This window comes from Brassica rapa, chromosome A09, assembly GCF_000309985.2.
Source record: "Brassica rapa cultivar Chiifu-401-42 chromosome A09, CAAS_Brap_v3.01, whole genome shotgun sequence".
Taxonomy (NCBI): domain Eukaryota; kingdom Viridiplantae; phylum Streptophyta; class Magnoliopsida; order Brassicales; family Brassicaceae; genus Brassica; species Brassica rapa.
This window is the reverse complement of record NC_024803.2, coordinates 33963374-34208577: the sequence shown is the minus strand read 5'-3', so window position 1 is coordinate 34208577 and position 245204 is coordinate 33963374. Positions and strand designations below refer to the sequence as shown.

Here is a 245204-nt window from a genome sequence, read left to right as displayed (position 1 = left end):
TTAGTGAGTAATCACCTTTTGAATTCATGGGTTAGGGAGATTAAGGGTGATTAGGTTAGAGCTAGGATGTTTTAGTGTAGATCATTCATATTTCCTTGCTAGTAGAGTAATCATAATGCATCTTCTGAGTTGGCCACTCAGTTGTTGATCTTTAGGCATTTCTCACCCGAAAGGTGTTCGATGAAATGCCCGAGACAACTCTCCTAGGCTTTTAGTATACTTTGCCAAAGACATTTGTTGTTAAAGATGCTAAGATAGCTAATAGACTTGTTAGTAATGATTGCTTTCATATTATTCAACCAAAGACATTTGATGTTTGAGATATGTTAGCAAATGAGCATTCATCTAGACATAGAGCTTGCTTAGAATTGTGTCTAGGCTTAAGGTTGATAGTTTGATTGATCATTTGCCATCCTTAGTTCGATACTTGATCACCCAAGGTCTAATCCCTATACCCATGAGTTCTCTTTTCCTTTAGTCAAGAAAGTATCATTCTGTTATTGCTTTCTAGTTTTAGTCATAGTTTAAAACCCTTCTAAATCATTGGTTGCACTTAGATTAAGTGAGTACTTGCATTCTCAGTGCTTTGATATCCCTCAGAACTGGTTCGACAATCATCTATACTACAACATTTGTCTTAGGAGCCTTGAAAACTCCTAACATCAAATTGGCGCCGTTGCCAAATTCTGAGTAGATTTGAACATTGAGATTTAGTCACTTGCTTGAGACTAAGTCATTTTTATTTTCTTTTGTTACTGATTCTCTTTCTTCACCTCCCTTTAATCTACAGGTGTATGAACTTGAGGAGCAGGGGTCCATCAAACCTAGTTCCAATAGCTGCAGACATCAGAGCTTTAGAGAGAGAGTGTGCTAGAAATAGAAGAGAAGAAGAGCAACAGGCTCACTTGCAGAGATTGAGTACTGATATGGGAGACATACCTCAAAACCAACAGCGAGCAGCTCGACCCATTGGCACTTACGACCGCCCCAACATTCATGGTCATAGATTGGGAATCCGAGCACCCGCTGTGGCAGCCAACAACTTCGAGATCAAGTCAGGACTCCTCAACGTGATTGAGAACAACAAGTATCATGGCTTGGCTCTAGAGGATCCATTTGATCACTTGGACAGGTTCGACAGCTACTGTGGGTTGTCAAAAACCAATGGTGTGTCCGAAGATGCCTTAAAGCTCAAGCTATTCCCTTTCTCTTTGGGGGATAAGGCACGTCAGTGGGAGAAGTCTCTACCCAGTGACTCCATCACTACTTGGGATGACTGCAAGAAAGCATTCTTGGAGAAGTTCTTCTCTACTTCAAGAACTGCTAAGCTGAGAAACGAGATTTCCAGCTTTCAACAGAAGAACTTGGAAGGCTTCAGTGAAGCCTGGGAGAGATTCAAGGGCTACCAAGCTCAATGCCCACACCATGGCTTTTCTAAGGAGAGCTTGCTGAGCACATTCTACCGTGGTGCTCTTCCTAAGTACAGAGCCAGACTGGATACAGCTAGCAATGAGTTCTTCTTGGGGAGAACTGAGGAGGATGCAGAAGAACTGGTTGACAACATGGTAAAGAGTGATGCAGTCTACAGTGGAGACCACGACAGAGGCAGTAGAACAGATGATAAGCAGACGAGGAAAGAGATCAAAGCTTTGGAAGACAAGATCGACCTACTCATTGCTGAAAAAGCAACCCAAGAGCAGCTGAAGTTTGTTGGTAACTCCAAGCAGGAAGATCCACTTGCTGTCAATGAGGTTGAGGGTTTGGAAGGTCAAGAGGAGTTGTGTTTCATCAACAACAATGGTAGCTGGTACAAAAAGGAGCCCAACTTTCAGTACAACAACTACCAACAGAAATCCTATCCAAACAACCAACAGAGTGGCTATCCGCCAAGAAACAACCAGCAAGGCAGCTATCAGCCTCAGCAAAACCCCTCGTCTGGTTCCTCTGCTCCTCAAGAGAGCAGCACTGATACCTTACTGAAGCAAATCTTGGAGTCTCAGACTAGAAGTGAGAAGCATATTGGTTATGAGTTGAAGAACCTTCATACCAAGATTGATGGGAGCTACAATGAGCTCAACAACAAATTCTCACACCTTGCTTCTACAGTCAGGAATTTAGAGAATCAATTTGCTTCCATGAACACTCACCAGAATCGCCAGCAAGGATCTCTACCTGGAAAGTCTGACCAAAATCCCAAGGAGGCCAAAGCTATCACCCTTAGGAGTGGTAAGCAGTTACCTCCTAGAACCCTCACCAAGGATGCTGAGAAACTAGGTGAGGGGGTTGCCATCAACATAGATGATGAAGTGGTGATTGTTGATGAGAAGATCAATGACGAGATCTTGGAGAAGATAGTGGAAGCCAAAGGTAAAGGAAAGGTTGGGGAAGAGAAGAAGACAGTAAAGGATGGTGAAGTTGTTACTCCAGCAAGTGAAAGTTCTTTTGTTCCTCCTCCATATGAACCCAAACTTCCATTCCCTGGTAGATTCAAGAAGCAGCTGCTAGAGAAATATAAAGCTCTGTTTGAGAAGCAAATGAGTGAAGCTCAGGTTGCAATGCCCATCATCGATGCTTTCATGTTGACTCCTCAATACAGCAAGTTCTTGAAAGATGCTGTAGCTGCAAAGAAGAAGGAGATGGAAGGCATGATGATTCTTACCCATGAGTGCAGTGCCATCATCCGGAGGCTGGATGTTCCCGAGAAGTTAGAGGATCCAGGAAGCTTCACACTACCTTGTGCTCTTGGACCTATGGTATTTGAGAAATGTCTCTGCGATTTGGGAGCTAGTGTCAGCTTGATGCCTTTGTCTGTTGCAAAGAAGCTTGGATTCACTCAGTACAAGAAATGTAGACTCTCTCTGGTGTTAGCTGATCGTTCAGTGAAGTACCCTGTGGGCATCTTAGAGGACCTCCCTGTGAAGATTGGAAGGTATGAGATACCTACAGATTTTGTGGTGCTTGAGATGGGTGAGGAGGCTCAAGATCCATTGATTCTAGGAAGGCCATTCTTAGCTACAGCAGGAGCTATTGTTAATGTGAAGGAGGGCACGATTGATCTCCATTTGGGTAAAGAGAACATCCTCCATTTTGACATCAAGAGGAAAATGAGGAAACCAACTGTGTTCGGGCAAGCCTTCTACATTGAAGAGATGGGCACTCCTGCTGATGAGCACCTTGAAGAGTTACCACCTGAGGACGACGAGGAGGGAGCATCTCCCTCTACTCATTTCCCATAGAAGGTAACCCACCACACTCCCTTGTATATACCATTTTATTTTTGCATATTAGTCTTCTTTTCGGTATCTCTCTCTCTACTTGACAACACAGAGACTGTGTAACTCAAGTTTGGGGGAGGTACCAAGTATTTGATCATGTTTGCTTTGATGTGTTTCATTGAGTCATGCATTGCATACCTATTTGCATAAAAAAAAAAAAAAACCAATCATTTAGTTTGCATCATTTGCATTTTTTAGGAGAGTCTAGAGCATATAGGTTGCATTCACTTGCATTGGGAGCAATGATTTTAAATGCCTTGTAAAGAACACTACGTTTCACCTGAGTAGTTTTTGCACCTCTCAAAAAGACTTGTATGTTTCGAGCCTTGAAAACTTTTCCTGAAACTTGTTGATTGCTGAAACTCAGTCTTTGAAGCCAACTACGACCTTATTTGAACTGAACGAACTTAATGCTTCTTGCTCATGGTCCCTTGTGTACTGAGTCATGGCTATACACACTTGAGTTGTCACATCTTTTATACCAATCTTTTTTTTTGACAAACTCTAGTGGTAGACCACTCCCAAAACCTTTTCCTCCTTTTAAGCTTTCATTGTTTGATGAGTGAGGCCTTTTTCGGAAAGTCTTACATGTGCATAATGTTGAGAGTATCGGGAACGACAATGCTTGATTTTCATTCTTGCTAGATTGGACACTCTATTGTCTAGCTATAGGTGGGGGTGAGTGTTGTGATTATGATTTGGGAGAAATGAAAAAAGGAAAAGAATATACTCTTTGTGCTTAAGTGAATTGTTTTCTTGGGACCAGTATAGAAGCCTCTAGCTCAAGTTTTGAAAAGTCTTGGCCCCCAGCCTAAAAAAAAAAAAAAAAAAAAAAAAAAAAAAAAAAAACGAAAAAAAAAAGAGAAAAGAAAAAAAAAAAAAGATGAAAAGAAAGAAAAGGGGGCTAGCAAAGTTGTTAGGAGCTAAGAAATGTTTTGAGGTTGTAGAAAAATCCCTTGTAGATTTCAAAAAGAAAGAGTTAAAGTTCTTAAGATCTTTTGGTGAGAGATGTGAGTTGGGTTTGACATTTGGGAATGATTGTGTAATGATATGTTTGGGAAAAGGGTAGAACAATGGAGATTGAGCATTGTATGCATGAGTTGGTCCCTTTCTTAGATATATTATGTGCAATGTCAAGGCTACTTGTTTTGAGAGTAAACCACCTTAAAGATCATATGTTTTGAACCTCTTGAATCACTTGAATAAAAGCCTTCCCTTACCCAACCAAATGACTTGGACCAACTGACCATTTGCAAGAATTCACCTGATGTTTTGTGCTTAATGAATGTGAGAGTTGGTTGATTTGAATGTGTGGATGCTTGATGATGAGTGTAAGAACAAAAAGAGTTAAGATAGGCCTAGAGAAGCTAGAGTGTAATAAGAGAGTGTGCTAGTTGTGTTTCTTTTGGCTATGTGCTCCCTCCTTCAACCTCTCTCCCTATGAGTTCTAGAAAGTTCACTTGTGGACAAGTAAAAGAACAAGTTTGGGGGAGTTGATATCTTGCATATTTACATTGTTTTATCCATTCATTCATAAACATTTTCATCATATAGATTAGGATTTAGACATGTTTAGGTTGCATTTTGCATACATATGTCTCTATCAGGTATTTGAGTACCACATGGAGTTTCTGGAGACATTTGGATGCATTTGGAGCTTAAAGGACGTGAAACAGGTGATCATTGGACGAGCAGAGCATGGGAGCGAGGTTCCGCAGCGACGTCATGAGGTCGCTCCAAAGCACCTCTCAGAGCGACCTAGCTAGAGCGACCCCGTGCAGTCGCTCGCATCTCACACCCCTCTCGGAGCGACCTCCCAAAGCGACACCCCGAGGTCGCTCGCGTCTCTATGGCAAGACGACAAGAAGCGAAGCCCGGAGCGACCTCTCAGAGCGACCTACCAAGGTCGCTCCCGATCCAGAGCGACCCGTTGGAGCGACACACCAAAGTCGCTCGCGACCTCTCGCCTGGAGACACCAAAAATTGGCCCTGGAGCGACTTCCCGGAGCGACACCTGCAAGTCGCTCCGCGTTATTTTGCTGCCGAAAATCATGATTTCTTAAGGACCTTTTTGCAATTTTTTTTGGACGTTTTGCACTTGGAAAAACCTATGTTTTAAACATCTTTTGTAGCCACCAGAGGCAGATTATCTTTTATCTTTGATCTATTGAGAAAGACACAAGAACTCTCTTGAGAAGTTCATCTCTTGGGTTTTGATTTGTTATGTTCTTGTGTTCTTGTTGATTTCTTATCTATTTCTCTACATGGTTAATCTGAAATCCAATATGGGTTTAAGAGGAATCATGGAGATTAATGAGTAATCACCTTTTGAATTCATGGGTTAGGGAGATTAAGGGTGATTAGGTTAGAGCTAGGATGTTTTAGTGTAGATCATTCATATTTCCTTGCTAGTAGAGTAATCATAATGCATCTTCTGAGTTGGCCACTCAGTTGTTGATCTTAGGCATTTCTCACCCGAAAGGTGTTCGATGAAATGCCCGAGACAACTCTCCTAGGCTTTTAGTATACTTTGCCAAAGACATTTGTTGTTAAAGATGCTAAGATAGCTAATAGACTTGTTAGTAATGATTGCTTTCATATTATTCAACCAAAGACATTTGATGTTTGAGATATGTTAGCAAATGAGCATTCATCTAGACATAGAGCTTGCTTAGAATTGTGTCTAGGCTTAAGGTTGATAGTTTGATTGATCATTTGCCATCCTTAGTTCGATACTTGATCACCCAAGGTCTAATCCCTATACCCATGAGTTCTCTTTTCCTTTAGTCAAGAAAGTATCATTCTGTTATTGCTTTCTAGTTTTAGTCATAGTTTAAAACCCTTCTAAATCATTGGTTGCACTTAGATTAAGTGAGTACTTGCATTCTCAGTGCTTTGATATCCCTCAGAACTGGTTCGACAATCATCTATACTACAACATTTGTCTTATGAGCCTTGAAAACTCCTAACATCAATATAAAATAAAAATTTTCATTTATTGAAAGACTAAATATAAAGATACAATAATTAAACATCTTCATCATTACCAAACTTGTTCCAAATATTTTGAATCAAATCATATTTCAATTGTGCATGTATGTGCGGGTCACGAACACGTCGCCGTATGTCAAGCATAGTACGGAGATTTGAAGCCGCGGGAGAAAATGACATATCCACCTGTGAACTTCTACTCGAGGCTCCTTCTTCAAACTCTGATTTATCATACTGAGTATATCCATTGCGTTCATTTTCTACTATCATATTGTGTAATATGATACATGTTCGCATTACCATCCCTATTTGTGTCTTATCCCACAAAATAGCCGGGTTTTTCACTATTGCAAATCGAGCTTGCAATACTCCGAAGGCACGCTCCACATCTTTTCTGGTTGATTCCTGAACTTTTGCAAATAACTCGGCTTCAGGCCCTTGAGGGTTTGATATAGATTGGATAAATGTTGCCCATTTTGGATATATGCCATCTGTGAGGTAGTATGCCAAATCGTACTGGTGTCCGTTGACCTCATATTGTACCCTTGGAGCTCAACCTTGTAAAATATCATCAAAAACAGGAGACCGATCGAGAACGTTAATATCGTTTAATGTACCTGGAGGACCAAAAAAAGCATGCCATATCCAAAGATCTTGTGAAGCTACGGCCTCCAAGACAATTGTTGGCTTTCCTGATCCACGTGTGTATTGTCCTTTCCAGGCAGTTGGGCAATTTTTCCACTCCCAATGCATGCAGTCGATGCTTCCTACCATTCCCGGAAAGCCACGAATCTCTCCAATATCGAGTAGTCGTTGGAGATCCTCTGGAGTGGGCCTCCGTAGATACTCATCTCCAAATAAAGATATTACGCCTTCTGTGAAATTGCTTAAACATGAAAGTGCTGTGCTTTCTCCAAGTCGGAGATATTCGTCAACGGCGTCAGCAGCACAGCCATAAGCAAGCATGCGAATTGACGCCGTACACTTTTGTAGTGGAGATAGACCTAACCTCCCTGTAGCATCTCTTCGTAACTAGAAAAAAACATATAAATAATATTGGTGAAGTAAAATGGAAAAACTGACACAAACTAGAAAAAAAAATAATTAAATTCCTTTTTTTGTATATGCCTTATTAAATGGAAAAACCGACCAAGTGATTATCTAGTTCTTAGATGAACATAAATTGGAGCTTAGATAAATTGGAGCTTAGATGAACGTGATGATTAAATGGAGTTAGAATATAAATTGGAGTTAGAATATAAATTGGAGTTCTTTAACGTGATGATCAAGTTCATTAACGTGATGATCAAGTTCATTAAAGTGATGATCAAGTTCATTAACGTGATGCTATAAGAAAACGACCAAGTGATGCTATAAAAAAACAAGTGATGCGATAAAAAACACGATAGAGAAGAAGAGCAGAGAGCTATGATTTTATACGGAAAACAACATCTACTTCAAGAAACAGAGAGCTTACAAAAGTAGATGATCAAGTGCAAAGACAACAAACTGAAAGCAGAGAGATACAAGTTTTTTGAGAAGAAGAGTAGTAGAGTTATTACAAAGCCGAGATAACAGAGTTATAAAGCCAAGGGTTACAAACAACCCGTGACTTGGTTCACATGAAAAGAGTCGCAGAAACAAACAAAACACACAGCAGCTTTCCAGACAACCCGTGACTTCGCTCACATGGGCTTGTTCTTCACCTGAAACACGTAAAATGAGATTCGTAAGCATGAGTAAAAAGACAAGTAAACAACAGTAAGTAATCGTTAACAAACCATCACAACATCTGAGACATTAATTTCATTTTCAAAGCTATTTCCATCTCAGTCAGTGGGTCGGTTTTAGCAAACAAGCTTGCAAGCAAACTCTGATCTGAGATTTGTTTTTTGGTCTCCATCAAATCTTTAAGTTGTCCTAATTCTTCTTCTTTTCCTAATTTTTTCCTCTTACCAGCAGCCTTAGCTGCCTTCACTCCTATGGGTCTCTCTTGTGGCTCTATCACTGACCCTCCCGCATCTGAAGCACCTGTTTTGCGCTTGTCTTTCCCATTGTCCTTCCCGAGAGAGGTGGAGCACCATTTGACATCATGCCTAAGCTCTCTCTAGGCATGTTCCAAGTTGAACTTAAAGCCCTTGTCATTGAAGAAGATCTCCAATGCAGCCTTCATCACATCGTTGTCATTTTGCCCGCTTCTCTGCTCCCTCTGTGCCATCTCGTAGCTACCACAAAACTTACACACCACATCGTTGATCCTGGCCCATCGTTGCTTCACTTGCCCAAGTTCGCGGGGGATTGTACCAACCAGTAAAGGGCTGGAGTTGTAGTTGTCTAGTATCGTCTTCCAGAACGCAAGGCCTTTCTGTTCGTTACTAACTATTGGGTCTTTGCTCGTGTTGAGCCAAGCACCAATGAGGATTATATCCTCCTTTGGTGTCCATTTTCTCCTCTCTTTGACCGTAGCCTCATCGGAACATTGGCTGGCTACCCCTTCGCTGCTAACGAACGGAGGTTCCGATGAGTCAAGGTCAATAACCCCTTGGCTCGCTAAAAGGTTAATAAAACTTGTGGAGGAGTTTGCCATTTAGGAAGAAGACTATGTTTTACTGGACTCTAAACAAAGGGGGTGGCTCTAAATAAGTAGTTAGCAAAGACTATGTTCTACATAAATGAATTTACTTCTAGTAGGAAAGTGTCTTCTCATTACAGGTAAAGACGCCTAAATGCAGTTAGGCACAATTAAAGACGGGTTTACTTTTCATTTATAACATATCAAATCACTTTCGAAATCACAAGAACAAGTTATACTAGTTTGAACTCTAAAGTTGAACTATAAAGTTTCAACTATAAAGTTCAACAATAAAGTTTGAAAAACTATCTACCTAGAGTTTTAAAAACTATCTAGCTAAACTATCTAGCTAAAGTTACGCAAATACGTTTACAGACTAACCTTCGAATGGCTGCTCTCAAGTTCATTCAGACGCAAATGCATCATCTTCACCTGCTCCTGGACATATATCAGACAAACCAATCTTTTTGTTACACAGGTTGCGTTACAAACAGGCACAAACATGTTACAATTTATATTTCCACTCACCTTAAGCGCCTCGCATTCTCTCTTCAACTTTTCCTGCTCGTTGAATATTTTTTTGAACCTCTCAACCTCTTGTTGCATACCCGTAACCCATGGTTGCCTGAAATGCATCCCGTCATTCTGCCAAAACATAATTACCATTATCAAACTGCACATTCATTTCAAAGAAGAAGCGATTTAGTAAGAGAGAAAACTTAATACCTCGAACTCACAGCAGATGAAGTATCTCTTCCCAGGGAGGTAGTCATGTGTGTCGTCTTCATCAACGACTTCCTTCGTCAGTGATCCACAGGGGCAGAATTGAGGAATACCTTGTTGCGCATCTGAAACGGCATGAAGCATGTTGTAGTTATCTTTGCGGGCTTTCATATCTCTTAATTCTTCCTCCATTTCAACACCTGCAACAACAAAAACTAATCGATTTAGAAACTAAACCCAAGACTTAAATCGATAAAGAACTCAATCCACTCCTTAATAACTCAATCCCGACCCTTAATAACGACGAAAACAACAACTAACCAACGCGCGGTGAACAAATCTTGAAGAAAACCCTAATTCGAAAAATCCCCAACTCGATTTGAGAACCGAAATCAATTAAAACCCCTCGATAGAACCCTAATACCAGATGAATCAACATGCAACAACTCCAAATGCCAAAAAAAACCGTGAAACCTCCGATTTACCTTCACCCTTCTCTAGTCGCCGAATCGCCTTTGATATCGCGAGAGCGCTTTTTTTTCGTGATCGAGAAAGCAAATGATTCTTTTTTCCCCCACGCGAAACACACCCCTTCCGCTAGCCTATCACGTGATGCCACGCACTTAAGGATTAATCCTTAAACCTCCTTCCCTAAGGACTCTTTCTTACCTAAAGTTAAAATATAACGATTATTATATTAGATTTTGCCTAAGAATTCGCGCTAAGATAACCCCATTTCGACCGTTGCGGATGGTCTAATAAAGTGACAACTGCCAAAGTAACGCCGGCATGCCACGTGGTTAGCTGTGAGTGAAGCCTTTCATGTGTGATAAACCAGTTTGATCCGGGTCGATCAAATTAAAGACCCGTCCCTTCCTTGAAGCTGCTAAAGCACATGTCTAATATGTGTTTTGATCAAAGTGGCTTGATTGTACTCTGTTTTGATTTACTATTTTTTTGTTTATATTATTTTCTGTTCACCTTAAATCATGTAACCAGCTAGTTTTTACTTTTCATTCTCTTTTTTTTTTACTCTATTTTCTATTTGATTTTAGTTTGATAATGATTTTTCAACCTATGTGATTTTAATTATTAGATTATAAAAATAAACTTAAAATAAGTTAAGTCAACATTTCTTTAAAATTTAGAAACCAAATATATTTACATATAATAAATTTACAAATATTAGGTAAATCAAATTTTTAGTAATGATTCATATATTTATTTATGGGCAGTTGTCAAAATTAGCATTTTTTGAAGTTTATGTCTCAAAAAGGGTACTAGAAGGAGAAAGTCACAAAAATGATATTTATTAAAGGGTAAAATATCTCTAATATCCTTGGTTTAAAATTAAATAAACAAACAAAAAAAAATAAAAAAAAAATAAAATAAAAATAAATAAAATGAAAAAAAGAAATTTTTTTTTTATAGTTTCAGATTATATGTTTTCAAATTCGAAATTTTTATAATTTTTTTTTGAAACTTTTTTTTATTTTTTTTTCAAATTTTCTTTTTATAATTTAAAAATATTTTTTGAAACTGTTTTTTTAATTTTAATTTTTTATTTTAGTATTTATTTTTATAAAATTTTAAACCCTAATTCCAAAACCCCACCCCTTAACTCTAAACCCTAAGGTTTGGATTAAATAACTCAAGGGGTATAAGTGTATATTTACCTCTTTAATGAAACCTATTTTTGTGACTTTGAGCCTTGAGTGCTACTTTTGGAACAAAAACTTGGTTTGATGCTATTCTAGTCTTTTTCTCTTTATTTATTTTCAAAATTTCAACTATTAATAAAAAATTATAATATATATACCATTTAAATTTTGAATATAGTACCATATTTTTAAAAATATTCTATAAGCCACTAATATTAGAGATGACACATGATCAAACCAATCTATACAGTTTCACATATAATAATTAGAGCTTGACCTACACGTCCGTGTGGATTTGGTTTTTACCTTTTTATAGTTTTTAGTGACATTTTTAAATATATAGGTTATTTATATATTTTTAGGTTTCTACAAACTAATCCGGTTCCGGAAGAATCAACTTAAACTTTATCCGAAAATTTATTATACCCAAACATAGTTTAATTTTAAATCCAAAAATCTGATATCCATAAAAACTGATATGTATGTGAATGTATATTTGAATGCCCATGTCTAGCTGATTATGTAAGCAAATAAAAATAATTTTTAACCGATTTGAATTCTTGTCACTAATAGAGTAATTTTATTTAAACACGTGAAATTAGTATGGTTAATACGTAAAATAAATGACATTAAATTATTATGGTAAATACAATCAATGAAATAATTCAGAAAAATAAAAAATGAATGTGAAAAGTATAATAAAATACTTAAATGAAAATAATAAATGAAATGGTTAGATTATTAAAAAATGAAAATCTGTAGAAATCCACTCAGGTAAATATTATTTTTACTTCATTTTCATTTCAATAGAATAGATATAATGCAATTTATCCCTAGAAAGTACTCATTAAAGAAGTATGGCTTATGATTTGGCGAGTGAATCCGATCCACGGACGCTTGACAATATCACGATTCCAATTTTCTATCAGTTGGAGTATTCATTATAATTTATACTTTAATAACATTTATTGTTGCTTGCAATAGTTGTTTTTGTTCCAGCTGTGTTGAATCTTGACTTCTTGATTGGTACCTAGACATCAAAAGCTTAGACTAAAATTAGAGAGATAACAAGAAAAAGTCAAAACCATAAAGGTGTATTAATAAATTAATTCTCGAGTGTGTCCTTTCAGGATTCTTCTGCTTTTACGGGCTTATACAAGGAAGACCCATTTTAGCCACACATGTGAAGAGAATAAGATTATCAAACACCTTACACATCTTCAAGTATACGTAGCTACTGACACTTGGAGAGTTGAGACTGAGATCCAACAAAATATTAGATGATGATGTCTTATGATAATTATCAAATAAATACTATGATCATTTGTTGTCACGTCGTATGAAAAAGTATGGTCAAGATAGGAGTGTGATAAGGGGAAAAGACAAAGAAATGAATGTTCCAAAATCGGTAGGTGAGTGACTGACCCTTCCCTCGGTTTATCTCTTGTCGGTCGTGTCGCGGATCTCTTTTTTCTTTCCCACCAGTACCGTTTACTCGGACCGTGACACAATCTCGTGTTTAAGCTATGAGATGTTTAAATTAAACATATACACAAAAATAATAGAAACAACAAAAGGCCAAGTGACTTTTGGGATATTCACTCATAAAACAAAAATGCAGGTTATGACATTATTTCAGAGAAACCAAATAATTAAAATAGATAAAGAAGGCATCGATCCTTTAGTAGTGTCTGCAGAGACTGAATGAAAATAAAAGAGTGACATTCTTCAGGAGTACCAAGGTTCCCATTATTGGCTGATGAAGAAAGTCTTCCGGACATAAAACCCTGAAAACCAAAAACACCTTTTCTTCTTCTTCTTCTTATAATTACATCAGAAAAATTAAAACATCTCTTTCGTCTCATATCTTCTTTTCTATGCCCACAACTTTGTCAGCCTCCAATATACAGTCAGATTTTGATCTTCTTATAAATTTAAAAAAAAAAACCCAGCAGAAACTTTTATTCACAGGGCTTTTCCTTTCCCACTTTAGATGGAGAAAACATGACTAAACAATGGCACCTGATTGATCAGACAGCATGATCTCTAATCACTGCTTCAAACTAGAACCGCCGATCTTGCTGCTCAGTGATCCTTTGTTGTCCTTGGGGAAGCTTGAGCTCAAGAGTGCAATCGCAGGATTTGCTTCTGAGCTGTTGGATTGGGATTCTGAGGCACTGGGCCTTGTCCAGATCTTTATATGGCCTTCTCGACAAGCTGTTACCACTGATTCTTGTGTGAACATCAGACCCGAGAGTGGCTCAGTGTGAACACGGTGAGCTATGACCGGCGAGAGCTTTGGAACGTCACGCTTGCAAGGAGCGGGTTGAAGAGTTCCCATTGGTATGGCGTTGTCCCAGTGAGCAGATTGGCTTCCCGTGCTGTAAGTGGGAGATCCTCCTGGTGGTCGCCTGAGTGGAACCACGATCTCGTCCATTTCAAGGTCCCAGAGAAGTAGCTGTGTGTCCTGGGGATCCAGAAAAGTGTGTGAGAGGCGAAAAGACTTGGAGACGAAGTCACTAAAGGAGCATGAAGCAACAATACCTGACCAACTGATCCAAACCGGTACATGACATGCTCTCCTGAACCATCCGTATTTGGTGAAGACCAATAGGAATCAAACGCTACTCCACTTACCTGAGAGCAAGCATTTCAACACGAATCAACTGAAGAGAGTCTGAACTTAACAAAAAAAATAAAATAAAAATCAAAAACCTTACCCACGAGTTATGACCCTCACCCCACGCCACGACCTTACGATCTTCCATACTCCACACTTGAACCAAGTCATCTTCACCTCCTGTCAATATGTACTTCCCATCCATACTGTCAATATCATCACGTTTTGTCAATGTTACAGTTTCATTCTGAGCAAAATGATGAAAATTTTCTTAAGGAATTGTTTCAAGTCACCTCCAAGAACAGCAGAGCAGAGCACCATAGTAACTTTTTCCACCGCATACTAGCTTCTGGGTTGAGAAGTCAAAAACGCGAAGATAACCTGTAAAATGGTAAGAAAGCTTAAATGATTTAGTTAAGAAACACTTCTTTATCAAGTGTCTTACCATCTCTTCCAACAGTGGCCAAGTGTGACCCATCGTTTGAGAATGCAATGCTGTTGATTGAACCTTGACAGATATGCCATCTCGCAACAGGGTTACTCTGCATCAATTACTCACGGAAATCAACAATATTACATCCATACGCTTCTAGCATCTATATAAGGATCTAAGGAGATGGTTGCTAATCAAGTACCTTGCTATATTTTGCCTTGTCAACCGTAAATTGTGTAGGATCTCTTATAGCAGGAAATGTTGAATCAGTGGCACCATCTTTGTTCTATAAGTTAAATTAATCAGGATCAATTATTAGACAAGATCAGGCAAACTAAAGTAACACATCAAAAACAGTATTCTGGAATCTGAGCTTGCCTTCTCATACACGTACAAATTGCCATCGGCATGAGCAACGACAAATGCTCCATCACCTCCAGGCACCCAAGCAATACTTGTACAACGGCTGTGACAAAGCAACAAAGTTTATTTTAATCCTAGAGAGGAAATTACTCCAAATTAAAATTAAGTTTCAGAGGTCAAAGGACTTTTGGCCACATTCATGTTTCAACTCAACCAACCAAAACTGTTATCCTCAGAGACTACATCATGTTCTGTAGTAAATTGAGTAATCTACTGTCAAAAGATTCCTTGAGCATACACATTCATAACAAAGTCAACGACAAAAAAAAATGAACTATCTAAACTTGTTTCATTGTCGTTTTATGTTCCATCTTAACCAACTAAAATCGTTCTCCTTTGAGACTACATCCTGTCTGTAATAATCTGACTAATCTACTGTCGCTGAGAATTGCCTAGAGCACAAATCCAGTAGATAAACTGCCCAAGCTTGCCTCATTGACAAAACACTAGCAGAAGTACAAACAAAAACACGCAAACAGACCCTTACAAAAAACAAACATGAACCAGATGAATAATGACACAATAAAGAGGTGACGACAGGTAAAGACTCTTGCCTGTTATTCACGGAGCCGTCCTTATTATAGTGCAGTGCTCCAACTAGCTTCTTAGAGACGTCCTGTAGTTGTTGTCTCAGCGATACAGTGTACACTGCAATAACACACACAGACAGTAACTATCAATCCACGGTACAACGCATCTAGATGAGAGGTTAAAAAGAACGAGCTCAAAATCCTTCTCACCATCGCCAGAGTTCAGCCCAATAAGTAAGTCATGCCCATCCTTAGCATCAGGATCAAAAGCATGGCACATAGGGTTCGAATTACTGAAATGGATAGACTTTACTGGATCCTACATCAAAAAAAAGAAGAAAAATTCTCAATACCAGAACACTACAGCCAAGTCTTGAAAAGAAACAGAACAACCAGCAGTAATTAATTACCTTTTCCTGTGAGTTCAAGTCACAAATAAAAACAGCATCACCCACATTGAATACCAAGTAAGTTCCTTTCCCATCAAAGTTCGTATTCGTCATCATCGAAGTGCTGGAGTTAGAAGCAGCAGCGAAGGAGCCACTAATCCTCGAACTAGCACTCACGTTTTTGCCCCCTCCATTACCTCCAACAAAGCTAAGCGCGCGGTTCCCATTCCCGGTTAGCAACCTCGCTGTCGCTGAACGGAATCCGCTACTCGCACTGTAACCCGAAGAAGTACCAGTTGGAGTCGAAGGAGCAGCTCTTTCCTTAAGCTGAGCTAGAGTTACCTAACAACGCAAAAAGTAAACTCTCCATTAGCTATATAATTCTAAAGGAAAGCAAAGCTAATGAAAACCCATTGACCAAAGCTAATCAACCTTTAAGCAAAGCTAATGAAACCCATTGATCAAAGTTACAACCTTTAAGCAAAGCTAATGAAACCCATTGATCAAAGTTACAACCTTTAGGCATTGCTAATCAAACCCATTGATCAAAGTTACAACCTTTAGGCATTGCTAATCAAACCCATTGATAAAGTTACAACCTTTAAGCATTGCAATTCAAAATTTCACTAAATCTCTAAAAAAAATTCCGATTGAACGAATCAGAAATCAAAAACCCAAAATCAGATTCGATCGAAGCAATCCGTAAACGAATAGACTAACCTGAGTAACGGTTTTGCCATGAGCGTAGTGAAGGAGACCAGAAGAATGAGTCTTCTCGTAGTGGAGCTTGTACTTGCCTTCGGGGGTCTTGAAATAAGTCTTAATCCCAGGTGCCTGAGGGTTCGCAGCCGGTGAAGACGATGAAGATGGCCCCGATATCGTTCCGTTAGAAGTGTTCATCATCTTTGCTTTTCCTTCTTCTCTTCTCTGATCAGAAAAAAGGTTCGACGACCCGATCCTCCTCTTCTTAGGGTTTCGTTTCTCTCTTTCCTTTTATCTCCAGGGACGTGTGCTACTTCTCACAAAACAGAATTTTATTATGACCACCAACTTTAATTTTTTTACTTTTATTCAGCTTGCCTTGTTTTTTTTCCAACCATTTGGATCAATCCACCAAACAACTAGTATAAATAATTTTTTTATATATTTATTTGGGCTAATCAATTTTACATCTTATTTGACTTGTGATATCTAATCTTTTTTTTTTTTTTTTGTCATCAGCATTACAGCATCATGTTGACTTTGTGAACCAAACCGGGTGAGCTAAAACCATGTGAACGACAAAAGACGATTGCTTCCTAGCACTGCGTGCCAGACTATCCGCCTTTGAATTTTGCGTCCGTGGTACATAGATAATGTATGCTCTTATGAAGCTCTCCTTCAGGATCGTGATGTCTTCTAAATAATTTGCAAAAGCTGGCCATTCTTCTGGTTCCGAAACCATCTTCACCAATTGAGAACAATCCGTTGCAAACGTAACCTGAAATTGACGTAAATTCCTCATGCATTCCATTGCCCAGAGTAACGCTTCTATTTCCGCATGAAGAGGCGAAAGACTAGCCCTGACATTTCTCGCCCCCAACAAACCATCAAAACCTTCCAAAGTACTAAGCCAACCTTGTCCTGAGAAACTAACACCCTCTTTCCATGAGCCATCTGTAAAACACCATCTACCTGGTATCGACGGTAATATCGGATCTATTATTGATGTTATCATCCTCTGATCGATTGCTATTTGTGCTTCCGCCTACAATATCGATTCTGTTTCAGCCAGTTTAAGCGTATCCATAGGGTCCATATCCAAATTACTAAAAACTTTATTATTCCTAGCTTTCCAAATGTACCAAAGTATCCATGCAAACTGATGATCTTCCATCGACGGGGGAATTCTCCAGAATAGATGATCCATGTTTGTAAAGAGGGAATTTGTTGGAAAAATAGTTGGATTTGATGGTATCTTCGAAAGAGCCCAAACCTGAAGAGCTGGAGGACATTAAAAAAAAACATGATTTATCGATTCCTCCAGAGCTCCACATCTTACACAACATATATCCCCTTTAATCCCTCTTGCATGTAAATTCTTCCGCACTGCGATGCATCCTGTCATTAATTGCCATAGAAAATGTTTTAATTTCGGTGGGCACCGTATTTTCCAGCAGTGAGCCTTTAAAACATCCACTGTAGGACCAATCAGTAACGGTGGTCTATCTCTATCTGGATAGATACGTTCTACCTGATATCCTGATTTAACCGAAAATTTTCCATTTTTTGTAAAGTGCCATCCATCTCTATCTACCCGTTGAGTCCTGTCCAGTGGTATACTTTCTATAAGTTTTGCATCCTGAGGATCCACCAACGCACGAATTACCTCTAAATTCCAAGTACGCGATGTAGAATCAATGAGGGATTCTACTGTAAGGTCCGGATATAAATTGTGTTGATTTTTATTAGCTGGTCTCGGGCGAGTGGTTGGGAGCCAAGGATCATTCTATACAGATATAGAAGACCCTGATCCCACCCTTTTGATTAGTCATTTGCTAACCAGAGATCTAGCAGAAACAATACTCCGCCAGCCATATGACGGAGAATATGAACGAATCGGTTCCAAAGGCGAAGCATTCCTATAATACCGACCTTTGAAAACTCGAGAGAATAAAGTATTTGGCTTTTCTATCAGGCGCCATAACTGTTTACCAAGCATTGCCGTATTAAAATCTGTGATGTCTTTAAACCCCAAACCTCCTTCTTCTTTGTCTGCACACACCTTATCCCATGATTTCCAATGCATGCCTCTTGTGCTTCCCCCTGGACTCCACCAGAATTGTGAGACCGCACTCGTCAGTTTCTTTACAGTTGCTTTCGGCAAACGATAGCAGGACATCGTATGATTTGGTAATGCAGTGATCACTGATTTAATTATCACTTCTTTTCCTCCTTTTGTGAAGAACCTAAAAGTCCACCCATTGACTCTATTATTTAAACGATCTTGGACGAAACTAAAAACTTGAATCTTTGAGCCCCCCATATTTTCCGGTAAACCCAAGTATGATCCCATGCCTCCAAGGTTCTGGATGCCCAAAATATCCCTTAAATCTTGTTTGACAGAATCTTCAATCCTATGTCCAAATTGAATTGAAGACTTCTCAAAATTTATTAATTGTCCTGAAACTGTCTCATATTCCTTCAAAATCCTAAGGATAGTTTGATACTCATCCCTTTGAGCTTTACAAAAGAATAGACTATCATCCGCAAATAGCAAATGTGATATCGACGGGCAAGCTCTCGCTACCTTCATCCCCGTTAATTAATGCCCTCTCTCTGCCTTTTTTATATTTGCAATTAAGGCCTCTGTGCATAGAATAAATAAATAAGGCGATAAAGGATCTCCTTGACGTAAGCCTCTATGGGAAACAATAAGACCACGTGTTTGACCATTTATGAGAACCCGATATTGAACCGATGATATACATTCCATCATTAATTTAATACTTGTGATATCTAATCTACTAAATTAGAATCATACCTTTATCTAATAATACAAAGTTATTAATTTATATTTAAAATGGACTTATAAAATTGACATGTATCATATATCCTAACAATAATAATAATAACAATTTAATTACTCTAACCAATCAAACATCACAATAGAAACAAATCTGAAACATGATGAGACATTGTTTAATGGTTGCGCTTCGAGCTAATTTGAAACATGATGGATGATACATTGTTCTATGCCTATATCTAGCTTGTAAGATACAAAAAGATTAATGTCTTTGACAACATTTTGACATGTTGTGTTTAGTTGTGACTCGTGTAAGTTATCTACACAAATAAAGTCAGAACGTCTTTTTCTCCATTCTATAGAAATGAGAAATTCAGTATTATCAGTTTTGTCCCTTACTTACTTTGTTGACAATCTTACTTAAAAAGAACCAAAAAGAAAAAAAAAAGAATCTAGAGTTCAATCTTTAAACTCAATAATCTTTGAAGAAGATACTCTCACTTGGCAGCAACACAGCATTACCTCTGACGGTTTTCTCCGTGGAAGTTCTGGTAATTGGCGAATTATGAAGATGTGAAGCCTTAGATGCGAGTAGAGAACCTTCTTAGATGTGATTTCGGGTTGACCCGTTACTAGATTTTTCGGAAGGTGAATATCTTTATTTTTTACCAACATGATTAATGGATCACAAAGTTTCAATATATATTAATGTGATCTATACAGATAGTGGACGCTGCGGTGTGTAGCTCTGGAACTTCCGGAGGGAAACAAAAGAGCAGCTCTTCTCGAGAAGAAGGGAAGAGGGGAATAGAGTGACTAACCTTGAATCAATATCGATATTTTTCTAATGGTTACTCAAGTTATTTTAATTGCAATTTGCGATTGTGAAACATAGTTATATATACATGTATTATTGCATACAGTTTATTGGTTTTGGATTTAGATATGAGATATCTAACTGATGAGTGATGATGGTTCGATAAATGTTTTGAGTTAAACCGGTTAAAACCGATCTTTGATTTGATTTGATATCAAATTTTTAATAAATAAAAGTGAAAAGAGTGTTAAACCGGTTTGCTAGTGACAATAAACATGTAGGAACCAAGTAACATAAAAATTCATTCGTCTCTCTCGTCTACTTCCTTTCTTTCGTTGCTAACTTGCTTTCTTTTCAAACTGAGATTCTAGTAGACCCTACAAACAGAATCTAACAATAAGTTTTCGCTCAAACAACATATCTTCATCTTCTTGGAGGTGATATCTTAAATTTTCTCGATCTTCTCTGAGATTTTTCAGAAGCTTTCGCGTAGAGGGAGGTGACTTAGAGCAATGGCGTTCTCGAGTATCCTCCAGAAGAAGATAATTTTTCGTGGTGCGAGCTGCTTCCTCTCATATCAAAATCTAGGTACGAAATGGTGTGAAAAAACAGATTGATTCTCATGTTCGTTCGTTTAGGGAGTAGTTTGAAGCGAAATGTACTCTATCGTAGTAGTATTTTCTCGTCTGGTTTCGCTGGTAGTTTCTATGGAAATCCACTTCCAAGATCGTTGGGATATAGGTTAAATCGTAGAGCAAGATCGCTGGTGTTTTTTTGGGAGATAACAATGGATATGACCGAAACGAAGATAATGATGATAAAGAACGGAAAGCTCGTAGATGTAGAGATTCAATGATTAAAGAGGTCTTTGATCGCTCAGTGTTGTTTGGTGTTGAAGCGGCACATGCTAAATTGTATCACATATGCTAAATTGGTCCAAACAACTTGCAGAATCTCTTTCTGGTAGCAACACCCAGGGAAGAAAGGTCTTGGTTGATAAAACACCTGAACAGTCTGAACTTGATGTGGCCTACATGGAAGCTCTGGTAACTGGTGAATTATGAAGATGTGAAGCCTTACGTCCAACACGTCGGCGAGTGGAGAAGATGTGATTTTGGGTGGACACTTTATTAGATTCTTTGGAAGGTGAATATATATTAGTGTGATATGTAAATATTGTGGATTTTGTGGTGTGTAGCTCTGAATCTTCCGGAGGGAAACAAAAGAGCAACTCTTATCGAGAAGGAGAAAAAAGGGAGAGTAGAGAGTAATCTTGAATCGATATCCATATTTTTCTAATTGTTACTCAAGTTATTTAATTGCGATTATGAAATATAATGTCTTGTAATAAACTTACAACACCATCTTAACTAAATACACTAACACTCATACACACAATCTCCATAACACAAGTTAGCAACTTTGAAAACACGCCAATTGCAACATAATCATGCAGAAAATAATTCACAAACAAACATAAACACAACCCACTAAACTTACAAACAAGTTTTTAAAATGGTAACAACATTTATTTCAATCCCAAAATAGCCGAACGAACATAAGATGCTCTCGAGACACATTATTTTGGTCAAAATGTTTCCATTCTCAGATACAAGAAGTTGTACTCAGTTTGTGCATTTAAAATAATACATTTGTGGCTTTTTTACCGCCTATTTATTTCATATTTTTGCCATTTTTCTTTATTAATAAACTCATTAGTATGATTAAATCCCCTAGACTATATTTGCGAAGTGATTTTGCCATATGTCCTCTCTACAATTATTTTTACAGAAAAAATAATGACATGGCTAACAAGATTGATGACATGGCTTATAGTTAATATGACATGGACAATCACATTTATTACTGACATATAGTTTTGGTAAACTTTATAAAATATGGCAATAACTAATACATTACATTTAATGTTAATTTATATTTTTGGTAAACTTCTTAAAATATGGTAATAATTCATAAATCATCACTAAAATAAATATATTGAAATATGCATTAGAAATTTCGAAATAAATTATTTAATTGTATTTTTATAATTATACAATTTTTATTACTAATACTTTCAAAAATTTCTACATCTTTTTTAAAAAATTAATAAATTGTTGATCGTAATTTCATTAGTTTCTTTTAGATATCCACAAATTTTATAAATATTGTTTAGTTATAATTTTTAATCTCATATACTATATTTGCGAAGTAATTTTGCCACATGTCCTCTGTATAATCATTTTTACAAAAAAAATGATGACATGACTAACAAGACTGATGACATGGTTTATAATTAATATGACATAGACAATCACATTTATTACTGACATATATTTTTGGTAAACGTTATAAAATATGACAATAATTAATACATTACATTTAATGTTGATTTATATTTTTGGTAAACTTTTTAAAATATGGTAATAATTCATAAATAATCCCTAAAATAAATATATTGAAATATGCATTATAAATTTCGAAATACATTATTTAATTGTATTTTTATAATTATAAAATTTTTATTACTAATATTTTCAAAATTTTCTACATCTTTTTTAAAGAATTAATAAATTGTTAATCATAATTTCATTAGTTTTTCTTAGATATCTACAAATTTTATTAATATTGTTTAGTTATAATTTTTAATAACTATACAATTTTTATATGATTTTTAGTAATTTTATACAAGTTGATTTAATACATTTAACCAAAATAAATAGATAAAAATTTATCTAAGATTAGAATTTTAAATATATTACATATATATTATTAAATGTAATTTAAAATAAATAAAATTATTATTTTTCTTAATTTTGTGCTTAAAATCAACTTTATATTAAACATTAGTCAAAAATAATAAAATATATTATATTAATAAATTTCATTTTAAATATAATTTAACTTTTAAAAAATTTATTACTGCACATGGTGCAGGAAAACACCTAGTACATGATATATAAGAAAACATTACCATAAAATATCACAAAGAAGAAACAAAGAAAGGCGAAAAAACAATAATAATTGATAATAATACTAATTACTAATATTCTCCAAAAAAAACTATAATAACTTTGACAAGAGTTCCTCTAAATAAATACTTCATTCTCCATTATTTTATAAACCCTCACAAAAGATACAATGGTATTAGAAAACTCGATCACATTTTCTTTTGATTGAATTTGATTGATTATGTATTTTATAGTGTTATAAAACTTAAAACAATATAAAATCTTACACATCAAACATCCTACCAAATTTCGGTGAAATTTTTATGCACTTTGTAAACTAGACAATTCAAACATAAGTTTTATTCTGAGTTCTATTATTGGTAAAGCGAAACCGAATTAAAACCAGATTAAACAATTATAGTTTACTTAGGGGTCTAACTTTGCATTACAAAAGTTACGGTTTGAAACGGAAAATTCATGAAATGCAAGGGGTCCAACCGTCCAAGTAATAGTTTTCCAATGACAGGAAGTGGCTACGTAGTGGTGGACAAAACACGTGTAGTAACATATCTGCGTGTGTTTGTGTCTTAATAATCTCTTCCCTTAATTGTTTGAAAACAGATCTCCGTTTCTTAAAAAATCATTCTCCTTCTCATCATACCATTCTTACGTTGCTGGTGCTGATCTTAACAGATCTCGGATCGCAATCATGGACGGCGAAGATTTTGCCAGAAAGGTATCGTCCATCGTCCATCGTCCCTATACTTGCTGCTTCTGTATGATTCAACGGTTATTTTTCTGTGATGCCGTCAATTATATTTCTTAGGGATGTTTGGGAACCTATACTATTTTGTTAATGATCTAAGAAACCAATGTGATATGCATAATTTAATTTTAGGAAAAAAAGAAATTGCGATCTCATTCAGGTGTGAGGTTGCATGCATGCGTATCAATTTTCAAGTCTAGCTTCCCCTGAACTATGCAAAAAGATGAATCTATCTTAGGTCTTGTATGCACTGTTATGTCGTCTTCTCATTTTGAAACATTATGTCACTATTGATAGTGTGATGGTTTACAAACGATCGCATTTCCTGTTGCATGCACGTTTTGCTTGGTATATTCGAGGCCCTGGTGTGTTTTGTTCAATTTCTTGTGAACAGCACTTGATTTCCTCTGTCCTAGATCTTTGTTTCTATGCTTGATATGATATGCACTCGTTTGGTTTGGCAATTCGTAGGCGGCTGCTGAAGCCAAAGGAATGAATCCGGGACTAATCGTGCTGCTTGTTATCGGAGTTCCACTTGTTGGGCTCCTTGTCGCCAACTACGTGATGTACGTGTATGCTCAGAAGAACCTACCTCCAAGGAAGAAGAAGCCCGTTTCTAAGAAGAAGCTCAAGCGGGAGAAGCTGAAGCAAGGAGTCTCCGTGCCTGGAGAATAAAAACCTACCTTAGCTTCATCACTCTTTGTGTCTTGTCCAGAACTGGATAAAGTCTTTTTTTTTGTTTGCTTTAATAACATTTTTCTTCCTTTAATTGTGTCATGAGATATGTATGATGGAGACACATAAGAAGTTGTCTTCTCCTAAGTTTTGAATATGGTTACAAAGAGAGTTGTTCTGGGAAGCTTAAAGGGACATGCATCGAGCTTCAGCTTCAGCTAAGATACATAATAATCACATGTAACTCCACATTTCTTCATATTGTTACATATGACTCCACAAAGCGCCTCTAATGTTACAAGAATTAAAGAAAGTTTTGTGTATCCACTCTAATGTATAAACTGGAGACTTCTTTTGTGTTGCGGCCTACTCTCATTAACCATCTCCAACCAGACGTTATGCAAGACTGTATATATATCATCCCTCTCTGGATGAAGAACGTCCTCAGCAAAGAATACATGCCTTTCATCCTTAACTTCAATCCAGCTCTGTCCGGGAACCTTTTTAACATCATGCTTTCTCATCGAGCTCCTCATCAACGCAGCGTCTTCCCAGTTTCCAGAAGAAGCGTGTATCCCACAGAGCAATACATGAGCTGTAGAGTTGCAAGGATCGATCTTCAGAATGTTTTCAGCAGCTTTTCGTGCGAGATCAACGTTTCCTTGGGTTTTACAAGCAGAGAGGAGAGTCTTCCACACGACTACATCAGGCTCCAACTCCATTTTGTCGATGAATTTTTCTGCTTCATCTAAATGCCCAGCACGTGCTAGCAAGTCGACTACGCAAGAGCAATGCTCTTTCGTCGGTGTTATCTCGTGTTCACTTTGCATGATTGAATATAGCTTCAAGCCTTCTTCCACTAACCCAACATGACTACAAGCAGTAAGAACACCGACGAACGTTACATGGTTTGGCTTTGTTCCTGAACTTTTCATTTCCTTGAACAATGTGAGAGCTTCTTCTCCAAATCCAGATTGTGCATATCCAACTATCAAACTGCTCCACGAGACTACATCTTTGTTATCCATCGAATCAAATATACTCCTCGCTTGCTCCAACGACCCACACTTGGCGTACATATCAATGAGTCCGTTCGTTATAAACTGTTCAAGAACCAATCCAGTTTTTAGATTATAGCAATGGACTTGACTTCCTAGTTTTAGAGATGAAATCTCCACACAAGCACGCAACAGATTACCCATGGTTATGTGATCTGTCTCACATTGAGAGAAGAACATCATCTTAAACAATCTCAACACCTCTGCTGGCTGTTCATGCCGCAAACACGCCGTCAGAATAGCGTTCCAAGAAACGGAATCTGCTTTTTTTCTAAACTCTTCAAACATCCTAAAACAAAGATTCAAGTCCGAGCAGCAGCCGTACATGGTAAGCAGGGAGTTGCAAACCGAAAGATCTGTAACCAAGCCGTACTTAACGACGAAAGAGTGAATCTGCACGCCTCGACGCAGTCCCATTTCGTTCGTCTGACCACAGAGCAAAGAGCGCAAGGAGGTAGCGTCAGGAGCAAAACCAGAGCTCCTCATCCGAGAGAAGAACATTACAGCCTCATCAGCGTAACCGTTATTCGCTAGTCCAGCTATGATCACGTTCCACGACGCTGTGTCGGGCCTTTCTATCTGATTAAAAACTCCCCTAGCGGAGCGAAGAAAGCCGCATCTAGCGTACATGTCGCAGAGAGAGCAGCCTGCAAACGCGTCTTCGGAGAAGCCAGACTTGATGCACAAGCCATGTATTTGGCTTCCGTAATCTGCTCGAAGGAGACTGCTGCAAGCTTTCAAAGAGCTACCAAATATATATTCATTTGGCTGGCAAACACCATAAGACAACATATCTTTTAAGTGCCCCAGTGCCTCAAACTCATACCCAAGTTGCGAGAACCCTGCGATGATTGAGCCCCAGGAGATTACATCCTTCACTGGGACACCACAGAACACTCTCCTTGCATCTGAGATTTTACCAAAGCTAACATACATAGCAATCAGAGCATTTTGAGCGAAAAGACTAGAACTAGGTTCCACCTTGATGACTTGACCATGCAGTTGCTTCCCTAACGCAGCATCACCAGCACTGGCGCAGGCTTTGATGATGCTTCCAAATGAGAACTGGTCAGGAACCAAACCTGCCTGAAGCATTTCCATGTATAATTTGATTGCTTCCCCTTCCTGACCGTTCTGAGAGTAGCCAGTGATCACAGACGTGTAAGATACCAAGTTCCTCTGAGGCATGAAATCAAAAACTTCTCTAGCTTCCCTCAGCGAGCCGCATTTACCATACATGCTGAGAATGTGATTGTTGAGAACGGTATCGTGCTTGCAGTAGGATTTCGAAATTTGATCGTGTATCTTTCTGCCTTGTGCTAGAGACCTCGAAGAAGAGCAAGCGCAAATTAGAGAAGTATAGGTTTGTAACCTTATCTTGAAGGTTGAGTTCTTTTGCGCAGAGTCGAACGCTTCCATTGCTTCCTTGTAAAACTTTTGTTTACAGAGGGAGTTGATGTGATCATTCATCGACTCTTCGGTCTTGATGGTTGATACAACACTTGATGTTGACGGTATCTGATTGTTTCTGAAGGCGGCTCTAGCTCCTGATCTTAACATTTTTTCCATTTCGATCAAGCTCTTTTGATCCTAGCAAACACCTCTTTGCGGATGGTTCAGCTTGAAAGGGATGTCGTTCAGAGAAGCATCCAACAAACTAAGCAAAGGATTCACTATCTTAGCAAATGCACAAGAAGCCATTTGCGAACTCTTGTGTAGCCGAACAAGAAGTTTTACTGGTGGCATTAGAAGAGGTACCTATGCCGACGAGTAAATATTGCAGGCATTTTATCGAGCAGGTGGTGTGCAATGTCAAAAACACGAAAGAGACGGTAGTAAAGCTTTGATCTTTCAATTAACATGAGCAAAGCGTTACCAATTTGCAGTAGAAACTAGAGAAACACAGATGCTAAAACCATGTAATCTTCCCCCAAGTTCGAAACACAAAGACAAAGCACATAATCTACGAAGATGTTAGATTATGTTTCTTTTCAACCGTAATGATAGTGGTTCAAATTCTGGTGACGGTTTAATCTTTGGTTCAATTAGTTAAACCAGTGGTGAAACATGAAAGAGAGAAGGGGTGGGCCTTAAGTTTACTTTCTGGCCCATCAAAGAAGATGGCGTAACCCGTGATTTATCCAAGTAACATTTGATCACGTGTTCCGATCGATGGATAATTGGATATGATCAAAACTGTAACATGTGACTAAACTAAAGAAACAATAATTCGGATGTAAGATAATTCATACGGCAAAATCTGGACCACCTGGGCCATATAATGATAACATGATCAAAAAGGCTGTTAAAAATTAAATTTATTGAAATGTAGATTTTATAATACACAAAAAAAAAATGCTAGGATTGTCTTTGTTTTGTGACTTGTGTTGCGTGACCGTTCGTTCGTTTGTTCTGAAGTGAGCAATATGAGGCCGAACAATGGCACGTGACTCGGGCCCGTCAACAAGCGCGTAGCTAAAAAAACGCCTCTTCCACGTTCTTTTACTTTTCGTTTCATTCTCTCAATTATTTCCAAAATAACCCCCTAATATTTAGTGATGGCATTATCATTCCCCCCATGAGAATTTAATCATTCCAAAAAACAAATCGAGTTTTCAGTAGAACCACAACGAATCCAAGGTCAAATGTATGCCACTAATGTGAAAAGGTTTACAGAAATAAATATTTCAAAGTATTGAAAATGAAGGAAGAGATGTGGAAACAACACAATCATTACTTTAGGCGTTATTTTTGATAATACTTTATTTTTTCAACAAAGTTGAAAACAAATTTTGCACACTGAGAAAAAAAGAGAGGCTTCGTGAGTCAGTGAGAAAAAAAAGCAAATCCGACGAGTCTAAAGATCAGTTCTAAACTTCATTCTGCAATTCTTCAGTTTCGTTTGTCTTTTCTTTTTTCTTTATTAATTCGATTTATTCAACTTTTTTTTTTGAACACCAATTCGATTTATTCAACTAAAGGAAGCTAAATCGACGGACAGGTAAAAAGAATATTTCTTCACGACTCTGTCAAAAGAATATTTCTCTTCTTTATTTTTTTTTCATTCACCTGGTTTGTTACCAATTCTAAACTGATATTTTCCTTGATTTGTGAAAAAAACTTATCATTCTTGAGGTTTTGGATGTGATCACAGTTAGAACGCAACATTCATTTTGCGTTTCTAGGTAACTTTACATGTTTGTTTTGCTCATTTGCTGTAGAATTGTATGAGTTTAAGGTTTATATATGCTTATCTCTACTCCAATTCAGTCGTAATGATAATTATTTTCCTGCAAAAAAGTAAAAGTGTTTTTGTTGTGTGTTTTATTCTTCTTTTTGCAGAATATGTTACAAGATTCTAGTTTTAGGAAATATGTAAATGATTAATTTTCTGGGTATTGTTACTTGTGGATCTGTGTTTCTTTTTTGGGAAGATCCACCTAATAAAACAAAATCTCACATTGACTAAATGCCAAGATATTGTCTCTTCTCCCACATAATTCCATTTTTCCTTTTGAAAGTAAAAACAAAAAAAACCAGAAAAATTGGTGACTTGACAACCAAAAAAGATTATGGGTAAGATATGGAGCTTTCTTTGCTTGTAATAGGGTTTATCTTTGTGCTTTGATACATCACATTGACGGCTACATCTCTTCTAAATAGACTTCAGAATGTTTATCTTTCTGTCTCTTCACCTTTCGTTTGGTGGCAATAGTAGTCTCTTTGAAGCTAACTAATAATGTATATTCAAACTCTTTTTATTTGTTTTTGTACACTTGCTTAAGCTTTCTATTTCCTTTGAGTCTGATGTATAAATCCTTATGATAATCTTTTCTACTTCCAGTTTCCTCTTTTGCTTCTTTTTCACACATTCACTTTGTCTTCATGTAGTTTTGTCAGATTAGAAGCAATCATTACACAGTTGATTACACACAGCACAAAGAGGGTTTTAAACTCTTGATACCAAAAATGCAAACTCCAAAATTAAGGTAATGATCCCATCTTGTTCTTGAAATTCTTTTTTTTTTTTTAATTATTTTCAGTGTTCTTGATGTGCTTGTGATTGTGTGATAGGCCTGGTTCTTTGGAGCTGCCACATAAGAAATCCTCTTTACCAGCTCCCAAACTTGCTAGGAGAGTTAAGCCAAGCGGGTTAGAATCTGATCCAAAAACCAAGACATCACCAAAAACTCAAACCCCCAAAGTAGCTACTGCTGATCGCCGCTCTCCAAGAATCCCTCTTAATGAGGTACTCTTGACGTTACATTGATATTAAAGATTCTTGACTTGGTCTAAGCAATTTACTTTGGATTCTTGATTTGTATTTGTATATTTCAAGATTCAGAAGAAGAGGACAGGGAGGGTACCAGAGCTTGAATCACAGGTATCTCAGCTTCAAGAAGAGCTCAAGAAGGCAAAGGAAGAGCTAAACAGATCAGAAGCATTAAGGAGAGAAGCTAAACAAGAAGCTGAAGAAGCCAAGCAGCAGCTAAGGGAGATCAACACCTCAGAAGATTCAAGAATCGAGGAGCTGCGTAAACTCTCACAGGAGCGAGACAAGACATGGCAATCTGAGGTTGATGCTATGAAGAGACAACACGGATTGGACTCAGCTGCTCTGTCTTCCGCCATCACCGAGGTTCAGAAGCTGAAGTCCAAGCTCTTTGAGACTGAGTCCGAGCTAGAGAACTCTAGGTTTGAGGTAAGGTCTTTAGAGAAACTTGTTAGAGACTCATCATCATCATCAGGTGAAGTGGAAACTCTGAAAGAAGGAATGGAACTTGCGAGGCAAGAGATAAGCCAGTTGAAATCTGCCGTTGAAGTAGCGGAGAGGAGGTACCAAGATGAGTATATACAGAGCACGCTGCAGATAAGAAGCGCTTACGAGCAAGCAGAGGCGGTTAAGACAAAGTATTCACAGAGAGAGGCAGAGTTAGCTGAGGAGCTGAAGAGAACTAAAGCTGAAGTTGAGGTTTTGCGCAAAGGATATGAAGCTGCTGAAGATTTCAAGAAGCTTGAGTCAGATTTAGTGGAAGTGAGAGGGGGTTTGATGGATAAGGAGATGGAGTTGCAGAGGCTGAGAAGTGAAATGGAGAAGAGAGTTGAGAGCGCAAACACTGAAGCCATGGAAGCTGAGCTAAGGAGAGTGAAGGTTCAGTGTGAGCAGTGGAGGAAAGCGGCTGAGACGGCAGCTTCTATACTGAACAATGAAGAAGAGAGGATTGATTCTACTGAGAATGGTAAAATGTTGAAGAAGTTTGGTGTGTTACTCAAGAAAAACCACAAGTAATAATTTGATTCTTTTTGGATTCTATTTTAAGATATTGAAAAATTGGCATTGCTGTTGCCTGTAAATTTGTAAAATTCGATTTGATTTCTATAAGTTTATTTTCTCTTCTTCTTGTAAGTGTTGCCACATTTGGTGTTGAAAACTGTATTTGTTAAGTGATATTTTGCATTCAAGAATCAAGAACTCAGATTATTTTTGGCTGAAGTTTACTCACTAAATAAACTACATTTCTTTCTGTGGACCTAACAGAATTACATTGTCTATTTTATTGGCAGTTTTTGAGCTCTAGATATTAGTATCCAAGTAAATAAAATAATATATTTGAACTTTACTGTAAAATAATAAAACTAAGCAAAGTATTACTTAAATAGTTCTAAACATTATGCTTGTAGACCTAGCTAATAACTTCCCAAATTTCTAGTACGAATATTTAAAAATTGTTGAGTACTGTTTTAGCCTTTTAGGTATGCGGCGAACCAAAAATTTTGGTCTTCAGATTATGTTCGGGCACATTTATAAACCAAATCAATTTATACCAATATTTTGAACCGTAAATAATCAAATTATTCGAATTTGACTGAATTTAATCGAAATTAAAGAAGATCAAAATTATTGAACTAACCGACCCGACTAAACCGAACTAACCAACCCGCATGCTTATTATTTTTGATATACATATTTTTCCTTTATTTTAAAAGAACCTAAAAAGAGTATATACTACTGTCTCTATTATATTTATATAATAATAATAATAAATGGACGGTGATAAAAAAGTCTAAATCCCTAATCTCGCAATCGCAGAGCTTCTCGCCTCTCGTCTTCTCCAGCGTCCGATCAATCTTCTCTTTCTCCTCCGATCATCCCCTCACTCTCTCCCGCCTTTTTCAAATCATCATCTCTTTCTCGCGCTCGCTCTCAGGTTCGTTCTTCGATTCTCTCTCAATCAATTCCCGAATGAATGTCGTTTTAACGCTCTTCTGTTGTTAGATGGCGGACTCGCAGGCTAAGTCGTCGGGGATGAGTCCCGGAGTAGGAGGCGGTGGAAGCCACGAGAGCGGCGGAGATCAGAGCCCGAGGTCGATGAATGTTCGTGAGCAGGATAGGTTTCTCCCGATCGCTAACATAAGCCGAATCATGAAGAGGGGTTTGCCTGCTAACGGCAAGATTGCTAAAGACGCTAAAGAGACTATGCAGGAGTGCGTCTCTGAGTTCATCAGCTTCGTCACCAGCGAGTAATCTCTTTGAATTGGGATTTAGGGTTTTGAGTCAATATCTGAATTTGTTGGAATATTCTGTTTTATATTCCTTAAAGTGGGTTCCTTTCATTGTGCAGAGCGAGTGATAAGTGCCAGAGAGAGAAGAGGAAGACTATTAATGGAGATGATTTGCTTTGGGCTATGACCACTTTAGGATTTGAAGAGTACGTTGAGCCTCTCAAGTTTTACCTGACGAGATACAGAGAGGTATGTTCCACTTCAGCTTATTCAGTTTGTTGAACCAAAGATATAACTCACTAACTCTCTGTTTTTCTTCTCTTTCTATGCTATATGGATTGGAATCTTGCAGATGGAGGTCAGTGGTTCTCATTTTTCACTTACCGCTCTTCTTTTATGTTGTATGATTGTGTCTCATTAGGATTGTTTCTGCCATTTTGATAGGGTGACAACAAGGGATCAGGAAAAGGCGGGGAATCAAGTGCTAAGAGAGATGGTCAACCAGGCCAAGTAATCTCTCCAATTGACATTGTTTTTTCTTTCTTCTTTCTTTTGCATTGTGCTTATGTTTCGCGTGGGCTAATTTAAAATTTTCCCCATATTTACCTTTCTGAACAGTTTCTGCAGCAGGGCCAGCAAGGCTCTTTCTCACAAGGTCCTTATGGAAACGCTCAAGTAAGTGCTTTCTCTTAGCAAAGGTTAATTTTTACTTCTATGTAGTTCTCGCATAGAGGAGAAATAAGAGTACACACAAGAATTATAACAGTTCAATGGTATAAAATTTGTTCGGACTTTTAGTATCCAGAGCTTAAACGACCGTAAATATTATGAAATAACCAAAAGAAAAACTGATTAAACTGTTTTTTTTTGGGTGACTGTAGGGTTCGCATATGATGGTTCAGATGCCGAACGCAGAGTAGTAGTAGAACGATATTCATCACAATCTCCGGAGATTCATCTATCTATTCATGTTCTTGTTTCTGAGAATCTGAGCGATCCACTGTTCATATATTTGAACTGTGGTATCTCTTGTATATGAGAATTGTGTTTTAGTTTGAGAAGAGATTGTGGTTTGCTCAAAATATGAGAATTGAGAAGCAACTTTTGTTTCAACATTTGATTGTTTTAGTTTCTTAACTTTAACTTTTGGTCTTAAGAAGAAAAGCCTATTGATTCATCCGCAATTGCGTGACTTTGTTTCATAAAAACGATTAGTTTTATTTGTTCTACACTTGCTTGACTTCAGTAATGAAGGATAGTACTGATACGGTTTAGCTGGAATTGGTTGAGGTTTATAAATCTGGTTCAAGAATTAGAGCGAACCGAGAAGTCGTATTGATTAAAGTACCTAAACCGGATCAAACCGAACCAAATAGAATTCTAAACCATAAGGATTAGGGAACCAACCAAGTACCAACCGCGCTCACTAACTCAAAAACCCTCGATCTCTGGATAGGTGGGAAGAAAAGGAATCTAACATTCATTCAAATCTCTTCTTCTTCCTCTTCTCTCTCAAATCACTGGGGATCTGGTGCATTTCGATTTGTCTTCTTTAACTCTCTCTCTGCTCATGGAAGACAACGAGAACAAGAAAAGCGAGGGGGAGGTCGAGGGCCTTGGTCTGATTGATGTCGCTGCTGAGGACGATAGCCTCCTCTTCTCCTCCTTTCCCAACCCCACCAGCTACGAGTTTTCCGGTAAATTAGCGATTGATTTTGGGTTTTAGATGGGTTCTGGGTTTAGTTAATCTTTTCGCTTGATTGTGGTTTGGTAAAGTTTTAGTCTTTTGCTTACAGTGTGGTTAACCCTCTTATTTAATGCTAACATTCAGAGGCAGATGAGGATGAAAAGTGTTTGAACAATGAAAAGGATCAAACTTTCTTGAGGGAGACAGATCATTGTAATGAAGAGATACTGGTATCTTCAGTAGAAGAGAAGGAAGACGTGCTTCAACCTCGTGAGTCGCCTGAGCCTCAGAAGGTCACCAAGAGTGGGAAGTATAACTTGCGCAAAAGTCTTGCCTGGGACAATGCCTTCTTCACTAGCGAAGGTTTATTGAGTTTCGAAGCAGCTACCTTTTTTGTTTACACTTTTAAGTGAAATTTGCTAATTGGTGTATTGTCGAAATCAGGTGTTTTGGAACCTGAAGAAATATCCAGTATGATGGAAAGCAATCATAAGAGTGAGAGGAAGGGTTTGCCGACTATTCAGGAGGATGTTAACAGATCTACGGAATCCATTTCTACTTTTCAAAGCGACTGCACTGTGGAAAACAGTCAGGAGTTTGTTTTGTTTGAAGATGTCAGAGCGTCTATTCAAAGGTCTGCTAAAGCTTCTGATGCTCCTACACCTGGAATAGATAATGAACTGGTAGCAATAGAAGTAGCAACCAGCCCAAGTAAGTCTTTTTTTAGTGTTAAAGGAACTAGCATTGCCTGTTTAAGGGGATATACGCCTTTACCAAACATTAGCTTGCATCTTTGAGTATAATCAGTTTCTATGGTTTAGCTCGAGCTTTATTTTTTTTTAGTGGCTTTCTACATAGCACTAGGTCTACCTTTTAGTTTGTGGTTCTCCACCATTAGAGCCTTTACAACTATGAAACAGTTCTCTACGTCTTTCTCTTTATGGCTTCTTGGAGAGCTACGTTTCCTATCTACTTTGTGAAGAGTTTATAGATACTGTGTTCTAGTTTGTGTCATTGGAAGTTACTGTTTCAAGGTGTATACATTTATGTTAAGTTTTGTGTCCAAGTTAACCATCTTTTGCATACCATGTTTGAAATTCCAGCTTCAAGTACAGTGGAGGTCCTTGCCTCTCAGGAGAAGGTAAATCTGCTAACAACTGCGCCTACTAACTTTTCTTGACCTTCCTCCTCTCCTAAGCCTTTCTTTGATTTATTTACTTCTTAGATGAAACCAAAAGCCAGTCCTAAAAAGCTGAGTATTAGAGCAAACGGATCAGGGAAGGCAACAAAACAGGTATATCATCTTCATTCACTTCCTCAGTTGCATATTAACTACAGTCTACAGGATTTATAATAATGGTTCCTTCTGTTGGTTAATGAACTCGAACTGTGACAACTGTCTCTGTTAGATTTATCAGTTAGGAGCTTGTCCATAACTTGTCCTGTTGTACAATTATACAGCCTGTTTCTGCGACAAGAGGTCTCAGTACATCCGTTGCCAAGCCTACACCTAACAGACTCGGCAAAGCCAGGCTCTTGTCAACTACATCAACGAGCAGGGCATCCCTAGATGTTAACAAAACTAAACTCGAAAAAGATTCCAAATTACCTGCGGGTTAGTCTCAGAACTCTTGTTATCTTAAATGTTGTATTACTTGTGTCTGTTTCGACCATATTTGATGACTTTGAAGTATATGCAGGTAAAGAGCCTTCGGTTCCTAGAATACCCATTTCACGAAGACCCACATTCCCAAAACCTGCTGTGGTTAAGTCAACTTTGCGTGCTTCAGCTGCCTCAAAGAATGAACTGACATCTTCCTGCTCTTCGCTAGAGAGCTGTGCCAGTGCTGCTTCATCCAGCACTTCTCACAAATCTGCTCTAAATCCGATAAAGAAGAAGAATGATTCAAGTTCCAGAATAGCAAATAGATCTACATCTAGAGGTATTATGGGCCAGCCAAGAATCCCACCGCAGCCAACCAAGAAGACGACCAAGTCCAACCTTTCGTCTGCTGGTTCTATCAGTGACTGTTCATCAGAGTCATCACGAGCTTCTGCAACTAGCCAAACGGCTAAAAATATCCAGAAAACTGTCTCTGGTGCAAATGATACTGTGAGGTCTCTCAAGAACTCTAAGGATGCATCTGTTGTTCAAGCTGGTGCTAAGGAAGGCACGAAACGAGTTTCAGCTATCAATGGTGGTTTGGTCCCTCCAGGTTCCATGAAACAGTCAGGTCTCCGTGTGCCAACACCAAAAATCGGTTTCTTTGATGGAGTAAGTTCCCAAAACCAAATTTGCAACTTTTGTTGCTCCTAGTGATTGGTACCAGCTCTTTAAGTATTGTCTGATCTATTTCTATCTGGAATCTGAGTATGTAGTTGATGTCTCTCTCTATCTCTCCTTGGTAAACAGGGAAGACAGGGATCATCTTCATCTGCTGGTAAGAAGGTTGGAAAGTCACCGGTACAAGAGTCTTCAAATTCAAAAACTAAGGCAGCAGGTTCAAGGCATGTTGTCTCTGCCTCGTCTCCAAAACTGCAGAACAAATTGTATTCCAAAATCAATGCAGAGGATCAGCTTGAGGGGTGATGGAATCAAGATGATGATGCCTTAATCAATAGTTCTTTTATATAATGGAGTTGTGTTCTCTTCTTTTCTTTTAATAGAACTTACCCCCCTGAATGTTAGATTCTTATGTAATGTAACCCATCCCTTAAGTAAAAGAAAACAGTAATGTTATCAATTGTGCGCAAGAGAAACTTAAATCAAACTAGTTTATAAGATATTGTTAGTTGTTACTACAATATTACACAGTACCTGGTCTTAACTCAGTATCTCATATTTAATCAAGAAGAGAAAATCAGAAAATCTTGGTTTCTTTTTGCTAAAGGACAGATGAATTAAAAGTTGAACTCTCCGAATAAACTCATCCTCAGGCATATAGATGTCCGTGTCAATGTGATAACGTGTATTGGTGCACAGAGTTATCAGACGAGACTTGATAATATTCATCATGTATTAGTACAGTTCAAAAGGAAAGTAGCATTGCACCAGTCTCAAAATAGATTACTTACAGTATGTTCTTACACAGAAGCAAAAGTAAATTAATGAACTTACAGTATGTTCTTACACAGAAGCATATACAACTCTGTTTTTTGTTTTCAAAGCTTTTGACTCATTTGGTTTATAATAAGTTCTCTCCTTCATAGTCTCTCACATCTCTCTCTCTCTCTCCAAGTACTACACTCACCTTCCATACTCTAGCTCTCTCTCTCTCTCTCTCTCTCTCTTCCAACGTCCTCCATGGCTGAAAATGAAGATGATGTTGTCCTTCCTCGTTTCTTCAAGGTTTTCCTCTCAGAAACAGCCTCTGAATCAATGGTACACATCTTCTTCTAGTATTAACTAGATAGTTATGGCTTAAGGGAAAGACTCTTTAGTGGGTTTTGTCTTCATCATGTTTCTTGCATCAAGCAGTAAGATAAGGAACAAGTGAAAGTGATAGAAAGATTCTTGATTTGTTCCTTTGTTCAAATCTTGATTTTTAGTTACCAAACAAGTTTCTGATGTTCATACTTTGATTTATCAGGCCATCCCAATGTCCTTTAATGAGCATCTTGAAGATCCACTTCCACAGAAAGCTAAGCTCCAAGGCACTGGAGGTGGAGTTTGGACTGTGACCTTCACCACAATACGTGACTGTGCTTATTTCACATCTGGATGGTCCAAATTTGCAGAGGACCATGAACTCAAGGACGGTGAGTTCTTGACCTTTGTCTATGACGGTCACCACACCTTTGAAGTGAGTGTCTTCGGTCATGGTCGTTGTAAAGAGACAAGAGCTGTGGTGGAGACAGTGGACCTTTCTGATTCTGGTGAAGAAGAAGAAGAAGAAGATTCTTCAGTGGAAGATGATGGTGAAGTTGAAAAAGTGAGCCAGAGTATCTATCCTGTTGACAGCAACCAGACAGTATCAGATGATGCAGGTGAGAATGTTAATTCTTAATAATTACTAATCAACACACAAACCAATGCTAAAGCACGTCTTTGACTCAGTTGTTGCATGGCTTTCGAGTATGGAGGTCACTGGAAATCCATGCTTTACCACCAACCTCAAGCAGAGGACATATGAGCTGGTAGAGAAATGAGTTTATATTCGGTTACTGTCTTAACTTTATGGCTTACTCATGTTCTGTTGGTCTTGTTCTGTGCAGTTGATTCCGGCAAATGTGGTTAGAGAACATGCGCTTACGTTTGGAGACAACATCAAGTACATTGATGCAGAAGGGGTCATGAAAGGGGTAAGAGGGAAGTGGGCTGAGGATAGGGTTTGCTTCAAAGGATGGGACAGTATCTGTAGGAGGAACAGGCTTAAAGAGCGAGATACAGTCAACTGCGAGATGCTTCATATCAGGAAGAAAGTTCACTCAGTCAAAATCACAGTCACATGTGGTTGAGTCTCTTATCATCAGCTCATCACCATCATTATCAAGATACAACGGGAGACATGCTTAAAAAAAAAGCCACAGAGGCATTCCATAGTAAGCATTCAAAATACAACAAAAACATCAATAAGTTCATAACAGTCCTGAAACAAACAAACATGACTGTTATGAACTTATTGATGTTTCTGTTGTATTTTGAATGCTTATTATGTAGTGCCTCTGTGGCTTTCTTTTAACTATGTTTCCTGTTGTATCTTGCATGCTTATTATGTAATGCATCTGTGAATTTTTAAGTATGTTTTTTATAGTATTTTGAATGCTTATTATGTAATGCATCTGTGGATTTTAAAGTATGTTCCATATAGTATTTTGAATGCTTAGTATGTAATGCATTTATGGATTTTTAGATATTTTTCCGGAGGTGAAAAAACCCAACAAAGCTTGATATAACACTGAGACAGTGAAGCAAAAAATGTAGTTTACATCTCTGACACACTAAACATGTAACTCACTTCCTGTGTGTAGTTAATTATGTTCATTGGAGACTTAAAAACATCATTAGTTACGCTAGAACATTCCAATGTTGGATGCAATACAATATCACTACATAATTTCTACAACATTCCGATGTCGCAAGCTGAGGAGTACTTGATTAACATAAGACTGACTGAAGATACAAACATTATAAGCATAAATATATATATTTTGATTCACAATTCAAACCAGCCAGTAAAACTAAAGACAGATGAAAAACTGAATACTAAAAACCTTTATTATATATAAAACATTCAAACACAAATATTGATCTTATATTGTATATAGTAGCATTGCATTTGTTCACCAGTGATGAAGAGTTGGTACGAGCTCAAGAGGGACTTTCTTGGCGATGTTTAAATCTCCAGCTTCGTCCATGTCAATGTCTTCAATAGCCATCCCATTGGGCAAACTCCAATCAAAGAAGTAAAGAAGGTTAAGAAGGCCAAGCTCAAGATTAGCCATTCCCAAGGCCATACCAGGACAGCTCCTACGTCCAGCTCCAAACGGCAAGAGCTCGAAATGCTGACCTTTGAAGTTGATACTTGTATCTGAAAACCTCTCAGGAATAAATTCTTCAGCTTTAGTCCAGCATTTTGGATCACGTCCTATGGCGTAAGTGTTGATCTTGATCATGCTGTTCTTGGGAATGGTGTAGCCATGAACCTCTATCTCGGACATTGTTTGTCTTGGGAGCAAGAGAGGAGCAGGTGGGTGTAATCTGAATGATTCTTTGATCACTAGCTTCATGTACTCAACTTTCTCTAGGTCTTCTTCTGTGATTCTCTCTTTGTTGGATCCGAGTGTTGTTCTAATCTCTTCTTGGAGTTTGTTCATTATTCTTGGATGTCTGGTTAGCTCTGTCATGGTCCATATCATTGTTGTTACTCCTGCGTTTATCCCAGCCAAAACCACATCCTGATAACATGACATACGTATAACTTAAGACGAAGCAACAAAATGAACTAGATGTATAAATGGGTCATATTAAGTGTTGTTGTATAGTACAACTTTTGTTACAAAATAATTGTTGTTCTATGATTTTAATATAGTTTTTTCACTAATTTAATATCTTTTATCCCAAATTAAATTAAAAAAAAAATAATGTTATATAATTTTAATAGTCAAATAAGGGGGAAACCGAATACTTAATCGTTTTCTTAATTTATGTGAAGATACTTTAAACAAAATCTATTTTGCAAAGGAGAAAGTATAATTAAGAGAAACTCACTGTCATCATTGCTTTGAGATGATGAGAGGTGACCTTGAAAGAACCTGATTTAGTGGGTCTATTGATCATATCCAACATAGCACTAACTAAGTCTGAACGATCTTGGGTTTGTCCAGCTTTCTTATGCTCATCTATCACATGTTGAAAGAAACTGGTGAGCCTGGAAAAGGCTTTGTTCATCCTTGAATGCTGACCCGAGATACGGTCAACAAGCCAGCCGAGACCCGTGGGGAAGAAGTCAGTGAATGCCAATGCGCATACACTGGTTTCTGCCTCTTGCACCAGCACTTCAACTCTGTCCATATCGATGAAATCACACTCATGGAAGTTCTGTCCGAAGGCGAGTCTAAGTATGACACCGGCGGCGAAAGAGTACAAGGCTTTTCTCAAATCCACTAGGGTTTGTGTTTGGGCAGATTTTGATATTTCCTTGACTAGCAAGTCACCTTCTTCCTCTCTGATATACCTGAAAGACTTTTGCTTTTGCGGACTAAAGAGCTCGAGTCCCACGAGTTTTTTCATCTCTCTCCATTCCTCACCATACTGAGTGAACCCAATGTCTTTGAAGTTGTGAGTAAACAATCCGTTGCCCACCAACTTAGGTCGGTTGCATGTCTCTAGGTCATGAGTCTTGAGAGCTTCTTTAGCTGCTTCCTTTGAAGAGAACACGACCATAGGGACGACCCCAAAGCGAAGAAGCATCACTGGTCCATGTTCTAAAGATAGCTTGTGAAGAGTGCTGTGAAGCAGTCCTCCAAGCTGGTGCAAGTTTCCAATGATGGGAAGACCTGTAGGTCCTGGGGGAAGCTTCCTTTTCGAGGGTAAAAGCTTTTTAAAAATGATCAGAACGAGAAGGGAGATGAAGAGGAAATAAAGGTAGATAGACATTATTATTCTTACTAGTACTAATTATGTGGGATTGAGCATTTTGTTATCAGAGAGGATCCATATAGGCGATGCATGCATGTGGTTAGGCTTTTGTACTTAAATGAATGTTTTATTTATTATACCAGATGAACTGAATCAATTAAGGCAACCGTCCCGAGACATATCATGTTCTTGGGTATGTGGCTGGAGAAAGTGCTATCTCAAAAACACAGGTTAGATATAGAGCTCTCTCTCTAACCAAACCGACAACATACAATACGTGACAATAAACAAATCTATCATTTTCTTATGGATCTGATTCTTGTAAGTTTGTAACCAGAAAGTAATTAGGTTTGATAATTATATAAAAATGAAATATTCCATGGGAAATATGAACTATTCCAAAAAAATTTAACCTCAAACCAGGCTTGGTTTTTTTAATATAATATATAAATATGATTTTCCCATGGACTGCTGTTGATATTTAGCTAAGAATCAAGCTGAATAGCTCTTATGGTAAGTATCTAGTGTGGGGGCTTATAAATGAATAATCACATATATATATGTGATTCAAAACTCTGACTACATAGAGTTTGGATCACATTATGATCTTCCATTTATAAGAAACATATAATATAACATTCAAGTTATGTCTTTAAACAAAACCATGTTTCATGTTGACATATCAGAAGTAAAAGTTGTTAACATACGATCACTTTATTACGACCCATCACTTTATTACGACCCATACTTCTAATGACGTAGAATAATTTTAAATTATTTCAAGAGCTTTTTGAGGAAATCAGTGTCTCGTAATAAATTGATCGTATGTTACTTAACCATTTACTTCTGATATTATGGCAACATGAAATTTAAAGACCACTTCAATCATTCAATGTGGGAGGGGGAAGGGGAGAAATTTTCAAATTTAGAATAGTACAAGTTTCAGTGAAGATATAAGCATTATGAACATGAATATATACTTTCTTTAAATACAAGCCATCTAGAATAAACGTAGAACAAAAACGAAATAAAATATAAAATATACAAATCAGGTCTTGTATATATATTATTGTTTAGAAACGATAAAGAGTTGGTACGAGCTCAAGAGGCACTTTCTTGGCGATGTTTAAAGATCCGACTTCGTCCATGTCAATGTCTACAATTTTCATTCCATCGGGCAAACTCCAATCAAAGAAGTAAAGAAGGTTAAGAAGGCCAAGCTCGACAATGGTGGTTCCCAAGGCCATCCCGGGACAGCTCCTACGACCAGCTCCAAAGGGCAAGAACTCAAAATGCTGACCTTTGTAGTTGATAGATGTATTTAAAAACCTCTCGGGAATGAACTCTTCAGGGCTCTTCCAACATTGTGGATCACGTCCTATCGCGTAAGTGCTGACTTGGATCATGGTGTTCTTAGGAATGTTGTAGCCTTGGATTTTGATGTCCGACATTGTTTGTCTTGGGAGCAAGAGAGGAGCAGGTGGATGTAATCTGAATGATTCTTTGATCACTAGCTTCATGTACTCAACTTTCTCTAGGTCTTCTTCTGTGATTCTCTCTTTGTTGGATCCGAGTGTTGTTCGTATCTCTTCTTGGAGTTTCTTCATAACTCTCGGATGTCTGATTAGCTCTGTCATTGTCCATATCATAGTGATTACTCCCGCGTTCACTCCCGCCAAAAATACATCCTGAATAAATTACAAACCTAATAATTTACATTTCTATTTTATTAAAATAAAATATTGTTTGAAACTAACTTTCAGTTATGTTATTTATGATTTTTTCTATTGAAATTCTTAGATTTTTTATATATATTAACTGTAACAAAATTTTATAATTACTTTTATTTATGTATTTAATAATAATTAAATAAATTTGTAAACAATGTCAGAATATAATTATAACTTAATTAGATTTTATATCTTAATTAAAAATGAAATTAATCTAGTAAGAAATTTAAAATTAAAAAATATAATAAATATATATAATTATATATAATCAAAATAATTATGCGAATTTAAAACGGAGACAGAAATCTAGATTATTAAAAAATAAAATTAAATTGAAAATAAGATGTGTATCTTGCGATTCAAGTTATTATATCGTTCTTTAGGTTATCTTCTTAATTAGAACAATAAAGTTTGGTAGTAAGAAGTTTGTGCACACTCACTGACATGACTCCTCTGAGATGATCGATAGTGATCTTCAAAGAACCAGTTTTGGTGGGTTTATTAACCATATTCAACATGGCACTGACGAGGTCTGAGTCTTCCTCAGGTTGTGAAACCTTTAAATGATCATCGATCACATGTTGGAAGAGACTTGTAAGTTTGGAAAAGCCTTTGTTCATCCTTGAATGCTGACCGGAAAGCTGGTCTATAAGCCATCCAAGACCCGTGGGTAAGAAGTCAGTGAATACCAAAGCGCCTGCGTTGGTCTCTAGTTCTGTCACCATCTCTTCTACTTCCTCCATATCTATGAACTCGCACTCATGGAAGTTATGTCCAAAGGCGAGTCTAAATATGATCCCGGCGGTGAAGGAGAATAGGGCTTTCTTCAAATCAACTAGGGTTTCTGTTTGAGCAGAGTTTGATAATTTCTTGACCAGCAAGTCACTCTCTTCCACTTTGAGATACTTCAAAACCTTTTGACTTTTGGGACTAAATAGCTCGAGTCCAACAAGCTTTTTAATCTCTCGCCATTCCTCACCATACTGAGTGAACCCAATGTCTTTGAAGTTGTAACTAAACAACTTCAAACCGGCCAACTTAGGTCGGGTACAAGTCTCTAGATCATGCGTCTTGAGGACTTCTTTAGCTGCTTCCTTGGAGGATAACACGACCACAGGGACGACACCGAAACGGAGAAGCATCACGGGTCCATGTTTTAAGGAGAGATTGTGAAGAGATTTATAAAGCAATTTTCCAAGCTGGTGCAAGTTTCCTACGATGGGAAGACCTATAGGTCCCGGAGGAAGATTCCTTTTTGAAGGTGAAAACTTTTGAAAGAAGAATAAAGAGAGAAGGAAGAGGAAACTTAGTAATAAGAAACTCATTTTCTTGTTTGTGTTTTTATCTCTCTTGTTCTCTGTTTTTGGAGTGAAGAGCAACTTGTTCTCAAATAGGCAACTAATTAAACCAATACATGTGGTTAGGTTTTTCCACAAAACCAAAGTTTTTTTCAATTATGTTAGAAACTTTTGATTTAAACAACTCTCTGGAGGCTTATCTTGTTGATGTATGGATGGAGAAGTATAAGTCCATAAACACAATTTAGTTATAAAGACCTCTCTATGACCAAACAAACAACATAACGTTGCGATAGAAAAAGAAAACATTATTGCGGATCAAGTCGGAACTGATCGATATGTGTAGCCACCAAAAGACATGTTGTGGATCATCAAATTTCTAATTTTTTTTTTGGTGCAACTAAAGTTTCTAAAGTATAATTGAAACCACTAGAAAACCCTTTCAAACTTATTAGCTTTATCCATATTCTTACTAGTTTTATTTTGTTCTTCTACCAAATCACGTAAAGCCTTTTAAAATATTATTAACGAAATTTCAGTTTAAGAAAAAAAAAGTATATCTCCAAGTTCTTAAAATAGCAGAATATAAATAACTATTTCCCATTTTAATGATTTAATTGTGTGTAAAACAGTATTCTTTAAATTCTTCTGTCTTCTGTAAATTAACAAAAACAGATATAATTTTAAAAAATTATTCCCTCCATTTTAAATTAGGTATTATTGTAAAATAATTTTTTTGTTACAAAATAAGTATTGTTTTATGATTTTAATGCAGTTTTGTATTTAATTTATTTTTTATCTATGATTAAATTTTATAAAATAATAAATAATATAGAATTAAATAAGAAATAATTGAATATTTTATTATTTTAATTTGTGTGGAAAAACTCAAACTATATCTGATTGAAATGGAGTGAGTATATATGTATTAAAAAAACATTTTGGGTCCAAGTACTAGGACTGGGCAAAAAATCTGAACCCGAAGAACCGAAGCGGATCCAAAAAGTAGTAGTGAATCCGAACCGAAATAAATTAAACATTTGAATGGGTTCGAAATTTTGGTATTTAAAGAACCGAAACCAAATCCTCCCGAACTGAAGTATTTCAAGTATTCGAATATATCCGAAATAGAATTATATACCTAAATATATTAATTATTTTTAGATCTAATGTATATTGAAAACATCCAAAATATATAATATATATCTAAGTTGTCCAAAATATTTAAAAATATATATATAAATAGTGAAATTAAATGTCTAAAACAGAAAATATACTCAAAAGACCAAAAATACTTGAAATATCTATTGATTCTCTATCCAAGTATTCAAACCAAACCAATTTAGTTACATATGTTATTCAAATTTATATATAATATATTATTTTGTTTGTAGATTTTGAGAAATTTAAAGCATAAAACAAATTTTAACGTTTTAAAAATAATTTAAATGGTTTATACGAACTCGAATCGAACCCCGAAATTTAAAAATATCCGAATGGGGCTAAAATCTTTGACCCGAAAATCCAAATTCGAATAGATCTGAACCGAATCCGAATGGGTGTCCGAACACCCACCCCTACCAAGTACTATAATTAATACTTCGGTTCAATAAGAACATTATAGAAGTTTTGACTCCACAATTTTGGTATTTGGTAGTGTATCTTACAAGTAACTAAAAGAAGACTTCATACTTTTGAAAACCATTTTTTATAAACTCTGAGTTGTGAGTTGTGTGACTAAGTTATACTTTAGTAAGCCTTTTTCTTCTTAAATCTTGCAGAAGCAATTACTTTAATGTCGTGTCAACTTCTTTTTTGTTTGTCAACGATGCGTATGTCAGAATAACACATTCAAAGGACCATCTCAATAACAGAAAATGAAGGATAAAACTTTAGATTAACATAGGTATTAATTGTAGACATTATTAAAACATTATTGGTAAAGTACCGATCACAAGACATGATAAGCTTAAAACAATTTTAGATAAAACAAAGCCACACCAATAGTATTTAGACAAATATGTAAAAATATGGATCTTATTAAAATGATAACGTTCTCTTCACCAGCGATGACGAGTTGGAACGAGCTCTAAAGGAACTTTCTTGGCGATGACGAAAGCTCCATCTTCTTCCATATCAATATCTTTAATGGTCATTCCCTCGGGCAAACTCCAGTCAAAGAAGTAAAGAAGGTTAAGAAGGCCAAGCTCAACGATGGTGGTCCCTGTGCCCATCCCAGGGCATATCCTACGACCGGCTCCAAACGGCAATAACTCAAAGTGCTTACCTTTATATTCGATAGGGTTATCAACAAACCTCTCGGGGATGAACTCGTCGGGTTTGGTCCAGTATTTGGGATCACGTCCTATCGCGTAAGTGTTGATTTGGATCATAGTGTTCTTTGGGATGTTGTAGCCTTGAATCTTGACGTCGGATATCGTTAGTCTTGGCAGCAAGAGAGGAGCAGGTGGGTGTAATCTGAATGTTTCCTCGATCACTAGCTTCAGGTACTCAACTTTTTCTAGGTCTTCTTCTGTGATTTTCTCTTTGTTGGGTCCGAGTGTTGTTCTAATGTCTTCTTGTAGTTTCTTCATCACTCTCGGATGTCTGCTTAGTTCTGTCATCGCCCATATCATCGTGATGGCCCCAGCGTTCACTCCAGCCAAAAACACATCCTAATCCAATGATATAAAAATCATTTCATGGTTTTGTATTTCTAAGAGGATATCAAAATTTAATTAAGAAGCATAATTTTTGAACCAAGTCAGAATTAAAAAAACTACTTATGCAGAACCGAATCTAAAATTTGAGACGATAAACATTTACTAAAAGTTTTAGTTAAAATCCATAATTTAGGAGTCTATTTATACAATTTTCAAAAAAAAAAAGAGATAGAGATTAATATTTCAATAGATTGTGTCCAGATCCGTCCATTGACATATTGTGAAAACGAGGTAATTGTCCATACATTAAGTTACTTGCCTCCCAAGCTATAAAATATTTTTAAATATAGAATTTTAAAGATTTTTCTAAGTAGCTGTTCATATATATGTGTGTCCGAATGGTCAACCATCGAAACTGAAGTATGAGAACTCTAACCTCAAAATAAAACTTTCATGCTTAAAAATTATTAGTACTCACCGACATGACTCCTTTGAGATGGTCATCAGTGACTTTGAAAGAATCGCCTTTACTGGGTTTACTGATCATATCCAACATGACACTGATGATGTCCGAGTGATCTTGGGGCTGCCCATTCTTCAAGTGATCATCGATCACATACTGAAAGAAGTTGGTGAGTTTTGCAAAGGCTTTCTTCACCTTCGAATGCTGGCCAGAGATCCGGTCTATGACCCATCCCGCAGGGAAGAAGTCCGCGAAAGCCAAGGATCCGAGGCTAGTCTCTGACTCAAGCACCAGCTCTTCCACTCTCTCCATATCCACGAACTCACACTCGTGGAAATTCTGACCAAAAGCGAGTCTACAAATGATGCTGGCCGTGAAGGAGAATATTACTTTCCTCAAGTTAACCGATGATGAGTTTTGTGTCTCATCAACAGCTTTTGATACTTTCTTGACCAACACTTCACTCTCTTCCTCTCTAATATATCTGAATGACTTGAGTTTCTTCTGGCTAAAAAGCTCTAGCACCGCGATTTTCCTCATCTCTCTCCATGTCTCACCAAAAGGAGCGAAACCAATGTCTTTAAAGTTGTAAGTAAACAACCCGGTGCCTACTGTTTTAGGTCGGCTACAAGTCTCGAGATCATGAGTCTTGAGCACTTCCTCAGCTCCTTCTTTGGAGGAAACAACGACCACAGGGACTACCCCAAACCGGAGAGACATAACTGGTCCATATTCATGGGAGATTTTGTGAAGAGATTTGTGAAAAAATCTTCCAAGTTGGTGCAAGTTTCCGATGATTGGAAGACCCATAGGTCCTGGAGGCCGCTTCCCTTTGGACGATGAAAGCTTTTTTATAAAAATTAAAGAGAGAGGGAAGAGTAAGAGGAAGCAAAGAAAGATAGACATTTTTGGTGGACAAATTTCTTCTGCTATATGTTTGAAGTGATGAGTAACTAATGTGTTCTCAAAGGCAATATATAGAGCCACAGAGGCAATGCATGTGATTGGATTTTTGACTAATTCAAAGTTTCTAAGTAAATTTATTTTCCTCTTTATATATCAATAAGAAACTGTTTATTTTAAGTGTATCCTATCTTATAATAGGTATATTTCATGTTCTCAATGCTGATTTAAATGTATTAAAAATTGTGTTAGTCCAATGTTGTATATGTCAATTTTTATTGAAATGTTACTTTAGTAAAAATCCACTTAAAATGACATAAAGTTGTTAACAAGAAGGTTTCACTCTGTTATACTTTTGAGTGAAACGGTGTTTTGAATCTAGTAACCTCTCTTGCAACACATATGTTTGGTTAAGGCTGGGACTTCGGGTATTCAGGTTGGTTCCAGATAGGACTTCAGGTATTCATCCTATTAAAAATCATGAAATGATTTGTATATCACTATTGGAGTAGGATATGTGTTCTTAGCTGGAGTAAACACGGGAGCTAACACGAATTCCCGATCGGTTTCAAGTAAAAACATAAACTAAACCGATATTCGTGGACAATCAACATTAATACCAATCAGATAAATAGTCAATGACCGAAACCGAACTGGTCCACTTTGGATCAGGTTCGCATTTTCGGTTCCGATTATGTGTCGCAGACCTATGTTTGGTAAACACAAAGTAGTTCTATGTATTTTTGTAGAGAATTCTTGCAAGTAAATCTTCAAAACCTCCTCGACCAAAAAGTGCATCGTCAATTGTTGTGGCTGACTGGCCAAAATCGGAATATGCTACGAATCCAAAACTAAATATTAAAACATAACTAGAATTTGGTCCGCACAAATATTAGTTATTTTATTTTTATAAATTAATATTTATTTTTTATGATTATTATTATTATTATATATTTAGATATGTTGCCATATAATTAACTGTATTCAAAAGATTCAGATTGAATCGTGTAATATAATTATTTTGGGTACAAAATATTTCGAACTCGTTTCAGATACATGGTTATTTTGATATTTTTAAGTTCATATACATTATTAGAACATAACCATCTAAACCTGAGAGTACCCGACTCGAAACTCACACATAAATTTATAATATTCAAGTGGGACATAATATCAAATTCAAAAACAACTTATACCAAAAGAAAAACAAATCATACCTGAATGGGTATCCGAGTGTCCATGTCTAACTGATTCTATAAACAAATTAAAAATACTATTTTTATGTGTTTGGCTAAATTAAGTGAAATAAAAAATGTTTCTTTATTTTGTAAAATATTTATATCGTCTGAAAAATTAAGTGACAATATATGTAATACATTTTTATTATTTTGATTTAAGTTATTATTTTTCACATAAACTACGTCTATGAATTATGTGTTTGACTACATAAATTTTTACCGATTTAAATTAAGATAAAAAATAGTAAAATAGACTAAACTGAATTTTTAACCATATGCAAAACACGATTATTTTACATTTTGATTTTGTAATTGGTACAAAGTTAATGTTGATTAACTAATAAATAAAAATCTGCAATATTGTTATTATGTTAATATAATTAATGATGTGATGTATTGTTGAAGTAATATAATTAATAAAGTAGTTAAGATGAATGAAAATAAGAAAATAAAAAATCGATATAATAAGTCTGTTGAAAATAAGATTAGTTTTATAAGTGAAATTATTAAAAAGACATTATATTTCTTTTTTTTACTGATATCCATATTTTCAAACAGTATTATACTCGTTAATACTACTATTATCTATGTTTCTAAACATTTCAAATATACTTTAGTTTTAATAATATAGATAAATTATGAAAAATATGTATAATAAAGATTCTGTGTTAGTGTTTTATGGCTGTATATATTACTATTTCGACAGAATGCATATTACAGAGAAGAGAAAATACACAAATATCTGCCATTTACAAATCTTTTTCTAATAATTTATCCCTTATTGTTACGTTATTTGTTTTCTACTTCGAGCATCTGCTCTATTAAATAGAGTTTTTTTTTCTATCTACTCCTTTCTAGACTATAAAAAGGATTATAACGATCCAACTAAATAAATATTCCTTTTAATCATTATCATACAAATCTAACCAATATCAATATACTTTTAATAAACATAATTCTATTCTTTTAAAATATAATTTTTTTATCGACTCCTTTTTAAACTATAACAAGGTTATAACGATACAACTAAATAAATTTCACTGATCACTATCATAGAAATCTAACCAATATCAATATACTCTTAATAAACATACTCTAATTAAACCAAATATACTTTTGAAATCTACTCTATCAAACCAAATTATACTCTCTTTTTTTACTTTTATTAAATACTTTTTTAATTGGTGATTATGATATGAGCATCTTAACAATCATATCATTTTATATCGATTTTTTTATTTTAATTGGTGATTATGATATGAGCATCTTAACAATCATATCTTTTTATATCTATTTTTTTGAAAAATTAAATACATGCACAGAATAATTAGAGTATGTTATTATAGAATAGATAATGGTATCCTAAATCGTATAATGGTATCCTAAATCCTATAATCGTATAATCGTATAAACACTATATATAATAACATAGTCCCGCTCAAACCAAATACCACAATTTTTTTTAATTTTTTTTATTAATAACTAAATCTAAAAATTAAATATCAAATATATAAAACAAAATTTGTTCTTAATAATATAGTATTAAATGATATAATTTGAAAACATATAAATATTTCACAGATAATAAAATTAAATTTTGAATATTTAATAATTTGTAGTAATACATATTAAATAGTACTAAGTTACATTTAAAAATTAAATAAAAACACAAAACGTTATTTCAACATGAGGATTGTATTAAATGATCTAATTTCCTACCATATCCATATAATCATGAAACAAAATCACATATACAAAAATCTACAAGATAATATAAAAGATAATCTGTTTATAAATACATTTTAATTGTTTAGTTATTAAAAATAAAATTTCTTGCGCCAGAGCAAATTAAACTAGTAACTTAAATACATCATTTACAAAAATCCATAGACGTTCGTAAACAAACAACCAAGCCATATTGTAGATAGTTTTAAGCAAATCCAATTCATCGAACTATACCAGACTCAATATTTACTTTGGCAATCCTAAATCGTAAATTAAAAACTTTCTTTAATAAGAAAAACCTCTAAAGGCCTCCGTAAAGTATGATCTTCTTTTAGTTATTACAATAAATCTTTAAACACAACAATAAAAACTATATATAAAAAAGACCTTATTGATGTCAAAAAGAAAAAAAAGACCTTATTATATTCTATTTTTGTCATCATTTTCTTGTGCTATCTACGGAATTTGTCTTTTTTTTTCTGATTCGGTTACAAATATGCTCCCTTATCTTTTACCAATTCTTTTGTACCAAATCTTTTTTATTACAATAAACCTCTAAACACAACAAAAAGAAGAAGGTGAAAGCGTGTGTGTGTGTGTATGCGTTCGTACGGTTAAACCGCGTGTACGAGTCTTTGTCAAAGAACTTCAAAATATTTTATGTGACAAGAGACTGTGGTTATAAAATATACTAGTTAAATTATATCTTACGAATATTATTATTTTAAATCAACAATTCTATGTTGACTATAAATTAATATCTTATTTCTTTTTATTAGAAAGTCATAACGTATAGCTGTGTCAAATGTTTACTTCTTCTTTCTTTCTTTTTCAGCATGTTTACTTCTTCATATTTGAATCTTTGGGATGAAAAATGATAAGATATTGGACAAGCATTTGACCTGCTTTAGTTTATACATATTTTTCTCCATACCAAGATTTTGAACGTATTCCGGAGAACATATAGAGAGATAGGTTAAGGTTGACAGAAATATGAATAAAAACTGAAAATTCAAATCTAACTCTCAGATAATATGTTTATGCATGTACTTTTGGTATATCTAACCAAATCTATAATTAAGAATACATATTAGCTGAAACCTCCTTTCGGTGATGGTCATTAGGCATTGATATATCTTTATGGGCTAAATAGGTGAGTAACCAAAATGAAAAGTGTAGTGAAGGAACCTAGGGGGTTGCTCCGAGAAATCAATATAGCCATGTTATTCTGTTATTTAATCCACTAACTATATGATTTTCTGTTGATGAAATTGACCTCATGAAAAAAAGATTAAACAGACAGAACAGAAAAAGTTTTTTTACCAAAAAAAAAAAGTAAGAAAAATCGACAGCATGGTCTACATATTTTATTATTATTTGTTGTTCAATATAAAAATAAATAGTGTGATCCATTTAATTTGGTTATAGTTTAATCAAGAAACTAATTTTATTCAAAATAAAAATTTAATATATGGCGTCAAAAAGTGAATAATTATTTTCCTAAAATAATTGACTGGTTTATGCTGTCAAAAAAATGACTGGTTTATGCTGTCATAATAATTGTATTTTAACTTGATGATTATGATTATAAAGTAACTAAATTAGGATAGAATTTTAATTTTTCATTTTATAAACGAAAACTTAGTATATATTAGTGCATAATAATAGTTCATTGCTAATTACAAAATTAGTGAGAATATTTACATAAACATTTTGAAAATTAGGATATTGTTAAAATATTTTTAAACATATTAATTAGAATTTTAAATATAATATATATAAATATAGATTTATATTTAAAATGAAAAAATATCATGATTAAAGTAGATACAATGTTTTTATATTATTAGCTTTAATGAAATACATTTTAATTTTTATACATCTATTATATAGTTAGCTAATGTTAACCCGTCTTACCAACGTAATATATTTTTATTTTTGAACATAAATATTTATGCTTATGAAAGTAAAATATATAAATTTAATACACTTTTATTATATTTATCTCAATATAATAATTGTCTTTTAATATGATTGATTATGATTATGCAACATATAAAAATAAGATATGATTTTTTTATTTTAAAAATGATAACTGAATATATTAATGTACAATAATATTTCAAAACTAATTTATAATAATATTTCAAACCTAATTTCGAAATTAGTGAAAATATGTAAATATTTTTTTTTGAAAAAGAAGATCTTGTAAAAATCTTATAAAATAGATTTATTAGAATTTTATAATAAATATATTTATATTTAATATGAAATGATATCAAAAGATATTATGATTGAAGTAGTTCAAAGATTCTATATATTATTAGGCTTAATAAATTACTAGATTCTGACCCGCCCTAAAGGGCGGAGATTGATTTGTCAAATTTTAATTTTAATATATGTTATATATAATATGTGCATATAATATTATATATTTTTGTGTACTATATATATATATATATTTGTTTGAGTTTTTTGATAAATTTTGTATTCAAGATAGTTATAGTAGATTTGATCAAATCTAATATTATTATGAATTAAATAATGATATGATGATCCACGTTCTTATAGTAGATTTGATCAAAGTTAATTTAAAAATATAAATATGGGTTCATATAAATTATGATTTGATCAAATCAAATATATCTTCGTATCTAGATGATAATCCACATTTATATATCACCTTTACATACTGTGATATGATGCAGGTGAAAAGTAAATATATGAAGGTAAAGTTATATGAACATAAGCATACACGGTCTTTGTATTGAAGAGACATTATAAATGAGTCGAACATTTTTTCTCTTATGTTTGGAATGATTTGGAACTCGTTGATTTAAGAGTGGTTCAGTTTTTTATGATCTAATTATATTAAGAGATAACCAAAAATATTTTAATTATGTTATTGGTTAAGTTCAATCTTTCTAGGTTGGTAAAGATTTGGTTTAATTTAAGTTGATAGGTTGCATTTTATAGGAGAAGTGATATATTCTAGTAACAATTATGAAAGAGCCCAAAATCTAAATGACAATTTCAAGTAGTAGATAAAAACCAATCCCTAAATTAATAGATTAGATTCTAATCTTTGAACTACTTCAATCATAATATCTTTTGATATTTTTTCGTTTTAAATATAAATATATTTATTAAAAAAATTCTAATAAATCTGTTTTATAAGATTTTCACAAGATCTTCATTTTCAAAAAAAAATATTTAAATATTTTCACTAATTTCGAAATTAATTTTGAAATATTATTATAAATTAGTTTTAAAATATTATTGTACATTAATATATTCAGTTATCATTTTAAAAATGAAAAATAAAAATCATATCTTATTTTTAATCTTATCTATTATACATGTCTTCTATTTTAATAGATAAGATGGTTTGAAAAATAAGATTAGAGTAGAACAACCAAAGAAAAACATATCTTTATGAAATGTTTTTTCTGTTTTATCTAATGAATTTGTTATTTTATTTTCTGAACAAAGATGGCAATCGACAAAAAGATTACAAATATGCTCTTCAGATTAGATAGTTTTTCTAAACCAACTATAAAGAAATATAAAACTAAATACATACCAACACTTTGAACATAAAATTAAGAAACACCCAATCACTGCTTAAAACTAGACGAACGCAACAAAAACCAAACTTCGATGCTAATTAATACAACAACTTAACCAGTTATTTCCAACCAAAATAGAGAAAAAAATTGAAGCTCCAGCCAAGCTCAACTCTTTCAAAGTGTTTATAGCACATTACATACCACAAGAAAGAAAGAAAGTTGAATAATGTTTATGATTAAAAGGCTTCGTTCTACATATAAATATCAGAAGCTCGTAATGTTCGCTCTATTTAATTTAAGTTCTCCAATTTTATCTTATTGTCAAAATAAATATATATAAAACAAAACAAAATATGGGCCTTATATATTGTGCTGGGCCCAAGTAAATGTTTAAATATATTTGTTAATAATATGTTTCAATTTTTTGAACGTAAAACCCTAATTTCTTGTTGAAACAATGGCGACGATCTCTGATCTTTCGTGTCATCTGGTAGAAGAAATACTCCGAAGGGTTCCGATAACTTGTCTAGGAGCAGTGAGATCAACTTGCAAAGATGGAACATTTTATCTCAGATTTTATGTAAAGCAGAACTGCAGAAGCAAAAGAGCAGTTTTTAGGGTTCATGATAAAATATTTTAAGATGTGTTCATTGAGATTCGATGTGCATGAAGAATTCACAGTAAAGGAGATGCTTGATTTAATCAAGTCTAGATATCCGAAGTTTTTGTCTGCGACGGCTTGTCGTTATGCGTCACTGTCACAAGAGACGAGTACAGTCAACGACTCATGCTCTGGAACCCGTACTTGGGACAAACAAGGTAGATCCAACCAATAAGAAGAGCTTACGATAGATCAGACGTATATGCTCTTGGATACGACAAGAGCACCAACCGTAATCACGTAACCACCAAATCTTGAGGTATTGTTATGGTTCCAAGGAAGATGAATTTGAAATCTACGATGTTAAGTCCGATTCATGGAGGACTCTTGATGTCAAGCTACACTGGGGCTGGGGCGAAGAGTACTTCCATGTCAGCACATCGCTGAAAGGAAACACTTAATTACTTTTTGGACCGCGATGGACATGATGAGATGTTCACTGGTTTCCTTGTCTGTTATGATTTTACAATGGAGAGATTTGGAGAGCTGCTTCCTCTGCCTTGATCTAGTTATAATTCTAGGGTTACTCCTATCTCTTGTTTTCAAGAAGAGAAACTCGCGGCTGCCCAGTCCTATATCTGGGATGGGAATTTGGGTTACAACTAAGGCTGAGCCCAATGAGCTGTTATGGAGCACTTCTTTAAAATTAATTTGGAAGCTATTCCCCGTACTCATCGTTTTCAAGCTCGCAGTTTCTTCATTGATGAAGAGAAGAAACGGGTTGTTTTTTTTTCTAATGGCAGTGTTACCAATACCAAGTCCGAGAGGAATATTACAACGCAGCTTACATCATTGGAGAGAATGGCTTCTTTAAAACAGTGGATCTTGGAAGAACTGACACTCCCCATTATTTTTTTGGTCCATTTGTGTGCTCCAACTCTTATGTTCCAAGTTTAGTGCAAATCAAACAAAAGGAGAGAGAAGAAGAATAGGAAGCAGCTCTAGTCATCCCTACCTATGCAAAAGAAGAACAATAAATTTAATTTAGCTTGCCCTTTTTACAATAGTATGTTATTTGTGTCTTGCATCACCTCCTTTTTTTCTTGTTTTAGTTGCTGCAATGTACTACTTCTAAACAAGGCTAATCATTCTGAAACTTGACCGAATATGGCGTTATATATTGTTGTAAGGGTGCTCGACGGCTTTTTTTTAAAAAAATTATAGACGATTCTACCGCCAATAATTTTACCCGCCTTCTGGAATTCACGCTTGACTGCATCACCTGAGCTGTCCTATCAGATCCACGCGTACTCTTTGCGCCTCGCCTCCTCTTCTTTCAGTCGAGTTACTTCGTACCTCTTCTTTTAGATTCCTAAAAGGCTCTGTGAACTGTAATTGTGAAAAGGTTGGAAGATCTGGCCAAAGAAGGTGATATCCCTGTAGATTAGCTATTCTTTAGTAAAAATGAGCTAAAAATATGCTACACATCTTTTGTAAGCCTTTTTCTTTTAAATTCGCATAATTTCGTATGATCTGGTGTTCAGGTTTCTGTATTTATAAAAGGATAAAGTTTGAAACTCTTTACATTGTTTTTAACTAGTTTTCTATTTGTAAGTGTTGTCCTTCGCGATTGAATTGGTGGGACATAATCTCTGATAACAAGTTTGTCCAAGGAGATAAGATGTCTCTATACGTTATGGTATTTCTCTACAACACTACAGTATCTCTTATGTCATGTTGAATTTCTGTGTTAAACTATTTTCTTTTTGTGAATAGCTTACTTGCTCTGTTTTGTATCAAAGGGATGTGACAAATTAGTATAAAAAAGTTGCAGAGGATTTACTATATTAGAGACAATACTTAGTGAATTTATTCTGCTATCTTATTTTCTTATGAATTAATTGAATTAAACTGTTTTGGATAGGTTTTACACTACAAGAAAACGTATCTTTACCGAGGAAGTTTAACGAGGAAAAATAATCCTCGTAAAAAAACGTTGATTTTGCGAGGAAAGTACGTTGAGAAAGAAAAGCATCGTTATTTCGTCGTAAGTTAACGACAAAAAATATTCGTCGTAAAGACGATGTAAATTGACGTGGCTTTTACGAGGAAATAGTTTTTCCTCGTAAAATCCACGTAAATTTCGCGAGTGCTTTACGACGAAATATTTTACGTGTACTTAACGAGGAAATTTTGAATCCACCAACTTGGTAGGTGGCTCACGTTTTTTTTTTGGCCATACAATTAATTTTCGTCGTAATTTCATAGTAAAATTACAACTACCAGATTCGAAATTTTCTATAAATATGGATGTTGGAACATCATTTTAAACACACCAACAACAAAAAACGTGAAAGAAAAAAAAATGGCTGGCTCTGGGACTATTTACGAGTTGCGGAATTGGATGTATATGCATAGAGATGCTAACGGGAGAGTGACGAAAGAATACCTTGCGGGGCTGGAGACATTTATGCACCAAGCAGATTCAACACCGCTCGCCCAAGAAAGTGGTAAGATGTTCTGTCCTTGTCGGAAATGCAACAATTCGAAATTGGCAAACCGTGAAAATGTTTGGAAGCATTTAATAAATAGAGGTTTCACGCCAAATTACTATATCTGGTTTCAACATGGGGAAGGTTATAATTATGATCAGAATGAAGCTAGTAGTAGTAATAGCAATTTTCAGGAAGAACCGGTTAATCATCATTTGCATAATGAACATAGTTACCATCAGGAGGAGATGGTAGATTATGATAGGGTTCATGATATGGTAGCTGATGCATTCGTAGCTCATGATGAAGATGAAGAACCTAATATAGATGCAAAAAAGTTTTACGGAATGTTAAACGCGGCGAATCAACCACTTTACAGTGGTTGTAGAGAAGGTCTCTCTAAATTGTCGTTGGCTGCTAGAATGATGAATATTAAAACTGATCACAATCTACCTGAAAGTTGCATGAACGAATGGGCGGACTTGTTTAAAGAGTATTTGCCGGAAGACAATGTGTCTGCTGATTCTTATTATGAGATTCAGAAATTAGTTTATAGTCTTGGGTTGCCTTCGGAGATGATAGATGTCTGCATCGACAACTGCATGATCTATTGGGGAGATGATGAGAAGCTAGAAGTATGTCGATTCTGCAAGAAGCCACGATTCAAGCCGCAAGGACGGGGACGTAATAGGGTACCGTACCAAAGGATGTGGTACCTACCAATTACAGACAGATTGAAAAGATTGTATCAATCAGAGCAGACTGCTGCAAAGATGAGATGGCATGCCGAGCATACTCAGACGGATGGTGAGATGACTCATCCATCAGATGCAAGAGCCTGGAAACATTTCAACAAAGTACATCCGGATTTTGCTAGCAATAGCCGGAATGTGTATCTCGGATTATGCACAGATGGATTTAGTCCGTTCGGAATGTCAGGGAGACAATATTCATTGTGGCCAGTCTTTCTTACGCCATACAACCTGCCACCGGAGATGTGCATGCAACGGGAGTTGCTATTCTTGACGATATTGATACCTGGTCCGAACCATCCAAAAAGGTCCCTGGATGTTTTCCTACAACCACTGATAAAAGAGTTGAAGGATTTGTGGTCAACAGGGGTGAGGACGTATGACTGTTCAACGAAGACGAATTTTACGATGCGAGCTATGCTTTTGTGGACCATAAGTGACTTTCCTGCATATGGGATGTTGTCTGGATGGACTACACATGGGAGATTAGCTTGTCCATATTGTAATGGAACGACAGATGCGTTTCAACTGAAGAATGGTAGGAAGACAAGTTGGTTTGATTGTCATCGTCGATTTCTTCCCATTGGCCATCCTTACCGAAGAAACAAGAATTTGTTTAGGCACAAAAGGGTTGTGAGAGACACTTCTCCACCATATCTAACTGGAGAACAAATTGAAGCACAAATCGACTACTACGGAGCTAACGAAACAGTTCGTTGGGGTGGTAATTGGCATGTCCCTCGTAATATGCCTGATTCTTACGGTGTTCATCACAACTGGCACAAGAAGAGTATATTTTGGGAGTTGCCATATTGGAAGGATCTTCTTCTGCGCCACAACCTCGATGTGATGCATATAGAGAAGAATTTCTTTGAGAACATCATGAATACAATATTGAATGTCCCAGGGAAGACAAAAGACAACATAAAATCGAGGTTGGACTTGCCGGATATTTGCTCAAGAAGCGAGTTACATATTAAAAGCAATGGACAAGTTCCTGTTCCGATATTCAGACTGTCTTCAGAAAAAAAGTCGGTGTTGTTCAACTGGGTGGCATCAGAAGTGAAGTTCCCCGATGGGTATGTTTCAAATCTCTCTAGATGTGTTGAAAAGGGTCAAAAGTTCTCTGGGATGAAGAGTCATGATTGTCATGTCTTTATGCAACGACTACTGCCCTTTGCATTTGCGGAGCTACTTCCAACAAACGTACATGAAGCACTTGCAGGTTCGTAGTGTTTTATATCACAATAATTTTATAACGGTCTAGTTTGCAAAATAATATACGACTAACAATGTGTTTAATTGTTTTTGGAATATAAAAGGCATTGGAGCATTTTTCAGGGATCTGAGCACACGCACTCTTAAAGAAGAAGTTGTAGAACAGCTTCAGGAGAACATTCCCATCTTATTGTGCAACTTGGAGAAGATATTTCCTCCTGGATTTTTTGACGTCATGGAGCATCTAGCTGTCCACCTCCCATATGAAGCATTGCTTCGTGGACCTGTACATTACGGATGGATGTATCAGTATGAGCGAGCCATGAAATATTTGAAGGGAAAAGCAAAGAACCTCGCCAAAGTTGAAGGTTCTATAATTGCTGGAAGTTTGACGGAAGAAGTTTCTCACTTCACATCGTACTACTTTGCGTCAAAAGTACGTACCCGTAGAAGAGCTCCAAGAAGATATGATGATGGTGGAGTTGCGCCAACATATGCAGTTGCTGGTGTTCCAGACATCTTTAGCCAGATTGGACGACTCGGTGGGAAGTCTAAAGAGGTTTGGTGGTCGAGTGAACAAGACGCTCATAGTGCACACACCTATATTCTACTCAATTGCGAGGATCCATTGATGCGTTATTTTGAAAGGTAACATATATGGACACTTCAAAACACATATAATTAATTATATAATTGCAAGAGATTCATTCCTATGAAATGTGATTAATTTTACAGCCTATTTGTTTCTCAAGTCGAAGAAACATTTCCTGGTATATCCACAAGTGACGTAGACAAAAGGAAAGATCAGCACTTCATTAAGTGGTTGCGGAATCAGGTATTATAACTCAAACTATTTTTTCATACATGATTTGTATTTTAATGTTCTCTTTATTTTTGCAGGTTGATTATGACGACGATGCAGATTATCCTAAGTGGTTACACGAAGTAATTCAATCTCCACTTGTAAAGGTCACCACATCACAGATGTATTTCACACGAGGCTACACTTTTCACACATATGAGTATGGTAGACAGCGGGCGACCAGTAACTATGGAATATGTGTGAAAGGGGAAACAGATTTCTACGGGATCTTGACGGAGATTATTGAAGTCGAATTTCCAGGGATACTGAAGCTGAAATGCGTCATCTTCAAATGTGAATGGTTCGACCCCGTCGTCAACAGAGGTGTTCGGTCTAACAAATTTGGTGTAGTTGATGTCAACGGTGGACGTCGGTACAACAAATTCGAGCCTTTCATCTTAGCTTCACAAGCAGACCAAGTTAGCTTCCTTCCATACCCTCGGATGAGAGATTCGGGTATAAATTGGTTAGCAGTGATCAAAGTTACACCTCGAGGACGAATCATCAGTGGAGAAGAACCACCATTGCAAGAAGAACAGATAAATGAAGTCGAGGAACCTGAACAAGAAGTTGATGACATCCTTCTCATTGATCCGCATAATCACGAATACGAAGATCTTACCGATGATGCCACAGACGAAGCTGTAGAAGACGAGTTTAATGAAAATGATGATATTTCTAGTGATGACGAGAATGTCGATGTATCCGATTGATGTATTTGATTTTGTGTAGTTTGTTTTATGAATAAGGTAATGTGAGAGTTTGTTTTATGAATAAGGTAATGTGGGAGTTTGTTTTATGAATAAGAAATTGTGGGAGTTTGTTTTATAAATAAGTAAATGTGGGAATTGTGGTTTGGAATGAAAATAAAGATGGGGTTTGGAATATATGAAGTAGAAGATAAGGAATATGGGTTTTGGGGTTTGGGGTTTCGGATTTTAGGGAATTAAAGGTACTGCTCGTTAATTCCTCGTAACCTGACGTCGAATGTACGACGTAATCCTCGTTTATTCCACGTAGGACAGAATCGTCGTAAAGACCTCGTAATGTAAATTGACGTAAATGCCACGTAAAGTAAATGACGAAGGAGGAACTCGTTTATTCCACGTAGGAAAGAATCGTCGTAAACACCTCGTAAGGTAAATTGACGTAAATACCACGTAAAGTAAATGACGAAGAAGGCACTCTTTAATTCCACGTAGGATGATTTCGTCGTAAACACCTCGTAAGGCCACGAGGACTTTACGACGAAATTAAAAAAGCGGGGCACGCTAATTCCACGTAAGCCAAAATCGTCGTAAAAGAGTCGTAAACTAACGACGATATTACGACGAAAATATTAAAAATACTAAAAAAAAGAAGAGAAGAAAGATGCTTGAATCACATTTGGCGAGACTTACGTAAGTCTCGACCACATGAGTTCCAAATATCTTCTTCTCTTCTTTTTTTTTCCAAATTTTCTAAATTGGTGAAAAGCGGGACTTGCTACTTCCTCATAGTATAAAAACTAGAAAAAAAGAAAAAAAGAAAGATACTGGAATTATATGTGGCGAGACTTAAGTCTCACCCACATAAATTCTAATATCTTCTTTTCTTCTTTTTTTTTTCAAATATTTCTAATTTGAAAAGTATTTTGGTGAGGAGTGTGATTTGAGATAGGGTGTGTTTTGTGAGTTTGTGTGTGTGGTTTGAGAAGGAAAGTTGTGGGTATTTATAGAAAATAAAGGCTCGCTAATTCCTCGTAACTGGTTAACTCGTTAATTCCACGTAACCCTTTTCGTCGTAAAAACGTCGTTAACGAAAACGCGGGCCTTTGTATTTCGTCGCTATTTCGTCGTAACTGAAAACGCGGGCCTCTGTAATTCCTCGTAAGTTTACGAGGAATTTACGAGGACAAGTAATCTTATATATATCCCGAGCGAGCTCGCTCCGTCTTTCCTCTCTACTTCCTCTCCACTTCCTCCCTAATTCGTAGCAATGGTAAGTCTCTCTAATTCCTCTCTAGTTTGATTAGTTTAGGATAGATTAGGTGGTTAGTATAGGGAATTTAGATAGGTTTACGGATCTTATGTTATTTAGTGTTGATTAGGTGGATAATGTTGGGAAGTATATGTTCACGAAAATTTAAAAATTAAATTTTTTTCTCAGGTTCGAAAAGGTAGACTTACTGCCCATTACAGAGAGATGTTCGGTGAGCCGGGTAGTCGTTTAGACCCGTCGTCTTCTTCAGCTCCCGGTTCTTCGGGTCAGGAGACTGTCCCCGAGACTCAGTACACTCAGAGAGTCATTGGATCTCCTTCTTCTAGTGCACCATCGGTTCTTCACGTGCCTCCCCAGATGCCTCCTCCTCCTCCTGTGCCTCCTACGATGCCGGCACCTCCGATGCCCGCGGGCGAGATTCATCCCGATTTGATGGTGCCTCCGAGTGCTCCTTACTCGCAGTACACCGTAGAGGACATTCTCCGTCTGCCAGGCAGAGAAGGTTTACCAGTCATCGACCCCGACCGACCGGACGGAACTTTATGGTATGTTTCATTATTTTTTTATTCTTTTTAAATTCTTTTATAACTTTAAAAAATAATTTATATTTTAAATTTGTATTTTTCAGGTGGGGGATTGACGGATGTCTTGCATCGGACGTAACCGATACGATAAAAGGTTACTTCTCCATGGCACATCCGAACTGGAAAATGACGCCCCACTACGTCAGAAAGACGTGGTTCAAAATTTACGCTGTAAGTTCTATTAATTAAATATATATCTTTAAATTTTTTTATTATTTATATATATATTTTTTTCTGAAAAACTAATTATAAATTATTTTTTCCAACAGCAAAAATATAATTGGGCCTTGGGGATCACTGAGAGGGTGAGAAAGAAGTTTGAAGCGAAGGCGAAAGTTCGCTTGTTGGACACGGTCTCCAACTGGAAGGGTGACTGGATCGTGAAGGGGTATGAGCGTGGCAAACCCGCTGAGCTCACCACGGATGTCTGGGATGGCCTCATCCGATATTGGCGTCTTCCTGATTCCATTAGAATCGCCCAGTCTTGCTCTAACTCCCGTAACACAGTCGATGAGCACGGGAACGGGCCGATGCTTCACACTACGGGCCAAAAACCCCACGCCGGTGTCCGTTTGGAAATGGTAATTAAAAATTTAATTATATTAAATTTTTAGTATATTTTTATATATATTCTAATTAACAACTTTCTTAAATGTTTTTTTAGGCCAAAGAGACGGGAGAATTCCCGTCTCTTATGCAACTTTACGAGAGGACCCACAAGAACAAGGCGGGCCGATTTATAGATGGCAAGTCCGAGCAAATCTACAACGATTTGGCTGCTCGGGTTGAAGAACGCCAGACCCAGCTGACCCAACAGTCCACCGATGGATTACCCGTCACCTTATCCACACCTGAAGTGGATAAGCTTTACGAGGAGGTAAATTTTCTAAAATTTTAATTTTTTTAAATATTCATTTAATTTAACTTTAAATTTTTACTAACAAAATTTATTTTTTGTTTTTAAGGTTGTCCCTAAAAAAAAGGGACGGACGTTGGGGATTGGTTCCGTCAACGATGTTCCGAGAGCGACATCGTCTTATGTTCAGCGACGGGATGAGGAAGTCTCTCAGCTGCGTAGGGAGTCCGAAGAGCTGCGTAGAGAGTCTACTCAGCTGCGTATAGAGTCTACTCAGCTCCGATCTCGTATGGGTGGACTCGAGGGCTTCTTGGACGTTGTAGCGGCCACAAATCCGGAATGGGCGACTTTGTTGAGGACCATGCGACAACAAAATCCTATCCCAGGCCAGTCACCGACCGACGACTCACATGCCGAGGCGGATGTTCAGGCGAGGAGTGATGAATTCTACGAGGCGATTAATTAACGACCACCCTTAGTTCTTTTTAATTTCGGTTATTGTATTATGAATTCAAAACTTATTTATATATAAAATATTTTGGTTTTGATTTTTTTAGAATTTTAATTTTATTAATAATTTAAATATATTTATAATTATATTTATAATTATAATTTTTTATATTTCTATAAAATAATGAAACGAAGTAAATTCGTAGCTAATTTTGCGGCTTCTTTACGTGGAAGCTTAACGTGGTTTTTACGAGGAAACATTTACATGGAAATAACGTGGAAATCTATCAAGGTTTTTACGTTTTCTTTACGTGGAAAGCTCTCAAGGTATTTACGTTAATTTTACGAGTATTTATTTACGTGGGTTTTACGAGGAAAGCTTTTCGTGGTATTTACGAGGAAACTTAGCGACGTCCTTACGTGGAATCTTTACGTGGTCTTTACGACGAAATATCCTCCTTCGCTTTTACGACGAAATTATTTCCTCGCTAACTTACGACGAATTAGCGAGGATATATGCGTTACGACAAACGTATAACGACGAAACGCGTTTCCTCGCTAATTCGTCGTAACACTGCTTTTACGACGAAGTAACGAGGAAAACTGCCCTCGTAAAACTTGTGTTTTCTTGTAGTGTTAGCAAAAAGGAAAGCGAAACCGTAATGAACCGGAGAAGAAACTGAAAGTTTGTTTCCTTTTAACTTAAATCAATTTTTGTTTCTTCAGTGCTCATGTTTATGTGCATGTCAGGGACGAAACTTTCTGTGTTCAAGACGAGTTTGTGGAGGTACTTTAGTTTTTTTTTTCCTCCATTTTTGTCACTTTAAATTTCGTTCAAATGTTTTCAGGCTTTGAACTTGTTGAGTCTTTGGTTTTTTACTTTCAGGGTGATTTGACTTCCTTTGCTGATATGAAAAGGGTGTGGCTATCCAGAAAGTTTTCTTATGTTTATGAAGCACTTCCTAGCTCCAACTTAGTGTTTTTTCATTCAGTCATTACTTTCCCATGCCATTGGTAAGTTTAGGTCTAACACAGAGATTTTTGGAACCCTTATAACTAGTTACCCTTTGCCGTTTGTATTCACATGGTGCTTGTTATTTAGCTAAGCCTTATGTCTACAGGCACATGGTTTGTGTTGATGGAGACTTGCCTTCATGAGATCCAACCTTTCAAACCCAAGTTCTGGATTTGTAACTCAATTCGTAAAGTGTTTACAATCTGGTGATTGCTTACATGACAAGGTCGATCCTTTTTAACTAGTTTTCTTTCTTCAAGCCTAGAAAGTGAAAGCTTCTGTGATGTGATTCATTGAGGGATCTTATAGTTGATGCAAACGACAAAGGTGTGGAGATAGCTACTGCTGGTGGTGAAACTAATGCTTGACAGAAAGGTGTTTATATTTGGAGCTGTGGATTTTGATGAAGCGTGTACAACCAAGAAAATTCATCTATCGATAGAGCTACGGAACGCACTTGTGCGGTGTACCTATACAAAGTATGTCATTTTGTCCCTTAAGTTACAAATCGTGATTTAATATAACCTTGTAAGTGATATGATTCTCATCTTGATTTGGACATATTAACCTCTGACACCAAGATTGAGCTGACTTAGCCAATGCAATCACCGGTCAAATGTTTTTTATGTATGCCCGCTAATGAAATAGATATGGCAATTACATTTAGGTTTTGAGTCGATTTTTCATCCTTTTCTAGTAATACTGGAAGTCAGGTTGTGTTTAACAACTACACACATCTCAAAAAAAATCAAAGAGAGCAAGATGTTGATGAGGAGAATATCCATCAAACGATAAAGGCATTCATTATAAAAAAAAAAGTTTTTTTCGGATGAATAAATTTAATATTCATTCAAAAAGTTGATTTGGAGAATATGATAGTTTTTTGTGAAATTTAGTATCTAACAATGGGGAATTAAGGATGTAAATTAGGGATGAGGTTTTTTTTACTATTTGGACATATATTATGTCATATATTCTCTTGAGTATTTGTTATATTTGCTGTATTTTCTAAGAGCTGAGTAACAGAATATAGCCATTGTCTTGTTGGAAGCTAAAACCAAAGAACTAACCATGGATTATAGATGTTGCTGACACAAAATAATTAGATTAGCAATTGATGTTGTACTTTAAGATAAAGGATATACAATAGCATTGTTCTTTTCTAGTAGATTAGATGCACCAGAATTGCTGATATTTTTAAAGTAATAGTTTTTGTTATATTTAGTTGAACACGTCATACGTATGTATGTGGTGTGTATTTTGTCAATATTATAAAAACAATTAAACTAAAAGAGGAGTTTATGTGGCTGATTTGGACAAAAGTGACTATGATGATTGTATATCTTCAGATAATATGGGACCCGGTTAAGGGGGTTGGTGAGATGAGTGGTGTTTGCTGGATCTTTGCCACTGTGGTTGTTGCCTTGGTGGTCCTTTTACCGAGGGCCCACACATTGAATCCCCAATATTTATTTTATTTCTTGTTGTTTTTATTTAATTTAATCCTAATAGTAAAAAAATTAGAACTTTAAATAAAATTAAATATAAAATACGAGAAGTAATATATTAGGATTAAAAATATTTTAGCAATAGTTGACAAAAAAAAATATTTTAGCAATAAAAATATAAAATATGAAAATGATATTCATGAATAATCATATAAATAATTATATTTTAACTGGTTCAAATTTGATATTAAATTTAGTTTATATATCTAAGTTATATTAAATCATATCATATCATTTAGAACTCTATATTAATGATTTGTCGAAAAAAAAAATATTAACGAAGATGTTCGATGGTGATCTTGTTTTTTTGCTTAGTCAAATATGGCGAGCCTAAGAGCATGAACATCCCAAGTTTTTTAGAGAGGTTTTTGATAAAATACGGGTCTCACTGATGTGTGGGTCTCACAAAAATTTTAAAAACTAATTCCCAAAATCACCAAATAAGGATCGGTAATTGGAGAGTTTTTGCACTGTTTGCGAATCCTACCGACATGTGGCAACCTGCGATTAGTTTTTTTTTTTTTTTTAGAAAACAAAAAAAAAATTCTTAAGGACCCTTTGCCGATAATCTTGGTCTAATAGATTTCACTCGTGGTGCAGAGTGAAGAAAATAATAGGGTTGAAGAGTAATTATATACTCCTAGTAAATAATCTTTTACGCAGCCTTTCACTATTTTAATGATGCTACAGGTATAGAGTTTGATTTGTCAACTTTGACTCCCATTTCGCAACAAGAAACCGCGTTTTCGTTAAGAGTCCTGTTTTATGAAGAGTCAATACATAATTTTAAATGTGGAAACTGATGGTTGATAATATATAACGTAATGAAGTTTGTTGTTGAGTAACTCGTCTTTGCGAGCCCATCTCTTTGTAAGCCTATCATCATGTTAAGTATTTGTTAAGCTCAAGAAAATCCAGATGCTTAATGTCTGAAATTAAGATTAAGAGACGACTTAGATACTAAAGACGCTACAGAAGAGAAAGATGTCACCGTGAAGGGGCTAGTCTCACTAATTTTGTTGGAAGAAACAATGATGCTCGTATCTTTTTTATTTTATACTCCCTCTGTTCTTTAAATATATATTTTTTAAAAACAAAATTTGTTTTAAAAAGATATATTTTTTATATTTTTAATAAATTAATTAATAAAAAATTATATTTTTACAATTGTGTTAAATAAAATCTCATTGGTTAAAATTTATTGAGAATAGTTAATTAAGAAAAATAATATATTGGAAACTACAATTTTAAATTATTTCTTAATAAATGTGAAAAAACTGGATTTTTTACGAACGGAGAGAGTATTAATCAGAATCTCCCTTTTCAGTTCTGTTTAATGCATTCTGTTCATTTCTTGCTATTCTTATCAAAAAAGTTAAATCGAAAGAAAATGTGTTCCTCGAATAGAATACTACACCAGATCATGCGTCCACATTCCTGTTGAGAGGAATTTAAAACGTTAGATGGTATATTCAACTTACATGGTGATGTTGTAAAAATGATGTGTTGATTGTTCTAAAAATTTAGCTCAATGCATGGTGTTTTCCAGTTTATTTTCTTTTTCCTTAACTATTTTCTTATTAGTTACATGTTCAGTGAAATATCTCGGGAAAAATATATGTAAATAAGTGCCAAAGTTATGATTGTAGTTTCCTATTGGAGTCATCGCCTACTACAATAATGAGAAAGAGCATGTACACATGCAACTGTGCAAGCGTTTGAATGAACCCATCTTACGAACCCATTACTTCTTTGAACCACATTACATAGCTTAGTATAAAGATCCTTTAAATTTCCGTGTTCAGTTGACTTGCATTAGCTATATTTATGTATTTAAAAAAAAATATTTATGTTTATATCTCTATAAAATGTTAGTTATTTGTTTATCGGCTACATGTTAGCAGCAATTAAACTTTTGTTGGTCATTTATTTAGGTGGAACTAATTTTGCCATCTATATCACTAAACTAGCTCAGAAAAAAGTTTCAAGAAAAAAAAAACTAGCTTAGAAAAGCACTTGTCTTTTTTACTCATAGCACTTCACAAATAATCGTAGCGGATATTATTTTTCAATGAAATCGACGTTCCTGTATAAATCTAGTGATATCATTAACTTAGCCCAAGCTTCTTAAATATTTTGTTTGAGCTCAAATGTTCGGTCTTGTTATACATTGTAACTGAAATATATTACTGGCTAGTAAGGTTTCTTATGCCAAAACAAATTCCAAGTAGAAGATATCGTAGTATCTAATTCTAATCTAACCCAGACATAAAAATATAATAATAGTATTAAAAATATATGAATAAAATAATTCATGCTGGTTTGGTTTCGAATTCGACGATTAAGTGGGTATAAGAATATTTTTTAATCTCAGAAATATTGCAACTCATGTTGATTTTGATTTAGCTTTTTTTTTTTGCTAAATGATTTTGATTTAGTTCGATTAGGTTTTCGATTAACACCCCTGAGCTCGTTGGTCATCTAGCAATATAATAAAGCAGCACCATATAAAAATAACTGCAAGATGTATTTAACTTTTAGATGATATTTATAAAATGAAAGAGTATTGATATAGGATTATGACTCGTGGACGACATATCTATACTATTAAAGCAGGATTATATTGTCATAATTACCTTAGTCTGTTCTTTCCTTTACTAACATTGCATGTTTCATTAAGGACAATCAAGTAATATTAATAACACATCTATATTGGATTATTATTTTCGGATCCAGCCCACATCAAATCTCTCTTGGGCCATTTGGGCCTATTAAAAAATCGGATTCAATTCTCACTTTTTTTTTTCTTTTGGGCCATTGAGTCCAAGTTCAAATAATTTGTTCTCAACTATTCTTAATTATTTTTTTTCTTTTCTTAATATAATTTAAGCATTCATAAAAATAATTGAATTTTTTTATTAAAAAGTATATTTTTTTATTAAAAGTATATAATTTTTTTAATTAAAATATTAACCACATAATAAAATTAATTTATCAGAGTTATACCAACTTAATTCATTAAAAAAATAAAGTTTAATTTTTTAAACATAAATACTCATTTAAAATGAAATACGATAAATAAAGATAAAAATTTTAAATCTTTTATAAAATAAAGCACAAATATACAAAAATTAACCCGTGCTTTGAAAGCGCGGGTCAAAATCTAGTACATATTTTAAATTGAACTCCTATTTTAATATATATACAAATATAACATAATATTACATATTTATTCTCTTGATTATATATTAAAATTGATATTGAAATGCTGTGTTATATAACTTACATTTGGTGGGCACTTGGAAAATGTCTACTACGTTGTTACACATTTTTTTGGTAAAAAGTTAAATACGTTCTTACACATATTTTTGATAAAAAGTTAAATACGTTCTTACACATTATACCTACTCCCATATTCATTCCCAAACCATAATCACTCGTAAAGTCTCACCAACCGCAAAACGCTATTTCCCCTTCAGCCACCAGCCACGACTACCTTTTTCCAAAAGAGATCCATTTGCGGCTTAGACCAATCTCACGTTTTACATTCTCAACCGTTGGATCCTTACAAGTCATCCAACGATCATCATATCGTTAAACTCTCACCCACCCCTCATTGACAAAACTCGTTCACTTCTCTTTGTTGTGCTTACCTAACATTAAACACTACTTCATTGTCTCCTTATTTAAACCAATCTTCTCCCTTCTCTTCTTCCTCAGGAACTCAACAAACTCCAAAGCATTTCACCTACAATTCAAGAAGCTCTCTCTCTATCTCGCTTCCTTCACCTATAATTCAAAAGATCTGATCCCTATATATTAAACAGAAAGGTCAAATACCTATGGATCAGATTAACAGTTCAGTTCACCAGAACGGCAAGATCGAAGCCATGTTGTGCGGCGGAGTAGAGAAGACGAAGGTGGCTGTGGCGGCGGATCCGTTGAACTGGGGTGCAGCAGCGGAGCAGATGAAAGGGAGTCACTTGGATGAGGTGAAGAGGATGGTTGAGGAGTATCGTAGACCGGTGGTGAATCTCGGAGGAGAGACGCTAACAATCGGACAAGTCGCGGCGATCTCCACCGTAGGCGGAGGTGTTAAGGTTGAGCTAGCGGAGGCTTCGAGAGCCGGCGTGAAAGCTAGCAGTGATTGGGTTATGGAGAGTATGGGCAAAGGTACTGACAGTTACGGTGTCACCACCGGGTTTGGGGCGACCTCTCACCGGAGAACCAAAAACGGCACCGCATTGCAAACCGAACTCATCAGGTAATTAATCAAAATATTGTTAAATCATGCATATTAATTACTAATTAATTAGAACACGCATGCAAGGAATGTGATCAAACACTAATTAATTTTCTCTTTTTCGTTTTATAAAATTGGTGTTGGAATCAGAAAATTAATAATTTAGTGGATTCAGTGGATAAATGGCAGAGATTATTTGGTTCGGTATAATTGTCACTGAATATAGTCACGAGGAATAGGTTTCTCTTTGCATGGCAAACACGTTGCTCGGTTAATCGAATCGGGTCGGGTCGGGTCGGGTTTAGGTCTAACTATAGTTTATTTTATTAATTTTTAATAAAATGTTATTTGTTTGCTACGTTTCAGATTTTTGAACGCCGGAATATTCGGTAACACGAAGGAGACATGCCACACGCTACCGGAATCCGCCACGAGAGCCGCCATGCTCGTCCGAGTCAACACTCTTCTCCAAGGATACTCCGGGATCCGATTCGAAATCCTCGAAGCGATCACCAGCTTCCTCAACCACAACATCTCTCCGTCTCTCCCCCTCCGTGGAACCATAACCGCCTCCGGCGATCTCGTCCCCCTCTCCTACATCGCCGGCCTCCTCACCGGCCGTCCGAACTCCAAAGCCACAGGTCCCAACGGCGAATCCCTAACCGCCGAAGAGGCCTTCAAACAAGCCGGAATCGCTTCCGGATTCTTCGATCTACAGCCTAAAGAAGGCTTAGCGCTCGTTAACGGCACGGCGGTTGGATCCGGCATGGCGTCGATGGTTCTATTCGAAGCGAACGTTCAATCGGTGTTAGCGGAGGTCTTATCAGCGATCTTCGCGGAGGTTATGAGCGGGAAGCCTGAGTTCACCGATCATCTGACTCACAGGCTGAAACACCACCCCGGACAAATCGAAGCGGCGGCGATCATGGAGCACATCCTCGACGGAAGCTCGTACATGAAGCTAGCGCAAAAGCTTCACGAGATGGATCCGTTACAAAAACCGAAGCAAGACCGTTACGCTCTCCGTACCTCTCCTCAGTGGCTCGGCCCTCAGATCGAAGTGATCCGTCACGCCACGAAGTCGATCGAGCGTGAGATCAACTCCGTTAACGATAATCCGTTGATCGATGTTTCTAGAAACAAAGCGATTCACGGTGGTAACTTCCAGGGGACTCCGATCGGAGTCTCCATGGATAACACGCGTTTAGCGATCGCTTCGATAGGGAAGCTCATGTTCGCTCAATTCTCGGAGCTTGTTAACGATTTCTATAACAATGGCCTTCCTTCGAATCTAACGGCTTCGAACAATCCAAGCTTGGATTACGGATTCAAAGGAGCGGAGATCGCTATGGCTTCGTATTGCTCTGAGCTTCAGTACTTGGCGAATCCAGTTACAAGCCATGTTCAATCAGCTGAGCAACATAACCAAGATGTTAACTCTTTGGGACTCATCTCGTCTCGCAAAACGTCAGAAGCTGTTGACATTCTCAAGCTGATGTCGACGACGTTCCTTGTGGCTATATGCCAAGCTGTTGATTTGAGACATCTTGAGGAGAATCTGAGACAGACGGTGAAGAACACAGTTTCTCAAGTGGCGAAGAAAGTGTTAACCACTGGAGTCAACGGTGAGCTGCATCCGTCGCGGTTCTGCGAGAAGGACTTGCTTAAGGTTGTTGATCGCGAGCAAGTGTTCACGTACGTGGATGATCCTTGTCTCGCCACGTACCCGTTGATGCAGAAACTGAGACAAGTTATTGTTGATCACGCTTTGTCTAACGGTGAGACTGAGAAGAACGCAGTGACTTCGATCTTTCAAAAGATCGGAGCTTTCGAGGAAGAGCTCAAGATGGTGCTTCCTAAAGAAGTGGATGCGGCTAGAGAGGCTTACGGTAACGGAACGGCGGCGATTCCGAACAGGATTAAGGAATGTCGGTCTTATCCGTTGTATAAGTTCGTGAGGGAAGAGCTTGGAACGAAGTTGTTGACCGGAGAAAAGGTTGTGTCTCCGGGAGAGGAGTTTGATAAGGTGTTCACTGCAATGTGTGAAGGTAAGATCATTGATCCATTGATGGAGTGCCTCAAGGAATGGAACGGAGCTCCGATTCCTATATGCTAAGACAGCATTCCTCTGTTTTGCTCTGTTTTTGTTTTGTTGCTTTTACTTTTTTATTATGTTTGAATTGAGTGTTTTATCAGTGAGTAATTGTAATGTGAATGGTGTCACTTTGTATGATATATATGAAAATCACGTGTAACTATTTGTGGATTCGACAGAGTTGACAAAAGAGTTTGATCAGTACTTCTTATTTGTTGTCTAGCTTCAAAATGTACTTGGTCCTGGTCGTTTATATGATACAGAACAGAGGCAACCATGTCTGAAACGTTTTGCTTTATGTCTCGTCTTGAAATGGTGCGAGAGAAAAAAAAAACAATCTTTGTCAAAATTTAAATGTTGCAACATTTGTAGATGTTTTCTTTTTCAGTGACTCTTGCTTATGCTTAACAATATTATTAATCATACTTAGTGAGGAAGTGTACACCATTATCTAAATCAACATTAGTTCTCTCTGGAAACATAGATCCACAGATGAAAAACCAAAAACCAAATGAAAATATCTTCACTCTTACATGTACATGCCAATGCATTTCCGTTGATGCTGAGGAGCGCCACTGCAACGGACGACATCGAGGAAAGTGTTTTCATCGCATGGAATCCATAATCTTGATGAGTCAGAACTGAAATCATAAGCATCTTGAGCTTGATCAAGCAATGCCTTGAAGATTGGATGTTTAAGCAAACTCATCTTTATCACAAACCTCTTGTGATCATCACCCACATACACTACCAAATGTCCTCTTGGAACATCTTTAGGTATAGCTTCATTTTCCTTCTTGAACCCCCAAGCAACCTTCTCGCAACAACTCTCACAGAAAGATGAAGTACAAGGTATGACTATGGATTTGCTCTTCATGGTTTTCAGTTTGTTTTCACATGCTTTTATGAACTTGTTCTTCATTTTTTTTTAAGAATATAGAAGGAGATAGATCAAATGAGAAGGATGAGTAGGGAAAGAGATTGTGAGGTGATGAGAAGTACAATGCTGAAGAACATGTGTATATATAGATGATCGATTGTAGAGCTTAGATAGTAAAGAATCCATGGTCCATAGAGATATTAAATGTGATGTTTTTGTTATGAGATGGGCAAGTTTTTTATTTGATAAAATACATCACGAGGGGTTTAGATTATGATAATAGTTTGCCATTTTGTTTTCACTCGTGCGGTTCCGTTATATTTGCTCATCAAACTGAAAAATCGTTCAAACGTGCACTGCATTATTACAGTTGCGATTATGATATGTTATTTTTTCACATTGGGATCAGAGTTGTAACTGATTTCATGCATGGAGGCTTAGACCCCACAAAAGGAAGAATAGTGTGAAGATAAGAGGTATGAAGAAGAGGGATGGGTTTAAAATTTTCTTGGACGAAGTGTGATCCTAAATTTATGATTCAAGGATTGTCTTCATTAGAAAGATAGTATACAAGATCTGATCTACGCTCTAGTTTAAGTGACTTTGTTACAATACAATATATTTATATATGTTACTATGTTAGTATGAAAATTGTGTAGTTTGGGTTAAGTCATTTGTACAAATGCAATATCTAATTCATATTTGAATATAACCTCAAAGGGTGATGAGCATCTGAAAATTGATTATGATCAACATTGTTGAATTGTACTTATGATAATATTAATAAGCTATCTGTGTATGTATGTCTGGTCTTTAATATCTAGGGATTCGGGTGAAACGGTTATTTTGAGTGGAGTGCAAGTGTACATTCATAAAGAAGTGTCAATATTTGCAGGGTCCAATATGATTGGGACACAGAACAGAGCCAGAACAGAGTACTTATTCATTATGATTCAGATTCATCCCCCCGAAAATAGCTGAGTAAGAGAAGAACAATCATTCCTTCTTACACATAACTTTTGCAGATGCGCTTATGGTATGTTATTTTTAGGTGTACAAGTACATAATCTGAAGTTAAACTCGTTTGACGTTGGAATAAAAGTTAGTTTTACTTTCAGACTTATCCTCTCAAGTCTATTTACGAAACTATATATTGTTTGTTTATACTTCAGTTTTCAATGTTTTATTATTGATTCTAATTTCAAAACAGTTTGGATCGTTAGTCTTTTTTTTTTTTTTTGTAACTGAGAATCGTTAGTCTTTGAGCCGTAAAACTAAACATATCACCACCATGCTCCTTAGAACAGAGTAACATCTTTTGTATATTAACTCCTCTGCGTGTTTTCTCATGCATTTTAAGTTTCAGTCATGAAAAAGATAAAAAAAAAGAGAGTATTTGGATCAGACCGAAGTGATATATCACTAGACCCGGGACGGGCTAAGCTGGTTTGAGATAAGAATGAGGGCCATTCTAAACTATAGCCTGGCTTCTTCTGCATGAAATTTATTGTGGGAACGTGAGGTTTTTCTGATATTATATGTCATGTCTTTTGAGGTTCATACTTCTCACAAACAACTCATTTGATGACCTCCACATTTAATTTAATGCACCAAATTCTAGCAAAAAAAAGAACTCATTTGATGACCAAGAATGATTTACCAGGGTTCAAGAATTAGGTTTTCTTTGATATAACGTCAAACATAACAAAGACACTTTATTATCAAGTTACATAGAGATGACTCTTTTTCTTCTTGTATTTGAAAAAAATCATAGTGCTGATAATAACTATATGAATAGTTGTTTTGTTATCATTATGTTGAATATGATTCTATTATACATGGTAAGAACACAACTGCGTGTGTATCTAACTACTAAGGCAGATAGTACTTATGGCATACTCTATTGCTCATTCAATATCCTTCGATTGACTAGCCACACTTTGCAACTGAATATAAGAGAAACTCTTAAGAGCATGATTATTGCAAGGACCAATTTCAAAGTCCTTACAATAAATAAATGTTATTTTGTGGTTAAGGACAATAGTTAAGGACAATTGTCAATAATTAGATTATTGGTAGGACTTTCTAAAGTTTCTTAGCTAAATAATTATTTATTTAAGTAAGTAATGACATATAAAAGGAAAATTTAAAATAAAACATATAAAACATTATTAAAACTGAAAATATGAGAAAATTACAAAGTTGGAAAAAAAAATACAAACATGGAAAAAAACAGGAACATACATTTTATTTAATAATTTTTCCGTCCAAATTTTTCTAAACATTGTAGTTATTCGGGAGATTTCCAAATTTATCCCATATATTTTCAATCAAATCTTTTTTTAATTGTTGATGGCTTTGTTTATCCCGAACTTCTGCTCGACGACCCAATATAGTACCGAGATTTGTACTCCTCCTGACTACAAATGTAGGATCCACATCTTCTCCTTGTTGAAATTCTGAAGCGTGCTGAGTGTATGAACCTCGTTCATTTTCGACAATCATATTATGAAGTATTATACATGCTTTCATAATATTTCCTATTTTATATTTATCCCATAAATTAGATGGATTTCTAACAACTGCGAATCTTGCTTGCAGAACTCCGAAGGCGCGCTCAACATCTTTTCGCACGGCTTCTTGTTTTTGAGCAAATAAGCTATTTTTTGGACCTTGCGGGAGTCGGATAGATTGAATAAAAGTAGCCCATTTGGGATAAATACCATCCGCCAGATAGTAACCCAAATGGTACTCAGTTCCGTTGACATTGAAATTGACTTCCGGAGCGTTTCCGTTTATAATTTCATCAAAAACATGTGAACGGTCAAGAATATTAAGATCGTTCATAGTACCTGGAGCTCCAAAAAACGCGTGCCATATCCAGAGGTCCTGTGAAGCTACCGCCTCCAACACAATTGTTGGTTTTCCGGTTCCTCGTGAATACATACCTTTCCAAGCGGTGGGGCAATTCTTCCACTGCCAATGCATGCAATCGATACTTCCAACCATCCCTGGAAATCCACGTTCTTCTCCAATATGGAGTAGTCTTTCCAGATCCTCCGGGGTGGGACGTCTAAGATATTCATCGCCAAACAACTGGACAATTCCGGCGGTAAATTGATACAAACATTTCCGAGCTGTAGTTTCACCAATTCGTACATACTCGTCAACTGTATCAGACCCACCACCATACGCCAATTGACGAATTGCAGCGGTACATTTTTGGAGCGGAGATAGACTAGCCCGTCCGACAGCATCTTCGCATTGTTGAAAATACTCTACTTCTGTTGCAAGACGATGCACAATACGCAAGAACAATGGTTTGGTCATTCGAAATCGCCGACGGAAAATATTAGGAGGATATGTTGGAGTTTCAGAAAAGTAATCATTCCAAAGCTGAATGTGACCTTTTTCCCGGTTTCTCTCGATATAAATGCGTTTTTTTCTCTCTTTTGGTTCGGGAATATTATCAGGGATTTGAAAGCATTCTTCAACTAGAGTTTCAAATTCATTATCATCATCATCATCATTATGATAATGATAATGGGAAGAAGATGCCATGAGCAATTTTTAAAAGAGAGAAATTGTTTTGAGAATAGATTGAGAAGTGGTGATTTTCAAATAAATAAACGCACACTTCTACTTATAGGATTTTTTGAAGTGGTGCATTTTTGTATTTACTGACTGCTGTAAACTCACGGGATAGCAAAGAGGGGATGGTGGATGTCAGTACAAATTCACGGGATCATATTGAGAGGAAGGAGATGTCGGTAGTATAGGTAAGTCACGGGATCAAACCAAAAGCCACATGCATTACACATAAATAATTCAAAGTTGATACATTACACATAACGCATAATCCATAATTCAAAGTTGATACATTAAGTCATTACATAAGGTTACAAATTCAGTACAAAGTCATTACACATTACACATAATCCATAATTCAACCTAGATCATGTAAAATAGACGAGACCATGACTAACGAACCATTAAGCAGCCTATTATGACTACCACAATCACGAGTAGACCTACAACGTATTGAAAGCCAAAGCCAAAGGAAGAGGTTGATTTCTTATTACCTATGTCGGACACGAGTGATTGTAGCCTCACCAGTTTTTGCTGAGTCTCGTATTGGTGATCCTTAAGAAGGTTAAGCTCTGTCCCGTAGTCACTCATACCGGCAAGATAATCAACCTTCTCAGCCAACTGAAGTGTGTGAGAATCCCGGGCTCTCATCTCCTCCATTACAGCTTGGTCCCACCATTTCCATATATGGCAATCACCATCATCTACATTCGCACACGTATAGTATAATCTCCCTTGATTGTTTCTACTCAGAGATGTTGCAAGAAGTGGACGCGCACCGCAGTAACATGTTTGAGGGAATCCGAACTCTACCTCGGGTTGAGGAGGGAACTGAACCGTCGTTCGCTGTGTGTCAAGCTCAGCTTGGTCCTGACGAATAAGCTCTTCTGTTTCGCTGAACCCACTGTCAGCTGCATTGTCACCGTACGCCTCAGATGAGGAAGGCTGAGAGTAGCTGTAATCAAGTCCCATGTTAACCTGCAAAAAAAAATTGATAAGGTTAATACATATACAAGCTTAACATAACCACAAGTATACAAGACATAGGCAGGATTAACATAACTGATTCATTAATAACGATAGTAAAATGCCATAAACAGGGAGTACATTCATCAAGTTGAATACATAGAACGGAATTTAAAGATAAAACAAATAACTTAGGACAGAATTTCTAAATTTAAAACATAGCTAGGGACTAGTTCTCGGAAATAAGCGGCTAGAACTTATGCTTGACCACTTCTTCAGCCTCACTAGGGAATAGTTCTCAGAAATAAGCGGCTAGAAGCTTATTCTTGACCACTTCTTCAGCCTCACTAAGGGGTCCATTTCTGGCGAGCAGTGTGTCTAGAATGGCCAGCTTTGAAAGTTTCTCCTTCATCGCCAAATCTTCCTTCCTCCTTTCCAAAATGGTGGTAACCTCAGCCATAGACCTCCCGTGACCATTAGTCTTTTTAGCTTTAGCAGCCTTGATACCTTCAGGTCGAGTCTCAGTATCAACAACATTCGCTTGGGAACTTTCCGCAGCAGATTTTCTCTTTGAACTTCCCGTGGGTTTACAAGTGTTAAGGCTAATCCACTTCTGTTCATGCCTTAACACACACCAGGCATGCTCAAGATTGAATTTCATGTTGTGATCAGCATAGAAAATTTGATGAGCACACTTGAGAAGATCAGTGTCGTTCTGTCCAGAAGTCATTTGTCTCTCTGCTGCTGCGAATGCACCGCAGAACTTGTTCGTCAAGTCGTTGATCTTATGCCACCTCTGCTTACAATGGAGAGGCTCTGACATCACACCACCCGGTAGACTAGCTTTGTAATACGCCTCAACACGTAACCAGAAAGTCCGTGCATTTTGATCGTTCCCAACAACCACATCCTTAGATGTGTTCAGCCAGCCACTTATCAGAACCTCGTCCATAGCAGGCGTCCATTTCTTTCTCTCCCTTCGCTCCAATGGTGTGACTCCTGGTTGAGATGGCACCTCAGGTTGTTGGGAACTGAATGGGGGGATTTCTGATGCTCCTAGGTTGACACTAGAATGAAAACTTCCATAAGGGTAGTTTTCATGGTTAGGAGGTTGGTTTTGGCTGTTTAGAAGTCCTATATAACTAGAAGACTGTGAATATGGATAGTTCGAAGCCATACCAATAACGAAAGAGAAGAGGTTTTGTACTGGAGAACGGGGATAATATTATAGCTTCAGTAGATTGTGTCGATTAGAGAAGTATGGTTGGGGTTTAATAGACAAAATTTAAAGTGTGGTAAGTAAGCCACATTATGACTAACCATAAACCTCCAAGGTCTTATCAAAAGTTATTACAGAAACAACTACACTAAACCTATCAACTGTACTTTTTACTACCTCATTAAATTGAAAGTTTATTTGGTTTCAATCGAACTAAGTCTAACCTTAACTCTAAATAACCAGACTCAATAGAAACGAGAGTCTCTAAATAATCGGTTGCAATATATAGATGAAACTCTATTTGTAATGTAGAAACGAAAATTTTCAAATAATCATATGCAATTCTTGATACAAGAATCACAGAAAACAAAACACCAATTTTTTTTCCAGAAATGGAGAATCAATATATAAGGAAGGAAGACGTTTTCAAAACACAATAAATAAAAGGAATTCGAATGATCCTCAATGAAATATATCATGAAAGCCATCTAATTTTCTTACTAAAATCAACCATCAACCATCAAGCATCAAGGCGTTTGTACAAGTAAATTGCTATTCAAAATAAACAAAACCGTTACTCTATCTCATTTACAATCACACAACGACAGTCCCATGAAGGAGGAGAAACACATACCTCGATTAGGTTTGAATCGGTGGAGAAGAGTCGATGAGGCAGCAGATCAATTGGGGATGTCGATTCGTCCTTCAAATCTCCGGCGGAGCTATCGCCATGACGGATCCCAGAAACAGAGGATACAAATCGTCAACCACAACAAAATCATCTAAATCCGATGAAGAAGGAGGAACACATACCTCGTTTGGGTTTGAATCGGCGAAGCAGCGAAGCAGCGTCGATGAGGCAGCAGATCGATTGGGGATGTTGATTCGTCGTTGAAATCTCCGGAGAAGAGAGAGAGATGAGAGAATCGGGAGAAGGGTGAAAAAAAAATAACGCCCTGCGATTTTTCCCAACCCTATTTCAACTCCCAATTGAATGCTGCCACGTCTCTCGTAAGGACGAAGCCGAACGTCCTAAATTAAGGTCCGTTCTCAATGTTATTTGGCCTTTTTGATTTATTTATCGACCCAATATTAATAAGGACGGGCTTTGGGACCAGCGATAATCGTGCTCTAACCCTATTGTTCATTTTGTTTGAAGAGCATACATATTTTGACTTTTATTATTTTGGGGGAAATATAGAAAAGAAACGGCCACGGATGAGCTAGGGAGCCATACCTTGTTACACCCACAATTATTTGATTTGACTTTCCCATGTGAGTTTAGACAGTTACTAGCTGTCATTCTTTTACCCCCTGCCCCTCTATGATTACATTAATATTGAGCACACAATTTTTTTTTTGGTAATCTTGAGTGCACAATATATTTTTTGGTAATCTTGAGAAATAAAAAAGTACACAAATTTGAGTACACAAATGTTCAAGCTCATTTCTGTATTGATCGTTTTTTAAAAAACTTTCTGTATAGATCGTGAAACATTTAGATTTGAATATTATAAGGATAACCCGACACTTGGTCGTAGATAACAATGGAACTAAGAAGGGAGTAAGGGATTCGCTGATAACTGGCTTATTTGCATTGTCTTGATCCTTTATTCTTGCACATTTTCATTATTTAGGATAGCATTTAAGCATGTTTATGTTGCATTCCATTACATATGTCCATATCAGTTGATGAAAATGTTAAATGGTGACTTTGGAGCATTTGGAGATGGTTTGAAAGCAAGATTGGTGATTTTCGAGATTGATACGAGATGACCAAGTGACCCAGCGGCCTAATGACTTCACCGCGACCTAGTGACCTCATCGATAAGCTGCTGGAAGCATGCAGCAGTCAAGTTACACGCTGTGATATTCAGATGACAAAATCTAAGTGTGGGAGCGGCCTTGTGCATCGGTGTCATGACACCGCTGAAAAAGCACATGCCCCTATCCAATATCGGGATGCTGCAGCAGCCAGATGATGATGCCATGAAACCGCTGTGAGCGTCCCAGCGGCTTAGTGGAGCGGTTTCAACATGCCACTGCGAGTCCAAAATGTCAACAATTCGGGATTTGACCAGATGTTTACCCATTTGTGTTTATACATTTGTGTTTATCCATTTGTATTTGGGTAAACTCAGATTTGTTGGGTTGACCGGTTTGATTTTAGATTGCTATAAATACTTTTTATACCTACTAGGGTATTTTCCGGGCTGCGCCCGGGTTAATTTTCTATAACATTTTTATAATACTCAGATCTCATGAATCGAAAGACAATTATATGTCTATCAAATACAAAACTTGTTTAATGGTAACTTGGAAACAATTTAGTTTACGCCTTTGTATTTATTTGTCATCTAAAACATAGAGTGGTGAAAGATCTAACTAACTTCATAGCCAAAAATGAGTTTAAGATTTAGATACATGAACCTTTCACTAATTATCTACACATAATTTTCTTGGCATCACTTGTGAAGAAATAAATTGTAAAAAAAAAATATAAGAAAATATGTCTACGATAATTCTCAAATTCTATATACCTTTTGAATTTCAAACATAAGTTATATCATGTGCTCCTCCTTCAAACAGCAAACACCACCGGGTTAAAACAAAGCCCTAAACATCTTCTTTTTAGATTTATTTACGTGAAGCAGTGTTACAATTATATTTTTTGGTAACACCAAAGTATTGTCAAGTATATATGTATGAATACAGCTTCAATAAGTTAAATCAGGTCATATCTCATATTTCCTGTATATTTTTAAAAATTATTATTTTTGTATATATATTTTACGATAGAGATTGCAATAATATGATTAGGATACATGTTAAAAGGTTAAAGTTATCCCTATATGTTACTAAACATAGAAATATAGACATGTTATATTAAATTTTTAAAATTGTCAAAAGTTTTGATATGATAAGCAAAAATTAAGTTGAATATAATATATCAAATAGAGTAGTTTGTTTCTTAATCCATCTTGAGACATTTTCTGCCGTCTTAAAAAATATTGTTTTGTATTTCTGTGGACCTTTCTTTTAAAAAAAATGTTTAAATCTTTTTGTTTTAAAGTTTTTGAATAATATTTAACCAATGCAATTTTTGTTTTGATTTGGAAGATACATACACTGATATAGTTTGGTAAATTTACTATATTTTTTGGAAGTATTGCAGATACAAAGGTCACCAAAAACTTATCGCTAATCTTAATTGTTATGGAAATTAGTGTGCGACAATATAAACATAACCCAACCCTTTCGATCATCTGATCTTCTTACGGTAGTTTAAAAAAACAATTGGGAATTGATTGAAAAACATAGATACTATACAAAGTGGAGTCAGAGTGAAGCGACACCAAGATCAGCGATAGCGAGGAGATCTTTTTCCTCCGTTCAGATCTTTTGAAGACAACTTCCAAACTTGTCATTGAAGGATCTCCAAAACAATGATGTCTTCTACTTTATCTTCTTTCTTTCTTTCTCTCGTCGCCAACCTTATTCTCCTTTTTCTCTAGGACTATATGTTTCTTTGTCTCTTATTCGTTCTTTATCTCATATTTCTTCATCATTGTTTTCTGATAAAGGGTTATGAACAGAGAAGACACGAAAAGGTTTACCTCTCGTCTCCTTTAGCATCTCTTGAGAAGGGACTCTTAAAGATATTGGAAATTTTGTCATTTTGAGATGCTTAAGCTATGATTTCCTTGGTTTTATTCTTTAGCCTTGTCGTTTGATTTTTATGAGAAAGAAGCAGAGTTATAGAGAAACTGAATAAATCAAGCATCTTTCTTGTGGAAATAAAACTTTGAGTTTTCCTTGTTTCTTCTTGCTTTCCTCCATCGCTCCAACCGATAGCAAAGTCTTTCATAACTCCCTCGATGTGGTTTCTATTACCGCTAGAGACACCCATCAAAAACAGAGCTGAACGATGTTCCGCCCCTAACATATGACACTCCCAGACGGAATATCACGTAGAAAACATACATTTTCATTACTAACTCAACAATTAGGTGCTTTCTCCTTAATAAGAGAAGACTGCTTGTTTTTACCAAAAAAAGAAGAAGAGAAGGCTGCTTGTAGTGTTCATAACCAATATTACTTATTAAGACGTCAGAGAAGTGTACAATTTTAAGGGGAAAATATTATAATCATCAAGTGTACACTTTTACAACGATGACGAAGTGTTTGTATTTATTGCTATAAATCCGAAGGTTCACAAAAACCTAAAATACTAACACTTCTTTATAACGTGTGGGCTTACTTCAAAATTTCAAAAATTCACCGGTCCATTCTAGTCTCGTCTTTGTTCCCATCTTAATCCTTGTCTCATCTCACTGTCAATTTTTCCCAAAATCTGATCTCCTTCTCAGGTCCCTGTGTATCATCAAAAAAAGATGACAAACCAAAATCAGATTGTCTTCTCAAGTCTCTGTGTATCATCAAAGAAAGATTAAGACGAACCTATTCATCCGAGGTCACGTTTCAGAAAGTAACTCAAAGGCGAAAATTCTAATCAATGAAGTTTACAGAAAACAAAGCAAGATTAAGAAAGTAAACAATTTACACATTTACAGAACAGAGTTAGGAAAAATCAAATGGATTTTCGTCTCCATTATGGCAGATGCAAATAATTTGCTTGTTTTGAGCTATGAACAGATGCCTCTGCATCATCGTTTTCCACAGACAGGTAAAAAGACAGCAAAAAATCTTTGAAAACTTACTTCAGTCAGTGCCGGTCCTGAGATATTCATGGTCCAATACGAAATACAAAACTGAAGCCCCTAGATAATATATAAACATATGTCGATAAAAAACTCAAGTTTATAATAAGAAAATTACAATATCCTCAAAACTAAAAAAACTTATCAGATCTTAAATATAGATCTTCTTGCATTTTTTTCTGCAAAATCATCCATCAAACTTTCGTAATCAAGGTTCTTGATCATATCTTTTTCAATCGACAACATAGCCAAACCATTTAATCTTTCTTGTGAGATAACAAATTGTCAAATTGATATATTTATAAGTAATAACATTGAAAAAATAGACCCTAAAATTTTGACAAAAATAGTAGGCCCCATAAGTTTGTATCGAATGTTTTGGTTCAAGCGCGGACCTGACTTTAGTAGATGCAGCCCATCGGTTTCCTGAGCTGAAGTAATGGATTTATCTGTTACTGAATATACCTACCTTGACCAAAATAGTAATCGAAATAAGAGATTTCTTAAATGTTTGCGAATACACGTTTCAAGAGTATTTTGCTTGGATCAAAATTTTGATATTCAATGATTTATATAGGAGGATAAACAAAGGGAGTTGAAACGAAAGCATGAAAAGAGTAGTAAAGAACCTGATTGATTGATGGAGAGTGGGTTGTGCTAACAGGAAATTGTTGTGATCCCAAGCGATGATGATGATGATGATGATGATGATGATGATGATGATGATGATGATGATGAAAAAGAAGAGTCGCCACGATAATGGCTTTCATTGGAGATTTGATATTAATGAGATGGGTTTCGTATTGGCCACTGGATATTACTAATGGCCCAGACGCCTTGCCCGGTTTTTGTATTGGTCGACTTAAAATTGTTATGACATGGCAAAATAGCTAGTAATCTCTGATTAGCTGAATATATTAACTTACGTGGACACGCTTAGAGGGCTTACTATCATGCTTTTAGTATTGTTAGATTCTTAGGATCTATCTTGTTTTCTCTAGACACGAACATATTTTGGTGAAAGATTCAATCTTTAGCCTCTTTTCATCTTTGTCTTGTGTTTATTGGATTATCTTGATCACTAATCATGATTAACCTTCAATCACTATTGGTTTTGGGTTTATCATGTCTATTAGCGAGTAGTTAGTTACCTTTTGAATCCATGGGTTAGGTAGATTTAGGATGATTAGTGAAGAGTTAAGGTGATTAATGGTTAGATCTTTGTTTCTATGCAAGTGTTTTTAATTTTTGATTTGACTTGATCACTTTTATCTTGATAATAAACTATTTTATACCCATAACGTGTATGTTAAAATCTTTGACTGAACTTGATATTGCTCTAGCCTAAATAACTAAAGGGATTTGATGTTAGAACTGCTAAATGGTTAGTAGACTTAAATATAATGCATGTCTGAATGATTTGAACCAATGAAAATTGATGTTTGACTCATGATTGCATAGAATCTTTACTTTGGGAAAGGATTGATTTTTATTTGTGTTTTAGGCCTATAGAAACTTGTGATTGCTTAAAGTTAACACATTGACTTGAAAACTAATTGCCTTGAATCAATTGCCTTAAGCCCACAAGTTTTACCTAATCATTTGATTGAAAGTTTTAGATATTGCTCTTGTTTATTTGGTTCTTGAATTGATAACTACTTAGATTGAGCATTTACTTGCATTATCTTTGCTTCGCTATCTTTTAGGATTAGATTGACACTTTTATACTACTTTCACATAGGATTAGCAATAGTCCTTATCACTCGCGAATAGTCCTTATCACTCGCGAACGAACAAAGAACTCCGGTGGCTTCCATATTTCTATGATAAAAGATTACTAAACGAGCATGGTTTAGATTTTATTTTATTTTTGATTGACATTTATCTGAACCATAGTCCAACTAATCTTTTAAGAGAGAGTATAGACGAGTAATCTGTCTTCGGGTTTTAAATGAAGTCTAAAGTATGATTACATGTCGTCTGATCCAAGCAAATGACAATTTAGATTTTAACATGATTTAGACCGACGGATTAAAGTCTTGTTCCAAATTCGTTTCTTACTATTAGTCTATTAGACTACAACCGCATGGTTTAGATTTCATTTGGGAAAGTGAATTTATTGAGGTAATGATGAATTCCAAAACCTTTTTTGTTTACTGAAAAAATAGAATTCCAAAAGGACCAAAACCTTTGAAGAAATGAAATGGTATTCCAGACGCTTACCTTGCACGACTCCGCCCTTGAGCCTTAGGAGATACAGTCTTCGCAAGTTCTGTATCCGAGAACGCGAGCAAAACACGAATTTGTATATATTTATCTACTAGTCCAAAATATATGAAAACTCACATTTTCATCGTTGATAACTTGATATTAGAATTCGATCCGGAACAAACTTCCCTGCATTCAAACAGAAAGTCTATCGTGCTTATTATGAGCTTCATACAGGCCCAATAAGACCCAGTTATGATGGTTGCTTTGTTTGATTGATTTAGCTCTACCACCAGAACCGCCTGACCCACCGGACCCTCCACCAGAGCCACTGGATGTTCCCCTCTTGAAGACTACGGCCTCTTTACAGGACATGACTTATCCTCCCTCGCCGCCAATCTCTATAGATCTGTGCGGTGCTTTCCCGAGCAGATCTCGAACGCCGCTTCTCCACCTGCCAACGACCTCTATCGCAGCTAAGTGCCTCTTCCCTGAAAGTGGAGGCCAAATGAAATGCAGGCAAGACTCCACCGGTGAAGAATCGGCCGAGCAACACCGATCCACCGACGTTCCACTCTCCAATCTTCACGGTGGTAAATATATGGGCTTTATTAAATTGTGTTCGGTACTGGACGTTGGCTCCTTTTCAAACCCATCAATTTTCATAAGTATGTTTATCTGTGATAATCAAACCACTAAGGGTATTCACTCGATGTTATATCGAGAGGCTTCATCAACTTCCTCCTCAGCCTGGGAGAGATCACTTTCATCCTCCTTCCCATTAGAGGAGAGATCACTTATGTCTTTCTTCCTTCTCAGGAAAAGACAATTTTCACATTCCTCATGTCAAAGGGAGAGATCTGTTTCATCTCATTCCTTTTCTTGGAGAGGAGTTCTCTCAGAATTATTTCTGATGAAAAATTCCAACTTCCTCACCAGTTTGTTCTCTTGCGTAGAGGTTTGTACGGGACCAGAAGAGACAATCGAATTCGCTTTGTCGTATTTCGTAGGTGGGGGTTGGTGTCTAACGTCACATTTCAAAGTGACTAAGTTTCAACCATCCGGCTATGCTGTGAACCTTCAATCGATGGAGTCGAGACTCGTCTCAGATTTACAGGCATTTGAAGATCTATCTAGTTTAATTTCTGTTGCTTTTATGTTTTATTGTAATGATCAAAGAGGATGGCTAATTTCCTCTTGTAACCCAGAAATTTAGTTAATGAAGTTTAATGTTTGACAAAAAAAAAAAGCTCTACCAAATCATTGTTGTGAGGAAATTAATTGCGATTGATCATTTAGCCATTAGCACGATGGGACTGCGATGCTAATTGCTATGTAGTGGGTCTAGATAATTCCGAAGAAGAGACAGTTGTCTCAAATTTATTGCATGCTCTTGGGAGAAAAAAAGTACAATTATTGAATGAATATCATCTTTAATTATTTGGATTTTTTTTTTTTCACTTTCGATAAGTTGTTACCATCCCATTAACTTTGAATTTACAGAAACAAAATATTAATTTAAAATATCAGGCGACTGTAAATGGTGGAAGTTTCCTATTTGGGCAACTAACCAATTCTTCTTGTTGATTCTTATGCCTTCTCCACCACTTTAACGGTGGAACTTTCCTATTTGGACTAGTGGTGATTATTATTATATCATCGTCACAAGCCACAACAATAACAAACAATCACATCACTTAAAGGCTCATCAAATCAATATTTTGTTTTGTCTTTTCCTAGTGGAACACACAGAAAACACTTGTAAGAAATTCCCATACTCCTAAACTTTACTTCTAATTTCTATAAAAGGACGTACGACATATTGCAAGAAACAAAACAAAAACAAAAAGAAATGAAAATTCAGACAAGGCCTGTCCTGGTGGTGGTGGTGGTGGTAATAATGGTGTTTATGAGCTCTTTTAATGTTGAGGGAGGCGGGAGAGGGATACACAGCCAAAATCAGAGACTTCAACATGTTCAAAAGGGTACAACCGTCATTCCATCAGCAAGAGGAGTAGACAACCATCATAACATTCCAAGACAAAACTATGATAACTGGGGTGGCAAAGGAGGAGACGGTGGTGGCGACGATGGAACCGGTTAGAAACACACAAGACAAGACATGACTGAGACAAGGAAGCGCCTAAGATATGTATGTCAGTATGTTTGTATATGTAAAGAGTCTGGTGTAGTTTCTGGCAATTATTGTGTGCTTTATGTGATGTCTCCTAAGTATATATGTGTTACTTTATAAGAGTGTTTATATATGTTATATGATGTATGAATGGCATTAAAACTCACATGAAATGAAACTATAAACAGGTTGTAGAAAAATCATGAACAACAGTACCATGACTTAGTGACCCAACGATGTGCTTCTAGATCAACTGATTCGGATTCTGACCGATATATATATATATATATAGTAACAAGATTCATTCAGTAACTTTCTTCACGGACCAAAATTAATTAAACCGAACACTCACCCTTTCGACTGATACAATATGCTCAACATAACAGCTGAGTAACTTTTCAAGACACGTCCTTCAAACATGATAAACTTTCTCACAATATTCAAATGATATTTTACAATTCGACACACTATCGAATATCATAACTTTAAATGTGTGTTTTTGTAAGAAAAACTAAACATTCCCTTTTCAGCCAATAATGGTAACCGGTTAATGACTTGGGCATCGTTTATACTTTATAGTATGCGGCCTAGACTGTTTGTTATTTTCCCTCTAGTCCATTGTTCACAACTCATGGGCCACAAAGAGAAGAAGTTTTCAGGAGAAACTCAACAGCCCCAAAGAACATTTGCAATATTAACTTCGAGCCTACGACACAGTTTGGTAAAGTCTTGAAGCCTATTTATGGGGAATAGACATAAAACTGCTAATTATTTGTAACCATGGAAGTAGTTAGTAGTAGGAAGTTTGGAAGTAGAGAGTTTGTAGGATCCAGTAGGCATGCACTTATGGGAGCATTCATTCATCATAAAACTGGTTAGTTGAGTCAGGCGGAAAAAGAAGATACAGAACTTTTGTAAGAATAGAACCCTCACAACAACACTTCTTTGGAAATTCAGCTAAACAGTCCAATTATAAGGCAGCTGACCAAGCGGTTTCATACCATTCTTATCTAAATGGTGGTAGATATATTCCATTTGATCCTTCTTTGACTATTGATGGTCCTGTCAAGTAATCTATTTGGACTTTCAAACTAGGAGCATATGTTTCAGCGTTTCAGCCATGACAAGTTTTCTAGAGGGTATTAAAGCATACACAAAAGCCTAATATTATGACTCATGACAAATCCAAAAGTCCATGTAATTAAGTTCTTATGAAGATATATTCATGTATCAATGTGTGTGAAGAGATGAAGAGAACTAACCTTGAGAGTTGCATCTCTTTCATCCTATTTGTATTCTTAATCAAAGCATTGCTAAAAATGGTGCATCTTCAATTTTTTTTTCCTTTTCTTCTATTTTCCTGCACTTAATGAAACTCAATGAGCTACATCATTTTCTATTTAAATAAGTTCTTTTGAGCATGAATTCTAAATGGGCTATCTTAATACTGCCTTTGACTGCTTACAATGACAACACAAAGAAAAGGTGAAACAAGAATTCTAAGTGTTGTTACTTCAATAGGGTCATGTGCGAAGGAAGAGTACAATCAATTTTGATACGTAAACTTCAAAGGAAAAGTGTGGTTTATGTCGTACGAGCCTATTGAGTATTGAGCTGCCGCGCTGACCGGAATTACCTATGTGGGGACCGGTCTACGCAGACCGACCATTCACATTTCAGATGTTCACCAAAGCTCTACCAATAAGTATGCACATTTAAATCAAATGTTTGACTAAGACTAAAGAAAATATTTAATAGAGAACATCGGGTCCTAGTCCACTCTGGATGTGGTTATATGATTACATCTCTTCAAATTGCACACATGCAAGTTCGTCCTATGAGGCGAATTGAATATGCTATCTTTCCAGCTCAAATGTTTAAATAGTTCCCTCTCTAAAGATATATAGTCATAAATGTTACCGTTCAGTTCACATTCATTATATAGATACTCAAAAATAATACTTTTAGTAATTGTGAATTTCATACGATGTTTTTAGTCGAAAACAGTTTTTGATAGGTAAAAATCGAAATTGTAAAATCATTCTTCTTCGTAAAATTAAAAGTGAAATTATGGTAACATTTCGTCAGCCAATATCTACCAACATTTGTTCGCTATTTCTTGAAATTTACTGGTCAATTCTCCATGTGTATACTCTTGATTAAACTTAATAACAAACTTTGCTGAGATACGTAAACCCTTAAACGTATTCTCAGTAATCTATTATCTTTTAGGATTCATAGTATGATATAATATATCAGTAATTACACATACTCCGGATAAAAGTAAAAACACTATTGTTTTTTTCTACCTCTTCACTCAATCTAGGGATTCCTTTTTAATACCTAAAACACTCACCGGTAGAGCCCAAACAACAGAACACGTACGACATTATTACTATTTTCTAAAATGCATAACATCACATATTAATGCTACGTATTTCTAGAAAACAAAACATGTTACTATCCATCATTTATCGTACCAAAGCCAATGACCCCTCGCTCTTATTCATTGGCTTCGTTCCCTCCATATATTGACTTACCGCTCCCTCTCTCTCCCTCACTTCACATCTCTACTACAAATTTTCAGAAGCAGAAACCCCAAAAAAAAACTCCATTTTTCGATAAAGGATACAACATCGCTTCCTAGCTAGTATAGTGTTGGCCAAGTGAAAAAAAAAAGCAATGAAAGAAGAAAACTGCACGAGCAGAGCATGCGAGCGGTGCAAGACGTTTGGAGAGAAGTGTAGCCACAAAGTGAAGAAACAGAGAGGCAAGTTTTACATCCTTGCCCGTTGTATCGCCATGCTAGTCTGCGGGCGTGAGCGTGACCACGACCGAGACCGTGTTTCGAATTAGACTTTTACCTTATGCTCTTTTTCTCTTATTGTCTTTCTTTAACTTTCTCTTCTTTTGGGGATTGCCCTTTTCACTTCTCCCTCTAGTATCAAACATTTGGACTAGGGTTGCTATTTAAGTTATATATACACATGAATATATGAAATTGATGTAATGCATTCGTAGAAATGCTTTATTGATTTGTAATTTATGTATTTCGTTTGGATTTTTGAATGGTAACTTCTAAATAAGTTTGTAGTTGTTCAAATAATTAATTATTTACTCTCTCTTGTTTTTTCCTAACGCTTTGGACCTGAAAGATCTTCACTTTACTTGGAATTGTGTATGCGAAACTTTAATTATACTCAGACCATGCGTTGAGCCTCCGAATTAATGCTCATTGTCATGATCATAAATTATATCTTATGAGATAATAGAAGAGCCAAATGCATGTGTTTTTAGCATAATTACAAACTTTATAAAAATACACTTATTTGTGCTAGTTGTATTTCTGAATAGGTCATTATAATACATATCTTCCGCACTGAATTTTATTTTGAAAACATCATAGATATTGAGGTCATAGATCAAATCTCATCCACTATGCTTTTATATAACATCTAATAATACCCAACAAAAAAACACAACGTAACTGTCTATCAACATTAGTGTTCACCTATATTTCAGATTATCAATGCACAATAGAATCGTATTCTGAGTGAAGTTCAGTGACGTTGAATATGCAATGGGAAATTATATAACACAATGTAATAATGCCAGAAAGATAAAATGGGTGAATTATGATAAAGTCTACAGCCTTAGAGTCCATGTGACTCGAGTCAAATTCACACAAATAATACAAATGAAAACTATGCTCCATTTTCTTTTCTATTTTGTCGGTTTGGGGAAGCTGAGATGTTTTAACATGCAGTACCTAGGTTAATCATCAAAGCTAATAGATTAAAAGTATGATTGTGAAAAGGATAACAGTAACATTTAGACACTCTGACTTTAGTGTTTTTCATCCGTTCATAAATTTATTAATGCTTATAGTAAAGGAAAAGCGAAGGAATATATAAGATACGAACCATCTAGGAATCAAGTGAAAGTAATAATATGAAATAAGTTGTGTCAAGTCCTTTGATGAATGGTTCATCGTAAAAACATATCTTATAATAGATGTAAAGGTGTAAAGCGAAAGATATCAGTATTTTCACTCCCAAGTCCCCAAAAAATATATCGTACTGCAGATAAAATACGTATGAATTTTTCCAAAGTACAATCACAAATTTTGACCAATGTACTGTTATACTGTTTCTTTTTGCTAAAAACAATATAGTCATTGTGACCACCACTTAAAAAGAAAATACGACCCAATAGTAGTAAACAATAGTAACAGTGGTTATTATATAAGATGTGAAAAGAATCCGAAGCCAAAAAAGCAAATAATTTAAAACGAATCCAACATCACGTGCATGCTTTTGCTCCAAGTCTTGAACATCTCCGACACGCCGCAAGGCGCAAGCGATGATAAAATACATTAATTCTTTCGCAACGTTTTGAATTATTGGTGTATCTAGTGATGAAAACTCATCTGATATACTCTAGAAAATTAACAAAAGATATGATTGTTCGCTTTTTCGCGTTATACATACTGAATCTTAATATCCATGTCCGGCTTGAATATTTGCATCGTGAGTATATGTAGTACATATGTTAAAAACCAAATGTAGGTGGAAATTTGTGAGCCGACAATGGGAATCCTTGATTGAAAGGTGTGCATATACACTCGTGCGGTCCCTCCTTGTTACTATTTTTCATAGTTTTTCCACTGTTGTATTTATATCTACAGAATCAGAACATTGTTTTATCAAGCTGTTTTCTAAGTGAAATTTTCAGTTTTCCCCAATTATTTATGATATTTGCGATAATTGAGAGCGACTTTGCTACTCTTTTCTTTTGTTACTTTTTATGATGGAAACTTGATTTGTACAAAGTCAGCATCATTGACGAAAGAGATGGGAAAACATAACGTTAGTCTCATGATTATTGCCCCGATAATACATTAGGATGTTTTCTATAACTCTGCTATTTAAAATTATATTTCTATTTATTGTCTTCCACTAACTTTGAATCAGTATCCGGTTGAGAGTTTTGTTGTTTTGCTACTTTTTATGTTTAACGTTGCTACAAAATTAGGAAGAAATTGTAAAGATACATACGTTAGAGTTTTGAGTTTTGCAATATATATCACATTACTACAAGTTAGCGAGAAAGGGAAAGATATCTACCGTTAAAGTGCATATTCAAAGTACTTTTAAAGAACCCCTAGTTACATTTCCTCACCCTCACCACACTGTATATCATCTCAGAACACACAAATTATATTATATTTTAAGTACGTATATAATACGAAGAACAGAACGACAGTATCATCTTTGAAATTATAAGTTGGAGATATGAAATGGGTTAAAAGAATTTGTTTTAATTTCGAGGCAGGAAATGCGTCGTGAAAAGAGAAAAACATGTCAAACACAACAAATATTTATAAAAACTATCAACATATAAAAGTACATAAATAGATTTAGTTCCCTCATCTATATGTCATATGTGGCATATGCAATATCTTGGATTTATGTGTCTTTGCTCTTTAGTTAGAGCATCCACAACGGAGTCTCTTGCTAATTTTTTTAGCTCCAAAACTTAGGTAAAAAATAATAAACAATTCGATGGGTCCCGCAATATATTAAAGATTGACCTCTTCAAATCCTTTTCTAAAGATCAATTATCTTGAAGTATTGTAATTGTTCACGAGCTCCGCTGTTAGGTGACGGTTTACCATTGGTCATCTTTTTTTTTCCAGATAAAAAAAAATAATAATAAAAAAATAAAAATAAAAAGTTCTAAGGATTTTTTACCTAGCATCACAGTTGAGAATGGTCTTAGTCTTTCTATATACTCTACAATAAAAGTAAAGATACAAAGTTATTTAAATTTTAAATTCTTATTTACATTTACACCAAAAAAGAAAACTTAAATCCAAGATTATTACGGATTTAAAAAGGCGATTGGACATAATAGAAAAGATGAGAAAAAGGATGAGAATTGATAAGTTTTGGGACCCGTTAGGGTTGGAAAAGAAGAGGAAACACGTGCATTTCTCTGACACACGTTGAAACCCAAACACTTTCCTCCGTTCCTCTTTCCAGTATTTATCTTATACGACCTTTTTTCCATAACCTCAATATATTATAATATCTTCACCACTTATAAATTAAATAACAATAACCTCAATATATAATTTTTAGTGTAATGAATATATATATCGTATTTGAAATGTTTTAGGTCTATCAGTTTTGTTATGTAAGAAATTAAAAGATTATAGTATCTGTTATTCATCACATCAAGATTAATTAAGGTTTCAAACTTTTTTGTTTCCAAGACGAATGAATCAGTACCATACACAATAGAAAAGAAAAATAAAAATAAAAGGTTGATGCTCTCGAGTAGTCGTGTGAGTTTCTAAACTAGACCCCCACGTGGCGGTGTCTCTTTGTAGCAGTCTTTATAGACTTCTAACGTGCGTGTGTAGATTCTCCAAGAAGGCGGGCCAACCCCATGACCGCCCTCTTTCGTCTTTACACCATTATCTAGCTATAAATTCTATGAATGAGCACAACAAATAAAGGTTTTGATTTCTTTTGTTGGTTAATCTTCTATACCAACCTAATATACTTGCTGCCATGTTTCCAAATCAAAACTGATAATACTAATGTGTAACACCAATCTTCGATAACACTCCATTTTTTCTTTTATAATTTACACTAAAATAAAATAATTCTATTATAATATACTTTGTTCTTTTATATTTTATTCTATAATAAAGTAACACTATTATAGAATAATACCATTAGAGCAAAAGTTATACTATAATAACGTTATTCTATTTTAATGTAAATTATAGAGGAAAAAATAGAATGTCATTGGAAATGCTCTAATACTAGCTAACTTGATTCGTACGAGTGTACCGCTACTTAAGAGATATACGAATTAGGATGTGGGACTACTATACGTTCATTATCGGCAACATAATTTAAATTTTATTACAGACCCAAGCTCGATTCTAATGTTGATAAATCTTTACTATACATTCATTATCGGCAACAACATTAACATCTACAATGATGTAGTCTCAATGAATATTTCAGAAAAATAGAAAATGTTAATATCTAATTACATAATTATTACAATTGTTATTATTATTAATAATTATAATTTCATTAATATCAACCATAAAAAGAGATCTGAATAGTACAAGAAATCCGATTCAACGGCGAAACAATGAAAAAACACGAAAACAAAGAGATTGTGACAAAACATGTGAAACAAATCTAAGAAGGAAATAGAGTCACATGGAGAAGTTCCACGATCTCAAAACGCAGGTTCCAAAGTTAGACCGACTCTCAAACTTTAATTCTTCAGAACACAACCATCTCGTCGTATCTCAGGTCATGGAGTCATGCACATCTCCATATTAACTCTGAATCGAAGAGGAAGAACAAAATCGGGGAATCGTCATCCTCAAGAGAGATCTCTCATCATGGAAACATCCATAACTGTCGGTACGAGCCCTTAATTCAGCCCCTAATTCTGATGACTGACTTGCAGAGTCTTCGGAAGCCTCACCACATTCCTCGAGCATCAAGCGCTATCTGTCAACTCCAATGAGACACCAGATTATGGAACCTTTCTATAGGTCCACTGTACCAGATACTTAAACGGACGATGGAGAATAGAGAGACACACTACCGTAAAACCACACGAACTTCGACGAATCCGTCATATATGCACAAAAATCAATGAAGCAAGAGACAAGGAAAACCTCGTCACGTCCGACAAGACATCAGTCCTCACAGATCAAGACTCGTTAAAGAAGAATCGAGATAAAAAAATCGTTATACGTAGTTAGCTTCTCAAAAGCTTATTTTAAAAGAAAAATTGGTATTCTGTATGATTTTTTTTAAAATCATTGTAGATTTCATCAAAAAGGAACTATTGATGATGAATAATTGTTTTTAAAGTGTATACTAACAAACTTTTAAAAAGATATTAACTAGAGCCTCATTATAAACCATTTTGAAAAGAGTAATTCTTGGGTTCACCCCCTAAGGTGAACCTCTAGGTTCACCAACCAATAGGATTTCATTATTTCAAATTTGATATCTTCTAAAAAAGGAAACAAAATATTGTCAAGTTATATTATGTTTTTAAAGTAAAAAGGTAAAAAAAATAATAGTTACAAAAAAAAAGTTTTTTTTTTAAAATATTGTTAACGTCGTCAGCAAAATACTAAACCCTAAATCCTAATCCCTAAACCCTAAATCCGAAACCCTAAATCCTAATCCCTAAACGCTAAAACATTCAAGGGTTTATGATTTTTGTGTTCAATGTTTTTGATTTAGAGTTTATGATTTATCCAAGGGTTTAGGATTTACCCAAGGGTTTAGGATTTATCCAAGGGTTTAGAGTTTCGGATTTAGGGTTTAGGGATTAGAATTTATAGTTTAGAGATTAGGATTTAGGGTTTAGTATTTTGCTGACGACGTTAACAATATTTTTTAAAAAAAAACTTTTTTTTGTAACTATTATTTTTTTTACCTTTTTATTTTAAAAACATAATATAACTTGACAATATTTTGTTTCCTTTTTTAGAAGATATCAAATTTGAAATAAAGAAAATTCTATTGGTTGGTGAACCTCTCCTTAGGGAGTGAACCCAAGAATTACTCTTTTGAAAAAATTCGCCAAAAAAATATCTAGTTGCAAACTTCTAGTTCCACAACTAACTGAAGTTCAACATCTGTTCTATATAATACAAAATTCAAAAGATTCATCATGAACACTTTAAATTCATAATTGAAATAATGAAAAGATTCCAAGACTCGTTCAATCATGGGAAGATTTGAGATGGGTTTGAGAGATGAGCGCAAATTTGTGTTATGTCGTTTGGTAAATGGACCAGGCTATGAGCCTAGAGATGACAACAAATTATCGTTGTCTGCCAAAAGGACCAGGCAGGTCCAATTATTTTTTTTCCGGTTGACAAAAGAAAGATGGACCAGCCTGACAGAGCCAGGGGAGATGGTAAAAGCCTGCTCGTTTTTCACATATTAAATTTACCCACCACAAAACAAAAGAACAAAACATTTTACTTCTACTCACTTTTCATCATGTACATAACCGATACAGGCCTCAAAATCAGTCTATAAAGACCCAACTAAAATTTACAATGTTGATTCATTATCGATACAGAATCGAAATCAAGTCCACAAAGGCCCAACTTGTTATGAGCGTGAAGTTAGAAATTACATGGTCAACCAATGGAACTATGATTTTAGAAGGCTATTAGGTTACTACCAAGGTCTCTTTCAAACTTTAGAATCCCATTTATCTGTAATTTATTTCATCATAAATCCATATGATATAATAGATTCGCACTAATTATTACTAGGGGCGGTGCCCCGCGTTAGAAATATTTGAGTTATTATAATTGAAAATGTTGATGGAGGTGGAATGGAGAAAAAGAAGAGCGAAGAAGACGTATAAGAAGAAGAAGACTGAAGAGAATTTTAAATTCTTATTAATGCGCATGTGTAATCTGAAATTCTTTTAACTGGAATGGAATTGAAGAATGCGAAAACCAAGTAGACATATATCTAAATACTGCATGTTTAGTTGTGCTATTGTGTATCATGTAAATAACATGCTTTCCATTTTGAACGACAATTGTAAATATTACGTCAACCCTTTTTAAACTATTAAAATTTAGAAATTGTTATCCTCCGATGATGTACATTGCAGAAATGGTTTTCAAAAGAAAAACTGGAAAAAATAGAAAATATGGTAAAGTCTGAAATAGAAAATGCATAGTAATATAAAAATTGTTAAAGAGACGGAGCAGGGCTGGGTTGACGGTTTGGTTGCTTTCAAACTCTCACAGATATTTCTGCAGACAGAATGGCACCGGAAAGGTGGCTTTGTCGGAATCAGGAGACAACGAAATCAACTGAGAAATAGTTATAGCTGCCATGGTGAAGACAAAGAAAACCTGTTTCGAAACAAAACATATTATATTTTTTTTAGAAGGAGTTAAGACATGAAGCGTTATAATTTGCTGAATTTATTTTTGGTGTGTTACCCAGAAAGCGTTGCTTTACCGTTAATGTTGAACCAGCGCAGAAACTATTGGTGTATGAAGCAAAGAGGATGGAACGAGTGTTTAACAGTGATCCATGGAAGCAGATCTTCTGATGGTTTTCAAGGATCCACCAAGTTCCATGGGAACCAATGGTATAAGAGAATGCAAGAGTCTGTAATCAACGGTCTATAACTCAGTTCTGGCTGCACGCACAAAACCACCACTGCTGCTGCCTACACACATATATGTATTTGCATCACAACTCGTTAGTCTAAATCTCAAAACCAACAAACTCTCTAGGATTTGTTTCAAACAAACCTGGTAAAGATGTTTCAAGACCATCGTGTCTTAATAGCGGATCTATGACGTTTGTTAACTTGGTTCTATCAGTGAGATAAAGCATTGCCTGACAAGAATAAAACAAAAAAAAACACAAATTCAAGATTCCAAGACTTAAGAGAGTTCAAAGGAAAGAACAGTATGAGTTTGTTTTATATATAAGTACCCAAGTGATGATGGTTTCACATTCACCAGGACCTAGCTTCTCAACAGTTTTTTTCCCAAAAGCAAACACTTCGCTCTTTTCTGTCAATTGGCCTATATTCATTTATATAAAACATAAACATAAAGTTATGGTAATGAGGAAGATATGCATATGCATTATCATAAGAACATCATAAAGTTAATATTTTACCGTCGAGAAGATATTGGTGCAACGTAACCAACTTTTCCAGAGAGTTTAAGGTTCTTCTTCTTTGGTCCATTCACAACAGCAAGACCAAAGTCTGAAATCCACATTTTTCATAAAGATGCAGAGCTTTAAGATCAATAACAAAAGGAAAATGATACTCTAAAAAGAAGGATTTGTTTACCTTAGCGTTGAAATTACAATCCAATAATATGTTGGAAGATTTCAAGTCTCTGTGAATGATCTGGATGACAACCTTCATGTAAATATTCTAGTCCCCTAGTTGGAAATACACACACACAATAGTTGTTTAGTAATCAAGAACTGTTGTGTAAACACACAAGAAAGCATAGCCTAGCCTGCTCTCACCTCGCTATATCAAGAGCAATCTTCATACTCATAGGCCATGTGATTGTGGTCGCTGAACCCCGAGAAGATCCTGAGCCTATGAGTACATATGAACATAAAGTCTAAACTCTTTAGCTACTGAGAATATGTTAATATGTTTTTCCTACCGTGCAAGTAAGATTTCAGAGAGACATTTGGCATCAGCTCATAGACGATGAACCTTGTGGTTGGTATCATTCGTGCTATAATAAGGAGATTATATTTGGGTGCTGAATCTTGCTCAATATCTCAACCTCACACTGCAATTTCTCCAAGCGTTAAAAACAAACTTTAAGCATAGCAAAATTAACTACTACTACGGCAAAGTTTTCAAGAAAAGAAAGATTGTAGTATTGCACCTTAAACTCTTTTGCTGCTTCATCATTGCCACAGTCTAGCTTCTTAACGGCAGCTTGAACGTTCTTCTCTAGATCTCACATGAAGGTTCATCCAACTCTCAGTCATCTCCTATTTATAGATCTCACGCGAAGGAAACGGAGAGGGCGAAAGCTTTACTGAGTTAAATGTGAATAACAATTATTGCTTGAACAACAGGGAGGCGAAGAGATGAGAGGAGAAACATTAGATTTGCAGATTAAGAAAAAACGGTGACGGCAAGTTTGATCGAAGGATAACAATGAAGGTCTAATTGAATACGCAGAGTTTCACTTCTATTTGAAAACCAAGAGTTTCATTTCTTTACTGATCTATCGAACCAGAGAATCAGACTAAACTCCGATTCATTAGACCAAACGAAAACCGAACGTAATGCGGGACCCACAGACTTTAAAATATGCATACGTGGACACTCTCAAAAGAGAGGAAAGTGTCTTATTATATATAAGACTAGATCTTTTATCCGCGCCCTGCGCGGATTGTTTGTTATAATCAAACTTATATTTAATCATTTATTTATGTTTATTTTAAATAATTTATAGAGAAAAAGACCAAAATAGCACTAAATCAAGTTTTTGTTCCCAAACTAACACTCAAGGCCAAAAGTCACAAAAATAGCATTCAAGAGGTGGGATTTAGGGTTTAGAATTTAAGGTTTAGGGTTTAGAGTTTAGGTTTTAGGGTTTAGAGTTAAAAAGTGAGGTTTTGGTGATAAGATTTCAAATTTTGAAAAATAAAAAAAATTTAAATTTTTCAAAAGATAAAATGCTATTTTGGTCATTTTAGTTTTTGAGTGCTATTTTTGTGATATAAACTTAGAAATGTGCTATTTTGGAGATTTACCCTAATTTATAATATTATTTATGGAGTGAGTTTTTTCATCTTCTAAACTTTCACTTTAAAATGTAGAGCGGCTAAAATATTTATTATTCTTAATGAATAATTAGATTTGTTAATATATAAGTAACCATAAAATTTTTAAAATATTAATTTGATAATTATCATTGTCCAAAACTAAATTATACTGTGTTACAAAGTCTTTATTAACTTTAATAAATAATTAAATTTGTTAATATATACTTAACCATAAATTAGAAATGAATTTTATTGATTTGATAATTATCATTATATATAGTTTGTATTGTGTTATCATTAAAATATATTTTACATCATATAATTTTTAATATTTTTTCAAAAGAGATAAATCTCTATACAGATTGTATATAATTTTATACATGGATGTTTTCAAGTTTTTACGTGATAAAAGATATTTTTTTGTGATATTAAAAAACTGGATATTTAATTCTTACTAAATATTTCAAATGCATTTCAATTTATTTTACGTGATAAAAATACTTATGTTATGATGAAAATTTTGTAGATATAAAAAATTTGTTGTTTAATTTATTATTAAATATTTAGAACGTATGAACAATAACTTATTCTAATGGGATTTGAATTGATAATGTATTTGTTTCTAAGACTTTGGGAACGTGTTTAATGAATAGACGTGTTCAATTTCAAAACGTGAATAAATGTATCAATCCGAGAAGTGTACAAACTTAATTCAAACGTCCACTATATCCACTATTTAATACAACTTCTATTACCTTCTCTCAAACTTCTAAAAATTACCAAACGCTTTCCAAATCCGACTTCATCTTCTTTTATAGAATGATGATTCGTAGTGATAAGATTGATCCTGAGAAGCTGAGTTTTACAAAGATATAAAAATACAACTGGTTCTAATCGTTTTGCTTCGTTCTATTAAAATTTGACTGAATTGGTTTAGTAATGTTTTAAACACTCCACTATGTAACAATAACAAAGAAGCATTTGGCAGGAAAATAGATTTCTGGTTTCAAAATCAAAGAATCATCAAGCCATCTGACACTACAATATGCTTATAGTCTTTTGAGAGAAAGGATTCCATTTCTTAAAACCAATCAACCGGAAAAACAAAGAAGAAACAAAACTCTAAGCTTATATTGTATGAATCTACCAATTGATGTCTCTAAACTCTAACTCATTGGTCTCCAATATTTCAAGCAGAAGAGGCGACCCATGCTGAGCAGTCCCTTGATTTTCCCAAGAGTGATTATGTCTATCGACATCTCAACCACCGCAAAGAAAAGTGTAGCCATGTGCATCGAGGAAGTGAAAGAGAGTCACAATCACACCTAATCAAGGTCAAAACGCAGCTGTATTTTGGTATTGACAATGAGCCTAGAGGTAAAAGAAAAGGTTTATAGCAGAAGATGTAATAATGTGGATGAGTCTTTGTTGTGGAAGACCAATACTTGTGTGAATCGAACATAAGAAAGCCAAAGAGAGCACTGAAGAGACTCGCACACAAGCCTTTGACGCGAAGGAACTTTGTTTCTTGATTCTAAACACAGGAGCCGGATTCATATGTGTACCTGCTTGATTTGGAATGGACAGAAGCCTTTGTCACTGAACAGAACAACTCAAACGTTAATTCAAGACTTAGACCACGTGACCCTCTCAGCTGTATGCGCGATTGTCTTTTGTATCAGCTAATTAACACCAGACTCTGTTTGTTAATCAAATGACAGTTATGACTAAACCGGTGTAGGGAGATGGCTACAGAGTTCGGTTTTGACATGCACAGGTAAAATTGTACCTTCACTGCCTTGATGTTCCGCAGTTATTGTACCTCTGATGAGATCATCATCTTCAAGCTGTTTCTTCAGATTTTCAAGGTCGTGGTCCTCCGCCCCTCCAAATCCTATACATATTGGCTTCACATACTTGTTGGTAACTGGAAGCTTCCGAGTAAGCCCTTCAGGAAATGTATCGATACACCACAAAATCGAATTAGAGTATTGTTGGAAGAAGACTTAAAACTTCGATACATTATCACATATTAAAGGTCCAGAGAGTCCCATATCTAAAATACCTGAACTTGAGGTATCTTTTGTGATAGCCTTGTCATTTTTATCGTCAACCACACTTATAAAATGTCATAAAATACACAACTAATTATAAATCATGTAATATTACTTGATGAAAATTCGATAAGTAAGGTTGTATTGTGATAACTGCTTCCCATAACGAACATGAGTTCTTATCTTCTGTACAAAACACAAAGTCATTCACCAAAACTTAATCTGGAATTTTACCAAACTATGACATTAGTCTGGCATCCACTTGCAAGAGATAGAGAGTTGTTTCAGGTTACCTTCATGAATTCTCCATGGAGATCCGTAAGAAGCTTTTGTATCTATCTACATCACAAGATTATAGATTAATCCAAAGACACAGAGAATATTTGCAAAGTGTATTCCTGTTTCCTTTTATATACTACGTTCTGTGCTTCATGAAATAGAAAGCCAAGTAACAACCTGAAAAAGAAGACATATGCAAGCGAGTTATTTTTGATCACAGTAATGAACATTAGGCAAAGATTAAAAAAGTAAAAGAAATTGACTGGAGGCTGAACAGAGGACGAATTTGGAATCTTACTTTAGTTGCTGTTGAATCTCCGGGGCTGAAACTCTAATGCTGAGCTTCGTGTTTGTGTTTGTATCGTAATCTGTGTGTATTGGCCCATAATTATGTATACTAAGAGCGTACGATTTCAAAGTCAATCCCTCCGGTTTGAACTCGAAACAAAATCTCCCAGAGTCGATCTCATCCTCCCAGCCAAGTAAATCAAAAACATCACTGCGAAACAAAAGTCCCATGTTGTATCTTGTCGCCCTTCAAGCCGGGGTTGAAGAACTCCGGCACCGGACGATACAGCCTCAACGCAGCCGATAAAGCCTCTTTAAGAAGACGAAGCGAGCCCAAAGAAGTGAGAGCTTACGATTGTGAAATCCATTTTCGGGTTTCAATTCCGAACAATAACCTCCTCTCCCCAAGTCGATCTCATCCTCTCCGCATATTAAATTGAAAACATCACCAACAGGCAACAGCATGGTTGAAGAAAACATTGAAGGCTTTATGAGAGCACATTGAAGTACCAGCACTCTCATCGGGGACGTTATGCGGGATGAGTTGGGGAGAGAAAGAGAATCGACAAAGAGATCGGGATGAGTTTGGGGGAGGAAGAGAATCGACAAAGAGATCGAGAACGGTGATTAGGGTTAGTGATTTTGATATTTCAGAGAGGACAGCGATATAACCCGAACCGTATCAAGAGATGGGTAATGGGCTGCGACCAATATGGTATGAAGAGAGGCTCGGGAGAGATGGGTCATACGGGCCACGTAGGTGACAAATTTTTTTAAAATTGCAAGCCCACAAAGATGACATGGCACTTTGGTTGGTCCTGAATATTTGTGCACATGTGGATAGCCTTATGAAGCTCAAATTTAGCTTCTTTTATATAGTGGGATTCATTAGACCAAACGAAAACCGAACGTAATGCGGGACCCACAGACTTTAAAATATGCATACGTGGACACTCTCAAAAGAGAGGAAAGTGTCTCATTATATGTAAGATTTATATAAAGAAACACTAAATAAAAACCCAACAAAAACCAGTGAAAGGTTTATCAAGAGAACAATGTACAGACACAAGAGACGGTCTGTGATCATATATATTTAACTATAGAGATCATCGTCCTCGGCTGCTGCTCCTCCCGTAGTAGCAAACGGGTCAGCTCCACCAGCCGTGGTGGCAGCGGCTCCTGCCCCTGTCACTTGAGGAAACCTGAACTCACTTCCAAACCCACGAGACTGTTGGAGAGTCTGAGCAAATGCCTGATACTTGCGAATGTCTGCATCACTCACTGATCTCCTCGCGTACTTCATTGATTCCTCAAAATGACCAGCTTTAATATCTGCAATCTCCTCCTCATCCTCTTCCATTGCTTCTGGTGCCTCTGCTCTCTTCCTCTCCTTCTCAATATCCTAAAAAGGAAACAAACACAAAAACAAAAATCATAAGTGCCGTGCAAGAAAAGAAAACTAAAAGAGTAAATGTCATTACCAGAACTACATACCTTCTCGATGTTCTCTCTGATCGCGTACTTGCAAGAACGCTGACAAATCTCTGTGATGTCCGCGCCACTAAACCCTTGAGTGTATTTAGCAAGAGCCCTCAAGTCAACATCTTTAGCCACCGGAGATTTCCTCAAGCAAGACTTAAAGATCTGGTAACGAGACTCCTCATCAGGGAGAGGAATGTAGATGAGCTGGTCGAGACGACCAGGTCGAAGAAGCGCAGGGTCGATGATATCTGGTCTGTTCGTTGCTCCGATGATAAAGACAGTCTTCTTGGCAGACATACCATCCATCTCCGTAAGAAGCTGGTTCAACACTCTGTCTGCTGCACCACCAGCGTCTCCAACGCTGCTACCTCTCTGAGTGGCGATGGAGTCGAGCTCATCAAAGAACAGGACACAAGGAGCGGACTGGCGTGCTTTGTCGAATATCTCTCTGACGTTGGCTTCACTCTCTCCAAACCACATTGTGAGAAGCTCTGGACCTTTGATGCTGATGAAGTTGGCTTGGCACTCGTTGGCGATAGCCTTGGCCAAAAGGGTCTTCCCACAACCGGGAGGACCGTAGAATAGGACTCCTTTAGATGGTGACATACCAAACTTCTCGAACTTCTCAGGATGCTCCACTGGATATTGAACAGTCTAAAAACATAACAAAGATATGAACAGATAAGTCTATACTCAAGTGAAAAACTGAATAAGGATACTGAATTGTTGAAAGTAAGCATGGACACATTTATCCAAACCAAACCGTACCGAGAAATTTGGAACCAAACCAAATTTCTTAAATATCAGAACGGATCCTAGGATACCCGAATTTTAAAACTACAGTTTATATAACCGAGATATATAAATTCTGTTTAGTTTTAAAATAACCAAATATACTATATATAAACCGTATTACCAATAAACTGAATTATCCTAATATTTGTATCCTAACCGAACCGAAATCGAACCAAATTTGCATAAGTAACCAAACGAATCATATTTTGTCCAAGGCTAGTCGAAGCTGTAAGTTTTACCTCTTGTAGTTCCCTCTTGACATTCTCAAGACCACCAATGTCCTCCCAAGAAACATTAGGCACCTCGACGACCTAGAAGAAGGAGAAAATAACAGTTTAATAAAAACGATAAATACCAAAATAGATTGAGAAATCGTGTAAGATTGAAACATAGAACTCACCGTCTCACGTAGAGCAGAAGGATTGCTGTTACCAAGGGCTGTCAGGTAATGCTCATTAGTCACAGCCATAGAATTGAGAATTTCAGCATCTATCTCTTCGTCTTCTATGTCAATCACATCCATCTTCTCTCTGATGCACTGGAGAGCAGCTTCAGTGCATAACGCTGCAAGATCCGCACCAACGTACCCGTGTGTGTCTTTGGATGCTCTTTCCAAATCAACCTGAGTAAGAGCAAATCATGTCAGTTATTACAAACAGACTAGGTAAACAAAAGTGTGTGTAGAACTGAACATTACGTCTTCAGCAAGCTTCATGTTCTTGGTATGAATCCTGAGAACCTCAAGACGACCAATCTCATCAGGAACACCAATATCAATCTCCCTGTCAAAACGTCCAAACCTTCTCAAAGCCGAGTCAATGCTGTTAGGCCTGTTGGTCGCTCCCATAACAATGACATGAGCTCTAGCTTTAAGACCATCCATAAGCGTCAAGAGCTGAGAAACAATCCGTCTCTCAACCTCTCCGTTTGTCTTGTCTCTCTTCGGAGCAATGGAATCAATCTCATCAATGAATATAATCGAAGGCGCATTCTTCTCAGCTTCCTTAAACGCTTTCCTAAGGTTGCTCTCACTCTCACCGGCCATCTTGGACATGATCTCAGGACCATTGATACACAAGAAAAACGCACCGGTCTCGTTAGCAACAGCACGAGCAAGTAGTGTCTTCCCAGTGCCAGGAGGGCCATAGAGCAAGATTCCTTTAGGAGGCTTAACACCAATGGATTTAAAGAGCTGTGGATGCCTCAAAGGAAGCTCAACAAGCTCTCTAATCTGAGCCATTTGTTTCCTGACACCACCAACATCATCGTAACCAACTTCATCCAACCTCTCCTCATCCTCTCTCTTTATCGGTTCACCTTCACAGAATATCTCTGTATTCGGAGCCACAACACAGTACTCAGCAGGATCGGTCTCAATAACCTTGAACTCAATGCTTCTCATCCCTCCTCTAACCAAGAAAAGATCACCCTTCTTCACCGGACGGTATGCCTCCAAGAAATAAGCTGGCAAGATGCAAAAACCAATATGTTAACATATAACCAGTGATCTAAAGATCGTTTCGGACCTAAACAAAACGATTTAAAAAAAAAAAACTTTCTAAGCATTCAAAAAATCGGTCTAGTCGCCCGCCTAATCAATAATTCTCTATAAAGAGAATAATTACAGCCTATCGATTTCTTGAACATTGCATAGAATACTAAGGAACATATAAGCAGAGACAACATAGATTGACATCACAGGACGAGGAAACACTCACGTTTAAGGTATGCATCAAATATATTGCCAGTAACTCCTTCAATAGTATCATCAATGGGCAAAACGTGAACACGATTCCCATACTTGACATCAGGGAACTGGTGAAGAGATATAACATCTCCAAGCCTAACCCTAAGGTTAGACCTGACAACTTTGTTCATCCTAATCTTTGGCTCCTCACATGTATCATCAGGTAGGGCAATACACACAGTATCCTTCCTCTTCTTTCCCTGCATAAAGACGTTGTCCAAAAAGGAGAGGAAACCAAGATTTCAACACATACAACTAAATAATCATTCATGAGAGACCCTACAATGATCACCATTCTAGAAACTTAACACGGATCAAAAGGACGGTTTTTGATAAACCCTAAAAATAAAAATCATACCTTGATTAACACGGTATCTCCACGGAAGAGCTGTAGCTTCTCCATGGTCTCAGGGTGTAGATACACGATGGAGTTGTCATCGTTGATGGCCTCATCCACCACCAAACGATTTGCCGCCTTCTTCCGCTCCAGAATCGCGGTGCTAAAATCTTTCTTCGTCCCCTTCCTGAAAGATTCAAAAAAGGAAAAAAGACATAAGACATCGAAACTAGATCAAACTAAAAAAAGCTGAACCATTCACGAAACGAAATATAGAGGTCTAGCTACATTGAAATCGTCGAGTACTTACGAATCAGATGAACCAGCTTGATTCCTCATGGTTAGTTTGTGAGTAGAAACAGAGTTGCGCAAAGAGAGAAGAAAATATCTTTGAAAGAGAAGTTTGTTTTTGAGAATATGGACAGACACGTGTGTGTTTATATAGATGAAGATAAATATGTTCCTTGTAAGCAAAGTTATTTATTTTAAAGATTTCCTTTTCTTTTCTTTCTTTGGTATTTTTTTACCTTTTTTATAGCAATCACATTGGCAAATTTCTCAAAAGAAATTCTAGACAACTTGATATTGTTGGATAATTTCAAGACTTGTGTAACGTTAATATATTAATAAATGTTTAATTTGTTATGAGATAAACACACAAAAAAAAATAGATATATGGCAGAAAAAAAAAAAATTTCTATTTAGATTAGATTTGTGTTTTCATATCTTAATTTTCAAAATATAAGTATTACAGAGAGTTGTTCCATAAAATTTAAGATAAACATTAAGAATTTTGCTTTTGAGAAGTTTCTAAAACAATAAAAAGAAAATTGTTTTCATAAACCAGAAAAATATGGACCGTTAGATCTTCAACGTGGCCACCAAATATTGAAAAGTCAAAATACTCAAAACCCATGTTCTTCTCTCTCTCTTCTTTTATTCCACATCTTCCTCTAGTTTAAATAGGGAGAATGTGTAGAATATACCCAATTAAGATCCAAATTAGCTGAATGCACATAATTATGGATAACAAAAAAAATAACTTTTTGATACTGTGCAGACGAAAATACCTCATGCTTTATCGAAAACAAATAACTCTAGATTTATCAGCTAAATATTTACATAGCAGGTAACAATCTACACACCAACTAACATATTAGTTAATAATTTTAGTATCATCTAACAATCTATGTATCAAACAAATGTATCAACTAACAAATCATATATCAGTTAATGAAACTATTAACAATTAATTAGTTATTTATCAAATAGCCACAAATCTATTTGTAACAGCTAACACTTCATGTAGGGCTGGGCAAATAAACCGAACCCGGAAATCCGAACCGAATCCGATCCGATAAAAATGAATCCGAACCGATCCGAACCCGACATAAATACCGAATGGATCCTGTTTTTTGGTATTTTGGGTTATGAGTATTATCCGAACCGAATCCGGACCTAAATGGATATCCGATAGAACCCGAAACATTTAAAATCACAAAAAAAACTTCTACCAAATATGATCTTAATTCTTAATATGTATCCAAATAACTTTAAGATATTATTGAATTTCTAAAATAATTATCTGTTACATGAAGGTTGATGCTGGAATGTGGCGGTTGATGCATGAAGTTTTTAGATTTTGGTTTTGTTTTTATTGAATAATGTTTCTCATTTCATGAGAACTTATTTTTGTTTTATGATTTCATTTATCTGTTTTTTTTTCTATCACTAACTATGTTTATCTTTCGCTTGATTTTGAATGATCACCGTTTGATGTTTTTTCTTATTTTTGAATCGATTTTACTTATGTTTTGGCTATTAAAATATGTACAAATCATGTATTTTAAATCCGAAGAACCGATTTCATTTATGTTTTAGTTACAAAATAGGTACAAATCAAGTATTTTTAAACCGAAGAACCGATTGGGACCCGAACCCGAAAGTACAATGGGTTATACCGGTTTTTTGAAGATTTACTAACCCCGACCCGAACCCGATAGAACCCGAACCGGTCCCGAACCGAACTTTTATATAACCCGAATGGGGTTGATTTTGATAAACCCGAAAAACCGAAACCCGAATGGATAAAACCGAAACCCGATTGGGACCCCGAATGCCCATGCCTAACTTCATGTATCGATTAAGAATCCATTAAAATCTAAATAATAGCATGTAAGTAATAAAATACCTACGAACATATATATTATCTAAAAGTTGATTGTGAATCGAAATTGAAAACATTGGAATTGGGGTGAGATAATAAGATTAGTATTATGGATGTCAAAAGAAAGAATAAAAAAAAATAAAGATTTGTATTGAATTAGAAAATGATTTGAAGAATCTATACGAGAGATAAAGAGATTATAACACATAAAAAAGAAAAGGGAAAGAGATAGAGATAAGAGTATTATAGTCATAAAAAATATTAAAAAAGAAACAAGGGTATATGGCAAATTATTTGGGCTTTTGGGTGCATTCTTACCAATTTCTCGTTTAAATATCTATCGAAAACTCACTACGAAAAACTCGTTAGGCGTTCTTTATAATTGGAAGCTAGGGTATGTCTAATGCCAATTGAAAAAATTAGGGATTATACAGAAACTAATAAAATAAAGCATTTATATTTTGTGGTTTTATATAATACATTTCTAATGAAATAAAATAAATATGACTTGGTTCTGTGATTCACACTTCTTTCAAATGCTTTACAACTGTTTACCAAAAAAAAATGCTTTACAACTTGAGTTTGAGGAGAAAAGAAGGCGTTTTCTGCCTGTTTTTAAACTAGGGTCCGAATGGTAACCGCGGAATTAGTAAAATAAGCGGTGTGGAATTAAAGTGCGGGACGGTTCAACTGCGGTTCGTGTGTTTTGCGGAATAAGTGCGGTTTTGATAAAACTAATGGTGCGGAATTGTGTTTGATTGGTGAAAACATGATTTACGGAATTGAACAATTAAATAAATTTAAATAATATTAAATATATCCATCAATAAATCAATACAATTTTAAAGTTAAAACTTTCTATTTAGTATTATTGGTGTAATTTTTTTTATTATTTTAATTTTTTAAATACAATAAAATCATATGAATTACAAATTTAAAATTATATGAATAATATAAAAATTAAGTAAAATACAATAAAAGCATTATCATTATTTATGCAATTTTAAATCACCAACCATATGTGTTTGTCATAAATATAGTAATATTATAAATGTGAATAATGTTTTTGGTTTCATCTCAAGTGCGTGTATACTTTTGTTTAGAATAATTAACTAACATACATCGTTACTAACCAATTTTACTAATCATGCTAGGTTACTACAATAATTTAAAAATGATATAAACTGCAATTCATACCTGTAAAAATGTGTACGTTCCTTTCTGATGAGTAAAAAAAATAGAAAGTTTTTCTTAGAAAAAGTTTAGCGATAAAGACAAAGAAAAAAGAAAAATAGTGGTATGGGCTGAGTTAATTCACGTAGTTCTAGCAATATACTGGTAAAATATATTAATTAAAATAAAAAGGTAGTTATTATGCACTGTGTGAAAGCGTTTTTCAACGGACCGCATGTTTTTACCCGAAAGGCGGAATTGAAGTGCAGTTCTCTATTTCATGTGTATTTTGGTTGTCTCGAATTACGTGTGCGGATTTCACTTTTTTTGAAAAATAGAAAAACGCCTCTCTGTCAAAAAACGCGAATGGTGAATGCAAAATAGTTTTTATAAAAACGCACTGAAATCCGCAAATTGAATGTCACCGATCACTACCTAAGTTTAATGTAAAGCATTTATGTCATTAACCAATCATCTTCTTCGTTCTTTATATTTTTTAGGTTTCCCGCGATTTTGACTCTGACAGCTTTTTATTTTTACCAAATTATACAATTTTTCTTCTTTTTTGTTATTTTCATAAAAACTTTATGAATTACATTATTCGGTTTTAGGATGAAACAAGTAAGATTTTTTTAGGAATCCCAATTCGTCACGTTTAGTACCCTAACATTTTTGGTGGCCATCCGGCCCTCGCTGCGTTTTAGAACGTATCTCTAAGACCATATTCAACAAGACAGCAAAATACCAAATTTAGTGTAATTACATTTCTAACAAGATATTAAAATTGACACTATTTTACCAAATTTGGTGTAATGTGAATAGTGTTACAATAAATTTGGTGTAACACTATTCATCACACCAAATCTATAAAATACATATTTTATTATGTTTCATTTAATTATATAGTTTATTTACTATCAAATTTGTAATTAAACGTAAGTATATTGTATTATTTGTATTTTAAATTTATTTTCACACAATTTAAAAATTAAATTTTTTTTTCAAAATAAATTATTAAATGAATATTATCACTTATCACTTACAAATAATAAAAATATAAATAATAATCTAAATGTGATAAAATAATTATTTCTCAATTATAAATAATAAAAATATAAAAAAAATTGAAAATGAAAGCATCAAATATATAATATTACTTTGGTGTAAAGTTTGGTGTCATTGTTGGAAATGATAAAATTATTTTGACACCAAAACACTAAATTTGGTGTAATTTCAACACCAAATTTGATGTCATTATTGAAGATGCTCTAAACTTTAAACGTATGACAATATTTTTTTTACTAAATGTTATTAGATTTTGGTTTGTATTAGACATGATTTATTTTTTTTACTTCATATATTCGAAAGGACAATCTATTGTTACAACATCATCCAAACCAATTCAAGAAAGAAAAGGCGTAGACAAATAACACATGGTAAATCGAATTTACCAGTGAATAAAACAAAAGGGTGATCTGCAGCTAGTCATCCGGTTTGGTGGTAATATGATTCATAGGTCATTGAACGGCCACCACCGTTCGAATTGCATGCATGAAAAAAAAAACAAAAGGGTGATCAAAAGTAAACATTCGATCATTGGACGTCTCCCACGTCAAGAAAGATACTTGGGCCGGTCTAGAATAGACCATAAGATAGCCCTGGAAAAATTAAGCTCATAAGACAGCCCAGAGCAAAATATTCAAGCTACAGTATTCAAAAAGATGCATTTGTTTCTGCTTTTACTTGCCCTTTAAGGCATTTGACCAATGCTAATTACTGGAATTTTCATATTCTAAGTTTCCTAACACATATGTTACAGTTACACTTGTGCTTTCTTTTTACTGCTTTCTGAGTACTTAAAAGTTTTTGATCTTCCAGAGAAGAAAGTTTTGATTCAACGGAGTTTTCTTTCATGACAAGGCTTCATATCTTATCTTATGGCTCTGTTTCTTCCTCAGAATGATTTTCTTAAACGGGGAAGAATCATTATTTTTGGCCTGCAGTTCACAGCTTTTCACTGCTCTTTAAATTTTCTTCAGATAGTTAGATGCCTTAAGTTTAAACCCTCTCTCTCTCTCTCTCTCTGACAACAAAATGAGTTACGGATTTAGTTAATCAAACATTCAAACTTAAGAATGCTTTGTTGGCTTACACTTTCGACATTGGTGGAGAGAAGATACAGAAAGATCTTGTTTTATCTTTTTATCTCAACCACAATTAAATACTTCATCTTCTTTTCAAAAACCCTTAAGAAATTGAATTTCAAATTGGATACTTGAATAAATAATTGAATTTCTAAGATGATGTAAGCCATAACCCCTGAAAAGAAAAGATAAATATAATTAATAACTTGGTGACTATATAAAAAAATAAGAGATACTTGGAACCTACTCCAAAACTATAATCTATATGACTTGATAAAGATGACCAAGAATGAAAGACAAGACCTAACTGATGCATGATGTTATTATCCACTAATTTATTTGTGTTCGTCATCTTTGTGAACATTTCCCAAATTGGGTAAACTCATGACTTTACTATTTAAGCAAAGACAAAAGCTCTCAAACTAAAAGCACAAATTTAGAAATAATTTAGTTAACTAACACAAAAACAAAAATGGATTACAAGAAGGAAGAAAATCTCCGTAGAGGTCCATGGCTCGAAGAAGAAGATGAACGGCTAGTGAAGTTCGTTACCCTTTTGGGAGAACGTCGTTGGGATTCTTTAGCGAGAGTTTCCGGTACACTTCTTGTGACACTTCCCAAAAATAGAAAGTTGCCATATATCTAAGCATATGTTTATTTGTTTCTTTTGTTCATACTTAGGTTTGAAGAGGAGTGGTAAGAGTTGCAGGCTAAGGTGGATGAACTATCTGAATCCGAGTCTGAAGCGTGGACCGATGAGCCTAGAAGAAGAAACTATCATCTTTCAGCTCCATGCTTTCTGGGGTAACAAGTAAGAGACAAAAAGCTTGAATCTCTTACTTCAATGATTGTACTTTCAGTTTGAACTTAACATGTATATCGATAGGTGGTCAAAGATTGCAAGGAGATTACCCGGTAGGACTGATAACGAGGTTAAGAACTATTACAGAACTCATTTTAGAAAGAAATTGGAAGGTCAAAACTATGGTAGGTATCTCTTTCGTAGTTGTGATATGTTAATTTCAGGTCATCGTTAAATTAAAAGATGATGTATTTTGCTGCAGATAAGATCATTGACTGGAGCAGAAATACAGGAGAAGACTTGTTGCGCAAGTATAAGGAAACTGAGATCACGTGGACAAGGACAACGACTCAAGAACATGGATTTGATAAAACTGTGAAGGAGTCTAAGCAGATGAACATGGAGAGTGATAAAGAAACTTGTGGTGGTATTTTCGAAAGAGAGAGCTTTGGTGTTATGAAATCACCATACGAAAACCGGATATCGGATTGGATATCAGAAATTTCTACAGACCAAAGTGACGCAAATGTTCTAGAAGAACGTACCAGCAGTAGCAGTGAAAACAATATTAATATCAACGTTGGTTCTTGGTGGTTTCAAGAGACTAGGGACATTGAAGAGTTTTCATGCTCTCTATGGTCATAGTTAATATTACAGCTTGTTTCTTGATCATATGATGAAAACGTCTTCTAAAAGTTGATGTTGATAAATAAAATCTCTTTCTTGACTTATCATATGATCGAGTTTTTTTGTTTCTCTTGCTGTTTTCGCAAAATAACAAACTTATAAAGGTTAATGCATACCCATAATAACAAAATAAATAAATGTTGCACAGTTGTGTATGTCAGGTCTTGTCATGTTATATGCAACAGCAAACACACGAGTTCATGCTACGAATAAAACACTATTTAGTTTTTTCCATCAACATAATTGGTTGATGGGCTATATCTTTAATATGAATTAAATTTGTTGTTTGGTGTACTTTTGAGCCAAATGATTTGTCAAAATGTTGATATTTAATTTATATAGGGAAAGTATGTAATCTCTAATATAGAAAATTAAAATATCCTAAAGTAATATACTTTTTTTGGTAGCCCTGAAGTAATATACTTATACAGTATGAAGAGTAGATGCATGTATGGAATGCCCTCTTGTATAAAATTATGAAAATACAAAAAGGAAGAAGATAATATATAATCTATGTTAGTTATTTAATTAAAGAGGATAGGAATACCAGAGCATCATGGTTACATATCTACACAATATGACATACACAGGCACGTGGTGTTTATGGAAAATTATAAAATTATTTATACTTTTGATTATTTTAGACAACATTCGTTGAAATAAAATTAATACTACATAATATTGTAGTATTAGGTATGGAAGGATTTGGTTCAAAACCTCTTTATATTTCAAAAATAATAATTTATCTCGCTTGGTCATATTTACGTTAGAAAATGTAAAATATTTCCCTTTGCTAAAATGATAAACTGAATTCACCATAGTTTTTCGTTTTCAAGAAAAGACATAGGCCATTGAAGAAACTACACAAAAGTGAGTTTGGAAACATTCTTTTTCTTGTTCCTTGATTAAATTGGTAATTCATGTTACAACAACATGAACGAATATGATATCAAATTGAACATGAAAGCTATAACAATAATCGAGAAAGATAACCGGTTGGTTGAACCGGTGCCAGACATTTCATCGGTGTAGTCATTATAAGAATCTAGACCGCCACTACCTTCGGATCCAGTAGTAGTCCACATCCCCAAATTGTTATTCCTGTTACAAATCAAAACCTCCTCAATCAGCTCCATTTGACTTTTTAAGGCTAATAAGCGATGATTATGAAATAGTGGGGGAAAAGAAATTAGACAAAAGAAACAAAGAAGAAGATAAAGTTAAAGGCAAAAGTAGTAGAAAACAAAATAATTCAAAAAGAGTACATAGACATAAATATAAGAAGATTCAAATAATAATATCTTTGTCTAAAAGAAAGGCTAAGAGTGACTGAATAGTATGAGTCGTAACGTAAGAATCCAAACCTGCCACCAACGCCGAGAACGCCGCAATGAAATGTGATTTGGTCGATGAACGAGGCAGATTTAGGGTCCACGCTATACGCCTTCTCGTACCTCATCTCAGCACCTTCTCCAGATGCCACGAAGAACGCTCCATTAACCAAGATGTCTCCCTCCGATCTCCAGTTCCACCCTTTCCAATCGCCATCAGGCGTTTCTACTCTTTTAGTCACCTACACAATACATAATATGCATTAACGTATAACAATATTATATTATACATTAAAGTATAAAAATCTTTTGACGTAATGGTATACTCTTATCAAATGACCTAAAATGGACTAACCAGCATTGATGAATCACGTGTTTTTTGTTACCTCTTTGGCAAAGGGGTTGGTTGGGGCGGTATAACGGTTACCCTGACTATTAATGGTCGGGTTACCGCTACCGCCAATCGCATACATTTCCCATTGAGTAAAATCGTTGTTAACCACATGGATATAACCACGTCGACATCGTGGCATCCTTTGTACCAATTTCTCTCCAAAGTGATTAAACGCAATGGTTACCTGAAAAATCACACAAACGTTCCAAAATGTTATAATAAAGTAAATTAATTAGTCACTGGAAACGGAATTTCGGACTAGTTCGTTAGTTTGTGTGTGTGTGTCACCTGCATGCCACTGTCTGGCTCGTAGTGATCGCTGTGACCAAGAAGCATGACTTCATTGTGGTGTGAGAAGAAGTTGTTCGATATTGTAATCCCTGTGGATCCCATCACAGCATCTATCAACCCATCTTTACATCTCGATAGAGAACAATGGTCAATCCATATGTCCTTTGATCCGAAGATGGAGATACCATCACCGTCCGATTCCGTTCTTAATCCGTAGTGCGTTGGACTTGACCGTATGTTAGTATTCCCTAGCAAAAGCGTAGGCAGAATGCTTTTATGAATCAACCAATGAATGCTAATACATTTCATTTCAATGGGGACGAATTTAATGTTTACTATTTATAACAATGCCTTTATCAATAATCAGTATATGAATAGTTTCTTTGTTTGCGTGTGAAAACACCAATGAATGAGAAGGAAAACATGTACACCAAAAGGGACCTACTAAAAATATTCTGGTCAGGGCAATAATTATCTTTGGGAAGAAAGGTTAAAAGGTTAAAATAACAATTATTGGCCGTAAAAAAAGAGTATAAATTACCGGATGGGTGACAATGGTGGATATGAATGTTGTGAATGATGATATTGGAGACATATTGAAGGGTGATGCAACCACCACCAACAATATGAACATTAGCTCCTCTTCCATCAAGAGTCTTGTAACTGTTGAATATTAGCTCATGCTTTAATTTTATCATCATGTTGCTTGGGAACACTATCCACAGTGGCTCTACTTGTATCACTCCATATCTGCCACCAAAAAGGAAAAGGTTTTAATTACAAATGCTTTAAAAGTAGAGACCAATAGATACGTATTTTCACATTGTAAACCCGATTCCTTTGACATTTGGTAAAGATTCCCCAAATAATTCAAAAACTTTGGAGGTCCCAATACATTTGTTTTATTGTGGTTGTTTATTGTCTAGATTTATCATATTATTATTATCTTGGTTGAAGTGTTAGACCAGATTGATTAGTAGCTTAAGTAGTACTAGTATTTTAGCACTGTTCTTGCATGCGAGGCTCCACCTACTTTGGCTATCTAACATGTGAACCGGGTGGGACATTCAAAGAACAACGCTAAAACTGTAATGTATGTAGTAATGCTAATTTATAAACATCGTCAACATTGCATTTCTATCTTTCAAAACAAATAATCAATTGGTTTAGCCAAAAAAAAAATAATAATAAAGAGACAATTAATCAAACGTTTTAGGAGTTTTACCACAAAATGGAGGGCTTATTTGTAAATTTTCTTGTCTAGAAATGTACACAAGTGGTGTTGAAAAAGTCATGTACGTGATAGATTGGTGTGGGGGCATGTGAATAAGAGATGACAAAAGAGAGAGAGAGTAAGAAAAGTTATTGCGAGTAGCTAAATAAATGGAGCTTAGCCAGAATCTTATTTCACATTGGATTTTAAAAGTGTATATGTAGGGTTTAGACACTAATGACATGTTTATCAAGTAAAGTATATAGTGTTGTTAAGAGTATTAAAGATGATATCTTTGTCTTGAACCACTAAAAAACAACACATTGTTTGTCTGATTATACAAGACTTTCTTAAATGAAATCCGGTTTAGTTGGTTAACAAAAAGTACCTGAGAGTGCCCGGTTTAGGGTCGACGACATCATCGTCGGAGGAATCAGTGACGAAGTAAAACCGGCCGCCTTTGCCTCCCAAGGCATACTGTCCGAAACCGATTCCACAATCGGCTAGCCTTTGTCGGTTATTAGGCCAGTTTGTGTCACATTTCCAACAGTCATCGATTGGGTTACCCGTGAAGCACTGATTTGAACCGGCCTGGTCCGTCGTATCCATAGCTTGACGTCTCCATATAGAGGCATTAACCCTCCTGTGAAATTATTAAACCGGATAATTACAGTCGGTACGGCAGAAAGGAGATTAAGAAGAAAAAACCAGAGACTGAGCAACCCAAGATTCAGAAGAATACACTAGAATAGCTTGTCAAGTTACATTAAAGAAACTAAAAATCTCTGACAAAATGTAGATCCAGAAGAGGAAATGTAATATGCGTACCAATGAACATCATGAGCGACTAGCTCTGGGTCGGGATGTGGTATGAGAAGGAGAGTTTTGTTGAGCATGGCGAAACCCATGTGTGGAACAAACAGAGAAAGTGAGAAAAGTACAATGCAGCTTCTTTGAAGCATCATTGTAAGAACAGATAGTATGGATTTGGAGATTTAAGGTTTTTTTTTGCTTGTTTAAAGGTCAGAGAAGAAGATAGATGAGTGAGACGACATAGCTTGTTCTTCTTCTCTGTTTACTGACCAGTGTTTTTAGTGAGTGGCTTTTTAGAGTGTGGTTTTGCTTTTGTAATAATGGCTTTCTTGGCTTTTGTATTTTTATTTTTTTTTCTTGGTTCTTTTGGAAGAGGAGAGAGAGTGTATGTTGTTTTCCACTGACTGTCTCGAGGACTGAGAATCCGCTTGTCTCGAGGAAACGGTCTTTTAAAATTTTCTTGAAAAGCTATTTTGTTTTCATAAAATGTAAATCTAGTTTATCTAAATTGAAACACGATATGAGTAATATCCATAAGGTTCAGCAGATTTAACAAACAGTAGGCAGGCTTTAATATTTGAGTCTCTTTATCAGGTTTTCACCTTTTATTATAAAAAATGATGTGACATAACGATAATATTTTCTCACGAGCTATATAAAATGAATGCTAGTTTTAAGGAAGAAGAAGTCTTGGTTGTTGTCTTGTTGACCAGAAAAATATGTTCTCCGTTTAACTGGTGTCATCACATCAAGCTTGCTAGAGATATATTACTCGTTGCATGAGATTAAAACAAACACACATATAAGTGTAGATTTGATTCGGTTAAATAAACTTTACATATCTTATAGTTAGAAATTTCACTACAAGAAAACAGGTCGTTTCCGACTACGGTATTAGTCGGTATTCAGTCGGTAAATGGTCATTTCCGACTGATTGACGACTGATAAGAGTCGTCGTAATATACCTCATCGCTAAATATTTTAGTCGTAAAACAGTCGGTATTTAGCGACTGTTTGACGACTATTATGATCAGTCGTAACTTCAGTCGGTAATTAGTAGGGCATTTGGCGACTGATTTACGACTTATTTAGTGACTATTCTACGACGGCTTAGTGACTGAATTTAACGACTGCGTTTAGCGACTGAATTTAACGACTGAGTTTAACGACTGCATTTAGCGACTGATTACACGACTGACTTAGTGACTAACTATCTCTGTAGGAAAACAGTCGGTATATTACTGCTACCGAATCACGACTGATTAGCGACTGAAATGCTTAAAATTTACGACTGATTTCGCGACTGATATGCGACTAATTACCATATTTTTTTGGCTGTTATATATATGATTTTGGTGTATTGTTTTTCTTGTCCATGATTTGTTATTTAAATCTGCTATTAGTACTACTAAAAACGATTTTGAAATCATAAAAGTTTTAAATACATGTACCATACACAAACAAAAGAACTCCATAACTTAGGAGTATTCAAGTTTCAAACAGAAAGAACTCCAAAGAGTTTACAAGTTTCACACATCCAAAAGGTAGTTTTTCACATAGGAGAAGGGAAAGACCTAAACATGATGGGGATCAGATGAAGCTGTTTCTTTGGAGATGAAGTCCAAGAATCTCTGGTCTGTGGTGGCGATGTACTTCCGAACCATTAACAACTCATCGATCGTAGCTTGCTGAGTAGCTATAACTCTGGAACGCTCTTCCTCAACCATTGCCGCAGCAGCAGCAGCTTGGGCACGATCTTCCTCAGCCTTTGCAAGAAGAGCAGCTTGTTCTTTGATTTGGCGTTGAGCTTCTTCAAGTTGCTGTTGCATTTGGATGAAAGAGGACAAGCTTCTTGGGTCATATGCCACTTCATTAAGTTGGTTCTTCAAGCTTCCAAGGCCATAAATTTGTTCCCTGTCATTGGTGAAAGTGGCCTATAACAAGCAATAACAAGCAAGACTATATCAATAACAAGTGAGAGACTATTATGAAAGCAAAAAAGAAAATGTTGAGTAAGAAACCCAACCTGAATAAACAGCTCATTCTCCTCTTCTATTGATAGTGGTGGATGCTGCCCAGTCTCAGTGTGATCATCAGTCTCAAGGGTGGCCAACTTAGCTTCTTTTTGCTTCTTGAAAGCCTCAATATTACATTTAGATCTTATTTGCATTCAACATTCCATGCTAATACGAAGTCACGATTTATATTGCTCGTTAGTCGTTACTGAAAACATATTTTCAATGCTTTCGACGTGTTTACCTCAATCTCTACATGTTATAAGTGCATATTTTACTTGATTTTTAATGATCAACAGGCGATCAAAAGGTAGACAACCCATAAAATACTTTTAGAATATGTATTTTGACGTGAAGATTTATAGAATTCAATATCTTTTTCTGTTGGCTATTCATCTACACTAAATCCAAGTGCGTCACATATGTATTACAATTCACGCTCTATAACTTCAAATACGAAGTTTTTTTTCTCCTAAAATGAATTTCAAAATTTCAAATTTGAAATTTTGAGTAGTGAAACTCTATATTTGAAGTTTCACTATTCAAAACTTCAAATTTGAAGTTTCATATTTTTGTTTGCATTTTGATCTCTACGATTACACATCACATTTATAATTCTTAAATATTTTCTTATTTATCGTATTAATGCTTAAAAAATTTATATCTCCTAAAAATTTCATTTTTAAATAAATTTAAGTTTTACACAAAAAAATTAAATAAAATTTTAAAGTAAGATTTAAAATATTTTAAAACTAGATTTAGACAACAACAATACAAAAGAAACCTAACAACAAAAAACTTTTTTAAAAGTTACATGAAGACATAACTATTACAAAAAATTAAATATTACAGCAACACTAATAGTCAGATAAAATTGATCTTGAATCTCCAAAATCTCTAAAATATTGTCCAAACAAATTTTGTGTAACCGAAGATAGTTGTTGTTGTTGTTGTTGTTGTTGTTGTTGTTGTTGTTGTTTTGATGTCTTTTTCGTACAATTCTTTCTTATTAAGATCGAATGTATTCACTGAGTATTAATATCATCTTTAGAAGTTAAATAATTTAGCAATATTTATTTCTCTTTTTTACTTTTTTTTGTTTAGATCTAATGTATTTACAAGTTTAAGATCACCTAATTTTAACAATTTTTACTTTGTAATTTACAAATTAAAAATAAAGAGATTCATTTTTAACTTCGAAATGTACTAGTTGATCATATATGCGTTACGGAAATAACGTTATGGAATAATACGATATTTTGTTTGGAGTTTAATATTAATTATGTTATTTGATTTAAAATTTATATTTTAATATAAAATTTTATTAATTAATAATGTTGTAATATTTTTATGTATGTGCTTAGTTATTTACAAAACTTTTATGAATTTAAATTAATGATGACAAATATAAGGACCATAATATAAGATACAAATAGGTTTGAAGTTAAGTTTGAAGTTTTTCTTTTGGAGAAGAACACCTTGAAACTTCAAATATAAAGTTATTGAAACTTCATAATAGAGTGTCTTTTGGGAGATGTTTAGAGCATCCGCAACAGCAATTCTTAAGGGGAGTCCTTAGGAAAAAAATAATTAAATAATCAGTGGATCCCACCAAAAACTAAGTATTCAATTCTTAAAATCTCTAAATAAAGACTCTTTCTTAGTGAATCCTTGCACTATTTGTGGGTTTCCACGACATGTGGCAGTCCGCGATTTGTTGATATTTCTTTTTTTTTATGTGAAAAATAAAAAATAATAATAATTAAAAAATCAAAAACACTTTTTCTAAGGACTCTAATGGGGTATCGCCATTGGAGATGCTCTTAGACTCTAATTTGCAAGAATTCAAAAGCTCTTCTTTCAAAACTAATTGAAAACAATGAAGCTACTCTTATCTTTTATTTACTACATTAGGCATCAAAATATTTCCATGTTTATATAAAAAATTAGGAAATTGCCCCTATAACCATAAAAAAAAATATACTATCTAACCAAAAACACTTTCTCTTTCCTCATTTCTCTTCCTATCTCTTTCTAGCCTTTTAATAAAAATCTAATTACACTTTTTTTGGTTATTTGGCAAATAAGCCTTTTTCCATGTTTTCCAAAAAAAAAACATGTTTTCATGTGATATTTCTAAATAATTTATAATACCAATGCTTTTAGCAGATCAATAAAAGTTAGTTTAGCGATCGCATATGACATAGGTAGAGACGATGGAAATTTTACTACGTTTACCAATCGGAGCCAAGATATGTGATCTAAGAACATATTTATCTATGTAAAAAAAAGGGTTTCTTAAGCAAAAAGTACAGGGTGTCCCACAAAATAACAAAAACTGTATGTCCAAGTTGCTAAATAAAAGACGTTTTCGGTGGATTTTTTAACTGTTCGCGGACTCCACTGATACGTGGCGGTCCACGATTTTTTTTTTTTTTGTAATCAGATAAAAACGAAAAAAAATAAGAAACTCATTAAGAATTTGTGCGATAATGATGCTCTAACATCTCAAGTAGGCAACATGCAACTTCTACGAACCGCAACTTTTCTTCCATATGAAGACACATATACACGCACGTACACAAACAATTACCATGAGTGTGTTGTTAATTTCTCATCAAAGCTCGTGTCAAACTAGGATTGTTTTTTTATTGACAAAAGACAAACAAGGATTGTTTTTTTTTTTTGTCATAAAAGTTCAAATCATTGTTTGCCAGTCAAGCGACATGGTAGAAACACGAAAGCAAAAACTATAAAAATAAACCACCAGTAGGTGGGCAAAAAGAAACCTCCATGGGAGGAAATGAAAAAGACGAAACAAGAGATAAAATTCCGGCTTCAAGAGCTGGCTTCCAGCTGAATCTGCGAAGATAACCAGACAGGACCATTGCGAGCAACATAGAACTGGTGTCTGTGATCACGAGTAACACTTCCAGCAATTAAGTTGGCTATGATAGTGCAGTTAGCTTGTACCAAGTGAAGTTTTGCTTCCGAGACAGCATGAATAGCAAATAGGGCCCGTTGACAAACATGAGGATTACCAAGGAAAGACATAGGAAAGTCCAGAGCTGTTTGTGCTTGATCAGAGGAGATTTCAAAAATCACTCTCTTTAGTTTAAAGTCTCGTATAGCTTCTGCTGCCCAAGAGATAGCTGTCAGGTCAGCCTGTACGCGAGAATCAATGCATGAGAAAACCTGTCTGCTGTGATATAAGACGACACCTTTCGAGTCTCGTACAATCCAAGAAGCTCCAGAAGAACACGAGCTAATATCCCAAGAGGCACCCACATTACATTTCAGAAACAGAGGAGGAGGTTTTTGCCAGCTGGGAGAAGAATCCTCTGATGACACCGTTTTCTCTGAAAAAGGGAGGAGGGCATGTAGATTCAACCAAACCGCTGCTTCCTCCATTGCCTTGCTCAATACTAGAGAGGGGTCTGGTACATATTTTCATAGCAAAAGGCGTTTCTAGCTTTCCAAATATGCCAAAGAATCCAAGGGAAAGCAAGACGTACTGATGCTCCGAGGTTTTTCTTTTTGCTGCAGGCCAAAAGATGGTGGAGGTTCGGGAAGACTGAATTTTGAGACCAGCCCCCTTGAGGTATTGGGAAATTAGAACGTTCCCACACTTGTTTCGCAGTCTGACAGTGAAACAAAACATGACAAATATTTTCCGAGCTCAGACCACACAACGAGCATGTCGCGTCAAGGGGGATACCCCGAGTAATCAGCTGCGCCTTCACCGCTAAAGCACCGGAGTTCATCCTCCATAAGAAGTGTTTGAGCTTTGGAGGAGCTTTAGTTTTCCAGAGGTTGCTCCATAGTTGCTTTTCCAAAGGAGGCAGAGGATTAACCGGAGGGTCGTTTAGCTCCTGTAAAATTTCGAGGAGTTTATAACCACTTTTGGAATCGTATCTCCCATTCTTAGAGAAGCCCCACAATAAACGGTCCTGACTAGCCAACTGGAACTTCGTGTTAAGGACGAGGTTCCTGTCTTCTTCTGCAATCACTTGGCTGACTAAAGCTCTATTCCATGTTCCAGTTTGAGTATCAATAAGGTCAGCTACAGACAGCGTGAGATCCACAATTCCATCTTGACTGTATCTAGGTGGACGAGGGACAGGAGCTAGTAACCAGTTATCGAGCCAAAGCTTAGTACTCTGCCCATTCCCGATCTCTTTCACCAAACCTTGCTTAAGTAAGTCACGACCATGCATAATGCTGCGCCAGGCGAATGAAGGTCGTGATCTTATACCACACTCCAAGATAGAAGAACGGGGAAAATACCGATGATGCAGCAGGCGAGATAAGAGAGAGTTTGGGGATTGCATGATACGCCAAGCTTGCTTAGCAAGCAATGATTGGTTAAACTTCTCAATATCGCGGAATCCTAACCCGCCAACTTCTTTGTCTGTACACAACTTTTTCCAAGCGACCCATGAAATCTTTTTCTTATTGTTCCCACTGCTCCACCAGAACTCCACCATGGCACTAGTTAGTTTTTCGCAGACATCTTTTGGAAGTTTAAAGATTGACATGACATAGACTGGGAGGGCTAAAGCAACTGATTTCAACAGGATTTCTTTCCCACCTTGAGACAATGATTTCGCAAACCAACCTCGCAAGCGTCCTTGTAACTTCTCTCGAATAAAACTCAAAAGTTTGATTTTCGATCCACTGCAACATTCAGGAAGACCCAAGTATGTCCCTTCACCACCTTCTTTATCAATACCCAAGATTTCCTTGATAACTCCTTTTGAGGCCTCGGGAACTCTAGAACCAAAGATCACAGATGACTTGAGATAGTTAACCATCTGACCTGATGCATCACCATAGAGCTTCAAACAGGATAGAATTTCTAAAGCTTCTTCTGGATTAGCTTTACACAGCAGAAGACTATCATCGGCGAATAAAAGATGATGAATGGAAGGGCAGGAGCTAGTCAGTTTGATGCCGTGGAGCCTTCCTGCTTCCTCAGATGTATTAAGGGAACTCACTAAGGCCTCAGCGCAGAGAATGAAGAGGAAAGGCGACAAAGGATCCCCTTGGCGAATGCCTCTTTCCGGTTTGATGAAACCATGTGAATTGCCATTTAACAGAACTGAGAAGGAGACAGAGCTGACGCAAGCCATTATCCAGCGGATCCATGTGTGAGCAAAACCCATTTTTTCGAGCAAAACTTCCAAGAAGTTCCATTCAACCCGGTCATAGGCTTTCGACATATCAGTTTTAATCGCCATCCAACCCTCTGCAACCTTATCGACAGTCCGTAGACCATGCACCATCTCATGTGCAATGATAATATTGTCTGAGATGAGACGGCCAGAGACAAAGGCTCCCTGAGTTTCTGATATAATCTCTGGTAGGATCTTTTTTAAGCGGTTGCACAGTATGTTCGAGATGATCTTATACTGTACCGAACATAAGCTAATCGGCCTCATGTCTTGCATTCTCGAGGGATTTGGGACTTTTGGCAGGAGACTAAGCTGTGTGTGGTTCCATCCATCTGGAATGACCGCTGATCTAAAGAAACTCTGAATCTCAGCTGTTAAATCTGGGCCCACAATATGCCAGAATTGCTGGTAGAAGATACCAGTTAAACCGTCTTCCCCTGGAGCACTACTCCCCTTCACACTGAAAGCAGCATTCTTTATTTCATCGGCTGAGATGGGGGATGTAAGATGGTCATTCATAGTGTCTGACACTCTGCTGCGGAAGCCTAGAAATAATGAATCCAAATCGGATGGATTGGAGCTCATGAATAACTCACGGAAATACTCTACTGCGATATTGCCTTTAGCTCCTTCAGAAAAATGTTCTTGTCCCAGCTCATCCAAGAGCATCAGCACTCTGTTCTGTAGACGTCGACCTTTCACACAGTTATGGAAGTATTTCGTATTGCGATCGCCACCTCGCAGCCATTCCTCGCGACATTTTTGTCTCCAGAACAACTCTTCCTCTCGAAGAGCTTCCTCTAGCTTGAGTTTCAAGTCTTTCATACGATCATAAGAGGGATATCGCTTGGACACTTCCAATTCCAGAGAAGCTTTAAGCCGTGAAATCTTGTCTCTCGCATTGAGGTCCGAGTGTTTCTTCCATTCTAGAATCTTGCGACGACAACGGTGAATGCGATCCATTGTGCAACTCTGATCACCCACTTCGCCTTCCCAGCTTAACCTCACCAGGTCTTCAAAACCTTCCCTAGAGAGCATTCGTTTATCAAAGAAGAAATGTCGCTTGCTTTGATTTTCATTTTGCAAGGCAAAACGAATCAGGATGGGTCTGTGGTCTGAAGCCCACAGCTCTAGGTATTCCAAGTTAGAACGAGGGAAGAGAGAGAACCACTCATCATTACCAAAACTCCTGTCTAAGCGACACTGAACCCAGTCATTTTCTCTCCAACCAGCCCATGATAGGCTGATTCCAGTGTGTCTGAGTTCACGCAGCTTGCAATTCTGAACCAGATTGCAGAAATCCCAAAAACTAGCTTCACTGCGAATTGCTCCACCACTTTTCTCATCATTAGAGAGAAGTTCGTTAAAATCACCAGCTAGTACCCAAGCCTCATCTCTGACCAAACCTATAGAGGTTAGACGGTCCCAGACTTGGCGACGATTTGCGACCACCGGGTCGCCATACACACATGACAAAAAGAAAGCAGAGGAGCCACACGTGACCTTCAAATCTATAATCCTCTTGTCACTAGATAACAACTCCACCTTATAGCTATCCTTCCACATCACAGCTAACCCTCCACTTAAGCCCTCTGGATCCACCGTGAGAACATGATCATAACCTAAACTTTTCCTCAAACCAATAACGTAATCTGACTGTTGCTTTGTTTCCATTAAAAAAATAAAATCCGGGAAGAACTTGCGACGAAGAGCCCGGAGTTGGCGAACTGTGTCGATGCTTCCTGCACCTCGACAGTTCCAAGACAGAATACTCATTGGGGAGGCAGCGGCTTCAATACGGAAGCCACCGTAGATTCTGAAAGTTTTTTGTTTTTGTTTTCTGTAGCTGGCAAGGGAGACGCCGCCTTTCGTTTGGAGCTCGATATAGGTCCAGACTCGCTTGGAATAGAGAGTGGGGCAGGCAGTTTCAGATCTTTGCCTGTGGCTCTTCGTTTCCATGCCTGAGGACGTCTCCTCTGCGACTTGTGAGCTCCTGTACTTCCAATGACTCGCCCTTCCGAAGAAGGGCCAAGCTGAAAACCCGATGGAGCAATGGGGGCAGAACAAGCAGGGAACAAGGAACCCGAGGACTCCGTACCTTCACCACTATTGTCATCATTGTGAGACCGGGGAGCTGCAATCTGAAGGGAGTTGTCGATGTTGAGATTCCAGGAGTGCCGTGTAGGAGAAGACAGGCCCTTTTCCTTTGTCCAGCTCTTTAGTAATGCGCGTTAAGTGTACTGATGAAGCTGCAGTGTTCTCAGCTATCCCTTGCTTGACTCTTTCAATCCTAGCCAGTCGCTCAGTAGGATCGGCGTGTGATATATAGAGCATTGCCATTTTACGATCTTCCCCTGAAAGCTCTGGGAACATGAGTGGAAAGCCTGGAGGACCACTCAACGGCTCGGTCAGCACCGGACCTCTATGTTCCACTCTTGGCACCTCAACAACCGACTGCACTCTGTTAAGGCCCTTTTTAAGGAAAGGACACTTAGCTTTCTCATGCGTCAAGCGTAGGCAATGGAAACATCGCTTGTGAATTCTCTCGTAGTCAAACTCAATTGTTACAGTCCCTCCTTTAATCGTGAGTTTACGCGAAGCTTTTGCAGGATTATTGGTATCGAATAACACCAAAGCCCTTATGTAATCCTTAGTATGAGATACCTTAGGATCATAGGCTACTTCAACAACTTTGCCAACTTCGGAGGCCAGCTTGTGCATGGTCTCAACCGTAAAAAAGTTGACTGGGATGTGACGCATTCTGATCCAAATCAACATAGACTGTAGGAAGCTTGCTGGTGGATTTGCTGTCCAACGCTCCAGAACCATAGTCCAATGGTTGTAAGACCATGGCCTATCTTTCAACACTGTCACAAGATCCTCTTCCCGCTGAAACACAAACTGGAATCTGTCCCGAGACAGGGCGATACCACGCACTCTCCCATAAACCCTCCAAGCTGTTGGTATGTATTCTATCATCCTCTCCATAGACTGACAATCTGGGTTTAAGAGCCTCCCCAACAAGCTTGTTTCGTTTTCATCAAAAACTCTAAACCTCGGGCTATCCGGTAGAGTCAGAGGTTCTTCCTCCTCCAACGACATCGATTGAATAGCTTTCTGGAGTAAGTCAGCCATATCTTCACGACAATGAGAGTTTCCGGCGCCGGTAGAGAGAAGGAGTAGCAAATTCTTAGGTAAGAGATCGAGCGTGATTGAAGTAAATTTGCCTTTAATAACTCAAAATTCGCTCATAACTTTTTGAGAAATCATGGAAAAAGGAAAGACTTGGGGATGAGAGAATCAAAGAGGGAAAGAAGACCGATCAAATAAGGAAAAACAATATAGGATGGGAGAGAATTAGGTGATAGAATAATGGAGAATTGAGACTTTCCAAAAAACGACCACCTTTGAGTGTGCCGGAATAAAATTCCACTCACGGAGAGGGAAAGAAATTTTTTTAAAAAAGGAAACCGAACTTCACATAGAAGCTCACCGGAAATCGCCTTAAACGAGAGAAAAAAGAGTCTCGGTTGAAAATAATATTTGACAAACAAGGATTGTTATGTGAGCGTGATTGAAAGATTATTAATGTTAGATTACTAATATACGACTAAGTGTGGCGCTTAGTTACGTGATATTAGGCGCCATCTTTGGAGGAGAAAAAAAACAGTATGTAGATATAAATTAAAGATATAGACTTGCTTGTATTAAGATCACTGTAACCAATCATAATGTCTAGTAAGGTCATTGCTTGTATTATTTTCTACGGACGATGAATTCATTAAAACGCCTACATTACGTAAAGTAATCTTCTTTATCAACTTTTGCAATAGTCTGTATCTTTTATCATCAATATGTAATTATCCATAAGACCATAACCCATAGTTTAGAATCTCCAATTACTATCAAAGTGAAAAACAGTTAGATTAGGATATTTATCTCTAGATATTTATGGCTTTGGAAACTATACATACCTCTACACTTCTTCACCTAACTAAATAGGTAAAAAAGTGTATTAAAACAATTTAAAGAAATAAGAAATTGTGTTCATGACCTTCCAGTCGAATATACACATTTAAAACAATTATTTGCTTCATATTATCGATTTCAGGAATCTATATATATAAAAAAATGTTCGCCTCTCTTCCGTGAAGCCACGTCATCAATTTGTGCGTTCTGGGAGTGATACGTGTCCCATTTTATATTTAGGGCCAAAATAAATGAATACAGTTAAGGGTAATTGAACCCAACACCTCTAGCACTGGTAATTTCTCTTAGAACCACTAGGCTAAAGTCACTTTTTATAAATATGTGACCGCGAAAATACTTATTATCGTGTCAGCTGGAAGCCCATGCTTCTTCTGCTTGTGGCCAGGGCCGACACTGAACTGACGTCAAGATGAAGATTGTGAAGTTAAAACTTTGCTCCAAACAGTTTTGTAATGTTTCCAACCTTTATAACTTGATGCATATAATATATATCAAAATACATTTGTTGTACACGCTTTTATTAGTTTTGCTTTTAAAAGAAAGTATTTACAGATATAAATGTTTTGTGCCAGTGAAGTAATGGTTGAAAAATCTTTATACATATGTCATTTTAAAATAACACCCAACTTCTATATATAGTCAATACATATGTCCATGTTATATTCTAGACTAAATATTTTCTCTTTTAAAAATATAGAAAACAATTTTTTTAGTTTACAAGCAAATGTTGTAGAGCAAGTATGCATTATACAAAATAATATATATTTAAAATCCATACACAAAAACATAAAAGTTGTTATAGGCCTCTTTCTGACACATGCACACTCCACTATGAATAAGAATTAAAAAAAACAGTATTGTCATCAAACTTTATCACAAATCCACATTTGTACATCTATAATTATGAGTTGGACAATTAGTTAATCTACTAATAATAGCAATCCCAATTAATTCCAAAGGTTGTGAGTCCACTTATGTTGAAAGGTTGTGTCTTTTGAAAAGGAAGTGTAAAAGGGTTGTGTCTTTTCTAAAAGTTCTATGTTGGAAAGTTGTGTTTTTTTCAATTAATTTCTAAGGTTGTGAACTACTTATGTTGAAAGGTTGTGTCTTTTGAAAAGTAGTGTAAATGGTTGTGTCTTTTCTAAAAGTTCTATGTTGTAAGGTTGTGTCTTTTCCAATTAATTTCTAAGGTTGTGAACTTTAATTATGTTGAAAGGTTGTGTCTTTTGAAAAATATGTGTAGAGGGTTGTGTCTTTTCTTAAAGTTATATGCTGTAAGATTGTGACTATTCACTAGTATCTTTTAAAAAGTGAGAAGTTGTGAGTATTAGAAAAATGCGACTATTCATATTGAAGGGTTGTGACTATTCAAATAGGCTTTAAAAAATCTATAAATAGTCTCTCCCATGCATTTTTCAAATCAAATTTTCACTAATCTACTAATAATAAAATGGTGAAAAAAATAATGTCAAAGTTGTAACTTTTCATCTAAACAAGGTGTCTTTTCATTTCAAAGTGGGATTGCTTTAAAAAATATTGGTTTTATTTAAGTAATGTGTTAGTTTATATAATAAGTGTTGGTATTTTATAAGAACTCTCCCAAAAATTAAAAAAAAAATATTATAAATGAGACGGGTCATATTAACGTAAATCAACATATATTTATTACAATATTCAATTTTCTGAATATTCATTTTCAATAAATAAAGCAGGTAGATAAATATACAAAATAACAATTACCAACATATAAATTATAATTGTTTAAAATTATAAACTAATAATTTTAATATTATGTCTTAAATAGGAAAAAAAATTATATATCATGCAAAAAAAAAATTTGCATTTTGTTCAAAAAGTGGTTGAAGATAACTATCATGTGAAAAATGTATGAAAAAACTTAAAAAGGATGAAGACACAATTGTATGCAATATGTGTTTTGATAAAAAATTAAAGGGAACATTAAGGTTTATAAAATATATATATATATATATATTTGAATACTTTGAAATCATATTTTAATCATCAAAATTAAATTTAATTATTTATATGATTTAATTTTTTTATCATGCATATAAAATTATAAATTATAAATTATTCTTTATAAAATGAGTTCCCGTGCGATATCGCACGGGCTCTTTGCCTAGTTTGATACAATATCAAAGCAAGAATAATCGAAAAACAACTATACCACCGCATACTAATAAGTAAGACATAACAGATAACCAAATTCTTGAATCTTAAAACAAATTTCAACTCGAGCATTTAGTGAATATCAAATTAACTAATATCCCACCCGTAGGGCGGGCCGACCCTAGTCATTAATACAAACATGATCTAAGCAAATCTAAAGCTAACTATTTATAAGATAATCTTCTTCTTTTTTTGCTAAATTACGTATTACTTGCTAAAAGTAGATATGTTAAGAGTGACCGCAAAAATACCTTGTTAACAACTAGCTCCCTTGTGGCTCGATTTCCTTGCTATATTCATCTTGTCTTACTAGGCCTTTTCTTCAAATCAACTATAAGACATTAAAAATTATATAACTAAGTAAAATAAAATCTGACGACATAAAAGCTTATATATTAGTTCTGATACGGAAGATACACTATCTTTGACCGCAGCGCTGTGTTAGGTTGGCCATCTCTCGCTTCTAGGCTCTCGGTCTGGGAGGGGAAATAGTCAAAAGCTCTTACCTCACATTATTAATTATTCGAATCTTTGTATTATACAGTGGGTCCACTCAGAACTGCATTTTGTCAATAAAGTTAATGATTTTAAGGTATTTACAGTTTTTTTTGAAGAAAGTGGTTTTAGCTTTAATTTTCATCTAAAACCTTAAATATTACCAATAATGTTTTATCTTGGTTTTTAAAGCTACAACCAAAAAATTAAAGCTACAGCAAAAACACACAAAAATGGTTGTAAAAATCTTATTTTCTAAAGCCTCATTTTTTTAGCCGTAGGAAATTTTAAATCTACATCACTTAAAGCTAAATCAAAAATCCTACAGACAAAATGCTAAAGTAAATTTTCTACAGTTACAACCCAACCAATCACCCCCAAAGTAATGAAATTGTATTTACTATTTTACTTTATATGCTCTTCTCAAAAAGCATTATAACATCATTATCTACGTTTTTTTAGAGTTAGGTTCTGAGAGGAATATAAAAAACAATTTCTTAACTTTTTAATTAAAAATTAAGAAACAATTTCTTATATTACTCTCAGAATCCCACTCCAAGAAACCGTAGATAATGATGCTCTAATGAACCTATGTTATTTTCCCATAGAATTTTACGTTCTTTTTTCTTCTTTCTGTTAACTCGTTTTCTCATCGTATATTCGTATTTACTTTTAACTCGATTGCATAATACAAATTAACAAAAAGAAAATATGGTGGATCTATAATTCTCTTGGATCTTAGAGCATTGTGTTTGAACTATAGAAGATTATCTTTTCGTTGTGTCAAATTGATGCATGGAAGAATGAGAAATAATTATTGATGAATAGAGAAAATCAGAAAATAGAAAGGGAAAATAACAATTATAAGAGTGCATTAATTAACTTATTTTCTTGGTCGTTCAAGTTAAACTCACCACGTTGACTATGTTATTAGCGTTAATTATATAGTTATATTAGCTCGTCCCAAGTGACATGTACATCTTTAACAGCTATACAAACTTTAGTACCTTTCTATGTCGTGGTGGACTAAAATATCTACATTTTACTACGTATGTGCTTAGCATCACACGTTGGTTTTGGAGAACTTGAGTATGTCTAATATATACTTATAATCTTCATCTCATGATACACCTTTTTGGTGAGACTAAACAACATTTCATATATATTGTTTTATATGTCATCTTCCAGGAAATAACGAGCTACGTAGAGCCATGCAATTAAAGAGAAAATTTACAATGGTTTAGTTCATGTTTTGCATGTTTGTTTACGAATTTTTTTTGTGGATGTTTAGATTAAATTTCTGGAACATGCTATGTTTACATTAATTTATCAGCAAACCTCATTCTTCACTCATCATACACTCGCCTCGTCATTGTTTGAAGACGGTGAGTTGGGTTCGTTCTGTTTCTCGTAACGCCAAACAAACTCAATATGCAATTTCATTCTTCATTCATCATACACTCTCGTCTCTTCATTATTTGAAGACAGTGAGTTGGGTTCATTCTGCTTCTCGATCGTAACGCCAAACAAACTCAATATGCAATTTCATACTTCAGCCTGTCGTGTATTTCTTGTGTAACGTAAGGAATGCCAGATCCTTGGTGATTAAACCTTCAGTGGCTTGTTAGAGCTAGACTTGCAGGCTTGGATCATCGCTCCATCGATCAGAATCTGAATGACCGCATCACATCTAACTGATCCTGAATCACATTTCTCGACTTGGTATATTTAAACCTATAAATAACTTGGTAGCTTCACAATCTGCCTATTACTTATGCTTCACTGTGATTCAGTTCACGTATTATTTAATAAGCTTTCATCGTTAAACTCAAATTGTTAGCTAAAACGATGGCACTTATAAGAAGATCCAGATTAATAAAAGAAGGTTCATTAACGAAATACAGTTTAACATTTCTTAGTACCAAATCTACAAATTGTCAACAACAAACTCATCTGTGTATATATTATATAGATCAGGACTGATATAGATTACTAATTTCAATAGGGCAACATGTATATTTTGGATCCAATATATAAACTACATTCGATTTGCTTAAATATATTACATTTTGTAAATAAAAATCCAGTACGCTACCATAGCGTACATGCGACAACAAGAATCATTTCCAAAAACCTTGCATTGGCTTTTTGTGAACAGTTTGATTTTACACTGACTTATTTTCTTTACGATATTTGATGCTCTTTTAAAAAATTAAGTTATTTTGTATTCAATGTTTTTGCTGATCACTTTGCAAAGAGAAGCATGGAAAGCTCCGAAACTATTTTGTCCGTGTGAATAGATCATGAAGTTTGGAAGAAAAACATTTGGACTTATTACTATGTTCTCGTCCCCAGTCAGATACAACTCACATGAGGATAGATTTAGTTCGTCCACTTGTTTGAGCATTAACAAGTGAAACATACATATCTCACTTTTACATATTTATAAATTTCTAGACCTTTTACTGATATTTTTTTTTTTTTTTTGAATGAATGTAAAATTTATTCAGCCAAAACTGTATTACATCTGATGCTACTGTTTTATTTTTGTACAAAGAATCAAAAAATCAGAGACTCTATTTTTTAAACCTCCTCTCAGCCTTCTCGTGATCCAAACCAAGCCATGAGACCCTCTTCAAGATATTTATGCCCTTTTACTGATATTTTTGAGGAGCTATACAAATTAAAATATTATATGATTTTATATAAGTAAATAGAGAAAAATGAGTAAAGGGTTGATAAGCAAACTCAACAGATACGGTTTGTACTGAGAAACTAGAGAAGATTTTAAAGAAAGAAAATATAAGATACGAAAAAACTATTAAACATAAACAGAGGAGCAGAACGTGAGACTTTTGAAAGCTTGGGACGAAAAAGTAAGAAAAGAGTTTAAGCACGCGTCTCGAAATATGAAATTTAGTTTTTTTTTTTCCTAACCCACATACATCTTTATGTCACGTTTGCATCTGCTCCTATCGAGAAAGATATATATTCAATATTGTAACCTCAGTTTGTAAAATTTGTAAATCCGACCCATAAAATATTATAGAATTAAGGAAACTTCCATACATTTTCAATCCGTGAAAAAGTGCTAACTGGTAACAACGATAGAAATACAGTTCCATGGGTCCATTATTGTCCTAGAAAGACAGTTCCATTGGCCCACTAATGTCCAATGATTATTCTTGACTGATCTGAAAATATAAACTCAACAAGGAATAAAAGCCACATGATCGAGTAATCACCATCTTAAATCTCAAGAGAGAAGGATTAGTATCGGTGAATGAGTTGCTTGCATGCATCAGGGTTCTTCGAATAATACTCGACCTCAGACTGTTAAAAATAGGAGACAAAAACATAGATTAATGCTTACGTACTTCGTTACCATAGCAAATCTATTGAAAAGTTGGAACTAAAACGACATACCTTACGAACTCCTGTTATGGCAACTAAAAGCTTTTGTCCGAGCAACTCGTGGAGGACTTGGTCTTTCTCCAGAGCTTCAACAGCTTCTGAGAGCGATTCAGGAAGTCTCTTCAGTGTCGCAGCCACATCAGCCGGATTTGTATCTGATGTTTCATCAAACAAAAATGGTGACATGTAAGATGCACTTCATAACATATATATATATATATATTGCGCAAAAATACTATCAGAAACGATTTCTTAAGACTAAAATAACCCTCAAAAAAATATGAGAATGAATGACAGAAAGTTCTTATTACCTATTGGCTCAGGAAGTTGAAGGTGACGCCGGAGACCATCAATTCCAGCAGCCATTATAATGGCCAAACTAAGGTGAGGATTTGCAGCGCCATCACAAGTTTTGATCTCAAAATTAGTAACTAAACCATCAGGAGCTCCGGGTGGAGAGGCTGTTCGTATAGCCGCCTCTCTGTTCTCCTTGCCCCAACATTGGAATGCTCCACTCCATGTGTTAGGTTGGATTCGGTCATAGCTGAAGATTATTACAAAGTGAAACTTAATATGAAACAACTGACTGAAGAAACTCGATGGTTCTGAAATGATATCACGGTGCACCAGTAAAAAAAACACATTTATTTGGGTTAATTAAATCTTTTAACTGGGCATTTGCTTTAATCCAGTTTCTTTTTCTTGAGTTTGTTCACAACAAAACAAAACCATTCGAGAAAATACGTTTTTGCTTACCTGTTTGGGAGTGGAGCTATAACTGCTAAGATTGAAGGAAGGTGAAACAAAACCCCAGCCATGAACTCTTCTCCGGTGGAAGACATTCCATGAGCAGATGATTTATCAGATGCTGGGAAGACATTTTCACCGTTTTTCGATAGACTTAAATGCACATGTGATCCAGAACCAATGTCACACAAATCATACCTGGAGAAAGCACACACACAAATGCATTCTTTTAAAAAAAATCAGTGGTTAAAGTTTATAGTTCAGTGGGGAAGAGACTGACATACTTTGGAACAAAGGTTGCTAGCAACCCATGTTTCCTTGCGACCGATCTTATAACTTCACGTGTGTATACCAAGTTGTCGGCTGCATGGGATGCGACGGTGTAACCTAGAGATACTTCAAACTGACCTTTCCCAGATTCCGCATGAAACTATGACAACAGATATACATGTCAAGAACAGATGATATATAGTTATTAGTTGCAATCTATGGCTGATCAGCATTCAATTTTAAAAAAAAATGTTTTTAACCTGTTCAACAGTGATGTTCAAGGATTCGAGCGCTGGTACAATTTCATGGAAAAGTGGAGAAGCAGCATCGTATGAGGATGTGGAACAGTAAGGACCAAAGTCAAAAGGAACATACTCTTCTTTCCCTTCCCTTTAAAAAGTGTTTGGCAAGGTTCATGAAAATGATTGGATTAAACAAAGAAACCAAGATTCAAGAAACTTATAGTCACATACCTCACAATATTCTTGAGTAGATAAAACTCATTCTCAAAACCAGCATTCATTACCTAAAAGGCCAAAGAAACTTGGTGTTCAAGCTACATAAAATAACCACAGAGGGGGTAGAGTGGGGGTATAAAAGGAGATTTTTACCAAGTCAAATTCATCTTTAAGAACTTTTGCGACTCTTCTTAAGGTCTCTCTTGGACAATACTCCCATGCTTCACCAGGCTTTAGGAGCATGTCAGCTAAAACCATGCTCTCTTGCTTTGTCCTGACGGTAATAAACATGATATGATCAAATGTAATAAAGAAGGAAGGAAAAAGATGTTAAATGCAACGAGAATGAACACGAGCAAGGTACCATGGTATTGTCCGCTTGGTTGATAGATCTGGAACCAATCTAATCTCACCCACACCAGTCAATTTAGACTCTTCTGCTGGTCCATCAGTAAATGAAGACATTCCCATTGATGCATGAGTCAGACCAATACCACTCTTCTTCACACTTTTGTTAAAACGATTCGCTTGAACGGCCTGTACAACAAACATAACTATAGTCAAGGTCATGTAGTTATAAAGAACAAAAAAAGTCGAGATGAATTAAGAAACACTCACACGGCATCTTTGTTGTCCAGATGTATCCACCCAAATAATGCGCACAAAAGAACTACTATCTTCTTCAACATCAGGCTCCTTCATCTGTGGTGCAAGCGAGATTCTTCTTTGGGGACTAGAGGAGTTAACATCTAGATTAAGCTTATAAAATGCAATTGAATTCCGTGAGAAAATGTCTTTAGCTGCATCAATAGCTTCCATGAGTGAGAGATCACCACTGGCGCATGCATCACGCAGAACTAAGTAGATGACCTCTCGTGCTTTCTTTGCACCTGTAAAAGCAAAAAACTTAGTTCAAGAATGAACCGAGGAGATTTCTAGTTTCAAAACTTATAAAAAAAAGAGGTAGCAACTCGAACTTTTACCTAAATAGTAGGTCTCAGGAGATGCATATCCATCAGTACTGAACATCACCTGCAGTATCTCTTATAGTTTAGCTTTTCATGTCACACATGAATAACAAAAAATAATGTTTATTTTGTTTTCTTGGGTGTATTTAACCTTCTTTGTTGGGGCCAAGTCAAGAAGCTCCTTAACTGAAGACACCATACCGTGGACACTAAGCTTTGGAACCGCTAACCCAAAATCAAGATAAACCTAAAGAAACAAAAAGATCCATCAAAGAGTAAGCAAAAGTTATCGCATAGTTTCACAGATAAGTGAAGTGTTCATGAAGCAAAACCTGAGAATAAACTGAAGACAAATATGATGCCTCCTTTGAGAATGGATAAGACGCATGAAGAAGAACTATACGACACTTTGCAAATCTTTTGTCCTCAAGGAGGGTTCTAAGGTGAAGAGGATTTGCCAACCGCAAGTCTAAATCCCTGTCGCCAAAACTGGTTCATGCAGAACAAAGATTCAGTTTTGTATAATGCAAAGTCAAACTTTATTAACATCAACACACAAAAACATTAAAGATCCTCAAGAAGTCTACATACCCTGTGTGAATCTGCAAAGGCAAGCCGTGACGTTCAGCTATCTCCAAACTAAGTGTAACAATGTAATCAATCAAGCTTTTGTTTCCAATTCGGACAGGCTTTCCAGCTGCACAAAGAAGATAATAAGTATTGACGATCTTTAAAGACATACTACAAGACCATAATACATATCAACCTTACCTTGCAAGACTTCAACAAGGCCATTCTCAGCAGCTTCTTTGCTCACATGAGTATTAATATCCAAACCGCTACGGTAAGCTGCAACAGTTTTCAAAGCAACAATCTCTGGAACAAGCGTGACCCATCCAAACGTCAAGGTAAAACCAACATCACAAGTGTATTAATATTTTATAAACCATGAAAAGACCAGCTAAAAGGATATGAAGTTAATCTTTCAACAAAGGCTTTAGTGAACGAATCAAGAGTCCAAGAAGAACTGATCTCCTCGTCGAGGATTTGCTCTGCAAGAGTTTCGACTCGCAACACTCGACCAACAAATGGAACATAGTCTCTGTGCCACTCGATGTCATGCTTCTTGTCAAGCTTCAATCCATCATCGATGAGCAGAGCAGAGATTCCAGCTTCTTTGAAACACTTGGAAGTGAAAGAATGCAAACCAGAGGCTTGGCGATGTTTCTCAATCGCTTCCAAAGACACTTCAGTGCCATAGAGTTGAGCAATCTCCCGCAGATTCCTCTGTAACCAAAACATTTATACACATGAGTAAGTCAGCTTATTTTTATGATTCCAAGTAACGTAGTAAGCAATTCATTAAAATGATGGACTAACAAGAAAGCCCATTAACAAAGTCATTAAGAAACTAATCACACACAAAACGATTCCGTTTAGAGAGCTAAATCAAGAGTTCAAGACTAAGAGCTAGAGGGAGTGTGATCGATCGATAAACAAACATGACATGAGACACTTGGTATACCTTGAAGGAGAGAGAGTGTGGAGCGAAGGATAAGGCGTCTCCGGTGGCCTCGGAGAAAGTTCCGATGAAGGGGAAGGAAGATTCGAGAGAGACAATGTTGTGAGCGTGAGCATCAACTAGCTCTACTTGATCTATTGCTTCCTTCAACTCCTTAAATTCCATCTCCATCTCTCTATTAGTAAAATTAAACTCAAACTCAAGAAGAAGAAGACTGTTGGAACAAGTTTGTTTCGTCTTGGTTTTATACTTGAGAACGTTACAGTCACAGAAGTAGTAGTGATTTTCTCCTCTTTTTTCGTCTTGGTTTTATACTTGAGAACGTCACAGAAGTAGTAGTGATTTTCTCCTCTTTTTAAGTCTTCGTTTTGTGATCTGACTTTTGGCCGGTGGACATTGATGTATCTCTGACTTTTTTTCATTCACGTCGGAGTTTGGTGGAGATGAGCTATTCAGCTTGTCCACGCAAACCATCACCGTCCACGTGTCATTCTTAGGTGACAAGGATAACCTTTTTTTTCTTGCATGTCCCAATTCTCTTGTGCTTGTTCACCTTGTGATTTGTGTCATTGTCAAAGCACTGCCACTCGTATCCTACCTAGTTGGTGATTCGGATAAACTTTCTAAATTTCTAAAACCGGTCCAGTCATATTCCTAAATTCTAACCTTTGGTTAACAAATAGAACCGAAAATCCATTTGGTTAATTCGTCTTTTCACAAACCAATCAAACCGTTGATAGTAAACCGGAATCCCAAGTAAGACAAAACCACATCAAAATTCCATCAAAATGATAGTTTCCGGTCCAATTACAAAACCAAGATTCTAAAACCGAAGGTTTCAAATCGAAATCAAACCGAAGATACAAAAAGATGAAGCAGGAGCAACTGTGTCTTCTAGTTGCGAAGGTTTCGTCTACGCAGGAACTTTGGAGTCTTCTCGTCTCCCAATCTTTTGATGGCATTTATACAACAACCTGTTCAAGGTTCTTCTTCTCTTTGCGCCAATGAAATCATACAAACGATTCACTGCTTTTCTCGGTAACATTCTCATATCTCTTCTAGCTGTTTATGATTTTACGTTTCTTTGGGTATTTCACACTTGCACTAGCTTTATCTTCAGCAACTTATATCATCATTCTCTGTTCTCTCTAGGCGTGTAGCCTCTGTTTCAGTGGTGCCCACAACGTGCTCGACGAAAAGCCCCAAAGAACGTAAAGATAAAAAGAGCTCTGGGTTGATATCAACAAAACACCAAGTAGATCCCAAGAGAGAATTATCTCGGATTCTTAGAACAGACGCTGCTGTTAAGAGCATAGAGAGGAAAGCCAACTCCGAAAAGTACAACACTTTATGGCCAAAAGCTGTTCTCGAAGCACTTGATGATGCTGTCAAAGAGAATCGATGGCAGTCTGCTCTCAAGGTACATCATCTCTGTGGATACAATTGGCTGATGAGATTCCATATTCACTTTACTGTTTCTCTGCTTTTATAGATATTCAGTCTCCTCAGAAAGCAGCATTGGTACGAACCAAGATGCAAAACCTACACAAAACTCTTCAAACTCCTTGGCAACTGCAAACAGCCTGAGCAAGCGAGCTTACTCTTCGAACTAATGCTATCCGAAGGACTAAAACCCACCATCGACGTCTACACATCTCTTATCTCCGTCTACGGCAAATGCTCTCTTCTAGAAAAGGCCTTTGCAACTCTCGAATACATGAAATCAGTCAGCGACTGCACCCCGGACGTCTTCACTTTCACCGTTCTCATCAGCTGCTGCTGCAAACTCGCCCGGTTTGATCTAGTTAACCGCGTCCTCCTCGAGATGTCGTACCTTGGAGTCAGGTGCAGCACGGTGACTTACAACACTATCCTCGATGGGTATGGTAAAGCAGGAATGTTTGAGGAGATGGAGAACGTTTTAGCTGATATGATCGAGGATGGAGACTCTCTTCCAGATGTTTACACGTTTAACTCAATCATTGGCTCTTATGGAAACGGCGGCAACATTAGGAAGATGGAGAGCTGGTATAACCGTTTCCAGCTTATGGGAGTGGAGCCAGACATCACCACGTTCAACGTACTGATCCTGTCCTTTGGTAAAGCTGGGATGTATAAGAAGATGAGCTCTGTTATGGATTACATGGAGAAAAGATTCTTCTCCCCGACGGTTGTCACTTACAATATAGTGATCGAGACGTTTGGGAAAGCGGGGAGGATCGAGAAGATGGAGGAGGTGTTCAGGAAGATGAAGTATCGAGGAGTGAAGCCTAACTCAATCACTTACTGTTCGCTTGTTGACGCGTATAGCAAAGCTGGTCTTGTGGGTAAGATAGATTCGGTTTTGAGGCAGGTTGTGAATTCGGATGTGGTGCTGGATACGGTCTTCTTCAATTGTATAATCAATGCGTATGGTGAGGCTGGTGATCTGGCTACGATGAAGGAGTTGTATATACAGATGGAAGAGAGAAAATGTAAGCCTGATAAGATTACTTTTGCGACTATGGTGAAGACTTATGCTGCTCATGGGATATTTGATGCGGTTCGTGAACTTGAGAAACAGATGATTTCCACTTGCGAGAGTTCAGGTATCCTGTAAAAAAAAAAAAAAGCTGTGTAGTTACTGTGGTCATAGTTGTTTTCTAAGCTCTGTTTCTTCAATTTGATGCAGGCAAGAAGAGGCTCATGGGGTGATGTGGTGATTTGGATGCTGTTCACAGTAAGAGGATAACTCACAAGCCTGTAACTTAAGCTCTGGAATCGGCATGGTTAGCAAGATTACTAGACCGTCATGGTCATCACTTAATAGAATGTCAGCATTATGGATAATTCTTGGTCTTTGTTACGTAGATAAGGGACAACCTTTGTAGCTCTGTTGTGTAAAGGGTCTGATTGTTGTGTGTTACGTCTTATTATTATTTTTAAAATGTGTGTGTTTGAATTGTATTATCGGCGTAACCTCAAAGTTGGAATCAAGGTCTGTTCATATCCATAGGCCCAGGATTAGACAGTTAATAATACATTTACATTGTAAAACATCCTTTTGAAAAGGGATTGGATTTTTAACACAATAAAACCAACTTTTAATTCTAAAAAAAAAAAACATTAGGACACCATACATCAGGTTTATATTGGATCTTTTTCTTATGTAAATTCGTATCAATCATACATTATGGAAAGGGTTTACGTTTCTGAGTGTATGTATATAATGAAACATGAACTGGCATGTCCAGACAATTTAAATAAATTTTACTCACATCTTTAAATTAACAAAAAAGTTGAGATATATTTGGTTATGAAAACATTATTAATAATCTTCCATGATGAGAGAAACCGATAAGCACCAGCGCAAGGGAACCTCTAGACTCAGAGCCTCTCTGCAAACCCAAAAAATATCTACGCATCAGATGATTTTAAGTGATTGTTTTTTGGTTATAATAGATGATTAAGATGCATTCAGTAAATTGTTTTCTTTTTGGTTATATAATCTACGTAGCAGATTTTTACCAAAAAAATATCTACGCATCAGATGAACTTATATGTACGTAGCTTTTACACTTCTGAGACCTTAATTATGGCTAGAATTTACAGAAAAAAAATGATGATGAAACTAATGCATTCGTAAGACTAAACTAATGAGATGCTTTGAGTTATCTTAAGTATGCTTCCGTCCGCGCTTTAGAATTGTCAAACACAATTTTGTGATCTAAACGCTGACGTAGCTACTAGCCTACTAGCTGCATTATTTCTTAAATCGTAAATATCATTTCTTTTGTTTTTTCTGATATTGTAAAAAGTAACTGTGCTGCAATCCTGTACTAGCTTATTAAATTAGTTTTGCCAAATAAATTGAATACAACCGAAGAAATCTCTTATGTTGAATAAAGTTAACGATGGTTGATTGTGATAACACTAATTAATTTTCTTCAAATAGTATAGTTTAGCAGACTTTATTTGAACCGCGACTTTTTTAATTAAACTAATTATTGTGTTATTGGCGCCATGTCATGATGTTATTCAAGAGAAGGACGTGCCATGTTATGATTCGATTTAAATAACGACCCGTCTATATACTTTTCAGATGGATATTTTATAAAACACTGTCACATACTATTGTTTGTTGATTTTTTTCTTACAGCAGGAAGCAAAACTCAATTCAAAGTTTTATTGGAAAAGTAAATTCTAATATTTTAACGTCGGCTCTCAAGACGGGTCAAAACAAATGGTGTATATAAACTCTATCCGCGTAGCTATACATTTACATACATATTTGTTGAAACATTACCTTATATTCAATCCCAAAACATTTAGTTTTCTTATCTTTCAAATTGTAAGATCTACCACAATGTCTTCACATGATCTTGTTCACTTCGTCGTAATACCCTTTATGGCTCAAGGCCATATGATCCCACTGGTCGACATCTCTAAGCTCTTGTCCCAGCGTCAAGGTGTGACTGTCACCATCATCACAACTACTCAAAACGTAGCCAGGATCAAGTCCTCACTCTCTTCTTCCTCTACCTTTTCGACTATCAACATCGTTGAAATTAAATTTCCCTTTCAACTAGCTGGTCTACCTGAAGGGTGCGAGAGTGTAGACATGCTAGACTCAACAGCCGATTTGGTTAAGTTCTTTCACGCGGCAAACACGCTTGAGGAACAAGTCGAAAAGGCTATGGAGAAGATGGTTCAGCCACGACCGAGCTGCATCATTGGAGATATGAGCCTTCCTTTCACGTCAAGCCTTGCCAAAAAACTCAAGATTCCCAAACTTCTCTTCCATGGATTTTCTTGTTTCAGCCTTGCATGCATACACGTGGTTCGAGAAAGTGGGATCTTGAAAGCTGTAGAATCTGACGACGAGTATTTCGATTTGCATGGGTTGCCTGATAGACTTGAGTTCACTAAGCCTCAGATCTCAGTCCTTCAGCCTGTTGAAGGAATTATGAAAGAGGGTACCGACAAGATTATTGAAAGTGATATTGACTCTTATGGTGTTATTGTGAATAGCTTCGAAGAGTTAGAAGTTGATTATGTAAGAGAATATAAGAAAGCAAGAGGAGGAAAAGTCTGGTGTGTAGGACCTGTTGCCTTGTGCAATAACTTAGAGTTTGACAAAGTTAAGAGAGGAGACAAGGCTTCCATTGGTCAAGACCAATGCCTTCACTGGCTTGACTCGCAAGAAAAGGGTTCAGTGCTCTACGTTTGCCTTGGTAGTCTATGCAATCTTCCCTTGGCTCAGCTCAAGGAGCTAGGTCTAGGCCTTGAGGAATCTAATAAGCCTTTTGTTTGGGTTATAAGAGAGTGGGGAAAATATGGAGAGCTAGCAAAATGGATTCAAGAAAGTGGATTTGAAGAGAGGATCAAAGATAGAGGACTTGTGATCAATGGTTGGGCACCACAAGTGTTCATCCTCTCACATGCATCAATAGGAGGGTTCTTGACTCATTGTGGATGGAACTCGACTCTAGAGGGAATTACTGCAGGAGTTCCATTATTGACATGGCCTTTGTTTGCTGAACAATTCTACAATGAGAAGTTAGTTGTGAAGATATTAAAAGCAGGATTAGAGATAGGAGTAGAGAAATCCATGCAATATGGGAAAGAAGAAGAGATAGGAGTGATGGTGAGTAGAGAAAGTGTGAGAAAGGCTGTGGATGAGCTGATGGGTGATAGTGAAGAAGCACAAGAAAGAATAAGAAGAGTTAAAGAACTTAGTGGCATGGCAAATAAGGCTTTAGAAGAAGGAAGGTCTTCACATTCTAATATCACAATGCTCATTCAAGACATCAAGGAGAAATCACAATCTCAAATATAGTTAATGGAGATTAGTTATCGTTGTTAAGAATGTTATTGTTTCTAAATATAATTTTTAAATCTTCACGTTAAAGAAAAATAAGTTTTTTTGTCTAAAGAAAGTTAATTAGGCTTAGCCTTTTCCAAGATTTTTTTTCAAAAATCCAAAACAAAAAAAAAACAATTTTTCTTATTGTAACACTATTAAGGCTAGGGGTGGGCGTTCGGGTTCGGGTCGGGTATTTCGGATTTTTGGGTATTTTGGTATAGAGGTCTAGAACCCGTTCGGGTATTTCTGTACTTCGGATCGGGTTCGGGTATTTTTAGTTCGGATTCGATTATTTTGGATCGGTTCGGATATTTAGATTTTGAAAAAAAAATTAAAATTTTCATTTCTCAAGTTTGTTGTATTTAAAAATATAATTTTCAGTTAACTAATTTTTTTATTTTTTTAATAGAGTGAATGGTTAATAGATTTTGACATAACATTTTAAAACTAAAAAGATATTAATTTAGTTATTATTTTTTTTTAATTTTGGATGTAACTTTTTGTTAATTTTTGAAATAAAAAACTTGACATGCACTTTAAGTGAGTAGCAAATTATTTTTTCCGTAATTGTATTTATATCATATGAACTTAAAGTATGTGTAGTATCAATATAAATATTTTATATAAAATGAGAGATATAAACTAGAAATATAATGTTAATTATACATATGTTCAGTTATCTTCGGATATCCATTCGGGTTCGGGTATTATTCGTTCGGGTTCCGGTATCCAATCTCTCCTTATTCAATATCCGTTCGGGTATTTTGCTACTTCGGTTCGGGTTTTTCGGATCGGGTTCGGGTGTTACTTCGGATATCGGGTAAAGTACCCACCCCTAAAATTAAGGCCCAATTATTGGATCCAAAAACCTGTAATCGAGCTTAAAGATCTTAATCATAATGTTTAAGAGTCAAAGGTTTCGTTTAGTGAAGTGTTTAAGTTATATTTCCGAAAGGAAATACAAAAAAAACTAACTGGATGTCGATTGTTACCTCTCTCTCTCTCTCTCTCTCTCTCTCTCTCTCTCTCTCTCTCTCTCTCTCTCTCTCTCTCTCTCTCTCTCTCTCTCTCTCTCTCTCAATTGCTTTGCTCCTCTTTTATAGACTTCTCATCATGTCGATCCCTTCTTCTTTCATCATTATTTATGTGACTTGGAACAGTAACCGGCGGAGTTGTTTAGACAGCTACGTTCGGCACATTTGTAGGGTGTTAGCGTCCTTCTTTTCCTGACACTCGGTTGTGTGTGTCAGATCGTCCTGACGAGCCTTTTTTCCTTTTGTTTTTATCGAATAATTAGGCTGAGTTAGCTCATGGGCCCAGATTCGTGCTTATACAAAAAAAAACTAACTGGATATCGATTGTTACCTCTCTCTCTCTCTCTCTCTCTCTCTCTCTCTCTCTCTCTCTCTCAGTTGCTTTGCTCTCTTTTATAGACTTCTCATCATGTCGATCCCTTCTTCTTTCATCATTATTTATGTGACTTGGAACAGTAACCGGCGGAGTTGTTTAGACAGCTACGTTCGGCACATTTGGAGGGTGTTAGCGTCCTTCTTTTCCTGACACTCGGTTGTGTGTGTCAGATCGTCCTGACGAGCCTTTTTTCCTTTTGTTTTTATCGAATAATTAGGCTGAGTTAGCTCATGGGCCTGGATTCGTGCTTATAGCCACCACCTGAAGAAGTCCAATTTTCTTGTTCTTTCTAACCCAAAATTAGTTGGAACAGATATAGCCGCATGTAGTACACAAGTCACGACTCACGAGGGCCCAATTTATTTTATATAATGCCGAGAAAACACATTTGGAGCAGTTTCCTTGTATCCTCTATATATTATTTGAGAAGCATTACAACATTTTTTTGTAGCCACATGTCATCACTAGAATGATTCTTAGAATCTTTAGAGAAATATGTTGGTCCATCTAAATATATAATAAACTTTTTATTAAACTAACCATAAATACATTATTAATGTGCTTCATTATTTCCATAAATAAAATTACGGAATTACCTAATATGGATAAAGTATATATGACAATTAATGATTTTGAATAATAAAGATTTGATAAAAATAAGTGTGTCTTATATTATATTTTTTTAATTTTAAACTATTAAAGTAAATTAAACAACCTTAGTAACCATTTAATAAAAATTAAAAGTTTTCTTTATATGTTGTATTTTGAATTTTTAAAAATGAGTATATATTACTAAAACCTTTAAAAGTTTTACATTCAAATTTTGTGATCTATGGTTTAAAATTTTTGTTATGACATGATACAAATAATTAAAAAATCATATAAGTTTAAAGTCTCATTTTAAAGAAATTAAAAATAAATAAAAAATAAAAAATATATATATATATATCATTTTAAATTAAATTATATGTCATATAAGAAAATACATAAATATCTTAATTTGAAAGTACTTTGAACAATTTTTTTGATAAAAAAATTAAAAAATATTGACAACTTAATTTTTAAAAATATTATAAATTACTTAAACTATTAAATTATATAAAATAATTTATATATATAACATTCATTCCGCGGGTCTTAACTTAGTAGCCTCTTATACAATCTGGCCTGACCTCTAGGTGTAACACATGCTTTCTATTTTCTCCAAAGTTTTCAGTATTTTCTTTGTTTATTATTTGAAATTAACTTGACGAAGGTGGGGAAGTCTGGGAAACTTGAGCCTCTTAAGGCCTGACTGGTTGTAACCGCAGTGATTGCGGAGTTAGCGAATGTGGGTGGTTGGAGTTTTAAACGGTTTTAAAAGATTTGTACGACTGGTACTACGGTTAACAATTGAAACGTTTACGGGATATTTATGACTGGTTAACCATCACATACAATAACAGTTAAATAATAAATTAACAATATTTATATTTTATATAATTATAAAAATATCATACATCATAATATTATAATAAATATAAAAACTATATTTACAAAATTATATTTTAATTTTTATAAAATTATTGAAAATATTTGTATTTTTAAAACATGATCCATATTGCTTCCCAATTGATATCTTAAGGAAGCAATAAAAGGGAGGTTTAAAACATGATCCATATTAGTCTCACCAAATGATATCAATTTTGTTCATATTAGGAATCGAACCTAGCACCAACGGTTTTATGCTTTGCTTCTAATTAATCCTTACCTATGTTTTGGTTTTTCTTCGTTTAATACTAGTATATCTACAAAATTAGAAAATTCAAAATTTGACATGGTAAACTGGGTAATCCTTATGTTAAGGCGTTAAATAAGTTGTTTTCGGGGGAAAAATAGAATTTTCAAGCGTATTTTTTAAAAGTGTGATAGGTGTTGTTTTAGGAAATATTGCATAGCAGTTTCTTAAAATATCCAAAATTTCGTATGCATGTCTTTTATTTAATTTCAGTTTTGCATGTATCATATGGTTTTACCAGTTTATTACTATTTTAGTTCGGTCTTAATTAAATACGAATAGAGACATAGACAAAAGCAAACTTAACCAAGCGCTCGTAGCTTGGTGGTAAAGGAGGTACAGCTGTACTGTCCGCCATCCGGGTTCGAGTCTTGGCCACAACGGATTTAACATCCCTTCTGTTGGGGGCGTTGGACCCCTTTCGGGGGATAGTTGAGAATGTAGCTCTGCCCAGATACCAGAGTTATCAAAAAAAAAAAAAAAAAAAAAAAAAAAAAAAACAAACTTACATGTAAACATAATAGCAATATGCTAAAACATTTGCGTAGAAACGGCGCCACGTGATAGCATTAACTATTGGCCCGGCGATTAACCACTAACGCGCAATTATTGTAGAGAAGGTTAACCAAAAGCAAAATGTACATCAATCATAAGGTTGAACTAGTCTACGTTGGTTTGTTCACAACCGACGCACAATTGAACGTGTCAAAAGTGTCCTTTTTCCTTTAAACTAAAAACAAATGTCCTTTTCAAAAGAAACTCAGTAGGAAAAAACCTACAAATAAATAACCAAATAGGAACCAACTTTGTGTTCAAAAAAAAAAAATAGCAAATAGGAACCAACTTTTGCCGTGATGTTTGGGGTTTATTTCTTAAAAAAAGTTAGCTTAAATTTACGAGTTGGCTTTCAGTAAGAGTAATTATATAAATTTCTTGGTATAGCCGCTGGTAAAACAAGGGTAGTTCCTTAAATATTTTTTTTCTTTCTTGTTGTTTAAATTCTTTAACTAGTTCGTCGAGCTACCTTCACTTAAATCATTTTATAGTTTTGTAATGACAAAATAATTGAAGGAAGACATAATAAAATGGTATTTGGTTTAGTCTTAAAAAACACATAATAGAATCTATCATTTTCATTTTTACTACTAGGCTTAGCCCAGGTGATGTTCTGTTCGGATTCAGTTTGATTAATTTAGTTTTTTGGATTTTTCGTACCCTAGTCATAAATTTTATTCGGATTTACTAATTTTCAAATCGGTTTCTGTTTGGTTCCTTCTGGGTTCAATTCATATCGAATTATTACCAATGTCCGAAATCGCTAAAAAAATTTAAAAGACTAAAAAATGACCAAAATATGTAAAATATACAAATTATTCAAAAATCTAATTAAAAATTAGTTAAGCTACCTAAATTAACTAAAATTACTCAATATAACAAATAAAACAAACCAAAACAAACCACAAAAATCTTTAATAGACTCTTAAATATCTAAATTACCTTAACATATAAAATAAAATTAAATTATTTAACTGATTTTGGATCCTATTTCAGATTTTGGTTTAGTTCAGGTTGTACTCAAACCTGAAAATACCTACCTCGATCCTATCCGGATGCTATTTTATAATTGTTTAGATCGAATTTTGGTTCGGATTAAGGTTCAAACTTTGGTTTAGGATAAAAACGTCCAACCCGTTTTACTACATTAGCTTATAATAATCTCGATAAAACTTCCACAACAATGATTGAATGAAACTAGTATAAAAGATGATGATTCTGATCATTAGATAATAAATGTATTTCGCAACATGTACATTATGTTATAGGATTCACATTACTTTGTCTATTTTCCTGCCTTTTTCAATGTATATTTTTGCGATCATATGCTAGTTGTCATTCATAATATCGTTACGTGCTAGCCATCCCAACAAAATCTTTGTTTTATTTGATTTGTACCTATTAAGCAAAAGAACTTCTTAGACACATATAGGCAAACTCAGCATTTTCCATGCAGTTTCTAAGGCATATAGATAGTCTTATTACTATATGAGCATCAACTACGCGAAAATAACAATCATATAACCTAAGGATTAGTCTAAACTTTAGTTTGTTTTTCTTCTTCTTTTTCAATCTAAAAGTCGACGTGAACTCTGATACATATATCATGTTGAATTCTATTAATTGCTAAAGTAAATTAGTTTCATCTTCGTTAACAAATCTCTCTTGATCTTGAACTACACCACAAAGAAAATCAAATTAAACGATGTGATGAACAAAGCAGTTATCAACCTTTAGGCAGGGACAACACCAGAAAAGGTTAACTGACCCCAGCGGTCCTCACAGTGACCTTTACGTTTATGTACAACCTTCTTACATACGCTCATTGACTTCATATTTTGGCCAGATGCTTGACCTTGTTGTATATTCTATACTGATATCATAATCAATAATTATAAATTGTTTCTACGAAGCTACCTTTCGTAAATTCTAGTGAAATTTTCATTTATTTTATATAAATGATAAAATAACTCACAACTAAAATTGTAATGTGTACGCGGGTACGTCAGCTGGGTTGAGGATTTCAATTTCCTCATACATTTCTTGATAAAATTGAGGTAGCTCACTATTGTCATGGTATAGTAACTGGCTCACTTTCGTCATCGATCAAAATTTTAAACAATGATGATGCGTAGTTGGTTCTCTAAACAAAAGTTTTTTATAATGACTTATTCAAAGTCAATATATACAGGTTTTGAAGACCTACCCAATACTAAATAAAATCCATTATAAAGATTCATTCACACATGTATATATATAAGCATATTAGCAGATTGTCTGTGTATCCTCTATATGTTATGCATCCTTTATCTTCAAACATTTGATAAACCCAAAAATGGAAACTAAAATGGTTTCAAAAGCCAAAAGACTTCACTTTATATTGATCCCTCTCATGGCTCAAGGGCATCTAATCCCCATGGTTGATATCTCCAAAATTCTTGCGGAACAAGGCAACATCATCACCATAGTTTCAACCCCTCAAAATGCTTCAAGATTTACGAAGACAGTTGAGCGCGCAAAGTCAGAGTCAGGTTTCCAAATCAACGTGGTGACATTCCCAATTGCCTACAAAGAATTTGGTCTTCCAGAAAATTGTGAGACTCTCGACACTTTGCCCTCCAAAGACCTCTTAAGGAAGTTCTACGACGCTGTGGACAAGATTCAGGAGCCCTTGGAGAGGTTTCTTGAGGAACAAGAAACCCCTCCGAGTTGCATAATCTCCGACAAATGCCTTTTTTGGACGTCCAAAACCGCGAAAAGGTTCAAGATCCCAAGGGTTGTGTTCCACGGAATGTGTTGTTTCTCTCTTTTAAGCTCCCACAACGTCCATCTTCACAGCCCGCACCTCTCAGTTTCTTCAGACTCAGAGCCTTTCTCTATACCAGAAATGCCACATAAGGTCGAGATAGCTGGATCTCAGTTACCAGGTGCGTTCAGGAAATTAGAAAATATGGATGACGTTCGCGAGAAGATGCGTGAATCTGAATCTGAAGCCTTTGGGGTTATTGTTAATAGCTTCCACAAACTGGAACCTGGCTATGCAGAGGCCTACGCTAAAGCCATCAAGAAGAAGGTATGGTTCATTGGACCAGTTTCTTTATGCAATGATCGTATGGTGGATTTATTTGATAGAGGAAACAACTGTAACATTGCGATTAGTGAGACTGACTGCTTGAAGTTTCTAGATTCGATGAGACCAAAGTCTGTCTTATATGTTTGTCTAGGTAGCCTCTGTCGCCTAATACCTAAACAACTGATAGAACTAGGGTTAGCGTTAGAGGAATCAGGCAAACCCTTTATTTGGGTGATCAAGACCGAGGAAAAACACATGAATATGCTAAATGAATGGCTAAAACGTGAAAGGTTTGAAGAGAGGATTAGAGGTAGAGGGATAGTGATAAAGGGTTGGAGTCCTCAGGCTATGATACTCTCACATGGCTCTACCGGAGGGTTCTTGACTCATTGCGGTTGGAACTCGGTGATCGAAGGGGTATCTTTTGGTGTACCGATGATCACATGGCCGATGTTCGCTGAACAGTTTCTCAATGAGAAACTGGTAGTGGAGGTGTTGAAGGTTGGGGTTAGGGTTGGTGTGGAGATTCCTGTGAGATGGGGAGACGAGGAAAGAGTTGGAGTGTTGGTCAAGAAACATAGTGTTGTGAAAGCTATAAAGCTTTTGATGGACGAAGATGGAAATGAAGATGGTGAGTTCTTGGGAAAAAGGATACGCGTTCAAGAACTTGCAGTAAAGGCGAGAGAGGCTGTGGAAATGAAAGGATCTTCGAGTACTAACGTTTCATTATTTATCCAAGATGTCTTAGAGAAATTGAGTCTCGAATAGAGAAGTCTAAGGTAGTATATGCTAATGTAAAAGACAATGTTAAACTCGTTTTAAACAAGGAAAAATTCAATTTTAGTATCACGAAAATGTTACTTTAATAGAGATCATCAAAGAGGTCTATGATAACTTTGAGGCTCTTAATATTATTAGTTGCCATACATATTGATGAACATGTATTCATTAGAGATAAGAGGTCAACGATAAGCATACGTAGTGATTAAAATTTATTCATTAGATATTTAACAAAGAGATTTACGATAATCTGGAAGCTTTTAGAAAAATGTAAGAAGATAGATGCTTAACACTACTTCTGAAAATCTAATATGGTGTGTAGAAGTATTAATATAGAAAGGTCTAAAAGAAGGGTATCAAGCAGAGAGACCAGGCGCTTTAACCTCTTCTTTGGTTCTATGCTTATCGTTGGTCCTATAAATTGTCATGACAAAGATATCTTCTTCTAACAAGGCGTGGGATGGGATACATGTTCTTGGTCCATTATGTTGGCCGCAATAAAATGAATGCAGTTGTTACATTTCATGATCCGAAAATAAAGTGATTCATAGAATCTCGGCGTCTTGACTCATGATAATGTAATTGTACGAGTGAGGATATGATCTCAGGTTAGAAACGTTAAAACAACATTGTTCTCCAACAACAGTGAAACATGATGTTAACAATAAAATCTATTGATACGAAATGTGGTTCATTAGTAATACTATAGTACACAATATTTTAACAGGTCCTCCAACAACGATGAAACAGATGCTAACGACAAAATCAATAATCATACAGACTGATAAACAGATGTGAACTTCATCTGTAATATTCGGGCTTTACCTCTGGCTCACCTTCATATACAATCCCTGCAATGATTTTTAAAGAAAGCAGCATCAAAGAAATTGAAATCAAATTTAACTAGACAGACTCTGAACTAGCTTTTAAAGAGAACAGTTTAATTTTTAACTTTTAAAGAGAACAGTTTAATTTTTACATTGGTGGTGTGTATGGTTGTTCCAGTGGTCATGCTAATGGTCTGAACTAGCTCAACGTTTAGGCGCAGGAGAAAGACCGCCAGTGCCACAACTGCCTCCATCTAGGCCCTCCACTAAACGTTATGAATTTGATGACAAACAAAGCATCAACCACCTTTAACCTTTCCTAGCAAATATAAAACTTGATTCAATATAGTATGAAAAAGAAATACAAAGAAAATAAATCAATTATTCTTACAGTAAATTATTATGGCCCAGTATTGTTGAAGTCTTGAAGAAGTCCAATTTTCTTGTTCTTTCTAAACCCAAAATTGATGGGAACAGATAGAGCCACAAATAGTACTACACAAGGCACGACTAACATCTGGATCAATTTCCTTGTATAGACTCGTATATGATCTTGCCCGACCTCTACGGGAAAGCAGGCGTAACACATGCTTCCTATTTTCTCCAAAGTTTTCAGTAATTCCTTTTCCTTTGATTATTATGTGAAATTGACTTGACGAAGGTGGAAGTCTGGGAATTTTGAGCCTCTTATTTTTTGTTATTGTTGAAAATTATTAACTTCTAAGCCCATAAAATTATTTTTGTTTCTGACCCTAACATCGTCAGAACCGGCATTGTATGAATATGTCAAGAAAAAATAAGCGAAAATGAGTATATATATATATTTGGCCTTTTATAAACTTAAAATTTAGGATTAAAATCTCTATATTTCTTTTCTTTTTTTTTTTGAAAAAATCTCTATGTCATCTGCCTTTTTCAATGTATATTTTTGCGATCATATGCTAGTTGTCAGTTGTCACTCATATCGTTACTTGTTAGTCATCCCAACAAAATATTTGTTTTATTTATTTGTACCTACTAGGCAAAAGAACTTCTTAGACATATAGGTAAACTCAGCATTTTCCATGCAGTTTCTAAGACATAGATAGTCTTATTGCTATTCCTTTTTTTTTTTTTTTGTATCAATGATTTGAAATCCATGAGCATCAACAACGGGAAAATAACAATCACATAACCTAAGGGTTTAGTCTACACTTTCGTTTTGTTTTTCTTCTTCTTTTTCGATCTAAAAGTCAACGTGAACTCTGATACATATGTTATGTTGAATTGCTCAAATAAATTAGTTTCATCTTCGTTAGCAAATCTCTTTTCATCTTTGAACTACACCACCAAAAAAATCAAATTAAACGTGTCATGAACAAAGCAGTTGTCTACCTTTAGGCAGGGACAAGACTGTAATACCTGACCATTTACGGTTAATGGGTTTTCCATATCCCTTTATTCGGTTCATGACATGAATTCTGCCCCGTACGGGCACTGCATTAATTTTTGAAACTAGAAAGTTTTGTGTAATGACTTTCCAATCACTATATAATTTATTTTCGTGTTTTAACCTCATTCGTATGATATCGTGAATCAATTTCCAATAGTTCATTAATCTTTCTACTACTATAGCTCAAACACGCTTAACTTTAGAGTTTTTCTGAAAGTGTGGCCGAAAAATAAGTGCATTTTGGTGACATAAGTAACCAAATCAATTCTATTAAATTTTTCACTATATGCCATTGTTACAAGTCTCTCATTCTCAAAAAATGCAAGTCTTTTTTGAATCCCAAGATTGTCACACATGTTAGTGTGACCCATGTAAGATTCCACACTCGTTAGGATTTGGTTCTGATACCACCTGTAACGCTTTGACTGTCAGAATCTAATGGATCTTATATGTCTGCTCACTAGGCCATGAGCTCCATTTTGTACAATGGGTGGTACATTAATTTTTTGAAACTCAAAAATTTTGTTTATTAACCATGTAATCATCATATGATTTTTTCCATTGTTTTGGCTTTACTTGCTTGATATCGTGAATTACGTTCTTATAGATCATCCATCATTTTATTACTTTAGCTTGAACATGTTTAGAAATTCTTTGTGGATGTAGGAGAAATTATTTGTAGATGTGTGGCCAGAAAAATAAGTGTAGTTTATTGATATAGATAACAAAATCAATTTTATTAAAAAGAATATTATAATAGAACACAAATCGAAAGGTTACAAAGGTAATAAAAGGTTAACAGACCCCAACGGTGTTCCCAGTGAGTGACCTTAACGTTTACGTACAACCTTCTTAGATACGCTCATTGACTTCATACTTTGGCCAGATGCTTGACCTTGTCGTATTTTTTACACTGATATCATAATCAATAATTATAAAATTGTTTTCGTTTCGACGAAGTTACCTTTACGTAATTGTTGGCGAAATTTTCATTTCTTTTATATAAATGATAAAATAACTCACATTTTTAATTATAATGTGTATGTTTGTTCGTACGTCGTTGAGTTAAGGATTTCAGTTTCCTCATACATTTCTTGATAAAAATGAGGTAGCTCACCATTGTCACGGTATAGTGACTAGGTCACTTTCGTCATCGATCAAAATTTGAAACAGTGGTGATGTTGGTTGGTTCTCTAAACAATAGTTTTTTTTTTTTAAATGACTTATTCAAGTCAATATATTTAGCTTTTGAAGACTTGCCCAATCCTAAATAAACTCCATTACAAGATTCATACACACGTATATATATACACATATTAGCAGGCTGTGTGTGTATCCTCTATATGCTATCTCTCCTTTATCTTTAAACATTTGATAAGCCCAAAAAAAAATGGAAACTAAAATGGTTTCAAACCCTAAAAGACTTCACTTTATCTTGGTCCCTCTCATGGCTCAAGGGCATCTAATCCCCATGGTTGATATCTCCAAGATTCTTGCGCGACAAGGCAACATCGTTACCCTAGTTTTAACCCCTCAAAATGCTTCAAGAGTTGCGAAGACAATAGAACGTGCGAGATCAGACTCAGGTCTCCAAATCAACCTGGTGACATTCCCAATTGCCTACAAAGAATTTGGTCTTCCTGAAAATTGTGAGACTCTCGACACTTTGCCCTCCAAAGACCTCTTACGCAAATTCTTTGACGCTGTGGAAGAACTCCAGGAGCCCTTAGAAAGGTTTCTTGAGGAACAAGAAACCCCTCCAAGTTGCATAATCTCCGACAAATGCCTTTTTTGGACGTCCAAAACCGCGAAAAAGTTCAAGATCCCGTGGGTTTCGTTCCACGGAATGTGTTGTTTCAATCTTTTAAGCTCCCACAACCTCCATCTTCATAGCCCGCACCTATCCGTTTCTTCAGACTCAGAGCCTTTTACAATACCAGCAATGCCACATAGGGTCCAGATAGCTAGATCTCAGTTATCTGGTGCGTTCAGGAAACAAGCAAATAGGGATGACGTTCGCCGCGAGAAGATGCGTGAATCTGAAGCAGAAGCCTTTGGAGTTATTGTTAATAGCTTCCAAGAATTGGAACCTGGCTATGGAGAGGCCTACGCTGAGGCCATCAAGAAGAAGGTATGGTTCGTTGGACCCGTTTCTTTATGCAATGATCGTATGGTGGACTTATTCGATAGAGGCAACAACAGTAACATGGCGATTAGTGAGACCGCATGCTTGAAGTTTCTGGATTCCATGAAACCGAAGTCTGTCTTGTATGTTTGTCTAGGTAGCCTCTGTAGACTAATACCTAATCAATTGATAGAACTGGGGTTAGGGTTAGCAGAGTCTGGAAAGCCCTTTATTTGGGTGATCAAGACCGAGGAAAAACACATGACTGCGCTAAATGAATGGCTAAAACTTGAAATGTTCGAAGAGAGAGTTAAAGGTAGAGGGATAGTGATAAAGGGTTGGAGTCCTCAGGCTATGATACTCTCACATGGCTCTACCGGAGGGTTCTTGACTCATTGCGGTTGGAACTCGGCGAGCGAAGGGGTATCTTTTGGTGTACCAATGATCACATGGCCGATGTTTGCTGAACAGTTTCTCAATGAGAAACTGGTAGTGGAGGTGTTGAAGGTTGGGGTTAGGGTTGGTGTGGAGATTCCTGTGAGATGGGGAGACGAGGAAAGAGTTGGAGTGTCGGTCAAGAAACATAGTGTTGTGAAAGCTATAAAGCTTTTGATGGATGACGATGGAAATGAAGATGGTGAATTCTTGGGACGAAGGAAACGCATTCAAGAACTTTCAGTAATGGCGAGAGAGGCTGTGGAATTGAAAGGATCTTCGAGTACTAACGTTTCATTGTTTATCCAAGATGTCCTGGAGAAAGTGAGTCTAGAATAGAATATTCTAAGGTACTATATGCTAATGTAAAAGAATAAGTTAAACTTGTTTAAAACAAGTTAGTATCATGAAAATGCTATTTTATTAATGATATGATTATTGTGAAGCTTTTAAAGATGTAAGTTGGCATACATAATGATGAAAATGTATTCATTAGAGATAAGATGTCTATGATAATTTCAAAGCTTCTAGAAATGTAAGAAGCATACATATTAATGAAAATTTATTCACTAGACATTATCATGTACATATTGATGAAAATGTATATGATAATTTTGAAGTTTTTTGAAATGTAAAAAGATTAATGCTTTACATTACTGTTGGACCCAATTTTGATCAAGACCGAAATGGACTCCGATCAGAGACATGGGCCGACACACGCCGAGACCCACAACTAGAATCGAGCTTGAAGAAGGAGTCACATAGGTCGCAATGATCGTGCAACAAGAAGCTGAGATCGCGGAGCTGGCACGGAGATCTTGGAGTCGGCTCGCTATAAAGAAAGGAGAAGAAACAAGGAGGATGACACGTTGAAAACCTTAGAGAGAGCCTTACATTCATATCAATCTTATTGTCTTCCCACTTTTAGATTCCTTCTTGATCGAACTTATGTGTTTCATTCGATCTAGTTCGACTCATTGTATTCGATACCAATTATCAATAAAGTCTATTTTCACCTACTGGAAACTATTTAACATCGTTGTGTTCTAAAGATATCGTTGCCCACATCATTTATCTTCCTTAGATCAACCCCGATCACTATCAAATACTTTATGTGGAATTTAGGTTCTACAATTACTTTTGAAACTCTAGGATGGTGTAGATGTTAGGCCCGAGACGGATCCGGATATCCGAGAAATTTAGGATACCCGGATCCGTCGGATTTGTGGATTTAATATTCGAATCCGGATTCGTGGTTTCTGGATATCTAGATTCAGATATCCGTCTCTATATTCTATTATCCGCGGATATCCGGATCCGGATCCGTAAAAATATTTTTTTTTTTGTAAAAATACTAAAATTTAAAAAATAATACATAAATTAAATATTTATACAATATTTATAAATATAAATATATATATATATGTCTATAATATTGTAAAAACTAAAATATAATATTATAAAATTAATATATGTATAAATATTATTATATAAAATTTAAAATTTTAATGTGTTTTAAAAATACGGATCCGGATATCTGGACCTAAAAATCAAGATATCCGAATCCGAATTCGGTTTGGATGGATCCAAGATTTGACACCCTGGATATCCTTTTCGGAACGGATCCGAAGCAGATCTCGGATCAAATCCGGATCTCGGATAATAAATCCCAGGTTTAGTATGTTACATGGAAATGGAAGCGGATACGTGGAAGCGGAAGCGTATGGAAGCGCAGAAGCGAAATTTTTTAAAAAATTAGGAAGCGGATACGTGTTGGAAGCGTATCCATATATATATATATATATATATTAATATATATACATATGTAAGATTATTTTTTAAAATCTAAAACTAAAAATTATATGATTTAAATTTAAAATAAAACATTTATTCATTTATAATAATTTTCAAATGACTTCATATTTAAACTGTGAAAATACACATAAATTAAATTAAATAAATAATATTATATTTTTTTAATTCTTTATAATTAATTGACATAATATATTTGAATATATGATTTATCTTTAATAAAAACCTCAATGCATAAAGATAATTTATAGTATTAGGTTTAATATTTGTATATTTCTATTCTCTCTATTCAATACTATTAAAATTTTAGTTATATATAAATTAAAAACTATAATTTTATATTTTTATTGATATAAGATATTATTTTTTTTTAAATGGAAGCGTGATTCCAAAACGGAATCGTAAGCTTCCAATGTGTTTTTAAAGATAATATTTTAGAAGCGTTTTGGAAGCGAGATTCCGTAAGCTTCCACAAGGTTCCGATTCCGATTCCGGTTCCGAAGCGGGAAGCGGACGTCCGATGAAGCTTCCGTGCAACGTACTGTAGAAGTAACCAATGTAGAAAGGTCGAAAAGAAGAAAATCCAGCAGAGAGACCAAAGCTCTTTAAACTCTTCTTCAGTTCTATGCTAGCTTATCTTTGGTCCTATAGTTTGTCATAACGAAGATGTCGCCTTCTAGCAAGGCATGGGTTCACACTAAATGCTCCACAGATTTAAAACCACTATAGCCGTCCAATATAGCTTTTATGAACGGCACCGATACCAAGCTCGCATTAATGCCTCCTGATGGTGTTGGAGGACGTAAGCGGCGTAGGACGGTAGGAGAGACCATTTGAGTCGGTAACAAGCGTTCTTCCGACGTCGGTTAGAGAGTATTTCCTCTCTACGGATCCAGTGGCGGCGTCGTTGAGGTGTTCGGAGAAGACGCCGTAGCTTGTGAGCATACGAAGTATACGCTGGAGATTCTCGGGATGGGAGAAGGAGGCGAGGGAGGATCTCGGAGGCGGAGAGAGGAGAGTTGGCTCCGGAGTTCCAGATAGCGTCGGCGATGCCTAGTCTGACGGCGGCGTTAAGTGACATTGGAACGCTTATCATGTTAGCAAGACGTGCTTTGTTTTCCTCTTCCATTTTTTTCTCTAGTTTTTATTTAAAGAGTTTATGTTAAGTTCATGCAGAGATAGGGAAAGTCAGCGAGGAAGAAAAAGGGAAGCTGTGATCAAAACAAAACAATCTGCGCTTCACGGGTTTCTGCTTGACTTGTGTGTGTTAATCTTGATTTGTAATAAACAGCTTTTGTCTTTAACCGGGTAAAAATGTAAGGCTGTTACTAATTTCATTGGCGTCAGAGTGTGATTTCATGAATGAAATATGATATATTCAGTCAAATACATGTTGAATGTCAATATATTTGGATTCGTAAAAGTACACATACAAGAAGATATCACAACTGCACATATGAAATTGTTGAGAGCTCACACTAGTAAACAGCTTGAAGTGGTTCTGACTTGAGCTCTCTCACTAGCACAGTGGCGAGTTTTAATTATCACATTTCCCCTTTCGCTCAAAATCAAATTGCTTGTTTATAAGAGGAGCTTTTGCTCATACCTGGTTTGGACTTTGGGGATGATATGGCAACGTTTCCCATTTTAACTACCATGGCTTCTTGCTCCTCCTTCTCTCTCTTCTTTCTCTCTGTATCCAGCTTCTCTTCCGGTTCCTTGTCTTGAGTTAAGACAGACGGTTCTAAAGAGCGAGGGACAGAGTTGATCCAAGGATGCAAAAGACTTTGAGCCGCAGTTGGTCGCTTCTCGGGGACGAAATCAAGAATCGAAACAAGAAAGTCACTCAAGTCATTTGCATCTTGCTCACTGAACTCGTACTTCTCGGTAAGGACTTTGTTCATAGGCCAGAAACGCAGTCTTCTTATGTGTCGAAGATCACCATGCCTGTTGAACAAATCTCTTGAGTACCGGCCTCCTAAAGCTATCTGCAAAACACACAAACAGAGAAAGAAGTTTGAGTTGGTTGAAGTAGTTCAATAGCAGCCTGCTAGTGATTCTATTTACCTTGCGTGGCATCATTCCAAGAAGCTCCATCATCAAAGCCAAGTGGTCCTGTTAGCCACACAAAGCGAATTAGCTTCGCATACATGCACGCGACTAATTAAGGATCTTAAGCATTACCTCATCTCTATCATAATTGTCTCCACTATGAGGATCAAAGAGTACATCTCCAGTTGCAAGTTCAAAGCATATACACGCGAATGACCAAAGATCTGCCGATGTAGAATACTTAGATCCAAGGATCACTTCAGGACACCTATACTGTCTCGTCTGAATATCGCTAGTGAACTGTTTATAAGTCCAACACGCGTTACCAAAGTCAACAAGCTTACACTTGAGATCAGCAGATTCCACAAGGTGCCTTCTACTCGATCGACTCCTTTTCTTACCTCCTTGCTTCCCTTCCTCGCCGCCATTCGAAGTAGAAGGACAGTCTTCTTCTGCAGCAGCACTTGATTTTCCATCAACCGAGCGCTTCACCTTTCTAACATCTTTCTTATGATTCTTGACAAAGTCTCCATTGGAGTCAACAGTCTTCTCCTTACCACTAGCAATAACAAGCGGAGCTCCAGACTTCCTAGGATCTTTAGACGGATCGATCCTCGACACTAACAACACATTCTCAGGCTTGAGGTCAGTATGTATAATCGAAAGCTCTTTATGCAAGTAGTCCAAACCAACCAACATGTGGTAACAAATCTCCTTAACCATCCGAATAGGCAACCCTCGGTAGTCAGAATACTTTATAAGCGTTAACAAATTATCTCCCAAGTACTCGAAAACCATACATACATGCTGCCCATTGGGACCAGAGTGTTTGAAATGATCCAAAAGCTTCACAACACACTTGGTATCATCAGCGTCACCTTCAGCAATCTGTTGCAGTATAGTTATCTCATCCATGGCAGCTTCTGTATAGTGCTGTGCGCTCTTTTGCACCTTCAACGCCACATATCTCTGTTGCATCGATAAAGAGTAAAGATAATAATTACATAATTAAAGTAACTAACATTGGTTTTTGGTTCATCTAATTAACATCAAATCGAACCTAAACGCCTAATCAGTAATCTCATACGCCTAAAGTGATTTGTATGAAGATTGGTGCTAGAGAGAGAGAGAGTGTGCGTACAGAGGATAGAGTGTCCCAGGAGAGCCAGACGGTGGAGAAATGGCCCCAGCCGAGTTTGCTCTGGACAACGTACCGGCCGTTCTTGAAGGAGTCGCCGATCCGAACGGCGTGGTAACCGCCGCGGCGGTAATCCTCAGTGCCTTCGTCCTCAGAGGTGTATTCGCCGCCGTCGCTGCTCCACTTCTCCGCCTCCATAATTCGCCGATCTAGCCGCAAGGGGGAAGAGAGAAAACTATCTTTCTCCGTCTGAGTGCTCTCCGTCGCGATAACTGAATCCGATTTGGTGGATCTCAATCTCTCTCTCTCTGGCTTTGATTTTGTATTCTTCTGGAAGGTTGTGCAGACGAGGAGGAAGAGCTTAGCTGCTTCTTCAAACTTTCATCTACCTTTACGATACGCCACCGTTTTAACGCTCACCGGTTCCTTGTACCGGCGGCTAAGAAATGATTGAGGAGTTGCTGACGTCATCACTATTTATTTTAAAACTTAATGGGCCGAGAGGTATGGGCTTTCACTAATGGGCTTTAAGTAGTATGGGCTAACGAAATGAAGATAATGCTATAAATATGAAAATGCCTTCCGCCGCGAATGATTGAATTAGGGTTTACTAGTCTCAGGAGGAGGAAGAAGAGGAGGAGCAGCAGCCAGCAGCAACAATGGTTCTCAAGTAATGAAACATTCACATCTCTATCTCTCTTGATTCATCACTATCGTTCATCTATTAGTTTTTAGTCAGATCTATCGTGTGTTTCTTCTGATGTAAATGGATCTAGTTCTGATCTTTAATGTGTCATGTCGTTATGCTTTGATCCATTTGCCTATTTGTTTGGTATTGTTATGAATCATTTCTGACATATTTGTCTGAGAACCCAATGCTATGTCTCTCATTCTGTGGTTGTCTTTGGTTGTTTGCAGGACGGAGCTTTGTCGTTTCAGTGGCCACAAGATTTACCCAGGGAGAGGAATCAGATTTATCCGATCTGACTCTCAGGTATATTTATTAATATTTCTTGAGTATTGGTTGAATTGATGTTTTAGTCCCTAATCTCGTTTTAAATGTCTGCTACATAAGGTGTTCTTGTTCATCAACTCGAAGTGTAAGCATTACTTTCATAATAAGCTGAAGCCTTCCAAGCTTGCATGGACTACCATGTACAGAAAGCAGCACAAGAAGGTACATAAACTCTATTAGTTTTGTTCTGTTTGTTTTGTGGATTGAAAAGTTCTTGTTTTTGTTTTCTTGTAATGGATTATGATAGTGAGCCTGTTTGGAAATTATGATCTTTTTGTAGGATGCAGCTCAAGAGGCTGTGAAGAAGAGGAGACGTGCGACTAAGAAGTCCTACTCAAGGTCTATTGTTGGTGCTACCTTGGAAGTGATTCAGAAGAAGAGAGCTGAGAAGCCTGAAGTTCGTGATGCTGCAAGAGAAGCTGCTCTTCGGTTAGTTTTGATTCTTTCTGTTAGAACCTACTCTTATATTTCAGAAAAAGATTGTTTGACTGAAGTGAATTGTGATGATCGTAACAGTGATATCAAGGAGAGAATCAAGAAGACAAAGGATGAGAAGAAGGCAAAGAAGGCTGAATTTGCTTCTAAGCAACAGAAGATTCAGGCTAAGATCCCCAAGGCTGCTGCCAAGGGAGGTCCTAAGTTGGGAGGTGGTGGTGGCAAACGCTGAAGAGCCTAACCAAGAACCATCTCTCTCTCTCACTCTGTGTTTTCTGCTAGTGGGGCAACTTTGTTTTAGTTAATGTTGATTTCAGAATATTTCGCAGAACGTAAACCATTTTGTTTTTGCCTTTTGTTTCTTGCTTTCTGCAACTCTTATAATCTCAGACTTAAGAAATTTGGTTCCTTTGAACTTTATTTCACTACTCTTGTGTCTCAATGTCCTCAGCACTATAAGGTCTTGGTGAAGCGTATATCATCCATCTTAGCCTTTCATAGATCTTAGCTCTTTTGAAATTGAAATTTGATGATTGATCACAGTCGAAATCTTCACCAAGTCTTCTCCAACTCACTGAAGCAAGAAGACTTTACAAGATTAGAAGTTTGCTTGGAGTAACCAAAAGAAGGTTAAGAGGAGGTGTGGAGAATTGTTGATTACGATCAAGCATTGTTCGGCAAATAATCAAATGTTAGCCCAAACTTTACTCAAGTTCAGGAATTTGTTAAGAACAATTTCTTACCTCCTTATAACAGATATTTCATACAATTATCTACGTAACTAGACTAAAAATCTATTTATTATGGTAAAATAATATAGAATTTGTGATAAATATTAGAGATATTTTGTAATATTTTTTTTTTTGGTCTAAATGTTAAGGATATTTTGTAATATAGAAGCACTATGATAGGTTTTAGGCTTTTAGCTACCAATAACTCTCAGATCTATGTAACAAACTCTCTTTGTATTGATAATAAAGGAATAAAGCTTTTGAGTATAAAAACAACTAGATTTTCATGGCGAATCCAGCTGAGTTCATCAGTCTTATAACGACTGAGAAGTTATGACTCATGGCGTCAATAACAAACTACAACAAAGCATGAATAACGAAATACAATTTTGACTCTTCTTTATACTACTTTACTCCAGAGTAGCAAACCCTCCTTCTGACTCCAAATCTTTCAATATCTTCACTTCAAATCTTCTAACGGCATTTCTCTCTCTCCACTTGTCTCACCCTCCACTTCTTTACTCTTCAACAACTTCTTCTTCTTTCGATAGTATGCCTGATGATACTTATCACGCTATAAATTATAATACGTCTATTCACTCTCATTTATAATTAAGTTGGAGCAAAAAAAACATTAAAATAATAAAACTTTCTTCTTCAAAATTTTGTTTTTCAAAAACTTAACATTTTCTTCCTCTCTACTAAACTTTTCATTCAAACAATTAGCTTTATATATCAAACTTATTTAACTTCGTGAAACAAAAGAACTAAAACATAAAACACAAGTCAGGGTTAGACGAGCCACAGTTCCCTGTGTGGCAACTGGCAACGTTGTACTTGTACGTCTTGCAGTGCAATGATCAGTCTCAGAAAGTATATCACAACTTAAAATTAAAGACGCAAGTTTCAAGAAACTAAACCTCACTTAGTAATCATATATACTTGGTTGCAAATGGAGCAAGTTGCTTCGTTTTCGATATGTTCAATTCTTATATCTTCTATTTCTCTCTCATATCATTAGTCATTTTGTCTTTGATTCTCTACAAGACATAAAACAAAAAAAGATTTATAAATAAAGCTGGCTGTTGTTTTTGTCATCGATTCAACTTGAGTGTAATGAAAGAGAAGAAGGAAGCATAACAGATCAAAGTCATTAAACTAATCAAACGACAAATTAATGTCTACAACCATTAGTTTCTTTCTTTCCTTTTTCCTCTACTTTGCTAGATTTGAACCAAACTTGGAACGTAGCTGTAAATGAGTGGATGCCATGATAGCACTGTAGAAGAGACTACAGAAGATGATTCTGCGTTATATTTATCAATCGTGTACACCGTCATGTCGACATTACAACACACCACCACTTTCTTCTCCTCGTCAATCAAAAATCTGAATGGGACCTTATCAAAATCATTGTGTAAATCCACTGTAAAGGATTTGGTCCACAAGGCAGCTTCGGTATCAATTTTACTGGTCACCCATACCTCCATCTTTGATGTATTATAGCATTTATGTAACACTGAGAGTTGTTCTTCTCTAACAACTGACAGACATATCCGACCATGACTCTGAAAGGTAGGAAGACATAGATGTCTAAACCGCTCTCTCCTAAAATCAAAACTAATCAAGAAGGCGTCTTTTTGATCCGAAGAATACCAGTAGGAATTTCCTTCCAAAGACACACACGTTGGTTCAAAGGACCAGTCTAGAGTGACATCATCAAGAACCCTCGATGAATCAGAGCTCAACTCATAAATTTCAAACACATCAATGTTGTTTCGCCTGTAAAACATCAAAATTTTGTAAGCATGACAAAGTTTGTTGTTGTCGTGACCTAAAGCAAACAGATAATAGTAAGGTTCAGTTTGGATCCATCTTGTTTCTCCAGAACATGGGTTCCAAACCACAATTCTATCGTCCATATTGGTAATGCATAACAACAAACCGTCGCAGTGAATAATCTCGTCTATTCCAACTTCTTTTGAACTAGAAGCGGGATCCATTAGGCTAAGTGCAACCTTAATCTCTATAGATGGAGACGGAGCGTCGAGACTGACGCTCACTAAGAAAGCATTAGATTCCTCCAACGCGTAGGGTTCCTCATACTTCAAAGCGAAAACCAAGGACTGCTTTGGAGCTTTATGGAAGTGCTTCTCGGTGAACACGCGGTCTTTGAATAAAGCATTCCATCGTTTGCAAGTAGATCGTAATCGTTTTAGAGAGGTGGCTGGAACCCTACAGAGTATTTCATCTACCAAATCTGGAGGAAGATCGGACATTATCATTGAGATCGTTCTGAGGGGAGGGAGGGGGTGGCTCTGTAAGATGAAACTAGGGTTTTGTTTTTGTTACACGTTTGTTATATAGACAAACAAGAAAAAAAAATTGGCTCAAAACCCCGTAGTTGATTAGTTATAGTTGGATTTAACCCTCGAATCTATAGCAAATTCCAGATTTCAATTAACCTTTAATTACTATGGGTCTACTTGGTCAAGAAAGGAAATAATACACGTTTGTTTTGATTCCTTCCAAGCTTGCATGGACTGCGTGCCACGTACAGAAAGCAGCACAAGAAACATAAACTCCATTAGTTTGGTTCTGTTTTGTGTTGTAGATTGAAAAATTTTCTTTATGTTTTTGTAAGAGCCTGCTTTAAATTATGAGAGTGACCCTATTTGAAAATTATTAATCTTTTGTAGGATGCAGCTCAAGAGGCTGTGAAGAAGAGGAGACGTGCTACCAAGAAGCCATACTCAAGGTCTATTATTGGGGCTACCTGGAAGTGAACAGTGCCGGTCCAACATTTTCAATTTTTTTTTTGACACCCTAAACTCATTTAAAATTTTATGCCTTTATTATTCATGTAAAATTTTTTATGCTCTATATACAACTAAAATTTTCGCTTAAAATATGACACCCTAAGCGGTCGCTTCCCTCGCTCGAGACTGGCCCTAGAAGTGATTCAGAAGAAGAGAGCTGAGAAGCCTGAAGTTCGTGATGCAGCAAGAGAAACTGCCCTTACAGTTAGTTTTGATTCTTTCTATTAAAACATACTCTTAGATTTCAGAAAATATTTGATTGACTCAAATGAATTGTGATGATCCTTACAGTGATATTAAGGAAAGAATAAAGAAGACAAAGGATGAGAAGAAGGCAAAGAAGGCTGAATTTGCTTCTAAGCAACAGAAGATTCAGGCTAAGATCCCCAAGGCTGCTGCCAAGGAAGGTCCTAAGCTGGGAGGTGGTGGTGGCAAAACGTTGAAGAGCCCAAAAGCATTTTACTTTGTCTTTCTTTCTCTCTTTCTTTAGTTAAATGTTGATTTCAGAGTACTCCGCGAACGTAAACCTTTCGTTATTGACGTTTGTCTCTTTACTTTTTGCAATTCTTATAAACGCAGACTAGATAATTTTGTTTTACTGCTCTCTTGTCTCCTCAATGTCTTCATCGCTGTAATTGTGAGTCTAACGTATTTTCATATATTCGTCCGTTAAGATGTTTTAAGCTAAAACACACATGTTTATAGAAGTTACTTTTTATCTAAAAAGTATCACTAAAACTTTAAATTAAAAAGTGTTCAACAATTAAAAAATAACTATAAGATATGACTAATTACACATTTTTGTTAAAATAAAAATTTACCTAAAAATATGATACATCATATATATTGGAACATAAAAAATTCTTTAAGCATCCACATGTTGAGATCCTTCTTTCGAAATTGTAATTCGAGGGCTGCTTCAAAGATTCATCATCCTCTGTTTCCTTTTTAAATACTAAGCTTGACTAATGCTTTCTCCATTTTCATGTGAGCTCTGTATTAACCGAGAATAAGCTCATTGCAAGCGTTATTCACTGGAATGATGTCAGTAATAATATGATATATATATATATATATTAGATTATATATTATTAAAGGTACATATAAAACAAAAATAAAAGTGAAGAACACATTATTTCTTTCCCCATGCCGCCTTGCATATTCACTCATCATCAGCTTCTCCTTGTTTTTTGTTATTGTTTTTATCAGATAAAAACATCTATAATGTCTTGGAAATATCACAGATCTGTCAGAAACCAAAACATGTGAATCATTTGTACATGTGGCGATTAAGACAGAGTAAGGTCCATAAAGTTATAGACATAAAGCATGAATCTCTCTGTTATAATCATAGTTGCCACTCGTTTTTTGTTCGTATTGGTTAGTTTTGGGTTTGATTAGGTTTAGTTGTGGTTAAGACAGTTTGTTTTGAGGATTTTTTTTTTCATGATCATGCTAAAAAAACATTTGACTTAATACATATATTTATTTTTATAATGAAAATATCGGTTTAAGGTTTGATGACATTGGAATGATTCTTCTTGGTTTTATTGAGATCACATGTTTCGCTTATGAATAGTATATTATATGTCACGATTTTACCGTTATGCTACGCTATTAATTAATCAAAGTTTTAAGTCATCTTTATAGGTGTAGGTATCGAGTACAAAACCAGTTTCATTTTAAAAATTCAACTTGTGCATGAAAAGGTATCAAACAAATGATTCTTCTTTGTGTGTAAAAGGAAAAAAAGAGTGTAAAAGAAGAGTTTTGATTAAACAAGAAGAAAGATACAAAACAATAAGAAGAAAACAACATTATTATTCTCTCTTGCATCTTACTCCCACTCTTATTCGGATCTCGATCTCGACCTCCATTTCCTTAAAAAAAAAACAAAGAACAAGATGATCTTCTTCCTCTTCATCATGATGTTTGGTCTATCTTCATTGCAAATCCAATCTCAAACCATCCCAAGAAACATCAGCATTTTCATATTAGCCGGTCAAAGCAACATGGCGGGTCGGGGCGGCGTTTATAACGACACCGCCAAGAACATCACCGTGTGGGACGGCGTTATTCCACGGGAATGTAGATCAAACCCTTCGATCCTCCGTCTCACAGCCAAGCTCGAGTGGGAGGAAGCTAACGAGCCACTCCACGCTGATATAGACGTTAACAAGACTAATGGTGTTGGACCGGGGATGCCATTTGCTAACCGGGTGGTTAACCGTTTTGGTTATGTTGGTTTGGTTCCGTGCTCTATTGGTGGGACTAAACTAAGTCAATGGCAAAAGGGTGAGTTCTTGTACGAGGAAACGGTGAGGAGAGCTAAAGCTGCGATGTTGGCTAGTGGAGGTGGCTCGTACGAGGCCGTTTTGTGGTATCAGGGTGAGTCTGATACGGTGGATATGGTGGATGCTTCAGTATATAAAAACAGACTAGTCCAGTTTTTTAGTGATCTACGAAATGATTTACAACATCCAAATCTTCCTATTATCCAGGTACATTTCACTAAAGTGTTTTTCTTAAGTGTTATTCTATTTAAATGTAAGGTATCAACTATCAAGTCTCTGACTTTTGAGTCATACATGTTAAGAGAGCATTTTAAAGAGAAAAGAGAAAGTTTGCACTTAGTCTACATGAGCAAGTAAAGAAGCAACCTTATAGGAGAGGTTCTCAAGTTTAAGATTCTAAAAAAGTATAATATATTATTTTTATATAATTTGATTATGTAATTATATTTAATTACCAAAAATATTTTTTTCATGGTATCTAATGAAATTTTTCATTCTCAAAAATCTGTCATTTGAGGAAAAAAAATTCTCACACTTTTTCTCTCTTTTAATATTTTATTATATTATTATGTTCAAATATAATTAAAGAATTTTCATTGAAAATGCTATCATCAGAACATTGCAGAATATAAGACTTCACAAAAGTCTACAATGTTGTGGAAAGTCGAACTTAAAATCACTTTTTGTCATAACACTTTTGTTGATGAAGGATAATATTGAGAAATCATTGTGATAAGAAAAAACTTAATTAGTTGGGAAAACAAATGGTGGCTTCAATGTTTCTTTTTAATCACAAAATTTGTTGAAATAGGGATTTAATTTATTGAGTGCATGCCACTATTCTATTAAACATTTCTTTTTAGCTATCTTTGGTATTTGTATAGTGATTATTCATTGTAATAATCCAGGCTGTAGCAATTGTATTGTACCAGTCCAGCTGCAATGGTTCAATTTGACTTTTTGGTATTTTCCAAATAAAACTAGAATATACATATGATTGATACTACTCTACATTCTTCTAATATCTTTTTTGTGTATCTTTGCTGGTATGGACGATAAACAACAAAAGGTGGCTCTTGCTACAGGCGCAGGACCATATCTTGACGCGGTAAGGAAAGCACAACTGGAGACGGGTCTTGAGAACGTGCATTGTGTTGACGCAAAGGGCCTACCTCTTGAACCGGACGGCTTGCATCTGACCACGTCTTCTCAGGTCCGGCTAGGAGAGATGATGGTCGATGCGTTTTTGGCCATTCCCAATTCAGCCGAATTACACTCTGGCTTCTCTGTCCTTGTTCTGTTTTGTCTATTCTTTTTATAGTATTTTTGGACCTACATTGAACATTTTTTGGATACTTCTTTAGGATATTTAGGGAATACAGCTTGAAATGATTCGATCATATCCTATACCATCTGTCATTGGATATGATTAAAAAAGAAAAGCACAAAACAAACATAATTAGAACTGGTCATACACAGAACGTATTGTAGATTAACTTTGGTTGGATACATCCAAACTTATAAACATGTGAATGCACAAAGAGAGTCCTCTCGCCTAAACTATGTAACAAAAACGAGTATGAAGTAAAAAAAACAAAACTCAAAACTCCATGAAATGCACAACAATAAAATGAAAGTTACCTTCAAAAGAATCTTCTTTCTTCAACTTATTTCACAAAAAGATTTCGTTCTGTAATCTTTCAAATCACCAATTGGGTTAATGAAGACTGAATCAACACATAGCCCGCCTTTAGAGTGAGTGCAGTCAATCTGTTTCATGGACCATTTGATCTCAGTAGATGGTTCTGATCCAGTCACTACGAACTCCCCAACCTTATAATCGATCCAGAAACCGCGCTTGTGGTGCCCGTGAGCTTCCTCTCTCTTCACATCATCCAAGTAATACTCACATGATGCCTCTTGACCATCAGAAGTCGAAAGCGAAAACCTTACAGGCTTCAAATCCCAGCCGTGCGTGTGTTCGTAGTTGCACACACGTCTCCCAGACTTTTTTCCAAATCCGCCTAGATGGATTCTGAATGACAGAGAGTAGATACCAGGTGGGAGATGGAATGTCACCGTCCCATCAACTTCAAACCACCAAATCTGCTGTAAGTAGGCTACAACATGGAACCTGAGATTCAAAAAAAAAGATTGTTACTCCCACAACCACAAACATAAAACAAACTGATACATTTTCGAGCAAAGGTGGAATCTTTATGGCCAGCTAATCAAATGACAACATCACAAACCGAACTAAAGCTATGATCTTTGACATCGTGATACCTGGACTCATTGGTCGGAATCCAATTCCAATATCTCCGATCTTCAATCCCAGTTATAGCCATCCCCCTCGCAGAAACCGCCATACAAACCCGTCCCGTAACTCTATCAATCCACAGCTCCTGTCAATTCACAACCATCACATTGAAACCCTAATCCCCAATTCCAATTTCAATTTCAAAACTCCAAAAAATGCAAATACCTTGTTATCATCGTCGAAGGGGATAGGACGAGAGAGCACAGCGAAGATATCCTTCTTGGAGAGACCTAGAACCCTCTCCGGCGGCAGCAAATCGAGCAGATCCTGGTAATTCGGCGGGAGCTTCTTCTCCCAGACGAAATCCGACGAAGCCGCGCCGCGAAACGAACGGTTAAGACCGGCGAGGTTGCAAATCTCCGGGGGAGTCAGGTACATGAACACGGCGGCGATGCAGCTTTCCGGAATATCGCCGAGGCTAGGCCCCGTGGAGGAATCATTCGTCGCGCCGTCGTTGAGATTCGACAAGGACGAGCCCATACCTAATAGTTGACCTAACTAACACAATCTTTCGTAAAGGTGTATCACGAGAAAACGCAATCGGCTATACGCGTATGTATACACGAGAATACTTTTTGATTTGGTGAAAGTATATATTTGCCGTTTCTCTCTCTCTCTCTCTCTGTGAATTTTCTCGGAAAATATTTTGGAGCAGAGGTGGGAAACGGAGAAAGTGTGAGGGGAAGATATTAATGACTAATTAATAATAAATTAAATTAAATAAAGAGCGGAAAAAGGTGACGTGGGCAAGCTAAGATCAACGAAAGGTATTGTCGCCACGTGGCGGCGCCGAACGATTGTGAAAAGTCTGTTTGGTTTGGTGTAAAGCAAAGCAAAGCAGGAATGTAAATTATTATTATCATGTCACTCCAACATTAATATTCTTCCAAAAAGCTGAATAATATATGTTTTTAATATGAAAAGCTGTTTTGAAAGTTTCCTACTATATTCTCTCATCAAATCTAGTGAGCATTTTGAAGGAATTTGCAAAAGGAGAACTTTTCGTACTAGATAGATATATACGAGAATTTTTAACCTCACATCTTATTATGAGCTTTTGTTATACCATTAGTAACCAGTTGAGAATGTTTTGTTTACACTGGTTCTCAAAATTATAAATGATTAATATGTAACTTTTAAATAATTAAAATAATATATGTATAATAGCTAATAATTAAAATAATATATGTATAATAGCTTATCATTAGAATTGTTTTAAGTCCCACAAATCTTATAGAGCCAATTTTTCAGTTGCCAGCTTCTTTAAATTGATTAGCTATTCAATTAATTGAAATTTGAATTTATAGGTATGAACATCACTATTCACTACCAACTTATAGTTACATTTCAAAACACTTCGAGCAGTGTTATTGTTTCAGAATTTACTCGCACGTAATAAAGTGGTTAGCAAGTTTGTACGGTTAGGTTCGGTGTCAATGGGTGAAAACATAACTTCTTTAAGACTTCAAACTTGTGAACTTTTTTTTTAACAAAAAAGAAAAACTTTGAACTATTGAATTAATCATATACTAGATTAACAGTAAGGATTACTGGATTACTTCTGTCTGGCAAAGCAGATGAAGTTCCTTAAACGGCTTCTTGAGTTGACGTCGAAAGCTTGATTTTTGAGTATGAGTTTAAGCCTTTTTCTTTGTTCAATTTTTTTCTTCAACTACTAGTATGTTTTGAGATGATTTAAAAATGTACTAAAAAAAATATCTTGCGAAAATCACTAAACTCTCTACAAGGTTCTTACCATTAATTTTAATGGTCTATCAAAAGAATGCATGGATCAAGTGGAATGCATTAGCCTTTGATACAAGACATGAGCTACACGATTTGACTTCCAGTTGTTCTAGTATGTTCCCTCTCGATTAATTGCACACTGCTACTTGTTATTCATGCTCGTCATTTGACCATTTCCCTTTTTTATGCCCACAAGTTATCTACGATTAAAATAGTTACATTTTTAAAAATGTTGATCAATAATTTAAACTAAAGAAGACATTAAATGTTCCAGATTTTATCTCTATAATATTATTTGAAAAGTCAATTTCTTATGTGTCGCGCTCACGTTAATTCGTATGGTGGTCAATTACAAAGTTAACCTTAATGAACTATAAATTATATATAATTGATATTATTAGAATTATTAGAATTTTCTTTTTGCTAATTAAAATTTAATTGGGTTTTCATTGTAATTTTCCTTTTCTTTTAATTAGGTTTTTTTTACAAACCACATAAAAATAAGAAGAAAATATAAAATAATATAAATTTATATATATAACAATTTTTATTTTACTTTTTCATATTTTCATAAAGCACCATCAATAAAAAAGGAAATATCTATAAGAAATGTATATATATATATTATATACATAAAACATAGTTGACAAAAAAGGTATTTGTTTTAAAAATAAAATAATATATTTTCATATCTAAAACTTAAAATTAACATCAATACAACAAAAATTAATCAGTTTTAATCTAATTAGAAGAAAAATAGTTATTGTTCATTTTATATGAATAGTACAATTTTAATATACCCAAAAAATGAGTAAGTGAATCAATATGATTCACTTATACTCAAAATTAGAGGCTTATTTTTATATCAGTCTTCTATTTATTTTATGCATGTAAATTACAAATGGCTCCAAAACTTATAAACAAATAAAAATAATATATTAACAAATTATTACGATTTAGTTTGGTCATAAATATTTTTATACATGCATAAACTTTCAATAGATTAAGGATTATGTTTGATTATGCAACTCCAAACTTACAACACTTTCATATTTTGTTTCCTAAAATAATATATATATATATATATATATATCAAATTATGCATAAAATTGCAATAATATATTATGAATAAAAGCCATTGAATTAATTAAATGCAACAAATAAAGTTAATCGAATTTTAACCTATTTAAAATCATGAAACGTTTATGGTTTAGTTGAGATGAATAAAACCAAGCTTAGATGTCCAAAAAATAATTGAATTAGTAAAAAATTTATAACCAGAAAAAAATAAAAATAAATTATCAAATAAATAATAATTAAATAGTAAAACTATATAACTTATAAATATTTATGTCTGTGCATGAGGACGGGAAAACCACCTAGTAAACAAATATTTGACATGCTAGCTAGGATATAACTAGTATCCATGTTATCATTCAACGTCCAATCTTCTATGTTGGGAGTAGTATTTGTAGGATATTTTCACTTAACTTCTAATGTTTGTGATAGTATTCTCTTAGTTGTTTACATGTACACATGAATGTAGTTTCAATTAATTAATGTCTTCAGGTAGGGTCCTTTTTCAGGTTTGTGAATCAATTTACTCCACGTGGTTAATATTGAGATCGAGATCATCATAAATGTAAAGACTGAGACCGTTTGATTTGATAAGAATTTACAACGAGTTGTTGTAAAGTTTGGAAGCATCGTTATCGCTCCGACACAATCATCTGATTGGAGAGTTCGAGAAACAGAATCAAAGACAAGTCAATGAAAAAGCATGAATCAGAACTCATGATGGAGCGTGAATGACTATCTTTTTCTAGACAAGAAAGAAAAAATCCTGACTAAATGTCCAGCCTACCACAAAAATGTTGGTCCCCCGATGTTTTAGCATGCAAAGCCAATTAATATCAACCGAAAGCGACCATATAGATTAATTAAGAAGAGCTAGAAATAATTGATGCAAGACAATAGTATGATGTTTGGGTGATGTAAGACGACGACTAATAATGTATAAATATACTTGTTTGGAAGTTTATATGCATGGCAGTGGCATGCTACCATACGTGTTGAATGGTCTTGTTTCCGTTGAAATAAGAAGGGTTTTGAAAAACAGTAATAACGTATAGGATCAAAGATAAATTACAACTTAATGGAAAGAACAACTTCACCAGTGTTAGTGGCTTAGTTGGTGGGTGTGCAAGATTATGAAGCAAAGATCTTATATTTCCATGGTAATAAAAAAACCTTGGGATTATTATTGGTTTTTGGTTAATCACCGAAATTTAATTTCTAAAATCTGCGAAAAGATTTAATTTCTACCGCAATTACTCTAATTATGGTTAAAACCCAATAATTCAAATCTTTTGGACCACCCAAAACGACACAGACGAGATTTAGGTCTTCAATTCTTTAACGTGAAACTAATGAGTCGTAATATTTTTGTAACATAGAAAAAAACATAGTGGGATGTTACAAGATTATTGAATGATAATTGCTAGACATTGTATACTTTTTTTACCGTAGTTTAAATCTGAGGCCAGCCAAATGTAATAGCCAAGAAAAATGGGAAACATCAGAGACATATCAAATCTCCTGAATACTCACTGCAGAGCACTGGATCGAAGTAAAAAGACTGTAGCAATTGTTTTCCTCCCATATTATCAATCCTCAAGCTCGATGATCTTGACCACAGATGCATCACCAACTTTCTGACACACCACTACTCTGTCGTGCGACTTGATCACTCCTGCTTGCTTCCCGTGGTCTAACGCAACCTTCAGGACTGACTCGTTCGTCGCGCTTGTTGATTCCGCCTTCAACATCAACATTTTTACATAATATGTTAAAATCTGAACCAAAAAAATTCGAACTAAAAAACTCTCCTAAAAGACTTGTTTGAGCCTCTGACATGGCTACTTGGTTCACAATTAGAACATCAAACTCTCAAAATTTATGCACAATTCACAGCGGATATCTTGGTCTTAAAGAGTAATATAAGTGAACCACATTTGAGATTGTTTGTTTATCCAATAGAAAGGAAGAGATAACATGCAAAAGAGAAGAAGATAAAACAAGACTTACAGGGTGACGAGGGTCAGCAAGCATGGGGAAGAGGCCCCTGACAATAAGTGACTGCCTAGCCTGATAAAGAGTCACACGGGTTACTAAACTTAAACCATCACTTGCATAAGATTTGTATGAAAGAAACCTCCCTAGCATATTCTAATATTACAATGTAAAACAATCACTGTCAACCATTGATACAAAGTACAACACGTTACACATTAGTAAGATAAAACTCACAAGCAATAGCTATGTATCGTGCCTCTTTGAAAACCAACAACATTTTAAGAGAATGGCATCGCTGTGGTTGTTAAACTTGAGAGATCAAGAGGGAAACATACCTCAAAGGCTCCACTGAAGCTCCATTTCAGCTGATTTGTCTTAACCCGTGGAATGACTACAGAAATAACCGGCATTGTTGGCCTGTATTTAGCAATCAACCTGCACGGAAACAAAAGAAATAACAATTCATTAGACAACTATAAATATAACAAACAGAAAAAAATAATTTAAAGAAAAAAGAATGATATGAACCTGGCTGCTCTTCCAGAAGAGGTAAAGCATATAATGACGGATGCCTTAACCTTGATTGCTGCCCTTACCTGATAAAGTGTTAATTAAGCTAAAATTAGGAACTGTGATGGTCTCAAAACCTGAAATCTAGTATTTACTTATGTCTCTGCAACACATCCTCAACACAGAAGACAAACTTACAGCTGAAGAAGCAATGGATTCGAGGTGAGACATCGGCTCTCCGACATACTTGACAGTCTTCTTGAAGTACAAATCTTGATTGAAAACCTTCTCTGCCTATGAAATGTTCAAAAAAAAAAAAAAAACTATGTAAGAGCAAAACGGATGAAGACACAAGCAACGTAATGTCATAAAGATTACCTCAGCACAGATCCTTCCGACAGTTGATATGGTCTCCACCGGGTACAGACCGCGAAGAGTCTCAGCACCGAGAAGAATTGCATCACTTCCTGCAGGACGAGTAAATTGGAAATTAAAAAAAAAACTATTAACTTCTGCTATAAAACGTTAGAAGCACCAAAAAAGAAGCATATTCAGAAGGTAAACAGACCATCTAAAACAGCATTAGCAACATCTGTTGCCTCTGCACGAGTTGGTCGCAAGTTGTCAGTCATACTATCAACAACACGAGTAAGAACGGCTGGCTTTCCTGCCATGTTGCACTTGTAAAGAGCCGCCTTTTGAAACAAAAACACCTGCACCAAGAACCCACCCACCAAGGTAAATTACAAAAGAGTATAAATAGAAGAAAAAAAGAAGCAATTTGAATGAGCAAACCAAGATACCTTCTCCGGGGGTAGATCAATACCCAAGTTCCCACGAGAAAGAATAATTCCATCAGCTTCTTGTAGAATCTCATCAAAGTGGTTTAGTCCCTACATTAAGTAAAACATCATCAGTAGGAAAAGTTGCAGTTACAGAAACATAGCTTAAAAGTCAATACTTACCTCAACGTTCTCAATCTTGGCAAATATTTGTGTTTGAGAGAGGTCACCCAGCTTTTTAAGCATCTCACGGGTCTGTGTTATGAAACAACAATTGGTTCTTATTGTTCAAAGAAAAGAAGTAACTGAAGGGTAACGTAAAAGTACAGACCTGGCGAACATCCTCTGCATGTCGACAGTAGGACAAAGAGAGAAAGTCGATTTTGTTTTGAACTCCCCATGTGCTTATAACCTAGATGACAACCAAATCAAAACAAAATGTCAGACACTTGAACTAAAAGCCACCAATCTGTGTAAAAAGGAACAAAAGCAACACTGGGTTAGAAGCAGCTAAGGACCTCTTTATCTTTCTCAGTAAGAGTTGGCATATCGATGTGAACTTGAGAGGCGTGCAAGGTGAACATAGAACCAGCGAGAGTAGCAGCATTCCTTGAAAGGCAAATGACATCATCTCCTTTAACTTCATCAACCTGCAGGTTCCGTTTGGTACGTTAGACTAAAAGCAAACTTCAACATATATAAACCACCAAATCTCACATTTCTAAGCTTCATAATTTTATTATTATACCTCGAGCCAAACTGAAGTTGTTTCACTACCAGTGAATAGGTACTGCCCAACAAAGATAGTGTCTCCTTTCTTCACCGCCTGAAAACCAACAAAACAAGTAAAAACTCATCACAGGGCTACTACACAAGCAAACACTAAACCATTGATTAGATTATATAACGAACCTTGGCAAGGCCATCAAAGTTAATGGGAAGGACTTCAGAAGAGGCTTCTCGGTCTTGATTAGGAGTCAAAGTAACAAGTCCATCAGCTTTAAGAGTAATAGCTTTCTCAGACTTGTTGATCACTTGAAGCTCAGGTCCCACTGTATCAAGCATAACCTAATCAACCAAACAAACAACTCTTAACTAAAAGCTTATGCAAAGATCAAAATCAAATGATTCACCAGAAGAGAGAGAGAACATACAGCACAAAGCTTCTTGGTGCTCTTAACAGCAATCTTCAGATTATCAAGCGTCTCTTGGTGATACTCAGCGTCTCCCCAAGAGAAATCGAATCTAGCCACTGCAGATTGCAAACTGTTAAAGTGAGAAAAAAAAAACACGAATCATGTTGGCAAAAACTGTGTCGGTATTATTACCAGACATGCCGGATTTGAGACAGCCGGAGAGTGTCTCGACGGATCGGGATTTGGGACCGAGAGTCCCGACGATCTTAGTTAACGCCGGAAAGAAGCTCTGAGGAGTATTATTACATCAAAATAGAGAGATTAGAAACACTCTTACGAACAAAATGAAACCTAAGAAAATCAGTGGATCGCTTACGGATTTGGATGGCTCGAGGATAGAAGCCATCCTGATCGGCTCCTCGAGAAGGAGATGGCTCGAATGCATCTTTGGTGAGGGGAGAGAGATCTCAGATGATCGACGGCGAGCGGAGAGATGGAAGGTGTGTGTCTGTGTGTGTGTGAGGTTTGGTTTGATTTAACTTTATGCGATTGAGATCGTCTGTCGAATCTTTCGTTGTTATTAAAAGAAAAGTAACAAAAGTCGTAGTTCGCTCCCTTCTTTTTTTTCTTTTAGATCCAGATATTTCAAATTTACTGCAAATGTACCCCTACTTTTATTTAGCGACTGTTTACCTTTTTTTTTTCTGTATCCTCTCAAATTACTATATGGGAGAATGTGTGTTGTTGATAGGTTACGATTTTTTAAGAGTTTTGTATGCTCTCTATTGATTACGATTTTGATTATAATGAGAACTAGATCTCGACCCACACCACCGTGCGAATAATTATTTTCATTTTATACATATAACTATTTGGTTTACATGATTAGTGGTATATAAATTTAATATTTACATATTATTAATAGTTTATTTTAATATTATCAAACACAACAGTCTTATAGTTTGCGTGCATATTTTTTTTTCAAATTATTAGTGATATCTCTATTATAAAATCTTGAGGTTCTAATTGGTGACCATAAATGAATATAAAGAATATGAAGGAAATGAATGAAAAAGAATAAAACAAAAGGAACCCCTATTCCTCTTCTAATTTGATAAGAAATAATTGTAGTCTATTATTCTTTAAATTTTAAAGAATGTTAAGGAATCATAAGGAACAAACATTCCTTGCAAATGATGTAAATTGTAAGGAATTCACCATTCCCGCTCATTCCCTTGGTCATCATTTAGGCATGTGTTATTTAAGACAAATTCCATTCAACTTAATATTAATTTAGATATTAATTTCCTCAAGAGTATACTTGTATTTTAGTTTTTTATAAGGTTTTGGTCATACATATATGTTGATAGGATTATTTGTATGATTTAAATCTTTGATTGAATAACCTAAATTAAGTATAATTTTCAAAACGTCTGCTTCATTTACATTATTAAACAAAAAATGGTATTGCATTGTGTTAGCTTTTGTCCTTTTAAACCTGCAGTTTCTCGTTGCCAATTTTTTTTTTTTTAGGTTTCTTGTGTTGTCTACTGTCGATTTAAATTTTTCTACTGTGAAACTCTTGAATTATTTACAATGAATTTTTTAGTGTTGAAACTTTTATTTGCAATTATTCATCTATCATACATCATGTTATATAATTAACACTTAAGTAATTTTAGTTATATCTATTTGATTTTTTTTGAATAATTTAAATATGTAAACAAAAAATCATTTAAGTTTTTTTTTAAATGGTCGTCTAAATAAATAAAAAATCACATATGAAATAAGTCATAATTTATGCTTTAATAGTATAGACTAAAGATAAACATTCCATTTAATTAATAAAATTCTCGAGGTTGATCATAATGTAAAGCAATGGGTCGTTAAATTAGTATACAATGATCGTAAACTCAGGTCATCGTGTGTGATTCATTAATGATGGCAAAACATGTTTGTTAAGTGAACCGATATTATAGGCTTTAGTTATAGACGTAAGTCGGAAAATATTAATATGAAATAATTAATACATGATTTTATAAGGCTCCATTTAAAAAAAAAATTATACATGAAATAAGTTTGTGACTTCTATTTTAATAAAATAGATTGTTGTGGTCAACGAAAATATATTTATATGAATGTGATAAACGAGGTCCGTTATTAAAGATTAGCCAGTTGTGTATATTCATAATTATTTTTCATTTATTATTTGACATGCTAACAACCATTTTTTCATTGGGGTCATTTTCACATGTCTTGATGTTTTAGATGGTTTTGTCAAAGTCTCTCTTTTGGATAGTGGATCGAGTTTGATGATTTAGTGACATGCAGATTTAGTAGAGTTAGAGTTTTCTCTATTCTAAAATATTTCGACAAAGGCTCTGTCAGCATTCTATCGTTTGAGATTAGTTGTGGGCCTTGTGGCTCTGTTATTATATCGTTTGAGGTTAGTTGCGGTTTTAACTTGCTCGGTAACTAAGATGAAGAACATCTACTCAACGATGGCGATTTAGAAGATACAGTAGTCAAGTGTTTTAAGGACGAGACGATACAGATCTTGATGATTCTCATGCGACTTTTCTAGGTTTAGGTCCAGATCCTTCGGAACACTGATGCACAATGGCGGAGGCACAAACAGACACAAAATGATGCTAGCTGTCAGATATGCAAAATTTATTTAAAATTATTTTATAAAATCATTTTTATATATTTTCAAATATAAACATTATACTCATTCAGCTTTCGTCTGAGCTTTTGAAAGTTTTTTGTTTGTCATCTGAAAATCATTATATTACTCAAGTTTGAGGTGGTTTAGGTAACTAAACCGAAATAAAACAGTCAACAAAACATAAATTCCTATGAAAAGCTTGAGCATTTCTTGCTAAGCGGTTAGCAGTTCAATTTTGCTCTCGCAGAATATAGTATATAGTGAAATCTTGAAATCTTCTCTTCAGTCCTAAATTAATATCTCCATTGGAAGCCCTTGTGATTCATAAGATGCAATTATTCGAATTTGAGTGACACAAAGTATCGCCTCCATACTTTTATATTATTATAGCCAAAACATTTTCTGAAATACAAAAGAACGATTGTAGATTTCTTCTAATTTCATTGCATGTTCTTAGCTAGGTGCAATATAGTTATATTCTTATTTGATATAGTGTGATGATATCCTGAGCTGAGTCTGGTTAGCCTTGAACAGGAAGAAGTGGGATGCTCTGCTCGTGCCTAAAGAAGTTCTCTGGATCAACCCTTGATTTGATCCTCACCAATCTGTCAAAATTGCCTTTGAAGTAGTTAGTTCCCCAGACTTGAGCATTTTTGAAGTTCGATTTCGTGTTTTTCATGTTCTGTCCCAGGTCTAGATCTCTGTAGTTGACATATGATTGTCTTGGATTGCTTGAGACATAAGGCATCATGTAACTGTACATATCTCTTATCCAGTTGATGTGCCTGCTCGGTCTCTTGTCGCTGTTTGGCCAAATGGTTACGTACAAGATCTTGAAGATGACACCTTTTCTATGTGGAAAAGGGATTTCAGACTCGTGGACTTCAGACATCCTTCCTCCGTAAGGACTCCATATCATTGATGGAGTGTCTTCTTTGAGCAACTTGCTGAACATCCCGATCAGCCCTGATTCGGGAATCGGGTTCTTCACGAAATCAGATTTGGCTTTAAAGTTGATCTTTGGGTTAGGCGACTTCCCTTGAAGCAAAATGCTAGTAGGCGTTTCGCTCGGGAATCCAGAAATGTAAACAGTGGATTCAATCCAGCTCATTTGGACACAATCACTCGATGTGAGACCTAGCTCCGGGAAACTCTTGTTCATAACTTTCATCAACATGCCTTTGTTTCCGAGAAACAAGGCATTGTATGACATGGTCACGGTCTTACTTCCGTTGTTTTCAGCTACGTTGAAGATCACTCGGATGAATAGCTCTTCAACAAGCTTGTCAGCGACCACTTGCCACTTTGAAAGAATCTTGTTACCCACGTCTTGTTCCAACGTTTTGGTAACGGTGAACACGGTTACAGTTTTGGGAACAGGAACAAGCTTGATCTTCCATGCTAGAATTGTCCCAAAACTGGCTCCTCCACCTCCTCTAATGGCCCAAAACATATCCTCACCCATCGAGCTTCTGTTGAGTAATTTACCCTTGGCATCAACAATACTTGCGTCTATCACGTTATCTCCACCGAGACCGTATTTTCTCATCATAGAACCGTATGCACCTCCTGTTATGTGCCCTCCTATGCCTAAGCTCGTACACAAACCCGCCGGAAACCCATGGACTTTGCTCTTCTCTGCAATCCTACAGGTAGCAAAACAGTTTCCTGATCAACTATACAATATCAAAGATATGAAATATTCTTCTTCTACTCTTTTTTCCCCTAAATTTCGTACATACCTGTAGTAAAGTTCCCCAACAGTAGCACCAGCTTGAACCCAAGCACTGTTGTCTCTTATATTAACGTTGATCTTTCTCAGCTTTGACAGATCCATCACTATAAACGGCTTTTCTATTTCTGAGACATAAGACAGACCCTCGTAGTCGTGACCACCACTTCTGACACGGATATGAACACCGAGTTTCTTGGAACATATGATGGATGCTTGGACGTGAGACTCGTCAGTCGGGTTGAATATGAAAACCGGTTTAGGCATTGATCTTGCCAAGAACCGAAGATTCTGAGCCGTAGATTCAAGAACTTCGTTAAACACAGAGACGTTTTTGCCAGGGGTAAAGAACGTTTGCTCGAGTGAGAAATCTACGTTTGTGTTTTTGTGGAGACAATTGATGAAGTCATCTTGTAGAGAGCCAGAGGTTGATGAAGTTGGAGTTATGGTGTAGGATGAAAAAAACAAGGCTAGAAAAGATATGCAAAAAATCATCCCTGCAGCCGTTCTAAGTATATCAAGAGAGAAGAGGCTTCAAGATATGTTTATTTCAAGAGAGAAGAAGCCATTATAAGTAAAATATTATATTCATATGTGCAAAACGAGATCCTTTAATTAATTGATGAGAGTATATCGTGCTTAGAGAATTGTGTGATTATTATAAGATTAGTCAGTTGTATATTATTCACAACTATTCTGTCTGAATTATGGGGCTGGCTGACAACTACTTTTTCATTGAGATATCCATTTCACACGTATTGAAAATATGGACGCGTTGAATTGTTTTGCCTATCTGGTTTAAACAAATTTTATAAATACAAGTTTTTGATTTCTTATCGTCTAAAGTTTTATTTAAAACTAAGAGTTGATCCGCCATGTGGGCGGGTGAGTCTAAAATAAAACTATTTAATACATTAATATATTTTAATTTTATAAAATATTTAAAAATAATAAATATGTTTCTTAAATTATATTGTAAATTTTATTAAAATTTGTTAGTTTGAGTTGAAAGAACCACTAACGGATTTTTAGTGTACATAAAATTATTAAATAAATCAAAATTAAGAAAAATGTAATGATTTATATTTTGATTTTTGATTTTTATTTCACTTTAATATAGTTGAATAAAATCTAAAAAAAAACTGATACATTTTTCTAAGAGTTTCAAATTTTAATATTTTACATAAATTAATTTCACACGATATTATTAATCCATTTCCAAAATAAATAAATTGAAAATATAATTTAATGTAATAAAATTATATAAAATATATATATTAAAGTACTATATAAATTGCTTCAATAATGTCATAGATAATAATTAATATATGTTATTTAACAACAAATAAAGTTTTATAATATATGTTTGTTTCATTTTATATTTGATTTTTAACTTATATTGAAATTTTATTTAATTTTTAGGATTTTATTAATTATATTTTGTAAATTATTTCAGCATTTATTGAACTTTTTTTTATAACAAAATTATTTATTGGAAATTTTGCTCTTGTTAATTGATAATTTTTTTTTACAGAATATGATGTATATGATTAAAGGAAATGAATATGAGATATGCATAGCTGATTTCTAAGGAAGCAATTTACCAAGTATGTCCCAGCTACCAACAACCTAACGTCATTTCCCAAAGTCAATGACTTTTGGGTCTCTCTAATGTGGGCCTGGATATTTTAACACCCGAAAACTCGAACACGAACCGACGCAAAAATATTCTATCCGGAACCGAACCGAAAATTTACAAGTACCTTTTGGATCTAAATTTCTTTTACCCGAAAGAACCGAAACCGAAAAAACCAGAACTGAAAGGAACCGATCCGAATAGACCCGACCCGATAAGAACGGATTTGTACCGACTTAAAAACATGTATTTAAAACTATAATTTTTTGTGTTCTATTTTATATATATTATTTTATAATTTAGTTGAAATATCTTTAGTTAACAACATTTGTTATTTTTTATAACATTTTCAAGTAATATGAAGCTTTAAAATATAAAATATAGAGTTTAAAAATATTTTATTTTAATTATTAATAATTTTATTTAAGTTATTTTGTAAAATTTTAAATATATATGACAAATATCGACTAAATTTAATGAAATTGAGTATATCATGTCCTTTTAGAATCCTAAATACCCGAACTAGATTCGATATGGACCCAAAAAATTATGGATATTTTATGCGTATTTTAATTATAGATTCAAACCGAAAAATTATAAGTACCTAATGGATCTAAATATTTAGTACCGGACTGAAACGCCCAGGCCTACTCTAATGTGCACAGGCCCTAGGTGTTTGCATAAAACAAGCTGAACTGTACATGTTCAGAGAAAGTCGCGCAAAGTTTTGGTGTATACAAAAGACGTAGTGGGAATATTGGTATCTGACTGAAATGGCACTTATCAATCAATTAACAAAATGTCAAAACACATAAAAAGAGTAACCCAAAGTAGTCAACAATTCGAAACAAACATATTCCGACAAACAAAAACGACTCCGATGTTTTATTCCATTACAGATCCGATATATAATCTGAAAGCTTCACGAAAATTCAAAACACAGAAGAAAATTCAACACAAAGAGAACAAAAGTCTTAAGACAAAACGGAATCAAAGAGCTTTAAGCATATCCTCAGCACTAGAGTTGGTGAAAGCACCTCCTTCCTCAAGATTCAGCACCTTCACAACACCATCCTCCGCCAGAATCGCGTACCTCCTCGACCTAACTCCGAGCCCCACAGGCTTATCCCTCAAATCCAACTCCACGCCAAGCTTCCCAGTAAACTCTCCGTTCCCATCCGACAACAGCATCACCTCGTCGCTGATCCCGAGGTCCTTCCTCCACGCCTCCATCACGAACGCGTCGTTCACTGAGACGCACGCGATGACGTCCACGCCTTTGGATCTGAGCTCTCCGGCCTTGGAGACGAATCCCGGGACGTGTTTCTGCGAGCAGGTGGGAGTGAAGGCGCCGGGGACGGCGAAGAGGATGGTTTTCTTACCGGCGGTTAGGGAGGAGACGGTGACTGTTTTGACGTCGTTGGTGGCGGGGTCGAGGTAGGAGAGGGTGGAGTCGGGGAGTTTGTCTCCGACAGAGATGGAGGCGGAGATGGTTGTTGCTGAGAAGGATCTGACGGCGGAGATGGAGGTGCGGCGGGTGGGGGATTTGAGGGAGAGGTTTGGAGCGAGGGAGCGGGAGAAGGAGATTGGGGCGGTGAAGGCGGAGGTTGGGGAGAGTAGCGGTTTGGCGACGGAGATGGCGGAGGAAGAGAGGAGTCTGGAGACGGAAAGAGAAGTCGCCATGGTTTGATAGATAAGTGTGTTTAGTGGTTCAAATGTAATGTTGTGTGTGTTTGGTCTGTGAGTGACTCAGGATTGTGACTTTTCGGGATGATGAGTAGACAAGGAAGGATGTGGAACCTAGAAGGCTCCGTCGTTATTGGGCCTAATGTTCTTAAATGGGCCTGTATCCTTATTAGCTTTAGATTTTTTCTTTTCTATAAAATTAAGATCGAAGACTTTTTTGTTGAGCAGGTGCCAAAAATTTATGACCAAATGTTAGAGCATCTCCAACCCTACTCCATATTTTACTCCAAAATGGAAAAAATGGAGTGGGAAATGGAGTGATGAACAAAAAATAAAAGCATTATTCTATAAATGGAGTAATCCTTTTATTTTTTGTTCATTACTCCATTTCTCACTTCATTTTTTCAATTTTGGAGTAAAATATGGAGTGGGGTTGGAGATGCCCTTACTGCAGTTAAGTGCAGTAGAGTTTAAGTTAGAGCATCTCCAAAACCCTTTTTTTTTTAAGGCTTCGCAAAATCTTAAATAAAAGGTACTAGAACCTGACCCGCGCGCCAGTGCGGGTTTGAATTTTCGGTTTTTGGTTATATATTTAACTAAAGATGTATTTGTAATATTTGATGTATTATATTCACCAAGTAAATAATTTTTTTGGCATCTTAAACCATCTATTTATGACGAATATTCGATATCGTATAAAAAATTGAACAAATAGACGTAATTAGAGAATTGTAAACGATGTATACAAACAATGATTATTAATGTAAAATATGAAGAAATCAATACTATTAAAAGGGAAGGATTCTAAAAAAATCTACCTATAAAAGTTGTTTGGACCCTTTCATTTAACTTATTATTTTTTGGTCTTACCTTAAATTTATACTAACAATATGTTACCATATATTTCTCTAACAATAATTTAGTCAATTCTTTTATTTATTTAAATCTCACTCCTAAATCCTAATCATTACTATTACTATATTTATCATTTTGATTTTTAATCGTAAAAGCATTGAAACTAATATTTTATATTATCACTTTTATCATATAATATATGATTTAAAGCAAGATAAATTACAAGACATATATGTGTACATTCTAACTTCATCTTTCTTTTATAATAAAGTAATCATATCATATATAAACTTTCCCACTAAAATCACATATCATATACTAAACTTTCAACCGTCTATAGTTTGATAATATTTTCATATTTAAAAATGATTTTTCTGAATATTTATGTTACCTTCACAAAAATGAAGAAATTCATTGGTTCTATTAAAGCTAACCTGACTTCACGATATCAGTATTGATTATTCAAGATTTTGAAAATTATTTATTTAGATATTATACTTTTATATACTTTTCACTTAAAACAAATCAAAACTATTAAAAAGGAAAGAGTTTTTAAAAATCTAATATAAAAAAGTTGTTGGAGTTATGTATAACTATTTATTATTTTTCTTATAATACATTAATCATTCTAAACATACAATATTTTAAATATTTTAAAACAGATCTTAATATTATTTCTTATGATACCTTTACACAGAAAAATATTTCATCAACCATGTTTTTGTACAATAACGTTAAAAATCTATATCAAAAGGTTGTTGGACCTGATATGGACGTAATGGGTCCACATCTGTTCGGGTATTTAAGATCCTAAAAAAATTTGAAATATATGAAAAATCTGAAAAATATCCAAAACACGAAAAGTATTTGAAACTCCAAACAAATACAAAAAAAATTCAAATACCTAAAAATTTAAAATATTATTCAAAATCTGACACGATGAACTGAAAAATACCCAAAATTTTATCCAAATACCCAATTTTTTTTTAATTTGAAAAATTTACCTGAAATCAAAACTCTAATCGTAAACCAAAAACTTAAAAACAATATCCATAATACCGGAAACCTATTCGGAATATCCAAATATACCTAATAAACACATATTTATGATCGGGTCTAGGGTAGGACCCAGACTCAAACAAAGACCTGCGGGTCAAAAAAAATTCAATAGGTTATCTTCTCTGGACCTGAACTAAACCTATAATTTTGGGTCTGTTCGGTTTGTTTTTTGATCCGTATATAATTCTCATGTCGAAAAGAAACTTACGTAAAAGTGTACATATAAAATCTCAAACAAACTAATTTGTATATTATATAGCTGTTAAAAATTATGTTTTTCCATATAATAAAATTTTGTATTATAATATAATCCAACAACCCCGCGCTTTCCAAGCGCGGGTCAAAATCTAGTATTATATTATGACTTAATATGACATAAAAGATTATAAATTAATTATACATGTTTAAAGAAAATACAATGATTTTTAAACTTATATGAAAAATTTAACATATAAAAAAGGGCGATGAATTAGTCATCAAATTGTAAATAATTTCATAATTTTATTAATAATAAATTATTTATAGTCTTTGTTTTGTGTCAAGATAATTATTAAATGATACGTTAGAAGACCATATTATGAAAGCCCATGTTGTAACCGTTTTTTTCGGAAAGTATAACACAAAAAATTGTCTTTAACTCTTTGTTTTGTTTAAGTTCTGTGTCGGTAAAAGATAAAAAAAAACCTCTATCTTTTTCAATGTTCAATTTGAAGCTTATTATGCGAAAAGCATACGAAAATATAGGCAACTGGTTGGAATCTCTATATCTTTATATTCTTACAAATTTTAAATTTATTGTTTCCTCTTCTGCAAGCAAATCAATTACCGAAGTAATAGATCAATTGGTTGAAATCAAATATATTCTTATAATTACTGTAATTATGGTTACAGTTTCTATATTTAATAAGTACGTTAAAGATACGACACTAAAGATATTATGTTTTGATTAATAGAAGATATTTTATTTTGAGTTTGCATTTATTGATTTGTTTTTTATAAAGTTTAGAAAATCAATAGATGGTTTGAATATTGTATATCGATCGGTGCATGATGTAAGTTGACTATATAAAATTTGAGCATGATCATTTCAAACTAAAGTATAGGTAGGTTATATGCATTTGTTATATTGTAGTTAATATATTTTAAATATTATATACGTCAAGTGATTCACGTTTTCGTAAAAATAAACTTCAAGTTCATTATTGGGTTGTACTCGTCCGTAATAAGCTACGTTAAATATGATGTATTTTTTTGTTCATTTAATGACATTAAGTTTAAATTTGATTAAGAAAAAACCATTAATTTAACTGAAAAAGACAAGCATTAAAATATGTGGGTTTATTTAATGACATTAAATTTAAATTTGATTTTGAAAAACTCATTAATTTAACTGAAAAAGACAAGCATTAAAATATATAGTTTAATTTAATTCTCAGTGGCATGGAAGTGTAAATAAATTAGAAAACTTAGGGGTATTTTTAATGGGTACTTCTCTTTTAATAATATAGATGATGGTGTTTTTCTCCAAAATCAACACTTTATATTAAGCTTTATTTTTTTAATATTTTACATAATAGTCCATCATATTTAATAAAACTCAACCAAAAGCATAAATCTTTTATAATAACCATAAAATATACAACAAAAGTATTATAAACAAAAAATAATTAATTAAATATTATATTGTAGTAAAATATTGTATGTAAATAAAAACATACAAAATAATTCATTAAATTTAACTAAATTATATAATATTTCATTATAATTTACCCCTACTATAATCCTACTTATGATCAATTAAGAAATTTTCAAGTGTAAATGAGTTTTCTTCGACTACGAGTTAAAAAGTTTTGTATACGATCATTTTTATTTATTTCCATTTCAACTCGATCTTGCATTTCTAATGTTCATTTCCAATAATCATGTTATGCATAATAATGCACGTTGTTATTATATCATGTAGTAACATTATTTAATCTTTGTATGATATTTGTTGTAGTATTAATTAAATATTTTTGTATTAAAAAGATTAAACAAAAAAGTTATTAACATTATTTGAAAGTTACACAAGTAAAAGAACTAGAAAAGTAAGAAACCTTAAATATAAAGTTTTGTACAGTTAAACCTTCTATTATCAAATTTAAAGTTTTGAAGTTGTTTCTAGAGTGGTCAGACCCTTATAAATCAAGTTAAGTTAAAAGAAAATAACTTAATAAAATATTCTTTAAACAAATATATAACTGTTATAGTTATTTTCAATTTTACGATCAAAAAGAAAAAAAATCTATAGTGTTTTTCTCAATACTCATCTATCCACAAATATTCGTGTTATCTTAATTTCTAAATCACAAACCCTAATCTACACTATTTCTCTAAAAAATAAAAACATTCCAAAATATCAGTTTTTAAGAAAATTATTTCAAAATACAACATGTTCATGAAAAACTCAGAAATAATACCCATCTGTCCACAAACATTCTTGTTATCCTAATTTCTAAATCACAAACCCTACTATTTCTCTAAAAAAAATGAAAACTTTCCAAAAAGAGGAGTTTTAAATAAAATTATTTTAAAATACAAACTATTGATGAAAAAACTCAGAAAAAATACTCAACTATCCACAAATATTCTTGTTATCCTAATTTATAAATCACAAACTCTAATCTACAATATTTCTCTAAAAATGAAAACTTTTCAAAAATAGCAGTTTTTAAGAAAATTACTTAAAAATACAGCCTATTGATGAAAAACTCATAAAGAATACTCATCTATCTACAAATATTCTTGTTATCCTAATTTCTAAATCAAAAACCCAAATCTATAATATTTCTCTAAAAATGAAAACTTTCCAAACATAGTAGTTTTGAAGAAAATTATTTAAAAATACAACATATTCATGAAAAACTCAGAAAGAATACTCATCAAACAACAAATATTCTTGTTATCCTAATTTCTAAGTCACAAACCCTTATCTACAGTATTTCTCTAAAAAATGAAAATTTTCCAAAAATAACAGTTTTTATGAAAATTATTTAAAATACAACATATTCATGAAAAACCAATGTTTTTAAACCCGACCCGGACATTGAACCGGACGACTTACCGGGTCGATGGGTCACTGGGTCGACTACGGGTAAACCGCGGGTTAATAAATGAATTAGTTTTATTATATAATAATATATTAGCTATGAAAATAAATATATAAAAAAACTAAAGTTTAATATTTTCTAAATGTTTTTTAAAACATTAAATAATAGTTTGGATATGTATATACTTTATGTTTAAAAAGTATTTAACAAATACTTAACTTTAGTTTTTATTTTCTTATTTCATTTGACATGCAAAATATAAAAAAATAGTTTAGACTATTTAAAATTTTCTGTAACAAAGTAAGAGTTATGACATCTAAAAAAATCAAGATATAAAACTCACAAATATTTAAATATCTAATTTGAATAATAAATTAACTTCAAATTCAAAATAAACTAAGAGTAAAAGATCATTGTATTAAATTGTCAATAACAGAAATAAACTAACACCAAATCACATCAACTAATTTTGGTTTTCTCCATCATCGTTCACTTCATTTTTTTAGGTGGCATAGTGAAAAATCTTCATCAAAATCTAAAAATTACAAATATAAAATTGAAAAGGGAAAACCTAACCTTTTTTTTGTCAGCACCTAACTTTTTAATTGAAAACTTGGAATATAAAACATAATCTAAAAACTAAAAAATGAGTAAAAGTTATTTATTGGTTCAACCGGGGGTTCAACCGATATCGGATTCCGGGGTTTAATGGGTTTTTGAGGATTTTTACGGGTTTTTGCGGATTTTTAAATATTGGGTTTTTTATAAAACCCAAACCGGATTTTTTCTGGATCGCCGGGTTTACCGGGTCAACCGCGGGTCCGGGTCGGGTTTCAAAACACTGTGAAAAACTCAGAAAAAATGCTCATCTATCCAAAAATATTTTTGTTATCATAATTTCTAAATCAAAACCCTAATTTACAGTATTTCTCTAAAAAAATGAAAATTTTCAAAAAATAGCAGTTTTAAAAAAAATTATTTAAAAATACAACATGTTCATGAAAAACTCAGAAAGAATACTCATCTATCCACAAATATTCTTGTTATCCTAATTTTTAAATCACAAACCATTATCTACAGTATTTCTCTAAAAAATGAAAAAAAAATTCAGAATAACAGTTTTTTAGAAAATTATTTAAAAATGCAGCTTATTGATGAAAAACTCAAAAAGAATGCTCAACTTTCCACAAATATTATTGTTATCTTAATTTATAATTCACAAACCCAAATCTACATTAATTCTGTAAGAAATATTTTTTTTTCAAAAATAGCAGTTTTTAAGAAAATTATTTAAAAATACAGCTTATTGATGAAAAACTCAGAAAAAATACTCATCTATCCACAAATATTCTTGTTATCCTAATTTGTAAATCACAAACCCTAATCTATAGTATTTCTATAAAAATGAAAACTTTTCAAAAATAGCAGTTCTTAAGAAAATTATTTAAAAATACAATCTATTCATGAAAAACTCAGAAATAATACTTATCAATCCACAAATATTCTTGTTATCCTAATTTCTAAATCACAAACCCTAATCTACAGTATTTCTCTAAAAATGAAAATTTTCCAAAAATAGCAGTTTTTAAGAAAATTATTTAAAAATAAAAAAAATATTGATGAAAAAACTGAGAAAGAATACTCATCTATCCACAAACTTTCTTGTTATCCTAATTTCTAAATCACAAATCCTAATCTACAGTATTTCTCTAAGAAATGAAAAAAAATTCAAAAATAGCAGTTTTTAAGAAATTTATTTCAAAATACAACATGTTCATGAAAATCTCAGAAAGAATACTCACCTATCCTCAAATATTCTTGTTATACTAATTTCTAAATCATAAACCCTACTATTTCTCTAAAAAAATGAAAATTTTCCAAAAAGAGTAGTTTTAAATAAAACTATTTAAAAATACAAACTATTGATGAAAAAACTCAAAAAAAAATACTCATCTATTCCCAAATATTCTTGTTATCCTAATTTCTAAATCAAAAATCATAATCTACACTATTTCTCTAAAAAATGAAAACTTTCAAAAAATAACAGTTTTAAAGAAAAATATTTAAAAATACAATCTATAGATGAAAAACTCAGAAAGAATACTCATCTATCCACAAATATTATTTTTATCCTAATTTCTAAATCACAAACCCTAATATACAGTATTTCTCTAAAAAATGAAAACTTTCCAAAAATATCAGTTTTTAAGAAAATTATTTAAAAATACAAACAATTAATTAAAAACTCAGAAAGAATACTCATTTTTTTTACAACAATAACTAAACTATGATAAGAAACCTTCCGGCTCGGAAAACCAAACCGGTGGGGTAGAATCAACATAAAACACAGCTGAAGGAGAACTCCGAGCACCTCATACAAGCTTGTCCGCCACTAGATTAGTTTCTCTTGGTATATGTCGAATCTTGAAGGAAGGGAAGAAATACTTACTGCGTCGAAACTCCTCCATGTGTGTAGCAAAAGCTGGCCATTCGTCTGGTGAGGACACCATCTTCACCAATTGAGAACAGTCTGTTGCAAAAACTACGTCCAAAAAATCAAGGGTCTTCATGCACTCCATAGCCCATATCAAAGCTTCACATTCGGCATGTAGAGCTGATAAGCTTCTTCGGAGATTCATCACCCCCATCATCTTCTCTTTTGATCCTACTACTCTGCAGAACCATCCCTGCCCCGTGAATTTGTCATTTTCTTTCCACGCACCATCTACAAAACAGTTTCTTGACTATCCCGATGCTTGCCATTCAAAGTTTTGTGGGCCCAAAACTTGTTTTTTTTTGGAATTGTAGTCTGAGCTTCCGCCCATACCTCGCTCTCCACTTCTGCATATCTAAGTATTTCCTGAGGATTTCCATCCCTATTATTGAAAACTTTATTATTTCTATTTTTCAAAATGTACAACATAATCCATAGAAAGTTACTAAAATCATGCTCTTTTGGCAATCTCCAGAAGAGATAATCCATATTGGTAAATACCGAATTCGTTGGAAAAACACCAGGGGCTGAGAGGATTTTTGATAAAGCCCAAGTATGCAGAGCTGGAGGACATTCAAATAAAGCATGATTAACTGACTCTTCCTCTGCGCCACAAATACTACATTGGGTATCACAATTAATCCCCCGTGACCTTAAGTTTTTTGCAACCGATATAGTACATGAGAGAACTTGCCAAACAAAATGTCTCAATTTCGGGGGACATTTAAGTTTCCAGCAAAAAGCCAAAAGTGGTTTGATATTCGGACCGTAAGGAACTAAATCATGTGCTTTATCTGGAAATGATGTTTCAACCCTATATCCAAACTTAACAGAATATTTTTCTGACTCTATGAAAGACCACCCATAAGAATCCTTCCTATCGTTCAGGCTTATAGCCAGGCCTCTAATAATCTTAATATCATCCGGATGTATGTATGCATTGAGCAAATCCACATTCCAAGACTTAGTCAACGGATCGATGAGATGATCCACCTTCAAAGAAGGATTTAAAAATTGGGGTAGCGTTTTTGGTTTAGCTGACCTCGGGCGAGGAGTAGGAATCCACGGATCATTCCATACGGAGATGGTCTGTCCTGATCCTACTCTTTTGATTAGCCCTTTATTAACCAGAGATCTAGCTGAGCAGATACTTCTCCAACCATAGGAAGGTGAATAAGTTCTGTGAGGATCCAATGGATCAGTATTCCGAAATTATCGGCCTTTAAATACCTTTGAAAACAAACAATCTGGTTTATCTATCAACCGCCATAATTGCTTAGCCAATAAGGCCGTATTAAAATCTTGAAGATCGCGAAAGCTAAGACCTCCCTCCTCCTTAGATTTACATACTTTATCCGAGGAGAACCATTGTATACCTCTTTTATTGTTACCACTACCCCACCAGAAGTGAGAAATAGCCCCTGTAATTTTCTTTATAACTGTCTTTGGTAATCTATAACAAGACATAGTATGATTTGGCATTGTCGACGCCACTGAATTTATCATCACCTCTTTCCCGCCCTTAGTTAGGAACCAGACCGTCCAACTGTTCACCTTATTATTTACTCTTTCACTCAAAAAACCAAAAATTTGTGTTTTAGATCCACCCAAACTTTCTGGTATTCCCAAATAATTTCCCATACCATCCAATTTAGTTATGCCAAGTTTATTTTGAATTTCCACCCTTTGTGACTCTGGTACCTTATGACCAAATTGCAAAGATGATTTATTAAAATTTATCAGTTAGCCCGACAAAGCTTCATAGTCTTTGAGGAGCTTGAGGATAACATCACATTCAATCACATTCGCCTTACAAAAAAACAAACTATCATCCGCAAATAGCAAATGTGAGACCGCAGGTCCTCCTCGCGATATTTTAAGTCCTGTTAAACTTTTGTCTCTCTCCTCTTTCCTAATATTTGCAATAAGAGCTTCTGTACATAAAATGAATAAATACGGAGATAGGGGATCCCCTTGTCTCAAACCTCTTTCTGGGATAATGCTTCCCTTAGGTTGACCGTTAAGTAAGACCTTATAAGAAACCGAAGAAATGCATGTCATCACCCTGGCTAACCAGACCGAACAGAAACCCATTTTCAATAATAACCGCTCCATAAAGGACCATTCTACCATGTCATAAGCTTTACTCATATATGTTTTTATTGCCATAAATTTTGAAAGAATACTCATTTATCCAAAAATATTTTTGTTATCCTAATTTCTAAATTACAAACCCTAATCTACAGTATTTCTCTAAAAAATAAAAACTTTCCAAAATAGCAGTTTTTAAGAAAATTATTTAAAAATACAAACTATTGATGAAAAATCTCAGAAAGAATATTCATCAATCCACAAATATTCTTGTTATCCAAATTTCTAAATCACAAACTCTAATATACAGTATTTCTCTAAAAAATGAAAACATTCCAAAAATAGCAGTTTTTAAGAAAATTATTTCAAAATACAACATGTTCATGAAAAACTCAGAAAGAATACTCATCTATCCACAAATATTCTTGTTATCCTAATTTTTAAATCACAAACCCTACTATTTCTCTAAAAAATGAAAACTTTCCGAAAAGAGTAGTTTTAAATAAAATTATTTAAAAATACAAACTATTGATGAAAAAACTCAGAAAAAATACTCAACTATCCACAAATATTCTTGTTATCCTAATTTTTAAATCACAAACTCTAATCTACAATATTTTTCTAATAAATGAAAACTTTCCAAAAATAGCAGGTTTAAATAAAATTACTTAAAAATACAGTCTATTGATAAAAAACTCATAAAGAATACTCATCTATCCACAAATATTCTTGTTATCCTAATTTCTAAATCACAAACCCTAATCTATAATATTTCTCTAAAAGTGAAAATTTTCCAAAAATAGTAGTTTTTAAGAAAATTATTTAAAAGTGCAGCATATTCATGAAAAACTCAGAAAGAATACTCATCAAACAACAAATATTCTTGTTATCCTAATTTCTAAATCACAAACCCTTATCTACAGTATTTCTCTAAAAAATGAAAATTTTCCAAAAATAGCAGTTTTTATGAAAATTATTTAAAATACAACCTATTCATGAAAAATTCAGAAAGAATACACATCTATCCACAAATATTTTTGTTATCCTAATTTCTAAACCAAAACCCTAATCTACAGTATTTCTCTAAAAAAATGAAAACTTTTTATAAGAAATAATGCTAATAATAATAACAATAATAATAAGACTATTAAATAATATTTATACTTAATTTTTAAGAAAAATCGTTTTTACTATTTTAGTATATATATATTTGATTATGAGATAGTTAACACATATCACATTTTTGAATATATAACTTACTTGTGTCACAATCATGTTAATTAGCAATTTTAAAGAACCAAGCTCAGTATAATCTTTTAAAATTATATTTCATTAAAATTTTAGAAAAAGAAAATTATATTAAATAATGGTTTTCAAATCTTATTTTTAGGATTTTAAAAAAGGAAAACGTGTAAAAACAATTACTACTAAATATTTTTTTAAAATTGTTTTTACTATTAAATATTTTTAAAGTGGTTTTTTTAAAATTCTTTTTTATTATTTTATTATATATATTTTAATTATCATATATTTAAGCACATGTCACAATATTAGAAGGAAAAGTATCATCAAATAATCTTTTGCAATTATCTTTTGATTAGGATTTTAAAAAAGGAAAATTACTATTAAATAATATATAATTACTTTTTAATAAAATTCGTTTTTGTTAATGTATTAGTATATATTTTTTTTTTAATTATGAGATATGTTAACACATGTCACAACCTTAAAATATATAATTGTTATGTATCGCGATCATGTTAATTAACAACTTTGAAGAACCAAACTTTATATAATAAGATTTTACAGTTTAAAAATATTTTTGTATTATTCTATTAACACATATTTATATTTTATGATACTTATATTGGATATAAAATAATATTTTTGGACTATATAAATTTAGTCAATATATCATAAATTTGATAATTTATTTGAGATAAAATATATAAATTTTATAATATATTAAAATTAATTGATAGAGGTTTTTACCGTGATTCTGTCAAGTGACATGGGTCAAATGCCTAGAAGCAACCTTCCAGTAACATGCTTGCACACGTAGTACAATACGTGTCAATTGTGTTTTTGTATTATTATTTGACCATTAATTCCGACTAATCCATGCCACATGCAAAAAATTAATTTCACAGAATTTGTTTTTCTTTTACGGGAAATACATCATTCTTGATTTCTTTAATTATCAAATTTAATATAGTTTGACTAAATGAAATAAGAAGGAGAAGAAGACCACCTCCTTACATACGCCCAGGAACATGATAAAAATGGCTAAAGACAATTGCTGAAAGCCGCGGAACAACAAACCAGCGAGACGACAAATTCTCCAAGAAAGGTAAACCTTAACCCTAAGCCCATTCTTGGGTCTCAAGTCTTGTCCTTCTTTCATCATCATCATCACACATAAATCCTGTTCCGACCTGATTTCATTGCTCATGGTTGTGTATGTATGCATGTTATTGTCATCGGATTTATCATCTTCATTGCATCGGATTTATTCAGATTTTTTTTTGGGTAAAATGTTAAAAGTTGGATTTATATTCAGATTTGTGCATATTGGTTTGATTTTTTTGTTATTCTTCTTCAAGCCTTAGATCGATCGATATCATGAGTACTCAAGCGACGGGGACTTCGTCAACATCAGGGAGGAGGAGAGGACCACCACCACCTTCCAAGAAACCAGACCAATCAGAGCACCACGGAAGCTTCGTCAACGTACCAAACTCACCTCAACCTCCCTCTAACGTTGAGAGAACAGTTAAAAATCTTCGGTTAGACAAAGCCATCACCATCCCCGAAGGCACCACCGTATTCGAAGCTTGTCGGAGAATGGCTGCCCGTCGCGTCGGCGCCATTCTCTTAACCAACTCAAGCTCCCTCCTCTCCGGAATCTGCACCGACAAAGACATAGCTACAAGAGTCATCGCCGAAGGGTTAAAACCGGACCAGACTCCTGTCTCCAAAGTCATGACAAGGAACCCTGTCTTCGTCACCTCTGACTCCTTAGCCTTAGAAGCTCTTCAAAAAATGGTTCAAGGGAGGTTCAGACACTTGCCCGTCGTGGAGAACGGCGAAGTCATTGCTATGTTAGACATCACGAAGTGTTTATACGATGCTATCTCGAGGATGGAGAAAGCAGCCGAGCAAGGCAGTGCTTTAGCTGCTGCGGTGGAAGGTGTCGGAGGAGCTGGTTTCATCGAGACGTTGAGGGAAGGGATGTTTAAACCCGCCTTGTCGACGATTATCACCGATAGCTCCAAAGTTGTGCTTGTATCACCATCAGATTCTGTCTACGTAGCTGCGAAAAGGATGCGTGATCTGCGCGTTAACTCTGTGATCATCTCAATGGGGAGCAAGATCCAGGGGATACTGACTTCTAAGGACATTCTTATGCGCCTTGTAGTCCAAAATTTATCTCCTGAAACGATTCTTGTTGAGAAAGTGATGACGCCGAGTCCCGAATGCGTCTCCTTAGAGACGACGATTCTCGATGCGTTGCATACGATGCACGATGGGAAGTTCTTGCATCTTCCGGTGTTGGACAAAGACGGTTCGGTTGCAGCTTGTGTTGACGTGTTGCAGATCACCCACGCGGCTATCTCGATGGTTGAGAACAGCTCTGGTGCTGTGAACGACGTGGCGAACACCATGATGCAGAAGTTTTGGGACTCGGCTCTTGCGTTGGACCCGGTTGATCATGATTCGGACGGTCATAGTGAAATGTCGGGGATGATGATGATGCATCGTCATTCAGATATTGGGAAGCTCACTTCTTGCGCTTCTCTAGAGCTAGAGAACTCGTTTTCATTCAAAGTCAAAGACCTTAAGGGCCGTGTGCATCGGTTTAGTTCCGGTGGTGAAAGCCTAGAAGAGCTGATGGGTGTTGTGATGCAAAGAATCGGGGTTGATGTGGAACAAAGGCCTCAGATTGTGTATGAGGATGATGAAGGTGATAAGGTGTTGATTACGTCGGATAGTGATTTGGTTGGTGCTGTTGCTCTTGCTAGGTCTACTGGACAGAAGGTGTTGAGGCTGTATCTGGACTTCACCGAGACAGCAACAAGGAGCTTGGGCTTGGAAACGGGTCAATTCAAGAAAGTGAGTACTCTGGATGGAAAGGGATGTGGCGGGTGGGTTACATGGCGTGGTGGTGTGGTGGTTACAGGAGCTGTTGCGATAACGGGCGTAGCTGTAGTTGTTTACTTGAAACGCTCAAAGACATGATTCTGATAAAGCATAAAACTCTCTTTCTTTTTATTATTGTAAGCTTCATATATACAATGTTGTGTCTCTTTTGTCAGTTTGGGTTTACATGTTGTAAAACCTATTCAGAAGAGAACATAAGGTTTGACAGAGTTCATGTAAAACATCTTAAACCGAGAAAATAAAACCAGGGAATGTTGTTGTACTGCAATTGCTGTGTTGTAATGTTGTTACTTACATAGACAGGAATTGTGGTGAACCAACAAAGAAACAACAATGCAGAGAAGGTTCAAGGTTTGTTAGCTGTTGTTATGATTTTGAAATTACAACTAACGGATAAGGTTTTATACGCTAGATTTGAATTAGTTTACAGAAGCGCAGGTTTGCCCGAGAGGTTAAGGGGGAAGACTTAAGTTCTTCTGCACATAAGTGCGCGTGGGTTCGAACCCCACAGCCTGCATTTTTATCGTGTATCTCATGTAAGAAAGAGTGACAGACACGGACTTAGCATCTGTAGATTTTTACTAGGACAAATCGAGATACCATTTTTACCTGCTAATCTGTAGTTACCATAAACACACAATAAAACTACAACTCAACATTAATTTCATGTTCTTTTTTTTTAACATTTGATTGGTTTTGGAAGTGGGCTTACCAGTTACCACTATAACCCTTCTTGAGTCAACAGTAACTAACATGGGATTCAGCTTTGTAGTGTAGGTTTGACTGTTGACACAGTCTCCACAAATATGTTATTGAATAAGATAACAAAATGCCAAAATACCATTGATTTACCTTTTCAGTGCAATGCTAAGAAACTTAGGCCTTGATTGTTTATACAGGTTTTGGTTTTTAGTTGTTGTTGTTGTGTAAGTTGATTTCATATTCAAGTCTCAAGAAAACCAAGAAAGAAAGGACAATCTACACAAAGATTTTTATTATAATAAGAGAACAAAACATAATGCCAAAGTATACCACTGATATACTTTTTAAGGCTGATTGCAAATAAAAAGTGCAGGTGTGCGGAGTGGTTAAGTGGATGTAGCCGCTGGTACATCACATGAAAACAACTCTCTTTATTTTCAAAAACAAAAACTCAAATCTTCACATCATCAAACTCTCAGCTCCATTTGATTCTCTCATTAGTATGGCTTCACAGGCTTGCGGAAATTGACTCCTGCATACACTGCCTCTGCTCCAAGCTCCTCCTCAATTCTCAACAGCTTTCACAAACATTACATGAGGATCAGTTTGATGAATACTCTGTGATCATTGTCAGATCAATCAAGAAAACATCCTTTGTACACTAAACCTGATTGTATTTGGCAAGACGCTCTGATCTGCATGGAGCTCCGGTCTTGATTTGCCCCTGTGATGATATAACAACAATACACACTAGACTTCAATATTTTTATTTCAAAACAGACTTCAACATTTTATTGTAATGTTGGGTGACTTACGGTTGACAAACCAACAGATAAGTCAGCAAGGAAGGTGTCCTCGGTCTCTCCACGACGGTGGCTGGCCATCACTCCCCAACCAGCTCTCTTGGCCATCTTAACCGCCTCAATACTCTCCGTTACAGATCCTATTTGGTTAACCTGTTTAGTTCATTCACCAAAGGAGTTTATTAAGACAGTTTCAAAAGCCTTCAGTTAAGAATAAGGTGAGGGTGTTACCTTTAAAAGAAGAGCATTGCATGACTTTTCTTTGATTGTCTTCTCAACCATCTGCACAAGAAAGAGTGTTAGAGATATATAACCACTTTGGACGAAGAGTAAGTTCTACTTGATTAGTTGTGGCAGACCTTGGGGTTGGTGACCAACAGATCATCACCTACAATCTGATACTTCTCTCCCACCTCGCGGGTTATCTTGGCATAGTGCTTCCAGTCGTCTTCGTCAAATGGGTCTTCAATGGATACAATTTGGTACTCTGCAAGGAATGACTTGTACAGGTCCTTGAGAGCATCTCCAGAAATCTTTTGCTAGCCATCATAGTTCTGAAAATACACAAAATAGGCCAGGAGATAGACAATGAGAGCAATGTTCTTGATTGCTTCTCAAGAAAGTTTAGGGTTTCTAAGGTAAACAAGACTACTTTACCTCTTCTTTGAAGTTCAAGTCGTAGGTCTTGTCTGATGTGTAGAACTCAGATGCAGCCACATCCATTCCAATGACAACCTATCAAGTTATATATGACCAAAACCATTTAGTTTCACTGCTTAATTAAGCTTTGTGTAAAGTATAATGGGTACATCCTTGTAACCGAGGCCTCTAGTTCTGATGATAAATGGTTCATAGTTGTGAGTTTCGTCACCTTAGTTCTGAATCCGGTCATTCCCAAATGTTTTAAATGGCAAAAAATCCGAATTTCTGGAAGTTTTGTAGTGATTAGTCTTTAGATTTAGAAAATCTTTGAAATCACACCACGATTATCAGGAAAAAATAATCTACATCCTTATCATTACCGTCCTCGAAAAACTGGTAACTAGGTTTAGCTTAAGGTGGTTTTGCATTTTTCAAGGCTCGTACACATCTTACATCTAGATGGGTTTGTATAGATAGACATTTTTGTGATTATGAACATTGATGATTTGAACTTTGAACATACCCAAACATGATCAAATCCAAATAGAACCATGGTCAAATGAATTTATCCACATAATTCAAATAATAAATTAGATATGTCGAAATCAATTGGTTTGTTCATGTCTAAACTCTAAATAGATTGTATATATCCAAATAATCATGTCTAATGAACATTTCTTAAACATTACTACATTAGTGATTTGACCTCATTTCGATTTTGACTTATTTTTATAAAATAACTAGGGTCGGCCCGCCCTACGGGCGGGATATTAGTTAATTTGATATTCACTAAATGCTCGAGTTGAAATTTGTTTTAAAATTCAAGAATTTGGTTATCTGTTATGTCTTACTTATTAGTATGCGGTGGTATATTTGTTTTTCGATTATTTTTGCTTTGGTATTGTATCAAATTAACTAATTGTCCAACTCATAATTATAGATGTACAAATGTGGATATGTGATAAAGTTTGATGACAATACTGTTTTTTTTAATTATTATTCATAGTGGAGTGTGTATGTATCAGAAAGAGGCCTATAACAACTTTTATGTTTTGTGTATGGATTTTAAATATATATTATTTTGTATAATGCATACTTGCTCTACAACATTTGCTTGTAGACTAAAAAATTGTTTTCTATATTTTTAAAATAGAAAATATTTAGTCTAAAATATAACATGGGCATACGTATTGACTATATATAAAAGTTGGGTGTTATTTTAAAATGACATATGTATAGAGATTTTTCAACCATTACTTCACTGACACAAAACATTTATAACTGTAAATACATTCTTTTAAAAGCAAAACTAATAAAAGCGTGTACAACAAATGTATTTTGATATATATTATACTAGATTTTGACCCGCGCTTTGAAAGCGCGGGATTATTTTGTTTACAAAACTTAGTTTATTATAAACTATAATTTCTATCTAAAGTTATATATTTTAAGTTTTATTTAAATAAGCGTTGGCATGTCTCTCATTTGTTTTAGATTATTTTAAAAGTTAAAAACTGAACAGAGTAATACATCATCTATGTCTTGCTTTGGTCAAATTTTATTTTTATAATTTTTTTTGTCATAAATGATAGAGCTGGGCAACATATCAGGACCCAAAGAACTGAATCAAACCCGATCCAAAGAGTAGTACCGAACTTAAACCAAAATTGATTAATACATGATTGGGTATACAATTTAATATAGGAAGAACCAGATTCACACCCGACTCGAACAAAATATTTCGGGAACCATAAAATGCTCAAAACACCGGAAATATCTAAAAACTTGTTTTCCATCATAATTTCCAAATAAATCCAGTTTTATTTTAATTTTATATATTTACTTTTACATTATTTAAATTTATATGTTTTATATTATTTAAGTTTCGGGTTTTTAGAATTTAAGGTACATTTTAATTTTTCAATTGTTTACATAATTTAAATGGATACCCAAACCAAACCCGTAATGTTTAGAATATGATTTAAATCTATAAGCCTAAAAATCTGAAATCCGAATGGACTCAAATCAAAACCAAACGGATCCTGATTAAGATATATAAGATTATGTGTTTTATTTATTTAATAATAATATAAGATTATATGTTTAGTTTTTCTCCTAGAATATTTAAATGTTTATTTGGGTTTATATAGAAAACATTTTTAACAAAAATCAATACTAAATATATGCATCTATATATACCGGGTTTGCTGACATATTATATAATATAAACGTGTTTTAATCATTTTTTAAATAATTTAAAATTTTGTGCTATAATCATTTTTAAATAAGAATATGAGGATATAATTATTTTAGATGTTAGTGCCCAAACATATTCATTCAATAATAATGAACATAAAAAATATTCATATCTATGTATTGTTATGAAATCCTCGTTTATAGTAACAACTATAGATTCGGTAGAATCAGGTCATTAATGGCCAAAAATATGATCATTGATTTATTTACGGTTGGTGACATTTAAATATATTGATTAAATCTTTCTTTAAGCTAGATTTTAGGTTATTTAATTATTTATACTAATTAATATAGTAATGGCATTTCATTGTAAATAACTCAAAAACTAATGGCAGAATCCTAGTAGGGATTCTGCTTTAATAGTATAGATGCATCAAGTTATAAAAGTTGGAAACATTGCAAAACTGTTTGGAGCAAAGTTTTTAATTTCACGATCTTCATCTTGACGTCAGTTCAGTGTCGGCCTCGCCACAAGCAGAAGAAGCATGGACTTCCAGATGACACGATAATAAATATTTTCGCAGCTACATATTTATAAAAAGTGACTTTAGCCTAGTGGTTCTAAGAAAAATTATCAGTGCTGGAGGTGCTGGGTTCAATTATCCTTAACTACATTTATTTATTTTGGCCCTAAATATAAAATGGGACACGTGTCACTTCCAGAACGCACGAATTGATGACGTGGCTTCACGGAAGAGATGCAAACATTTCTTTATATATATAGATTTGAACGCCCACTGATCAGCGAATCCAGCCTACTTTTTACTCCCTATAAAATTGAACTTAGCATATTTAGTCTGATTTGCATAGATCTTTTTCTTTGGTAGATTTTGTTTCTTTTAGTTTCCTAATTTCGTCTTAAAATCTGCATTTCATATTCTAACATCCGTTTCTTAGTTACACCATTAAATAGCTTAACATTTCTTTAAAGTTTTCATCATGTTTCAGTTTTATTAAATCGTAGAAATTTTATTACTGTACGTCTTGTCGGTAGAAAGCAAAATACCGAGACAGTTTAATGATTCGTGGGTTTGAAGAGTCGCAGTACACACCAGATCACATTTTTCTATGTTGGGAGATATCAAAGTCGCATTTTCATGTGAACCTATTAAACAAAGTAGTTTAAAATTAGAATATTCTATGGAATTTCGTAGTCAATACTTTCTAAATGCAAAAATTATGTGTTTAAAAACTAAATTATATAAGGGAAAATTGCCAAAACAGAATAAAAAAACAGAATGGTTGTCCCTATGGTATAAATTCAAATTAAAGTTGTCCCTATAATATAACTTTCTTCATAATACCAAAATTAACCTTAAATTAATTCCATTAATAATGATTAATTGTATTTAAAAAAATAGGGAAATCGTTTTGTTTAAATCAGTTTGTTTAAATGGGGAAAGAGTTAAAAAAAAAAAAAAAACAAAACACGGTAGCCTCTAATTCCCCGTAACCCTAAAAAAAAACAATCACGGTAGCCTCTCTCTTTCACGGCGACGAAGAAGGCGATTGCGTCTTCTCCGGTGAAATCAACGGCGAGTGCTTACGCCACCGGTGGAAGCCCTTTCTCTCTTCCTACCGGTGGAACCCCTTTGTCTGGATCTCTTTCTATCTCGACAAACAAAGGCGATTTATTAGGTTCTCTTGGTCGTTGGTGAAATCGAGTTTGTCTTCAACCTCCCCGCCTCTCTCTTTCTCCGACATTGCTAGCACATAAGGTATGTTCTCGATACTTCATTTGTTCCTTGGTCGTTGGTGAAATCGTGTTTTTCTTCATTTATTAGGTTTCAGTCTTAAAGTTTGTTCCTTTCTCCTTCTTGTTCTAATACTTTTCTCTGGATCTCTTTCTATCTCGACAAACAAAGGCGATTTATTAGGTTCTCTTGGTTGTTGGTGAAATCGAGTTTGTCTTCAACCTCCCCGCCTCTCTCTTACTCCGACATTGCTAGCACATAAGGTATGTTCTTGATACTTCATTTGTCAAGCGGTTTGTTTTCTTCATTCGGGTTTGAAGTTAGCATTTCTCTCTTTCTTTATCCAGTTCTTTATTGCATTTCTCTGTGTTTGAGTTTTTCATTTGGGTTACTCTTTTTATGTTCGTTTCTTAGGATTATAAGTGTTGTTAACTGATTATATGAACAGATTTCGATTATGAATTGGCTTACTTTGATTAACTGCTTTATATTGTGAATTGATTTCGTTTATCATGGGCTGGTTTATTGATTTACTTTCTGTACAGAATGATAGTTTTTATCTTTCTGATTTTAGAATTTGTTTGACTTTTCTCTTGTGTTTATCTCTGCTTCACTGTGAAGTTACAATCAATTTCAGTCTATAACTAGAATCAATTTTTTTTTGTCTTTTCTAGATATGGAGTTAGAGCTACCTAAGCGAGTGTATGCAGAGGGTTTAGAACCTCAGGTGAAGAAGATCAATAACTGCTGCCGCATGGAACTTATCAGAGATCTGAAGAAAGCTATGCCTGCGGAGTACGATGATGTCAAGATAGATTCTGTTTTCAAACATATCATGGCGATTGCGGAAAATAACCTCAAGTTTTCGGGAAAATTGGTGGATAGCTTCTTGTGTAAGCAGCTGATTACCTCGAAGATGCATGAGAGGTGGTTTGTATTTGCGAGGAAGCCTCTCCGGTTTTCCCTTCAGGAGTACCACGCTGTGACAGGCCTCAAGATCTCGCGGGAAAGTAGCTGTGACGTAGTTAAATGGAAAAGTGATGGCGGATTTTGGAGTGAACTACTAAGGACAGGTGGTAAGATCACCTTGCAGTCGATCAAAAAGGTGCATCTACAAGAAGTTCACAGCTGGTCTCGGCGTGATAGGATGAGGTTGATCTACTTGTGTGTGATAATGAATTTGAATTTCCGTCTAAAGCAGTTGCAACCAGTAAAACTCCTTTGTATTTATTCTTCAAAAAGGTCCCATCGATCACAATAACCCGTCTCATGACTCTGTTAAATCCTCTTATTGATTGCCCAAATGCAATAAATAGGTAACGAAAATTCTCATTTCCGTCAATCTCATGGGATGTGTGTGTACCTGGATTAGTCTCTCTCAGCATGTGCAAGTATTTTGGAATTTTCCCATAACTTCTCTCTGGAATACCTCTAACTGCACTGATCGCATATTCACGCGCATCCCATGCTAACGATTTTGAGATCTCACATCCATGATCACTACGCATAATCTGTATGATATCATTACATTTCGGCCCTTCCTTGACGCCTACATACTTATGCATAATCAGACTGCCTATAGTTTTTGCTGAAGCAGTCTTACCCCCTTTGGTTTTGCTTGAAGGTGCGCATGTATGTTTACCGACATACTTCTTGATCATGAAATATGTAGAATCCTTCAGACACTCTGCTCGAACACCCCAATCGCATGCATTATCCGCACATCTAACATACCAAAGTTGTCTATCCATTTTGATAACCTGGTAGTCAAAGTTATGCTTCATTGCACACATCTCGAAAGTCGCCTTCAACAAAGTTTTGTTCTCAAAAAATTGTCCGACCTTAACAACATGGAGCAGAGAAAACTTTGACATTTTATGTATGTTCTCTTTTTCAGAGATCATGGTATCAGCATCATAGTCCCCATCCTCGTCAACTGCGACTCCTTTCCGCTTTTCATTCTTCTTCTTCCCCTGCCTCTCAGCATACACAGGAGCTGGTTCGCCCCCACTGTCAAACAAGTTTTCTTTCTCTTCATGAGTACATGGATCAGCTGGCGGTTTGTTAAGATCAAAGGCTTCTTTATTCGGATTCTCAGCCTTAGCTTTACATGTGACACACAATCGAGTAGAAGCACTCTTTTGAACAAATCGAACAAAATTATGAAGCTGTCGATCGTTTGCAATGATCACAGGTGGACATCCTGAAGTATTGATCCACTCAGCAGGTAGATAACTTAACTCCAAATCGGCTATGATTTCTTCTTCCATACCAAAATCCTCCAAAACCATCCTTTTTAATTCATCTAAAGTAGAATTTGATTCCACTAACAGTAGCCTACCCCCTTTGCCGTCAGCCGAAAAAAACCATCCCGTAGTTGCACCTAATTCCCAAAGACCACATATTGTATAGATATGCATCTAATCTAGAACAAAAGTTTCTAGATTACAAAAGAGAGAAACTATGAAAAAAATCACAGATTCATGATGAAGAAGAAAGGCAAAATCGTTTTTTTTAAAAAAAATTGACAAAGAAAATCGATCAGAACCATTTTAGGAAGTTAGAATATTTTTAGAATATTTTGTTAACTGATTTTCCTTAATTTTCGCCAAAAACAGATCATTTTATCCGTAGAAGACACCTTCTACAATGCGTAGAACCATGAAAATAATATGGAATGTAATTTCTACCTTTTGTAGACGTTCGTATAGTTTTCAGATTTTACGTTCGAGAAATTGTAGAATACTTGTTAAAAGTAGAAACTGCATTTTTCAGAAAAGTAGATATCTTTACAATTAGTAGAATTCGCATTCCCCATATTTAGATATTGAATCAAAAGTAGATTTTACGTTCCAAAACAAGTAGATGTACGTGTTTATTCTGGATTTTGCGTTCTACAAACCCAATTTCCGTAGAAGACGAATTCTACTTTTAGTAGAACGTAAATTGGAAATTCTATTTATCAAGTTTTTGAAAAAAATAAAAATATGTGCTTGTGTATATTGGTGTTCTATTAATAGTTTATATTTTTAATAATTTTTTTGATTCATAAAACTATTTATTTTATTAAGTTTCAGAAATAAAAGGGTAAAAGGAAGATAAAATGGACAAAATTGAATTTATACCATAGGGACAACCAGCCTGTTTTTTTATTCTGTTTTGGCAATTTTCTCATTACATAATTAGCTTGAAGGTTGAGCCTGAGGAGGCTTGAGCCGCTGTGCGGCCGAAGTCGTGCTTAACCGTAAGCAACACGACAAGATACCAAAACTACCCTTCAACTAGCTAGTCCTCTATGATTCAATTAATAAGGGGTAAAACCGAGATTAGTCAGAAACTGCCAAATAAAACCACGTGACATCCAACGGCTGAGAAGCAATTTCTTGGAGAACATGTCAGTATGTCACAGATCTAACCCTTCAAATTTACTTTTTCACCAACCAATACACTCTCCTCCGCATCTATAAATACCAAACCGTCTGGTCCACTTGCTTCCATCTCTCTCGTCTGCCTACTTCCTCAAAAACTTTCTCGATCTTTCCGTCAAAAACCATGTCTGCCTTCACCAGCAAATTCGCCGGTAAAAATATCTCTCACACTCTATCATCACTCGAATCTGCTTATCCCGTCGTAGCTAAGCGTATTCGATTCACTAGCGTAGTTTTCGTATAAAGCTTTAGATCTGATGTTTTGGATTGTGATCGAGTGTTTTAACTCTCTAGATCTGGATTAGTTGCTTCGTTGTATGAGTTGAATTGAATCTGTTGATAGCTTAGAGATCCGATTCACTGTTCATTAGTTGCATACTTGATCGATCTGTCTTCACTCCAAATCATCCGATCTAATCAACTGTATTCGCGATCTGAAGTTTTATATCGTTCGTAATCGTTTATGCGTTTTTTTCTGTTTTGAAACATCTGCAGATGAGCTGATCGCTAACGCTGCATACATCGGCACACCTGGAAAAGGTATTCTCGCCGCCGATGAGTCCACCGGTACCATCGGAAAGCGTCTCGCGAGCATCAACGTCGAGAACGTTGAGACTAACAGACGTGCTCTCCGTGAGCTTCTCTTCACCGCCCCCGGTGCTCTCCCTTGCCTCAGCGGTGTCATCCTCTTCGAAGAGACTCTTTACCAAAAGAGCTCCGATGGTACGAATCCAATTCATTAGTGTAAGAGAGATATAGTTAGAGGACTTAATTGTAAATTCTGAACATTTACTAATTACAATTAAGTCCTCTAACTATATCTCTCTTACAATTAGTCTCTGTTTATGTGAGGTTTCTTATTGTTTTTGTTTTGTACGCAGGCAAGCTTTTCGTTGATATCTTGAAGGAAGGAGGAGTCCTCCCAGGTATCAAAGTCGACAAGGGTACCGTTGAGCTAGCCGGAACCAACGGCGAGACCACCACCCAAGGTCTCGACGGTCTCGGTGAGCGTTGCAAGAAGTACTACGAAGCTGGTGCACGTTTCGCCAAATGGCGTGCGGTTCTCAAGATCGGCGAGAACGAGCCATCAGAGCATTCTATCCACGAGAACGCTTACGGGTTGGCTAGATACGCTGTCATCTGCCAGGAGAACGGTCTTGTACCGATCGTTGAGCCTGAGATCCTTGTCGACGGATCCCACGACATCCACAAGTGTGCTGCCGTCACCGAGCGTGTCCTTGCGGCTTGCTACAAGGCTCTTAGCGACCACCACGTTTTGCTAGAGGGAACTTTGTTGAAGCCTAACATGGTGACGCCTGGATCCGACAGTGCCAAGGTTGCACCTGAGGTTATCGCTGAGCACACCGTCCGTGCTCTTCAGAGAACGGTACCAGCAGCTGTTCCAGCTATTGTTTTCTTGTCCGGTGGACAGAGCGAGGAGGAGGCGACTAAGAACTTGAACGCGATGAACCAGTTGAAGACCAAGAAGCCATGGTCGTTGTCTTTCTCCTTCGGACGTGCGTTGCAACAGAGCACATTGAAGACATGGGCGGGGAAAGAGGAGAATGTTAAGGCTGCTCAAGAGGCGTTGTATGTGAGGTGCAAGGCTAACTCTGAAGCCACACTTGGAACGTACAAAGGTGATGCTAAGCTTGGTGATGGAGCTGCAGAGAGCCTTCACGTGAAGGACTACAAGTACTGAGAATCGTCTGTCAATGGTTTCTGTTGTCACGTCCTCATCAACACACCCTCGATATATTTCTATGGGTTTCTTCTACTTTTTCCTTGACATTATCGGCTTTTCTATTTTTGTTTTTCGATTTGTGTTTTGATTTAAGAATGATGAGTGTTTAAAAACGCCAAAATAAAATGCCATCTGAGTTTATTTCTGTTAGTGAACTTTTTATGGATTTGAATTTCAAGAACAAGTGCACATGAAATCAATTTATGGATCAATGAAAGATAAGTGATTCTCTCTACCTACAGAATCAAATCAACAAAATGAAGTTTTCACGTCACCTCACAATTATTCTCCACTGAAAGCGTCGAAAGCCCACTTATTATGTAATGAGAAGAACAGCATATAACTTGGGCCGACTCTTTTTTATAGTGTTCTCCACCAAATATCATAAAAGCATTTTGCTTTCCAGATCATATTCGACCAAATAGGTTGGCAGTCTACATATATTGGTAAAATGTTAAGATTAGCATATTGCTTTGTTTGTAGGAACCGAATATTTCTATCGTTCCACTTCGATTAAATGGTCCTATCTACTATTTAATTCAAAGAAAAAGAGATGTTGATTAGCTGTGTAAGGGTTTATTCTAAAGAGATCAAGTAGTGATGTTATTTTAATATGTTGAACATTTGAGTTTGTGGGAAATGTTCAAACCCCACATACTAATTAATATTATTATTGCGTCTATTGTGAGTCAAGCAAGACCACCATGACTTTGACAGGAAGTCAGTTTGTTTCAGTTTCAAAAGCACACGCTCGTCGTCGGCGAGAGGCTCCTTTCCAAAGAAGTGAAAAAGCTAAGAAAATAGTTAGGGGGGGGGGGGGGGGGAAATAAATTAAAATAAAGCCAAAAACTGAAAAAAAAAAGTAATAATAATATTTGAAAATGAACAGGAAAAAAGATTATCCAAACCTACAAATCATTTAGCATTCAGCATTATCTCTCATCTGCCTTCATAATATGGTTAATCAAAAACAACATAAACACCCATCATAGTTCTACAAATCAACCCACAAACCATTTAGTAAAACTAAAACACTTAGACGAAAGACAAATAGATAAATAAATACATCAAAGAGAACCATAACATCTATACTATATTAAAAGGGCTTGAGGGAGGCTTTTTAGAGTGTCCACGTCGGACAGGAAATTCGTCCAGTAATAATGCAGCAAATAGCCACGTCATCGGTGAGTTAAGTTGGTTTGGGCTGTTGATGTTTTCGGCCTGTTTTATTTGCATGTTCTGAACCCACTCTCTGCTGGCCCGATGTCTTAAGCGTTGTTGTCGTAACCCTAATACGTTCTTCCATCTTCCATCTCTCTTTTTTTTCTTTTTTTTTGCTAAAAAATCTTTCATCTCTCTTTCCAACTTCCATATCTTCCATCTCTCTTTTCTCCAAATCCGTAATCTTCCATCTCTCTTTTCAACTTCCATCTCTTCCATCTCTCTCTTCTCCAAATCTGTTTTACTGACTAATAACGCCAGTAACTCCTCTAATAAAACCTTAGCTAAGCTCATTCAATGGATCCTTTCGCCTTCCTCTCCATTTTCCTATTTATAAATCTGTTTTCTCATCTTATATTTTCTATCAAGATTGATAACTTTCTCTCTAACATTCATCGCGATGGAACACACCAGCAAATCTCCGATCTCCACCGACCGCAAGACCGTCGACTCCTCCGCGTCTGTGAAACCAAACCGAAGTCCATTGCTACCTCCGTGACTGTGATGAAACCTAACGAGAAGGCTGCTGTTTCGTCCTCCAATCCGATGAACCCAGAGGCTGCTAACGCTCTCTCCCCCACGCGTGCCGACCAAGTGATGTTGTTCAGAGATGTTTCACCCGGCCCACGCGAAGCTGGCCTGAGGTTTCGTTTGATTCACTTCTGAGAGGCTCGCAATCCAAACACGAAAACCCTGATTGGACAAGAAATGCTCCTTATCGACGAAGAGGTTTGTCTGTCTTTTTAGCTTCTTCCTCTTGCTTTAATATTGGTCGGTTGATAGAGTTTGGATTTTTAACTCTTCCTCTTGCTTTAGTATGATATTAATCGATGATTTGTATTTGTTCACAGGGAACCGTGATTCAGGGTTTTGTCCCAGCCGGACGTGTTGGGATATTTGATCTGGTAGCTGGTTTTGTGTATAACCTGAGCAACTTTTTCGGATCCAGGAGCAAAGAGCAATATCGGGTTGCTGATCATGTCGCCACCGTATCATTTTCTTGGAATTCTTCTTTGTCAGTGCTTGAGAACCCTCCGGTTTTGATTCCAGACGATAGGTTCAGGTTCCACAGCTATGAAGAGTTTAGGGCCAACTGTGACTCTAGGGGTGATCTTTATGGTAAGACATGTTTGATTATTCAGAGTATATGACACGTTTGGTATATTATGAGAGTTGATGTTTGATGTCTGCATATTTAAATTGTTTTGTTGCTGCATTACCATTAACAATCACACATATAGTTTCATTAGCCATTAACAATCACACAGATATCCTCGTGAGGTACCTACAACAAAACGTCCCAAGAGTGGCTAATGGGTTTTCTACTTATCTTCTTATGCAGTGATTGTTTTGTTGCTATATTCCAAGTCGTTTTTTTATGTTTCTCTTTTGGCTTTGTGTTCTTTTCTTTTCAGACTTCTGGTTTTTGACTTTTATGTTTAAGTTTTTTTAATACAATTTCGTTATATGGTTGCTTCTTATCCTTCTGAGCAATTTACATATTGTATTATGATCTTTTATGTATTGTATTTACCTATGCTGCAATTTGGTGTGATGAGGACAGAGTGCTACGAGTCTTTTAAATTTGTGAATATTCACAGACATAAAGAGGGACAGTTATATCTTCTCAGGTTCGTTTCTTGGAGCAGAAGGTAGTAGTAGTAAAGACAAAACTCCACTTTTGATATTTTTTGTTTACGATACTTCCAAAATTTAGGAAAATTTTGATTTAATTGTTCCAATTGTCTCAAATGATGCAGTGTGCAGATGCTTGAAGAGGAGGTGAGAATCAGAAGAAACTAAACGCTCACGTATTGTGAATACGCACACACGTTTAGCCATAACTAACACCCACCATTAATCATCACCATGGAGCACCATCACACGAGCAGTGATCCAAAAAGACAGGATTGACTTTGCGCTCCATCTATATGCACCACTCTATTTGCTTTGTTTTTTTTTCTTTGTTGATGTTTTTGGATTGAAGTTTCCTTTAGTCATATAGAATGACTCCCTGTTTTGAAACAAAGTGGAAGAAAAAATGATTTTAATCATTCATTTTTTTTTTGCTTGAATTGCCTACGTTAATGATTTGAAACTGTGATTTACTATTACGCAATCAAAGCAAACATTTTAATACCTCTCGATGTCTACTCTACAAACGTATTTTCCGAAATCATTACAGAATACATATTTATATCAATCTGCGCATGAAAAGGAAAGTTAATATTCTTAACAATGCTTCTTTGAAATAAATAGTGGAACTCTTGCCTAATACTCTGTTGGAAACGATTCTCTCATAAACCTACCTCTTTCTTGCCTAAACCAACAGCCGCTCTCTCCCACCTTCTCACGACTATTCTCCAGAAGCTCTGTAAGCTAAATAGAATCAATATTAACTCAACATATTAGTAAGCAGGTATCTGTATTGACATATCTGTTCTGCAACGAGTTGGTTGCAACAGTCGCTGTCCAAGACTAGAATGGATAGCACACCCTCCGACCAAGCCACATCGCTTGCAGGTAAACAAGTCATGTCCTGCTTCTTTCTCTGCAGTGTTTAGTCGGAAATAAGCCATGGCTAAATCTTAAAACTGATTTGAATTATTCAGTGTAGAAGCTTGTATACTTTCTGTTGCTTCTAAGCTAGGCTCTACCCTTAAGGTTTATAATTGTTTGAGGCCATTTGTTGCGTTTATTATCTTTGCTCCAAAACGTTATTCAACCGCTTTATTTATCAAAGATTGGATTTACAATTACATAAAGATAAATTTTAGACTAAATATAAAATAATTCTGAGAAAGACTTGCAAAAACAGACTCCAAACCAAAGTTCTAAATGTATAATTTATATTTTAGTGTTATATATTGTCTAACTCTATGATATTATTGTTTATATTTATTATTCGGTATTATTAATATATAGTGATTTTAATTTTTTTTGTCACTGGATAGTGATTTTTTAATACATTTAACTTTATATTAGTTTTTTACTTACTGATATATTTCAAGTTAGGTACAATAAAATAACTATCTGAAATAATTAAGTAGAAAACATCCTTAAAATATATTATTATTTGATTTATATATTTTGCATATAACACATTTTACATTTATTTATATTATACTTTTGACATCTATCCTTTTAGTATTTTACAGAATTTATAAGTAAAAACTCTGTTCTGTTTAAATAATGTAGCTCTATTATTTTAGTAAATTTTTATGCATAGTAGCATATATCATATTATTTAAGAAAATTTTATTTATAATTCAAATTTGATTTTTCTTTAGTATTCTAAATGAATTACCAAAATTTCAAGGTTTTCTAATAACATGTTTTTAAATAGTATATGAACTAAAGTTTATTATATACTATTATATTTTGTATATATATAGTTATAGATATAAGAGTTTAGCCTATGTTAATAAATTTATTTTTGTATAGAATATTATATAGTTTACAAATTATAACCCATTTTAATGATGAGTGCTAATTTATTTAAATTAACCATTTAAAAAAAAATAAAAAAAAACTATTTTACTTATTTAATACAATTTGTAGACCAAAAAGCAATACATGTGACAAAGCAAATTACATATTAGAAGTCACCGAAAATATATTAAGTATTTCAGATAAGAACGTGGTAAGCAATGTAATAATATCTATCTATATAGTCAATGATATAAAATTTGTATTAAGAAGTTAGCTAACTATACTATTAGAAGTTTCGTAGGTAAGACAACTGTAATTTCGTATTAATTTCTTCTTTCTTTGTATGAATGATATTGTTTTGGTTGCACACGCAGACTTAATAATTTTTCAAAAAAAAGTATGTACATATATTATCAATTCAAACAACATTAGAATAAATTATTTTTATTTTTAACAAATATTTAATAATTAACGGAATATTAATTTAAATATATTATAACTTTGTAATACTGGTGAATGTATGCTCTTGCTTAAAATCGCATGTTTTACAATGATATCTCACATGAAACACATTCCTCAAAGAATCCACCAACTTCAGAAAAGGATTTCAGTGCGTCCTATCACAGTTATACTCTTCTTCTTTTTTTTTTTGCTAATTTAAGATAAACAGCTAATTGATTTTCACCATGCGAATAATTCAGACGGCCACAAGCAAAAAAGGAAACGATGTCGTCCACGTGGGTCACGTACGAAATCAAAAGGTATGTACATACTCTCAAAAATATTTCTAAGATCAATAACAAAATTTTCTCTACATAATACTAAAACTATGCAAATTTACAGTTCATCTGATTAATGATAGACCAACATTCAAACAAAAATATTATGACTGTAAGTTTATTTTCTCACTCAAAGAGATCCCATCACATCCACACGACCTCTTCTTCAGTTGTTCACCATCTTATCTATGATTTCTACATTCCATCTTTTCATTTTTTTTGTTGAATAAGAGTTTACATGAGATTAGTCGCAGACTTATGCTAAAAGACATGATTTATATCTATCGTCTAAATTTTTAATCTCAAATTTATTAATACTCAACATTTTCCGCGCGTAGCGCGGACGAAGCCTCTAGTAACCCTAATAAGCCAAATTAGTTCTTCACTGGTTGGTCTTATGTCTGTGAGAAAGAGAATCAGTCGGTTTGTATGCCCATGCTAAGCTCCTCAAGTTTCTTCAGCCTCAGCTTCTCGCTTTCTCCAACCAACTGTCCCATCTCCCCAGGGAGAAATTTAGAAGAACAAACAAAAAAACAAACCAACACCGGTTAGTGCATGTCTGATTCAGAGAAATTAGAACCTATAATTCGAAACTAACCTCCATTAGCTTGGTAAGCAGCTGAACTTTCTCACGATTCTTCTCGTTGAATGTATCCAATGCTTCTTTGTACTCCCTTTCCTGTTTCATTTCATCCACACACATCATAACAACCCAATCATACTGAGTTACACTTAAGAATTGCATTTTTGAGTTTGGGTTTGGTAAAGACCCAAACTTTGTAGTAATTGGACATGTTTTAGTGGCAACTACTCTTGAAAAACGTAGTGTACCTTCTTTTGAACTGTTGCGCCTAATGGTTTGAGTTCTTTATTGACGCTATCGATCTTCTTACGCACCCAAGAAACTTCTTTCCTCATTGGATCTGCCATAGACTCAAGCTCCTGAAACAATCATCATTTCCACAAAAAGTCAAAATCTTGACTTATGAAAAACCCAACAAGAAGAAGAAAAAGCTAATGTTCAGATCACAGAGCTGCTTTGTAAGTTTAAACTTACAAATTTATCAACGAAACTTGTTATTTACTCAACAAATTGAGTACATGCAAAACCCATTAGCTTACAAATATAAGATCTTGAATTTAATTAGCCAATGATGAGTCAGTTACGAGTTAGTTGACTCAATAAAACAGAGTATGTACCAGAGACAGAGTTAGAAACAGAGGTTCATTGCTCTGTTTTGAAAAAAACAAGAATCAGACAAACCTCGCGGATGTTGGCGAGACGTCGGTTTTCTTCCTCGACCCGACCAAGCTGAATCTTGACCCGTTCACGAACCTCCATTTTCCTCTTCTCGATCTCATCCTCTTTAGCCCTAAACGCAGAGAGGGCAGAACGAGCCATCTCCTCGTCTTCTCTAGACATCTGACTGCTGAAGCTGAAGCTCACCATCTGCTGGCTCTGCGGCTGAGCAAGATCCGTCGTCTGCATCTTTGGTTTCTCTTCTTCTTCTTCTTCTTCTTCCTTGTGATGGTTACTTCTATTGTTGTTCTTCTTCTTCTTCCTCAAGCCGCAGCAGGAACGCGACTGATGCAGTTCCTCTGTGGAACTCCGGTGGGGTTCTTCGATTGACCCTATTTTTACTGTTTGGGATTGAATCGAAGCAACAGCTTTTGTAATGGCGGACGTGTGTGGTGGATTAAGTGCGGTGATGGTCTCTTGTCTCTGTCCTCTTCTTCTCGCTCTTTTATATCTTGTTTGCTTTCTCTTTTGTTTTAACGTATCCGTTAAGTTCGTAGTTCTCAAAACAGAAAAAGACCAAAATAGCACTAAATCAAGTTTTTGTTCTCAAACTAGCACTCAAGGTCAAAAGTCACAAAAATAGCACTCAAGGGGTGAGATTTATGGTTTAGAATTTAGGGTTTAGAGTTTAGGTTTTAGGGTTTAGAGTTGAGAAATGAGGTTTTGGGGATAAGATTTCAATTTTGAAAAATAAAAAAATTTAAATTTTTCAAAAGATAAAATGCTGTTTTGGTCATTTTAGTTTATGAGTGCTATTTTTGTGATATAAACTTAGAAATATGCTATTTTGGAGATTTGCCTTTCTCAAAACTATACTTTAATTACGTGTCCGTTTGATGATTATTGTTCTATTTTTTCAAATTTATTTTTGTTTCTAATTAAACGTTTTTTAATGTCAAATTGGTGGGATCTTAACCGTAATACTTCATTATTAGGTGATAAATAGCCTTGATCAGTTGATCTAATCCTTAAATATCTGGTCGTTTAGAGACTGCTAGATATTTGTGATTATAGTTATACAGAGATACTGATACGGACTTTTTTCTAAATTTGAAAATACTAATACGGAATATAGTACATTGTTTTTTTCATTTATTATAGTTTAAGAAATATACTTTTCACGCTATCAAATAGTAGAAAACGAAAAGTAGTTCTTCATTTGTTTTTTTTTTAAGAAAAACGTTATATATTCTAGGCCTGGACATTCGGGATCCCAGTCGGGTTTCGGTTTTGTCCAATCGGGTCTCGGTTTTTTGGGTTTATCAAAATCAGCCCCATTCGGATTATATAAAAATTCGGTTCGGGACCGGTTCGGGTTTTATCGGGTTCGGATCGGGGTTAGTAAATCTTCAAAGAACCGGTACAACCCGGTGTACTTTCGGGTTTTGGGTTCCAACCGGTTCTTCGGTTTTAAAATACTTGATTTATACATATTTTGTAACCAAAACATAAGTAAAATTGGTTCTTCAGGTTTAAAATACTTGATTTGTACCTATTTTGTAACCAAAACATAAGTAAAATCGATTCAGAAATAAGAAAAAAACATCAAACATGATCATTCAAAGTCGTATACATTATTATTGATAGAAAGAAAACCAATAAATGAAATCATAAAACGAAAAAATAAGTTTTCATGAAATGAAAAAAATTATTCAATGAAAATAAAACCAAAATCTAAAAATTTCAAGCCTCAACCGCCACTTTCAACCATCAACCTTCATGTAGTAGATAGTTATTGTAGATGTTTAATAATATCTTAGTGTATTTTGGCTACATATCAGGAATTGAGATCATGTTTGGTACAAGTTCTTTTTTGGCATTTTGAATGTTTCGGGTTCTATCGGATATCCATTTAATTTCGGGTTCGGTTCGGATAATACCCATAACCCGAAATACCACAAAACAAGATCCATTCGGTATTTATGTCGGATTCGGATCGGTTCGGATTCATTTTTATCGGATCGGGTTCGGTTCGGATTTTCGGATTCGGTTTATTTGCCCAGCCCTAATATATTCAGTATAAATAACATTATATTTCCATATTATCATTATTATAAAATAATAATAAACTGATTTTAACATACATTCACAAACTGAATTTAACATAGATTTACAAATTTTATTAAATATATGGTTTTGGCTTCTTAAAAATTTATTGACAACTCTTTTAATTTCATCTTATTTGATGATCAAATTATGTTTGTTAATTAGTGTCTCCAACATGTGATGAGCTTAACAAACTCCAAACACGACCCAAATTATTGAAAATTAAGATACGATTGGTGGAACCGAATCATATAATAAAAATTTATATATATCTATATATTTTTATATTTTTATTATTATTAAAATTGCATTGCAGTTGTTCTACACGTTACTCATCCGGACCTTGAAATTTGTTTTTTCTATATCATAAAATATTTAATCGTTTTTTCTTGCTAAATGATTGGAATAGAAAAATTTATATTCTTATATCTTTATCGTCCATTTCTCTTTATCATACAAAGATTCTAACTATTAATTTTGTCTTCTGGTTGTTGACATTAATATGTTACCGGTCAATTTCAGGAATCATTTATTGTGTTTATCTTCAACTGTATATTATTGAATGTTAGTAAATGCAAAATTTGTTTTTATCTGTTTAATATGGGAATACGTTGTCACTTGCCACTTGGCGTTATCTAGTTTTAAATGAAAACTATCTTAGAAAATAATATGACGGCTGTAAAGCAAAAGCCGAAGTGGGAGGATATTACCAAGACAATAAGCTTTCATAAGTGATTATGTTGTTGACATAAAGACAGGAAGAGGAGGCAGCTCACCAAATCATTCGGCCAGTAGTATCAACTTCTTTCCAACTCGTACCTGACAAAAAAAAAAAATTACCACCTTCCCTTCTTAAACTTACCTTTAATTGTTTCAGTTCTATGTTTTGCCGTTAAATATGTAGCCTATCACCGCCAAAAGTTTTTGATGAGATCTTAATTAGTGAGTTGTATCTTCCTTATCTGGTAATTGGTATACTGGTATGTTCCAAGTTTGGCTTGAGAATGTGATGGCCCTCCAAACAAACAAGTGAAGACAAGAAACCGATTCTACCTTCAAGACTGGTGTATTGTCTTGGTTAAAATATACTTCTTCCGTTTCATATTAAGTATTGTTGTAGAGAAATCTTTTCGTTATAAAATAAGTATCCTTTTTGACTTTCAATACAAAATTTATTAATTTTATGCAGTAATTTATTTTTCTGTTGATTGAAATATGGTTAGATGTATATATAATTGTGTTTTTATATAGAAAATATACAAAATTAATTATTTCCTTAATCTGTGTGCACAAAGTCAAAATGATACTTAATATGAAACATAAGGAGTATGAAGTATACTTATTTGTCAATACAAAGAATCTAAAACGACTCAAACAATTAAAAACTGTTTTAAGAATCTATATGAGAAACATATCACAGTTGTAGAAAAAAATATATATTGTTTTCGAGTATTCTATGTCGTTGGCTTATAGTACATAACTGTATTGTTTAGTTGTAGAAAAAAAAAATTGTTTTCGAGTATTCTATGTTGGCTTATACATAAGTACGGTACATAACTGTATTGTTTGTAAAGGCATTTTAATATATTTATATATCCTCATTTATTCCACGGTTCATATACCATCTTCAACAGTTTTGAACCGTCTATTGCAAAACTACTTGTATAAAAGTTACACATATAAGTTACTTGCAAAAGTTACTTTCATAGAGTTCACGAGTATGTTGCATACACTTTAGGCTGGCTTTTGGAATGTGTGAAGATGGCAAATGCACATGATTCACCACATATTTGAAAAAAGCTGTCGAATTTTGAAGCTTTTTTTAAAATAAAAAAATATAAATTTGGGTATGTTTTATAATATTACAGATTCCTACAAAACTGACTTGTTTTATAATATTGCAGATGAAGCAAATCATATTAACGATTGGGGCTGATAAAATAGTGGGGGAAAAGGAACACAAACAGAATATAGAGTTGATAAAACAAATGATATTGTTGTGTATGAAGCTAGGTTATTCACTTATTTGGTTATGTGTTATTTTGCCTTTGGAAACAGAAAATCTTTCGAACTTGAAAGGAAATCAAGGAAGACATGCATGCATATCTCATACTACAACCGATATCGAGTTCTCTAAAAAGAAAAAGTTACTAGAGAAAACATTTGTGGTTGATACTATACAAAGTCAAGTATACTGAAGCTAATCAGCAAGTATGTGGAGGTTGAAAGGCATAACTTAGAATAGGATTAGGTCTTCTTGTCAACTGTTATTTTGTACCGTTGGTAAGGACTTGCAAAGAAAAATCGTATGCAGTGTTTTCTTTAAGTTTTGGAACATCTATATAAGATATCAGTTTTACCAAAAAATAAAATATTGCTTGCAACTAAAAATGAGTACATTTCAATTTGTAACAGATAATATGTATTCTCATGGATTTACCGATTTAGTGTGAGTGGTCTATAAAATCACTTTATTGGAATGTTTCATACTTTGTAGTAATATAAAACTAGTCCCAATATCCATCATAAAAGTTTTCACAAAAATGATTTCCTAAAACAAAAGGCACGATGATTGATCCTAATAATAAGTGCTACAACGAAGAAACAGGTGGCGGTTATCCACGAGGCATAAGAACATCTCCAAAAAAGAACTCTATTTTGAAGTTTCCAAAATTTTATATTTGAAGTTTCAATGTGTTCTTCTCCAAAAGTAAAACTTCAAACCTAACTTCAAAATTATTTATATTTTACACTATGATCCTTATATTTGTCATAGTTGATGTAAATTCATAAAACTTCTATAAATAACTAATACATATATATAAATATTACAGAAATATTAATTAAAAAAAATCTTACACTAAAATATAAAATTATAAATAAAAGTACATAATTAAATATTAAACTGCAAGCAAATATTACATTATTGCATAAAATTATTTCCATAATGCTCTCATATATGATCAACTAGTGCATTTCGAAGTAAGAAATGATTCTCTTTATTTTTTATTTGTAGATTACGAGCCAAAAATTGTTGAAACCGGATATCCTCATAATATGCTGATAGTTTGATATCATCAAACGAAAAAATCCTTGATCTTTTAAACGAAAGTACAACAAGCAGGGAAAAAGATCATGAGATGATTGAACTACGACTGCAAAATGAAGCAAAAAAGTTAGCTTTTAAAGAAATAAAAGAGGAAAATAAAATATTGGTAAAAAACTTAGCTTATGTTAATATTCATGAATACATTCGATCTGAACAAGAAAGAATCATACGAAAAATGCGTCAAGAGCAACAACAACAATCATCTTCGATTACACAAAATTTGTTGAACAATATTTTGGAGATTTTGGAGGTTCTGGAGCAAATTTACCAGACTATTAGTGTTGTTATAATATTTAAATTTGAGTAATAATTATGTCTTCATGTGTCTTTTTAATAAGTTTTTATTATGGTTTTTTTGTAATATTCTTGTTGTTTAATTCTAGTTTTAAAATATTATAAATCTTGTTTTAATTTTTTTTATTTAATTTCATGTGTAAAACTTAAGTTTATATAACAAATTTGAAATATTTATGAGATATAAAAGTTTTAAGGATTAAAATAATAAACAAAAAAAATATTTAAGAATTATAAATATGATGTGTAAGGACCAAAATGCAAATAAAAAGATGAAACTTCAAATTTGAAGTTTTGAAAAGTGAAACTCTATATTTGGAGTTTCACTCTTCAAAACTTCAAATTTGAAGTTTTGAAGTTCCTTTTTGGAGAACAAAAAACTCTATATTTGGAGTTATAGAGTTTCTTTTGGAGATGCTCTAAGAGCATGATTATCCTATGATTTTTAAGTGGGTTTCTTAACGATTATTAAAAAATTTTAAATGTACTTAAGTGGTGTTAAGAACTCTAGTTAAGAAACTCTCATTTTAAACGGTAGAGTTTCTTAATTAGGGGTTCTTAATTTTTTTTTTTTTAATAAATTTTTTATTTATTAAATAAAACATATTAAAAAATAACATTTATAACATAGATTAAAAAAAACATAAAAATAAAGATTAGTACAATAATCGAGAATAGTTCTGAAAAAAAATCCAAACTTGAATAGAAAAATTCTCAAAGCTAATGAATGGAACTGTCCGTTGTGACTCTCTTAGCTCTGTGTCTGGAACTGTCCATTGTGATTGTCTCTGATGCAACTCATCAAATTGCATATTGAACATCTTGAACCTGTTCCATTTTTTCAATATTCTTTAATCATATAAACATTTTTTAGGTAATTAATATATAAACATTTTACAATAACTGTGTTTTTGGTTGGATGAAGGCTTACCTCTCTTTTGGGGAAAGCAGACTCGAGAATTTGTACACAGGTTTTAGAAGTAATCATCACAAAGTTTCGTGATGCACCTTCATCCTTTGCCATATCAAGGAAGGCCTGGAGCTCCAAAGCCTTTCGGTAATACATCATGCCTCCCACGCTAAAAAACTACCACATACCAGTTTTGGTCAGTGTTTGGCCTCTGTAAGATGCCAGCAGACGAAGCTCTTCTTCCAAGTCTTCTCACGTGACAGTTTTCACCATTTTCACCATTTTCACCATCAGCCCTTGAAAGCACATGCCCCTTCTCAAAAGCCGACTTAGTCCACACCACAAATCGCAGCGATTGCAGACACGGTCTTCGTTGGAGCGTCAGACACGATCTTGGTCTGGCGGAGAATCGGATTGGTCTGGCTGAGAATCGGAGAAGACGGAGAAAAACAAGAAAAAATAAAAAAATAAAAAATAAATGTCTTTCCTCTGGTTTGCTGATACGTAGAGTAAAAAACCCCTTAGTAATCGGTTATCAAAATGCTTTCTTAAGGATCGGTAACAGCTTTTTAATTTTGTTTTGATTTAAATCCCTCAATAACTTAAAAACTCATATTAAGAAACCCCTATAATCATGGTCTAATAGTTTTGCCGTGAGGGATGGTTGTTAACTGTGCATTGCTATATGTTTTCATTAACTATAAAACATGACTAATTTAATTGGTCATTTCGGTTAGATAAATAATAAGACCGTCTTTCAACAAGAATCTAATCAACCATGTTCACAAATTTACAGAAAAGAAGATTTAAGTATTACCTTACTTAGCAGTTAGCCTGGCCCGGCCCTTATAGAACTATAAGGTTTTTTGAGTTTTTTTCTGCTTTTCAAAAAATAATTGTCATTATCATTTCTATTGTTTTAATACATGTGAATTTTTTATAAAAAATAGTTTCAAATTTTTGCTTTAAAATATAAAGTGAGTTTAACTTTTTTTCTTTATCAATATTTTTTTTTTTTACTTTTTGTACACTTTTTTGTACATATTTTAAACAAACCAAATTTAAAAAGATTTAAATAATCAAATACAAATTAAACTAAATATATAAGAGAATAAAATTTATGATAAACATGGTCAAGCGTTTTATACTTTGTATTTTGAAAAAGAAAAACATGTTGTGCATAAAATAAGAATGTACATTTGCAAAATTTCAAATGTGACATTTGTAATGATCAAACAATAAAGTGCATTAACAATTTTTATATTTGTTTTATTAGAGTTTAGATAAAAATATTAAAATAACATGTCAATACTAATAATGGTTTTGATTGCAAAAACGATATATTTAAACTAAAATATAAAATATCGAGTTTTCGAATCGGTTTTATCCCAAACGGGTTTAGGTCCAAAATATCCAAACCCCAAATGGGTTTAGCCCAAAAGGCCCAAATTTTTTTGAGCTTATAAAACTAAGTTGAAACTCAATAATTTTTATGGTTGGATGGACTCGGACTGCCCACTTTAGTCCTAGCTGACATGTCTATCAATATGTGATGGCTTTCCGATTTTTCAAAAAAAGTTTAATTAAATTTGCCATAGAAAATACGTCAGCCGCCATGGACTCAAAGAAGCGGAAAAAGATTTAAAGACCGAAAGCAGTATGATGTTATCCAAGGTATTCATAATTTATATTTTGTAGTATATTTGGTATCAAAATATTTCGCTGCAACATTGGAGAAGAATGCAGCACATAGAAGGTGTATTCTCTTTGTTATATGGCTATATCCATATAATTGTTGACAATTGGTTTTGTCAATTTTTATTTCTTATGGTTAAATCAATAAATTAGATTCTGAACCGAAGAATATATAAATCTAAATTAGAACAAGACCAATGTCATACAACAAAAGAGAGAAATTGTGTTCGTAGTGCGACAAAGAATCAATGATCGCAAGAACTGGAATTGGATGTTGTTCTCATCCTTTTATTTATGTAATTCCTTTTTTCTATTATTACGTATGTATTTGTGAATCTGTTTAATATCCGATTATTTAATTTAAGTTGTTAAAAAAAAGTCCACTAAATAGTTGAATGTTTCCTCTTGAGTGGCTCATAATTTTATGATGGGCTTTATAATTCTTTTTGAGAAACTACAGAAGAGTGAAAAGCCTACAAATCTCTCTATACATTAAAAGAGAAGTCACTTTAGTGATTTCTGCTGAGTTGACACTCATATATAGCTTCTCAGAAAAAACGTTATAATTCTATTGGCTGGTTTTTTTAAATTTTTCCTTTTTATTTATTTTAATCAATCGCTTATGTAGACAAACCCAAAACTATTGTCAATTTCATTAAGCCCATATATAGCTAGGGGATAATAATTATCGATTTAGTTTAGCCTTGTGTACCCGTTCGGGTTCGGGTCGGATATTTCAGATTTTCGGGTATTTTGGTATAGAGGTGTAGAACCCGTTCGGGTATTTTTGTACTTCGGGACGGGTTCGGGTATTTTTAGTTCGGATTCGGTTATTTCGGATCTGGTTCAGATATTTAGATTTAAAAAAAAAATTAAAATTTTCATTTCTCAAGTTTCTTATATTTAAAAATATAACTTTCAGTTAACTAATTTTTTATTTTTATTAGAATGAATAGTTAATAGATTTGGACATAACATTTTAAAACTAAAAAGGCATTAATTTAGTTATTTTTTTAAAATTTCGGATGTAACTTTTTGTTAATTTTTTAAATAAAAAACTTGACATGCATTTTAAGTGAGTAGCAAATCATTTTTTTCGTAATTGTATGTATATCATATGAACTTAAAGTATGTGTAGTATCAATATAAATATTTTATATAAAATGAGAGATGTAAACTAAAAATATAAGGTTAATTATACATATATTCGGTTATCTTCGGATATCCATTCGGGTTCGGGTATTATCCGTTCGGGTTCGGGTATCAAATCTCTCCTTATTCAATACCCGTTCGGGTATTTTGCTACTTCGGTTCGGATTTCAGTTCGGGTTTTTCGGATCGGGTTCGGGTGCCACTTCGGATATCGGGTAAAGTGTCCACCCCTACTAATTAGGTTGTTTGTTTTTAATAACTTACCTTTCTAATATGGATTAGTTGCGCAAGTTGAAATCATTAAATATGCAAATAACTTATTGACAAAATTTGTTTTTAATAACTTACATTTCTAATATAGATTACTTGCGCAAGTTGAAATCATTAAATATGCAAATCACTTATTCACAATATGGATTACTTGCACAAGTTGAAATCATTAAATTTTATCGATTTAGTTTACCATTGGGCAAGATTTAGAATTAAGACAAATATTAAAAACTTTCCTTATTATTCAAACGGTAAACTTGCGCATGTTGATATCATATTTATTATATTGCTTACAAAATATTTTAATGTTTCTAATTAGGTTGTTTGTTTTTAATAACTTACCTTTCTAATTTGGATTACTTGCGCAAGTTAAAATCATATCATATGCAAATCATGTTTTGACAATACACATTTAATATCGATTAAGTTGAAATCATTAAATATGCAAATAACTTATTGACAAAATTTGTTTTTAATAACTTATCTTTCTAATATAGATTACTTGAGCAAGTTGAAATCATTAAATATGCAAATCAGTTATTCACAATATGGATTACTTGCACAAGTTGAAATCATTAAATTTTATCGATTTAGTTTATCATTGGGCAAGATTTAGAATTAAGACAAATATTAAAAACTTTCCTTATTATTCAAACGGTAAACTTGCGCATGTTGATATCATATTTGTTATATTGCTTACAAAATATTTTAATGTTTCTAATTAGGTTGTTTGTTTTTAATAACTTACCTTTCTAATATGAATTACTTGCGCAAGTTAAAATCATATCATATGCAAATCATTTTTTGACAATACACATTTAATATGGATTAAGTTGAAATCATTAAATATGCAAATAACTTATTGATAAAATTTGTTTTTAATAACTTACCTTTCTAATATAGATTACTTACGCAAGTTGAAATCATTAAATATGCAAATCACTTATTCAGAATATGGATTACTTGCGCAAGTTGAAATCATTAAATTTTATCGATTTAGTTTACCCTTGGGCAAGATTTAGAATTAAGACAAATATTAAAAACTTTCCTTAATATTCAAACGGTAAACTTGCGCATGTTGATATCATATTTATTATATTGCTTACAAAATATTTTAATGTTTCTAGTTAGGTTGTTTGTTTTTAATAACTTACATTTCTAATATGGATTACTTGCGCAAGTTAAAATCATATCATATGCAAATCATTTTTTGACAATACATATTTAATATCTTTCTTTAAACGATTTTATTATTTATTGTGCAAAATATTAAAATCAGTAATATGAGAATAAATCGACTGTATATATATAGGAGACACCCAAGGTCTTAAAATACAAACATTCTTTTTTCATTCTTTAAAGTATTATTGACAAATCTCTCCTCTCATACTATTAAGGTATTACGACAATGCTACTTGTGTGCTAAGAAAAATGTGTTTAGACGCAAAGGTTCCTCATCTTTAGAACCCTGAACTCAACTCTTTGTGTTTTGTCTCCAAAAAGCATGTTTGGTCTATCTTTTCCATGTGTTGAATACTGGTAACGACAATATGATCTTCCTTTTTTTATATGTAGACCAGGTCATGAGAGTGATAGTGATCCAGAAAACCTTGATTGAACATGCTGAGAAGGTTCGCCAAGTTAAAACAGTTCTTGAAGAGGTTCTTTAGTACTTTCTCTCTCTTTGTTGAATATTGTCCGGGAAAGTATTACATAGTATCATTTAGTAATACTATCTTATATCATTTTTTTTGTTGAATATACTATCTTATAAGTAAGCTAGCATTATGCATTTTTTATTTAATTCATGAGGTCATTTTCTCACAGCAGAGAACCTTTTGGAATGGCGCAGGGAGGAAATTTCTCAGGGATATACAAGAAGGTTCAACTGAAGCCGCTGAAGTGGGATGATGAAGGCGAAGAATAAAGACCTGTAGAGGCCCTTATGATTCTTAAATACAACGGTGTTCTAACTCAAGCTGGTAGAAAACAGTTGTTTACATACTCTACCATTTAATTTGTCATATATATATATATATGTTTTCCAAATATGGAATAATTGTTTAACTTATTGACGTTTAACATCACTTGCCATATAATCTAACGAATATTACAAATAACAATTTATGGAAACTATTCTCGAAATTATTGAAAGACTAATAATGTTTTATTTATTACTTTTAATATTTATAACCAATAAAATAAAATGAACGAAATTTTATATAAGATAATTATAATAGTTTTATCCTCTACTTGATGAATTGTGTTCGAATATAATTATATAATAACTATTTTAAATATTACAAAATCCAAAAATGTTTATGCTTATTATTTTTAAATTATTTATCGTTGTTTAAAGAATAAATTTATCATAATTTTAAAATAATTTATAAAATGCTTACAAAATGCAAGGCAAAGTTGCACTTTCAAGAGTTAAGTCGAGATCTGGATTAAAATCCTAATAACTGGTAAAGAAGGGAAGCCGAAGACAAAAACATTGAATGTTGTCTACAAACAAATTTTTCAGAATATTCCGTAGTCACGGTACGTAATTTTAATCTACTTTTTGTCAAATACAAATTTTAAAATATATAAACTGTTACAATTATTTATTTTTTGTATTTGCCAGATGGATTGTGATGAGTTACGAGACCGATGACGGTATGTCAATTTAATATTATTTCATGTTCAATAAAATTTAGAAATTTATAAATTTATCAAATAATGTTAACCCGTCAAATTGCTTACAAAATTTATTTAATTTTTTGCACGTTTCTAATTGAATTTGCTTTCTTTATCGAGAAATGTACTTCATAATTTATATTATTTATGGATAATATTTTGATTTTTATTATATTTTCTTTTAATATGTCTACATAAATGTTTGTTTATTATTTATGGAAAAATAATATTATTCACCTAAAATAAAGAATTACGAAACATATACAATACAATTCTAACTAATGATAATATAAAATCTGTTACTTCTAAAACTATACACTATTTATTCCATTTTTTGAATGAAAGTATCTTCGTAAACACACAAAATATTTTGTGACGTTGCAATTATACATACACACAATATCTGTTTCTTCATACTGACGTTACTGTGTTCCCTTTCGTGAGGTACGGGCCGAGAGAAAACACAGAGTGCGGACCGATCATGTTCTTATGCCCGTACAGGGTGCGAGCCGGTCACCTAGTTATAATTATTTGATATATCGGACGATAAGTCCACTAAACAATTTAAATGGACGACAAAAAAAACCACTAAATAATTAAAGGTTTCTATTTCATATAGTCAATCTATACTTTCCTCCAAAGTCCAGAGTAACAAAATAAAAATGGTAAACTATTTTTCCGACAAAAAATGTTAAAGGTCCGGTGGCCATATGCGTAAAAATCTAGTGTAGTGCAAATTCGAATTCAAATCTTTTGGAAATCTACGGAATGTCTTGACCACCCTACACGCGTGGTTAAGTAACAAAATGAAGGGAATCAGCACAACTAAAAATACGACTAATGGAATACTAAATACTAGATGCAGGATATGTAGAAGTAGAATGATTTTTTTTTTGTCGACGATTTTTCAGTCAATTACACAAAACTTATTATTTCTTTTAAATATAAAAGAATGACCATTTCAAAAAATTCAACAAAAGTAACTTGGATCAGTAATCTTCCATTACTTATATATATATATATATTTTTTTTTTTAATAGTAAGTATTTACAGACTTATGTTGACTTTGTAAACCTAATTGGTAACTCTGCATCCATGTGAACGACAAAGGACGCTTGTTTCCTAGCACTGCGTGCTAAGCTATCCGCCAGTTTATAAAACATGAACGATGTCTGAGTTTAGAAAACTTCCTTTTAAAAGCTTAATATCTTCTAAGTAGTTTTCAAATGCTGGTCATTTCTCTGGTTCCGAAACCATCTTCACCAGCTGCGAATAATCCGTTGTAAATGTTACTTGAGACTGTCTTAAGTTCTTCGTACATTTCATTGTCCAAATTAATGCTTCTATATATATATATTTTATCTTATTCTATTCGTCTTTGTTCCATTCGTTCCTTCTGATGTTTATTATTAACAACCCAAATATAATTATTCTCTTCTTTTTTTCACATAAAATATAATTATTCAGTTCTCAGAGAATCAACCTCATTTTTTCACATACAAATTAATGCATCATCTATTTTGCTAACGATACCAGAACCAAACGAAAAGTGTATAGCATATGGACGCTAACAAAATAGTTCAGGCTAGACTGTATTTATAACAATGATAACATCATCTGATTTTTTGGCTAAACTGTAATTATCGTCACCTGAAATATTTTTTTGGGTTACAACAAAGTTAGACCCTTCATTGGCAAAAAAGTATTACCTAATACTGTATATTGTAATCATTTTGACCAAAATAAAAATATAGTAATCGTATTTAACTCTTTTCTGTTCCTTTTGGAATGAGAATCGATAATCATAAAAAAAAAAAGAAAAAAAAGAGAATCGATAATCATATAGTACATACTTAAAACTGCGTAATGACCGCATCCCTGGTCGTGCCAGAAGAAAAGATTGAACTAGCCATTTTGTCCGAACCGAATAGAAAATTTTTGTTCTTGGCTTGGTTACGGTTTTGAGTTCGGTTTAATTTGATAAAATTTTGAAAAAGAATTCGGTTTTTGGTCTGGTTTGACTTTCGGTTTTTTATTTTTCTTTAAAAAATTTAAATTAACCAAAAATAACAGAAATTATCGTACTAGTAAAAAATTACTCTCAATTCTAGCTGAAACAAAAAATGATTATTCAGAAACAAAACTAAATATCGAACCGAACTAAACTTATTTTACTGGTTCATTTTAGCCGAACTGAATAAACCGAAACCAAAAATATTGATCCGAAAAAACTGAAGTGTCCAAAACTAAAAGGCTGGAATGAACCACTCAACAAAACATCTATTACAATAAAGCTGACAAGTCTCACTTCTCATGAAGCCATCTCAACAAAGAGGGTTCCTCCTTTGAACACATGTCTTCTGTTCTCCATTCTATCATAAATTGAAGTTTGACAAATTACGTTCGATCATGGCTTCTTATGGTGGCATGTTTCTTTTAATTGAATGTGTGACATAATTTTCAGCTCAATAAGATACTGCCTCTTCGTGCTCCGTCTTCGTCCCTTCTTAATTACGAACCTGAGAAATAAAAATATCCACCTAAACCGTGAATGTGTAAAGTTATAGAATTTAATGTCGAATTCAATTGTCTGTGTAACTTCTTCCTCCAATCAAAGCTACTCATAACTTCATCTCCCCTGTGACACCTAAACGCTTCACCTCCAACCAAGCTCAACATATATACTCCCATAATCAAAAGCTTCCTCTACTTCCCAATCAGGGGCGAAGGCAGAGAATTTATTTGTTGGGAGCATAAGTAAAATTGGTCAATGGATTAGGAACATATTTGCTAAAAACAATGGGGCATATTAAATTTAATCAATGATTAACATGAAATTTTAGAAAGTTGTTGGGGGCAAATGCCCCCTCTCACACAACGTGTTCCCAATCATCTCACTAATAACCCACAACATACAGTGTTTACAGGGTACAAAATATAGCTTCTAAGCTTCATCGCTCCGGTGAACTCAATCTCCACAATCCCCGCGAAATTCAAAACCGCTTCCATGGATACTATTCCCAAAAACCCGACCAGAAAAGTCCCAGAAAGTCCACCACCAAAGTTCCGGTGAAGTCCAACACTGGTTCCTTGGATAAGAAAAAAAGGATTTGCTGCTCGAGTGCTCAGCCAAATAGCCGCAACATCCACCATCGTATACATATTCTACCGTCCTCGCCAGTGGACTCCAACGTCTCTTCCCTCAAATTTTGGTCACTTCGCCGGTATATTAGATATATGATGGTCACAAAGGCGTTCGGGTATGCTGCAGTTTGTAAATCGTTTAATTGATATGAGCAATAAGGATTTAAAAGGCCAACTTTTCGAAACGAAGCAGAAGGTGGTACTTCGTAGTTTTCTGGTGGTCTTTCAAAACATGTCCATCAAGAAAATGATCAAACAAGGGCCCAATGATTGACCTGAAACCACTTGATGTTCTCGAGAGTCTCTCTAATACTGCTTATCTTGACTGTTTATTTGAAACTATTGTTTGAAATCTTATAATGGATTTTGCAGTTGGATGCTCATTTTGTGGAATGTAGGCAGCACTGAGATTATGGCAATGAACGGTATTATATACTCAAACAACATCAAAGAAACCAAATATAACAAAGGCAGTCAAGTCATTATCATTTCCTTACCCGCTTATTCCCTTCTTAACAAGCTTCTACGCTATATCAAATCCAGTTCCACCGGTTTGTTACATACTGAAATACTGAAATTCTTTCTGATCGAAGTTTATGTTACATAAATTCGCTATTCTCTAGAGAAATGAATACAACAAAAGTTTCAAACCTCTTTGACCATCATCATACATTAGTACATGAGGAAACTATGCATTAAAACAATATTGTAATATTTTTTCAAAATTTTTGTGTTAACCTCTACGAAAATATTGAGTTTTACGTTAAACGCTCTATATACTGAAGCCTAAACTTTTTAGTGTTGTTTTAAAATTTCTAACCATATTATAAATTTTTATTAATGTATTTTAAACTCTCTTTCATGATATATGAGAATTTATAATTTTTTATTAATTAATTTAGTAAAACTTCATAATACACCCAAAATCGGTGGAATAAGCACTATAAAAAGCCAATTTTCTTGAAAAACGAAGACAACAAAATCTCCAATACTCTTTCAACATCTCAAATGCTTGTACAGGATGCAACAATGCATTAAAACAATATTGTCATATTTTTAAAAAAATTCTTAAAATCCATGGGTTAACTCCTACAAAAATAATGAATTTTGGTAAATGTTTTATATACTAAACCCTATAATCTTTAATGTTGTTTAAAATTTCTAACCACATTCTCTATTCGTATTAATGTATGCTACACTGTCTTTCATGGTACACGAACATCGTTCAATTTGTTTTAACATTAATTTAGTAAAAATTCACATTCTCCCCAAATTAATGGATTAGCTATTATAAAATCGCTATTTTTTTGATAAATAAAGATAACAAAGGTTCCAAACCTCTTTAACCATCACCATATATTATTACAAGAATCAACTATTCATTAAAGCAATAATGTTATATTTTTTGAATTTTTCTCAAAATCTATGTGTTATGTTAAACGCTCTATATACTGAAGCCTAAACATTTTAGTGTTGTTTAAAATTTATAACCACGTTCAAAATTTGTATTAATGTATGTTAAACTCTCGTTCATGGTATATGGAAATCGTTATAATTTTTAATCAAGTAATTTAGTAAAACTTCATAATACTCCCTAAATAGGTGGAATAACCACTACAAAATCACAATTTTCTTTAAAAACGAAGACAACAAAGACTCTAAACCTCTTTCAACATCATCATATATTAATGTAGGATGGAACTATGCATTAAAACAATATTGTCATATTTTTTTGAATTTTTTTCCAAAATCTATGTGTTAACCTCTACAAAAATATTGAATTTTGGTAAATGCTTTATATACTGAAGCCTATATAATCTTTAGTGTTGTATTAAAATTTCTAACCACATTCGGTATTTGTATTAATGTATGATAAACTCTCTTTTATGGTGTATGAGCATCGTTAAATATTCTTTATAGGTTAATTTAGGAAAACTTCATGTACTCCTTAAATTAGTAGACTAACCATTATAAAATCGCCATTCTCTAGAGAAATGGAGACAAAGACAACAAAGGTTCCAAACATCTTTGACATCATCATATATTAGTACATGAGACAGCTATGCATTAAAGCAATATTGTTATATTTTTTGTAAAATATTGAGTTTTACGTTAAACGCTCTATATACTGAAGCCTAAACTTTTTAGTGTTGTTTTAAAATTTCTAACCATATTCTACATTTGTATTAATATATTTTAAACTCTCTTTTAAGGTATAAGGGAATCATTATAATTTTTATCACTTAATTAGTAATACTACATAATATTATCTTAATCAGTAGAATAATCACTACAAAATCACTATTTTCTTAAAAAATGGACACAACATCATCATATATTAGTTTAGGATGCAACTATTCATTAAAACAATATTGTCATATTTTTTGAATTTTTTTCAAAATCTATGTGTTAACCTCTAAAAATTATTGAATTTTGTAAATACTTTATATATTGATTTCTATAATCTTTAGTGTCGTTTTAAAATTTCTAACCACATTCTACATTTGTATTAATTTATGCAAAACACTCTTTCATGGTATATGAGCATCGTTCAATATTCTTTATAAGTTGATTTAGTAAAACTTCATATACTCCCTAAATTAGTGGACTAAGCATTATAAAATCGCTACTCTCTAGAGAAATAGAGAAAACAAAGGTTCCAAACCTCTTGACATCATCATATATTAGTACAGGAGACAACTATGCATTAAAGAAATATTGTTATATTTTTTTTGAATTTTTCTCAAAATCTTTGTGTTAATAACCCTACAAAAATATTGAGTTTTACGTTAAACGCTCTATATAATGAAGCCTAAACTTTTTAGTGTTGTTTTAAAATTTCTTAGGACATTCTACATTTGTATTAATCTATGCTAAACTCTGTTTCATGGTGCATGAGCATCGTTCAATATTTTTTATAAGTTAATTTAGTAAAACTTCATATACTCCATAAATTAATACTCCATAAATTAGTGCACTAACCATTATAAAATGACTATTCTCTAGAGAAATGGAGACAACAAAGGTTTCAACCTCTTTGATCATGATCATATATTAGTACAAGAGGCAACTATGAATTAAAGCAATATTGTTATATTTTTTGAGTTTTTCTCAAAATCTATGTGTTAACCGCTACGAAAATATTGAGTTTTAAGTTACATGCTTTATATACTGAACCCTAAACTTTTTAGTGTTGTTTTAAATTTTTATCCACATTCTACATTTGTATTAATGTATGATAAACTCTCTTTTCTGCTATATGGGAATCATTCTAATTTTTTATCAATTAATTAATAAAACTTCATAATGTTATCTTAATCAGTGGAATAATCACTACAAAATCGCTATTTTTTCTGAAAAACGGACACAACAAAAGCTCTAAACCTCTTTCAAGATCATCATATATTAGTGTAGAATGTAACTATGCATTAAAACAATATTTTCATATTTTTAGAAATTTTCTCAAAATCTATGTATTAACAGCTCTACAAAAATATTGAATTATGAAAAATGCTTTATATACGGAACCGTATAATCTTTAGTGTTGTTTTAAAATTTCTAAACACATTCTAAATTTGTATTAATGTATGCTAAACTTTCTTTTATGGTATATGAGCATCGTTCAATTTTTTATAAATTAATTTAGTAAAATTTAATATACTCCCCTAATTAGTGGTTTAACCATTAAAAAATCATTATTCTCTAGAGAAATGAAGACTTTGACCATCATCATATAATAGAACAGGAGGCAAATATGCATTAAAAAAATATTGTTATATTTTTTTGAATCTTTCTTAAAATCTATGTGTTAACCCCAACGAAAATATTGAGTTATACGTTAAATGCTCTATATACCGAAGCCTAAACTTTTTAATGTTGTTTCAAAGTTTCTACCCACATTCTAAATTTGTATTAATGTATGTTAAACTCTTTTTCATGGTAAATGGGAATCGTTAAAAAATGTTTATCAATTAATTTATTAAAACTTCATAATATTCCCTAAATCGGTGGAATAACCACTATAAAATCATTATTTTCCTGAAAAATGGAGACAACAAAGTCTCCAAATCTCTTTCAACATCAACATATTTTAGTGCATGATGAAACTATGCATTAAAATAATATTGTCATATTTTTAAAATTTTCTCAAAATTTATATATTAACCCCTACACAAATATTGAATTTTGGTAAATACTTTATATACTGAACCATAAAGTCTTTAGTATTGTTTTAAAATTTATAAACATATTCTACGTTTATATTAATGTATGCTAAACTTTCTTTCATGTACATGAGCATCGTTAATTTTTTTAAATTAATTTAGTAAAATTTCATATACTCCCTAAATTAGTCGACTAACCATTATAAAATCGCTATTCTCTAGAGAAATGCAGACAAAAAGGTTTCAAACCTCTTTGACCATCACCATATATTTGTACATGAGGCAACTATATATTAAGAAAATATTGTTATATTTTTTAATTTTTTTTCTAAAAATCTATGTGTTAACCCCTTACGAAAATATTGAGTTTTATGTTAAGTGCTCTATATACTGAAAATTATACTTTTTATTGTTGTTCTAAATTTTCTAACAACATGCTAAATTTGTATTAATATATGTTAAACTCTCTTTTAAGGTATATGAGAATCATTCTAATTTTTTTTATCAATTAATTAGTAAATCTTCATAATACTATCTAAATGAGTGGGATAACCAGTACAAAATCGCTATTTTCTTGAAAAACAGAGACAACAAAGGCTCTAAACCTCTTTCAGCATCATCATATATTAGTGTAGAATGCAACTATGCATTAAAGCAATATTTTCATATTTTTTGAATTTTTTTTTAAATCTATGGGTTAACAACACTACAAAAATATTGAATTTTGATAAACGCTTTAAATACTGAACCCTATAATCTTTAATGTTGTTTTAAACAACATTCTCCATTCGTATTAATGTATGTTAAACTATCTTCCATGGTACACGAACATCGTTCAATTTAAAAAAAAAAAAAATTTAGTAAAATTTCACATTCTCCCTAAACTAATGCACTAGAGAAATGGAGATAACAAAGGTTCCAAACCTCTTTGACCATCACCATATATTTGTACAGAAGTCAACTACGCATTAAGAAATATTGTTATATTTTTTGAATTTTTCTCAAAACCTATGTGTTAACCCCATACGAAAATATTGAGTTTTACGTTAAACGCTCTATATACTGAAGCTTAAACATTTAAGTGTTGTTTTAAAATTTCTAGCCACATTCTAAATTTGTATTAATGTATGTTAAATTATGTTTCATGGTATATGAGAATCGTTATAATTTCTAATCAATTAATTTAGTAAAATTTCATAATACTCTCTAAATCGGTTGAATAACCACTACAAAATCGCTATTTTCTTGAAAAACGTAAACAACAAAAGCTCTAAACCCCTTTCAACATCATAATATATTAATGTAAGATGGAACTATGCATTAAAACAACATTCTCATATTTTTTAAATTTTTTTCAAAATCTATGTGTTAACCTCTACAAAAAAATTGAATTTTGGTAAATTCTTTATATACTGAAGCCTATAATCTTTAGTGTTGTTTTAAAATTTATAACCACATTTTATATTGGTTCTAATGTATGATAAACTCTCTTCAATGGTAAATGAGAATCGTTCAATTTTTTTATAAATTAATTTAGTAAAATTTCATATATTCCCTAAATTAGTGGACTAACCATTATAAAATCGCTATTTTCTTGAGAAATGAATACAACAAAGGTTCCAAACCTCTTTGACCATCACCTTATACTAGTACAGGAGGAAATTCTGCATTAAAGCAATATTGTTATATTTTTTTAATTTTCTCAAAATCTATGTATTAACCCCTACGAAAATATCGAGTTTTCTTTTTATTGTTGTTCAAAATTTTCTAACGACATTCTAAATTGGTATTAAAGTATGTTAAACTCTCTTTTATGGTATAAGGTAATCATTATAATTTTTTATCAATTAATTAGTAAAACTTCATAACACTATCTGAATTAGTAGAATAATCACTACAAAATCACTATTTTCTTGAAAAACGGAGACAACAAAGGCTCTAAACTTCTTTCAACATCATCATATATTAGTGTAGGATGCAACTATACATTAAAACAATATTATAATTTCGCAAAATCTATATGTTAACAACCTCTACAAAAAATATTGAATTTTGGTAAATGCTTTATATACTGAACCCTATAATCTTTAGTGTTGTTTTAAAATTTCTAACCACATTATACATTCGTATTAATGTATGCTAAACTCTCTTTTATGGTACATGAACATAGTTCAATTTTTTAAAAAATTAATTTAGTATAATTTTATATTCTCCCAAAATTAATGGACTAGCCCTTATAAAATCACTATTCTCTAGAGAAATGGAGACAAAAAAGGTTCCAAACCTCTTTGACCACCACTATATATTAGTACAGAAGACAACTATGCATTAAAGCAATATTTTTTATATTTTCTGAATTTTTTTCAAAATCTATGTGTTAACAACCTCTACGAAAATATTGAATTTTACGTTAAACGCTCTATATACTTAAGCCTAAACTTTTTAGTGTTGTTTAAAAATATCCAACCACATTCTACATTTTTATTAGTATATATTAAACTTTCTTTCATGGTATATGAGAATCTTTATAATTTTTTATCAATTAATTTAGTAAAGCTTCATAATACTATCTTAATCAATGGAATAATCACTACAAAATAGTTTTTTTTTTTAAAACGGACACAACAAAGACTCTAAACCTCTTTCAACATCATCATATATTAGTGTAGAATCCAACTATTCATTAAAACAATATTGTCATAGTTTTTGAAATTTTCTCAAAATCTATGTGTACCTCTACAAAAATATTGAAATTTGGTAAATGCTTTATATACTGAAGCCTATAATCTTTAGTGTTGTTTAAATATTTCTAACCATATTCTACATTTGTATTATTGTATGCTAAACTCTCTTTCATGGTACATGAGCATCGTTCAATTTTTTTATAAATTAATATAGTAAAATTTCATATACTCCTTAAATAAGTGGACTAACCATTATAAAATCGTTATTCTCTAGAAAAATGAAGACAACAAAGGTTCCAAACCTCTTTGACCTTCACCATATATTATTACATGAGGTTACTATGCATTAATACAATATTGTTATATTTTTTGAATTTTTCTAAAAATTTATGTGTTAACCCTACAAAAATATTGAGTTTTACATTAAACGCTCTATATATTGAAGCTTAAAACTTTTTAGTATGTATTAAAATTTCTAATCATATTTTAAATTTGTATTAATGTATGTTAAACTCTCTTTCATGGTATATGAGAATCATTATACTTTTTTATCAATTAATTTAGTGAAACTTCATAATACTCTCTAAATCGGTGGAACAACCACTATAAAATCCTTATTTTCTTGAAAAACGGAGACAACAAAAACTCCAAACCTCTTTCAACATCATGATGTAACTATGCATTAAAAGAATATTATCATATTTTTTTGAAATTTTCTTCAAATCTGTATATTAACCACCCCTAAAAAAACATTGAATTTTGGTAAATGATTTATTGAACAATAAATTAAATTTAAACTTCTGTGTTTGTTCATACGGTGCACATAGCTCGACAACTTCACATTCACTGACAATGATCTAATAAAAACCGATGACACCACCACTGGGAAAATCAGACACACCCCACCCTCGCCGTATATTCATAAATTGATATGATTAACAAATTTTAAATTTACACAGAGGCCGAACATGAACGGAAACCAACCAAAGTTTTTGTTTTTGCTGAAACCAACCAAAGTTTTCCAACATCAGCCTGTAAATTATTACAAAGTCAACAAAAACTTCAACAAATTCACAAATCCACTTGAAATTTGACCCATCATTGCGGTTAGATCACCTCATATAACAAAAAAAAATCTTGAATGCCCCACCAAATTTTCCTCAAAAGAATAAATAATTCCAAAACAATAACATAACAACATTCACATCTCCCATAAGAAGCTCACTTAAAACATTCCTCAACTAGTAGAAAGGGAAGCATGGAAACCAATTATCAGAAAGCATCTAAAGAGTTCATTTCTAAAAACTCATGTCCTGCAACTACGATTTAAAAATAAAAAATTAGGGTTTCAACTTCAACACCAGCTCCTACCATCCCAGTTCATTATTATTATAATAAGTTCAAATCATAACTGACTAGAAACACTTATTAAACATATAATTAACAAATTCATTACAACATCCTTAATCAATAGCCCATCATATAATCTCAGTCCACCAACTTCCAACACTACAGTGGAAGAACTCAATTATTGGACCACAACATAAAAACTCTAACCACCACATTAGCTTAGCACATATATAAGCTATTCGTATCTCTTTACAAAACAACCTAAGTTCAGAAGTGGCAATCGATAATGGAATAAAAGCGCCATCGTTGACCTTAAAAACCTAATAAGTATATATAATTTTGACATTATCCTTATCAATGGCCATGTTAGCCATTGCCACACTAGCACCTCTCCGTACTTGTCTTTAAAACACTAGCTCCTCTCTTTCTTTCAAATATTACTAAAGTATATTCCTCAAAGATTTAATTTGCAATTTTAACAAAATTTCAAACATCGTCGTAAATTTTATAGAAAGAATATGAAGAAACAACACACAAACACGTGCAAAAAAAATTCACCAAAACAAACCTCCCCCGAGCAAAAAAAAAAAAACCTCCCCCGAGCCCAACATCCTTATACTATAGATAATATTAAAAATTGGCAAATATTATAGCCAAATACTGTTTCACTATTGGGAAATATCAGAGTTTTTGCTTAGTAGTTTCCACAATTTTATAGTAACATTCCCCCTTCTTTCATCAGTCCCTCTCTATGACCTCAAAGACAACCCTAAGCCAAAACATTTACTATGTTACACCCATCATATTTACGATACACACATTACATATAAATTTAAACTAGCATGCCAAATACATAAAATACAACTATATTAAAAGCTCTATATCTATTGACAATGAAAATTATCCAAAAAAATCATACTCCTTCCGTTTCCGAAAGTAAGATGTTTTAGATTTTTTTTTGTTTTACAAAAATAAATTTTCTATATTGTTAAGGTATTTTTTTATACTTTTAAGAAATATTAATTGAGAATATTTGAATTGATTAAATTTCATTGGTGAAAAGTTATTGAAAAGTGTATAACAAAGTAAAAAATAAATTAAATTATAAGTATTTATTAAATCTATACTAATAAAAGGGACCTTTTGAGGCTCCATAGAGCGTCCACATCAGCAAAAAATACTTCTCCCGAAAGATGACAAGTGGCATAAAAATATAGTTTTACATTTTAATATTACTAATTTTCGAAAATTATAAATAATATGTAAATATACAGCATAAAAAATGGAAAAACTATATTAAAGATATGTAAGACTACCATTTTTCACTTAAAAAAAAGACAGATTATCTCCATAATGTAACATTACCGTTTTATAAAAAAGATACTAATAAAATTGACATTTTGAGGCTCCATAGAGCGTCCACATCAGCAAAAAAAACTTCTCCCGAAAGATGTCACGTGGCATAAAATATAGTTTTACATTTTAATATTACTAATTTTCAAAAATTATAAATAATATGTAAACATACAGCATAAAAAATGGAAAAACTACATTAAAAATATGTAAGATTACCATTTTTTACTTGAAAAAAAACGGCTTATCTCCATAATGTAACATTACCGTTTTATAAAAAAACAAACATTATATATAATTTGGAAAATAATAAATGTAAGTAAACATACAACATAAAAAATGGAAATACTGCATTAAACATATGTATGATTACCATTTTACATTTATATTTTAAATAAATAATATGTAAACATACAACATAAAAAATGAAAAAACTACATTAAACATATGTAAGACTACCATTTTTCACTAAAAAAAACGTCTTACCTCCATAATGTAACATTACTATTTTGTAAAAAAAAACATTATATATAAT

At 34.7% G+C, this 245204-nt stretch overlaps 38 protein-coding genes, 5 long non-coding RNA genes and 2 other non-coding genes across 61 annotated transcripts; 21 read left to right on the top strand and 24 right to left on the bottom strand.

Moving 5' to 3' along the window:
* Positions 1 to 1325: 1325 nt before the first annotated feature.
* On the bottom strand, positions 1326 to 1432 carry LOC117128628. The gene has a single exon (XR_004452022.1). It is a non-coding gene; the product is annotated as a small nucleolar RNA R71 (small nucleolar RNA).
* An 11349-nt stretch (positions 1433 to 12781) lies between these two features.
* LOC103841264 (WD repeat-containing protein 20) lies at positions 12782 to 16799 on the bottom strand. Its single transcript, XM_009117783.3, has 11 exons — positions 16338 to 16799; positions 15639 to 15959; positions 15439 to 15547; positions 15253 to 15346; positions 14654 to 14741; positions 14478 to 14561; positions 14288 to 14384; positions 14136 to 14223; positions 13943 to 14048; positions 13767 to 13859; positions 12782 to 13689 (listed from the first exon to the last, which is right to left on the bottom strand). The coding sequence occupies exons 1-11, from the start codon at positions 16518 to 16520 to the stop codon at positions 13273 to 13275; spliced, it is 1680 nt and encodes a 559-aa protein (XP_009116031.3). The 5' UTR covers positions 16521 to 16799; the 3' UTR covers positions 12782 to 13272.
* Positions 16800 to 23437: 6638 nt separating this feature from the next.
* On the top strand, positions 23438 to 24578 carry LOC103841261 (DNA-binding protein S1FA1). Its single transcript, XM_009117781.3, has 2 exons — positions 23438 to 23626; positions 24128 to 24578. The coding sequence occupies exons 1-2, from the start codon at positions 23600 to 23602 to the stop codon at positions 24329 to 24331; spliced, it is 231 nt and encodes a 76-aa protein (XP_009116029.1). The 5' UTR covers positions 23438 to 23599; the 3' UTR covers positions 24332 to 24578.
* Positions 24396 to 27481, bottom strand: LOC103841262 (pentatricopeptide repeat-containing protein At3g53360, mitochondrial). Of its 2 annotated transcripts, XM_033281088.1 has the most exons (2): positions 24666 to 27481; positions 24396 to 24625 (listed from the first exon to the last, which is right to left on the bottom strand). In XM_033281088.1, the coding sequence occupies exons 1-2, from the start codon at positions 26956 to 26958 to the stop codon at positions 24621 to 24623; spliced, it is 2298 nt and encodes a 765-aa protein (XP_033136979.1). In that variant the 5' UTR covers positions 26959 to 27481; the 3' UTR covers positions 24396 to 24620. The 2 variants fall into 2 exon arrangements, with proteins under 2 accessions (XP_033136979.1, XP_009116030.1); XM_009117782.3 differs by having other exon boundaries at positions 24539 to 27476.
* Positions 27482 to 29136: 1655 nt separating this feature from the next.
* Positions 29137 to 30873, top strand: LOC103841260 (interactor of constitutive active ROPs 5). 2 transcript variants are annotated; one of them, XM_033281160.1, is made up of 3 exons: positions 29137 to 29378; positions 29464 to 29638; positions 29735 to 30873. In XM_033281160.1, exons 1-3 carry the CDS (start codon positions 29359 to 29361, stop codon positions 30677 to 30679), a joined length of 1140 nt encoding a protein of 379 aa, XP_033137051.1. In that variant the 5' UTR covers positions 29137 to 29358; the 3' UTR covers positions 30680 to 30873. The 2 variants fall into 2 exon arrangements, with proteins under 2 accessions (XP_033137051.1, XP_033137050.1); XM_033281159.1 differs by having other exon boundaries at positions 29729 to 30873.
* Positions 30874 to 31399: 526 nt separating this feature from the next.
* On the top strand, positions 31400 to 33077 carry LOC103841259 (nuclear transcription factor Y subunit B-10). Of its 5 annotated transcripts, XM_033281204.1 has the most exons (8): positions 31400 to 31598; positions 31667 to 31911; positions 31992 to 32142; positions 32246 to 32251; positions 32338 to 32403; positions 32512 to 32591; positions 32625 to 32666; positions 32701 to 33070. In XM_033281204.1, the coding sequence occupies exons 2-6, from the start codon at positions 31667 to 31669 to the stop codon at positions 32584 to 32586; spliced, it is 543 nt and encodes a 180-aa protein (XP_033137095.1). In that variant the 5' UTR covers positions 31400 to 31598; the 3' UTR covers positions 32587 to 32591; positions 32625 to 32666; positions 32701 to 33070. The 5 variants fall into 5 exon arrangements, with proteins under 5 accessions (XP_033137095.1, XP_033137094.1, XP_033137092.1 ...); XM_033281203.1 differs by having other exon boundaries at positions 32625 to 33070; XM_033281201.1 differs by lacking the exon at positions 32625 to 32666 and having other exon boundaries at positions 31401 to 31598; positions 32512 to 32568; positions 32775 to 33077.
* Positions 33078 to 33318: 241 nt separating this feature from the next.
* On the top strand, positions 33319 to 36324 carry LOC103841258 (nucleolar protein dao-5). Its single transcript, XM_009117778.3, has 8 exons — positions 33319 to 33590; positions 33725 to 33943; positions 34025 to 34291; positions 34684 to 34721; positions 34806 to 34874; positions 35042 to 35195; positions 35281 to 35855; positions 35994 to 36324. The coding sequence occupies exons 1-8, from the start codon at positions 33464 to 33466 to the stop codon at positions 36168 to 36170; spliced, it is 1626 nt and encodes a 541-aa protein (XP_009116026.1). The 5' UTR covers positions 33319 to 33463; the 3' UTR covers positions 36171 to 36324.
* A 297-nt stretch (positions 36325 to 36621) lies between these two features.
* Positions 36622 to 38149, top strand: LOC103841257 (B3 domain-containing protein REM20). The gene is made up of 4 exons (XM_009117777.3): positions 36622 to 36962; positions 37171 to 37567; positions 37638 to 37717; positions 37796 to 38149. The coding sequence occupies exons 1-4, from the start codon at positions 36885 to 36887 to the stop codon at positions 38036 to 38038; spliced, it is 798 nt and encodes a 265-aa protein (XP_009116025.1). The 5' UTR covers positions 36622 to 36884; the 3' UTR covers positions 38039 to 38149.
* Positions 38150 to 38698: 549 nt separating this feature from the next.
* Positions 38699 to 40694, bottom strand: LOC103841255 (cytochrome P450 71B8). The gene is made up of 2 exons (XM_009117774.3): positions 39792 to 40694; positions 38699 to 39478 (listed from the first exon to the last, which is right to left on the bottom strand). The coding sequence occupies exons 1-2, from the start codon at positions 40677 to 40679 to the stop codon at positions 38864 to 38866; spliced, it is 1503 nt and encodes a 500-aa protein (XP_009116022.1). The 5' UTR covers positions 40680 to 40694; the 3' UTR covers positions 38699 to 38863.
* Positions 40695 to 40773: 79 nt separating this feature from the next.
* LOC103841256 (cytochrome P450 71B8-like) lies at positions 40774 to 43731 on the bottom strand. Its single transcript, XM_009117776.3, has 2 exons — positions 42832 to 43731; positions 40774 to 42349 (listed from the first exon to the last, which is right to left on the bottom strand). The coding sequence occupies exons 1-2, from the start codon at positions 43714 to 43716 to the stop codon at positions 41735 to 41737; spliced, it is 1500 nt and encodes a 499-aa protein (XP_009116024.1). The 5' UTR covers positions 43717 to 43731; the 3' UTR covers positions 40774 to 41734.
* A 1836-nt stretch (positions 43732 to 45567) lies between these two features.
* Positions 45568 to 52720, bottom strand: LOC103841254 (cytochrome P450 71B5). Its single transcript, XM_009117773.3, has 2 exons — positions 46831 to 52720; positions 45568 to 46364 (listed from the first exon to the last, which is right to left on the bottom strand). Exons 1-2 carry the CDS (start codon positions 47719 to 47721, stop codon positions 45750 to 45752), a joined length of 1506 nt encoding a protein of 501 aa, XP_009116021.1. The 5' UTR covers positions 47722 to 52720; the 3' UTR covers positions 45568 to 45749.
* A 107-nt stretch (positions 52721 to 52827) lies between these two features.
* On the top strand, positions 52828 to 56250 carry LOC108869690 (putative F-box protein At1g32140). The gene is given in 6 exon segments (XM_033278501.1): positions 52828 to 54801; positions 54804 to 54838; positions 54841 to 54951; positions 54954 to 55069; positions 55245 to 55543; positions 55546 to 56250. Coding segments are annotated over 6 exon segments (918 nt in total). The 5' UTR covers positions 52828 to 54707; the 3' UTR covers positions 55809 to 56250.
* An 8428-nt stretch (positions 56251 to 64678) lies between these two features.
* LOC103841253 lies at positions 64679 to 68598 on the top strand. Its single transcript, XR_004451899.1, has 2 exons — positions 64679 to 64832; positions 64932 to 68598. It is a non-coding gene; the product is annotated as an uncharacterized LOC103841253 (long non-coding RNA).
* A 1610-nt stretch (positions 68599 to 70208) lies between these two features.
* LOC103841251 (phenylalanine ammonia-lyase 2) lies at positions 70209 to 73113 on the top strand. Its single transcript, XM_009117772.3, has 2 exons — positions 70209 to 70832; positions 71178 to 73113. Exons 1-2 carry the CDS (start codon positions 70411 to 70413, stop codon positions 72925 to 72927), a joined length of 2172 nt encoding a protein of 723 aa, XP_009116020.2. The 5' UTR covers positions 70209 to 70410; the 3' UTR covers positions 72928 to 73113.
* On the bottom strand, positions 72959 to 74763 carry LOC103841250 (auxin-induced protein 15A). Its single transcript, XM_033281217.1, has one exon. The coding sequence runs from the start codon at positions 73826 to 73828 to the stop codon at positions 73436 to 73438; it is 393 nt and encodes a 130-aa protein (XP_033137108.1). The 5' UTR covers positions 73829 to 74763; the 3' UTR covers positions 72959 to 73435.
* A 248-nt stretch (positions 74764 to 75011) lies between these two features.
* On the bottom strand, positions 75012 to 80533 carry LOC103842286. The gene is made up of 3 exons (XM_033281225.1): positions 80373 to 80533; positions 80194 to 80281; positions 75012 to 78352 (listed from the first exon to the last, which is right to left on the bottom strand). The coding sequence occupies exon 3, from the start codon at positions 78344 to 78346 to the stop codon at positions 77768 to 77770; it is 579 nt and encodes a 192-aa protein (XP_033137116.1). The 5' UTR covers positions 78347 to 78352; positions 80194 to 80281; positions 80373 to 80533; the 3' UTR covers positions 75012 to 77767.
* Positions 75694 to 77116, bottom strand: LOC117127824. The gene is made up of 2 exons (XM_033278500.1): positions 76367 to 77116; positions 75694 to 75732 (listed from the first exon to the last, which is right to left on the bottom strand). Exons 1-2 carry the CDS (start codon positions 77114 to 77116, stop codon positions 75694 to 75696), a joined length of 789 nt encoding a protein of 262 aa, XP_033134391.1.
* Positions 80534 to 88032: 7499 nt separating the features above from the next.
* LOC103841248 lies at positions 88033 to 88822 on the top strand. Its single transcript, XM_009117770.2, has one exon. It carries the CDS (start codon positions 88341 to 88343, stop codon positions 88590 to 88592), a length of 252 nt encoding a protein of 83 aa, XP_009116018.1. The 5' UTR covers positions 88033 to 88340; the 3' UTR covers positions 88593 to 88822.
* A 1520-nt stretch (positions 88823 to 90342) lies between these two features.
* On the top strand, positions 90343 to 96531 carry LOC103841247. The gene has a single exon (XM_033281227.1). It carries the CDS (start codon positions 91305 to 91307, stop codon positions 91476 to 91478), a length of 174 nt encoding a protein of 57 aa, XP_033137118.1. The 5' UTR covers positions 90343 to 91304; the 3' UTR covers positions 91479 to 96531.
* Positions 96532 to 98250: 1719 nt separating this feature from the next.
* LOC103842285 (cell division control protein 48 homolog D) lies at positions 98251 to 109423 on the bottom strand. Of its 5 annotated transcripts, none has more exons than XM_033281085.1 (16): positions 108274 to 109416; positions 107985 to 108150; positions 107598 to 107826; positions 106577 to 107343; positions 106280 to 106501; positions 106119 to 106190; positions 105097 to 105738; positions 100090 to 105004; positions 99859 to 99990; positions 99713 to 99788; positions 99528 to 99622; positions 99350 to 99440; positions 99161 to 99252; positions 98974 to 99061; positions 98656 to 98888; positions 98251 to 98565 (listed from the first exon to the last, which is right to left on the bottom strand). In XM_033281085.1, the coding sequence occupies exons 1-8, from the start codon at positions 108300 to 108302 to the stop codon at positions 104696 to 104698; spliced, it is 2436 nt and encodes an 811-aa protein (XP_033136976.1). In that variant the 5' UTR covers positions 108303 to 109416; the 3' UTR covers positions 98251 to 98565; positions 98656 to 98888; positions 98974 to 99061; positions 99161 to 99252; positions 99350 to 99440; positions 99528 to 99622; positions 99713 to 99788; positions 99859 to 99990; positions 100090 to 104695. The 5 variants fall into 5 exon arrangements, 4 of the variants coding, with proteins under 4 accessions (XP_033136976.1, XP_009116015.1, XP_033136977.1 ...); XM_009117767.3 differs by having other exon boundaries at positions 98675 to 98888; XM_033281086.1 differs by having other exon boundaries at positions 98675 to 98888; positions 99912 to 99990.
* A 580-nt stretch (positions 109424 to 110003) lies between these two features.
* On the top strand, positions 110004 to 115977 carry LOC103841244 (transcription factor MYB27). Its single transcript, XM_009117765.3, has 4 exons — positions 110004 to 114043; positions 114129 to 114258; positions 114334 to 114434; positions 114512 to 115977. Exons 1-4 carry the CDS (start codon positions 113920 to 113922, stop codon positions 114892 to 114894), a joined length of 738 nt encoding a protein of 245 aa, XP_009116013.1. The 5' UTR covers positions 110004 to 113919; the 3' UTR covers positions 114895 to 115977.
* Positions 115731 to 119678, bottom strand: LOC103841243 (probable pectate lyase 12). Its single transcript, XM_009117764.3, has 7 exons — positions 118994 to 119678; positions 118554 to 118808; positions 117494 to 117702; positions 116950 to 117200; positions 116654 to 116845; positions 116301 to 116509; positions 115731 to 116037 (listed from the first exon to the last, which is right to left on the bottom strand). The coding sequence occupies exons 1-7, from the start codon at positions 119128 to 119130 to the stop codon at positions 115860 to 115862; spliced, it is 1431 nt and encodes a 476-aa protein (XP_009116012.1). The 5' UTR covers positions 119131 to 119678; the 3' UTR covers positions 115731 to 115859.
* A 4153-nt stretch (positions 119679 to 123831) lies between these two features.
* On the bottom strand, positions 123832 to 124404 carry LOC103842283. The gene has a single exon (XM_009118907.1). It carries the CDS (start codon positions 124402 to 124404, stop codon positions 123832 to 123834), a length of 573 nt encoding a protein of 190 aa, XP_009117155.1.
* Positions 124405 to 128282: 3878 nt separating this feature from the next.
* On the bottom strand, positions 128283 to 129302 carry LOC103842282. Its single transcript, XM_033278499.1, has one exon. The coding sequence runs from the start codon at positions 129300 to 129302 to the stop codon at positions 128283 to 128285; it is 1020 nt and encodes a 339-aa protein (XP_033134390.1).
* A 6559-nt stretch (positions 129303 to 135861) lies between these two features.
* On the bottom strand, positions 135862 to 140756 carry LOC103841242 (protein fluG). Of its 2 annotated transcripts, XM_018654868.2 has the most exons (18): positions 140552 to 140756; positions 140225 to 140486; positions 139673 to 139986; positions 139471 to 139586; positions 139291 to 139396; positions 139032 to 139188; positions 138851 to 138946; positions 138715 to 138763; positions 138350 to 138621; positions 138096 to 138268; positions 137885 to 138005; positions 137747 to 137799; positions 137534 to 137663; positions 137288 to 137433; positions 137013 to 137201; positions 136568 to 136800; positions 136269 to 136411; positions 135862 to 136175 (listed from the first exon to the last, which is right to left on the bottom strand). In XM_018654868.2, exons 1-18 carry the CDS (start codon positions 140641 to 140643, stop codon positions 136113 to 136115), a joined length of 2715 nt encoding a protein of 904 aa, XP_018510384.1. In that variant the 5' UTR covers positions 140644 to 140756; the 3' UTR covers positions 135862 to 136112. The 2 variants fall into 2 exon arrangements, with proteins under 2 accessions (XP_018510384.1, XP_033136975.1); XM_033281084.1 differs by lacking the exon at positions 140552 to 140756 and having other exon boundaries at positions 135884 to 136175; positions 140225 to 140499.
* A 268-nt stretch (positions 140757 to 141024) lies between these two features.
* On the top strand, positions 141025 to 143179 carry LOC103841240 (pentatricopeptide repeat-containing protein At3g53170). The gene is made up of 4 exons (XM_009117762.3): positions 141025 to 141259; positions 141374 to 141641; positions 141714 to 142809; positions 142893 to 143179. Exons 1-4 carry the CDS (start codon positions 141177 to 141179, stop codon positions 142913 to 142915), a joined length of 1470 nt encoding a protein of 489 aa, XP_009116010.1. The 5' UTR covers positions 141025 to 141176; the 3' UTR covers positions 142916 to 143179.
* A 1042-nt stretch (positions 143180 to 144221) lies between these two features.
* Positions 144222 to 146128, top strand: LOC103841239 (UDP-glycosyltransferase 73C7). Its single transcript, XM_009117761.3, has one exon. It carries the CDS (start codon positions 144444 to 144446, stop codon positions 146037 to 146039), a length of 1596 nt encoding a protein of 531 aa, XP_009116009.2. The 5' UTR covers positions 144222 to 144443; the 3' UTR covers positions 146040 to 146128.
* Positions 146129 to 152057: 5929 nt separating this feature from the next.
* LOC103841238 (UDP-glycosyltransferase 73D1) lies at positions 152058 to 153795 on the top strand. Its single transcript, XM_009117760.3, has one exon. It carries the CDS (start codon positions 152144 to 152146, stop codon positions 153647 to 153649), a length of 1506 nt encoding a protein of 501 aa, XP_009116008.1. The 5' UTR covers positions 152058 to 152143; the 3' UTR covers positions 153650 to 153795.
* A 1682-nt stretch (positions 153796 to 155477) lies between these two features.
* LOC103841236 (UDP-glycosyltransferase 73D1) lies at positions 155478 to 161868 on the top strand. 2 transcript variants are annotated; one of them, XM_033281111.1, is made up of 3 exons: positions 155478 to 160162; positions 160840 to 161388; positions 161469 to 161868. In XM_033281111.1, exon 1 carries the CDS (start codon positions 157311 to 157313, stop codon positions 158817 to 158819), a length of 1509 nt encoding a protein of 502 aa, XP_033137002.1. In that variant the 5' UTR covers positions 155478 to 157310; the 3' UTR covers positions 158820 to 160162; positions 160840 to 161388; positions 161469 to 161868. The 2 variants fall into 2 exon arrangements, with proteins under 2 accessions (XP_033137002.1, XP_033137001.1); XM_033281110.1 differs by having other exon boundaries at positions 160840 to 161624.
* LOC103841235 (serine/threonine-protein kinase SRPK) lies at positions 161668 to 163857 on the bottom strand. Its single transcript, XM_009117758.3, has 4 exons — positions 163486 to 163857; positions 162477 to 163313; positions 162360 to 162407; positions 161668 to 162280 (listed from the first exon to the last, which is right to left on the bottom strand). Exons 1-4 carry the CDS (start codon positions 163678 to 163680, stop codon positions 161861 to 161863), a joined length of 1500 nt encoding a protein of 499 aa, XP_009116006.1. The 5' UTR covers positions 163681 to 163857; the 3' UTR covers positions 161668 to 161860.
* A 181-nt stretch (positions 163858 to 164038) lies between these two features.
* Positions 164039 to 165360, top strand: LOC103841233 (60S ribosomal protein L24-2). The gene is made up of 5 exons (XM_009117755.3): positions 164039 to 164152; positions 164401 to 164476; positions 164558 to 164659; positions 164778 to 164926; positions 165014 to 165360. Exons 1-5 carry the CDS (start codon positions 164142 to 164144, stop codon positions 165162 to 165164), a joined length of 489 nt encoding a protein of 162 aa, XP_009116003.2. The 5' UTR covers positions 164039 to 164141; the 3' UTR covers positions 165165 to 165360.
* LOC103841234 (putative F-box/kelch-repeat protein At3g22730) lies at positions 165209 to 168356 on the bottom strand. The gene has a single exon (XM_009117757.3). It carries the CDS (start codon positions 167946 to 167948, stop codon positions 166887 to 166889), a length of 1062 nt encoding a protein of 353 aa, XP_009116005.2. The 5' UTR covers positions 167949 to 168356; the 3' UTR covers positions 165209 to 166886.
* A 1631-nt stretch (positions 168357 to 169987) lies between these two features.
* On the top strand, positions 169988 to 172131 carry LOC103841230 (probable carbohydrate esterase At4g34215). The gene is made up of 2 exons (XM_009117751.3): positions 169988 to 170983; positions 171846 to 172131. The coding sequence occupies exons 1-2, from the start codon at positions 170387 to 170389 to the stop codon at positions 172095 to 172097; spliced, it is 849 nt and encodes a 282-aa protein (XP_009115999.1). The 5' UTR covers positions 169988 to 170386; the 3' UTR covers positions 172098 to 172131.
* On the bottom strand, positions 171677 to 174163 carry LOC103841232 (F-box protein PP2-A15). Of its 3 annotated transcripts, none has more exons than XM_018655154.2 (4): positions 173262 to 174163; positions 173063 to 173181; positions 172418 to 172910; positions 171677 to 172189 (listed from the first exon to the last, which is right to left on the bottom strand). In XM_018655154.2, the coding sequence occupies exons 1-3, from the start codon at positions 173574 to 173576 to the stop codon at positions 172439 to 172441; spliced, it is 906 nt and encodes a 301-aa protein (XP_018510670.1). In that variant the 5' UTR covers positions 173577 to 174163; the 3' UTR covers positions 171677 to 172189; positions 172418 to 172438. The 3 variants fall into 3 exon arrangements, with proteins under 3 accessions (XP_018510670.1, XP_009116002.1, XP_009116001.1); XM_009117754.3 differs by having other exon boundaries at positions 171677 to 172108; positions 173262 to 174159; XM_009117753.3 differs by lacking the exon at positions 171677 to 172189 and having other exon boundaries at positions 172217 to 172910; positions 173262 to 174151.
* A 3100-nt stretch (positions 174164 to 177263) lies between these two features.
* LOC103841229 (pyruvate kinase 1, cytosolic) lies at positions 177264 to 180982 on the bottom strand. Its single transcript, XM_009117749.3, has 16 exons — positions 180722 to 180982; positions 180538 to 180634; positions 180364 to 180461; positions 180122 to 180277; positions 179958 to 180035; positions 179728 to 179859; positions 179541 to 179621; positions 179393 to 179464; positions 179231 to 179320; positions 178996 to 179140; positions 178806 to 178894; positions 178626 to 178721; positions 178446 to 178513; positions 178253 to 178352; positions 177930 to 177989; positions 177264 to 177661 (listed from the first exon to the last, which is right to left on the bottom strand). The coding sequence occupies exons 1-16, from the start codon at positions 180788 to 180790 to the stop codon at positions 177509 to 177511; spliced, it is 1584 nt and encodes a 527-aa protein (XP_009115997.1). The 5' UTR covers positions 180791 to 180982; the 3' UTR covers positions 177264 to 177508.
* Positions 180983 to 181669: 687 nt separating this feature from the next.
* Positions 181670 to 185975, bottom strand: LOC103841228 (berberine bridge enzyme-like 26). Its single transcript, XM_009117748.2, has 2 exons — positions 184756 to 185975; positions 181670 to 184659 (listed from the first exon to the last, which is right to left on the bottom strand). Exons 1-2 carry the CDS (start codon positions 185238 to 185240, stop codon positions 183534 to 183536), a joined length of 1611 nt encoding a protein of 536 aa, XP_009115996.2. The 5' UTR covers positions 185241 to 185975; the 3' UTR covers positions 181670 to 183533.
* Positions 185976 to 187146: 1171 nt separating this feature from the next.
* LOC103842281 (peroxiredoxin-2E, chloroplastic) lies at positions 187147 to 188150 on the bottom strand. The gene has a single exon (XM_009118904.3). The coding sequence runs from the start codon at positions 188062 to 188064 to the stop codon at positions 187372 to 187374; it is 693 nt and encodes a 230-aa protein (XP_009117152.2). The 5' UTR covers positions 188065 to 188150; the 3' UTR covers positions 187147 to 187371.
* Positions 188151 to 199476: 11326 nt separating this feature from the next.
* Positions 199477 to 202084, top strand: LOC103841227 (CBS domain-containing protein CBSCBSPB3). 2 transcript variants are annotated; one of them, XM_009117747.3, is made up of 2 exons: positions 199477 to 200005; positions 200265 to 202084. In XM_009117747.3, the coding sequence occupies exon 2, from the start codon at positions 200278 to 200280 to the stop codon at positions 201892 to 201894; it is 1617 nt and encodes a 538-aa protein (XP_009115995.2). In that variant the 5' UTR covers positions 199477 to 200005; positions 200265 to 200277; the 3' UTR covers positions 201895 to 202084. The 2 variants fall into 2 exon arrangements, with proteins under 2 accessions (XP_009115995.2, XP_009115994.2); XM_009117746.3 differs by having other exon boundaries at positions 199478 to 200005; positions 200259 to 202084.
* Positions 202085 to 202250: 166 nt separating this feature from the next.
* TRNAL-UAA lies at positions 202251 to 202333 on the top strand. The gene has a single exon. It is a non-coding gene; the product is annotated as a tRNA-Leu (tRNA).
* Positions 202334 to 202784: 451 nt separating this feature from the next.
* LOC103842280 lies at positions 202785 to 204876 on the bottom strand. The gene is made up of 2 exons (XR_004451927.1): positions 203553 to 204876; positions 202785 to 203474 (listed from the first exon to the last, which is right to left on the bottom strand). It is a non-coding gene; the product is annotated as an uncharacterized LOC103842280 (long non-coding RNA).
* Positions 204877 to 211238: 6362 nt separating this feature from the next.
* Positions 211239 to 213240, top strand: LOC103841225 (fructose-bisphosphate aldolase 8, cytosolic). Its single transcript, XM_009117745.3, has 3 exons — positions 211239 to 211493; positions 211837 to 212064; positions 212223 to 213240. The coding sequence occupies exons 1-3, from the start codon at positions 211466 to 211468 to the stop codon at positions 213041 to 213043; spliced, it is 1077 nt and encodes a 358-aa protein (XP_009115993.2). The 5' UTR covers positions 211239 to 211465; the 3' UTR covers positions 213044 to 213240.
* A 695-nt stretch (positions 213241 to 213935) lies between these two features.
* Positions 213936 to 220289, bottom strand: LOC103841224. Of its 2 annotated transcripts, none has more exons than XM_009117742.3 (5): positions 219782 to 220289; positions 219349 to 219459; positions 219116 to 219196; positions 218875 to 219014; positions 213936 to 214171 (listed from the first exon to the last, which is right to left on the bottom strand). In XM_009117742.3, exons 1-4 carry the CDS (start codon positions 220004 to 220006, stop codon positions 218934 to 218936), a joined length of 498 nt encoding a protein of 165 aa, XP_009115990.1. In that variant the 5' UTR covers positions 220007 to 220289; the 3' UTR covers positions 213936 to 214171; positions 218875 to 218933. The 2 variants fall into 2 exon arrangements, with proteins under 2 accessions (XP_009115990.1, XP_009115991.1); XM_009117743.3 differs by having other exon boundaries at positions 218875 to 219005; positions 219782 to 220286.
* On the top strand, positions 214202 to 216448 carry LOC108869600. Its single transcript, XR_004451906.1, has 2 exons — positions 214202 to 215035; positions 215158 to 216448. It is a non-coding gene; the product is annotated as an uncharacterized LOC108869600 (long non-coding RNA).
* A 5421-nt stretch (positions 220290 to 225710) lies between the features above and the next one.
* Positions 225711 to 230979, bottom strand: LOC103841223. Its single transcript, XR_004451894.1, has 4 exons — positions 230967 to 230979; positions 230666 to 230674; positions 226198 to 226815; positions 225711 to 226094 (listed from the first exon to the last, which is right to left on the bottom strand). It is a non-coding gene; the product is annotated as an uncharacterized LOC103841223 (long non-coding RNA).
* Positions 230980 to 237682: 6703 nt separating this feature from the next.
* LOC117128547 lies at positions 237683 to 242149 on the bottom strand. Its single transcript, XR_004451909.1, has 2 exons — positions 238153 to 242149; positions 237683 to 237784 (listed from the first exon to the last, which is right to left on the bottom strand). It is a non-coding gene; the product is annotated as an uncharacterized LOC117128547 (long non-coding RNA).
* Positions 242150 to 245204: the final 3055 nt, after the last annotated feature.

Bases quoted from the DNA above. Each gene is read 5' to 3' on its own strand.
- LOC103841264 (XM_009117783.3), bottom strand. From the start codon at position 16,520: ATGATGAACACTTCTAACGGAACGATATCGGGGCCATCTTCATCGTCT. The intron at 14,224-14,287 runs GTAAGACACTTG...ACCATTTTACAG, and splicing joins GGCCACTGTTGGAAGAGATG to GTTATCTTCGCGTTTTTGAC. The intron at 13,690-13,766 runs GTATTGTTGCTT...CTGGATCCCCAG, and splicing joins GGTTTGGATCAGTTGGTCAG to GACACACAGCTACTTCTCTG.
- LOC103841261 (XM_009117781.3), top strand. From the start codon at position 23,600: ATGGACGGCGAAGATTTTGCCAGAAAG. The intron at 23,627-24,127 runs GTATCGTCCATC...GGCAATTCGTAG, and splicing joins GCGAAGATTTTGCCAGAAAG to GCGGCTGCTGAAGCCAAAGG.
- LOC103841262 (XM_033281088.1), bottom strand. From the start codon at position 26,958: ATGGAAAAAATGTTAAGATCAGGAGCTAGAGCCGCCTTCAGAAACAAT.
- LOC103841260 (XM_033281159.1), top strand. From the start codon at position 29,359: ATGCAAACTCCAAAATTAAG. The intron at 29,379-29,463 runs GTAATGATCCCA...ATTGTGTGATAG, and splicing joins ATGCAAACTCCAAAATTAAG to GCCTGGTTCTTTGGAGCTGC. The intron at 29,639-29,728 runs GTACTCTTGACG...GTATATTTCAAG, and splicing joins CAAGAATCCCTCTTAATGAG to ATTCAGAAGAAGAGGACAGG.
- LOC103841259 (XM_033281201.1), top strand. From the start codon at position 31,667: ATGGCGGACTCGCAGGCTAAGTCGTCGGGGATGAGTCCCGGAGTAGGA. The intron at 32,404-32,511 runs GTAATCTCTCCA...CTTTCTGAACAG, and splicing joins GAGATGGTCAACCAGGCCAA to TTTCTGCAGCAGGGCCAGCA. The intron at 32,569-32,774 runs GTAAGTGCTTTC...GGGTGACTGTAG, and splicing joins GTCCTTATGGAAACGCTCAA to GGTTCGCATATGATGGTTCA.
- LOC103841258 (XM_009117778.3), top strand. From the start codon at position 33,464: ATGGAAGACAACGAGAACAAGAAAAGCGAGGGGGAGGTCGAGGGCCTT. The intron at 33,591-33,724 runs GTAAATTAGCGA...GCTAACATTCAG, and splicing joins CACCAGCTACGAGTTTTCCG to AGGCAGATGAGGATGAAAAG. The intron at 35,856-35,993 runs GTAAGTTCCCAA...CTTGGTAAACAG, and splicing joins AAATCGGTTTCTTTGATGGA to GGAAGACAGGGATCATCTTC.
- LOC103841257 (XM_009117777.3), top strand. From the start codon at position 36,885: ATGGCTGAAAATGAAGATGATGTTGTCCTTCCTCGTTTCTTCAAGGTT. The intron at 36,963-37,170 runs GTACACATCTTC...TTGATTTATCAG, and splicing joins AAACAGCCTCTGAATCAATG to GCCATCCCAATGTCCTTTAA. The intron at 37,568-37,637 runs GTGAGAATGTTA...TCTTTGACTCAG, and splicing joins GACAGTATCAGATGATGCAG to TTGTTGCATGGCTTTCGAGT.
- LOC103841255 (XM_009117774.3), bottom strand. From the start codon at position 40,679: ATGTCTATCTACCTTTATTTCCTCTTCATCTCCCTTCTCGTTCTGATC. The intron at 39,479-39,791 runs GTGAGTTTCTCT...TCATGTTATCAG, and splicing joins ATCTCAAAGCAATGATGACA to GATGTGGTTTTGGCTGGGAT.
- LOC103841256 (XM_009117776.3), bottom strand. From the start codon at position 43,716: ATGAGTTTCTTATTACTAAGTTTCCTCTTCCTTCTCTCTTTATTCTTC. The intron at 42,350-42,831 runs GTGAGTGTGCAC...TAATTTATTCAG, and splicing joins ATCTCAGAGGAGTCATGTCA to GATGTATTTTTGGCGGGAGT.
- LOC103841254 (XM_009117773.3), bottom strand. From the start codon at position 47,721: ATGTCTATCTTTCTTTGCTTCCTCTTACTCTTCCCTCTCTCTTTAATT. The intron at 46,365-46,830 runs GTGAGTACTAAT...TCATTGGATTAG, and splicing joins ATCTCAAAGGAGTCATGTCG to GATGTGTTTTTGGCTGGAGT.
- LOC103841251 (XM_009117772.3), top strand. From the start codon at position 70,411: ATGGATCAGATTAACAGTTCAGTTCACCAGAACGGCAAGATCGAAGCC. The intron at 70,833-71,177 runs GTAATTAATCAA...GCTACGTTTCAG, and splicing joins TTGCAAACCGAACTCATCAG to ATTTTTGAACGCCGGAATAT.
- LOC103841250 (XM_033281217.1), bottom strand. From the start codon at position 73,828: ATGAAGAACAAGTTCATAAAAGCATGTGAAAACAAACTGAAAACCATG.
- LOC117127824 (XM_033278500.1), bottom strand. From the start codon at position 77,116: ATGACCAAACCATTGTTCTTGCGTATTGTGCATCGTCTTGCAACAGAA. The intron at 75,733-76,366 runs GTTAGAAATCCA...TCTTATATTCAG, and splicing joins TGCAAGCAAGATTCGCAGTT to TTGCAAAGTGTGGCTAGTCA.
- LOC103842286 (XM_033281225.1), bottom strand. From the start codon at position 78,346: ATGGGACTTGATTACAGCTACTCTCAGCCTTCCTCATCTGAGGCGTAC.
- LOC103841248 (XM_009117770.2), top strand. From the start codon at position 88,341: ATGAAAATTCAGACAAGGCCTGTCCTGGTGGTGGTGGTGGTGGTAATA.
- LOC103841247 (XM_033281227.1), top strand. From the start codon at position 91,305: ATGAAAGAAGAAAACTGCACGAGCAGAGCATGCGAGCGGTGCAAGACG.
- LOC103842285 (XM_033281085.1), bottom strand. From the start codon at position 108,302: ATGAGGAATCAAGCTGGTTCATCTGATTC. The intron at 108,151-108,273 runs GTAAGTACTCGA...TGAATCTTTCAG, and splicing joins CAAGCTGGTTCATCTGATTC to GAAGGGGACGAAGAAAGATT. The intron at 106,502-106,576 runs GTAATGTTCAGT...GCTCTTACTCAG, and splicing joins ACATGAAGCTTGCTGAAGAC to GTTGATTTGGAAAGAGCATC.
- LOC103841244 (XM_009117765.3), top strand. From the start codon at position 113,920: ATGGATTACAAGAAGGAAGAAAATCTCCGTAGAGGTCCATGGCTCGAA. The intron at 114,044-114,128 runs GTACACTTCTTG...GTTCATACTTAG, and splicing joins TTCTTTAGCGAGAGTTTCCG to GTTTGAAGAGGAGTGGTAAG. The intron at 114,259-114,333 runs GTAAGAGACAAA...GTATATCGATAG, and splicing joins CATGCTTTCTGGGGTAACAA to GTGGTCAAAGATTGCAAGGA.
- LOC103841243 (XM_009117764.3), bottom strand. From the start codon at position 119,130: ATGATGCTTCAAAGAAGCTGCATTGTACTTTTCTCACTTTCTCTGTTT. The intron at 117,703-118,553 runs GTACTTTTTGTT...TTTTGGTGGCAG, and splicing joins CCTAAACCGGGCACTCTCAG to ATATGGAGTGATACAAGTAG. The intron at 117,201-117,493 runs GTAATTTATACT...CGCTTTTGCTAG, and splicing joins CCACCATTGTCACCCATCCG to GGAATACTAACATACGGTCA.
- LOC103842283 (XM_009118907.1), bottom strand. From the start codon at position 124,404: ATGGAGGAAGCAGCGGTTTGGTTGAATCTACATGCCCTCCTCCCTTTT.
- LOC103842282 (XM_033278499.1), bottom strand. From the start codon at position 129,302: ATGGCTGACTTACTCCAGAAAGCTATTCAATCGATGTCGTTGGAGGAG.
- LOC103841242 (XM_018654868.2), bottom strand. From the start codon at position 140,643: ATGAAAAAAAGTCAGAGATACATCAATGTCCACCGGCCAAAAGTCAGA. The intron at 139,397-139,470 runs GTAAGGTTGATA...TTCTTTGTGCAG, and splicing joins CCTTGTTGAAGTCTTGCAAG to CTGGAAAGCCTGTCCGAATT. The intron at 139,189-139,290 runs GTATGTAGACTT...TGCATGAACCAG, and splicing joins CCTTTGCAGATTCACACAGG to TTTTGGCGACAGGGATTTAG.
- LOC103841240 (XM_009117762.3), top strand. From the start codon at position 141,177: ATGGCATTTATACAACAACCTGTTCAAGGTTCTTCTTCTCTTTGCGCC. The intron at 141,260-141,373 runs GTAACATTCTCA...TGTTCTCTCTAG, and splicing joins ACGATTCACTGCTTTTCTCG to GCGTGTAGCCTCTGTTTCAG. The intron at 141,642-141,713 runs GTACATCATCTC...CTGCTTTTATAG, and splicing joins GATGGCAGTCTGCTCTCAAG to ATATTCAGTCTCCTCAGAAA.
- LOC103841239 (XM_009117761.3), top strand. From the start codon at position 144,444: ATGGTGTATATAAACTCTATCCGCGTAGCTATACATTTACATACATAT.
- LOC103841238 (XM_009117760.3), top strand. From the start codon at position 152,144: ATGGAAACTAAAATGGTTTCAAAAGCCAAAAGACTTCACTTTATATTG.
- LOC103841236 (XM_033281111.1), top strand. From the start codon at position 157,311: ATGGAAACTAAAATGGTTTCAAACCCTAAAAGACTTCACTTTATCTTG.
- LOC103841235 (XM_009117758.3), bottom strand. From the start codon at position 163,680: ATGGAGGCGGAGAAGTGGAGCAGCGACGGCGGCGAATACACCTCTGAG. The intron at 162,408-162,476 runs GTAATGCTTAAG...TGTGGCTAACAG, and splicing joins ACAATTATGATAGAGATGAG to GACCACTTGGCTTTGATGAT. The intron at 162,281-162,359 runs GTAAATAGAATC...TGTGTTTTGCAG, and splicing joins TTGGAATGATGCCACGCAAG to ATAGCTTTAGGAGGCCGGTA.
- LOC103841233 (XM_009117755.3), top strand. The intron at 164,477-164,557 runs GTATATTTATTA...CTGCTACATAAG, and splicing joins TTATCCGATCTGACTCTCAG to GTGTTCTTGTTCATCAACTC. The intron at 164,927-165,013 runs GTTAGTTTTGAT...TGATCGTAACAG, and splicing joins GCAAGAGAAGCTGCTCTTCG to TGATATCAAGGAGAGAATCA.
- LOC103841234 (XM_009117757.3), bottom strand. From the start codon at position 167,948: ATGATAATGTCCGATCTTCCTCCAGATTTGGTAGATGAAATACTCTGT.
- LOC103841230 (XM_009117751.3), top strand. From the start codon at position 170,387: ATGATCTTCTTCCTCTTCATCATGATGTTTGGTCTATCTTCATTGCAA. The intron at 170,984-171,845 runs GTACATTTCACT...AAACAACAAAAG, and splicing joins CAAATCTTCCTATTATCCAG to GTGGCTCTTGCTACAGGCGC.
- LOC103841232 (XM_018655154.2), bottom strand. From the start codon at position 173,576: ATGGGCTCGTCCTTGTCGAATCTCAACGACGGCGCGACGAATGATTCC. The intron at 173,182-173,261 runs GTATTTGCATTT...GTGAATTGACAG, and splicing joins CCTTCGACGATGATAACAAG to GAGCTGTGGATTGATAGAGT. The intron at 172,911-173,062 runs GTATCACGATGT...TTTGAATCTCAG, and splicing joins ATTCCGACCAATGAGTCCAG to GTTCCATGTTGTAGCCTACT.
- LOC103841229 (XM_009117749.3), bottom strand. From the start codon at position 180,790: ATGCATTCGAGCCATCTCCTTCTCGAGGAGCCGATCAGGATGGCTTCT. The intron at 179,860-179,957 runs GTATAATAATAA...CGGAACCTGCAG, and splicing joins CAACTTCAGTTTGGCTCGAG to GTTGATGAAGTTAAAGGAGA. The intron at 178,514-178,625 runs GTAAGTTTGTCT...ACACTTTATCAG, and splicing joins AATCCATTGCTTCTTCAGCT to GTAAGGGCAGCAATCAAGGT.
- LOC103841228 (XM_009117748.2), bottom strand. From the start codon at position 185,240: ATGATTTTTTGCATATCTTTTCTAGCCTTGTTTTTTTCATCCTACACC. The intron at 184,660-184,755 runs GTATGTACGAAA...TGCTACCTGTAG, and splicing joins GTTGGGGAACTTTACTACAG to GATTGCAGAGAAGAGCAAAG.
- LOC103842281 (XM_009118904.3), bottom strand. From the start codon at position 188,064: ATGGCGACTTCTCTTTCCGTCTCCAGACTCCTCTCTTCCTCCGCCATC.
- LOC103841227 (XM_009117747.3), top strand. From the start codon at position 200,278: ATGAGTACTCAAGCGACGGGGACTTCGTCAACATCAGGGAGGAGGAGA.
- LOC103841225 (XM_009117745.3), top strand. From the start codon at position 211,466: ATGTCTGCCTTCACCAGCAAATTCGCCG. The intron at 211,494-211,836 runs GTAAAAATATCT...AAACATCTGCAG, and splicing joins CTTCACCAGCAAATTCGCCG to ATGAGCTGATCGCTAACGCT. The intron at 212,065-212,222 runs GTACGAATCCAA...TTTTGTACGCAG, and splicing joins TTACCAAAAGAGCTCCGATG to GCAAGCTTTTCGTTGATATC.
- LOC103841224 (XM_009117742.3), bottom strand. From the start codon at position 220,006: ATGCAGACGACGGATCTTGCTCAGCCGCAGAGCCAGCAGATGGTGAGC. The intron at 219,197-219,348 runs GTACACTACGTT...GAAATGAAACAG, and splicing joins GCGCAACAGTTCAAAAGAAG to GAAAGGGAGTACAAAGAAGC. The intron at 219,015-219,115 runs GTTAGTTTCGAA...CTCCCTGGGGAG, and splicing joins TGCTTACCAAGCTAATGGAG to ATGGGACAGTTGGTTGGAGA.